Source organism: Pelodiscus sinensis, chromosome 3 (genome assembly GCF_049634645.1).
Source record: "Pelodiscus sinensis isolate JC-2024 chromosome 3, ASM4963464v1, whole genome shotgun sequence".
Lineage (NCBI taxonomy): Eukaryota > Metazoa > Chordata > Testudines > Trionychidae > Pelodiscus > Pelodiscus sinensis.
The window spans coordinates 188,025,662-188,252,291 of NC_134713.1; the positions used below are offsets into that span (position 1 = coordinate 188,025,662).

Genomic DNA, 226,630 nt, shown 5'->3' on the forward strand with positions numbered 1-226,630 from the left:
TAGGTATCAGAATCCACCTAAATAAGGATGTTTCTGCATTAGGCATTTTTCTTAAATTTTCCCCAATGACGCATTGCCGTTAAGTGCAACTCCACTAATAGTTGCAATACGGGGAAGGATAGTTTAGACAAGAGCCAAAACAGGTCTAGATGTCATGGTTAAAAACACCTGGAACTGGCAGAACAGTGCAACAGTAGAAAAATGTGGGGGGGGGGGGGGGGGGCCTGATTTTCAGAAGTGTTGAAAGACAAAATTGTAACAAACTACTCAGAACTGTAGGGCTGAAGATTTTCTGATCATTGTGAACAAGCATATGAGCTTTAACCACCCTAAGCATCTCTATTTCTGTAAGCTACTGGTATATCTATCTTTCTTTGCTTGGGCATGAGAACCCTGAATAAGACAGTCAGGAATGCTGCACTCTTGTTGTGAAACTGCTTGTGAAGGCCCTTTAGATATATACAAACCCACACCCCCCTGCAGTGTACTCTAAAGGAGTTAAGTGCATGAAAATCATTAATTGCTATACCTTCAACTTGACCCTGTGCATTGTATGTATAAACGTACCAAATGAATAGTCTGAGCCTGTTTACAAAATTAGGTTGTCTGAACTATTAATGCATGTTACAAATTCCTCATAGAACAAAAATCTTTTCATATATCTAATAAAGAAAATAAATTGGTATGCAAATAAAATTTTACTAAAACAGCCATTAAAACCAATAAACTAATCAAAATATTTTGCACACATGAAGTAAATATGGCTGGATGTTCACTAAAGCTGATGGCCCTTCAATGTGAAAATACTAACTTTTAGTAAAAACCAGTTTGTTTTATGCAGAAAAATTAAGCAAATGAGAGGAACTACCTATTCAATTGTAAGAATTCATGGAAAAAGCTGTGAAATGTGCAGTGAGAAATGGAAATAGAAATAGGTGATTTTGCAAGAGAGTTTGTATAAAGGAGTTCTGGAACAGATCATTTGTGCATCTTTACTGGAAAACCTTCAGTTGCATTTCTAAAATAGCTCAAGTGAATGGTTGAACAAATTAAGAAAGGGGTAGCAGTTAATCAGCTCAGGTGGTGCTACCCAACTTAACAGAGCGCAAACAAGCTCTTGATACATGGTTTGGGCCAGCCATTTGAGCTATTTGTGACTCAGCTAACTGCCATGAACAAAAAGAAAGAGACCCCACCAGAACTGAGAACTCACGTGTACATCATGGGCCAACTTAAGTGATCTGCAGCTGGATTTGGACTTGAAAATGAATAAAAAGGAAACATGACAGTTTATAGTAGAATTTCCTGCAGTATGTGCAGATGCATGCAGCAGCCCAGCAGAAGTGGAGGCAGTTACAACTAACAAGGTACAAATTTATCAATCAGCCCTCAGTGCTGTAAGTCTAAATCCACATCTAATGTGCCTGATAGAAAAGGGGATTCTAACTCGATATACAACTTTTACTGTCCAAAAATGTTAAATTAGGTTGTAAAATGTAAGACTAGCAATAATGTTTAAAAAGGGTAACCGTTCTGTTACAAACTGGTACTGTGAAAAGATTGTCCACGTAAGGAGGTTCTGTAAATTCAAAGGCTGAAGCAAGAACAAACAGTGTGACAAATATTCAAGAACTGTCCCTCACCTAGTTCAGGAAAATGCGCTAACACACAGAGCTAAAGGGGGAGAAGCTTGGATGTACAGGAAGTAGCTCCACACATTTTTTTAAAATGTCTGGGCAGCTGAGTAAGTGTGCGGCTATTCAATGTGTAATAGGGTCTGTGAAGTACATAAGAATTGTAGGTTGTGGTTCAAATATAAATTATTAGCAGGAATTTTAGAAATCCATTTGTCACGGAAAAAATGCAGAATTTGCATTTTACAGAATTTTTTACAGGTTGTAAAAAAGGTAACAATGTACATTAACTATTGACTAAATTCTACTAAAAGTACCAGTGTCACTAATCAATACATGTAATCTCCCCTTTTTATGGTTGATTTCTGAATATCTGTTAAATGCACATAGCTAACTAATCCAATAAGCTGCTTCTAGTGTCTTGAAGTTATTCAACAGTACATAGTGGTTTGTGTTTTAATGCATTTCAAATGTTTCTTCAGTCCTTAGATATAATTAAGATTATGAAATGTTGCTGAAAACTAAAAATCACCCCCAAAGCCTCTGTCACTGAGTCTGGCAAGGACAACTTTCACATTGTGAAATTCTCACTTTTTCACAAGGGTCTTCAGACAGTAGGTACAGTTACTCATTGTCATAGTGCTAGGCCATCTCCTCCTGTTACCAGTATCTTGTCCACTGTGCCAAATGGCTGCAGCATAAGCATGGACCCCTTGCCTATATCCACGGCAATAAGAACATTCTGTAGTGCTATTAGAGCTGTGCCTGTTGTAGACATCCAGGTTGTTGGTTGATTTTACATGATGTTGATATTTGGTGATTACAATTGTCTCAATTATTCTCAGCAGGAATAAGAAGCGGGAACAAGATGGTGCTTGAAAGGTCCTCCCGATCAAACTTACAATTTTCCATTTAATCGGAGTCCCTACCAAGAAACTTCAATATTTCCGGAATAGTGGGAGTGCATACTATTTTATTAGCAACGTGAACACAGAAGTAGAATTCATATGAACCAAAAATAGCTCAGTGTGTCACAAAGGCACATGATATTGCAGAGAACCGATGCAATGTTTTAAGTGAGAGTAATTAACCATTTGACTCAATTACCAGTGGATGCAAAGTCTCCATCATTTGGCACATTTAAATTGCAACTGAAGAATTACTAAAATCTAAGCCTACGTCTACATTGCATCCCTCCTGCGCAAAAGCCTATGCAAATGAAGTGCAGATTAGCATATTGCTGTGCTTCATTTGCATAATTAATTAGGGGTCGTTTTTGTGCAAGAGGCTTTTGTGCAAAAAGGAGCCGTCTATGCAGCTCCTTTTTGGGCAAAACCCCCCTCTTGCACAAGAGCCATTCTTCCTGAAAAAATTAGGATGGCTTGCACAAAAACGGCCCTTAACTAATTATGCAAATGAAGCATGGCAATATGCTAATCTGCACTTCATTTGCATAGGCTTTTGTGCAAGAGGGATGCAATGTAGACGTAGCCTCTCAAAATAAAATCCCTACCCTAATCGAAAACTGCCTTGAAAAGAGAGAAGTGCCCGATACGCCATGAACTTCACCAGGGACTTGTCTATTGTTTCTGATTTTAGGTGGAAGACACTACAGTAATGGACTGCAGTATAAAACCCTAGCACAGAGAATAACAAATGTTCAATTCACTTAGTTCTCCATCAGAGCTACTATAAAGGATGGGTTTGAAAAGATTTAATAAAACATGAAAAAAAATTAGCAGTGCTGATGAAGTTGGAATAATATTTTATGCTGGCTATTATATCACATCACTTGCTCATATAAATATATTGGGTATCCTCATTGGCAGTAGTAATTCTGGCAAACTGTTTTGAACCACATTAATCTGTTGTTGTTTTGGTCTTATGTCCAGAAATGGCGAGGAAGCCTACCCGGTATTTAACATCCAGATTAAGATCTCTATAAACAGAAACTTGAAAAGGCAAAGTTAGGGGTTTAAAGATAGTTGGTTGTATATTGCAACTGCATGTATATGGAAACTGCACATAGAGATTTGCCATACCAAATAGTAATGTATAGGTAGGACCAAATTCATGGTCCATTTTGACCAGTTTCATGGTAATAGGATTGTAAAAATGGTAAATGTCATGATTTCACATAATTAAATCCAAATGTCAGGGTGCTGTAATTGTTGGGATCCTGACCCAGAAAGGAGTTGTGTGAGGGTCGCAAGATTGCTCCAATGGATGTTGCTATGTGGTTAACCTCACTTCTGTGCTGATGTGGTTGGTGGTGCTGCCTTCAGAGCTGGGCAGCTAGAGAACAGTGGCTGCTGGCTGGGAGCCCACCTCTAAAGGCAAAGCTACTGCCAGCAGCAGCACAGAAGTAAAGATGGCCTGGTATGCTATTGCCACCCTTATTTCTACACTGTTGCCTGCAGAGCTGGGACCTCAGTCAGCAGCTGCTACTGTCCAGGTTCCCAGCACAGAAAGTATAGAAGTAAGAGTGAAGTATGCTATTGCCACCCTTACTTCTGGACTGATAGTGGCAGGGTGCAGCCTGAAAGTTTAGATCTAGGCAACCAGCCAACATTACAACCACCATTTTCCAGTTGCACAGCTCTGAAGGCAACACAAGTAAGGTTAGCAATACTGTAGCCCTCCTAAAATAACTTTGTGATTCCCCTACAACTTGATTTTGGGTCAAGACCCCCTAATTTGAGAAACACTGATCTCTCCCATGAAATCTGTATAGCAGAGGTAAAAACACATAAAAAACCAGATTTCATGGTCCATGATGCATTTTGCATGGCTGTGAATTTAGTAGACCCTATGTACGGGGTAAATGGTGCTGAATTCAATATCCAGTCTGATGCATGTAACTTGCCTTTCTTGAATATTCAGGTCCTCAGATTGTCTTATATTAAGGATCTTTGTTTTGGTGTATTTTCCCTGCAATCATTTGATTTCAGTCTATTTAATTTTAAATTCCTTCCTTCTTGGGGGGTGACCTACTTCGAGTTTCAAAAAAGATTTGCTAATTACCAAGAGAGAAAGTAGTAACAGAATTCAGCTTTGAGTGAAATCTTTGAACAAAACTTCCTTGATTACGTTAACCAAAGGCCATTTCCTTGCCCATGCAATTGGAACAGCACGACAAGCAAAAGTGCACCAGCCTACAAGATCAATAGTTATTGGCAAACTCTACTAATTGAGTTATCTGTGAGGTGCTGTACCTCTATTAGGTTACGTACACACAGCTTACATTAGTATAAGTTTAAATGGAACTTAAATGGAACTCAGCAGTGTGAGTAAACCATCCCTCTTCATGATGAAAGTTACACTGACCTAAGTGCCAGCGTTGACAGTGCTATGTTGGTGGGAGAGCTGCTCCCGCTAACATAGTTTCTACTGCTTGTGGAGGCTAGAGTATGTAAGTCAATGGAAGAACCAATAAAGTCAATCTTTGCCATGGTTCTTCTAGGGGAATCCTGAAAGTATATTGCTGGGGTCATTAATCTCCTGTCTATGCTCCATGTATTTGTTTTGTGGACATACAAAATGCCAGTTTGCAGAACTGCAAATGTAGCACATTTTCATGAGAATGAAAAAATTGCATAAGCAAAACCAGCCATGGTTGTTAATTAACTACATTTTGAGTTTCAATACTGTAATAATGAAGTCTCCCCCTAACAATTTTGATTTGACCTCATCTCAAGACTGATATTTTGTGTTTATTGAATTTTTGCTCTGTAGTGTGGGTGAGGGGCAACTCTTGAGTATTATAAATATTCCAGTTATTTAACAAATGAGAACCTGAAGTCACATCTTGAAAATTTTTATTTTTCTTTCTTTCATAAATGGATTGGTAAAAGCAAGCAAACTAATTCCCTACCGGCTGATGTAATAGCATATGTCAGAACATATGTCATACTGCTAGACTCAAATTATTACATCTACTTTCAAACACAAGGATGAGACACTTTTTCCTACATTGCTGTAAATTCCTTCTAGGCCAACTGCTACTTAGGGCACTTCCTGAAATTGCTGAGAATGAACTAATTTCAACTGGGGCTAGCTGTTTCCGTTCATCTCACAATGGAGCCCCCACCTTACATGTGGCTGCCCTCCTATGCAGCAGGAGATGTGATGGTCAGCTCCCTCTTCCTGGGCCCTAGGATTTGGACTAGGGCATGGCTACTCAATACAAAACCCACAGGCCACATGCGACCTGCGGCCCGTTTGTGACCCGCGGTACAATTTGGGATTAGGTGGGGTTCAACATGTGGCCTGCGAGTGGGAGCCAAAACAAAAAAGCAGTCAATATAATGGTCTTCTGTTGATTTTCATTTTAGTAGTTAAATTCCTGGACTGTCGTTGCTCATTGAAAGTGCTGTCATAAGAATGGAAATTGAGTAAATATTGCATTTTATTACTATCAGCAGAACTGACTTAAATGGGGCCTGCATGTTGTGTAGTCTTGCCTTAATCTTTGTATCCGGGCCCATCAGTGTCAAAGAAGCTATTTGCATATATATTTGCATGTATATGCAACCACACTTAAATTGTGGCCCTTGGCATGTGCTGTATCATTGTGGCCCTTGGAGGTTCCAAAGTTGAGTAGCCCTGGACTACGGATTCCTGAGCACTCTAGCCCAGTGTCTAGCAACATACTTAAGCATAGATCTGCTTAACTTTAAATCAGTGTGACTGCCCACATGTTTAGTACTTTGCTGAGTCAGTCAATTCTAGGAGAAGAGTGTGGGGACAGGGCTGGGGAAATGGACAGCATCTCAAACTGGCTTGGATAATCTTCAGAGTTGATGCTCACACTGCACCTGTCTGTGCTGAGGAAGTTAGACCCCACATTTAAAAGGGGGATGATATGGGAAAGCTTGCTTCAAACTTAATTTTGAAGAGACTAAAGAGTGGCCATAATGAAGAATTTTGTTGTAATGACAGATGTATCATCATTTATTATTTACAAAAACACTTTCTCAGGAAAACAGCCCTGGTCAGAAAAGCACCAAGCAGGAACGTAGGTCCCACTGAAGTCAATCAAAGCTAAGCACGTGCTTAATGAATCCAGAATATTGACAGACTTACCTATCTGCTTTAAGTGCTCTCTTCAGCCGAGGCCTAAATGCTGACATTGTGCTCAGTCCTATAGTCAGTCCTCTGCTGCTTTTTCTTTTGTGAATATGGCAACAAAAAGGCTGTTATTTCTTTTACTAGGTCCTGAATATGTAATCTGACCTATGCAGGCAACACTTAGAATCCATGTTGGAGACCCACCAAATGAGCTAGCTGCATTAAAAACCTTTGCAAACTCCTATGGACTTCAAAAGGGCTAAGATTTTACTTGCTGTCTATCAGTTTAAAACAAACACCAAACAAACCCAGGATTGTTAAAAAGGTGATAGACATAATTCTTCCAACAGTAAGGAAAGAGCTTGTATAAACCATAATTCTTCCAACAGTATGGACTGCCTCTAAGGTTGGCAGTCATTAGAGTGATTAGGGAAAATGTAAGTCAGACACTTAGAAATCTAATACTACAGGTTGAACCAGCAAGAGGTTTTGATTTATTTAATACAGAAGATCAGATGACTAGAGATGAACACCCATGCATGTTTTCTATTATTCCCACTTACCAACATTAAATATATTATTTTCAATTAATAGTGACAGTTGGCTTTTGTTCTTTCATATTCCTACAACATCCAAAAATAACACTGCTAAGCCATGCTGACATATTTCAAATAACTGCTGTTGCTGAAGAACAAAACAGTCAACCAAAATGGTACATACACTACATGAAAGATAAAGTCTCAGAAACCTGCAATAGATATCAAATGATTACAATGATGCTTTTTTGCATTTGCTTTAAATCATAAGGCCAGATACTTGAATATTCATTTTTGGCAGGGATAGTAATAAATGCAATCAGGGTACTAGCTCTGATAGAATGAATTTCATTTCCCTTTATTTTGCAAGATCTTACCGTCGTAATTTGCAGGCCTTTCTGATACAAACATTTGAACTATTCTGGTTCAGGATGGTAATAGTTCTGCAAACAGAAATACAAAGGTCACAGGTCTATTGTCTCTTGTACTTCCTGTATGCTGTATCCTATAACTGTACTACAGATCTGAGAATGTTTTCCTCTGGTCTACATCATCCAACCAGAATGGGGTCACGTAAGGTCAGCAATGCTTTTTATGCCTCCACCCTGACAGTACAGCCTCCAGTCCCTACACAGAACAGTTCTAGTTCCTTATCTTGACCATGAGGTCTGCAACCAAGTTGTTCTGTACTAACAGAGCTACTTGAAAAACTCTGCTGCTAGCCTCTAGTGAGTGCACTAGCAAACCTTCCCCCACTCCCAACACAAGAGATGCCCCGATTTGTTTTGGCAGGACCCAAAGGTTAGTTAGCTTTCCTATGTGGAGAACTGCCTTGAGGCCATGCCCCCAACTCCTTTATATGGACTACATCCCCATATCCTCATGAGCTAGAGCTGCACAAACTCACAGAGTTCAAAGCCCAACAAACAGCCCTCCTCTCTTTTTACACTCCAGTTAATAACCACAATTGTCTGAGTTCCAAATTCCCGTCTAGCTTCGATGGTATCAACATTCACGAGCTTTTTAGCTTTATCTACCATAGCAAAATTGCCCATCATTAACAATGGTTGTCCACAGTAGGTGCAACTGAACATGGTTTGTCCTGTGTGTTGGGCTTTATAACCCCCATACAGCCATGCAATAACAAAGTTGACAAGAAGTCCCTCAGCTGGAATTGGTTGGAGCATCTATGAAAATATCCCTCTCAGAAGAGTAGCGGTGACCAGAGGGGAAGATTTTTTTCAAGGTTCCAAGGGGAAGAGGATACTGACTGAGACAATTAGCTGTGGTTATAAAACTTCATGTGAGGATCTCTGCTGTGGCATACACAGAAGTCCACTACCTGTCCAGGCAAGCAAAGGGGATTGGTTCATGCAACTTGCCTGGGAACTGATGATTACTTTAACTAGGGTGAAAACAGCTAGTCTTAAGTGTTGTTGGCTAGCAGTGATACAAATGCAGTTAACGGCTTCTTCTTAAAGGAAAAGGTCATCTTTTAAAGTTGGCATAATCTATGGCAAAATGTTAACTTTTTTTTTTCATTTTAAAGAATGACACTTCAGTGTTGATGACTCTACTGGAGAGCATTTATTCTACTAGTCATTCTAACTGTTCCTGTACATCTTTAAAAGGAGCAAATCCACATAAACTGACCACATGACATGAGGGTGAGGTCTTTTTAAACCACAAGTGGAGCTTAATATGCTGGAACTGCTATGATGATAATGTCTTTATTTAACACAGGAAACCTTCAGAGGAACAACAAATGGACAATAAAGAGAAGGCAAAGGAGAACCCTTGTATAAACGTATTGTAACTATGCACAGAGCCCTGTGTGGATACAAACTTTTGTATCTGCATGCACATCTGTATCTGCAAAAATGAGCCATAGATACCTGCGTCCACATCTACCGATGAAGATACCCGTGGATATAAAGTTGCTAGCTGTAAATTTGCAGGGTTCTAGATACAAGATTTGTATCCACTTCTGTGTCCACACAAATGAGCTGCGGCTATCTGCATCTGCAGATACCCATGAGTATAAAACAAATATCCATGGATTTGTAGGTCTCTTACTATGCAAAATACACTGTTTCAGATATTATAGTTTCATTTTGCTAACAGGTTTTTAATGTATCAATCTTACATGGTCCTAACTGGCTACAAACTCTTCTAAATTTGTAGTGGAGACAGGGCCCTACATTGTATCAGTCCAGGAAGAGAAACTTCCAAAATAGGTCTACAAGATTAATTTCCCAAACTCCACCACAGATGCCTTGCCCAAGATATTGTACAACTGCACAACCAGATAAGAACTAATTTAGCAACAAAAAAGATAAGAAAAAAAAAGTATTATTCCCACTTTATTTCTCACTGGGACTCTGTAGAAAAGATGACCTGCACAAGGTCAAATGTTGCAAGGCTGGGAAATGAACCAAGACATTCCAAGTCCCAGTCTGGAATCTCTTTCAGCATACAACTATCCCATAACTTGGAAAACACATCATTTCAGTTATCTATGAAGGTATTACTAAATATTAGTTCTTTAACAAATATGCTTATCTAACGAGTAAAATATTTCAAATAGTTGAACTAATAGTAAAACAGGATGAAAATGGATTTACTAATCCCAAAATGACTATTGCCACGAATGATGCGCTCTCAGGAACACATCTGTAGCCAAGGAGAAATTTCCATTTTAATCAAAACAACTGGCAGATTAATAAAGGGTAAGATGTTTCTCATCATGTGCATCTAAGAACTCTGCATGAGCAAACTACACACAAACACAAAGAAGCCAAAACTGTATCAAAGGGAAAAACCATGTTTGTGAAATCAAGTATGGAGTTTGTTTACCATTATTTTCATATAAAAACTGCTTTTTGTTTTTTTCTACTAGCCGCTCTGTCACTGGTCTGAAGGGAAAATACTTTTCAGATGGGCATCCTTAATTTAGAATTTCCTAACTTCTGAGTGTTTGACTTTTCAAAATTACTGTTCTTTTAAGATAGTTTTTAATTTAATTTTAAAGTATGTTTAAAAAGCAAAATTAAGAGAGAGGAAATGCTATGTGGACCCATAATAACCCCCTACATGAGTCAACTGCCGGGTGGGAACATCTAAAACTGCAAGGCTATGTCTAAACTGCAGGCTTTTTGTGCAACAAGAAGTGTTCTTGTGCAAAAACTTGTGGAGCGTCTACACTGCATGCGTGTTCTTGTGTGAGTAAATTTACAGTAAAGTATCAGAAAAAAGGGCTTCTTGCTCAAGAGTTATTCCTCTCCCCATGAGGAATAAGCCCTCTTGCTCAAGAGATCTTGCGCAAGAAGGCAGTGTGGACGGGCAACAGGGGTTTCTTGCACAAGAAACCCCTATGGTTAAAATGGCCATCAGAGCTTTCTTTTGCAAGAGAGTGCCCACACTGCCATGGATGCTCTTGCTCAAAAGCACATTGCAGTGTGGATACGCTCTTGCGCAAGACCTTTTGTGCAAGAACTCATGCGCAAAACAGTTCGTGCGCAAGAAGCCTGCAGTATAGATGAAGCCCAACAGAAGACTTCTCCCACTTGAGCTAACTGATAATCATAAAAGTCTGCTATCCTCTTTGCCGACTAGCCACTAGAGAGGGATAAGGCACACCATTTGCTCAGGGTTTCACAGCTGCTTCCTAACCACATAGACTGTTGAGATTTAAGAATCTGGCCTTACATGATTTGTTCTGGAAGGGTATGTACTCTAGCGAACACAGACCCTTGTATCTCTCCCCACCCAGCCTGACTGTCCCCCATTCTGTACCTATCCACATGCCCCCCAACTTCCAGCTCCTGCTCCTCTGCTTCTATTTCTTGTTGTCTGCATGTGCTGTACGTAGGGGAGCAGTGAGAAGACAGGAGAGATGGACTCCCCTTTTCAGCTCTTGTTCCTAGTCACACAACAGAAAGAAAAAACAAACAAACTCCAGGAAAGTTCCTGCAACACTGGAATGGAGGACGCATTCAAATGAAACAGTTAGAGAAATTAGTTGTCCAATGCTAACAAATCTCTCTCTACTAAGCATGAAAAAACTTTAAAAAGAGCGAATAGTCCTGAATGTGGAAGTAAAATGATCAGACTTGTAAACTGGCTGAACATGTGAGGCACAGATGGCATTGACACTTCCTCCCCTACATAAATCCTCCCCCTCAAAATCCTGAAGCTTCTCAACAATGGTTGTAAAATTTTAAATATGGGCAAACAAGGACATTTCCCCCTAAGCTCAATCTCAAGAAAAAACAGATCTGTTTTCACCAAAACTTAAAAAAAAAAAAAAAATCAGCCTGAGGTGGCCATCTACCAGACTGTGTCTAGACTGGCCAGTTTTTCCAGAAAATCAGCCACTTTTCCGGAAAAACTTGCCAGCTGTCTACACTGGACACTTGAATTTCTGCAAAAGCACTGACTTCCTACTGTAGGAAATCAGTGCTTTTTGCAGAAATACTATGCTGCTCCTGTTCGGGCAAAAGTCCTTTTGCGCAAAACTTTTGCACAAAAGGGCCAGTGTAGACAGCCCAGATTTGTTTTCCACAAAAAAGCCCCGATCGCGAAAACGGCAATCGGGGCTTTTTTGCGGAAAAGTGCTTCTAGATTGGCACGGACGCTTTTCCGCAAAAAGTGCTTTTGAGGAAAAGTGTCCTGCCAATCTAGACGCTCTTTTCTGAAATGCTTTTAACAGAAAACTTTTCCGTTAAAAGCATTTCCAGAAAATCATGCCAATCTAGACGTAGCCCCATTGAAAAGTCTGGCTTCAATGGTTTAAGAGGGGCAGAGTCATAAGCAACTGAAAGCAAGCAGGAATTGTTAGACAACCTTAGACACAGATGCCTTTACCAGCTTTACCTATCTCTGTTATAAAGAAGGAAGAAGGGCTCTTCTGTTTCTTAACACAAGAACAATGGAGATCAATGAAAATGGAAGGTGGGGAAATCAAAATGGATAGAAAGGAATTTTTATTTGCACAGAACATGTAGTTAAACTGTGGAACTCACATCTATAAGATGATATTGAGGCCAAATATTTAACAATATTAAACAGGGAATTAGCCATTTGTGTGAACAACAAGAATATGTAAAGTTGTCATAAATAATGCATTTAAACTACAATACTGGAATGTATTTCCTGCACCCATCAGAAGCAGTACCAAGGCTTAGGGAAGTCACAGGTAATGGAGGAGCCATGGGAGAGGGAATTAATTGCTGGGAAGGAGCCTGGAAGTGAACCTGAAGGGTTGTTGGGTGTGGGTGGAAAAAGTATGGAACATTTTTTTCTGGGGGAAGGATTGGTACAGAGGTGAGGAACCTCTTGCAGACCCTAGCTAACCTCTACTCTTTCCCATTCAGCCAGGCATAGCTGTACTTGCCCCCATATGTTCCTGCACCCCACTCCCTCCTGTCCTCATGTACCCTGGCACCCTCACTCAGCCAGCATAGGTGCACTCGTGCCTATGTGTCTCTGCACCCCCACTATGCATATCTGTTCCTGACCCAGGTGTCCCTGCATTCCCTCTTCCTTCTCACCCTACACCCCCATTCAACTCCCAGCTCAATGTTGTCACCCCACTAACTCCTATGGCCCCACCCCAGTCTGTATGACCCCAGTAGTTCTGTGTGCCCTGCTCTGGCACTTCCCCCATATCCTGTGCCTTAGGACCTGGCCCCACTGGCAAGGCGTGTGAAGGAGGCAGCCTCAACCTCCTCCCACTCTGCTGCTGGCTGAGCTGGCCCATGTGTCAGTTACCCTCTCTTCTAGTGCCACATCAGCTCCTGATGGGCAAAAGGTGTAAGTACAGCAGGACCCCTCTAGTAAGCTTCCTTTCATCTACCAGTGAGACTCAATTATTCTGCAAGGGGAAAAAAATGGTGGAGGACACTAATTCTGCACTTGCATAGTGGTGCAGAATTCCCCATGACTGTACTTTGTGTCCAAATTGTAGTGAGAGATACAGAGTTCCGTAATCATTCTTAAACAACTTCCTTATGAAAACTAACTAAACTACTCCAACTGCATATGAAATGGGGACAAGAGGCAGGGGAACAAGAAAGACCTCAGTGAGTATTAAACCTTTAGCTCAGACAGACTGCCATTGAGCTAAATTGTCTAAACATCTGAGATTTAGTTTTGGAATGAGTTGCTTTTTATTGTATATTTTTAAAAAGGCTCTCATGCAATTTAAAATACTTTGATAGTTTTCATCCTTCACAAAAATAAGCTTGTTCCACATAGTGTTATGATGATCCCATTGTGGTCTGTGAATACTGTGCTTAGGAACTCAGTATCAAGCCAAGATGATTCCTTTCTTTTACAAGCGTTCAGAACAAAATCCTGTTCATTTCAAGATTATTCCCCACTGAACTTCACCTGGCTGTGTTTAACATGCATTGTTCCTCTCTCTCCGTATTGCATATGAAATCTTATATTTCACGAGTACAAAAAACTGTGAGTGTGATCTTTGCCATATTGAATTCAATGGGAACTTTGCCACTGACTTTAGTGGGGGCCAGAAATACACCCCACAGTCGCAAAATGTCCTCATGCTTTTTTATTACACTTACTTCCTGACATACAATTACGTATCAAACATATCTGTAGTTCAACTAATTTTAGGCGCAGAAGAAACTTCTAATGTATAATCCTAAATTCTTTTAAAATGTCACACTCCTTAGAGCAGGGGTTCTCAAACTTGTGATACCACAACCCCCCTCTCCATTGCTGCAACCAGCCCCTCAGTTGCTCGCGACCCCCCTCTAATTTGTTTGAGATCCCCCTCTAAGTTGCTTGTGACCCTCCGGGGGGTCGGGACCCACAGTTTGAAAAACGCTGCCTTAGAGAGACACTGTTAACTTAAAAAGCACTAGTTAGCTGTTTTTAAACCAACTTCTATATCAAGTAACACCTACAATCACTGTGTTTCAAAGAGACTGAAGGAGGGGGAACAGATTGCTTATTTTCTGCATTTGTCAACCTATGTGTACAGCCCATTTTGCTCTTTTCCTCATTGCTAATCAGCTCATTGGTTTTCTCTGAGGGCTAGTCTATATTGGCGTACTAAATTGGTGCTGCTGCAATGGATGCAGTAGTGTGCTATTGGCGGGTCTGGTAAAGATGCAATGTGAATTGGCGGGTCTGGTAAAGATGGCAGAGTGTTCTCTGATATACATCACTACACAATATTCCACATTCACAAAAGGCAGGTGGTAAGTCAGTAGGAGGGATTCTCCCAATGACATAGCATCATGTAGACTGGTAGATGTAAGAGATGTTGCTTGGGGCGGGAGGGAGATTTTTCATACCTCTGAGGAGCATAACTTAATATTGACTTAGGCCGGGGTGGGCAATAATTTTTGATGGTGGGGGCCACTCCAAGAAACTGGTAAGTGGTTGAGGGCTGCAATCTTCCATTATATTAATGGAGGAGGTCCGGGGGGCTGAGATGGAGATTGGGTGAAGAAGGGAGCTTGGGGTAAGGGATTAGGCTGTGGGATCTGGGAGGGTGTTTGGGTGAAGGAGGGGATTGTGACCTGGGGCAATGGAGGGGAGCGTGACTTGGGGCAGCGGTGCAGGATTTTGGGTTGTGACCTGGGGCAGGCGATTGGGGTGCTGGGTACAGGAGAGGATTCTGGCTCAGAGGAGGGGTGTAGGAGGAGAGAGTGCAGAGCCTGGGAGGGGGCTGTGACCTGGTGCCGGAGGGGAAGCAGGGATTTGGGTTGTGCCAGGGGCAGCAGATTGGGGTACAAGGTCTGGGAGGGGGTTGTGACCTGAGGAGAGATATAGGGGGGAATACAGTGCCTGGAAAGGTGTATGGGGGCTAGAACAGGGGTGCGGAAGGTTTGGGTTACATGGCGTAGGGAGGCAGAAGGGGCAGAATTTGGGGGAGGGAGAAGCTGGGGTGCCAGAAACAGGCTCTGCCTAGGGGACCTTACCTGGCTCCCACCCAGCTGCTCAGCAGGTTCCTTAGCCAGCATTCCAGCCCCTGTACGTGTTCAGGGAATCTGCAGGAGCCATGTTTACCGCTCTGAACTGAATGCTGCAAGACCGAGGGAGGAGGGGCACTTCACATACTGCCTGTCCTGCAAACAGGAAGGTGCTATTGGCCAGAAATCAGCCAATGAGAGCTATTGGAGGTAGGGGCGGCATGAAAGCCTCTCTCTCCTCTCCCTCCAAGCTCTCAGCATTCAGACACGCACATGACCCTGCAGACAACTTTCTGTAGTGCCAAGTGGGGGCAGGGCAGGCAGGGAGCTGGCTGAGGCTCTCATGAGCCAGATCCAGCAGTTTGGCTGGCTGCATCTGGCTCGCAGATCATCTTTTGCCCAGCCATAACTTAAGCGGAAGGGTAGCCCAGGCCTGTGTATTGGTTCTTCACATGGTATCAAGACTCAGAAACACTTGAAAATACAAATGCTTGAAGAATCCCAAATACTGTAAGGGGAACACAGGAAGGAGTGGTATGATCTTCAAGTAGAAATGGTCTAGCTGCTAATGAAATGTTAGGCTCCAGTCTTGCAGTTGCACAAGGAGCCTCACTGATGTCAATGAGGTTCTGCCCAGGGTTTGTCCACAGAGTTTATTGCTGGATTATTACCTTAACATCAAAATATATGCAAACCTGTAAACTAGTCTTGTTATCAGAAAACATGCTTCCATTCTAAAATTACTTTTTGTTTTAGACAAAGGCAACCCAAATTCAAAAGACCAAAAATCTACTCCTAAAGAGAGTTCAGTAAGTACATCTGTGCAGATTTCTGTGACAGTCTATATTAAACACAAAATGGCTGCTTCTTTATCGAGACAACAAAGCTCTTTGAATATCGTACTTTTAGATATGAGAAAAGGAGGCTTTAATTATATTCTACATCACATCTACAAACTTTCTGGACTAAAATTAGTGCAAATTCCCCTTTGAAATAATCAATTAGGTGTTAGACCATGGATCTGCCAATGTTAACTTTTCCAGCTGTGTTTTGGTGGACATAGATCTCATAGTTTAGGTGGAGTTACCAGAAGGGTGGTCTTTTGTATTATTTAACATCTCACAAAAGATTACAGCTTGTTTGTTGTTGTGAAAATTATCCTAATAGCTATCATTACAAGCAGTTTTGATTGTTGCACATTACAAATATCTTGTTTTTTTTTTTCTTTTGTGGTCTTTGAACATATGATGCTGGCCCCAATAAAAACAGGAAAAGAAGAGCATACTGTGACCAGAACAATCAGAAGGAAGAATGCTCTACGGGAAGTATACAATACAGCTAAATACAATAAGGAGAACTTGGACTAAACTGCTATATATGAATAACTGCAGGGATTAAAACAGATAGATAAGAAAAGTAATACACATTTCTTACATAAACAAGATCTTGTCTACACACCAACTTGCCTAAGTTAAATAAAGTTTGTTTTTAAACTGATTTAAACCAGGGCAAGTTGGTGCACAGACAAAGCTTAAAGGAAAAGATCTGCACCTTCCAAAGCCACTAATATTGACTGCATCGAATTAATTTCTTATAATGATGAGATGTCAATGGGAAGATAACTATAGCCAAATTTACACTTGAAGCTGGGAGTGTGATTTTCCTTCAGTTAATGAGCTAAAAATACTAGTGTTGCCAAGGCAGCGGTGAGCAGCAGCACGAATAGCGTCCAGAATTATGTATCCATGGGGTCCAACTGGTTTGTAGTTTGGGCAGTCAAGCTGTGCTGCCACTCATCACTGCCCATGCTATGTTGGCTACACTACTAGTTTTAGTGTACTAACTTGATGAAAGCTGATGTGAGTAGATTCCTCTTGAACTGGAGAGTGAGCCTAAAATTAGGGCAGGCCGTATATCTTTGCTATGCAGATACTGTAGCTCCAATCTTTATGGATTAAAAACAAAACCAGATTTACTGCTGGTGAGTATTTTGGCAGATGACTATTTCAATAAAAACGAAGATTCCAGGCTCAAATTACTTGTGCTTTTAGTTTGGCCCCTGTTTAGTAACAACTGTGAAAGCTGGCCTAGGAAAGAACACAAGCACATTCAGTTAGAATCTTTTGAGATGTTATGGAACATGCATTGGAAAGAACAGCGTGGGTGTTGAACAACGGAGAGTACAAAGAATGCTATTTAGACAGATCCAGGAAAGGATGCTGGAGTATTCTCCTCCTTTAAAGAGATTATCTGGAGACAGTACTTCCAGTTGGCTGAATGTCAAGGAAGAGGCCTGTTCATGTGCAGAGGAAGCAGAATCCTGCCTGGACATGACTGCAGATTTATTTATGCCACTTGAAAGGATCAGCCTGCCTTTCAGCAGTGATCATAATTCAATATCTGAAATTATGAATTTTAGGCCCCATTCAGGTGCCATTCTCTCTTCTGATGTGATCATTCCAACAAGCAACTTACTATCAGTGCATGCAGTCTATGTTTACACTGACATTGGAAATGATTTACAATGGACTTAAGCTAGAGTCTAGTGGTTCAGAAGGACCTAAAACCTTATATCCTTTCTCAGATTTTACTCAGTCCTTTACCAGACACACTCCCATGAAAATCCCTATAGTTGCCCTAAATTGATTGTCTGCATCTAGTTGCTCATCTGAGTCCCTACTGCTCTTTAACCCATGTGTGACATTCTATATCTTGGGAAAGCACCTTGTAACCCCCCTCATTTATATATAATTTATAAATATTCCGCATTGATATATAATGCATGCCATGTAAGGTATCATGGGAAAGATAATCTGCTGACAGCCATTGTTCTAGCTAAATATGAATAGCATTAATGCATATGAAATTGTAAGAATTATGTTGTATTAGAGTCACTAATGACTGTGAGCTAATGATATTAGAGGTGATAATTGGGGAAGCTATCTTTGTAATGGGTAAGATAATTGATGTCAATTATCACCTCTAGTATCATTAGCTCACAGACATTTACCTTTCCCCTCCTCCCCATCCCTCTTCTGTTCTGTAATTTGATTTGTCCTTTTCATGTGTTCATTTTTTTAATTGTATCTTTTGGTATATATGGTTGTGACAATTTTCTTCCACTACTTGATCTGAGGAAGTGAGTCTGGCCCACGAAAGCTCGTCACCAAATAAACCATCTTGTTAGTCTTTAAAGTGCTACAGTGTCTTCTTTTTTGTTTCAGCTACCCCAGACTATCACGGCTACATTTCTATCACTATGACATAAAGTGTAAAATGTTATATGCATCTTTATTTAAGAGCCTTTCCACTTCATTACTAATTCCTGTAAACACAGAACAATGTTCAGGAGGGCAAATTCAGCTGGAAACAAATCAACCTTATTGAGGCCAAGCAGCTTGCTGTGATAGGGATCTTAAAAAGCTTAAAACCAACTAAAAATGCCAAATGAACTTGCCAACAATGTATGGGTTTCACCAGCTTTGCATGTACTTTTCAAGCAAAATACAAACATAACTCTATAGCCTTCAATCCAGTGTAAGAGCAGACAAGATAGCTCAGCTGGCTTCTCAGTGTGGATAAAAGTGTATTTGTACAGCTGCGTGAGTCCACAGGAGCCAGAGGCTAAAGCTCGCCACTAGCATAATGCTGGCAGGCATATACTCTGAACATGTGTTTGTCTTTAAGGAGGACGAGCTGCAGGCCTGCTGTCCCCAAGGCCTGAGAGGCCATTCTCCATATGTCTGTACAATATCCCTCGTTTTAAGGTGCTGACAGCCAAATCGCACAGTAATATAGCCTAAAAGGACCCATGGGACTGAATTTAATCTGTTCTAATTCAGGATTGGAGGTAAAATCCAAATTCTGTGAACAAGATGATTAAGCAGAGATTTTTGGCTCCTGAATTGCACTTCAACTCAGGTAAAGAATGCACAAGACTATTGTTGAACAGAAAGAGCCCTTCACAAAAGTGGTGGTTCTTAATTTCTGAAGAAAGACTTTCACGTTCAGTGCCTTTGTAGCTCTTAACCACCCTGGCTAGCCTCGTGAAAGGCAGTATCTGAATAGAAACTTGTACTAAAAAACGAGACTAATAAAATGTATGCATTGTGAACAAGGAAAAAACAAACAAGCAACTATCATATAATTGTGTGACATTCCTGAAAGCTCAGCTCTAAAAATCTAGGGGAATTCAGCCAGTAATTTTTTTTAACGTTTTGCTCACAGGTGGTCATCTATTTACGTAGAAAAGGGGTGGGGAACCACTGACCTACAGAAAAATCAGTCAGGGGCTGGGAGCTGTAGGGAGGTGGCAGGTGTGCCAGCATAAGCTCTCCAATGCTGGGGGAGGCCCTAAGTCTTAGGGGCCAGATCCAGGTTCCCCATCCCTGAAGTAGAACAGCTTAGTAATGGGGGTTGTTCCTGCTTCTGAAACATCTGTAACTCTAAAAATCTTACAGTCATTCTTTCAAAAGTTTAGAACTGAACATTGACTTTGAAAATTTACTATGGAAAAACAATATGCTCCTTTCCCTTTTTTTAGTAGTTTACATTTAATGCTGAACTGTAATTTGCTTTTTTTGCTCCCTTTCTCCTTTCAGTTTCTCCTGTCGCCAGATTACGTACTTCTACTTCTAAATGAGATTTGTGGTTGTCTGAGGGTTTTCTGTACTAGGTTTGATGTGAGGCTGGAAACTGAGAGGACACAAAGTGCAGTCACTTTTTGGTCACATCAAGCACTAGAGATTCCCCACCTGCAGACAGAAAACGGTTTCCCTTTTAAATCATGCTGAGTACTTGGAGAGGCCCCAGCAAAAAAAAAAAAAAAGTCAGAAATCTTAAGACTGGGAAGAACAACAAGGAGTCCAGTGGCACCTTAACAATTTTATTGCAGCAGGTAAGTTTTTGAGAGTTGCAACTCACTTCATTGGATGCATGAAGTGGAAGAAAAAGAAACAGATGCTAGGGGATGAGGACAAGCACTTGAACGTATCTACAGTGGAAGCTTATTGTAATGAGCGAGCCATTCCCAGACCCCGTCTGACGGGGTCAAATTTGCACATGAATTCCAAGGAGGTGCCACTAGCCCCCTTGCTGTTGCTGAAACGGGGTGGGGGGGGGGGGACTCCCTGCAGAACCGGCCCCCGTGCAGCGCGTGGGGCAGACCATGGCAAGGCAGACGGAGCCCGAGTGAGAGAGACGGGCCGGGGGACTCTGCCAGAGCAGCCCCCGACGGAAGGGGTCTGGCGGGGCCTGCTCCAGCTGCCTCCCGTGACCAGCCCTTAGTGCCGGCTGGAGGGGGGGGGCCTCTCACCTAGACCCGGCGCCGCGCGGGAGCTCCGTGCCTCGGCGGAAAAGGCCGCTTCTGCCCGGAGTGCCAGGCCGGGCAGCCCTGTGACGAGCCGGGCGGGGTCCCCTCAGGGGACTGTCCCAGGGGCGCGAGGGAGGGCTCCGGCCCGCGCTCTCTGAGCGGTTAATACGCAGCCGCCTGAGCGGCGCGCGCTCCGCAACTGCCGGCCCCACCACTGCCCCGCTGGCGCGGCTCCGAGCGCGCCCAGAGCCGCCACGCCGGCCCCCTCCGCTCGCTATTGGCAGAGCTGCCGCGGAGGAGGCGGGCGCGGGCGGTATTCGGGGCCCGCCGGCCAATGGGTACTCGAGCTGCGGCCAGCCTCGTGACGTCACGTGACGCGGATTGCCCAACGACGGCCTGGCGGGGCGGTTTCCTTTCCCCGGGGCTGCCGGCGGTTGAGCGGTTCCGGGTGCGCGCGAGGCTGGTGACTGCGGCGGGTGAGTGGCTCCTGCCCCGATCCTCCTGGCCGCGGGAATACCCCTCCCCCCACTCTCCTCCTTCCGGGCGGGGCTCGCCTGCCTCCAAGCGCTGCGGCGGCACGGGGCCGCTCTGGGTAGGGGAGCCGAGCCGAGCGCGTGCCCGAGTGGTCCAGCCCCATGACGTCACCATGTGACAAGGGGACGTCATTACCGGGGGGAGGGGGCTGACCCCCGGTGGTGGTCACCGCGTGGGCGGTGTTTCCCTGTTACGGTGGGTGCGTTTCTCGGGTGTCACCGGTGACGTCATGCGGCATGGTTATGATGTCACGTCGGGTGAGTTCTCCCAGCTAAGTAGTAGCTAAAGGTTTCTGAATGACGTCAGCGGTGTGATGTCACCGAGGGGCCTGACCCCTGTCTGTGTCCAGATTGGTGCAGCCCTAACTCTGCTGTGCTCTTTGGGTTGTTCTAAACTCAGACCATATCAGCCACTGCCAACTTCCCTTAAGAGCATTTGCACCCAAAGCCTATAACTGAATTTGCTCAGGACCCACAACCTGTGTGTGAGCATTGCAACTCCTCCTGCCGGGCTATGATGTCAGAAGGGAGCCTTGGCTCTACTCTGACTTGTATGGCATAGGCCCTAAAATGTCATGGTCACCCACATAGTGCCCCACTAACTTGTGTTTGGCTAAAGTGCATATTCCAGAAAGGTGTCCAGTAGGATTGTTAACTCCTCTGACTGGATGCCATTTGTAGCAATGGCATGCAGTCTGTCTAAAAGTGTTCCCTCTAGCATTTTCAATCTGTGAGTGGAGTGAGTTTTGTCTTGTGCACCAATATGGAAGTCACATGTGCTTGTTTGGAGGTGTGCTTCTGTGGCACCCTAGTCATAAACCTTTCCCCTTTCTCCTCTGCTGCCATGTCTCCTACCCTCTCCTTGACCTATCCGGTCTCCTTGACCCATCTGGTACCTGCTGCTGCCCCCCATGTCTCACTCTCCTCTTCTGTCCTGACTCCTGCCCCCCTCACTCCCTTCAGCCCTTTTGGGACCTGCCCCACTCCATATCCTCGCAGACTCCTGCTCACCTTTCCTCTTGCCCCACTCCCTATCCCCTCTTCTAACACCTCCTTCTACTCACTTGCACTTCCTCTGTCCTCTGGTGCCCATGCTTCCCCTCCCTGTGTATGCTCTTCTGCTTCACCCCCACAATTCCCCTAACACCTGCACCTTTCCTTACCCCCTCCAGCCTCCTGCTGCCTCCTCCTTCCCTCACTGCCCCTATCTTTCCAACACCTGCCCCCCTTGCCTTCTTCCTTCCTGGTGCCCACCACCTCGCCACCCTCTGTCCCAGTTCTCTACCCCCACTGTCACCTTCCAATCCCCCCTCTAAAGAATGTAAGAATGGCCGTACTGCATCAGACCAAAGGTCCATCTAGTCCAGTAGCCTGTCTGCTGACAGGGGCCAGCACCAGGTGCCCTGGAGGGAGTGGACCGAAGACAATGATCAAGCGATTTGTCTCCTGCCATCCTTCTCCAGCCTCTGACAAACAGAGGCCAGGGACACCATTTCTATCCCCTCGCTAATAAGTCCATAAAAGGCTAACCTCCATGAAATTATCTAGCTTCTCTTTAAACTCTGTTATAGTCCTAGCCTTCACAGCCTCCTCTGGCAAGGAGTTCCACAGGTTGACTACACGCTGTGTGAAGAAGAACTTTCTTTTATTAGTTTTAAACCTGCTACCCATTAACTTCATTTGGTGTCCTCTAGTACTTCTATTGTGGGAACTAATAAATAACTTTCCTTTATTCACCCTCTCCACACCACTCATGATTTTATATACCTCTATCATATCCCCCTAAGTCTCCTCTTTTCTAAACTAAAAAGCCCCAGTCGCTTTAACCTCTCTTCATATGGGACCCGTTCCAAACCCCTAATCATTTTAGTTGCCCTTCTCTGAACCTTTTCTAATGCTTGTATATCTTTTTTGAGGTGAGGAGACCACATCTGTACACAGTATTCAAGATGTGGGCGTACCATAGTTTTATACAGGGGCAGTAAGATATTCTGGGTCTTATTTTCTATCACTTTTTTAATAATTCCTAACATCCTATTTGCCTTTTTGACCACGGTTGCTCACTGTGTGGAAGTTTTCAGAGAACTATCCACAATAACTCCAAGATCTCTTTCCTGATTTGTCATAGCCAAATTAGCCCCCATCACACTGTACGTATAGTTGGCGTTATTTTTCCTGATGTGCATTACTTTACATTTATCCACATTAAATATCATTTGCCATTTTGTTGCCCAATCACTCAGTTTGGTGAGATCTTCTTGGAGTCCCTCACAGTCTGCTTCTGTCTTGACTATCCTAAACAGTTTGGTATCATCCACAAACTTTACCACCTCACTGCTTACCCCTTTCTCCAGATCATTTATGAATAAGTTGAACAGGATTGGTCCCAGGACTGACCCTTGGGGGACACCACTGGTTACCCCTCTCCATTCTGAATATTTACCATTTATTCCTACCGTTTGTTTCCTGTCTTTTAACCAGTTCTCAATCCAAGAAAGGACCTTCCCTCTTATCCCATGACAATGTAATTTACACAATAGTCTTTGGTGAGGGACCTAGTCAAAGGCTTCCTGAAAATCTAAGTATACTATATCTACTGGATCCCTCTTGTCTGCATGTTGTTGACCCCTTCAGAGAACTCTAATAGATTAGTAAGACATGATTTCCCTTTACAGAAACCATGTTGACTTTTGTCCAACAAATTAAGTTCTTCTACATGCCTGACAATTTTATTCTTTACTATTGTTTTGACTAGTTTGCCCGGTACTGAAGTTAGACTTACTGGCCTGTAATTGCCAGGATTGCCTCTAGAGCCCTTTTTAAATATTGATGTCACGTTAGCTATCTTCCAGTCATTAGGTACGAAAGCCGATTTAAAGGATAGGTTACAAACCACATATAATAGTTCAGGAAGTTCCCATTTGAGTTCTTTTAGAACTCTTGGATGAATGCCATCTGGCCCTGGTGATTTGTTAAGATTAAGTTTTTCTATTTGTTCCAAAACCTCCTCTAATGACACTTCAATCTGGGACAGTTCCTCAGATTCATCACTCTCAAAGGATGGTGCAGAGTGGGGAATCTCCCTAACATCCTCAGCCGTGAAGACTGAAGCAAAGAAATCATTTAGTTTCTCCACAGTGGCTTTATCATCCTTGATTGCTCCTTTTATATCTCGATCGTCTTGGGGACCCACTGGTTTTTTAGCAGTCTTCTTGCTTCTAATGTACTTAAAAAATATTTTGCTATTTTTTTTTTGAGTTTTTGGCTAGCTGTTCCTCAAAATCTTTTTTTGCTTTTCTTATTACATTTTTACACTTGATTTGACAGTGTTTATGTTCCTTTCTACTTATCTCACTAGGATTGGACTTCCACTTCTTGAAAGATGCCTTTGTGTCCCTCACTGCTTCTTTTACATGGTGGTTAAGCCACAGTGATTCTTTTTTAGGTCTCTTGCTATGTTTTTTAATTTGGGGTATACATTTAAGTTGGGCCTTTATTATGGTGTCTTTAAAAAGTTTCCATGCAGCTTGCAGGGATTTGGCTCTAGTCACTGTGCTTTTTAATTTCTGTTTAACTATCCTCCTCATTTTTGTGTAATTCCCCTTTTTGAAATTAAATGCCAGAGTGCTGGACTGCTGAGGTGTTCTTCCCACCACTGGAATGTTAACTGTTATTATATTGTGTTAACCATTACAAGAGCGCTTGGTAATAGTGATCTCCTGGACCTGATCCTGCACTCCACTCAGGACTAAATCGAGAATTGCCTCTCCCCTTGTGGGTTCCTGTACCAGCTGCTCCAAGAAGCAGTCATTTAAGCCATTGAGAATTTTTATCTCTGCTTCTCTTCCTGAGGTGACATGTATCCAGTCAATATGGGGATAATTAAAATCCCCCATTATTATAGAGTTCTTTATTTTGGTAGCCTCTCTAATCTCCCTCAGCATTTCAATGTCAGTATCACTGGCCTGGTCAGGTGCTGGATGAGGGAGGTACAACCTGTATGTGTGTGTGTCTATACACATTTAAGATGAGGTGATCACATCTGTACGCAGTATTCAAGATGCCGATGCACCATGGATTTATATAGAGACAATTTCGATATTTTCTGTCTTATTCTCTATCCCATTCTTAATAATTCCCAACATTCTGTTTGCTTTTTTCACTGCTGCTGCACATCGAGTGGATGCTTTAAGAGAACTATCCAAAATGACTCCAGGATCTTTCTCTTGAATGGTACCAGCTACTTTACACTCGATAATTTTATATGTATAGTTGGGATTATATTTTCCAACGTGCATTATTTTACATTTGGCAACATTGAATTTCATCTGTCATTTTGTTGCCTAGTCACCCAGGTTTGTGAGATCCTTTTGAAACTCTTCATAGTTTGCTTTGGCCCTTGACTATCTTGAGCAATTTTATGTCATCTGCAAATTTGGCCACCTCGCTAATTACCCCTTTCTGCAGATCACTTATGAATATGTTGAATAGGATTATTTGCAATCTCCAGGTTTTAATTACTGTTAGGGATGTTAAATTGAATTTAATTAGCTAATCGACTAGTTGATCGAATTTCTATTGACTGCTTGATTGGTTGATAAGGGGGCAAACTTCAGAGTTGCAGTGGGGTTATCTCCCAGCCCTGGAGCCCTACATGCCGTGCCAGCCCCAGATGCTGTGCCTCTGCTTTTTAAATGTATTTAGAGCCATCAGGCTCTTAATACATTTAAAAGGCTGAAGCACAGTGGCAGGGGGGACCAGTCATGACCTGGGAATCAGCTGATTCCCAGCTCTCACCCAGTGTCCCACTACGCCTTTGCCTCCTTTGCCCTCCACAGAGATGGTGCTGGGGGGAAACTGGCTTTTAAGCCGGCTCCTTCCAGCACTGACTCATGCTCCCCACTGTTGCTGCCTCTAATAGAGGATGGGAGGCGACTAGTTGAGTCGCTACTTGACTATCCAATAAGCTTATGCTTATTGGTTAGTTAGCTAGTCGCTTACATCCCTAATTACTCTAGCCTTGTTCTTAAACTGCTTTGTTCAAGAATCTTTTTTAAAATATCCTTATTTATGAGGGATTCCAGTAAACACATATATTCTTCCTTTGATGCTCCAGTCGTTCATCAGTAATGTCTCCAGGCTTAATTGCACCTCTGCTTAATATTATGGTAGCATGGAAGTAAAGGAATAGCTAATAGTTAGAAATGGGTTTATGAGGTGACCCATTTGCTGCCCTTCTGCTCATTGTCATTTTCCTGAAGATGAAATATGTCCTCTTATGCCATATAACGTAGGAGTTGTTTCTCTCAAATACTGTCCCCAGCAAGCAAACTGGAAGCCTAGCTATAAATGGGGCTATTCATACTTCTGTCCAAGGTTTCATTCATTTGTACCGATAAACAAATTTGTCATTGTATTAACTTCCTAAAGTTAATTAAGGATGAAATGAAATATACACAGAGGCTAAAATTAAGTGTACAAATCTTAAAAAAAAAAAACTATATATACACTCTTATTATTTCATGACATCTTTTCTGGGCATTCTGCACATTAGCAGTTACAAATGTTTATTATCAGAATGTATAAGAGAGGGTATGTATCAGTCTGGTTAGCAATGAGAACTGCCTGTAGGTCAGTTAAACCTGTTGCACACTAATGGTGCAACCATTTAGTAGTGAACATAGGTCAGAGTTTCACTTTTCATAGTCCAATAATTTGGCAGTTTTAGTGTCTGTCTATTTGTTGGAGTTGGGACTACAGCATCACTGAATTGCTATGTGCTTGTTCAGTCAGGTTAAGCAGTTGGCCCTCTGCCAGTTCGTAATAGGGAAATGTCTGCCTCTCATGTCTGAGAGGTGTGTATCTTTGCTATTTAGTAAGTATATAAATATCTTTGCTGGATGATTATATTATTTTATATTCTGATGCAGTAACAATTCTTTAAATTATTTAAACTGTTTTTAAGAGGATGCCGTAAGTTTTGTTCTTAATATTTAATAAAGCTTAGGAAGCAGTATGAAAATCTACACTGACTCTTCATCAGAACTTTATTACTTATTTAAATAATGGCAGGCATACTCCAACTTTTGGTTAATTAGGGTATATAAAAATGAGTAGTCCTGTGATACTACACACTTTTGTTAATCTCTAAGGCAGGGGTGTCCAAACTTTTTTCAAAGAGGGCCAGATTTGATGAAGTGAACATGCGTGAGGGCCGACCATTTTGCCTGACATTCTTTGAACCATTAAAATTAAATGCAAATTAACTATTTTATGCAAAGTTTATTGCAAACGGCATACTTTTCATTTCGTCACATGGATGACCAATCTAAACAGGTGTTAAATCACTCTGCCTTTCGTATCTGAAGGCCAGATGAAAAAAAAATCCAGGAAGCTGAAATATATGTCAGGAACATTGTAAAGTACATTACATATTATTGGTAATAAAGGTTGTCTGTCAACTTTTAAGTTCAAAAAATATGAACAGGAACATAACACCAAGTATACATGTTGTGTCCAAATATATTTATAACTGATTTAGACCAACTGACATTAACTGAGATTTTACAATGTATTCATCTCAATACATATGGATTCGTTGGGGGCCATAAAAGATAGATATTGCCAAATTACCTGTGGGGCCGTATTAAACCGGAACACGGGCCGCAATTGGCCCGCGGGCCGGACTTTGGACATGCCTGCTCTAAGGTATCATGCGCTTTCATGGGTCAAACCTACTGAATCAGATGAGCTGGAATGGGAAAAAAAATTATTTAAACAAAAAAATTAAAATAAATTTAAGATTATAATAATTTGTGTTAAAGCCTGACTGAACTATAATCTGTTAATCTATTTAAATAAACACATTAAGTGGTAAATGTTCTTTGCTAAAGTTTTAAGAAAAACTAACTTCTGCGTAGGTGGAAGGAAGTCTTTGGCTAAACACCTGGAATGGGAGTATGTTGAAGTGCTAATCCAGCTTTCAACAGTAGGGCTTTTGACCACCAGCAGCACCTTCTCTATAGGTGCAGAGTGAATATTTATTTATTCAACCAGATCAGTTTAATGGCTAGTTTATCCAAAGTTAAGAAATCATGGGAGTTGAAAAAGCAGGAAAACTTGTTTTACTATTCCACTATATGAATAAAAAATTGATATCCGAAGATGAGATCCATTAGTTCAAAAATCTGAAGGCCACTGTGACCAGAAATAATCAATTAAATTAACTAATTTCAGGTAATGTTACCTTTGTATAATAAGTCAATTTTAAATGCAGAGCATGTTTTGATTAAATTTACTTTTTTTTCTTATATATCCAGAATACCCAAGGGTTTTTTATTTAACTAATAATGGAATTAATTATTGTTTTTAGGTATTTTCAATTAAACTCTAGTTTTATCCTATTAAAATTTGACACAGATCATGAGGAAACATTAATCTAGTAAATAAGAAATGCATAAATGACAATTCTATAGTATAAAAATGTAGAAAGAATAAGAAATGCATTTTAAGCTATTCAGTTGCTTATGTACTCTTGGGGAATTCTGTGCTTCTGTATGCATGCAGAATTCATATCCCCTGCACATTTCTTTTGCTTTTTTTGCAGAAAATGATGGGGAAGCTCTATCTATTTTGCTTGACTACAAAGATTCTTACCAGTTGGTAAGTGCCTAGATAGAGAACAAATATTCGATAATGAATGAGCTTTTCAGTCAGGCAGACAAATTTTATAACAATCCAATGACTAGAATTTGGGCAAATACCGACCTGCAGATTTGAGCTGGTTTCCCAGGGTTAGCCCCTGGAACCTATCAGCTGCCTCTATATTTACCTGAAACTCCTTAGATACAGGCACTTGCTGCTTCTATTTCCCATGGATCGCAATTCCTGGCTAATGGGAGCTGTGGGAAGTGATGTCCCAGTCTGCACCACTACCCGCAGCTCCTGTTGGTTGGGAATGGTGATCTGCGGCCAATGGGCGCTGTAATCGCCCGTACCTGTGGAGGTGCAGGTAAAGGTAGAGGCGACAGGGCCCCAAAGGGGCATTAAAACTTGCTGCTGTTTTAATGCCCACCCGTGAGCTAGATAAACTCAGACTGGAAATAAAGTGCAACATTTTAAGTCACGTTAATTAACCACTGAAATAGATTATCAAGGTTTGTGGGTGATTCTCCATCACTGGTAGTTCTTCAGGATCGGATGTTTAGGTAAAATGTGTTTTAGTTCAAATAGGAATTAATTCAGGGACATTCTATGACTTGTGGTATGTATATAAAAGATCAAACTACAGGTTGAACACCTGTAATCTGGCACAAATGGTTTTAGTTAGCCGGATGTCCATTTATCATCTGGCCAAGTTTCCTGTGGTCCTATAAAGTGTACTGCCACCAGTCCTGGCTCTCACTGTTCTGTGCTGTTGTTTAGCTCTAATTTACCCCTAAATGTCTTCTAAGAGTCCAGTAAGTAATGGAAGTGTAGATAAGGCTGCTAGACAGTGTTGATGTCCCGTGATCCAGCACATCTCCGTTTCAGCACCAGTCAGATCCCAAGGGTGACAGACTAGAAAAGTTCAACCTCTAGATCAGTGGTCCCCAACGCGGTGCACACAGGCGCCATGGCGCCTGCCGGGGCATTTGTAGGCGCCCGCCGACAACCCGGGCTGGCCCCGGCGCGCGGCGCACTGGAGACGCCGGCCCCAGGCGCGCGACACTCACCGGCGCCTAGTGCGCGGCGCTCGGGCGGCCCCAGCCCCGGGGCCCATGCGGGCGCGTGGCGCCGGTGCCGGCCCCAGGCACGCAGCTCGGGCGGCGGCGCCAGCCCCGGGCCCACGGCACAAGGGGCTCGGGCGGCCCCGGCCCTGGCGTGCCCCAGGGCGCGCGGCCCCGGGCGCCCGGCGCGTGTGTGGCCCCGCCCTCGGGCGCCCGGTGCGTATGTGGCCCGGCGCCCGGGAGCCCGTAAAGGTTGGGGACCACTGCTCTAGATTATCACAGTGGTCTCTTCTGAAGTCTGAAATATCAAATAACAGGTGAATTTGCCCCTTATAAACTTCTTTTGCACGGTGTTTCACAGTGTTTCATGTAGGCTCCTAGTACGTATGGGAAGCCAGCTTAAAAACTGGCTTTCTGCACGCATTGGCTCCTGGGAAGCTGACTGCCCCCTCCATGCTGCTGCCTCTGATACTGGCAAGAGCCAGTATGCATAGTGTGCCTGCTCCTCCCTCCCTTGCATGTAACCACTGACATTTTCAGTAGCTACATGGTTACTTAAACCCATTTTAACATCCCTAGTTCACATTTCCTCAAAATTGTTTTTGATATTAGGTTTACTGAAATCCAAAACTTCAGATATCAAGGGTAATTTAACATATCAGGTCAAACTTTCAAAAATGTTTGATTGATTTTCAATAAGGAAGACAATAAGGTTTTGGCTCCTGATCTTTTGGGAGTTTTTGTAAACTTTACTATGTCGATTGTGAGCCTTCAGTAGGAAGAAGTCACATTAGTCACCGTATTTTCTTTTCAGACTAGATGACTCCTGGCCTTATAATAATACTGTTTGTAAGGATGCAGACTTTTTGAATTGTGCCCCCTGTTTAGTGATCATTTTCCTGCTAAACACATTGTGGAACTCAATGGCTTACGATTGGTAGTAAAAACAATATCTAGCTTTTGTTTTAATTCAGGCCATCTTACTTGGTAGCTATCCATGTGATGACTGCTCATTAGCTAATGATTTGGTGCCATCAGTAAAGTTGACAGATGTTAGGTGTTCAGATGATTATCCCCATCACTAATGGTACCCTAATGGTAAACTTCCTTGGAAAGGTTGAGGATTGAATATGTTGGTATAATATCTCTCCATAAACCACTGGCCTTCAGTTTTGGTGGGAAAAAGAAGCACACCCTACATCTTTGCTCTGGATTTTTTTTATATATATTTTGTAAAACTTTTATCTCAAAACAATTTTGTCCAACTATCAACTTTTGTTTGTTCTGTGGCTTACAGCTTTTTTTTTTTTTAACTCTAAAGGCCTGATTCTGCCATCTTTATTCACTCTAGTACTATGTATGCTACAAGTAATCCTACTTATGTCAAAATGAGCTGTATTCATACATCATGTTGCACTATAATTATTCTTTTAATTCTTGTTCCAAAGCTCCAAGTTCATCTGAATTATGTGTACAGAAATAACCTTGTTGCATATACTAAGTATATATTCCACATTTTGAACTATCTCCTGTTTTAAATTAAAGTCTTTGAGAGCTGTTGCCTCTTGATTAATGTGTACAGTACTTGCAGATGTAAAGCAGTTGATTAACTTTGATGTTCTGTGCCCGAGTCCTGAAAACTACTTCCTGCTGTCAGTACAAGCTTTTCGTCACTCATTAGGTACCTAACAACCAGTTTAATTTTTCCATAATCATTCTGTAAGCATCAAAAGTTAATTCATCTTCTTAAATTACAAAAAAATAACCAATACTTGCTTCTTCTAAACTTGGTGAATCTAGAGATCCTGCTGTACACTGATGTCTAAGACTTGGTCTACACTTAAAATTAAGGTCAACATAGCTATGTTGCACAAGGGTGTGAAAAATTCACATCTCTGAATGACTTTGCTTTGGTAATGTAACACCCAGTGTAAATACAGCGAAGTCAATGGAAGAATGGTTCTGTCAATCTAGCTACCATTGCTTGGGGAGGAGGTGGTCCTGCACTCCTGGGAAAAATCCCTTATAGTCCTTGTAAACTATGTGTCTATGAGATTATTCCAGCATAGCTACAGTCATAGCTGTGCTTGTGTAAGCCATGTCTATGCTATGTAGTCTAACTGTGGTGACTTCTCTTGCTGGTTTTTTTTAAATACCTTGTTTACAAGTAAATTTGCATTTTCCTAACTTTCGGTATGGCTGCTACTGAACTTTATGAAAGTCCTTTCATTGCATACTATCTTAAATAGAACCACAGGTGTTTCTATTTGAAACACAACTTAGTATTTGTGTGTCTGGTGAGATAGCTGTATAGATCATGTACCTAATACAACATCAGAAAGCCAGGAAAGAGTAAGTAGTCTAACAATACATATCATTTAGTCTTACCCGTAGAGATGCACAACCACCATGTACCACAGGCAATGCATCTCAGCCATATCTCTGCTTTAGTTGGAAAGCCAGTCTTCCAACAGTCTTTTCCCTAAACTCCCACCATCATAGACCAGACTCTTCTTCTAACACTCCTTTGCTGTACAGTTATGGGAATCCTCACCTAAGTTTGTGAAAGGAGTGACTGAAAGGGTGCCAAAGTACTATCAGGGCAGAGTTAGAAAAGTCTGGGTTATTGGAGGGAAGAAAAGAGGACATCTAATGTGCTTTAGAGACTTTGTCATGTTATGTAGCAACCTTAACTGATTTGCAAAACTTTATAAATGTTTCCAGTCCTTTCATTTTTTGAGTGGATCTCAGCAGCAGCAGTAGCTCTTCATTTCATGACACAATTTCTTTATGAAAATACCTTACCAGCTTAGCAGCTGGGAACTTTAACCAAGTCCTAGTTTTTATGACTGGAACTCCTGATAACTATAAAGAGCATGTTTTATTTGCTGTCTGGTATTTTCTTCACAACTGTAAGTGCTGGAAACATTTCCTTAAAAAGCAAAACTTGAGATTCTGGAAGCATCAATGCCACAGATTGTGGATTGTAATCAGAGCAGATGTGGTATGGATATAATGTCAAATGAAAAGATCATGAACTTAAAGTAACTTTCCCTTTGCCAAAATTTACCATAGTCAGACTTCAAATCGTGAACAAGTAATTTAGATGGGCTAGAAAAATTGTGAGACTCAGCGTGAACTTAGAGCCTCCTTCTTTCTACTTCATAATCTTAAATTTATGTAAATACTTGGAGAAGTCCATATTTACATTATGTTCTGTAAAATGAAAGATGCAATACTTGAATCCCTGCTTAAATGGAAAAAACAACTTAATTTTAACACAGCTCTCCTGCTGTTTTTCATAAAATGCTTTTTTTGCGTAAATTTGCCTGAACTGTGTTCAGTGGAAAAAAATTACCTAACACTTGCATATGGTTTTACCTTAGGGTGAGTCCTCTCCAGACTTAACTTTTGGATGAAAGCATGCTCTCTTTCCAGTAGAAGATGATGACCTCGGAATATGATTATGGAGAAGGGGATGAGTTCAGTAGAAGTGTTACCTTCCAAATCATCCCAGGTTATGGCTGTAAAGGCGATGGTGAAGGAGCATGAAACAGAACTGATCCAAAAAGAGAAACGAGTGGGATTTGTGCTTGTACATGCAGGTAAGATTGCACAAGTTTGAGAATTGAAACAGAAGTGCAGCATTAGATATGGAGGCAACTAGTATATTCACTAATTGAATACTAGACTTGCATTCTGGTAACATAATGTAGAGAACACAACTGGTTGGAAGATCTCAGATATTAAGGACTGCAGGCCCAAAGTTTAGGTAACTTCAGAGGGTTTACAAACACTGCAATGAACTGAGATGTGTTTTTCCTTTTGTAATAAAATTCTAAGTGAGTTGTGCAAATCTCTGTGGTTGTTTCTGCTGTGAGTGGGTATTCTAATGATAACATGATGGCCTGGATTGGCCTTCAGGACTCATGTGCTCAGAGACCCCCTCAAAGTATTTTCTCCTTTTCTGTGAAAGAAATAGCATGTGCCACTTGTGTCAGATTTTTAGTTAGTCTTGTGAAAGTTCTAAGCCAGAGTATCTACTGCCTTTTAAGATTTGGAGCTAGCAGCTAACTCTAGATCTTGTGGAACCCTCTCTGAAATCAGTTGGAGAGTTTCAGCCAGTCCTCAGTGACTCTCATATTTTGCAGGTGGTCGAGCTGCATAAATCTGAATTATTTTCTCAGGCATAGGGTGTAGGAGTAGAGTTTCAAGGTAAACTGCAACAATGACTAGAGTTTCAAGGTAGACAACCCTAGGGCTGTTGCTACATGTCAAAGGCGAAAGTGCCACGTAGAGCCTGGGGTCTGGCCCCAGGCTTCACGTGGCTCTGCTGCTTTGAAGTACCCTCTCTGCTCCCTCGTCCCCCTTCTGTCTCTTTCTGATAGAAGCGACTAGTCAACTAGCTGACTAGCCTGTTGACTAGCCGATAAGCATTTGCTTATCGGATAGCCAACTAGTCCTTTACATCCCTAGTACAAAAGAGATCTTGTTAGTGCCTTTTTGCTAAGCCTGAACAAAATCTATTTAGTTACTCTTAAAAAATGTGCAAATGTATAGCAGGCTGGTACTTTTGGCTCAATGCAGTCTTCCTTCTTTCCTATACGTTTGCAGAACTTAAGTTAGGGTGGTTTTGGAAAAGTTTTTTTTTTTTTTTTTTTTTTTTTTTGGGATAGTCAAAGGTGGGAGGAGCATTTCCCTTCCTGTCATCCAGCACACAGAGGGTTTCTGACCGGTTTGTTGGCACTTATCCATGCTATGAGAACTTGTGTTTGAGGAGGAGATAACGGTGCAGTTTCACAGCCCATACATCTAGGACTGGGACTGGGCTGTGGGAAAGAGTTGCGTGAGTTGTCTCATGCAATAAGTTTTTAACATTCTTTGTCAGCACTACTCAGTTGATGAATTGCAAGGGGGCATCTGGTGGGTCCTGTTGTGTGCTGGCTGAGAGAGCAGCTAAATCGTGCGTCTGTTAGGACGCTGTAGATATTCAGGCAGTGGGCAAAGGAACAGTTCGCTCCTTGTTCCTCCCTCTTTACCTTGTTGCTACTGTGACTCCTGCTTTGAATCCTGTTGTGCATCTTCCAGCCCATCATCCAGTTACAAAGCAGCTCCTTTTCCCCATAAAATGTACATTATTCTGATCGAGGCTGGAAAAGCAATGCTTAAACGGGCTGCATACTCAGCTTCACAAACGCTTACAGCTGTGCTGCCTCAGAGCTGAGCACTCTGTAGTTCTCATAGTGTTCCCTACACCAGCAACAATCCCTTCAGCCAACTGCCCTTCTAGCACCTCTTCCTGTGACCATAATCCCATCATGCTTTGTGACTACAAGGAGACCTTAGAATGTATTGGATAATGGGATGACTCTTTGGATCACAACACAAATGCCTTAACTGTTTTGCTACCTGATGAATAGTGATATACTCTCTCAGCCACAAGTGGTATTTAGGTGTTGTGAAAAAAACATCTAAATGGTGATCCCAGCATGCTGTCTAAGGGAAGATCTCTTTTTTTAGTGTGGTTTGACATCCTGGCTGATCACCTTGGTTGATGCTTTATTCTTGTGTGGTTGGGGATAAGGCAACATTTTTCCTGAATTTGTGGGTCCAATTTAATAAAGGAAGTGAACTGGAAATGTGTGAAGGGAAAGGAAGCACTTAAAGATGTCCCTCTTAAGAGGGACAGAGTCCGCCATCTGCTGTCCACACCTGGAATTTCGAGAAACGTGCTGCTTATCAGGAGCTAGAATTCAGGGTGTGACCGAGAGTCTTCCAATACTGATCCAACCTTCGGCTTGCTACCCCTTCCTGCTTCTCTATGTAGGAACTAACGATATGGCCAAGAATGACCATGAGCAGGTCACTGCAGATGATGTAGCACTGGGAAGTAGGATTAAGGAATTTGAAGCACAAGTGGTTTTCTCCTCCATACTCCCTGTTGAAGAAAAAGGTCCAGATGGGAATCGTGGAAGTAAATACATGGTTGCACAGGTGGTATCAGAGAGAGGGCTTTGGTTTCTTCGACCATGGGACTCTGTTCTGGGCATGAGGATTGCTAGGAAGAGATGGGATCCACCTACCCAAGAAAGGAAAGAGCATCTTCGCGGGCAGGCTTGCAAACCTAGTGAGGAGGGCTTTAAACTAGGTTCATTGGGGTACAGTGACCCTAAGCCCTTAGGTAAGTGTGGAAATGGGATACCGGGAAGAAACACAAGGAGGAAAGAGCAACAAAGGAGGACCCCTGATTCGAATGGAGAAGCTAGGGCAAAAATCTAATTATCTAAGGTGTTTGTACATGAATGCAAGAAGCCTGAGAAACAAACAGGAAGAATTAGAAGACCTGGCACAGTCAAAGCACTATGATTTGATTGGAATAACAGACTTGGTGGATGACTCACATGACTGGAGCACTGTCATAGATGAGTATAAACTGTTCAGGAAGGACAGGCAGAGGAGAAAAGGAGGAGGAGTTGCACTGTATGTAAGAGAGCAGTATGATTGTTCACAGCTCCGGTATATAGAGGGAGAAAAGCCTGTTGAGAGTCTTTGAGTTAAGTTTAGAGGTGGGAGCAACAGAGGTGATGATGTGGTTGGTGTCTGCTATAGACCACCAGATCAGATGGATGAGGCAGACGAGGCTTTCTTCAGACAAGGAAGAGAAGCTTCCAGATCACAGGCCCTGGTTCTCACAGGGGACTTTAATCACCCTGACATCTGTTGGGAGACCAGTACAGCAGTACACAGACAATCCAGGAAGCTTTTGGAAAAAGTTGGGGATAACTTCCTGGTACAAGTGCTGGAGGAACCAACCAGGGGCCATGCACAGCTTGACCTGCTGCTCACAAACAGGGAGGAGCTAGTAGGAGAAGTAGCTGTGGGTGGCAACTTGGGCAGCAATGATCATGAGAGAGTAATATTCAGGATCCTGACAAAAGGAAGAAAGGAGAGCAGCAAAATACACACCCTGGACTTCAGAAAAGCAGTCTGACTCCCTCAGAGAACTGATGGGCAGGATCCCCTGGGATGCTAACATGAAGGGGAAAGGAGTCCAGGAGAGCTGGCGGTATTTGAAAGAAACCCTATTGAAGGCACAGGAACAAACTATTCCGATGCACAGTAAGAAAAGCAAATATGGTAGGCGACCACATTGGTTTACTAGGGAAATCCTTGGTGAGCTTAAACACAGAAAGAAAGCTTATAAGAAGTGGAAACTTGGATAGATGACTAGGGAGGAGTACAAATATACTGCTCGAGAATGCAGGGGAGTAGTGAGGAACGCAAAAGTGCAATTGGAATAGCAGCTAGCAAGGGGTGTGAAGGGTAATAAGAAGGGTTTCTACAGGCATGATAGCAATAAGAGGGTGATTAGGGAAGGTGTGGGACCCTTACTGGATGAGGGATAAACTTAAAAAACAATGAATAGTCTAGTAGCACCTTAAAGACTAACAAAACATGTAGATGGTATCGTGAGGGAGGTAACCTACTGAAAGATGTGGGAAAAGCAGAAGTACTCAGTGCTTTTTTTGCCTCTGTCTTGACAGATGAGGGTCAGCTCCCAGACTACTGCACTAGGCAACACAGTATGTGAAGGAGGTGGGCAGCCCTCGGTGGAGAAAGAACAGGTTAGAAACTATTTAGATAAGCTAGACATACACATATCCATGGGTCCGGATTTAATGCATCCGAGGGTACTGAGGGAGTTGGCAAATGTCATTGCAGAGCCTTTGACCATTATCTCTGAAAACTCGTGGAGATCAGGAGAGGTACCGGATGATTGGAAAAAGGCAAATGTAGTGCTCATCTTTTTAAAAAAGGAAGAAGGACAATCCAGGGAACTACAGACCAATCAGCCTTATGTCAGCCCCGGAAAAATCATGGAAGGGATCCTCAAGGAATGCATTTTGAAGCACTTGGAAGAGGGGAAAGTTCTCAGGAATAGTCAACATGGATTCGCCAAGAGCAAGTCATGCCTGACCAATCTGATTAGCTTCTATGATAAGGTAACTGGTTCTGTGGACATGGGAAAGTCAGTGGATGTGATATACCTTGACTTTAGCAAAGTTTTTGGTACAGTCTCCCACAATATTCTTACCAGCAAGTTAAGGAAGTATGGATTGGATAAATGGACTGTAAGGTGGATAGAAAGCTGGCTAGATTGTCGGGCCCAGCGGGTAGTGATCAATGGCTCGATGTCTGGTTGGCAGTCAGTTTCAAGTGGAGTGCCCCAAGGATGAGTTCTAGGTCTGGTTTTGTTCAACATCGTTACCAATGACCTGGATGAGGGGACGGGTTGCACCCTCAGCAAGTTTGTGGATGACACTAAGCTAGGGGGAGAGGTAGATACGTTGGAGGGCAGGGATAGGGTCCAGAGTGACCTAGACAAATTGGAGGATTGGGCCAAAAGAAATCTGATGAGTTTCAATAAGGACAAGTGCAAAGTCCTGCACTTGAGACAGAAGAATTCCACGCATTGTTACAGACTGGGGATCGACTAGCTAAGTAGCAGTTTTGCAGAAAAGGACCTGGGGATTACAGTGGATGAGAAGCCGGATATGAGTCAACTATGTGCCCTTGTAGCCAGGAAGGCTAATGGCGTATTAGAGTGCATTAGGAGGAGCATTTCCAGCAGATCTAGAGAAGTGATTATTCCCCTTTATTCGGCACTGGTGAGGCTACATCTGGAGTAATGTGCATTAGAGAGGGTCCAGTGGAGGGCAACCAAAATGATTAGGGGGCTGAAGTGCATGACCTGTGTGGAGAGGCTGAGGGATTTGGGCTTACTTAGTCTGCAGAAGAGAAGAGTAAGGGGGGATTTGATAGCAGCCTTCAACTTCCTGAAGGGAGGTTCCAAAGAGGATGGAGAGAGGCTGTTCTCAGTAGTGACGGATGGCAGAAGAAGGAGCAATGGTCTCTCATTGCAGTGGGGAGGTCTAGGTTGGATATTAGAAAAACTACTTCACTGGGAGGGTGGTGAAGCACTGGAATGGGCAGGTGGTGGAATCTCCCTCCCTACAGGCTTTTACGTCCTAGTTTGACAAAGCCCTGGCTGGGATGATTTAGTTGGTGTTGGTCCTGCTGTGCAGGGGGCTGGACTCGAGCTCCTGAGGTCTCTTCCAGCCCTAGGATTCTATGATCCTAAAGCTCTTAGGACTGAGCAAATACTAGATTTATGTACACTAGGGATGTAAGCAACTAGTCGACTAGCCGATAAGCCAGTACTTATTGGGTAGTTAAGTAGCGACTCCAGTAGTCGCTTCTTTCACTTGCTGCCTCTATCAGAGAGAGGCAGCAAGTGGGAGTGGAGGGGAGAGCAGGAGCCGGTGCTGGTGGGAAACCATCTCTAAGCTGGTTCCCCCCAGCACCGTCTCCATGGGGGGCAGGGGAGGCAGAGGCACAGCGGGAACAAGGTGCGAGTGGGGACTGCTTCAGAAGCATCCGCAGTAGGAATCTGCACCAGTGGGGACTGCTTCAGTCGCCACTGGTGCAGATTCCTACTGCGGATGCTTCTGCTTTTGAAATGTACAAGAGTCCTCTGGGGGTCTTGTGTGTTTCAAAAGCAGAAGTGCTGTAGGGAATATGGGGCGAGCAGGGACTCAGTCAGTCCTGCTTGCCCTGTGCTCTCTGTGTGCCTTTTCCTCTCCACCCCCTCCCCGCTGCCTCTTCTAGAGGCAGCAAGTGAGGGGGGGGACCAGAGCCGGTGCTGGGGGGAGCTGGCTTAAAAGCCTGTTTCCCCCAACACCATCTCCGGGATGCCTCCTGCCCCCGCCCCCTCTACCTCTGTCAGAGGCAGTGTGGGAGATAGGGGACACTGCTGCGAAGTAGCTCCTGTCTGCAGGGGTCCCAGCAGGGAGCTGAACCCTCCATGTGCCCCCGCTGACAGGGGCTGTTGCTGCCAAGCAACCTCTGCCCGCGGCCAGCCCTGGCTGCCATGAACAGGGGCTGTTGCTGGAGCATCCCCTGTTCGTGGCGGACAGGGCTATCCACCGCAAATGGGCTGCTGGACTCAGCGTGAGCTGGGATTGAGCAGTCCCGATTTGCACTGATCGCTGTGACTCTGCATTTTAAATGCAGTAAGAGCCCAGCGGCTCTTTTACAAAATGACATGGAGTTATGTACATGTGAATTAAGACACAGTTGTCAGCCTCTATTATGCTGTATTGTACTGAAACTTTTGAACATGTAATTCCTGGGGAAAACATTATCCCAATATATTAGTTTGAATGCTTACCATAAGCTCTACTTAACTTTGTTTTTCTGTCTTAATAATAGGTGCAGGTTATCATTCTGAATCCAAAGCTAAAGAATACAAACATGTTTGCAAAAGAGCCTGTCAAAAGGTATGACTTCCCTAGTTCCAAACTGTTTTCTTTAGAGGATCAGCAGGCTTCTAACAAACCTGAGATTTTTACTAGGGTTTAGTTTATAAAATGATTTTGATCAAGTCTGTAAAGTTTTGAGCTGTTTTGTGAGAGCTTGTTCAGAAGCTCATAAAGTGTGGTCTGCACAAAATGTTTATTTTGGGATTCACATACGCTCTCATATATTGGATACAATTATGGATTGAAGGGTTTATATTTCTGTTAATAAAAAAAAGAGCAATTTAAAAAAAATGAAACAGGAACAACTGTGCATTCAGTAAGAGAAGAATAGTAAAATTTCAAGAAAAGTGTGATTTGAATAACATCAGTTTTTTGGGCAAATTCGGTGCCAAAATTTTTTAAAATTCTGCATATTTTATTTTTCAAAATAATACAATGTAATCACACCAGTGTCACTTATTTTTGGAAATTTATTTAAACTACCGTACTAAAAAAATCACAATAAGTATTCAGCATTTCCTAATCACATGAAAGTTAAGTTATAATATTTGGTAACTAAGACCCTGCATTCCAGTTATAATCCTGTATTTTCATTAAAATTACTTTTATTTTGGTGTTTGATGTTCAATAGAATGTTTCTTCATATTGTTCAGACTTTCACACAAGAAAGTTGTATGATTTTGCTAATATTATTCTGCATTTTTTTAAATGGATAAATAAAATAGATCCTAAGTTGTAATCCAACCCCATTGCACCTTTTGTGGGGTGGTGGGGGGGGAAGCTAGTAAACACCTTGACGGATAGGGATGGGCAATAAGCAGCCATTAGCCCTTGGTGGTTGACTGGCACCTTATTTACCTTTATGTCCTCAGGTATGGCTGTTTGCGGCTCCCATTGGCCGTGGATCGCTGTTTCCAGCCAAAGGGAGCTGTGGGAAGTGGTGTCCTGGTCCACATGGCTTCTCACAAACCATGTTAGCAGGGGTACAGCGATCCACAACCAATGGGAGCTGCAAGTGGCTGTACTTGCGGATTTGAAGGTAAATCAAGTGCCGATGTCCTGCCAGGAGCTAACCCTGATGAACTGCATTTAGCCTGGGGGTTGCTTATTGCCCACCACTAACATAGACTTTCCTAGCTGAGGATTCAGTTATTGTAAATGGCAGTAAGGCTCTTTTACTCCACTCTGGCAAGGTAAAAGAGCCTTAATTGACTAAGAATGGGAACAATTAATGAAAGTTAGCAGCCTGCCTGTTTTAGTTCTCACATTTCTGCTCTCAATGTCAGGATGGCGGTCGGTTTCTAGCGGAGTGCCCCAAGGTTCGGTTCTAGGACCGGTTTTGTTCAATATCTTTATTAATGATCTGGATGAGGGGATGGATTGCACCCTCAGCAAGTTTGCGGATGACACTAAGCTGGGGGGAGATGTAGATACGCTTAAGGGCAGAAATAGGGTACAGAATGACTTAGACAAATTGGAGGATTGGGCCACAAGAAATCTGATGAGGTTCAACAAGGACAAGTGCAGAGTCCTGCACTTGGGACGGAAGAATCCCAAGCATAGTTACAAGCTGGGGACCAACCGGTTAAGTAGTAGTTCTGCAGAAAAGGACCTGGGGGTTACAGTGGATGAGAAGCTAGATATGAGTCAACAGTGTGCCCTTGTAGCCAAGAAGGCTAATGGCATATTAGGTTGCATTAAGAGGAGCATTGCCAGCAGATCCAGAGATGTCATCATTCCCCTTTATTCGGCTCTGGTGAGGCCGCATCTTGAGTATTGTGTCCAGTTCTGGGCCCCCCACTACAAAAAGGATGTGGACGCATTGGAGAGGGCCCAGCGGAGGGCAACCAAAATGATTAGGGGGCTGGAGCATATGACTTATGAGGAGAGGCTGAGGCACTTGGGTCTGTTTAGTCTGCAGAAGAGAAGAGTGAGGGGGGATTTGATAGCAGCCTTCAACTTCCTGAAGGGAGGTTCCAAAGAGGATGGAGAGAGGCTGTTCTCAGTAGTGACAGATGGCAGAACAAGGAGCAATGGTCTCAAGTTGTGGTGGGAGAGGTCCAGGTTGGATATTAGGAAAAACTATTTCACTAGGAGAGTGGTGAAGCACTGGAATGGGTTGCCTAGGGAAGTAGTGGAGTCTCCATCCCTAGAGGTGTTTAAGTCTTGGCTTGACAAAGCCCTGGCCAGGTTGATTTTAGTTGGAATTGGTCCTGCCTAGAGCAGCGGGCTGGACTTGATGACCTTCTGAGGTCTCTTCCAGTTCTATGATTCTATGATCTATGATTCACACAGCCCTATGCCTCCAAGCCCAGGATTGAGCAACAAGGACAAGAGGGACAGAGGGAGTCTCTCGCTCATTCACATGCAGGCAGGCTCCCAGCCCCAACCCCTTAATGCCTCTCTCTGGAGGCAGGCATGCCTAACCACCCTCGTCCTCCCCACAGTGATCTGCCCTCTGCTGCCGGCTGCTCCCAGCAGGCACACTCAGGTGGCTGCAGTAGTGGCATGTGTACCCCACAAATTTCTTTGCTTCCTCTTTTTTTTTTTGTGAGGGAGCCAAGAAATCTGTGGGGTTTATTAATTCTGTCTCCCTTCAGGGCACTGAATTTCGCCAGGAGTACCAAAGGATTGTGGTGTGTACTATACCTGTTTCATGTACACAGAAAACTATGTACATCTTCTGTTTCTTTCAGAGGGCTGCAATATATGTGAATTATAAAAGAAAAGAGTGGTGGGTCTCTGCTCATGCAACAATTTTGGTTCTAGGACTTGTCCAGATACACATACAAATTGTGGTTTGTTTTTTTTTCATTTCATATCATGATGAGGGATGTGAGGGGTTACCTGATTACCTGGTTAACCAGTCCCTGGGAGGGGGACTGGAGTGCCTCAGACAAGCCCCTGACTGTGTGTGTGTGTGTGGGGGGGGGGGGAGTCTGGGCACTCTGCAGGCAAGGGCTACTCCTGCGTCTGGAGTAGCCACTGTCCATGGGGAGCTCAGGGGCCCTGCAGGCAGGGGCTGTACCCAATGTGGGGGCTGGCAGCTGGAAAAGCCAACCGTAAACCCAGCACAAGACTGGGAGTTGGCAGCGGCCGCAGCTCTGCAGGCTGGGGGCCGCTTCAGCGAAGCTGGAGTGGTCCCCAGTCCTGCATCCTGCTTTAGTCAATTAACCAGTTAAGCACTAGGCAAACCTAATGTTTAACTGGATAACTGATTAACTGGGATTTTACATCCCTAAGCCTGATTCCAAATCATGTTTTCATGGTACCCATTCTTGCTGCTTAATGGCTGGCTGTCAGTCACTGGTCAGGGTGATATATGTCTAATATGTGTGGTTTGAGACAAAGCTTATTTATGGAAGATCCAGCTGCCTATAGATATCTGACTGACTTGGATATTTAAATGGGGGTTTTATAGTGATTTTATTGCTTTCCTCCATAAGGATATGAGAAATCGTCATTTGGCCAAGATACTACAGCAAGTCATTGATAGAATTTGGAATAGTACATGAGTGTGGAGCAGAAGTGGAAGGATAAATTAATCTAATATGTCTCTGGGTTAGTGCAGCAGTTGCAAATTGAATACTGTTAAAAATAAATGTATTAATTTGAAATCACTAAGTGTGTGAATGAAAACAAGTCATCGGTGGTAGTGCATCTGTTCATGCTAGCCATAACTTTGTCTACTTTTGTGTCATAGACAAAGTACAGTAAAACCTGCTCTATCAGGAACTTAAGCATCCGGAAAACTGTAGAAGCCGGCAAATTTCTCATGCCGGGAAAAGCAAAAAACCAAAAAACAAACAAACAAAAAAACCCAACAACAGCAACAAAAAGGGAACTTGCCCTTTAAGTGCCAGGCTGCTGCTCAGATAAGTGTGCAGCACGTACCCAGGGGAGGGGCGAACGTCAGCTGGAAGCAAGCAGCAAGCATCTTGGCTCCCCCTGCAGCTCCTGGCAGCCCAGCCCCACCTCCCCCCTGCACCATCTCCACCTCCCCTTCCTCCCCCCCAGCAGTTCATGGCTCCCCCTAGCAGGCAACATCCCAGCCTTCGCACAGCTCTTGTGTCCCCTCCCCCCTGTAGACCCTGCATAGCTCCTGGCCCATGCTCCCCCCGCCATCCGCTCGCAGATAACCAGTATTTTTATGTTACCGGCATGCCCTAATCCCCAGGTGTGCCGGATAACACAGGTTTTACTATACTGTGACACTGGAACTGGTGGTCTGTAGTAAAGGCACTGGGATTTGTGTTGCATATGAATTATACAGTGTGTGAAATAAGGACTCTTACAATTAGATGTTTGCCAAAGCTACCACTGTTATAAAACATAGCCACTAAATATATTAAAACTAGTTGTTTGCTTGTTGCCATTTGAAGTCCTAGCATACAGCCTTGTTTATAGTTGGTTGCAAAGTAGAATTTTCTGTGTTGCCAAAAATTTTGAAAATTTTCATCTGAAATTGAGACATCAAAAGCTCAAAAACTAGATTTTTCATAGGAGACAACACTGTGAAACTGAACTGCAGGAGAAACAAAATGGGGTTTTTCAATTTGTTCCCTGAGGGCTCCAACTAGTTGGTCTGCTTAGCTTTCATCAACATTTTTTTATAGAAAATTGCTGTGAAATATCTTGGTTCAACCAAATCAATATCTGCAATAGGAAATTTGTTTTGTCTAACTCTGCTCATGCTTAAGCTGAGTCTCTTTATTCTACTTCCTAAAAAGTGTTTTTCTTAGAATTTGCATAACAATATTTTATGGGGTAACTGGATTAATGGGTTTTTTTCTAGTGTAACTTAATACTTGTTTAATTAAATTCTGGGTGTTTACAGTTTGACTTAGATTTGATTATAACATAACCGTTCAAATGGGAAACTTGACTTCTAATTAGCTGGATATATATATGGCCTATATATTACATGTTTTGTAGATTATTGCTGATGTGGAGTTTACTGGATTCTTTTGTGAAAAGTGTGTGTCGAAATTGGAAGTAACTTGTAAAATGTCTGTGAACCTGCAGATATAAAATTATGTCTCCCTCATTGTTCGTAACATCCTTTAAAAAGTAACCCTCAGTGCGTTGATAGTGGACTTGTATAGCTGAATTATTCAGGGGTGTCTGAAGGAGTTGATTTATTTAAAATTTCCATCTCTCATTTCCAAATACCAATCTCAGTTTGTAATTAACGGAGTTTCAAAACATCCAATATAAATACAGTATGAGTAGTTTAACATTGAATTTCAGCCGTACCTGGTATATCTGTTTTGTGACAATCGTTTTCAGCTTACTTGCCTGAGACCTAGTCTATGTTACCGTAGGCTGTTGACCTAAGTTACACATCTTCATCTATGTGAATAATGTAGCTGAAGTTGACATATTTAGATTTACTGTGGTATGTCAACAGCCGACACTCTTCAGTTGACTCCTCTTACTTTTCTTATTGTGGTAGAGTACTAGAGTTGACGGGAGAGTGCTTGGAGGTTGATTTATTGCGCCTAGTATATATGTGATAAATTGACCTATACTGGATCGATTTCTGCCTGTTGATCTGGCAGGTAATGAAGACATGCTCTCTTAAGTTGTAGATTTGCTTGCTGTTAAATTTAATGCAAATTGTAACTTGAGAGATTCCATTTGGTTGCCTGAGGTAGGTTGCCAACATAAATGTTTGAGTAAGAACGAACTATAATTTGAGTTGGAACTAAGGATGCAGCCTTTGTTAGTTCTTGAGAGAGTTCTGAGGGAATTTACTGTGAGTAGAAGTTTGTTCTAGGTGTGTGTTCAGCATGGATCTGGGAAATTACTACATGGCTCCAAAAGTTGATAACTTTTAGTATCACACTCGAACAAAGATCATCACTTGTTTACTTTGCATTTATATTGCTAAACTTGACAGAACTTGATTTTTATTTTTTATAATTTGAACAGTGATTATTTTCATTATTATTTTTAAGTGTTTTCTTTTTTTAAATAGATTTAAATGTTCAGAATTTCAGGAAGCTTGGGGAGGAGTTCAGGCAATTATTTAATGACCATAGATGGAGAGATGGAAAACATTAAAACTTTGTAAATTGTCAATATCATATGTTAAAAGATACAAAGTAAATATCTGTAAACTCAAGTAAGTTTTCAAGCAACCTTTTTCTTTCTGTGCTTATCTGTAAATTTTAGCTATCATTAATGGAAATATTTTTGACAGTGTTATTTAGTGAAAGCAATATTTATTGATATTTACTGATTAAAAATATACTTTCAAATCTGTGTGTTGCTGACCTCTGGACAAACTTACTCAATGGTGCAACTAATGATTTTAATAGCAGCAATTCTATATGACACTATATAGTTTAGAGTTGTTCTTTTGGTGTCAAAGTTTTATCATTAGTTCAAGTGTGGAGGGAGGCATACGTTACTATAAAAGTCAACTGTAGAGAAATTTTGCCAAGTGGAGTGTGATTGCATGATGCCAGGACAATAATACAATGTATTCACATCTTGTAAAGACTTTCTTCTCTGATAGTGCCCTCTGTCTTACTTGTCCTATTAGATTGGAAGTTTCTTGGGGTGGGGTTTATTTCTCGTTCAGTGCCAAGAAAATCATTACAATTAGCTATACAATAATTCAATCCAAAATCATCAACTAAAACTTCTGTTTTACAGGCAATTGAAAAACTACAGGCGGGTGCTCTTGCAACTGATGCCGTGACTGCAGCACTAATTGAACTAGAGGTACTTCTTATTTTTAATACAGGAATTAAACCTATAAACATGTTATTGCCATATATCCTATAGCTATATACAGCAACACATTTCAACTTGTAACTTACAGAGAATAACTCTTTCATTGCTTTAAATAAATCTCTCTGTGCTAAATTAAAATGTAGTTAGCAATCTGCCTTTCTGCCTTTGACTTTTTCATTGTCTTGCTTGGCCTTAATATATTAAAAATGTTTAGTTGTTTTCCCATAGTCATATTGAATATTAATTGATTATACATGTCAGCAGGAATAGCATCAAATTTGTTTTATCAGCCACTGTCACTAATATCTGGTAATTCTAAAAGTAAAGTGTTACCTGGAAATACAAGATTGATTCTGTCTTTGCCCTTATTCATTTCTGTCTCCTTACTATCTTATTAGAGTACAACATGCTAATGGCTTCTTGGATGAGATAAATGATGCTCTGATCACTTCTGTTCATTGAAGAGCCCATAGCACACTAGATGGTCCAAATTTCAATCTTATTTTTCTGGTGAAATTTCACATTGAGTAATTACTTTCTGCTTTTCTTGGTAGTAGAAATAAAACCAAACCTCTACAATTTCGGTCAGAGTTACTCGTAACTCCTTCTTCTTTAAAGCTGCTGTGTAGTAGTAGTCCTGATGTGGCCTCCTTTGAAGCGACACGTACATCAGAGTGAATTATATTTTGCTTAATATTTGGTACTTTTGGATCATTTTAGGAAGGCGTATCAATGTAAAGCTAAGTTGTTTCTTGTGAAAGTCATGAGATCAAGTTAAGGTGAATAGTTGTATTGTATTGTGGAGAAGTGGTGTAGATAATAGAAATTATTTCATTTACATTCTGTTCCAAAATGGCATATTAATAAACTTTGTAGTACAGTAAAACTCCATTGGTCCAGCATCCAGTGCTCCGGCACTCCTGATGGTCTGGCACCATCGGGATCCCGGAACTGCTCTGGGCAGCCGGACAATTGGAGCTGCTCTGTGCCCGGCTTCCCCGATTCAGCTGCTGCTGAAACTGACCAGCAGCTTAATCGGGGAAGCTGGGGGCAGAGCAGCTGGAGTGCTGCCGGGTTGGTCTCGTAGCGCTGCCCCTCAGGGCTGCAGGACCAACCCGGCAGCACCCCCGCTGCTCTTGGGGACACCTGGGGCAGAGCAGCTGGAGTGCTGCTGGGTTGGTCCTGGAGTCAGCCGCTGATCAGTTTCAGCAGTGGCTGACTTGGGGACGCCTGGGGCAGAGCAGCTGGGGTGCTGCCAGGTTGGTCCCACAGTGCCGAGAAGCGGCGCTACGGGACCAACCTAACAGCACCCCAGCTGCTCTGCCCCAGGTGTCCCCGATTCAGCCGCTGCTGAAACTGACCAGTGGCTGACCAGAATCAGCCGCTGGTCAGTTTCAGCAGTGGCTGAGTCGGGAACGCCTGGGGCAGAGCCAGACTATCGGAAGCGGGGACTATGAGGGGCCTGGGGTGGCATCCCACCCCACCCCAGACCCTTCATAGCCCCCCCTTCTGATAGTCCGGCATATCTGATAATCCAGAACCCCCTGGGTCCTAAAGGTGCCGGATTATTGGACGTTTGCTGTAATTATGAATCTAACATGGTATGCCAATGTAAATAATTCTTTATTAGATTTTGGCTTAGGTTTGAAGATGACTGTTAGTGGATGCTTCCACAATTTGCTTTACATGTAACTTAATTTAGCTTATAAAATATTCTCAGAACACTCTCCTATTCCTTAAAGTTCTTTGCTTGATTTAAGATGGCAGATCTTGGTTTAGCACTCTTAACATCTTTCAGCAGAAGAACTAAAGATAAACATTTAAGACAACTAAAAAAACCTGTCTCTAGGGTATGCAGTGGGTTTTGCATTATCAAAGATAGTGGTTTTCCTTTTTATGATCACTTGATTTAACTTTTAATTCTGTGAGGGAATTTGTTTCCTATGTGGGAGCGTGGAGGTACAGTTCTCTAAGTATGGCCCTACCAAATTCACAGTCCAGTTTGGTCAATTTCATGGCCCTAGGATTTTTTAAAAAATTATATTTTATGATTTCAACTATTTTAAATCTGAAATTTCATGATGTAATTATAGGGGTTCTTACCCAAAAATGAGTGGGGGGAGGTCACAAGATAATGGGGGAGTTGCGGTACTGCTGCCCTTCTGCGCTGCTCGTGGTGGTGGTGCTACCTTCACAGTGGGAAGGCCAAAGAGCGGCAGCTGCTGACTGGGAGCCCAGTTCTGAAGACAGCCATTTTCAGCAGCAACACATAAGTAAGGATGGTGTGGTGTGGTATTGCCATCCTTGCTGCTGCCTTTAGAGTTGGATCCTTGTTCAGCAGTCCCCTTTCTCTGACTACCCAGCTCAGAAGGCAGCAGCCAGCGCAGAAGTAAAGGTGGCATGGTACGGTATTACTATTCTTACCTCTGTGGTGCTGCGAGTGGGGTGCTGCCTTTAGAGCTGGCTGCTTAGCCAATAGCCATTGCTCTCCTGTTGCCCAGCTCTGAAGGGAGTGCAGAAGTAAGGGTGGCAATACTGAGACCTACATGCAATTTTCTTTTGGGTGAGGATCTCCAATTTGAGTAATACTGCTCTCCCAGGTGAAATCTGTGTGGTATAGGGTTAAAGCACACAAGACCAGATTTCATGGTCTGTGATGCATTTTTTCTGGCTTTGAATTGAGTAGAGGCCCTAACTGTGAGAATGAAGAAAATTCATAGAACTGTTGTATTAATTACTGTAATACAAGTTAAATATACTCTTTTGTGTATTAGAATTAGTTGCTACTCAGCATTCTGATTGAGACCTATTTGAATTAGGAAGATAAACTAGTTTATTTGCTTAAGTGGCCTAGAAATTAAAGGTTTAACAAAAAAAAAAATACATTGCAGGATACACAATTGTGTTTAAATGAATGTAGCTTGTTGACAGAGTAGCTTAAAGGAATTTAGGAGGCATTAACTGTTGACTCTGTTGCTGATGACTCTCAGCTGGATCAGTGTTCCAGTCCATATATCTTTAACATTCTGGGATATGACCATAGAAGTAAGCTGTTTGGAGAAGCATGGCATCTTGTGTTACAGATATGTTGTATCAAATGTTGAGCAGTTTTTACTGTCTTATAGTGAATTGTAATTGATTTCTTCAGGTAACATGAGCTACTGTATACAGAATAATATAGAAAATGTAATTCATATCTAAAATTTTTTGGTGGTGAATGGAAAACAAAAAGTTGTGACTCTTTGCAGGTGTGAGGATAATTATGGCTGTTTGTGTGGGGTGTCTGGAAGGCCATCCTCAATCTTGTAGTCACATTGTGACACCGTACTTACACTGAGTAGTTTCTGACATGACAAAAAGTCTAGACTACTTATAAAGTAATCTGAATAAAGTACAAAAAAAATCTTTCTAGCCTGCAACACCAGAATAAAATCCTGAGTACTGATACTATTTTTCATACTCTGAATGCTATAGAATAGACTCACCAACATCATGTTGTGCAGCAGGGGTTCCCAACCTTTTTCGGTCCCCATATCCCCTTGGCTTTTAGTAAACCTTCCCGTGCCCCCTATTCAATACGAAAGGAAAAAAATTCTAGACACTAGAATCCACAGCTTTTTTCACTAACTACTACTACTTTTGGAATATTTTAATTAGGATGATCTAGTTATTTACCAAATATTCCCCGTACCCCTTGATAAGCTTCTCTTACCCCCTGGGGGTATGCGTACTCCAGGTTGGGAACCCCTGTTCTACAGGCTTCTTTCCTCTAATCCCACTGAGGAATACTAACGGAAACTACACCATCTGCTCAAGAAACTCCCTGCTACAGCTTGGGACCAAATCTATACAAACACACCCTCAGAACCCCAACCAGGAGCATTCTGTCTGCTACTCAAGATACATAAACCTGGAATTCCTGGATGTCCCATCATCTCAGACATTGGCATCCTTACAGTAGGATTATCCATCTATGTTGACTCTATCCTCAGACCCTGTGGTACTAGCATTCCTAGCTGTCTTTGAGATACCACTGATTTCCTAACAAAACTACAGAGCATCAGTAATCTTCCTGAAACAACATCCTGACCACCACGAATGTAAAAGCCCTTTACACCAACATTCCACATGAGGATGGACTACAAGCTGTTGGGAACACAATCCCCAATGATACCACAGCACACTTGGTGGCTGAGCTATGTGACTTTGACTTCACAGACAACTATTTACAACTTGGGGACATTTTATCCCTTCAAGTTACAAGCACTGCTATAGGTACCTGCATGGCCCCACAATATGCCAATGTGTTTATGGCTAATCTCGAACAATGTTAACTCAGCTCTCATCCCCTAGAACCCTTCCTCTACTTATGCTACGTTGATGACATCATCATCATATGGGCCCTCGGGAAGGAGACCTTTGAAGAACTTTACAGGGATTTCAACAATTTTCACACCACCATCAACCTCAGGTTGGACCAGTCCACACAAGAGATCTACTTCCTTGATACTACAGAACAAATAAATGATGGTCACATAAATACCACCCTGTACTGGATACCTACTGACCACTATTCTCATCTACATGCCTCTAGTTTTATCCAGGACACCTCACATGATCCATTGTCTGCAGTCAAACCTTAAGATACAATTGGATTTGTTCCATTTCCACACATTCTTAGGCATTCTTAGGCATTCTTAAAACCTAAATACCCACCTGGGGAAGAAAGGATACAAATTGACAGAGCTAGACAATTATCCAGAAGTCAACTACTTTAAGACACGCCCAACAAGGAAAATAACAGAACACCACTAATTATCACCTATAGCTCTCCAGCGCATCACTGCCAATCTATAGTCTATCCTGGAAAATGATCTCACTCTCACAGGCTTTGGGAGACAGGCCAATCCTCACCTACAGACAACCCTCAATCTGAAGCAGCCTTTCCTTTCTGGCAGCCACACATCACACCACAGAAACACTTACCTGGGTACCTATTCCTGCAACAAACCTGAAGACAAATCTGTCCACATATCTATACTAGTGACCCCATCACATAAGCCACACAATGAGGGGTTCATACAATTTCACATCCTCTAATTCTAATGTGATATATACCATCAAGTGACAGCAATTCCCCCCTGCCATGTATATTGGCCAAACCGGACAGTTGCTACGACAAAGGATAAATGGACACAAATCGGAAATGGTAACACACAAACGTGTAGGGAACATTTTAACCTACCTGGTCACTCAATCATGGATTTAAAAGTAGCCTTTCTTCTACAAAGGAATTTCACTAACCAATTACAGGGAGAGTCTGCAGAACTGGAATTCATCTACAGATTTAACACCATTACCCTGGGCTTGAACACAGCCATTAACTGGTTATTGCATTACAAAGCCAATTTCTTCTGTTTAACATCTGCATTTCCATGTCAAAAGCTATTTATGGGACTCATCCAGCCAACTTAGTCTATTAATCCGGCACCTTTAGGACCCAGGGGGTGCCGGATTATCAGATATGCCGGACTGTCAGAAGGGGGGGCTATGAGGGGTCTGGAGTGGGGTGGGAGGGGATGCCACCCCAGATCCCTCATAGCCCCCCCTTACGATAGTCCCGGCTCTGCCCCCGGCGTCCCTGATTCAGCCGCTGCTGGTCAGTTTCAGCAGCAGCTGAATCGGGGATGCCTGCAATAGAGCAGCTGGGGTGCTGCCGGGTTGGTCCCGCAGCGCCGAGTGGCAGCGCTACGGCACCAACCCAGCAGCACTCCAGCTGCTCTTAGGGACGCCTGGGGCAGAGCAGCTGGAGCGCTGCCGGGTTGGTCCCACAGCGCCAAAGGACGGCGCTGTGGGACCAATCCGGCAGGACCCCTGCTGCTCTGCCCCAGGGATCCCCGATTCAGCCGCTGCTGAAACAGATCAGCGGCTGATTCCCGGAAGCCCGGGGCAGAGCTGCTCTGCCCCGAGCTTCCTGGAATCAGCCACTGATCTGTTTCAGCAGCGGCTGACTTGGATGCCGGACTAATGGAGTTTTACTGTAACTAACTAACTAATCTGTTTTTTTTCCCACTCCAGTTCATCTGACTAAGTGGATTTTTCCCACAAAAACTTATGATTCTATATATTTTGGTTAGTCTCTAGAGCTCATAGCTCTTTTTCCAGTTTGTCTAGATTTAAAAAAAAAAAAAATTCTGTGTTTCACAAACTACTTTCTCTTCAGATTTTTGGAATATCCAGCTATCTTTTTAGGCAAGTGTCACAAAAGATGGCGTTTACCAAGTTCTGCTTAATTACACAACTCCTATTACACAGAATTCCCGCCAGTCCAAGAGGCATCACTTCAAAGACTTGCTGAGGAACAAGATTTGCTCTTGATCTTTTATGAGTAAGCTGACAGTTTGCTTTTGGTATGCTGGCTGTTTCTTATTTCTGCAGCCTCTAAGCATAGAGAGAAGAGCATCTCTGCGTGACTACATGAACATCTCGAATGCAACAAATTCCACGATTAAGATAAAATATTAGCAGCTATGTAGGCAGAGTAGCTTACATGTACAAATGAATGAACAGGAACTAACTATGAATGCTGTTCATATAACCTAATGCTACATTGCTGAATTTTATACAGTGTCATCCATCATATTTGGCAACCTGATGTTGGCAGTATTGGTGAATGCATTTCCTGGAACTTCAGTGAGCTGCATAATTGAATAAAACACATTAAGATGCTAACTCCAATGTCTGTTTGTTGCACTAGCAAATAAGTGGATACTTCATACCATAACATGCAAATATTCATTAAGGAAATGACCATTGAACGTTTGCTTTGTCATAATTCTGTTAGACACACAATTCTGATACCAGTTGCCACGTATAGGTTGACTGTCAAATTATTCTTGAAACACAGGAATGGGTTAACTTGTTGATTTATAGTGTACATTAACCAGCTAGTGGCTTTTTTTTTTAAATTAAAGATCGGAAGAATTCCACATAATTAAGCTTTTATGTATCTTTATAGCATTTCAGAGAGTTACTGTCCAGGTGCTGGAAAGAGGCAGTAAAGAACACCCAGATAAATATTTTAAGTATTAATCATGTGGTAGAAGGGGAAAAATAATCACAAGCAGAGCTAAATACTTTATTGATCAAAGATGTAAGTATGTACTTTGATTTCTGTCTAAACATATGATAGTCATAGTTTGTGCATCAATAGTAGCTTGTGTTCCTCTGATTTATTACGATGCTGTAAACAAATGGTACTTAAGTCAGGGCTCAGAACTGATTATTCATCCTAAAATGGAAAATACCATGTAAACAAATGCCAGATTTGTGTTTACTAGTGAAACTGCTTCACTTACTGTGTCTTAAATGTAGCATTTGAACTGGAAAGGACACTTTCAGTACATCTTACTAAATACCATAAAGAATCTAAAACAAATCTATCAAATGTTCAAGTCTAATTAATATTAGATTTGTGGTTTTCTGTCCTGCAAATCTGTTGCTTTCAATTAAATACTGAATTGAACTGTGGGATAAAAGCTATATTATACAACAACTTTAACTTGAGTATGTTAATAAGAAAAGATTAACCTCTGCAGATGTGCACTTTTGAAGCTAAAGTCTGTTTGTAAATTAACTGTTTGTACTTAGTTTTAAAATGAGAACCACGGCACTATTACAGTAATGTATTCTATATAAAACTGGAAAGTTAAAGAGGTTCTGACATTGTTTTTCAAAATTGTTAAATATAGTTAAATACAATAGTAAAATAATAATACTAATTCATAATAATAATGAAAACCTGGGCTCCATTTGCTTACAACTTCCTATTGTTGACTTGGCATAGAATGATGCATACATATGTGTTGTGCTTTGTGCGATTATCTGACTTTAATTGAAGGTTTTCTTCAAGAACATTTTAACTGACTGAACAAAATGGGACTTGATTCATCCCAGGAGGTCACTTTTCAGTGCCTCTAAACACCTCCAGACAGAAAGCAATTTTATAATCCTACTGTATAAATGGGGATGGTCTATACCAGTGGTTCCCAACCTCTGGTCTACGGACCCCTGGTGATCCCCGACGGTACTGCGGAGGGTCCATGGAAAGTTTAAAAATAAAGATTGGGATCACCGCAATGGGCCCAATCCTTTTATTTCTTTTTTTTCCTTTTCCTTTTCCTTCTTCACCAAGGAGAGTGGGGTTTGTGAAATTTTAATAGATTGAAAAGGATCCCTATGCTCTGAAAGGTTGGAAACTACTGATCTATTCACATGTCCCTTAAATAGCATTTTGTATTCGAAGTGTGCATTAACAGACTTTGTCCAAAACTATATTGGTATGTCTACACTGAAAAGTTAATTCAAAATAACAGCCGTTATTTCGAATTAACTTTAATAGCGCTTAATTCGAATTTGGTAAACCTCATTCTACGAGGAGTAACGTCAAATTTGAAATAGCGAATTCTAATTAAGTGCTTTGTAGACACTTAATTCGAAATAGGGGGCCTCCAGCCCTTCCCAGGGAGCCCTGGTGGCCATTCTGGACACAACCAGGAAAACTTACTCTCCTCTCCTCCAGCCCTGGATCCATTAAAGGAGTAGACTCTGGCCACAGTGCCTGTGCCAGCTCTAAGCCTGCCAGCCCAGAGCCAGCAGTGGTCACCGGGGCCCCTGACCCAGTGGCCCCAAAACATGAGCCAGCAAGCCACTGGCAGCCAGCCCTCCACCGCTCCCCAGGAGCAGTGTGCCAGCTCCTAGAAAGTTGGAGAAAGTGAGCACCTTCCTGGTCCAAGGTGGAGATCATGGACCGTATTCAGGTTTGGGAGGGATGTCCCCAATGTCGATGATCTCCACACTAGACGGAGGAATGCAGCTGTCTACGGCAGGATAACTGCCAGCCTGGCCACCAAAGGCCACATGCGAACCCAGGAGCAGGTTTGCATGAAAATCAAGTTGGTTCAGCGAGACCCCCAACCCTGGGCCCTGAGCTTCCCCTCCTCCTTCTTCCCCCTTCCAGCTCCCTCCTCCCAGGTTTTCCTCTCCCCTCTCCCACCCTCTCTCTTCCCCTCTCCCACTTCCTTTTCCCAGTCTCCCCAGAGATTCATCCCCACCCCCGCAGTTTTGTTCAGTAAACCGAGTTTCTGTTTTTGAACATAAATGTCTTTTCTTTGACATCAGGAAGGAGGGGCTAGGGAGGGGTAAATGGAAGGATGTGAGGGAGGAATGGGGCACGAGCCCCCGGTGGGGAGGACCAAGGTGGCTCTGAGGGTTCCTCAGGATGGACACTCTCCCGCAGGACCTCCTGGATCCTGTCAGCCCCCCAATGGACCCTCCCCGCATGGCAGCCTGCAGCAAGTGCAGCAGGGCTGATGGCAACGACCGCACGAGACACACCAGTGTGTCCAGAGGTAGCTCTGGCTCCATGTGACCAAGTGCTGTGGTGTCCCAAGTGCGGGCACTCCGGGCACTCCAAGACAGGACTGCTTTGCTGTCCCTCATCGAGGTAGACAAGCAAGCGGGGACCCTGAGAACTGTCTGTCCGGGGTGGGCGTAGGGTCCCGTTAAGCACGGAGCTCAGTTAGCCTAAGGCAGCAGCCCCACACGCTAAGTCCTAACCTGATGCCCTGCCAGCACTGGTTCCGGCCAGCCTTAACTTCGGTTCAGGGTCCACTCAGTGTGGACGCGCTATATCGAAATAGCAAAGTGCTGTTTCGAAATAGTTTTTATGTAGATGTGTTAATTCGAATTAACTTAATTCAAAATAGTTAATTCGAATTAAGCTAACTCAAAATAGCGCTGTAGTGTAGGCATACCCTATCAAAGATAGCTGAAGTGTTGCTTTAATGCATGTTGAAGTAGAGCACTATAACTATTTGACTAAGTGTAATTCCAGGACTGTCAAAGATGAGAAACTTCTACAAGCATTCCAACTTTGACCACAGCTAAAAATATTAGTATGTTGTGAAACTGTCAGATATTATAAGTGCATCCTGAAGAAGAGAAGCAATCAAAAAAGAATATGATAGCTTCAGTAGTTTAGGAGCAAATACAGTATGAAGTACAACTTTTTTGTTGAGAATCTAATGTTTATTTTAGAATCTAAACACCCTGAAAACATGAGGGAGGAAATACTTTTGTTCTCTTGATTTGTGTTGTATGCACAGTATACCTAGTTAGCTTCAAGAGACACGTCCATGATGGATGTGTGGCTTCCCTGCCCTCAAAAACATGAAATGGCACTACCTACCTATATTAGATTTGGCATATATATATTTTTTTTAATTTTGAGAAATGTTAGATGTATTTTTTGATGTTTTCTATTTTCATTTCAATGTTCTTATTTGCTGGAAATCATGGATGTTGGACAGTTAACTTGATAGTTGACATTGAGATTCAATGAGTTAAAAGGTTATAAACCATTAAGTCACGAACTGCCAATACCACATGTCAAAACATATAGAATAAATATCCTTAAATAACTAATCATAGCAATTTTTGCAGTTTTTTTCCTATTGCATTTGCAACCAGCCGAATTCAAAAGTCTAAATCACTGGATTTTAATTCTTAACTTCTCAGGCAGCATTGTTTTTATTGACTGTCTATAAATTTCAATGATCAGTGGAAATATTTTCTCATGGTTTGTTTCTGTAATGCCAGATTGGCATTTGCTGGTGTTTACCAATTTAAAAAATGTATTCCTTCGAAGTCTACATAAAGCCCACCCATCCTCCTCTGCTCGTCCCTCTCCCCCGTTGAGATCCTATTGTCTAATCTGAATTTCCCTTCTTTATTCAAGATTGCCATTTCTCACATTCTCATCCTTAGACTTTCCATCTTTATCTAAACAGCCAAAACCAAGATAATCCTTTTCTAGGGTGCTTTCATATGGAATTGGAAAAAAACTTGACTAACATTACTGAGCTAAATTCATTTTACCTCTCTCTTTAGATATGGTCTCTTATCCAGTTACAATTAGTTGTTTAATATCTCCATCAAACAGCTCTGTAGTGCAGTGGTAAGCAGCCTGTGGGCCAGATGCAGACCATAGGGGATCTATGTATGGCAAATGAGACGATTTTCTTTACCATTGCCCATGTACAGGTTTGCCAGATTTTGCTGGTTTCCATCCATGTAATTCTTTCCTACTGCTATTACTAAAGTGGTACATACATAAAGCAAGGGCACATAAAGTGAGGCGCACACAACATTGACTGTAAGAGACATGCGCTGCCTGTGCATGAAGTCAGAGCGCTGCTACAGTTCAGACAGCACATCCCACAAATTCTAGGTATGTAAGTGCAGTTAGCAAAAATACTTGTCTTGGTTACGACAATTTTGCAGCCCAACGAAATGAAGGAGAGCCACTCATATGGCCCATACACTCGCCTAGGTTACAATCATTGCTTTAGTGCCACTCTAGAGGCAGTTTTACTTCAATCACAGACATGGAGATGCAAAACTTTACAGGGAGAAGATGTGTTAGAAGATTTGGATTTAATCTTTTCTTCCCTGTTCTCCCCTCCCCGATCCTTTTAGTTTGCGTTGGACGATCTGACACTTTCTATATGTCTTGCTGGTAACTCAAGTGTAGGGATGCAAAATCTCATTTAAAATATTAATTGGTTAGTGTTAGACTATATGTGAACCGGTTAACTAGCCCATCGTGCTGTACCGCAAGCAGGGGGTTGGCTGGAGTAGCCCCCTGCCCATGGTGTGGAGTAGGAGGGGGGCAGCTTTAGCAGGGCCCATGGCGTGGAGCTGCGGGAGGGAGGCTGCTCCAGCTGTGCCACATGGTACCGTGGGAGGGAGAGTGCTGTGGCTGAGCCAGGTACCAGTTAACCGGTTACCCTGGTAAGCATGCCAGTAAGGCAGTGTTTACCAGATAAGCAGTTGCCTCTCTACATCCCTAGTTCAGTGTAGCAAAAATTGAGCTAGTTATGAATGGTGAGTGGGTAGTATGAAAATATGACTGGAATAATTCTGTTTTGTTTTTAGTCTCTGATTGTATAGGTAACTCTGCTTGTTCAGGATCCTTGAGGATGAAAGTGTTTTAGAAATGTAGATTATCAAGCATAATAAATATATACTAGCTTAGCAAATTTGTTATGCGAACAGACTAAGTATGGAATTTTTACTTTTCCACCTATGGAAGAAATTACGTGCCCATCAAAATGACTGTCTCCAGGCAAACGGTCAAACAGAAGTTTTATAAAATGATTTTTTTTGTGTGCTGGCTCCCTCCGGCAGCTATTATTGTTGGGGCAAAGCTCAACCCGTACTTAATTTTAGCATTTTAAGGAAAACTATCTATTCCATTTGCCCACTATTTTGCTTCAATATGTCATCACCAATCCTAGTATTTAGTGCTTAGTTGCCAAGTCTCTGGGTGTGACCTTTACAGTGGAGGCTGCCTACGTGTTTCTGAATTAGTGTAGTGTTCTTGGTACCAAATGCATTGATCTCCAGTGGAAAAAAAATAGAAGTTTTGCTTTTTTTGCAAATCTAGTCTTGAGTTACAAAAGGTTTCCTAGGTTGCTGTGTTGCTCCAGTCATCCATTATGATAGCACAGTGCAATTCACCATCTTTGTGATGTATATTGTGTTTATGCTTTGTAACATATCCAAGATGAGTGTCTAGGGAGTTTTCCTTTCTACAACAATTCAGTTACTTGTTATATCCTATTTCGTACATTTTTGTCCAGGTCAGTGGTGTCAGTGTAATGATAATGAGTTTCTGATATTCAAAGTCATGGTGTGTATGTCTCTTACTCTGTGACGTGTTCTTATGTTTTAGGATTCCCCCTTTACAAATGCAGGAATGGGATCTAACCTAAATCTTTTGGGTGAGATAGAATGTGATGCCAGTATAATGGATGGAAAATCATTAAATTTTGGAGCAGTTGGAGCACTGAGTGGTATGTTATCTGTATTCTATAAAGCATAAATACAGTTCAGATTTAAAAATTATTAATGTTTTCCATTGAGAAAAGGAGAGCTCTTAGGGCATGTCTACACTGCACAGCTATTTCAAAATAAGCTATTCCAGAATAGTTATTCCAAAATACTTATTTTGAAATAGCACATCTACACTGCAGGGAAGCCTTAAAATTAGTCCAAGTCAGGCTTCCCTAATGTAGACATACCATCTCGATTTAGAACCCCAGGAGGCACTGGGAAGGAATAACTTAGAATGGCCCTGGTGAGGGGCTATTTCAAAATAGCAGTGGTGGAGCATCTACACATGCCTTATTTCAAAATAGCTATTTAGGAATAAGTGTTATTCATGGAATGATGTTTACAGAAGTCAGAATAAGCTGTCTGTTATTTTGAAATAATGGAATTGCTGTGTAGATGTTCACATTGTTGTTTCAAAATAACGCTAGTTATCTTGAAATAACAGTGCAGTGTCTCTCTGAAATACTCAGAGAGTCTCACTCCTAAATACTCTCATTGAAGCCTGTGGTAGGAACTTTGAGCCCATAATTACTATAAAACTCTGCCCTTTGCTTTAAATCTTCTTTTTCAGCATTCTAGCTTATCACAAAGGTAATTCATTGGATTCAGACTTAGTCTCTGGTCTTTTAAGGTGCTCTCGGCATACAGGTTTATTCAAGTGAAGCACCTTTTAGGCTTGGGGCCTTGGATATCTTGTAGAGTATAAATAGAGTTGAGATACTAGTAGAATATGTAAAATGAAACCAATAATATGGCTTAATCTGTTTTTACAGTCTGTCTACATGCAGACTCGATTTAATTCCATTTTATGGTATATAAGTTTATACTTTTACATTTTATTTGAAACATTCCTTATCTGACACAACTTTTTTTCCAGAACTGTCTAGGACATTTGTTGTTGCTCTCAATGACTAAGACGTGTTGATTTTAAGATTTTTGGTCACAACTCTGACATAAAAATAAGAAAAGTAGTTTATAAAATGTGTTTGTCTAATGCTGATGCAGCTCTTTGTGTGATTGAAAAAATGAACCTTGCAGTTAACACAGTATATCTATTCTGGTCAATTTAAAATATCTCTTCACTTGTAGAATCTATGAAACACACTTTTAAAGAGACAGCATCAAATTGTTCATGCTTCAGACATATACAATATCTGAGATGTTGAAAAATATCATAGAAATTATGCTATTCACATATACACTTGTACAAGGGGAATAGTACAGATTTTTCTGTCTCTGAAAGTGAATACATGTTGTAAAACCGAGAGAGGCTCTTGAGGACTGCAAAATGTCCTGTTTTGCTTTTCCTCCATATCTTTAAAGCTGATAATCATAGAAATGGAGAAATAAATGAGCAGTCATCTTTGATCATCAGGAAGAAGACGACCCCGAACCTGTTTTGTCTCTTGTGGCTATTTTAAAGATGATTGCAAAAGACTTTGAGTCAGAATGGACTTGCTTTTTTTGTTTTGTTTTTGTACTGCTTCATGATTTATAGGAGGCCCAAAAGAAATGTCCCTCTCTATCATGTTTTGCCCCCCTTTTTTCTTAACTTTAAACTTCTCGGCATTTATAGTGGGGCAATTATATTTCAGTGCTCTTCTAAAAGAAATGCTGACTTGAACAACAAGTGCCAAACCCTAATGCAGTTATAATTTTATCATTATATTCTGATATCTCAGGCAATGTCTTTTGCCTTCACAAATGTCATGCAAACTTCTAATGTCAACAGGAAACTGAATTCCTAATGTTGGTTAGTGGAAATAAACCCCACAACAGTTGTGAAACATTTAACATTTTTGTTCCTATTTCTTTTCAGGAATCAAAAATCCTGTTTCGGTTGCAAATAGGTTGTTGTGTGAAGGGCAGAAGGGAAAACTCTCTGCTGGCAGAATTCCACCTTGGTAATTACTTTGTTCTGCTTGACTTTCATTTAGCTTTGGTCTTTAATGAATGCAATATTTGAAGGTTATTCTTATCCACAGAAGGCTGATGCTGTTTGTTACACATCAGCAATAGCGTGCTTGTAAAAGGAAGACTTGCTTTGTTCTTTCATCTTGGAACATATTATTGTGCATTTGGTGCAGCTGTAAATAGAATGAAATATTGTGGATAGAAGATGATACTATGTTGAGTGTTAATTTCTTTCTTCAGTGCTGTTGACACAGATTTGTACTAAATTCTTATTCCTAATTTGATTTTTAAGAAGTCCTATTTATAAACTTGTCAGTTAAAATGACTTTTCCCCCTCTTTTTTTTTTTTTCAAAGAAACCTGGCTAGTTTGCCTTTGTTTATGACAAGGTGCAGTTTTTGTAAGTGTTCAGTTTAAAATTTGTGTAGAATTAAAAGAATAAGAATGGATTTTGAAATCCTTTATCTTACTCTCTATCTGAATGTCGATACCATCTTTCAACCTAAACTAGGAAAGTAAAGATTACAACGTTTTGTTAACCAAAATAATTATCCAAATGGGAAACACTTTATTCAAGATTTAGCTAAACAATGTAGAGCATCTTTACGTTGCATTAAAAAAGCAACATTTTTCTTAATATAAATCTTTCTAAATGTTGAAGAGAAAATATGAAATGTCTTGAAGACTTTACATAGCGTACATGTTTTAAAAGAAACTTAACTATTTTTGTCAGTAGCACTTCAGGTAACAGTGAAATCAGAAGACAGTGCTAAGACTAGTGTATGAAAAATCATACTTTAAAATCTAAAAAAAAAAAAAGCTTAAACAAGTGGTTCTTTAGCACCTTAGAAATTAACAAATATAAATACTATCAAGACCTTTTGTGGGTGCAACCCACTTCTTCAGATGTCTCTAAGGTGCTACAGAACCACTCGGTTTTTAAGCTTTTTTTTTTTTTTAAAGTTAGCTATCTCCGAGACTTTTAAAATCTCACTTAATCAGAAATACCTCTTAAATTGCCAGATGCTAGGATTGGACGACAGGGGATGGATCACTTGATAATTGCCCTATTCTGTTCATTCCCTTTGAAGCATCTGGCACAGAGCACTGTTGGAAGACAGGATGTTGGGCTAGATCAATGATTAGTCTGATCCCGTATGAACAGTCTTATGTTCTAAATTCCATCTTATTCCCTGCATTTATTAAGGCTTATAGTCATGGGTAAAACTATTGACAGCCAATTGAAATATTTTATTTCCAGAGTTCTAAAGCCTTTTTGTAGTTGCTGTTTCTATACACAAACGTACTGCCTACTATCGTACTGCTATAATACAATTGTTGACACAGGCCAAGTGAAACATCAGATATGGTTTCGCAAATATTTTTTTAAAATTCAGCAGATTAATCAAATGTTTGCAAAAACCAGCAATGTATGTAACTGCATGTGATCTTTATCCTAAAAAATATAGGTGAAAGGAAATCATTTGTCATCGTCATAAATCATTTACTGCAAGCTCTTAAATATTCTGAAACATGTTTATCTGGACATGTATTTTTATTTCATCCCTGTTCATTTAATGTATGTGAGTCTTCAAAGTCATCAGTAGTCTAAAAAACCAGACGACTAGAAATCTGCTTGCCTTGTCTTTTTCTTTAAAAAGATTAAAAGCTCTTGCATGCAATTTGGACACGTACTTTAAATGTGATAGGACTTGGCAAGGGACTGATTGTAAGAAGTAAATGTATGTCATGATTCGTAACTAAATATCCTTTCACAGTAAAACTGAATAAAGGGTCAACTGAATAGGTAGGGGGACTTTCTTTAAAAAACAAATAGCTTGCCATTTAAAAGCCAACAAACTGTATAATTTGCATGAGAAGAACAAGAAGCACTTCTTACTTTTTTTGTTGAAACTCCTTCATCTGTGTGTTTTAGCTTTTTGGTTGGTGAAGGAGCTTACAGATGGGCAGTTGATCATGGGATACCAGCATGTTCGCCAGGTATCATGACTACAAGTGAGTAAACTAGTAATGTGAGTAGGAGGAACAAATCAGAGTGACTTTAAAAATGGTTTTTCATATTTTTAAGGGTATTTCACTTCACTGCTTAATAGCTTATGTGCTGTCAGTCACGGTACATAAGGTTATTATAAGTGTTGTTATTCCGTAGAACTTGGCTAAGTAATTTTTAGAATTAAAACTTTAACTCCATTTTAGGGTAAATAATAAATAATTGACTTAATGGATATAAACATCAAGAAGTTTCCTGTCTACAGTTGCTGATAATTGTCACGCAATAATACCCTCCATCACAATGACAGAATTATGTTTGATTGTATTAATTCTCATACCGATCAACAATAAATTACATTTTTAGCTAATTTGATTCATAGTCCTTGTTGAATGAAACTCTTAACACTTTTTTCCAATTTCTAAAAATGCAAAGGTTTTGAAAATTTCTTTGGCTTGATTAGAATGTTTTCATATCCTTGCTTCTCTTTTCTAAAGTTCGTGGGGTTTAAGGAGTGTTATATACAGCAGCTTCCACTTAGAGCCACAGAGATAGTTAAGTGGGTATCTTACAATAACAATCCTACCTAACATTTCTGATCATTGCTACCACCATTGACAGAAGCAGTGATGAGTGTCCGGTTGTCAACTGCCAAATGACACTAAGTGCTTTCAAAAGATGGCTTAGATCAGATCTAGATGTCATTGGTTTAAAAACGCTTATTACCACTGGGACCTTTTCTTAACTTATAAAACTTGTGACCAATAAGTTCAGTAGAGGCAAGGCTTAGACAATATCAGAGATTTCACATCACCTCAGTACAGTAACAGCGTGCGTTCTGTGTGTGTAGTACAGTGTCTGTCTGAACCTGAACAGGTAATGCTACACCTAGTTGCACATACCATACATACAAGCTTACAATGAATGCATTTTGGAGAAAAATGCAGATTGGGAGGTGGACTTGAATGTGTCCGATTGTGCTGAGCTCAGGTGTTAGACGCTGAATAGATTGCTGCAATAGGAATCCAATTTACTGGGCCATGTGTGACTTTTAATCTGCAGAGTTTTAACAGTCCAGGCACTGATCCTTGCTTGGATGTCTAGAAGCACACTCAAGGAATAGCTCCTCTGTCTAAGAGCCTTTTCTTAGGGCTGAGAACCAGCAGTCCAACTGCCTCTCCCCTGGGACCAATGCTGACCCCTCAGGGTGTCTTGTAGGTTAAACATACCTTCTCCCAGAACTTGAGCTATGTAAAAGTGGTGAGGAGTCCTGTGGCACCTTACAGACTAACTGAAGTGTTGGAGCATAAGCTTTCGTGGGCAAAGACCCACTTCATCAGATGCATCTGACAAAGTGGGTCTTTCCCCCGAAAGCTTATGCTCCAACACTTCAGTTAGTCTGTAAGGTGCCACAGGACTCCACCACTCTTGCAGATTCAGACTAACATGGCTACCCCTCTTATACTCAAGCTATGCAGGCATTCTAGGTTTACAACTCACTTTTTCAGGATAGTGATGGCCAACAGAGAGACCTAGAGTTGGCACAGGATTCCAAAGCACTGCTGCTCTTTAATAGCACAAGAAGCAGATCTGTATAAAATAATAAACACTCCTAGATGTGTTTCCTCTGTGTGTCAGGTTCTTCAGTACTCTTGAGTTCTCAATCCTTGAGCAGAGCTGTCTGGGATCCTTTCCCTCCAGCTTATGACTTCGCATCAGAAACACTAAGCTTTTCTAAATTGGCTAATTTTCTCTGACTTTGACTGGTCTGCAGTTAAATAGGATACCTTGCCACGAAAGCCTGCCCATCTCTGATGCTTTTCTGCCCAAAGCTTCCCATTTCTGTGTCTGAATTTCTCAAGTGTATATCCATCCCCCTACCAATAACTTTGTTTTGCTGCTTATGCTTTTACCCTCTTGACTTCACCAGCCCTTTGCAGATAAGGTAGAGTTTTTCCAACTTCAGCCAGCCTCCTTGGGAAAATGTACAGTCATTAAGATTAACAACTCTCCATTGTCCCTCATCTGCTAGTTACCTGCTACAGCCCATGTCAGCAAGGGTGGATACAACATCCACTTTGAGGTATTGCCTGATAGAGTAATCTTTTAGTAACATCATAGCATTCACCAGAATTCATAAGTTGTACAGACAAGTTACCAAAATTATCACAGGGGTAGTCCTAAATATTCTAAAGTAGCCACAAAATCATGGAGCTCATTCTCAGAGTCAAGTTCTGAAGTAAAAAAATTAATATTGAGGATGATAACACACACCTTGTCTGTCTAAATAGATGACGCTGTTTGGAGAGAAACTTCTATTTCAGTGAAGTGGATTGATGGAATGTACATTTTTATAAAGCCTTAATTCGTGATTACAATTGGATTAACCTAGTGGTTCCCAACTTTTTTTATACCGCAGACCAGCAAACCTATTCACAAACTTTGGTGGACCAGTAACATTCTGTTTGCTTATTGGTATATTCATCATGCAAATAATATTCAAATAAAATGTTTTTATTTGAACAGAGGCTGCTGGACTCAGTGCGAGCTGGGACCAAGCAATCCTGGCTCACGCTGCTCCGGGACGCTGTGCCTCTGCACTTTAAATGTCGTAAGAGCCCGGCAGCTCTTACGACATTTAAAATGCAGAGCTGCAGGGTGGGAGGCTCCCATCCTGGAGCTACCCCCACTGCGTCTCTGCAGAGCAATCCTTATTGACTAATTGTGTAACTGATACAAATTGTACTGACTACATCATTAGCCAGATAACCGCAGTTTAACATCCTTAGTCCCAGCAGCCAGCAGTTTGCGGCCCAGTGGTTGGGACCTGCTGTATGAATCCACTAACACTGATAATGTTGCAGTGCACTTTAAGGTAGTCTATTCCTGCCTTCTGCCTAAATATAAACTAAAACCCAGGAAATAGAGTTAAGGTAACATCCCTCTTCCCTTGTCTGCCCCCAACCTTAACTCTAACCTTGTGGAAATGGCATCAGGCACTGTGAATAAAGAAATTATGTGCTCAGCATACTTTCGCTTCCTTTCCAATTGGACAGTTGTACTATCTGTAATGTGCCATGTCCATTTAAATAAGTGGAGTACTGGAACGCTTCTTCTCATCCCTTCCATATTCTGAGTGCCCACCCAGATTTTGAACGTGCACTGGAATTTGCATGCTGCCATCCACGTTCCCTGACTTTTTTGTTCTACGGCTCCTCTAGTGAATACTGAGAGTGTGGCATGCTCAATTATCTTTGTGGAAAAATTAAAGTAAGTTCTCTCCTACAGTATTTTCTTGCAGTGAAGATGAAAGGGTTATTAACTCAAAATCTCTAGGAGATCTGAGTGTTTTGGTTAGGAAGAATGATTAAATTTAGGTCAAGTTTAACTAGCTTATATTTTTGACAGTCTAAGTATACCCTTGGATTTTAGGAAGTTTTTTTGGGGGAAATGACCCTTAAACAAAAGACTCTGCTAAACGTTAACTGTGAAAGTTCTCTCTCTCCTCATCATGTGATAAAGTAAATGAGCTCAATTCATTTCCTGTGTTCCGCTGGCAGAACGCTAGCCTGTTAGTAGTGTAAAGCCTTGTCTTGAAAGGATCATGGTAATGCAAGCTTACTTGCAATTCTCTGAGACCTTAGGGTAGCAAAGGGGAGCCCAAACAATGTATCAAAGGGCAAAGGCGGGGTGAGAGCACCTAGGAGATGCATTCAGTCAACACACATATGTGAGGGGGAGCATCTGCTGATGAATTCTGATGGAGCTCTACAGTAAAAGAAAACTGCCTTCCCCGATAGAAACCAAGGGCCGATGATAGATATACCATTGCCTGCCTCTTTCCGGGATGAATCATGTTCTTTGTATGCAGCTAACTGTACATGGGCAGGGACATGCAGATTGATTCATTCCTGAAAACACTATCTTGGTGGCCATATAGCTTTATCTAGTCACGTTTGGTTAAAATCTGTGACACTACTTATAGCTGAGCATTATTTTGCTTTACATGCTGCTGTCTTTGTCAAAGTGGAGCAATATGAAGGGAAATTAGCTCTAATAGAGTCACGCAGCTTAGCCTAAGCATAATTGGGGTAATATATCAGAGTTAAATTTCATTTTAACATACCTATTTTTAATTACTTGCATCTGTTTCTGTTTTCAGTTATGCAGTAGTTATTGAGCAGCTGCTCAGCAGATTGCTATGCTGAGCCACTTTAATTCCTGTAATTTGCTGGTATATTCCTTTTGTAATTCTCCCTCCCTTTGACTGCAATATTCTCTTTTCAAACTGTGTTAAAAGGGAAAGCATACAAAAACTTCCTCTCTGAGGCAGCTTGAGTCCAAAAACTTTCTCTCTGATGCAGTTTCAGTCCACTCCATGATCTGACTGCCAGGGGGTGCTGTATGATTAGTCAGAGCCTGATCTGATCTCCAAAGATAGAAAACATAGCTCCTTTACTCTCAATATTTTGGATTCCTAGCTTATTTCCAACTTGGATGCTGTATCTTGAATCTTTAACATACATGTTGCTGTAATGGTAGTCTCCGGAGAGAAACACTATGTTACCTACTTCAGTAGAGAGACAAATAATACTTATGAAGATTTGTATTAGTAATTATATGTATCAGTTACTGAAGAATTATATATATCAGTTACTGATTGACCTTTACCCCATTTGTGACAGTGATAGGAATTTGTATATTGTTGTTATCTGTTAAGCATATTTGAAAAAAAATCAACAAAATTCAGATTTTTAGATTGGGCCCCAGGGGAGGGGGAATTGTAAACCTTGTAGTTATATAATTTTTTATGCAATAACAAAAACTAGGATTTAAGCATAAATTCGGTCCTAGAAATATCAGACTATGTAAGAATATGTATAAATAGTACTGTTCTTAAGTGAGGAAAAGGTAGATTTGGCTATCTTTTGAAAATATTAACATTTTCTTGCTCTTTGTACCTTTTCTGTGGAGTCCTCGTCGTATTGGATAGCTCTAATATTGTGAGCTGTGGTATTAAGATTTGTCTTCTAAAATCTGAAATGCTAGATTCAATTTCCAAAATAATTAGTATATACGCAAAATATTGATCATCTTGTCTTTTTTTTATATATGTGAACCTCAGAATTTTACCCAAGGATAAGAAATGTATCAAGATATCTTACTCAATAAATATTCACCATGAAATAGAATTCCATCAAGTAACACTCCCAACTCTAATATGGGACTTGTGATTATTATCAGGGCTCGACAAACCGCTGATCTACTCGCCCGTGGCGAGTAGATTTCAGCCGGTCGCTCTGTGCGCCCCATTCACCGGTGCTTTGTGCATGCGCCGTGCCAGTGAGTAGCTCTCACCGGGGTTTGTCAAGCCATAATTATTATCACAAATTTAATCTGAAGAGTTTAACTTCTGTAGATACCTGAGCTTGCATTAATTATACATATGTCATCGTAATCACGAAGTCTGTTAAAGAACAAAGTACTGTTTAGTAGAATGTCTGTCATTTTTGTAAAGCTTTTATTCCAAAAACTCTGAAAAGTTATCAGAAACGTTTGCAAAATAGCATAGCTTAGCTAAAAAGCAAAACAAAACTATAGAATCTTAGGCAAATTGTATTATGGTTGAGTGTGTATCAGTAGTTTTGAGTGAATGTATTACAGGGATGTTGTATTTTTTCCCAAAACAACTGTTGAAGGAATTCTGAGATCAGATTACATTTAACTGAAAGCCAAAGGTGGTGATGAATGTATGATAAGATAGTTAACGTACCCATGAACCTTACCTCTGTCCTGCAGTGATGCATGCCATGATTATAAGCTGTTGTCGTGTTTGTGGTCCCCAATAGAGAAAACTGCCTCTTAGAGATAGATGAGCCCTATTCCCCTCTCCCCCCCCCCCCCCCCCCCTTGGCTGCTCATTGGTATTATTACCAGGCAGATTTAGGATGGTTTGGGTGTCCTTAATGTGCATTTCCTTAGATGTTTAATATAAACAAAAGAATGCAAAATAAAATTTAAAACATTTGTGTAATGTTTTGCTCTAAGTTGTTAAAGTGCTTCAGACTTTAATAAATTTTGGTTAGAAATTTCTTTAATGTGTGAAACTTTTAATTGAAGCCAAATACACTGAATTGATGATTGTCAAATAATGTTGTATCCTCCTTAAATTATATCTAGGGCTAAATTAATGGTATTCTCTGGCTTCTTATAATAGATTAGCCCTCTCTTATACATCCCTCCTCTTGTTGGACCAAGTTTTATTCTTCTGGATTAGTTCACTGCCTGGGGTAACCTTTGTCTGTGCTTTTTAGCTTCCTTGGATTCCTTTTCTAGTTGCGACAATTTCTTTAGTTGAACCATCTTAACAAATGCAATCCCACCTCTTGCACGTTTACTTCAAAAATCTGTGCAGCCTTAGTAACCCCTTCCCCGAACCTGACTTTCCCATCAGTAATTCCCATAGAAGGATTTTCTGGCTCTGACGTCAGAGATTCAGCCCTCCAGGGCTCGCCAGAAGATTCCCCTCTTGTCTGTTTGGGTTTCTGGAGCAATTCCTTTCAACTGGAACTGTAAGTGCAGTCCATTGGGAGCATTGCCCAGGCAGGATCCTCCATGTCCTGGAGCAATGTTTCTCAACCTTTTTTTATAAACCTTTATAAACCCCTTTACAAAACAAACAAACAAACAAAAAAATTGTAAGTACCCCCTCCTCAAAAAAATTGAATATCCCCAGTAGCTACAGTCTTCAGACACACATTTTTTTCTACCATTGCAACACATTTGTTTAAACAACTTAATTGTGTCCAGTGGGCAATGAAAGTTTTGGGTGTAAAAAGTACAAAAATACTAAAGCATGGGGAAACGTCACAAAAATTCAGTTTTCTCCAAATTTCAGTTGTGTTGACGTACCACCCCACCCCCCGACTTTTCTTGAGTACCCCTAACAATATTTGTGCCACTGGTTGAGAAACACTGTCCTGGAAGATGTTGCTGCCCTCTTTTATAAATGGCAGCTAAGTAAGATCTGCATCTTTCAGGTGCAAGGGGTGAGATAATCAGGCAGCCAGGCAAGCTCCGGGTCCCTGATCCTGAGGGAATGTTATCGCTTAGTCTATCATACTACTTTGTGTGGCTTTGAAGCAGCACAAAACAGCTGGAGCACTGGCCAGTTTTCAGACGGGGGCAGGGTTTGTAAACACGTGTATAACCCGCGGGTTATATACTCTAATTTATGGTAAATATGTGAGTGAACGTAGTAATATGTAATTAACTTAGTGAAGAGGCTACATAAGCTTATGGATAGCCTCAAACAAGCTCACATGGCATCTGTTTACATCTTAGCAGTCCAAAGCAATCACTCCAACAAGCCACTTAATGCTTTCACTTTCTTTTGTTTAGTATTGCTGCATGACTGCCAAAGAGGGAGATATTTAGGGCATCATAGCTTCCAGATGTGTTCAGTGACTTGTCTGCACTAGATATTTTATTCAAGGTTCTATCTGAAGTGTATCTCCTGTTGATTTAGTAAAAGATGTAGAATGTGTAGTACTGAAACTTCACGTAACATAATGTATATGTGAATTTTAGCTATTGCTGCTAATCATGTGGCAGGGAGTGAGACTTCTGAAGTGTAATAACGTACTTATCTAGTACTTGTTTGAATAACCCTTCATTAGTTAAATTCTTTTAAAATATTTTGTAGGATTTAGTTTAGCAGCTTTTAAAAGGAATAAAAGGAAGTTGGAGCTGGCAGAAAAGGTGGAAACAGATCTTATTCAGCTAAAGAAAAGAAGACAATCAAGTGAAAAGGTGAGTAGATGTTTTTGTAAAAATCTTGGTTTGTCACCCATACCACAAAGATAATTTATATTGCAAAACTTAAATTTTCATTTTGTAGATGAAGTGACCTGATATAGCATCACATACTCATCTTTGGCCATCTCATACATGTTAGTATCGGTATAATGTCATATAATTTAGATGATTTTCTGTGGTGATAGAATTTCTTGCTATTTACAGTTTCAAAAGAACTGTGAAAAAGATGCCTTTTTGTCTTTTTTTATTAAAAAGTGCAACATTAAAATATTTATAAGAGGAAATATAAGTGTGCATATGAGCAGATAAACATCTAATAAAACATTTTCTTCAGCTTGGGATCTATCATTGTTTCCCATTTTTAACGTTTCCTGCGAATACTGCTTTGTGGACCTGGAGGTGGTGAAATTTGAAATATCAGGTAGGTAAATGTGCATCAGTTCATGCATGTAGCATTGACCTGGCCCACGTTACTTATGCTCTTTAGTACAAAACTGCCATCATTTTGTCCTTCCTTTCTTCCCCCTACCTGCTAGTTTGAATTCAGAGCCTTTGATGTCACTTCAGCATCATGTCTCCCTGTTGCTTGATATTTAGGTGTACAGTAAGAGTATTAATTGTATAATTCACACCTGTGGGATTGGTCTCTCGTGAAGACTTTCAAATGGTACAGGTTGGCAGTCTTTCTGTAGCTTATGCCAAACATACGTCTTTTGGAAAGATATGACAGTTGTGAAACCAAAAGCTATTTTTAAAAGAACCCAACCATTTATCTGCATTTTATTTGAGGCTGATGCTTTTCTTGGACAGCTAGATCTCCAGACACTGCCTACTAGTCACGTACTCTCATCTAAAGTGCATGCTACAAAATGCTACAAAACTAGAATGCCAAGGTGAGTGAGGTAGTATCTTTTACTGGACCAACACAATTATAATAGTGTATATCAAAGTGGAATAACAATTTTACCCTTCTTCTGTATAGGTAGTGAAGAATCAGGCCTATTTCTTCTACATTGACAAATCATATCTTCCTTAGATAAAGGTATTAATTCTCACTCTTCAAAAAGCTGAGGCTGAGGACATAAGAATTAGAGGGGAAAAGTGGGTTATTCACTGATATCTGAACTTTGCCTGTTGCTTACAGGCTTGTGCACACTTCCCTGTTACAAAGGATGAAGGGGTCTCTGCATAGTATTGTCATTCATGTAATGTGGGGCAAGTCATTGCTTAGCACATGAGCTTACCAACCTGCAATTTGAAATTTCAGGGGTCATGTGGCAACAGTTATGGGGAGCACCCACAGACCAGTAGGGGTAGGTAGAGGAGGTAATCAAATATGAGAACTCTGGTTGCTGGTAAATTGAGTAATTTCACCGCTTCTCTAAATGTCAGTGAATTCAGTCCTTGTGAAAGAAACCAGATTGACAATGCTGAGGGCTGAAGTATGTAGAATGCAAATGGATGCAGGCCAGTGAGAGAGCTTATAATGTACATCAAACTTGATCTAAAGGAAACAACTTTAGGGTTAATAGGGATTTGTCAGTCCCTGGCCTCCCTTGTGCGTGATGAGGGATTATTTAAATACAAGGGATATGGGTTAATTGGATGTGGAAGTTCTGTAGCATACTCCAGAAAAATTACCCTGAGACCAGACCGAGTGTGACGGCGCGTTGGGGGTTCCCCGTCTCCTGCACCCCGAAATGGCACAAACAGACTTCACCAGCCGGTGGAATAGAGGAAGTTTATTGCCTCTCCAGGATACAGCACAGCACAGATGTAGTCTGGTCACAGAGCTGGGCTAGGATGCCTCAGGCCCCCTTGAGATGGGGGAGACTGGGCCCCTAAACTCCAGCCCCTTCTCCTAGGCTCTCCTCCATGCTCTCCCACAGTAACTAACTAAATTCCCTTGCAGCCCTGCCCCCCAGTCAGGGCAGCATTCCACCTTCCTTTGTTCCTCTCCATGGGGGGTGTCTGGCCACTGGTTCAACAAGTTTGGCATTACCTCTGCCTAGCGAGGTTTTCCCTGCTGGGTCTTGCTCCAGACAGCAGGGGTCACCACAGCCCAGCAAGTACCCCCACTACGTCACACCGAGTAACTCGTTTTAGGCCTGATTCTGTCAAAGATTTCCTTGGACTACAATGGGAATTGAATCAGTCCTTAGTGGATAGCTTGACTAGTCTCGTGAAGACCAGTTGACTTTCTGCTGCCTTAAGACACAACATTTTTCGCAGCCTTGATGCTTTCCCCAAAGGACTAGTTCACACATGTAAATGTCTTGTTTAGATAGTTTTACTCATTTAACACTTCATTTTGGAGCTCTATGCTCTTGTTGGGTGGATTTTTCAGAAGTATGAAGGAGAATAGAACTTGCGTAAGCAATAAAGTGAAATTCTAAAAATATAAGGATTGGAGCCTTCATGTGGCCCTTGCATATTACAAGATACAGCCTTAAAGAGCTTTTTTTCCCCCTCCCCTTAGCAAGGTTCCCCGAGGTGTCTTTCATCTGTGTGACAAATCTGTTCCATTCTCTATATGTATTGGGAGTGGGTTCTCACCTTTCCCTCCAGTGCTTGAAACTTTCACAAAGCTAAAGATGGACAGTGTGGTGAAAAGTCTATGCCATTCTTTCAGTATCTGTTGTTCTGGTGCATGGAAGGCTCAGATGTGAAAGCAGAGTCTACCCACTGAGGAATACAGAGGAAGAGGAAAAGAGGCAACTTCTGTAGCCTGTAGCTCAGGGGTGGGCAATAATTTTTGATGGGGGGAGGGCACTCCAAGAATTTGGAAAGTGGTTGAGGGCTGCACTCATGCAGGATATTAATGGAGGCATTCCAGGGTCTGGGATGAAGGTTGGATGCAGAAGGGAGATTGGGGGTAAGGGATTGGGGTACAGGAGGGAGAATGGGGTCTAGGAGGGAGTTTCAGTGAAGGAGGCAGTTGTGACCTAGCACGGGAGACTGGGGTGCAGGGTTTTGGGATGTGACCTAGGGTAGGAGGGGATTGATTGTGATCTGGGGCAGGAGCTTGGGGTGCCAGATCTGGGAGGGGGGATGGGTGCAGGAGGGTACAGAGTGTTTAGGTATGTGGGTGGGGGGGGGGGCAGAAAGTTGGGGAAGGGAGGGTCTGGGGTGTCAGAGGCAGGATCTAGCTAGAAGGTGCTTACCAGCAGAAACTTGAGGCAGACTGTCTGCTGCAGGCTGCTCACTGCTCCATATGGTTTTGCTCCGGGCATGAAAGGGAAGGGAGGGAGAAGGCTTCCTACACTGCCCCTGTTCCCAGCAAAAATTCTGGCTCCTATTGACCAGAAACTGAAAGATTGGCTAATGGGAGCTAAGAGATTTTGCTGGGTGGGGAAAGGGGGAACAGCATGAGAAGTCTCCCTCCCCAGTGGTCCAGAAAAGAGAACAGCTGGCTTTTTGAAGTGTGAGCTGTTCTCTGCCTAAGGGTTCCGGTGAGGTGACTGTGGACCGGATCCGGTGGTTTGATGGCTGGCAGCTTCTAGTTCACCCCTGCTATAGCTCCTAACCACTGGTAGAAATAGCTGTGGAGTAAACACTGCTTGGTGCCCATTCCCTAGCGCACTCACACACGTTTCTGGACTGAGAAATTGACAGCAAACGTGACAGGGAAGAAATATGCCCCTTTAAAATGACTTTGTTAGTGTCTGAAAGTAGTGTTTTCCTGGTTATAAACCCATGGAACATCCTCATTGCAAAAAACCCTGACTTGATATGCAAATTCGCACATACTATACAAAATAGTTCTGACCCTTCTAAAGGGCTCTCTCTATCTAGGTGCCATTTGTTCACAGGCTGATGGATTCACTTAATGAAGAGTGCTCTTTCCAAGATTTAAACACTGAAACATATGGCAATCTTAGGATTTAGTCATTGACAAAATTCTCCAACTTTAGTTGGTGCAGGTGCTGGTCTTTGATTTAAGCTGTGGTATATACAAGTCCAGCTATCACAACACCAAGTTAGAACTGTGCTGAGAATAATGAAAATGACTATGGTATACTAGGTGGAGCTGTGAATCTTGTCTTTGGCTTTAATCTCAATATTAACATTCACTGCAGTCTGGGGAAGAGACCTTTCTATACCTCATTTGTCTTGTGTACAATACATGTTTATTCTTACCCAGGTTTGTAAAATGCATTGGTTTCTACCCACTATTAATGTCAGGTGCTTTTTTTTTAGTGGCTAATATTAAACTACTTTAAATTAAATAGCCAACACATCAACTTAATTCTTGTGACTTACCATAGCCATGTTTTTCAGACTGTAGTAGATACGAAAGCATTCTAGGTCTTCCTCTAGCTAGCAAAGTTTCTGGATAAGTCACTGCTGATTTGCTGTAAGTTGCTTGTTTTCTGACTAGTGGAATGGGTCTCATTTTTCAAGTTATATGTCAGTCATAATAGGTGCTTATACAGAAGTGCTATTTGAAATAATTTGTTCAACACTTTAGCATTTCTTGACAAAGTGCTTCAAAACTCTTTAATGTTATATGAACCATTCTGAAGATGTTGGACTATGGAAATAATTCCAACACCATCCTTTATTTGTCTGTAATTCTGTTAAATGTGCTAATTTGGTCACTTATCTTTTATTACATAAGAATTGTAGGTGATCTTTGGTTCACAAGCCCCAAGAAGAGTTCTTTTAGCAAATAAGAAATGTTTGTTCTAGTAAAGGTTTACAGCAAAGAACCACCATGTAGTTTTTTAGTAGAATTATTTACAAAACATAATAAGAAACTTCAAAGCATTTTGTTCAAACTTCATAAACTCTGTTTTCAAACTTCAGAGTATTCCTCCATAGTGCTGAGTAGTAATTGTATATAATAACAAGACAAATCCACTGACTGGATTAGTTTTGCTATCGAACAGCAGTATGTCAAAACATAGAATGATACCTTCAGTGTGCAGAGACATCCACACAGATCGCTAGTGCGTTTGCTGTAGACTGACTGTTTAGACAAGCCCCACATGAAACACTAGGAATATTTTGTTGATTTTTCACATTTCTGTAACTTAGTTAAAAGTTCTATTCTCTGTTATTTTTTTAGCATTTCTTTATAGGAGTTTTTAATTTAAAGTTAAAAATCTGTTTAACTTCACTATATTTAGGGACTGAAGAAACTAGGAATTGACTTAAAATGTATCTCCACATCTTTGAGATTATATGTGTATGCAAATTATAAGATGATACAGAGTTTGAGAAATTATATTCCTTTGCATGAGAGCTAATCTTAAATGTGTTCATAAATGGAGCTGTTTCTGTTGAAGTGGACTAGTTGATTTATTGCCCAGGGCATGGAGTACTGGCTGATTGGCCAACTGTCAGGGTTTATGGGACAAAAAATTATCAGGAATAAATGTTTACTTTTGTTCCCCCTTTTAACTCATGTGCCCTCTGGCTCTTCGTTCTGGACACCGAGGCTATATAAGGGTTCCTCCACTGAGCTGCCCTCGGTGCTCTTGAGACCTAATCCTAGCATGTCTGCCTTGAGCGTATGTTAGTTTTTCTATTTTTCTGTATTGGTTGAGATAAAATAGTAAAATAACCAATGAGCGAATTGGGGTTTTCTTTCCCTTCTCTCTTGTCCTTTTGTGACAAGGCTTGCCTGGCTCACCAGCCTTCAAATGCTGCCTCTTCTCCCAAGATGCTGTACCTTGAATGACAACTCTGAATATGTCTATTGGAAAATTCCTACATCTCCCAAGAGTGCAGCTTCTCTGTGGCCCTCAAATCCAGGACAAGGAAGAACAGGGAGTTAAACTCAGACAGTAAATGCTGAAAGACTCATTTTACCATCCCTATACATTCACCTACAGATAAGAAAAGGATTAGGAAATCATGGGCAGTCCAGAGTTCTAGTCCTGCAGAGTGTGCTGGGTTTCATAGATCCTCTGAAAATGCCCCCATCTCCTGGAAAAGGGATAGATTTCAAAGAAAGATGACTGCCCAGCTGCCCTTCATAACTACCTACTCATCTTCAAAGGAACATCAGGCAAAGCATGTGATAGAATCAGTCTTCCACAACTCAGGCGAGTGCTGTAACCAAGAAGCAGTTTTAATTATGTTAAGAAATTTCATTTCTGCAGCCTACCCTGGGGTGATGTGTACCCAGATAATATGGGGATAGTTGACATTCCTTGTTATTACTGGATTTTCTGTTTTGTGTGGCCTCTATAATGTCCCTGAGTTTCATCATCTTCATCGTGGTCAGGTACTTGAAAGTATTTTCCTACTGTTTATACCTTTATTAGTCAAGCACAGAATATGTGTCCACATGATTCTGTGATGATCCTGGCTTTTGACAGTCACCATGAGCATAGGGTTATGTTGCTGACTGTCTTGACTAATAACCATTGATAGGCCTATCTACTATGTACTTATGTAGATCATTTTTTAATCCAGTTATACTTTTAGCCATCACAACATCCCATGAGAGTGAATTCCACAAGTTAATGTGTATTTATGTGGAAAAGTATATTCTCTTGTTTGTATTAAACCTGCTGCTTATTAATTTCATTGAATGACCCTGGTTTTTGTACCACGTGAAAGGGTAAATTACAGTAAAGTCATTCTTGAACTACAGCTGAATCATTTTGGCCAAAACCTTCCAGAAAAATTCGGTGCAAAGAAATCACTTAGCATGTGATTGGAAATGATGTTTTTCTTGTAAATTGCTTTAGTTTAAGTTCATTATTTTGGAGTTCACTTATGCAGTCTCATGGTGACTGTCTGTTGGTGGGTTACTTAAGCTTTGACATAACTGAAACATATATAGCACTCCTTTTACATGAAAATTCTTTGTTTCTTTAGCTGTATTTTGTGAAAGATAGAAGGTCATAAAATTGTATTATTTTCCCATAGAGACAAAGTATTGTAATATGGTTGAATATTCAGCTCTGTTTGGGATCAAGGTTGCTTTGTAGTCTTGTGGTGTTGCTTTCTGGTGGGATAGTGGAGAATTGTTTCCTGTGTCTGGAGTTAATGCAAGTACAGAAGAAGTTGAATTCCAGAGAGACATAGTTCTTTTTTATACTTGTTAATTGATGTGGTTAAATAGCAATTCAATTTGGTTTCCTTCCAATTTGTAACAAAATTAAGCTTCAAAAGCTCAAAAGGTAATGTGACTTGAGTTTTCGTTCTCTAGTCAACTTTACTATAAAGCACCCAGATAGAGACGTACAATTGCTAGCACTAAGCTGTGACATTCAGTAGTAAATATACATAGTTGGAACATTAATAATAAATTAAAGGTTTTTTTTATTCCTCTTTGACTTAAAATTTAGTTTCCTAAGAAAAGGCACTAGAAACTTGGAACCTGATGTGTATCATATGAGTCATTTCACTTAGTTACTGGAATAATAGCCATAAGGTGTCATTTTTATATCCATCATTTAAGTTAGTAAACTATTTACATACTAAAAATTGAAGAATTCTAATTCTTCATCGAGGAGTGTCCCTGTGGATACTCAACGTTATGTGTCTGTGTGTCCCGGACCTCTCATCAGAGATTTGTGATAGTCGTGCCTTTGGTAGCCTATGCATGCAGGACAGTCGGCATGTGCTGTTCAGAGCCACTGTCCCACATGCATAGCCAACAATCTCCTCAGTTTCTGCAGGCCATCCTGGTCTCTTGGCCATGCCTGGTTCCCAGGCTTAAAACACTGTCAGACATGCAGACTCTCCATCCCGGCCCCTGACGGACATTTCCAGTGTGTCTGTTGTTTAGGGGAGGATGCTTCAACTGCCTTACTAAGGAATGACCCCATAATCGGCATTTGCAAAGCAGCTATCTAGGCATCTGCCCACACCTTCACTAAGCACTGTGTGTTGGAGACCCACTCAGCCTCTGATGAACAATTCTGACAAATGGTGGTGTCCACACAAACTGTGAAGTCCCCTCCTCCTTGCACAAACACTGCTCCCTAGTCCCCTAAAGTGGCACACCCACAGGGACACTCCTCAAAGAAGAAGGGACGGTTGCTCACCTGTGCATTAACAGGTTATTTGAGATGGTTGTGTTTGGTGCTAATTTTGGGTACTGGTTCAGAAATAATAATGTGAGTGGTTAACCAGTTACCGGGTAAGCATCACTCTTACCAGGTAACAGTTAACTGGTTCCCTGGGAGCAGTCCCCCACCTGTGCCTGCCAAGGGCAGAAGGCTGCTCCGGCCCCATTGAGCTACCAGTCCATGGGCAGCTAGTAGCCCTGTGGGCTGGAACAGTTCCCTGCCTTAGTTGGTTAACTAGTTAAAAGATAGGTTATGCTAATGTTTAACCAGTTAACTGATTAATCAGCATTTTACATCCTTAGCGTGTGGAAGAAAGAAGCTGCTTGTTACTGGGTAGAAGAAGCATGAGATTCCGTTTTTTTCTCTCCAGAATACCAGCTGCGGGGGGCGAGCTGTACTATACCACCTTGAACTGGTGTTGAGTTCATATCACAGTGGCATGTGAAAATTGATGCAAACAAAAATACATAACTAAAGCACTAGGTATCATACCTATTTTCTGTAGGAGAGGTAAAAATTAACAGAATAAGCCATAATGTATTTTGATCCCTCAGAATGAACTTTTAAATTAGTTGGCTTTTGGAACTGGGATCACTGAAGAGATTGATAATAGGGTAACAGCAGCAGCATTGGGTGATAGGGTAACAATCCTGCAGACCTACACATAGGTAACTTTACTGACATGGAAAAAACCATCAAAAGGTCTGGTAGCACTTTATAAACGAAAGTGCTACCAGACCATTTGTTGGTTTTTTCTGTAACAGACTAACTTGGATACCCCCTGAAGTTTACTGACATGAGCCGCTTAATTGAATTCATTGGGACTGTTCACCAAAGTGATTGTGTGCAGGATTGTGCTTTTATATCAACTTAAACTATGCCATGGAGCTGATGACACAAAATAGCTGTAAATGAGTTAATAGAAGAAATTAGCATAATTCCTGAAACTGTTTGTGAATTTGTGAAGTTCTCCAAATAGTTTTGAGGAAAACAAAAAAATCAACACAATTGGTAATGTTGAATTTAAATTTCATTTTGGCACTGTCAAAACATTTTTGTGCTAGAATAATAAAATGAGCTGGTGAGAGTGACACCCTTTTAATAACTATTAGCACTGTGGCTCACGAGTCAGTCTCCCTTTTTCTTTGATGCAGTGACTATTCACTGTAAATTGACAGCATTACAGACCAGGTACACTGTGGACTGCAGTAAAGGAAGATTTTTTTTGTTGGACCACCTGCTAGTCATCAAATTTTGAGCATTGCTTTTGCATACGTCTAAAGAAATATAGTTTAATTTTAGCTTTGTTAGTGTACTGTTTTTAGTAGTTGCTTCTATTTGTATGTCTTGCAGGAAAATGACTCAGGAACACTGGATACAGTTGGTGCAGTCGTTGTTGACCAAGAAGGAAACGTTGCTGCTGCTGTCTCCAGTGGAGGCTTAGCTTTGAAGCATCCTGGAAGAGTTGGTCAGGTAATTGTGCATTTTCAACTGGGGACAAATACTTAGTGTTACCAGAGAATGGTTTACATATTTAATAAACTTTGTTGTAAACTAGACAAGAACCAGGCGATAGTGAGTTGATGCCTACCATTCAAATCTGTAGATCTGGACTCAGTTCTTGATTACTTTGCATGGGGAAATTAATTTTGTATTAAACCTTTATCAGTGTTGTAAAACAGCTTCTAATTTGGCATGATTACTGGTTATTACATATGACTGAAATAGTAGAAGTGTTGCAACTCACAGCTGACATGCTTTGGCAGAGAAAGCTAGAGCCTGTTCTTGGTATCCGTAGCTTTTACCAGTGCTGTTAGTATCTCACTTTTGACACTCATTAAATACCCCACAAAGCTTAAAAGAAAAAGTGCCACTCTCATACCTTTTAGATCAATTTACTATTTCTATAAGTTTTGCTCAGTATGTGAGAATGATGTGTCCACATTCAGATTCTATGATACTCTTTTGTTGTGCTAGTATCTTTTGAGGGCGGTGATGAAGATATGATACAATAAGAAAACACACACGAGAGATAGGCCTCCTAACAGCATGGACTAACAATCTGGAGAAGTGTCAAGTACGCTCTACTGTTTACATACAACTGATTAGTCAACTATTTGGTATTATTCCATGGATAACCCTCCTTTGGGCTGACTTAAGATTCTTTAACTATAGCATTTTTAAAATGTTCTTAAATGGGGTTCTTTAAAATGTGTAGCTAAAATAATTTATGCTTTTTTATGTTTTAAACATAAAATGCATGCTTTAAACATAAAGTATATGTTTTGAAGAACCCTTAAAAGCATAATAATGGTGGACTACAGTCCAGCACTATTATGTTTCACTCTGTGGTAATAGGGACCATTCCAGCTCCTGTTGAAATGAATGGAGTTTTTGCCATTGCAGCAGGATTAAGCCCTTCATGCCTTCCTAGGGAGATAAGAGCACCTTCAAGGTACTGCTCTTCAGGACTGAGTGACTGTTGGTGGCTGTAGCAAAATGTACCAGAATAGCTATTTTTAATCTTATTCCTTTATCCTATGTAATAATTTGCCTTTCTTCCAAAAATGAAGTATTTGAATTTATAAAAGATCCGTTTATCTTCACAGGCAGCTCTTTATGGATGTGGCTGCTGGGCTGAAAATATTGGAGTTCATAACCCTTATTCCACAGCTGTGAGTACTTCAGGTATTTGCTACTTTTGTAAATATTTTGAACAGTTGTTCAACTTTCTTTTAATTAAAAATTCAAAGCAAGTTATTTAATTTATAGAGAATTAAAATTTTCAGGCTCGTGTGGTAGCATTACCAGAGAGTGTGTTCTTCATTCTTCAAGTCTGTGAATTTAGGGTCATTGACTACTAAAAAGCCTTCATAAACATGTTTGTGCAATTGAATGATAAAAAGTTAAACTTTTCTCAGACAAACTTATTCAGAGTCTGTATTCGTTATCTTTAAATCAGGAGAGAGGAACTTTTTTTGGGTTGGGGACCACTGAACCACAGAAAAACCAGTTGGGAGCCACACAGTGAAAAGTGCAAAAAAACCCCAACACCCCAAAAACATCATAGCCCTCACTGACCTGGCCCCCAACTGAGAAGGAAAAAACCCTCATAGATATGGCCCCAAAGTAAGAAGGAGGGGAAAAAGACACTCTCCTCCCTCCCCTAGAGCTCCAGACCCACTGGGATTGAGGAGGCACCAAGGCTTAGGGCTTCCTCCCAAGGCTGGATTAACTCTTCTGGGGTCCGGGGTAGTGGATTTTGTGGGTTCTCCCAAGCTTTGGGGTAGGGCCAAAAATGAGGGGGTTCAGTGTGTGGCAGGAGGCTACCTGGAAGTGGAATGGGTGTAGGGATGCGGGGTCTGGACAGGAAGAAGGGTGTAGGAGTGGGCTGGGTGAGGGTGCATTTACCTGGTGCAGTTCCCAAGGGGGCACATATGGTTCGGTAGGGCTCTGCATGCTGCAGGGAAGTACTCCTTGCAGGCTCCACTTCCTTTGGAGCACAGAGCCAGCTTGCGCCACTGCAGGGAAAAAAGGGACACAAGCCCTGAGCCTCACAGGGTAGATTCAGCCCAGCTTAAACAATCCATTTGTGGCTGCTCACCCTCTTATCTGTATTAAGATCCATCAGTAATAATTTGTTGCACCATCTTGGTGGTCAACCTTTCATGTAGTTTCTTTCCTTGTTATTGATGTGTTTCAACTTAGGCTTCCTACATGGATTTTGATATGTTTTTCATGCAGATCATCTCTCAGTAATATTTCACTAAATTTAGTATTGCCAATTCCCCTTCTAGTGTGGAGCTATACGATTCAAATCAGCTACACGACATGACAACTCTTAGGAATGTCTTGTCCAATGCTAATATAATTCCTGTTTGAGTATCCTTCTTCATCTTGGTGTACATATTGATAAAACATGAAATAGAAAACTTTTTAAACCAACAGTTCTTATTTACTGCTGCTATGTGGCCAAGAGAAATGTAGTGTTTTCCAATCCAGTTAATTTTTCAGTTTCAAAATAGTGGGAGGAAACTTAATGTTATGTAGCTGATTTGAAGTTAGGAGAAATATTCACTCGTAAATACTTACCATAGATCCTTCTATCTAATTTTGGATTTAATATAATTGTATAGATTAGTATACCTATGAATTAATTACGTTAAGTGTATGCCATATACAGTATTGTACTGGGTTGGTAACTATTAGTATTACATCGTGTTCATAAGGCACAACAGTAAGTTCAATTTTATTCATTTTAATTTGCTCTGATCACGTATATTTTGAACCAGGGAATAAATAAAGAGAGTAAACAACATTGCAAACAGAGGAAAGTCTTATTTGGTTTCTCTTAATAATTGTCATTCTTAGGCATATACCCACATTCACTCCTGTTTTATCTAAGGGAGAATCATATTTATCCATTTTTTTTTCATATTGACTCCAAAACCCATTTCCAACAGTATTGCTTTTTAGGAAAGGCTACTCTACTTTATCAAATGTAATTTCTGTGCTTAAGAACATCATAGGCCTTTGGGGTTTTTTTTATTCTGTGTATTATTAAATAATCCTAATGTTTTAATATTATTCAGTTGTTTATTGCATGTGGAATCCATTTAACCAATTTGTATTAACTGAGGAAGGACCGTTTCTATCCTGGCAAGAAACTTTGAAAATATGTTCATGTCTATATTAAGAAGCAAGATTAGCTTTAAGGAGCCATAGCAGCTTGTCTTTTGGTAGCTTTAGTATTATGATATCTGCCCTTTTCATTATATTGGGAATTTCGTTACTCTCTGCAAAAATTGTTGTGTGTGGTTTGTCTACAGAATGTGATTTTACCTGATAAAACTCTGGTGCAAATTTGCCTGGTCCCAAGGATCAGTGTTGGCATTAATTTACTCAAATTTGTAGTTTTCTGTCTCTCTTTCAGTCTTTCCAATCTGTTAACTGTTGCTGAGTTAACTCTGGCATGCTAACCTCTCTAATATATATTCTATAATTTTTCTCATGTACTTGTCATAGCTGAAGGCATAAAGAACTGTAGAACTTCTGGAGTTCTTCCTCAGTTTCTCAGGCCTTAAAACTTACTATTCTTTTGGCATTTTCTTTATTTTTATTTTTTTTTAGTTGGTAAACAGTAAGACTTAGGCCCTAAAATCCTGGTAGGGGAATAGATCAGAGCCCAAATCCCACTGTGATTCAAAGTGTCAGTTTGCAGTCTGGATATAGCTCAAGCTGAAGGCTCAAATCAGAAGGTGTGCACAGTACAGTATGGACATGTTAACAAAGCTGTGATACTGGGTCCAGCAATTGTAAGACCAGGTTTACAAAGTAGTGTATATGCTCAAATACCAAGTCCATGAGCCCAGGTCCCACAGGCCTGAGTTCATAGTGCAGTGTAGATGTACCCCGAATCTCATATACAACCTCAGTCATTGATGTTATCCTCCTATATTTTGGCTATGATATCTTTGAATCTCTGCTAACGAAGGTAAAGCCAGGTTGTTATTAATCTTGGGCTGTGTCTACATTGGCATCCCTTTCCGGAAAAGGGATGCTAATGAGACACTTCGGAATTGCAAATCCACGGGGGATTTCAATATCCCCCGCAGCATTTGCATTTACATGGCTGCCGCTTTTTTCCGGCTCGGGGTTTTTGCCGGAGAAAAGCGCCAGTGTAGACGCGATTCTCCGGAAAATAAGCCCTTTTCCAAAGGATCCCTTATTCCTACTTGAAAGTAGGAAAAAATCGGCAGCCATGTAAATGCAAATGCCGTGGGGGATATTTAAATCCCCTGCGGATTTGCAATTCCGAAGTGTCTCATTAGCATCCCTTTTCCGGAAAGGGATGCCAATGTAGAGACAGCCCTGGTGTATTAAATTTCCTCTCTTTTTGACATATTAAGAACTTATAGGTTTTTACTAGCTGATCTATTCTTTAATGGATGTAGTGTTATGTTGGAGTCTCCTCCAATTACAGTTTTGCCTTTGATGGGATTTTGGGGTGTAATTTGGAAATAGGGCAGACAGCATAATCTCATAACTCGATGCACCTAATGATGTACATATTTTGGCAGAGCAATGGGCTTCAGCAGATCATGACCTTTCATATATGTTGCAAGACATACTGTGTTTGAAACATACCATAATTACATCATGACAGCAGTGAATGTGGAGATTCCAGAGTATTGCTATGAGATACTGTCATGTGGTTCGATTTATTTTAGATCCAAGGGAAACCAGTACACTCCAGGGCTACTTAACCACTTTCTTATTTATTACAAGCGTTAAGCAGTTAATTCAGTTGTTTGAGTTTTACAAGCATTAAAAACAATTACTATACAATTGAAACCTTAAATACTATAGATTCTGAAGCAATTAATAAAGCGTGAAGCAATGCAAAAGCAATTAATAAAAGATCTACTATATATAGTAATAAAGCCTAATTCACTTACATTTCACCTCCTACAGTGCCAGGCAGAAGGTCGTGGTTCCGTTTCTTCCTACGCACTAGAACTCCACGGACTGGGCCATCGGTGTGAAGGGCCTAATTACTGAGCAGGACGTGTGGGTCAATCCTGCCCATTCCCTCCCATTGACAGTTCTTACTAAACCCAATTTATATCAAAGTGAGACTTGGTCGTTCTAATAATATTTACCAATTGATTACTTATTGTGTAATACGTAAAATACTCAAAAAGCCCAAATCCCCTATTTGGGGGTACATCCTGTTACCAGGATGTTACCTAAACTATGTGCGTAGTTGACAGTTTCATGACTGCATCTGTATTTTTTTGCATATCAGAAACAGAAGTACTAGTAGAAGACCACTTGTCCTGTTTTTTCTTGATGTGGTCTCGTGCACCATGCTTAATCTGCATTGTTATACAAAACAAAACCTTGCCTGCGTGCTTTGGTGCACCAGACTTGAAACAGGCCAGAAATCCACACTTTGGACAAGGCAAACATCACCATTTATTGCCAAGGCAGAGTAGTCCAGGCTCCCCCACAAATGCAGAGCGCCAATTTTTCCGTGTTGGCTTGTGCTGGTACACGTTGAATCTCTCTAGTCTTGCACCCTCGGGACCTGACCGGTGGTGAACCAGAGATTTGCTAGACCATGGGAGGTCAGTCTTGTCTAGCAGCATTACCAGTACTCCACTGCTGGACTAGAAAGGTTCACTTCTGTAGACTTCTTTCTTCATCTGGGAAATCAAGTGATCTATTGAACTACATAAATAGATTAAATGTGGTCTCTTTTGTTAAAAGTCAGCAGCATTTAACATCTGTTCTGTTCCTTTCCACTATTATTTTCTAATTCATGCTATTTATGAGAACTCAGGATCTCCTTTCTTCTTCCAAGGGTGTGCTGGTTTGCTGCTGGTGAGGGGAGTTTATTTACAAGCTTGGTCCATTGTAAGTGCATATATTATAACATGTCATTAGAAGAGTGATTGAATGTTTGATAATCATTGGAAAAAGATCAGTTATCATGGGTAAAGTACAACTCAAGATTATATAACTCTTAATTTCCAACACAAAGAGAGAGCAGGATTTCCACTATATTATTAACTTTGCTCATTGAATACTATGAGCCAAAGTCTTAATATACTCACTAATTGTACTGTAGCCAAATGAAGTGATTTTGTGCTGTATAACCCAGTTTCTGTTTAACTTTCCCTTCATAACTGTATATCATCGGTAGAATGATTCCTTAACGCATATTCCAGTTTTGTTTTATATTTGGTACAGGAAGTCCCCGAGTTACGCGGATCCGACTTATGTCGGATCCGCAGTTACGAACGGGGCACTTCCTCTCCCTGGTCTAGAGCAGACCAGGGAGAGGAAGCAAAGCGGCGGCGGAACGCGGGGCCAGCTGACAGCCCAGACGTCTGGGCTGTCAGCTGGCCGCGCGCTCCGCTCTGCTCCCCCCCCACTCTGCAGACCAGGGGGAGGGGGAGCAGAGCGGAGCAGAGCAGAGCGGCGGAACGCGCGGCCAGCTGACAGCCCAGACGCGTCTGGGCTGTCAGCTGGCCGCGCGTTCTGCCGCTCTGCTCCGCTCTGCTCCCCCTCCCCCTGGTCTGCAAACCATGGGAGGGGGGAGGAAGCAGAGCGGATCACGCGGCCAGCTGACAGCCCAGATGCGTCTGGGCTGTCAGCTGGCCGCGCGTTCCTCCGCTCTGCTCTACTCTGCTCCCCCTCCCCTTGGTCTGCAGACCTGGGGGACGGGGAGCAGAGCAGAGCAAAGCCGCGGAGCCCGAGGGCAGCAGGATAGCCACGGCTGTCCCGCTGCCCGCGTGTTCCGCCGCTTTGCTCCCCGTCCCCCTGGTCTGCAGACCAGGGGGACGGGGAGCAAAGCAGAGCAAAGCCACGGAGCCCGAGGGCAGCAGGATAGCCACGGCGCGTCTGGGCTGTCCCGCTGCCCCCGTGCTCCGCGGCTTTGCTCCGGACGCCTGTGGTACAGCAGCTGGGGCGCTGCCGGTTGGTCCCGTAGCGCTGCTCTGGGTGCCACTGGACCAACCCAGCAGCACCCCAGCTGCTCTGCCCCAGGTGTCCCCTAGTCAGCAGCTGCTGAAAATGACCAGTGGCTGACTACAGGAAGCCCCTGCCCCGGGCTTCCTGGAATCAGCCGCTGATCAGTTTCAGCAGCAGCTGACTTGGGGATGCCTGGGGTTCTTAAGTTGAATCTGTATGTAAGTCAGAACTGGCGTCCAGATTCAGCCACTGTTGAAACTGATCAGTTTCAGCAGCGGCTGAATCTGGACGCCAGTTCCGACTTACATACAGATTCAACTTAAGAACAAACCTACAGTCCCTATCTTGTACGTAACCCGGGGACTGCCTGTATACTTACTACATCTTTCTCACATCAGTCCTGTTGTCTTAATTATGCATCTTTTTTGATTGCTTTCCAGTTTGGTGACGTGTAGGTCCAGTTTCTATGTTCCTGAACTGATTTGTCTATTTGATATCCATAAATATTTGTTTCTCTCCTTTGAATTTGAAAGACCTTTCTGGCTTTCCATTTAAAGGAAAGTCTAAAGGGGAAACCCGACTTGAGTTTGGTATTTTTTAAATATTGTTTTTCCTAGCAATTGTGGTTATGTGGTACAATTCCTTTTATTGTTCTAAGGACTGAAATTGTAAATGTAAATTTGGGAACATTTTTATTGGCTGATTGAGAATCACCAGTGGTCCAAATCTGAGTCCACAGCCTAGAGGGAGTCGGAAAACTATGAGTGTTCGCAATACAAATGCATGCTTTGCTGCCCAATTTTAGCATATATTGGAAGATACCAGTCAGTGTTCCAAGGAGATTTCTTCCATCAGTTCATCTCCAGGATATCTTTAATCTTGATTTTCTGCATTCCTGTCTTTCAGTCTCTAGTTCTAATTTTGTCTTTTTCTGTCTCAAAGTATTTGGAATCCTCAGACTACAGTCCAAGAGCTGTTTGCTCATTTAATCCTGTTCCACTGTAATCTTTTCAATCTCACATATTTCATTGTTGTTAATATTGGTTTGAGGCTCTTCTTTTGTTTCCATTTTCATAATTTCTCCTAGCAGGTTAGCCTTAGTGAACTGACCATTTATTTCTCTTTCTGTGTCTAGTTTGCACAGTGAAGGTGAGATATTTGCACTTTTTCATGGTGTCTTTATTTTTAAAGCAAAAAGATTTTTCTTATGGGGTAAAAAATTCTTTATTTCCCAGACATATGGCTTCTATAAACTTTTTAACTCCTCAGTGCTTTGGGCTTCCTCTTTGTTCAGCCCCTCTCAAGATGGCTGTCAGTGTACTTCCTTTCCACTTGTTCATCTGTTCTCAAAAAGGTTGCAACTATGCTTCTTTCCCTGATTACAAATGTAAATTTTAGTAGGGTTTGTAGGGTTTTTTTTATTCACTCAGTATTCTCTTGCATGACATTGAAGGTTCGGTAATAACTTCCAGGCTTGCCTCTGCCACTTCTGCCTTGTCAGATCAAAATGAAGCATCCTGAAAACGGGGAGTGGATGTTTTTGTGGTTAAGGTATTGGACTCTGGATATCCTTGATTGAGTCTCTAGACATTAGCATAGTAATGCACTCATCTGCTAAAACCTTCTCTGCTGGCCTTGTCACCCCCTAATTTACTGCCTGTGGCTTTTTAAATATCCCCCCTCAACTGAATGCTAGCACTTTTTCCAGGCAAAGCTATTGTATCTACTGATTGGTATAACTATTATATATTTGAGAGAGTGTCTGTCTGTGTATTCGTCAATCTGTTTTTCAAGAGCTCCTCCTAAATGGGAAGTAGTAGGACACCAAATTTGGTATACAGTTTTCTCATGTCATAACTTAAAGCTAGATAAGGGTTGGGTTGTGCCAGGGAAATGGGATGTGCCTGGAAGGGGATTGCTTCTCATCAAAACCATACAGAATAAAGACAGAATCACCAGGCAGGTGGGAAGGGCTGGCTGGAGGTGCCCCCTAACCCTCTACATCCCCATCTAGGACTACCCCAGCCCTGAGCTTCCTACTCCCCCAGGTGCCCTTTAGGGGAGGCAGGGAGGGCTGAAGCTCCCCCCACCCTCTGCTCCGATTTATACAGGAACATTGCTGGCTGTTCCCCTTTGTCAGGGAGTGAGGGAAAGGTGCATAGTTTGCTCATTCCTCACTCTGGCAGGGGAGTTCGGGGGGCAGACTAACCTGGACCTGCTTCAGCTGGGAGACATGCACTCCTCCCCCGGCTGTGCTGGCTGGAGCTGCAGCAGCCATGGAGAGGCGCGTCTCGCCTGGCCTCCAGCTGCTTTGCTGTGAGAGAGCTGCAGTAGTCTTCTCTCCCCAGGGCAGCCTGCATACTGAACCTCTCGTCCCCAGTCCCACCCTAGAGCATTGATTCAAATGAAGCATGGACATTTTCATTTTATTTAAAAACAAAAACAAAAATTGAGTTAAGGGCCTGAGCAATGGTGGGTAAATCCTCCAGTATTGTCTAGTAATGTTTACAAGGAAACCAAACAAAAAACTGCAGATTTTTTCACCTCTCATTAGAATGCTCCCATATTGGGACTGACAGCATAAGATCTGGTGACACCCACTAAAATTTAGAACAGAAGAGGAAGAATTTATCCAAATAAAATGAGAGGGAGCTTAGATTGGTAGTCATAATGGGATGTTGGTAAAATTCTGACTCAGAAGGAAGAATACTGTTTATTGAATTGTCAATATGGAAGTCACTATCAAACCTCTAATGCAGGGCTGGGCAAGATTTGGCCGGGAGTGGGGTGGTCCTGCCCACCAAGCCTTTCAATCCAGCTTGCATCTCACCCCACTGGACCCACAGCAGCCCCAGGGCTCAGAACAGCTGGCTGCTCCATCTGTGTCTCTGCATGAGGGGTGGAGCGGGCAGGGAAAAGGGGGGAAGCTTTGTGCTCTGCAGACCCCTCCTTCACTCAAATTCCCCCTCAGACCATGCAGACCCTCTCCTGCACCCCAGTCCCTTCCCCGAGCTTCCTTCTGCACCCAGCCTCTGTCCCAGACACCATACCCCTTCCATAGAAAAGTGCAACCCTTGACCACTTACCACAATTTTGGAATGCTCCCTCTCCCCATCAATAATTAGTGCCCACCCTAATGATATATCACAGGGAGGATTGAGCCAGGTGAGAAGAGCACATCCTAAGGACATAGACTCATAGACTTTAAGGTCAGAAGGGACCATTATGATCATCTAGTCTGACCCCCCTGCACAATTCAGGCCACAGAATCTCACCCACCCACTCCTGGAATAATCCTCTCACCTATATCTCAAATATTTAAGTCCTCAAATGATGGTTTAAAGCAGTGGTCCCCAACGTGGTGCCCGCGGGCACCATAGCGCCTGCCAGGGCATTTATGTGCGCCTGCCGAAACATCTGGCGCATGGCACATGCGTGGTGCCGGCCCTGGGCTCAGGGCGTGTGGGCGGCCGCTGCCCGGGGCGCGCGGCACATGTGCAGTGCCGACCCTGGGCTCAGAGCGGATGGGTGGCCCCCAGCCCTGGAAGCGCGGCGCGTGAGTGGCCCCGCACCCGGACACCCGGCACGTGAGCGGCCCCGCCCCTGGGTGCCCGGCAGCCACGAAAGGTTGGGGACCACTGGTTTAAAGACTCCAAGATGCAGAGAATCCTCCAGCAAGTGATCCATGCCCCATGCTGCAGCGGAAGGCGAAAAACCTCAAGGGCCTCTGCCAATCTACCCTGGAGGAAAATTCCTTCCCGACCCCAAATATGGCGATCAGTGGAACCCTGAGCATGTGGGCAAGACTCACCAGCCAGACACCCAGGAAAAGCTCTCTATAGTAACTCCTATCATCTCACCATTGGCCTATTTACCTCCGATAGTGAAAGGTAAATTGACATAAGCATGTTGCCTGATGCTGCAAGTTGAGATGTTGTGGCTTGATTATTTCTACCTCCATTTGATTGTCCTTCAAGCCCTTTGATGAAGAAAAATGGATGCTATTCGCTTTTGTACTGGTGACCCCTTTCACTCTGCAAGTTTCTGAGTGCTGGCTCCTTATCAATGGAACAGTTTTTGTATATTTAACACCATTACAAATGCTGGTGGCCAAGCGAGACATGGGGTGGAGGCTGACAGATCATGACCTAAGTTCCCTCTATGCTGTGTGGCTGTGCAGCAACTTATGAGAGGCAGCGCAGGCACTCCAGGATGTGGCAGGGAGAAATACCTCTCCCGCAGCTCTGGGTCTGCTGAGACAGGGAAGGGTGCTCTCCCCCAGCTCCAGAGCTGCCATGTCTGGGGAGAGGGCCTCTCCCCCAGCCCCAGCACTGGATTTCTGGTGCAGGGAAGGACGCTGTCCCCCAACCCCAGAACTGCTGCAGTAGGGAGAGGTGCCTTTCCTCCCCAGCCCAGATGCTGCTGTGGGGAAAGAGAACTGGGGAGTCTTCTCTCCCTGCTGTAGTCTTGGGGCAGCCTTGCACTCCAAACCCCTCATCCATGGCTCCACCCAAGAGCCCACACCTCCAGCCAGTGCCCTCATCCTTCCACCCCCCCTCCACCTCCCAACACACTGCTGCAGCCCTTAGTTCCCGCACACACTCCAAATCCTCAGCTCCACCCCCATCGCCATATTGGTGTGCACAGTGAAATTCATTCTGCACATGGATGGGAAAAATTAGAGGAAACATTGGTCATGAATCATGACCCTCCACATAATAACCTCATGACTCTCTGAATGGTCAGGACCCCCAATTTGAGAACCCCTGCACTCGGCAAACAGAATATCAGATTATGTGGGTTTATCTATCCTAGTTTTTTCTATCATAATGGCCTGCTATAAATAGTGTTTAAGAAACTTATCAGGAAATCTATTAGTTACCCTCCCTGTTTGTTTGTTTGTTTTTTTAACGTGTTCTGTAAGTGTCAAATTTAAAAATCCATGAATCTGAGGGAAAGGGACAGGTTTATCCTATCAAAAACTGCATTACTCAGTTCCTAAATTTTAAAAAAATCCCACTGAGAGCAAAGGCAGCAAAAGACTTTTCTGCTCTAAGGCCATAGAGTTGATCTCAGAGTAATACATGCATATGCACATGAATAGTCCCATTGAATTACATGGAATTATTCATGTGTTTGTGTTTGTGTTTGCAAGATGGGGACCATAATTGTTAGCAAGCACGTTTCTGAAGTTGGAGGTTTTTTGATGAAAAATTGGATGGCAGCTTTATTTAATTTTCTTTAATTATTCTTTATAGTCTCAGCTGGATTTGTTGAATCCTATGCAAGTGGAAGCAGCCATCCTGATATACTTAAGATGTCTAGATTTAATGACTGTCTTAAATAGAAGGTTTTTTATGCTGGTACCATTTTTTTATAGTGGGAAATACTTTAATGGCTTTTTATAAGTATTTTATTTATCTGGCTTCAAATCTATTACCTCCTAGTCCTAGTTTGTCTGACATGACTTTAATACCAATTCCAAGCTCATTGAAATAGACTGCTGATGGTCTGTGGTGCTTAACCATTTGTTCACTGAATGATTTGAAATTCAGGCTAGCATTGTTTAATCTCTTTTTGTTTTAATTTTCCTTTAAATTTTTTGTGTATTTGTATTAGAAGTGTTTATAGGAAGTCCGGACTCTTGTAATCTATACCATTCTTTTTCTATTTTCTGAAGCTCATAAATTTTATTTTATATTGTAATTCGTGCTTAGGCTATACATACTCTTGTTTTAAAGTAATGCTCATTCAACAGTGTTAACAACAAAACTGATTGGGGACTGTAGAAAATGTTTAACCATTCATGCCCATAGCATTGTTATAGAATTAAAAATGTAATCTTGTGAGACAAGGCTTTCTCTAAATCAGACTAAAGATTCCAATAAGTATAACAACATATGGATTTCATCATATGGAAATGTTTAAAAGCTTTTACCAAGATTTCTTACCTGAAATAAAACTGTCCATAAGCTCAGTCAAGTAGTGAGCTTTTGGAGGGGTTGGAATGGTGAGACTAAATCAATTGCTTAAAGATACACAGTGTTTCATCTCTATGGTATTACTTCTAATGTGACCAAAATCACTATGAACCAAAATTAATTATTGACTGGAAACACAAAGGCTAAGAACTGAATTAACGTTGAGAATGATCTTTCAATACATTTCCCGTTCTAGAGATATAGTCCGTGCCTCTAGGGATTGAATTACTTTTGGTTAGAAAGCTACTACCAGTTTTCCCAGCAAGGTACCATTAATCAAAGCTATCTGTGTTTTCCTATCGTCTGGGTAAAAATAGAGGGCTTCATTTTATAGCATTCTTAAAAGCATTACTCAGCTTTCCTCAGGCTGTGCTTCACATACAAGTGGATTCCACCCTTGCACATTATGATCACTTTCTAGCTGCTTTGCACAAGTAATGCAAAGAGAGTTTATTGGCAGGCCTCTATGTGAATTATCCAAGAGAGGCAGTCCCAGAGAGAACTGGCCTGGCAGCATTGGCTCTGCACGTCTGTGAGCATAACTGCCATACTGGTTCAGACTACAGTCCCTCTGGTTCACAATCTGGTCTCTGTCGGTGGCAAACACCAAATGCTTTGGAGGAAGGTGCACAAATTATGACATCACATCTGTGTATGAAGGCATCCTAATTTCCTGGGTGGTGGTCTTATCCATAAAAACACCTCCTCTCTCTTTCTACTGTCTCTTTCTAAGGAGAAGGGAGGGGAATTGCTAGTAATTAAAAGAGTGACTAACCAAACCAAACTAATGACTAAACACTAAATGCTCACAAATAATAAGTATGGGGGGAAATTTTGTCAAAGTTCCTCCACTAGCCTTAATTCTCTGGTGGAGTTAAAGCTCAATGAGGACGGGTGGTATTGTTCTTCTGTAGCCTATAGTGCTCTCTTTCATGTGGTGAGTTCCCTGAGGGCCTTGAGCACTGAATCCAGACCCAGCTGTCCAACAGCCCTCTTAAGGCATCAGTCTTTTGGGTTGGTCTTTCACTTCTGGGGTTTGGTCCTTCACAGAGGTGTTAAGCTCAATGGCTGAGAGCTAGAAAATGCTGGAAGGAGGAGTTGCAGTGTTACCTTTCTTCTGGCTGCTGTAACCCAACTCCCTGCAACCAGCTATCTTTTTTACAAATACTGCTCCTGTCTTGGGACTCCCTAAACCCAGCCACAGTCAGACCCCTAGAGCCTGCAGTTGGTTGTCCTTCACATCAGTTGGGCTCCTAACTCTCTTCCCTACCCCCAATGGGTTGATCATGTCTCAAGCACAGACTGAGAAGGAAATATTTATCTTCCAATATTTGTTAGAACAGAATGGGAGCTGAAGGAGAAGCTCCCCGCCAAAGACCATGATCTCAGACAATAGAAAGAAGGCTCAACAGTTGAGCGTATAGCCCTGTTCCAGTGCCATCTACAGGAGCAACTGTTTTTATGTCAAACTTCCTGTTCTTTTTCAATGTGATAGGGTTACGTATGTAGGCGGCATCAGAGCTGAGCGATGAGCTCAGCATGCTTTTTCCCCCCTTTTAACTCCAGATTCCCCAAACATAAAACGGTGTTGAGGGGGATGAATCACACTGATGAAGAATCGTTTTAGTGTGTCGCCCTATCACTAATTTGATCTAATGTGTCTTGCATTGCATGCACTCATTTTTTTCAGTACCACCTTGAAGTCCTTGTTTTTTTGGTGTTTTGTATCACTTTCACCATCCCACCAAGAGATACCATGTTGAGAACACAACATTATTCACTTAATACCACTACTTCATCGTCTGGAGGGAGTCGCTCTTAAGCCATTCAAGTACCTCTTTCTTCTACCGTTAATAAAGAGGGAGAAATGGACAGGAGTGAATGAAGAAGAGTAACAATTTTACTCTATTTTAAATGTCTTTATTATGACTATGGTGTTTTGATAACATTTTAAAGATTATATATGTGAATTCATTATTTCTTTGAAATTAACTAGTCAGTGCTCATATTCTGGTAGTTTTTATGATCTTTTTGCTACTTAACACTCAAACTTAACTTAATATTTATGGTTCTGTATCTCTTTTTGGATGTGCTTTGGGGTGTGTAGCCAAGTCCTGGGGGCCGGGAGCATTCCCCTGCCCCAGGGTGGGGGTTCCGCGGGCTTGCAGCCCCTTTTCCCTTGTGCGCCCTCTCCTTCAGCCTCTGTCCACATTTTGGCTGCTCCCGCAGCACGGGCCCTCAGTCCTTCTGACGGCTTGCGTCCACGTTCCTGGGGAGATCCTTTGGAGGTCCGGCGTCCGTCTGGTTGTCCTCCCCCTTAGGCTGCCCCGGCCTCCGTGGTCCGCTGCCCAGGCAATCAGGGCATCTCCCGGTGCTCGGGTCCCCAGGCTCTACGTCCCTGGTGTGGTCGCCACTTCCTCGGTCTGTGGGAGGGCGGTTGAGAGCAACACCAGACTTTGCTCTGTCTCTCCCCCCCACTATCCCCCTCCCTCCTTCTCTTATCTGCCCCTCCCGGCATGCCCACACCCCCGCATGGCGTCCCGCTCGGCCCCATGTCCCCAGGTCCTAACGCCCACTGGCTTGACCCCGGGGCAGGGTGTGCATGTGCGGCGTCTCCAGGCACATTCTCTCACCCCACGCCGGCTGCTCCGTCCAGGCCGCGACCCACCGGCTCTGGGGCACTGTCAGTGCGGGGCTTGGATCCCCCATTACACGGCGATTGATAGGTGACTCCCGATTTAAATGGGTATTCTTTCTTTATAACTTATCTAAAGGATTTTAAACACATGTATACAAATTATTAAAGTCTGCATTCAATAAAATTAATTTTTAGAGATTTCTGTGGCTGTGTACAAGCTTTCATACTATAACCTTTTAATTTATTTTTATTGTATCTGCTCTAAGTTGTAAATTGGCAGATGTTTGTTTTGAATTTTTGTTCCCCAAAGTTTTGGACTGGAATGAAAAATCTACTTTTTGATTGTTTTGCACATTAATTTGATAGCCTGGGTTATTGTCCACATTTTCACAGAAAATTGACTTTTCCATTCGGCATTGGAATTTTCTAACAACTAACATGCAGAACTCATGAAGGACATCTAATACAAAATACAAAATAGTATTTAACACTCGTGTGCTTCTTGAATTAATCAGGGATTTCAAATTCGTCAAAATTGTTGTGAATTGTTGAACATTAGTAAATGATATCTAAAGAAATTTGTAATTTGTGATAAGAAAGATGCTCTTGAAGTTGAATTTATTAAAACACTTCCCATATTATGACATTTTAGGTTCTTACAAGGGAATATTTGTAAAAAGTAATTTGAAAGTCAGTTGCTTCCAGAGGCTAATTTCAAGGATTTGATAGTACATTACAATATAGTACTTTAAAGACTAACAAGATAAAGTGCTACATAGTCCTGTATTTTGTTTCAGCTACACCAGACTAACACGGCTACATTTCTATCACTATTCTACATTACAGTAGGCACTGTAGATGACATGGCTTATATAGAGAATGGCCAAATTATAGATTACTTCAACACATTTTAGATCCAAACAGGGAATTTGTTCATTGTTTTTCGTATTAAATACTGGTTATGACTGCGTCTTCTGCCCTAATAGGTAAAACACTTTTTCAACTCTTAAGGTATGTCTGCACTGCCTCCCTGGTTCGAAGTAGGGTGGCTATTGTAGTCATTCAAACTTGCAAATGAAGCCTGGGATTTAAATATCCCGGGCTTTATTTGCATGTTCCCGGGCACCGCCATTTTTAAATGCCCCGTAGTTCGAACTACCTGCCTGCGGCTACACGGACCCGAGCACCAGGAAATGCCCTGATTGCCTGGGCAGCGGACCACGGAGGCCGGGGCGGCCTGCGGCCTAAGGGGGAGGACAACCGGACGGACGCCGGACCTCCAAAGGATCTCCCCAGGAACATGGACGCAAGCCGTCAGAAGGACTGAGGGCCCGTGCTGCGGGAGTAGCCAAAAGGTGGACAGAGGCTGAAGGGGAGGGCACACGGGGGAGAAAAGGGGCTGCAAGGAGCTTTAATTCAAACTACCTAGCCCGTGCCGCGTGTAGCCGCAGACAGGTAGTTCGAACTACGGGGTATTTAAAAATGGTGGTGCCCGGGAACATGCAAATAAAGCCCGGGATATTTAAATCCCGGGCTTCATTTGCAAGTTCGAATGACTACAATAGTCACCCTACTTCGAACTAGGGTGGTAGTGTAGACATACCCTTAGACTATTAAGAAAACCTACCTAGCTTGATCCCTAATGCAGGTTTATGCATAGACAAGCAGAAGTTTGTAATCTCACATGTTTATTTTTAGAGACATTTTGAATAACTGTCTCGATTCCTTGTATTTTAGCAAAATACAATAGTTTTAGTTTTCCAGAAGATAAATTATATTTTTTGTTCAATTCCCAGACAACTACTTTAAGATGAAGTTAAGATTGAACGTATGTATTTGTAACATAGGGGTAAAACCATTGAAATATGTTTAATTATTATCCCCAAAATTATAAACCTAAAACTATTCAGGGTTAAACTTAACTCACGATGTTCTCCAATAATCACTATTATGATGGAGGCAAGGTGGAACCTTGTTGAAATGGCTGGTTCTGATACACACCCTTCATTTACAATTAAATTAAAGCAATTAAGCTCCTTGTTGCAGTCAGATGCCTAAAACAATAGGAGCCACTGCCCAAAACACATGGCATGTGCAAGGCCAGTCAGAAGCTGAGCTATGCAGACTAAGGGGTTTTGCTGGAGACTAAATGCAAACACATGAGTCTGGAGATTGTTTGGTGGAGGAGTGTGTGTCTGTGGTCCGAAGCAGTCAGCAAGAAAATAGCTGTTATCACGGCCTGAGGTAGAGCTTTTTAGGAAGAGTGTCATATGGAAAAAGGCTTGGCACTGTGAACAAAAACTGACTTCTGCTGTTTGATTCCTACTGTGTTCAGGAAAACAGGACTCTGCATTCTTTCTTTGTAGATAGGATTGCACCAAAGAAATTCTTGACTCCATCAATTACTCCTCCTAACAGAAACAACCTGCAAAATCCTGAATATTGGAAAAGCACTTGGCTACCAATATATTTTAAAATACATTAAACGTCTTTTATGTTTCTTCCTTTTGTTGCATCACTACATAAACTGAAAACTTGCATATTTTATATGAGGGAAGAGCCTCTGTTATGCCTAGTGTGGTAGAAAATTTTTGTCTATATGACAATATCTATCTCAAAATCAATGAGAAACTAAGATGATCTGCCTCAGTGGCAACCATTTGCAATGAAAAAAGATAAAATGTAGGGCAGGTACGTGCACAGTTTTTGCATTTTTGAGTAAATCATAGTTCTATTTTTTGACCAGAAGGTATCATTTTGATGATTTCATCTGACTTTACATGTAACACAGGCCATAGAATTTCACCCAGTAATTCCTCTATGGAGTCAATAATTTCTAGATCATATCTTCCAGAAAGTCATCCAGTCTTCTTTTGATGACTTCCAGTAGTGGAGAACCCATCACATTGTTTTCTGATTTTTTTGAATGGTTAATTTCTCTTGGTGTTACATTTTTTATTTATTTCTATTTCAAACTTGTATAGCTTCAACTTTCAACCATTGAAATGTCTTGCACCTTTGCTAGATTATGAATGGCCCTCTATCAGAATATTCTCCTCTGTTGGTACTTACAGACCATAATGAAGTCACCTCTTAACCTTCTCTTGGATAAACAAGATGGAGTTTCTTAAATCTCAGTGATTCTTTCCAGATCTCTGATCATTGTTGTGGCTGACTTCTAATATTTTTCCTTTTTTTTAAACGTATTTTAAAAGGGGGAGCATGAGTGCTAAATGCAGAATTCTGGCAATGGTTTAGGCATGTTATCCTCTACTTACCTGCTCCTACTTGATAGCCCCCTGTTTGTACATCCAAGAATTGTGTTAAATCTCTGAGGGCTTATCTACACTAGGAAATTATTTTGAAATAACTCATTTCAAAATAATAACTCCTGAAATTACTATTTCGAAATTGCATGGCCACACTACAAGGAAGCATCAAAATCAATCCGAGGCAGGTAGAAAATGTCTACTTGCAAATTCATTATTGAGTGTCCAGGGAGGTTAAAATATTCCCCTACAGATTTATATGTGATACCATTCCTAATGTCTGATTTGTGTCCATTTATCCTTTGGTGTAGTGACTGTTCAGTTTGGGCAGTACACATCAGAGGGGTATTGCTGACACTTGATGGCATATATCATGTTAGTGGATGTGCAGAAGTATGAGCCCCTGATGATGTGGTTATGTGGTTGGTCCTGTGATGGTGTCACTTGTATAGATATGTGGACAAAGTTATGAACAGGGTTTGATGTAGGGATAGGTTCCATAAGGAGATTGATTTGAGGTTGCACAGGCAACATTCGTTCTAGAATTTCCTAATGTCTGAGGGTGTGTCTACACTGCAGCATTATTTAGAAATATCTTATTTTGAAATAGTTACTTCGAAATAAGTTATTTTGAAATAACGCATCTACAGACAAAATGCATTTTGAAATAATGTTTTGCTATTTCGAAATAGCGCGTCCACGCTGAGTGGACACCGAATCGCATTTAAGGCTGGCCGGAACCAGGTCCGGCAGGGCATCAGATCAGGAGTTACTTTGTGTGGCTGCTGCCTGAGGCTATCTGAGACCTGTGCTTAAAGGGACCCCTCTGGACAGCTGGTTCTCAGCTTTCCCTGCTTGCTTGCTTACCTCGAAAAGGGACAGCAAAGTATTTGTGTCTTGGAGTGCTCTGGTTGCCCTCACTCAGGACACCACAGCACTCTGCAGCATGGAGCCAGAGCTGCCCCAGGGCACTCTGGTGTGTCTCGTGGACGCGTTGCTGCGAGCCTGGCTGCACTTTCTGCAAGCTGCCATCTGGGAGGTCCATTGGGGGGCTGTCAGTATCGAGGAGGCCCTGCAGGAGAACTTCCACCCTGAGGAGCACTAAGAGCCTCCCTGGTCTGCCCCACTCAGGGCTTGTGCCTCATTCCTCCCTCACCTCCTTCCACTTACCCCTCCCTAACCCCTCTTCCTGATGTCAAATAAAATACATGTATCATCATGAACACAAATTCTCTTTATTTAACAAAACTGCGGGGGTGGAGGGGGGAATGAAACTCTGATGAGACTGGGGAAAGGAGGTGGGAGAGGGGAGAAAAGAGGGTGGGAGAGGGGAGGGGGAAACCTGGGAGAAGGGAGCTAGAAGAGGGAAGCAAGGGGAAGATGGGGGAGTGGATGTTCAGGGTTGGGGTGTCTCGCCGGACCAACTTGATTTTCATGCAAACCTGCTCCTGGGTTCACATATGGCCTGAACTGCCATATGGCCTGAATGGTGGCCGCGTTCCTCCGTCTAGTGCGGAAATCATGGACATTGGGGGCATCTCGCCTCCCACCTCCCAAAACCTGAATAAGGTCCATGATCTCCACCCTGGACCAGGAAGGTGCCCGCCTTCTTCAGGCCCTGGCTCCTGGGAGCTGGCAGACTGCTCCTGGGGAGCGGTGGAGGTCTTGCTGCCAGTGGCTTGCTGGCTCGTGTTCTGGGGCCACACTGGGTCAGGGACAGTGACAGCTGGCTCTGGGCTGGCAGGGTTGGAGCTGGCACAGGCACTGTGGCCAGAGTCAACCCCTTTAAGGGCTTCGGGGAGTGGGGAGGGAGAGGAGTGTTCTTAGTTTAGGCTGGAGTGGCCACCAGGGCACCCTGGGAAGGCTGGAGGCCTCCTATTTTGAAATAAGTGTCTACACAGCACTTATTTCAAAATAGCTATTTCGAATTTGGCGTTATTCCTTGTGGAATGAGGTTTACCAAATTCAAAATAAGTGCTCCGTGATTTTGAATTAATTTCTAAATAGCAGTTTGGGTATGTAGACACTAGTAAAGTTATTTCGAAAGGATGGCTGTTGTTTGCTTTGTAGACATCCCCTGAGTGCTAGACTTTGCAATTGTAATGTTCTTTTAAACTATTTTTGTGTTTAACTATATAAGTGTACTACTTGTTCAACATTTTTTTTAAACTTTATTGGCACATTGGTTCTTCAGCTTCTTGCTAGAAATGCTGGTAATGACAACCAGAGTTTCAAAAAACAAAGGCCAACTACTATCCATTTCTATTGTACATAACTTCTCGGCATTTTTGGAAATTGAAGATGATAGATTTTGTTAATAACATTTCAGCACATCATCTAACTTTGTTCTCCAGGCATCATTATTCAAAACTTTAAAAATAAAAATAAAAGTAGATGAATGAAGAGAAAGGGTTCTAGGTTCTGGGGAACCAAACAGGTAATGTCTCAGTCACTCAACAGCTTCTGAGATGAGAATACTCATACAAGAGCAATAGAGTGGACTGTGCGTATGTGTGTATGTGCATACAAAAGTATAATTTTCCACTCTGAAATCTTTCTCTAAAACAAGCTCCTATGCTGTCCTGCTGAGATGCAGTACCTTACAATAGCTAGACAGAGCTAGGCAGCTTGTCAAAGCTCCCTAAACCCTCTGCATATGGCTTGCAGAAACAGCTGGATTTTCATTTCTCCTTCCATTCAGCAGGAGTCTCTTTCATGTCTGAAAATTGAAAGCGTGTGTTTTTCAGTGTGGTGCATGGATGTGTGCGCGCCCTCTGGCACACCTGTTTCCAATTTCCTGACTTGAAAGCATAACCCATCAAAAGAAGTAGAAAAACAATTTCTTTCTGACACGCTGTTCAGAGGCCCTTGTGTTACAAAAAGCTTTCCTTTGCTTTGCCATCTTGGTTCCATCGATAGAAGATTATTGTGAGATACAGTGCTCACATAATGTGGCTTGTTCATATTGTGTTGTGCTGGATTTTTGGTGCTTTTGTAGTTATTTCAAGCACAAGAATTCTACTTGCGCGCGCGCGCACACACACTGCGTTGAAAAGACTGTAGTATATGTCCTGGTTTCTAAAATGAAGCTTAAATAGGTAATAGTGCTCTATAAATAGTAATGACCAGTGAACTGATCAGTGAGCTACAGTAACAGTTGTTGTTTAGTGCAACCTTTCAAATGTTTGTCACAGAAAATAGGTAACTTCAAATTTGTATGCACTTTGAAATTATAGCACGTTCAATAGCCGCAAGTCAAAGATGGTTACTGAATTTTGAAAACCAGTAATTTGTTTGTGAGAGTTGGAATTCACTCATTACAGAGAACATCTTTTAGCAAGCTGTTGTGAAGAAATGGAGACACTTAGTGCCTCCAAGCGACCAGGAGTAGCCTGAGGCGGGCTACGGCAGCTGGCGCCTCAGGCGTAACGCGCGATCGGCGCCCCTGCCTGCACAGCTGTTAATGGGCTGCAAATGGGGTAACGTCATCATCAGGCGCCCCGACGCCCCGTGACGTTATCATTCTTCTTCGAGTGGCCCCGTGGGTGGTCCACTCCAGGTGTCGGGTCCCGTCTCGGCGCCGCAAATCGGAGAGCTATCAGAGCCGTGGTCCACCGCACCGAGCATGCATGGCTGCCCGAGGCGGCGTTCGCGCCTTTGATGTGTTGTGCGCGGTCCGGCTTGCTCAGTTCCTCTCAGCCGCCCTCGGTCGCGGACGAGAGCTCCTTCTTGTCAGTTTCATTTCCAACGGTTTTCTCCAGAGTCTTCACATTTGGTAAATAGTTCAGAACTCTTCCTTCCTTACTTTTGCATTAAATTGACCAGTTCTACAAAAAAAACAAAAAACAAAAAAACAGTTTTCTACAGACTTTGGACAGTTTCTGCAGCGGCCTGAGGGGGACGGGCGTAGGAGAGATTGTACGTGTCAATTTCTCTCTCCCCACTACTTCAGTATGCCGGCGTCCCCCGGTTTTAAAAAATGCTCAGTCTGCCGAGAACCCATGCCGGCATCCGACGGGCATGATTCTTGCGTCAGGTACTTGGGTGAGACGCATGTCCCCCAAAAATGCATCCACTGCAGCAAACTGATGGCGAGGGCTCGAAAGGATCCAGACTTGCGCCTGAAGCTGATCCTTTATGGAAAGGCACTAGAGTCTGATGCCATCCCTGCCTCGGGCACAGCAGCCCAGAAATGGCGGGCAATGTCTCCCGAGACAGCCGTTACAAAAAAGACTAAGGCGTTCCCAACTCGATCGTTGCCAGACACCACCAAAATGAGATGCCCTGACGAGGCATCTGGGTCAGCAGCTCCAGGGCAGAAACGGGCTCCTGGACAGACGAGACCGGCACCGGCTCCAAAAATCGCGCAGAAGCCGGCATCGGCAGGAGTGCGAAAGCCGGCACCGCCAACTGCCGCCCAAGCGGCACCGGCGGCGGTGATTTTAAACCCCTCAGTGCCGACCCGCCAAGTCTCTCAGGCGGCACCGCGGGCTGATCTGCCAGCACCGGGCTCTTCCTCGGCACCGTCAACGCTGCCCCCATGTGGCGATACAGAGGCACTACAGCCGCGTGCGGCACCAAGCTCTCCACCAGCAGAAGAAATTGACAAGGCTTCACTGCCTTGCAAAGCTGCAGAGAAAGAAACTTACAGGGCGCTTTCCCCATCGCCTACCTTCTCTCCAGGACCGTCTCCTTCTCCACCCAGGTACCGAAGGACTATAGCCTTTCTCCATCTTATCACGTGCTTAGAGGACCTTCCCATGGGGACACGGTCTATATAGAAACAAGATGCCCCCCATCACGTTCTTGCTCCCCAAGGGGGTCATCAAGGCATAGATCACCTAGGCAGTCGCCACGGCGGATCTACTACATCCGCAGTTCAGGATCCTCCAGATACTCCTCACCAGCACGGTCTGACCGTTACTATGGGCGCTACCATAGGGCTGAATATGACCGCCCCCACCCTGGTCACGCTACTCTATCTTATAGGGGTTCTTCATGTACCCGTCTATCACCCAGTGCGCAGCACTTACCAGAGCGTCCACAAAGATTGTTTTCATCGCCTCCATCAGAAAACTTACCCATCCATCAGGATCACTCAGAGCCAGAAGAGGGCCAACTGTCCGAGACAGAAGATCCTCAGCCTCACATTTCTCCAGCTGACTGTTCCTCGTCGTCACCGGATGAAGCAATGATTCCAGATGACGCCTCTCCCTTGGATGACCTGAAGCAGTTCCAGGACCTATTCAGAAGGGTTGCAAACACACAGGAAATACAGTTAACAGACGTTCCCATGAAGAAACATCGTCTCTTGAAGAATTTGCGGCAGCAACAACGGGCAAGAATCGCCCTCTCTATCGATAAGGCCATCATGGAAGTGGCAGACGAAATATGGCAAACCCCTACATCGGCTGCCCCAACTAGTAAGAGGGTTGATAGAAAGTATTTCGTACCTGCTAAAGGACTGGATTTCCTTTTCAACCACCCTCAACCCAACTCTCTTGTAGTTGATGCGGTACAGCGGAGGGCTAAGGCTCCTTAATATAAGAATACAATCCAAGACAAGGATAATAAAAAATTGGATGTGTTTGGAAGAAAGGTTTACTCTTTGGCTACGTTATTGTTACGAATCGCAAATTATACGGCCCACCTTTCTAACCACAATTTTGATAACTATTCAAAGCTTACAGAGCTACTACAATATCTACCTGATGCCAAGAAACCCTTACTGAAAGCCATAGTCCAAGAAGGATATATAGCCTGCAATACTACTTTGCAGATGGCCATGGATGTGGCCGACACAGCTGCACGGGCCACGGCTACGGGGGTCGCAATGAGGCGATCTTCCTGGTTATCATCCGCTGGAACTCCACGGGAGCTTCAGAATAAAGTAGAAGATCTACCCTTTGATAAACAGAAGCTCTTCGCTAGTAACACCAACGAAGTTCTTCATTCTGGCAAAGACTCCTGTACCACTTTACGTACCTTGGGAATGTACACACCTCCCTATAAACGTAAACGTTACTATCCTTACCAACGGAGGTACGATTATGCGTTGAATAAGAATCAATGACGTCCCCAAGACAATCAGCGCTTCCGGCAGCGTCCTCAACGTAAGACAGTGGTCCCCAACCTTTATGGGCTCCTGGGCGCCCGGGGGCGGGGCCACTCACGCGCCAGGCGCCCGGGGGCAGGGCCGTGCATCCTGGGGCACGCCAGGGCCGGGGCCGCCCGAGCCCCTTGTGCCGTGGGCCCGGGGCTGGCGCCGCTGCCCGAGCTGCGCGCCTGGGGCCAGCACCGGTGCCGCGCGCCCGCAAGTGCCCCGGGGCTGGGGCCGCCCGAGCGCTGCGCACCAGGCGCCTCCAGTGCGCCGTGCGCCGGGGGGGCGGGGCCAGCCCGGGTTGTCGGTGGGCGCATACAAATGCCCCGGCGGGCGCCATGGCACTAGCTGCGCCGTGCGCCGGGGGGGCGGGGCCAGCCCGGGTTGTCGGTGGGCGCATACAAATGCCCCGGCGGGCGCCATGGCACTAGCTGCGCCCCCTCCCCCCCTCAGCAGACCAGGGAGACCCGAGCAAAGCCGCACAGGCGGAGGGACCCCGCCGCCCATGTGGCTTTGCTCCTTTGCCCCCGAGCAAAGCCGCACACCCCCGCTCCCCCCGCAGACCAGGGACACCCGAGCAAAGCCGCTGCCTGATTTGGAAAAGGTGGGGCAGACTGAGTAACGATGGAGACCCTTGGATGAAGGAGGGTATGGGCTTGCTAAAAGGATATAAGTTGGTTTTGTCGTGTTTCATTCCTGTAACTTAGAAGGCAACCCTATGTGACTTTGCTTGTAGTGAAGCTTAAGATTACATGTCACTAAACGTAGTCTGTTGTGTTAAGTGCCTTTTTTCCTCTAATGCTTTGTTCAGACTATTAAATAAAAATGCTTTGTTTTAAGAAGCCTGTTAGTATAACTGTTTTTGGAAGTGGGGGAAATGCATATCCTTGAAACGCAGTTAAACCTCCAGGATGATACGTGGTGGGTAGGAAATACACAGATCTTGCTCCTGTCAGAGAAGATTTATGAGGTTCCATCAAGAAACAGGCAAGAGTAAAGGGCTATAGACTTGAGAGTTGAGGGAATACTCCTAGACCTGAAATGAGGTAGTTGTGTAACCATGGCAGGCTGATAAGGTTTCTAGTATGAAAGACATTACGCTACATGTGGCAGTGACTTTGATTTGGAATAAAAGATAAATCTGCAGTGACTGGTCAGTCTTTTTCATACTGAAATATAGAGAGATTAAGTGATGCTACAGGTAGGGATGTTAAAATTAGATTAATCAGCTAATCGAATAGTCTGAATAGTTCATGGAATTTCCATCAACTATTTGATTAGTTAGTATGGGCACTGCTGCTTTGAAATGGAGCAAGAGCCACCCAGCTATTGCTATATTTCAAAGGTGGAAATGCCATGCGGCATTTCCACCTTTGAAATGTACAAGAGCCCAAGTAGGGGCTCCTGTGCATTTTAAATATTGAAACACCACGTGGAGCCTAGGCCAGCAGGGAGTCCCTCGCTAACCCCGGGCTCCATGCGGCCACTTCTGCTTTGAAATGTACAAGAGCCCCAGCAGGGGCACTTGTGCATTTCAAAGATTGAAACTCTGTGTGGAGCCTGGAGCCAGTGGGGTTCCGGAAAGTGCTCAGGGCTGGAGAGGTCTCGAAGTGGGGCAGGATGCTGAGGCTTACTTGAGTGGCTCCCTGCTGGGTCCAGTGAGGAGGGGTCCCTTTCCCACTTCTGTGGCAGCTCGATGCTGGGGCCAGTGGGAAGGAGTCCCTCCCTGCCATTCCTGACAGCTTAAGGACTTGTGGGGAGAGATCTGTCCCCTCTGCACCCCTGTCAGAGCTGTTCCCCAGTCTGGCACTCCAAGTGCAGATGGTGGAGGCCCACAAAAGACTTTAAATATCTTGCCTCTATAGGCTCTGTTTTCAAAAAACGCCACCTCCTCCCCACAGACACAGGTGCATTGACTCTGGAAGATAGGCTTCCACCATCAAGTGAAAAACCAGGAAAAAACACTGGAATTTCTTCCCCAGGGGTTCCCAGCTCTTTTGGTACAAGAGAGCTTGAAAAAAACCAAAAAAGCACAGAAATTGAACTGTGTCTCCTTATAGCTGACCTCGAACTAGGCAGACACACACACAGATCTCCTGTTACCTTCCAGGACACAAGAATCAAACCCTCGCCTTAAAAAAGGTGATTTTATTAGCAAAAACAAAAAGATATATTTGATAAAGCACACTTGCTTGCTAGGTGTAACAGAACTACTAAGAAAAGAACAGATCAAAACACACAAAAAATATCTCTTTGGGCTGTAGCTAAATATGATTAGTGGGGGAGGGAAGGCACATGAAATTAACACAGAGAAGTTTAACCAAACAACCAAAACAAAGAAAAATACCATGCTTGTGACTAACTATACATTTTCCCCTTATTTACTCACGATCCCTTCATGATCCAGTCCACTTCCATGCCCTGCATTCCTTGGAGGCGTGGTAGTCCTGGTTATTGCATAGAGCTCCCTCCAGCTTTAGAACTCCCACAAAGGAAGATCAGCCAGGTATCTATATACAATTCACATTTCAGCACTGTATTCCATTGGTTCTTCTGGGTCCCTGCCAACACCCTGAGCTACATGAGTTAACCCTTCAGTCACCAAGTGCTGGCCAGCACTCCTACTATCCATCACAACTCCTGAGCCCCTGTGCAGGGCTTAATGGAAAGTAGAGGAATTTGGCAAAGAAAATAATTGTCCTGTTTTACTGAGGATTGGTTTTGCCGTAGCTGGGGTTTTGTGTTTAGTTTTGCCACAACACGATGAGAAATTTGTGGACAAATTGGAGAGAGTCCAGAAGAGAGCAACAAAAATGATAAATGGTGTAGAAAACCTGACATATGAGGAAAGGTTAAAAAATTAGACTTGTTTAGTTTTGAGAGAAGACGATTAACAGGAGACATGATATACGTCTTCAAATATGATGAGATGTGGTCTGTTCTAAAGAGCATGGTGATCAGTCATTCTCTATGTAGGGCAAGAAGTAATTGTCTTAATCATTCACTGCCAATTGATAAAATTATTCAAATATAGTTTGTATGACAGCCTTTAATACCATAACTTTAGGCTGGTCTTGAAATACAAAATAGAAAGTCATTGCCATTCACTGTTAAAATTAGCAGCTTTAATTTTGAAGGTAATATTAATTTCTCTTTAGAAGTAAGATTGAAAGAAGCCGGCACAACGCAGTTGTCATGTATTCCTGGTTTTCTTGCATTACCGTGTTATATTTATTGTCTTCAGTATTGTCTCAGTCAAACAAGTATCTGCCTTTAGTGTAACCTTTTGAAAATCTTTCTTAATTTCAATTTGTGTCTATAGCAGATTGTTTAAAAGACAAGACACTACTGAAAAGGAAAACAGGAAAATCTGTGTTTAGTTGGAAAAAATAAACCCCAAGAAATGCTTAAACATATGTTGAAAGTATGGTTTATTGGCATTATAACAAAATAGTCCACACAAAACTTGGTTACAGAAAACTAGTGTTGAACGTTTGTGGCGTTTCAAGGCTGCTTAGTTAACTTTGCTGCCATAAAGAACAGTATTTGCATAGGCCTCCCACATGACTGCCATTGTGGTTCTTATGTGATCTGTGTTAAGTCTACCTAGAAGAGGTTAGTCTAACAGAAATATCTTTGGGAGGTGGCGAAAGAGAAGTCTGCATTAATGTTCACAGTGCATGCAGTGTTATAGATGTGAAAATCAAGCTATACAGTATATTGTGTGTATTCAACAAGGTAGGCTCATGTATTTAACATAAACCAAAATGTCAGGTTATGTATCTTACTTTTACCATAAAAGTCTGACCATTAGAATGAGTACAATATTTCTTTTAAGACAAAGTCATGTCACTCCATCTACGGGAATTACATGAGTAGAATCTTGCCATATTAAATCTTAAACAAGAAACCCAATGGACTTTCAGCTTAACAGTAAACATTGACATCTGCAGCCAGTAACAATGAAGAACACTTGGAAATATCCAAAGCCCTACGTACAACAGCAGATGCATACCAAAGCCTAGAGAAATGAGTCTGGAATTCTTAATTCAAATCGCCAAAGGGTTTGAATAGTTTATTTATACTTCATATTTTAATACATAAATGACAAACTGACTACTCCAGGAGGAGCAAATAAGAAAAACAACTTAATGAAGTCATAGGCTCACAGGGATGTCTATATGGGGTCTATTGAAGAATGTAGGGAGAATCTCAGTGCTCTGTAGAAAAGAGGGAAAGGTGTTAAACTTTCTCAGGTCCCACAAATATTAAAAAGATTGACAAAAGTCAGAATTTCTATCCCACTTTGCATAGCTAGCTATTGACTTTCAGGTAAACTCCCCGTTTAAAATAATACTATTTTTAGTATTGAAGTAGTCCAAGGCATTTCCTGTCTCACAAAATCGTCTTTGTTAGTTCTGGGGGAATTCTGCAATTGTTGTATTTGGAGCCATAGTAAAATTGCAGAATTCCTCTAGGACTAATACTTTCCGAATGATCCTCAAGCATAAGAGGCTTTTCAGAAGGGAGTAAGAAAGATCTCTGATGTGAATATGACATAGTTTTATTAATTGGGAAAATTGTAAAAAGTGTTCTCAAACCCATCGGTCTTGTTTATTTAGAGTTTTTAGGACAAAACCAAGGTACTAATGGATGCTTTTGGAGATTAATTTCTTGTAATTTGTCTCTTGCCAAATGAACTCTTGCCTTGTTTGCTCATTTGTCATTGAACTTAATTCCTGCTCAGTATGTGTTGTGGGGCCTTTAGGTTGTCACGTTTTCGAGCTTTTCTCCACAACTACAAAGACTAGAAATTTACTTTTAAAGGAAAACAGAAATTCTCTCTTAGTCATATGAGTCTAGGGGCTAGAACTTTTAGAAAAAAGCTCATTTCAAAACTCATGATAAAAAAAGGGAAAGGCAGAAATGTCTGGATCAGTGTTTCTCAACCAGTGGTATGAGTACCCATAGGGGTACTCGAGAGAAGTCTGGGGAGGTACGTCAACACAACTGAAATTTGGAGAAAACTGAATTTTTGTTTTAAGTTTTACATGCTTTATTATTTTTGTACTTTTTACACCCAAAAATTTCATCGCCCGCCAGGCTATGATTAAGTTGTTTAAACTGATGAGTTGCAATGGTAGAAAAAAAAATGTGTGTGTCTGAACACTGTAGGTACTGGGGGTACTTATAATTAATTTTTTTTTAAAAGGGGATACTTTATAAAAAAAGGTTGAGAAACACTGGTCTAGATCACTATCCAGTGTTGTCATATTTGAGCTCTAGGTAACATCTCTATTAATCCTCCCATCTGGATAGTTGTGGCATGAGTCCTTCAGGTTTGTAACCATGGGAAACCTCACTTAGGGCACGTTTACACAGCAGGGCTAAAGCCAAAATAAACTACTCAACTTCAGCTATGTCCGTTGTGTAGCTTAAGTCAAAATAGCTTATTTCGGCTTTTTGCGCTATCTACACAGCAGGAAGTCCGAGGAAGAGCACTCTTCCCCCGACTTCCCTTACTCCTCGTAAAATGAGTGTTATAGGAGTTGGAGTAAGAAGTCCTCCAGCTTGACATTATTTCAATATTATGTCAAAATGATTGCTTGTTGTGTAGACGCAGACTGAAATAACACTGCTGTGTAAATGTATCCTTGGAAGGGTCCTCACCATAAATATATATCCTAGGGTCTCATTTCTACAAATCAGGAAATGTAAGGTTGCAATAAGGAAAGCTAAGAAAGCAGCAAAAAAATAAATGCATGTTGACTAGATCATGAAACTTCACTTGAGGACCTGATGTAGTTGAAGGAAGTGATCTTTCTAGGCAGGAAAGTGAATGAATGTGGAGAGAAATTAAATTTCTTATCCTTAGCAAATTTCTAAACTTGAATCAAAATGCTAGTCTGAGTCTCTGCTCTGAATTTCATTAATGAGGCCTGGTGGAAGGTGCATCTCATGAGCTGTTGTTTTTGCAGAGGCAATTCTAACTCTCTGAACAGTGATTCTCAGGGAAAGGTGACAAGTCTTGTGTTTATATTTGTTGCAAATACCAAGAAGTTTGTGGGTAAAAGAAGGGGGGGGGGGGCATGAGGGTATTCAGTTACCATATGAAAATAGATTCGTACAACCGAGGTTTAGTAGTCTTTGGGAAGTGAATGGATTATATTATGACCCAGTTTTTCTTGGTAAAGGGAGGGTAAGGCAGGTGCTGGAGATAGGGAGGTGGGTCCTGCAGTGGCCTCATGGATAAGGCATAAGATGTTCTGTTTAGTAATAGCTTGAAACAAAAGATGAATGCATATAATTGGGTAGTGATACTGATGTTTCCCCCACCCTTCACAGCATGCTCTGTTCCTCAAACTAGACTTCATTGGGTTCCCCATTTCCATATGCAGATTTAGCAAAGTTCTGCTCTGACAAACACATTTGGTGGGTTTTCAGTTGCAAGCTTTTTACTTACATACTTGATAAGCAGCAAAATTGAGTAATAGGGTTGGTATCCTCATTAGTCTTGTTTAAAATGATCCTTCTAGAAACTGACTTGTCACTCTTTTTACTACCTTCTCATTGTGATGATGAATTAAAGTAAACTTCAGTTTCCTGAAGTTTTCATGTGTCAGTTGCATTAGTCTCAGAGGGGTAGCAGTGTTAGTCTGTATCTGCAAAAATTTGCAGTTTTCCCTCTCTTGGTATTTGCACCTCCTCATTAAATACTGGGAGTGAGCCACATTTCCCATGACTAAATTGGCCTCCATAAGTAACACTCTTCTTTTGATGTGAATACAAGCACGCACGCATCCCAATCTCTGTGATTTTATCTTCCATGCATCTGAGGAAGTGGTTCTTACCCAGGAAAGCTTGTGCCCAAATAATTCTGTAAGTCTTTAGGGAGTTCTCATTTGTATATTAGTCTGTGGTAGTACATAAACATAAAAAAAATTAAATATTATTGTAATGTGAAATAATGGAGCACATGAACAAAACTTACCTTTTAACCAGAAACTAAGTAAATAAGTGCACATTAGGATTACTTATTTATTTTAGAAATCTGCAGAACTATGTTTGAGTCATTGCGGTATACATAAGCTTAATTTCCACAAAAGTGAACTGATATTAATAGCTAGATTATAGATGACTGAAACACAAATTTGAACCCAAAATACTTATATTGTAAGTTCTAGAAGATTCTTCACCATATAGTTGATTTCATCTGTAGCTCCTGTATTAGTCTGTTTGATATCATGGTTTCCAGGTTTGGGTAGAAAGGGAGACAGTGTAAAGCCTGCAATAATACGTGATATAATAGTTATTAGATTTCCCATTTTGTTACTTTCTGTATACCTCAAAATTTTAAGTAATTCATCCCCAAAGTAATATAGTAAATCCTTCTCCCAACCTTTGCCTTGTCAAAAAGTGGGTGATTTATTGTATAATAAATTCTCCTGTTGAAAAATAGATGTTGCTGTATTGAAAACTGAAGTAACAAATGTTTCCTTTTAAAATTGGGAAAATATTCTTCTCATTACTTATCTGTCCCTACAGGCTGCTAGCATGTGATGTGTTGAAAGATTTCCAAATGCACTACTAGCAACACTGTAAGTTTACTGCTTTATTAATAGGTTGACATGAATGCTTAAAAAAAAGAAATCACTGTTAATCCATGGGGATGTTGTATGGTAGTAGTATTGAAAGTTAGTTTTCCTTGTAGTTGATCCTTTATCTCTCTAAATTCACATTCACATTTCCCAGGAATGTCAGTGGTTTGCAGATGTGCTATAATCCACTTTCAGTTTTCTACTTCTCTTGGTCTTTTGTAATAAACTCGATGTGTTGGAGCTCTTGAAGAAAGTCATTCTCAAAGGGGAAAATGATCTTATACATCTTGTTTAAAGATGGTTAATCTCATTTTGAGGCCCTTTTTAGGAGTTGCATCAAAATTTTAAACTAGTAAACATCTGCTTGCACTCAAAAGTTGGAGACACATGGGTTTGTCTTGGTGATTTTTCTAATTATTTTACTCAAACTCTAATTGTACTTTTTTGCATTGTATAGAATAAAATGTGTTTTAAAAGTCTGCAGTTTATTTTGCCTATCAAAGAGTAAAGTTACTCTTTCATCACTCTCATTTTACTGCAGCATTGTTTGTTTTTGTTTTTTGTTTGCTGTAAAAGCACTACCTCTTGCAATGATAAAATGTTCATTAGTAAAATTCCCTAATTGGATTTTAAATAATTATTTAAACTAGTAGTAACACCTAAACAAATAGTTGTGGGCTCAGTTTTCCTTAATTAGGATTGGTTGTATTAGTCATCCGGTAAGAATAGACCCACAGTTGTTTAGAGCAGAGGTGGGCAACCTTTTTTTGGGTCAAAGGCTGCTGATCCACAAAAAAATCAATTGGGGGCCACACTCAAGCAAGAAGGGGGCGGGGGACACCTCACCTACATATAGAGTTACCAGATGGTTTAAAAAAAATACTGGATACGCCTGATCTCAGATGGAGGGCGGGGACCGGCCGGGAGCGGGGCTGGCTGAGAGGGGGGATGGGGGTAGCGGGGCTGGCTGGAGGAGACTGGGGGGTAACTGGCCGTCGGGAAGCAGGGCTGGCTGGAAGAAATCCGGGGGGGGGGACGGGGACCGGCCAGCGGGAAGCAGGGCTGGCTGGGACACGGTTGGGGGAACAGGGCTGGCCAAGGGAGATGGGGGAGGGAGGGGCGGCTGGCAGGAAGTAGGGCTGGCTGGGAGGGAGACGGGGGGAGTGGGACTGACTGGAGGAGACTGGGGGCAGGAACCGGCCGGTGGGAAACAGGGCTGGCTGGGGGGGAGGGGCTGGCTAGAGGAAATCGGAGGGGGGGAGGGGGGGAGTCCGACCGGCGGGAAGCAGGGCTGGCCGGGTGGGGGTTGGGAGGAGCAGGGCTGGCTGGGAGGAAACTAGCTGCCGGGAAGCAGGGCTGGCCGGGAGGAGGTCAGGGAGCGGAGCTGGCCATGGGGGCAGGGACCCAGCCAGCGGGAAGCGGGGCTGGCCCGGACGCACACAAATCCCAGGGTGCTTCCCATCCTGCACATGGTCCCGACGGGTGCATGGATGAGTCTGGCCCCGGGAATTCCATCCCTCCCTACCCTACCCTACCCTACCCTACCCTACCCTACCCTACCCTACCTCTCTGCTGCGCAGTTGCGTACTGCCCGGCTGGTAGATACACTCACACTGTGTGAGTGTGTCTACCAGCCAGGCAGTGTGCAACTACATACTGATACTCATGATAATAATAAAAACTTAATTAGAAAATACTGGACATTTATATGTCTGGTATTTTCTCAATTTGCTTCCCGGACAGAAAGTTCAAATACCTGACTGTCCTGTTCAAAACCGGACACCTGGCAACACTACCTACATGGCCCCTGACTTAGAAGGACATTCCCCACTTTGCCCTCGACAACAGAGCCTTGGTGGGCCCAGGCTAGTAGATTTTGTGTGCTCCCCTGTGGAATTGGGGGAGCTGAAGCACCAGCATGGGCTCCCCAGTGCTATGAGGGGGAACCCCCGAGCCTCAGGGGCCAGATCTAGGCAAACCGGGGGCTACATCCGGCCCTTGAGTTCCCCACCTCTGGTTTAGAGAATAGGAAAAAAACATACCTCTATGAAGGACAGCAAAGGAAGTTGTGGGGGGAAAAATTCAGTGAAGGATTAGAAATTATTGCTCATGTTTTGAGAGAAATGTTAGGATTTCTTCAATTTTAAGAGCATGATACAGGAGAGACTTAAAAATCTTGTTTCTTTCCCCATTTTTCTACTGTTGCTCAATTTGGCACCTATACTGTCCCTGTGAACGTAATGCATCCTGTGGCCCCCTATGGATTTTCCATCTCTTTTTGCTTTCTGGCATTGTAAGGCACATGTTTTATGGGAAACTTACATTTTATAGAGATAGAAATGTAGCCGTGTTAGTCTGGGGTAGCTGAAGCAAAATGCAGGACAATGTAGCATTTTAAAGACTAACAAGATGGTTTATTAGATGATGAGCTTTCGTGGGCCAGACCCACTTCCTCAGATCAAATAGTGGAAGAAAATAGTCGCTACCATATATACCAAAGGATACAATTAAAAAAAATGAACACATATGAAAAGGACAAATCACATTTCAGAACAAGAGGGGGATGCGGGGGGAGGGGGAAAGGAAGGAAGGTAAGTGTCTGTGAATTGATGATATTAGAGATGGGGAGAGTGGGATGTTTGTGAGTTAATGGTATTAGAGGTGATAATTGGGGAAGCTAACTTGGTAATGGACACTTCCTGGACACCACAGTACAAATCAACAATGGAAAATTAGACACCACTCTCTACAGAAAACCCACCGACTCATACAGTTACCTACATGCTTCCAGCTCCCATCCAGAACACACCACACGATCCATCGTCTATAGCCAAGCCCTTTGATACAACCGCATCTGCTCTAATCCCACTGACAGAGACCAGAAGCTTACGGATCTCTACCAAGCATTTATAAACCTCAACTACCCACCCGGAGAAATAAAAAAGCAAATTGAAAGAGCCAGACGAATACCTAGAAACCATCGACTTCAAGACAGACCCAAGAAAACCAACAATAGAACACCACTTGTCATCACCTACAACCCCCAACTTAAACCTGTCCAACACATTATCAAGAAACTACAGCCTATACTGGAACAGGATACCATACTCCAAGAGGCTCTGGGAGACAGACCCATAGTCTCCTATAGACAACCACCTAACCTCAAGATGATTCTTACCAACCACCACAGGACATACCACACTAATACCAACCCTGGTACCTTCCCTTGCAACAAACCCCGTTGCCAGCTTTGTCCACATATTCATTCTGCTGATACCATTATTGGACCTAACCAAGTGAGTTATAAGATCAAGAACACATATTTCTGCGCATCCAGAAATATAATCTATGCTATCATGTGCCGAAAGTGTCCGTCTGCTATGTACATTGGACAAACATCTCAGACACTTCGCCAAAGGATTAATGCCCACAAAACAGATATCAGACAAGATCACAAAGAGAAAACAGTTTCTTGCCATTTTAACCAGAAAGGACACTCTCTCAATGACTTGACCACCTGCATTCTGCTACAAAGACCTTTTACATCTGCACTTGAAAGGGAATCCTCTGAACTGTCATTCATGTTAAAATTCGACACTCTCCAAAAAGGAATGAACAAACACTCAAGCTATCTTACCCATTACCAAGTTAGCTTCCCCAATTATCACCTCTAATACCATTAACTCACAAACATCCCACTCTCCCCACCTCTAATATCATCAATTCACAGACACTTACCTTCCTTCCTCTCCCCCACCCCCCCGCATCCCCCTCCTGTTCTGAAATGTGATTTGTCCTTTTCATATGTGTTCATATTTTAAATTGTATCCTTTGGTATATATGGTTGTGACTATTTTCTTCCTTATTTGATCTGAGGAAGTGGGTCTGGCCCACGAAAGCTCATCATCTAATAAACCATCTTGTTAGTCTTTAAAGTGCTACATTGTCCTGCATTTTGCTTCAACTACCCCAGACTAACACGGCTACATTTCTATCACTATTCTATTTTATTAGTTTATTCGGTATCAAGAAACAATTCTGTATTGCATGCAAATTATTAACTTGCATTAAAGGGTGCTTGCAGAATTGGTAACAAGTATCTGTGCTTTTTCTGAACAGAATTATTTTGTTAACCCCCAACTCACTTTACATCTAGTAGCTTCATGGTTAGTCTTTAAAGTGCTACATTGTCCTGCATTTTGCTTTAATAAAATAGAGGTTCTCTGACTGTGACTTAGTCTATATTGCAAAATGTTTCATAGTACAGTTGGACTAGTGTATATAACCCTTCTAGTGAACTCACAATTTATATCAGGCCAGCAAAGTGCTTTTGTTGGCATTGCTTTTGTCATGTTGGCAAGTAAATTAAGCTGTACTAGCAAAAGCACTTTTATGCCAATACAACTGCTTCTACCCTATGGCTTTTGCCAGGGTGGAAATGTCAGACACACACAAATCGCAATCCTAAGCAACATTATTATATTAACAAAAGTTTCTAGTTTAGACCTCTCTATGGCTACATCTACACTGTAGCCTTCTTCCAGAAAAGCTTGTGCAAATGAAGTGCTGAGTGGAATATCATTTTTTCAGGAAGAATGGTTCTTGTGCAAGGGGGGGTTTTTGTGCAAAAAGGAGCCATCTACACAGCTCTTTTTTTGCACAAAAGCCTCTTGCGCAAAAACGGCTGCTAATTAATTACGCAAATGAGGTGCAGCGATATTCTACTCCGCGCTTAATTTTCATAAGCTTTTCCGGAAGAAGGCTACGGTGTAGATATAGCCTATATGACTCCACATTCAAGCAACCTAGTTACTTTCAGTAAAATTAATACTTTAAATTGTCTAAAGACTTGCTGGAAACATCTCTTTTCAATTTGCCTGAAATATCTCTCAGTGGAGTTTCTCTCATACCAAATTTCTTTTCCATGTTTTGCTGGTAATGCCTGTTCAGTTGAATGCTTTAAAAATCTGCATGACTATATCCAAAATTTGTCTATTTGGCCAAGAATAGGATTGGTATGGCTCACTTATAGGAAACATGCTGGAACGCTGGCACTCAGTGTGTACTTTCTAACATGCCAGGACTGGAGAATTATAATGGAGCTACAAACCTTTTTTCCCAGGTAACTTGCTACAAGTTACTCCTCTCACTATTACTTCCATGGTGCCCCACACAATAGAAGTAAGGAGGAAAGACAGGAAGACCACTGGCTTTGTATTGATCTATTTTAAATATTTAACTTTATGAAGTGTAAAAATACTCTACATCTCTTAATTACTGTAACCTATATTTTGAATGTACTGGCACTATTCTTATCTCTAGATCTTCAGGGCTAATTTGTGTATGCAGCATTGTATACAAAAATAGGATTGTGCTGTTTTACTCCTACTGAGCAGACCTGTTGATTAAGACTACTCCCTTTTCAGTCTTGTTTCAGAGTAAAAATGTGAACAAAATATAAACCAGTGCACTGGTGTCTGCCAGTGGGGACTGTTAGGTTGAAACAGTGTGGAATGCTAACGCCTAACTATTAAATACGAGCATTTAAGTTTTTCACTGATCACATGAAAATCTGTACAGTATACTTTAAATTACATCTTACTTAGAACGTAGGCTGCTTTTGGGAGAGCGCCATCAGTTGTCTTTTCCTTGTTTGATCCATATTTTACCTGTTTGTTTTTATAGCATATTAACCTTTGGTCTCTATGAGTATTATGTGTTTCACACAAATATAGAGAAAATATTTGGGATTAATCTTTCTACATGATTAGAATATATGAAGTACTAATTGCCCTCCAACACAGATGGTGGGGACACTGAAGCACAGAGGGGTCTCTGAAGTCAGGGAGAGTCTTTCCATTTACTTCAGCATGTTTTGGATCGGACTCTAAAAGTGATTTAGCCATGGCCAGAACAAGTTAATAGCAGTGCTGGGAATAAAACTTAAGAGTTTCTGGCTCTAAGCCTGGTGCTTAGTTCATTAATTTATGCTGCCTTTTGAAGAGTCAAGGCAACAACGGTAACTTGTAGTAAGTGCAGTATTTTAAATGCTGAAGAATAATAAAAATGTTTATGACCTTATTTAAAAAAAATCCTGAAGCACTTTCAACAGTTAATTCATTCGACTATTGATTTGAGTCAGTACTGGGTTTATAGTGCACCAGGCCCCATTCTCAGAAGGGGTCCAGGCACCCATAGAATGGCTCTGCCCTACTCAGCCTCTTCCCCTAGAGGCAGGTGTGAGCAATAATTTTTGATGGGGGGGCCACTCCAAGAATTGGTAAGTGATTGAGGGCCGCACTCTTCCATTATATAAATGGAGAAGGTGCTGGGGTCTGGAATGGAAGTTGGGTGCAGAAGGGATCTTGGGGTAAAGGATTGGGGTGTGGGAACTGGGAGGGAGTTTGGGTGAAGGAGGGGATTGTGACCTGGGGCAGCTAACTGGAGTGCAGAGGGTGTGCAAGGTCTGGGAGGGGAGTGTGACCTCGGGTTGGGGTACAGGGGTTTGGGTTGTGACCCGGACAGTGGATGAGGGTGCAAAATCTGGGAGGGGGTTGTGTCCTGAGGAGGTGTGTAGGAGGTGATACAGTGTCTGGAAAGGTGTATGGAGGCTGGAACAGGGGTGTAGAAGGTTTGGGTTACATGAGATAGGGATGCAAGAGTGGGGCAGAGGGTTGGCGGAGGGAGGGTCTAGGATGCCAGGGCATGCTCTGGTTTGGAGACCTTACATGGGTGGCTCCCAGCCAGCAGCCCGTCAAGTTCCTTAGTGAGAGTCCCTGTCTTATAAGCCTGCCTTATACGCCCCTGTACCTGCTTACAGCAGCTACAGGGGCCATGTTTGCTGCTGTGAACTAAACACTGTGAGCTTAGGAGATGAGGAGGGAGGAGCACTTCACATACTGCCTGTCCTGCAAATAGGCAGCAGCTGTTGGCCGGAAACTGGCCAATGGAAGCTACCAGGGGTGGGAGCAGCATGGGAATCCTTTTGCTCCAGGTTCTCAGCATTCATAGAAGCTCATGGCTCGACAGCCAGCTTTCCTAAGTGCCGAGTGGGCCAGGGCGGGCAGGGAGCTGGCTGAGGCTCTCTCAGTCTGGACCCGGTGGCTTGGCGGGCTGCATCCAGCCCTCAGATCACATTTTGCCCAGCCCTCCCTTGAGTCTGTCTTGCTCCTTTCTTGCCGCTTGCTCGTCTCTCCCGCTCTTCGCCTCACCTCCCACCTGCTCCTCTCTGCTCCCTCCCCTCTATGCAAACCATAGTAAGGGCTTCGGGGAAAAAGGCTGAGTGTTGATGAACCCTGAAGGCAGAGTGGGGAGGCAGGCCCCACCAAAGGTTAATCCAGCCCTGATTTGAGTTCTTTCTTTTAGCAGCCCTTACTATTACCCCACATTTATTTCAATGAAGCAATTTTCTCAGTTTGTAAAACACCATTAATATAGATCATCTAATCTGAATTTATGAAGTGATAAACTTATTTCTCTGTACCAGTAAGGGAAGAGCATCTTGCTAAAACTAGAGTTGTAAGCTTTGAAGAAGCAAAGCAGATGCCTTTTTTGTTGGAATCATACATGGACTTTGCATTAGCCTGTTTTTAGAGGACTTGGTGTTTGCAGGAAGAACCACAAAAATAGCTCATTTTGATAGCTTATAAAAAGGTAAGCTGTGAATCCAATTGCTGTCATTAGTTTTACACTCAAAAAGGTGCAAACTCTAAGATTCTGACAGTAGAGAAGAAACTCTTAGAATTGTTTTCCAAAATGAATCGACTGATAATATTCAGTTTTATTGCATATAGAAAGAAGCAATACCTTTGTATTTTAATGACTAAATATTAATTGTACTTTATTTGTAGATGCTTGAATCGTACATGCTAAGCACCTGTTTGAAAAATCACAATTTCCAGACTGCCATAAATTTCAGCATGTAAATAGATAAATGTAGGTATAATATTTTTAGCTTTAGCAGTCTGAGGAAATATATAATAGACTCTTTAGGGTGGGAGGGGGAAAGACTTCTACAATAGATCTCCTTGATTTTTAGGTTAATGGGATTTTTTAAAATTATTTAATGAAAACCACAGGAAAATCAGGAAGCCAAAATAAGGTTACCATGCTCTAGCAATGAACAATATCCTCACTTGAACTATATGCAGTAGGTCCTTTGTCCTGCTGGCTGAAATTAAAGGCAGGGATCCCTCTGCCATTGGTATGAGAGGGGAAGAAGGGGGAAGTATATCTGGACAGAGCATGGAGATACTGGAAGTGACTGGACTGGGCAAGAAGGGACTGCCCTTCCAGGTGACCAGAGGAACTCACTGTACTGAGGCTGGCAACACCTACTCTCCCCCTTCTTCCCACCAAGAGAATCCCAGTAGAGCCAGGTTTCTTTATGATCCACTGTGGGCATTTTGCTAATCACCATTTTCCTTGAGGACTGGAAAGGGTGAATATTTCATCCCCCCTTCCCCCCACCACAGTGGCTCAACTGCAAAAAATGGCATAGATGTCTAGTGCAGGTACAATTAATGGAAGGGATATGGTTACTGGATACATTGGAGTGGAAGGGGTAGTTCCAGATATTTTAAGTGAATGACATTGTGCCCTATCCAAGTACTTCTTGTTTTTTTTCCGGTGTGGCTAAAGTTGTTGCATTTTTTAAAATAGTTAATGGAGCAGAATGGCTAATCTCTCCATGTGTGCTTGTAGGTGATGGATTAGATGGAAAAATTTGATGTTCAAGGAAAATAATATGGATTTTAAAAACTATTATTTTCAGACCAGTAGTCCTGTGGCACCTTAGGTGGCGTCTACACTACACCCGTAGCTCGAAATAATCTATGCAGTTTGAGTAATGCAAATTGCGTAGCTTCTTTCGAGTCAATTGGTAAATAGCTTATTTCAAAATTTGGTGCTGTCTATGCAGCACTTATTTCAATATAAATCACTATCCTGAAATGTCCCTTACTCCTTGTGGAATGAGGTTTACAGGGATGTCGCAATAGCGAGCCTATTATATTTCGAAATAATGGGCGCACTCAAAAGATGCAGAATAGCTATTTCGGGATACCTGCAGTGTCCCGAAATAGCGCCGCTGTCTAGACATAGCCCTAGACGACCCACTTCTTCAGATGAATGGAGTTTAAGAGGTCCTCTCTCTTTCTCTGCTCTTTATTTGGAAGCTGGCCCCTTAAACGCCATTCATCTGAAGAAGTGGGTTGTGCCCACGAAAGCTCATGATACCATCCACATCTTTTGTTAGTCTCTAAGGGGCTGTAGAACTATTCATTTTTTTTAACTCTTTTTCCTGTTATAAAATACTTGGTTTCTGTTATTCCTCTCCAGCTCATCATCTGATGAAGTGCGTTTTGCCCACAAATGCTTATGACACTATATATATTTTTTTGTTAGTCTCTAAGACTATGTCTAGACAGTGGCGCTATTTCGGGATACTGGAAAGATCCCGAAATAGCTATTCTGCATCTTTTGAGTGTGCCCATTATTTCAAAATATAATGTGTTTGCTATTCCGACGGCCCTGTAAACCTCATTCCACGAGGTGTAAGGGACATTTCAGAATAGCAACTTATATTGAAATAAGTGCTGTATTCGTTGTTTTTATAATTTTTTTTAAATTGTAGACTAACATGGCTACCCCTCTGAAACAGGAAAAAAGGTACCTGTCAGTTGTAGGACAGGTGCTAATGAGGCTAATTAAGTGGGCTGGAAGTGTCCCCTGCTTAGCTTTTGATGTAAAAATGAGGTATGAAAGGCAGGGAAGACTGGCTTAATAATGGGACATCCAGTTAATGGCTTTGTTCAACCATGGACCTTCATGTGCCTGAAGGAATTAAATGCCTCAGAATAGAAACCCTAATTGTAGCCATCTGTATTCTTGAAGTACACATGTGACGCCTCCATACCAAGCAGAAGTAGAGTCAGAGTATTGAAAATGGGATTTATTAACAACCAAACCTAGTAATCTGTGACCTGAATGTAAATAACTTTTAACTCATTGTCTTCTCAGCTGTTCAGTTGGGCTGATTTGCTAGATCAGTAGGAGGCCTAGCTCTCTCTCTTGCTAACTGTAACACAGTTGATAGCCCACTTCATTTTCCCTAGAGAGATATAATTGGGACCTATTTAGATCATTGCTATGTGACTGATCCTTCCACTGATTAACGGAATAAAACATGCCAGCCTGTGTAAGACAGAAGAAGGTGGTAACAGCTAGATAATTTCATGGAGGTTAGGTCCATAAAAGGCTATTAGCCAGGGGATAGAAATGGTGTCCCTGGCCTCTGTTTGTCAGAGGCTGGAGATGGATGGCAAGAGACAAATCGCTTGATCGTTGTCTTCGATCCACCCCCTCTGGGGCACCTGGCACTGGCCACTGTCGGCAGACAGGCTACTGGGCTAGATGGACCTTTGGTCTGACCCAGTACGGCTGTTCTTATGTTCATCTTGTGTCCTGAAAGTATCACACATCCAGTTTCCTGTGCAAGAAAATATAGTTGTAGTAAACATGCAGCATACAATCTGAACTCAACTGTTCCTGCTAAAGGAACATTATAGATATATAGCATACCATACCAGAAAAACCCTAGATGTAAAGATTAGCATATACACCAGAAGCATAGGTTACTGAACTTTTCTTCCTGCTTCTCAGTAAATTGCAAAAGGCAATGATAAAACATTGAGGCAGTGTCTAACGGTCTGCATGAAACATTTACATTTACAGTTCCTTAAAACAGAATGTTGTATAGTTAGAGAAATTCTTAGCAAGAAACATAAAATGTAAGAGTAGGAGTGCCTTCAACAACCTAATTATAAATAAACTTCCCTTATTCCTACTTTACGATTGGAAAACTGAGGCAGAAAGGCTGAATCACACCAGGACTTGGTGTTAAAGATGGGATTAAATTTGAAAGTTTTTGGCTCTAAAACCTGTGCTCAGATTATTTATGCTTTAGCAATATTATATCATTTATGTAATGACCAGAAGATCATGTATTTAAGGTATATCAGTACTTTACAAACATCTAATCTAAGGGCTAGATCATATGATCTTTCACTTGAGTGACTAGTATGGTTACTTGTGTGTAGATTAGCCATTTGAGTTACAGCTGCACAATATGGAGGGAAATAATCATACAACACAATCCTTTCCCTTTTTTCTTCTTAACCCCTTCTCCTTACCTGTTTGCTTTCTATGTATTTCAACCTTACTTCTTGTCTCCGTGCCTTCACCATGGAACTTAAAGTATACTTTCAGGTTGTATTGCTGATATTTGGACTTGCAGAAAACCAGTGCAATAGACTATCATCTATTATTATGACTTTTCAAACTAAGGGTCACGCCCCAGTACTGGGTTGCAGAAAGTCAGGCACAGAGTTGCCTTGTTGTTGGGTGACAAGGTGACCAGCAGGGGTACTATAGCAGGCTTCTTCCCTGTCCTGGCACTGCAGACCCCACTGTACTGCAGAAGCAGCCAGCAGTTGATCCAGCTCCTAGGTGGGGCTGGATGGGGCTCCCTGCACTACCTCCACCCTGGACATTGGCTCTGGTGACCAGGGTCTGTGGATGAAAGCAGCACGCAGAGCCACTTGTGCACTTCTGCATATGAACTAGACCCGCTGCTGGCCACTTCTGGGGTGCAGTGGAGTCTGTGGTGCCAGGAAAGGCAGGAAGCTTACCCCAGCACCCCTGCTGCACTGCTAACTGGGAGCTGGCAGAGGAAAGTCCATGCCCAAACCTGAAAACACCAACCCCGTACCCCCGCCCTGAGCCTCTCCAAACCCAGAGCTCCCTCGTACATTCCAAACACCTCATCTCCATCCCACCTCAGAGCCTAAACCCATCCCCTCCCTAGCCCAGCGCTTCCTCTCACACCCTGAACCCCTCTGCCCTTCCTCCCAACCTGGATCCCCTTACTATACTCCAAAACCCTTATCCTACTCCACCTCAGAGCCTGCACACCCAAATGGAGCTCTCTCCACACCCCCACACACGAACCTCATCCTGGCCACACTCCATAGCCCCCACTCTAGTTAAAAGATATAATTATGTTAGGTCATGGGCAACAACAGTTTTCTTCAACTGGGTCCCAATTAAAAAAGTTTGAAAACCACTGATCTATCAGATATAGCTCTTTGCTGTGTGGTTATAAAAGGACTGTCAGTACCTGTGAGTGGTAACTCTATTCTAATCATTCTTGATGGTGGTATTTGTATAGGTTGTGGAGAGCACCTTGTAAGGACCATACTGGCCAGAGAATGTTCACGTGCTTTGCAAACAGAAGATGCTCACCAAGCTCTACTAGAGACTATGCAAAACAAGTTTATTAGTAAGTATACAATTAATCCGAAAACTGGTACATGTTGTATCATTTCAGCTTGAAAAGAAAAACAGTCCATTAAAATATAATTAGATGTATTTTGCAGTTCCTCTTGGCATTACTCAATGGTCTTGAAGCTGTGGACAGAGATTATGTTGTAATGTATTTTGTGAATGATAAATTAAACCCCAGAAAATACAGGAAAGGAAAATATATTCCTTGGTTGGCAATCATTGAATGTTAAGAGCCAGGGAACAGATAGTTTAGAGGGAGGAATTTCCTAGGGTGAATTACTGACTATAGTATAGAGTGACTATGAAAGGAACCAGTGGTTTAAAAATCATAGAGGCTCTAAAAAGCTTCTTCCTATGCCCCCGTTTTTAATCTAGTGGAAATAAAGAGCCATTTTATCTTCTGATTTAAAATCCTGTGTGTGGATAGGTTTTGATTTGTGAATTAAATTATTTTTTTTCCTGGAAAAAAATATAATTTCACTGAAGACAGAAAATGGAAAAGGCAAAGGTTGATTGTTTTTTCTTCTTCCCCCTTATCATAGTGATGACAGTTGCAGACCCTCTTCAGTCATTTTGTGTCACATATTTTTGATTTTGTTTCATGTATAGATGAAAAATATAAGTACAAAACTTAAGTAAATTAAAGTACGAAAACAAATGTTACCTAAAATGTTTACTATCTAATCCAGGCCCTGCACAACATACGGCCCGTGGGCCGCATGCGGCCCGCAGGGGCTCACTTGTGGCCTGTGACAGCTACGGGCGGCGCAGCCCCATCCAATCCGCCGGCCGAGCGGAGGAGTGGAGCACCACTGGGGAGGGGAAAGTGCGGCGATTCTCGCCTCCGGGCTGCCTGCGTGCAGCTACAGCACGAGGAGGTGGGGTGCGAGCCAGAGGGCGGGACGCCGGCAGATGCCAGAACGCTGGCGTAATGTGGTATCGTGACGTCACGGCCGGCGACTGCCGGATTCAAAAAGGCTCCAGCAGCCCCGCAAACTGGAAGGCAGAAGCCAGGTAGGAGAGGGTAAGGGGCTTGTGCTGATGAGAAGGATGCAGGTCAGGAGAAAGGGGAAGGCACCAAGGGGCAGGGAGCAGGAGAGACACATGCTGGGGGCCAAGTGGAGACAATGAGGAAAAGGGCAGGAGGGGAGGTGTCAGTGGGAGGAGGGACAGGGTGATGCTGGGAGAGGAGAGGGTAAGGGTATTGGGAGCCGTATGTTGTGCAGGCCTGATTTAATTGAAAAATTCTTAATAAAGTATCCTCCCTCCCCCCCCCAACCTACCCTTGCGGCCCGCAGCTGTTGTCTTTGGAGTAATATGGTCCTCGCCACTTTCCGAGTTGTGCAGACCTGATCTAATCTATTGTAGATAAACGTGCATTGCATTGAGACTTTTGGCATAGGTAATATGTCAGACTGCACTGTAGTTAATCCTTCAGCATTCGGAAACATAAGAACTGTTTTAGTTCCTTAACAGCTGAGCTTGGGGCATGTGTCCCTTAAGTGTGTAAGTACCCTCCTCCTTGGTGATGTGTTCTCCTTGTTGCATAAATTGCAAGGTTTCGTCCCCTTGGAGGCTAGTCTGATTTACCCCAAGAAGAGAGTCACACTTTCAGGCTGGGTCCAACTCAAGTTTATTGGTTGCAACCAAGGTACGGCTAAGGAACTCAATGTTCAAAGCAGAGCCGACCCCCAACATCTCATATGCAGGGGTTCTTATAGGGTTAACATCCTTCCTGGTTTAGGTGCCTTAACATGATAGGTTACTTCATTTTTGACGTTTAGCATTCCTATAGGTCAGGTTAATTTTCCAAATGAGGTTAAATACAGTGCCTACTTGCTGACTTTGCCGCTACAGCTGTGTTACATTCATTCACTTTTGCTGAACAATGGACGAGCCATACTTCCCTTTTTCCTTTCCTGCTTGAGCCGGTCACAAGTTTAAAGGATGTGGAATATATCCATATCTCTACTTAACAGAAGACTGGTTTCACTTCCCCTCGTCTCCTTATTATAAGTTATTACCTGTGACAGGCCTTGACCTTTGTCATGTCTTACTCCTATACAAAGAGCAAATATATCTAAGCATTAGCAATGTATGTATATTGTACGTGCCCCTCATAGGGGAATCAATGGCTCCGAGGGATTTGACTTCCCTTTTACACATCATCCTTACTGGAGAACTTCTTCATTGCAGCTAGTTACTTTTATTTCAGTCTGAAAACCCCATGCTAAACCTTCACCCAAAACCAAAAACATGTAAATGTGTGAGCCTTTAGCACAGTGATACTCAAACTGAGGCCCAGGAGCAGCAAGAGCCTCTTTAATGTGTCTCCTGCAGCTTTTTGTAATATGTGATAATTAAATCACATAGTGTATTAATATTAACCAGTCAGGGTGCTTTTATTATGTTGTTAACCAGCTATAGAGTACCTGGCCTCTTATTTTGCTATATGAGAGAGGGAGAAAGAGGGTGTGGGTGTGGTGAATGAATCAATGAAGTCACAGTACTGTGGCTCATTTGGGTAATGCTGATTGCTAATTTGGCTCCTGACCCACTGAGGTCTAGCTATAACTATTTTAGTGGTAACTCCAGGTGATAAAAAGAAGACTGTAGAAAATTAATACATTTTGTAATATCCTGGTTCCAGGGTTGAAGCTAACTCTTCATGTCATGTAAGGAAGCACTACTGTATTCAGCTACCTGCTTCAATTCTATTTCTTAAACTCCTGATTATGTTTAGATCTAGTTGATCAAGGTATAGTCATTTGTACAGTTTTTTTAAATCCTAAATATTCTAAATGTCACCTGAGCCAGTTCTAATTGAAAATATTACATTGTTTAATGTCATTTAGTGCAAAAAGGGTTCAGTTCCCTAAATCAAGGTGAGGCAAAGTCAAGAAAGGTTGGAGAATTAGGTGGTGGGGTACAGACAAGCACTGGAAGTGAAATAATAGTTGTTAGGAGGGTATTCAACTTGAAGTTCTGAAGAGGTAATATTTAATTTTAGAGTTTGTCAAGTTGTTATACAGGGTTAAAGTGGGAGTAGAATGTTCATGGTCTTTCCTGGAGGTTTTCCAGAAGCAGAAAAATGGCAAAATCACTTCAAATTGTAGATAAGGTTTTTGCTTGTAATATTTAGGTCATCTTAAAGTTGCTGCCTAATTTTGACTAAATATTCATAACTTGCTGGCAATTTCCTTGTATTTATTTGTCAGAATCTTTACCACAAGCAAAGCAAGACTTTGAACCTTATTTATATTTTAGTGTGTGTATTTTCATACCTGTATCCCAAGGTGCAGTTTTAAAATCAAGAAAATATTGTGTAATGCATTCATGTTACAAAAAGAATACTGTTTACAAATCATATTAGATAAAGTACCTATGTAAAGGTAATCATTTGATAGATGCACCTTCCATGCTCTGAGAGTCTTTACGCTAAGTTTTCGTTCTTGTAAAATGTGTGTACGACCGACATGCTGCTTAATTTTCCCTGAATAAATAAGATCATTAATAAGCAGCTTAGGGCAGGACAGAATTCATCCCTTCAGATATTATTCTCCTATGACTGAGAGAAAAGATAGATGTTATAGTGTGTTGAGAAGGCAAAGGGGGAAAAGTTTTGTAACCAAGGGTTCTTCATTGCAAATGTCTTGGCATTAGCTCCTTTCCATGTGGAAAGCTAGGTCTCTGTCTTGAGCACTACATCTGGCCACTGCACTTGTGTGATATGGGAGAGATGCAATCTTTTATGTCCCAATGCAATATTTGTATTGCAGAATAGGCAGTAATCTGTCTAAGACAAGCAGCTATACTGTAGGCAGGATTTACACATTTTATAACATTGCTGTCTAATTCAGAACAGTATTGTCAAGGTGTTTGGAAAATCTGGACAGATTGATCCAAATCTTTGTCTTAAAAAATGTTCTTGGCAGTTCTAATTTACTTAATGGAAAAAAGTAAAGGGAAAGATTAAATGTATCCCAGTTCAAGACATTATATGCTCTCTTGAATTCATACATTACTAATTGAAATAAGAGTTTTGTTAGACCCAGCGTTTTGTTTTGATTAGCAGTAGGCTGGATAAATACACTTCATGTATTTTTAACCACTTTTCATGTTAGCATACCCATAAGAAAACGGTTGACAAGAATAGTTCTTCAGTAATACTCTATGCTAACCAGCTGCTTACAGACCAAAAGCTTAGGATCTAGTTAGATAGCAAATGGGAGAAAAATAGATATGTTTTAGGTTGATTATTGGAGTTAATAATAACTTCAAGCAAAAATACTCATGCATTGGTTCCCCTGCAACTTACTGTTTCTTGGTGATAAAAAGCTTTTAAACCAGTCGTTTATAGTGAACTGTTCTAATTTTAAATGTTAAAGGGCCATTACATGTGTGATACTGGTAAGCAGGCACCAGCTGACAAACTGGTAGCTGGAAACCAGGCCAATTCACTCATGTATTGGTAGAACTCATTGTGATTGTTTAAAAGTGCAAGAATGTATTTAGTGTTTAAACTGTATGAAAACTAATGGGATGTTACCACATAGTTTTCACTTATTTGTATCCTGTTACAATGCAATAGAAAACGTTTATTTCTTACATAACTAAATAACCTATCTAACGAGAAAGAAGCCTTGTTAATGCAAATTAAGGGCTTTAACAGGAAAGTACTAATTCTTGAGCATTTGAAGGCCTGTTAACATTGTGTTGATGAGAGATCAAAGACGCTAAATGTATTCCTCTGTCTCCACCATCAAAGAAATAGGCCACATGGTTAGTCATCCTGTCAGCTTCTTCTTTGTAAGGAAAGAGACAAGGGAAAATTTGTCTCTGGACTGTTTGGCTTGTAAAAGGGCAGAATAACTGAATGAGAAGGCCAAGAAATTTAGAACTTTTCTGGATCACCCTGAGAGGCTTTTGGAAACTGGCAGATTATGGCATCTCTTCTCTGTTTGAATGTATAGATTCTTACTCATCAGTGCATACATTTTTTACCTGCTTTAACCATTCAATAACTTTTTCCTAGCTAGCAAACCTTTTAGTTAGTTTACTATAGAATTGGCTGATAGCATTGTCTTTTGGTGTGAGATCTGGAAATTGACCTGTGTGTGTAACAGATCTCTTGGAACTGGGTGCAATTTGGATATTTTATTATTTTTTTTAATGTAAGGGTATGTCTACACTACAGGACAAAGTCCGATTAAGATACTCAATTTCAGCTATGTTAATAATGTAGCTGAAGTCGAAGTAGCTTAACTCGTTTTTTGGCGCTGCCTACACTGCAGGAAGTCAAAGGAAGAACGCTCTTCTTTCCACTTCCCTTACTCCTCGTGAAATGAGGGTTACTGGCATCAACAGGAGCATTCCTCTCAGTTCAAATTAGCTGCCTTAACTCAACTGCTAATTTGAACCCTGGAAGATTGATAGCGGCAGCTGCAATCTTCCTCTGCAGTGTAGACATATCCTAAGTGACCATTTATCACATTATCCAGCTTGCGTGGATGGCAAGATAGACTGGAGTGTATAAAGGAACTATCTGTGACTCCATGGTAAGACTGATTTCACCAAACGAGTAAAAAATGTGAACTCCTGGATCACTATACCGGTTACAGAATATACCATTTTGGGCTGGCTGTCCTGCTTTTGACAGTCAGCCTTGAGGTTGGCACTCATGGTAAATGAGCCATTCCAGGCAATGTGGTATATAAATTCAATGTTCTGTCGTATGACATTTTGTGCAGCAATGTTAAAGGAGATAATTACATTGAATGCTGCCTAGCCTTTTTTCTATTTCACCTACAGTGCCAATATTGAAGAAGATAATGGTGAAAACTGAAGTATTGTTTGGTAAAGACCTTCAAAACCTTAGTAACTGCTAACCCCCTCAGTATTCCTACTGGCTGGTAGTTTTCAGTGCTGGCTAGCTAGGTCAGGCAAAGCTTTTCCAGTTATATCCACAGTTTACAGGTAATGGCACCACATATTTAGAGAGAGGGTGCAGAGACAGGCTGAATAGAGAAGAATAGAACCAAGGAAAGAATGGGAACTGGATTGTGGAGAAAACAGGACTGTCCCTTTGAGTATGTTCTCTCCTGGGTTTAGAAGGATGAATTCTCAGAATGTCTGTTGAATTCCAGAGTCAGGAAAGTACTTAAGTCCCAGTGGCTTAAATGGGGCTCAAGTATGTTATGTTTTTCTCTGAAAAACTGTGCTTGTGCGTTTTTCAGAGTGACTTTCCTGCACAAGCACTCCAGCAAAGCACATTTAGTTTGTAGAAATCTTGGGGAATGTATTGTCAGTACAATGTCCAGATAGGACAAGATAATGAGAAGACAATAACATCCATGGTTTCCCTGATAATCCAGGTGGTAAGTGCAAAGATAACCTTTGGGACTTTGTAACTTTGGTGTTGTACACAGGGCCTTGGGAGGTGAAGAGAAAATGTGCTGTGGAGGAAAACAGAAATTAAATAATAGGTTAGAATAGTATGATATTCAAGGAATGAATACTGAGTAAAATAGCAAATGTCAGGAAAATGTGTGGGCTGTGGTCATTAATTTAAGTAAAAAATTTGATCTAAATGAGATTATGAAAAGAAATACCAGGATATAGAAAGATAAAATGAAGACATAACCTGAAAATGTTCATACGTGTCTTTTTAGTTTGTTGCAGTAAAGCTATGATAAAAACCAACACAAGAGCAATGTATATGTTGTTTTATCATAGGGTATATCAGTCCTTAATACCTCTGGCAGGTGCATTACAAAAACCTGAGAAAGATGGGCAGATTTACTTAAGTGTTGTGTGATAGGGCATCTGTGTTTTTCAGTGCCTACCCTGGCCCCTCTGTACTAACTGCACATTAAGGAGACTCTTCCAAAAGCAGCTCTTCCTCTTGGTGACTAATTGGAAAAACATCTTACTGTGTAAAAGATTTGCTAGAAGCCGTAGATAAACAAGCTGGTCTGCAGGAGGAACAGAAAGGCCATTCAGAAGTGAGAAACATGGAGCTATTAAGTGAGGCAGGTTTGGGCAAAGAAGAAATAAAGTCCATGTGGAATAAAAAGTGTTGCTAATCTTACTAGATGGAACAGAAAATAATTTTTGAGCTGGGACTGTGCTTAAATTTGGTTTTAAAGGCTATCATCCTTGCTGGAGATGAAGATTTTTCTGATTATAGTCAGTGCTTTTTTTGTGACGGTACTGCACCTCCAGATGCAGTACTGGTCCCGTCCCACCCCCCCTTTTTTTTTTACAAAAAAAGTACTGATTATAGTCATCTTATTGGAAGTCAGAAAATCTGTGTTCTGTCTCTGACTTTTTGTCCTAGATGTGCTGTGTGAACTTAAATTAATCACTTAGCATTGGTGTCTCTTAATTTTCCCCAGGATGCTTGTGCCCAAATTCACAGGTGTTGAGAGCTGACTCATTCCCATTTCCAAACTTCTTGGAAAGGCTCAAATAAAAAGCAGATAAAATGAACAGTATTCACTGTCAAAATGCTCATTTTTTTTGTTAAGAATTAAGAAAAAAATGAGTTTATTTTGTAATGCACTTTAAGCCTTGTTTTACTAAAATAGAAAATCCACCTGAATCTTTTTGCTTTCAGTAACCTATCAATGGATGATTATCTCAGTGCAGTTTTGTGAGTACTTTGAAATTCTAAAAATGACACAATTAATTCTTGCAAAATATTTCCCAAGGGGAAATATGTTTTATACTTAAATATTAGGCTTAAACAAAGTCTCTTATTTTCTGGTGAACTTTCACAGATGTTGGTTTTCACTGATATAAAGCTGTATCATATACCATACAAGTTTTTCCTTTAACTGTGAAATAACTGGAATAATTAGGTTGTCTATTATAGACAATATGCCTGGGTTTACTTCACTTCTCTTTCTTAAACACATATTTTGTGTTCCCATTAAACTTCAAATGAAATAGTCCTGGACCAAGCCAAAAAGCATGGTTTGGTAAAGCAGAACTGAAGTTGGATAGTCAAATGTTAAATTATAGCTTAATTGTATTGGACTCATGAATAGCTGATTTTGGCCTTTGCCATTAGATTCTTGCTTCCTGTTCACAGACCTCTTGAAATCTCCACAGAACTTTGGGAATTCTTCCAATTAGGGAATGCCTGGCTTAGACACTTGGAGCAGTTTAAACAGCAGGTGATGAACAAACCATTGGCAGATGTGATTCCCTCATTCCTTTGCTTAGAGCCAAAATATTACGGATTACATACAATTGCTGGTTGAATAGAAGGTGGGGAAGTTAAATGTGGACTTTTGTAGATGGAATGGATTTAATTTAATACATAGAAGAACAGTAGATTAGTACACGAATAAGAATGGTGTTTTATAAACACAAATATCTTTTATACAAAACAGTTAATTTTGTCTCTCATCAATCTCTTTCAAATGTGGCCAAGGTTGTGGAATGCAGACTTGAGAGTAAATGTTTGTGCCGTCTTACAGGCAAGAGATTCAGACTATTAACAATGGAAATATTATGAATTGTAGCTTAGAGTTTCTTATAAAGAAAACCTTTTCAAAACTATAAACCAAATCTGATGCTTGTTCAGTTCTAATAGGCAAATATATTTTCAAATCTTTGTTCCCTAGGTTTCTGTATGAATATAGTTTAGGGTACTGCTTGCACATGAAATAACTGAATGCTTTTGTTAATTATCATTGCAAACCTTTATGTATCACTTTGGATAAACTTAATTATAACAGTAAACAAACTTTAACATTACATAATTCAATGGAATATAACTAAATGGAAGAGGGGTTATAGCTCAAGTTCTTTAACAAAATCCATTATCTGAGACCTTGTGTAATCTGGATTCTATCCAGGGACTAGAATGGAAGTGGAATTAGCAATACTGATGAACAAACTCTTGATGTCAGAGGATGATGGGCAGACCTCTATTCTTATATTCCTGGACCTCTTTGTAGCCACCATTTGTTCATGATGTTTTTGTCCTGTCTGAGGCTGATTGCTGAGGTCCTAAAGTGATGCTCTAAAGGGTTTTGATGGGGAACTACAAATGAGATGGCATTTGCTGACATAGGCACAGTGTCTCACAGAATCAGTTCTCTTTTAGCTCTTCTTTAATACTTAACCTTCAACCACTGGCAAAAATGGTGTGAGATTGTGACTCCAAGTATGAAGATAATGTGTAAGTCTATCTAATCTTCACACTATGGCTATGTCTACACTGCAGGCTTCTTGCCCAAGAGCTTTTTGCAGAAGAGATTTTCCGCAAAAGGTCGTGCGCAAGAGCGCATCCATACTGCCATGTGCTTTTGAGGAAGAGGAGCGTCTGCACTGCCATGGACGCTCTTGTGCAAGAAAGCTCTGATGGTCATTCACCGAATGGCCATCAGAGCACCTGTGCTTTTTCCGATAGGGGTTTCTTGTGCAAGAAACCCGTTGTCCGTCCACACACACCTTTTTGTGCAAGAGCTCTTGTGCAAAAAGGCTTATTTCTCGTAGAAAGAGGAATAACTCTTGCGCAAAAAGCCCTGTGTTCTGAAAATCTACTGTACTTTTTCTTACAAAAAAATTGTGCTTGTAGTATGGACGCTCCGTGAGTTTCTGCGCAAATCAGCCATTTTTGTGCAAAAACTCTTCAGTGTAGATGTAGCCTATGACAGTATTTTTAGCCAAGATTTGTCCAGTGCTAGTCTGAGATTAGCTTATGAATGAATACCAGCTGACTGACATTGAACCCGAGGAAGCTGGAGATTACACTTATTGGAGAAGAAAAACGCTTTGAGGACTGAATGCTTCTGAATTCTTTAAATACACCAAACTCTTGTATCCTAGCTTCTTCAAGTAAAACATTCTACCTTCTATGGCTGGCTGTATGACCATGCCCTCTTCTGGTGGATGATGCCTTGACTTCAGTTATTGCGCTCCATTGTTACTCTCGACTACAGCAAAACAGCCTAGTTATGAAAACAGCAGCTATTTGGAAACCACAACTAATACATAATACAGCTGCATGCTGCAAACCTGTCCTCTATGGTCTCTGCTGGCTTCCTGTGCAGTTGCACATCACATTCAAGATCTTGGTCTTTATCTTCAAGGTACCTTATGATTTGGGCTCAGGATATCTAATCATCTAAAGTGCTGGGATGAAGATCATGATTGAGAGCACCATTCCTCAGGCACAAGGTAATGGCTTACTTGATAAGGGTAAGACTCCCACAGGACCTGAGAATGTTAATATTACCACCTTCTGTTCCAAATGCAAAGTATTTTCTATTGACATTACTTTCCCTAATGCTTTCACATTTACACACTCATGTACAAGCCATCATCTTGCTGGATGGATAGACAGAAAACTGACTACTGGCTGGCCAAGTTTTGAAATCTAAAATCCTGACTTAGAATGTTGATTAAACATGTAATTATATTATTTAACAGAGTCCTATGGACTGCTAAAGACAATAATGTTTAGAAATATTGATCAATTTTGTCTAAATCGCCACTCATTGGATTTTCTTGTTTTGTTTAGGGAGGTGGGGTTGAAATTGACATGACCTTATATTTAATGAATCATGGTGGAAAACATCCCATGAGTGATTATGAGAAATTATCTTCATTTAAAAAAAAATGAAGTTCTACATCAGTACAGTGATTCAAATTGTCCCCCTTCCTAGTCTTTTTTATGGGAGGATTTCAACATCCATGCCAGATTCCTTAAACCAATTTTAAATTTTGTTTACAGCTCAAACACGTTTTTCACTCTCAGTGAAGTATTTAACAAGAGCTAACGCAGGGCCTGTGCTCAATCAGATCCCCATTAAGTCTGATTGGTCTTCAGCAAGAGTTTTGCCCTCCATGCTTCTTACTGCATCATTTCCGTAATTATACAGGGATGTTTGCAAGCTCATAACTTGAGCATTGCTTTTTGGTGGTGTAACTTATATTGCATATATCCTTTTTCAAAAAAGCTGTCATGCCATTAACATTCTTGAATAGTCCTATAGGCCCTGGTCTACACTAGGACTTTATTTCTAAGTACTGCCCACCTCCTTCCACGGTTGAATTTATAAGTGGAGCATCTACACTACCGAGCCCATAACGAAATAACGGGCTGCGGAATTCAAAATCTGTACTCCTGCTTTTCATCAGGAGTAATGCTAATTCTGAAATAGTTATTTCAAAATAACGGTAGTGTGTACGCTCTGGTGCTGCTATTTTGAAATAATTACTCCCCAGAGTAATTCAGACTAATTACCCCTCAATGCTTCTTGGGGCTCTAAGTCTGAGGTAATGTGTCCATATTAACAGAGCCTGCCTCGGACTATTTTCAAGGCTTCCTCATAGCATGGACATGCCACTTCACATTTGTTAAATTGGGAGTTAGGTCAAATTTAGTAATTTTGAATATTTTCCTAGTGTAGATATGGCCGAATACTAGACCATACATAACAGTTCCATAAAGTAAACATTGTAAGGAAGCAGCAAATAAGTGTTCGCTAAAATCAAATCTGTGTGGGACATCCTGTTGAAATTTCTCTTCTCTGTAATAATATTGTGATTGTGCCCTGAACACCATTAGCAAATAATATTTAGCAAGGCAGACTGAAGACATAAACTTGAATGCTAAATGTAATTGACTAATGTATTGTGCTAATGAAGATGTGTTTATGCAGATTCAAGATACAGTAAACCAGGCTGTATTTTGATGTCTGTAATGACATTTCAGTAGCTGAGATTGCACCTTCCCAAAGAGAACTTCAAGAGTACACCTCAAAAAGGCAAGCAAATTCTGGCAGGAAAATCTAACCAAAAGAACCTTGCTAACCTCACTCTCAGGAGAAGGATTTAATGCTATTTGGAGTTCCCAGGATGGGAGGTCTCCTAATACCACACAGGTCTTGGTGATTGATGAAGAAAAGGTCCATCGTCAGACTGCCAAAGGACTGCCTGGAGGCAAAGTTACACAGCATGGTCACTTCCTAGCTTTACCAAGGGGCTATTTCACCTCCAAGAGCTTTTGTATTATACATGGAGTCTGGAAGGGGAGATAACAGCCATAGAGGCAGTGCTGCCCCTTCCCTGCTCAGGAAAGGCCAGTCCTGGAGTAAGAGAAACATACTACACATTGACTACATATACTCTACATATTTTAATTATATGTGAGATTTTTAATATTTAAGGAGTTAACACTCCTTTGTGTAATAAAACTGGCTAAAAAGTTAATAGAAACAATACGACTAAAATATTTTGAGTGTGTGCTCCAAGAGAAACTTCAATTGACTCCTTATTAAATTCTGATGCTTGATGCAAAACATTGGACTAGATGAGCCATGTGGTCCTTTCCAACCTTATCATGGTAGCTAGTGATTCTTTTTTTAGAAAAGAGAATTGAAGTGCTTTCTTCATTTTCTCCATAAAAGTCGTTAGTTGGTTGAAAGTCTTCGATTTTTAGAATTTGGAATTCTCTAAAAACCTACTAAAAAGTACTTTGTTTTTAATAGTAATAGAGAGGTAGCCGTGGTAGTCTGATCTTGCTAAAACAAAAGGAAAAACTATGTAGCACTTTAAAGACTACATAGTTTTTCCTTTTGTTTTTAATAGTGACCTTGAAACACTAGCAAACGTTCACATGTTTGATATGGAAAGGAAAAACTTAGTGGAGAACCAGGGTCTGCCAGTACTTACAAACTCTTCAGTTTGGTCTGAAAGCGCACAAGCCACTTACTTGCTGAGCTCTGTAGCTTACTGCCATGAAAATGAAATAGCCGAAGGACCAACGAGTCCTTGTAGAGTCCTAATATAACTGGTAAAAAAAACAACATCTCTCCTTTTCTTCAGCCCAGAATCTGATTAATAAATTTAACTGTAAAAGTGGAAATTTGGTATTATTGCCAAGGTTCTCCTTTGTCACCATGGCTACGTCTACACTGGCCCCTTTTCCGGAAGGGGCATGTTAATTTCAGCGATCGTAATAGGGAAATCCGCGGGGGATTGAAATATCCCCCGCGGCATTTAAATAAAAATGTCCGCCGCTTTTTTCCGGCTTTTAGAAAAGCCGGAAAAGAGCGTCTACACTGTCCCCGATCCTCCGGAAAAAGCGCCCTTTTCCGGAGGATCTTATTCCTACTTTTCCCACTCTTTCTGGGACTCCCTCCTCTGCTGTCTCTAGCTCTGTAACAGTTGGTACTTCACATCTCTCTAACTCTTACTCTTTGCCCACCTTCTAATCCCATCAGGTGACTGTCTCAAGGGGATCTCTGTCACTGAACCCCTTTTACCACCGTCCATAAGGACAGACTATCACTATGGTTACAACCCAAGTTTCTGCCAAAAGTTGTTTCCTGCTTTCACCTCAGCCAACCCAAATGCTGCTTACCTGCCTTTTTTCCAGAGCTATGCATCTCAGCGGAAGAATAGCAACTTCAATCTGTAGACATCCATAGAACCTTGGCTTTTACCAGTAGAGATCTAGGCCATTTAGGAAACACACTTGACTGTTTATTGCTATGCAGCAAAGAATTAAGGGGCAAGGCATCTCCACTCAGAAGATTTCCAAGTGAGTTTCAAGCTGCATTATTTTTATCGATTTATCAGGGCTGTCTCCATCAGTTGGTGTAAGAGCCCACTCCATAAGAAAGCAAACATGGACTACCACCACCCTTCACAACATGCTTCTTATGGGCATGTGTAGGGCAGCCATGTGGGGTTTGGCACATCATTTTTCTTCCCGTTACGCATTGGTGCAAGACTTTCTGAGGGATGCCTCGTTTCAGTGCGGCTGATCTCATTGCACAGTTGTATCATCTTCCTCGCATCCTCTTCCTAAATGGTTACGTCTTACTAATCACTCTCAGTAGAATACAATATAGATTCACACTCAAGGAAGAGGAGGAGGTAAGTTACCTTTCACTGGAGGTTCTTTAAGATATGTGTTCCTTCCCCATTTCCCCTCTGCTGCAGATGTCTTGGTTCCTAGTGAAGTAGGAATCTAGCAAATTCAGTCTGTCTTGCTCTTTACTGTCTTGGATAAAACCATGCTGTAAATTTTTCAGATCGTCCCTTCATCAATTTGTTCAGCATCTACCACAGTAAGGCCCTGCTTTTGTCTGGGACCTCTAAGCCAGTGTTTCTCAACCAGTGGTACGAGTACCCTTAGGGGTACTCGAGAGACGTCTGGGGGGTACTTCAACACAACTGAAATTTGGAGAAAACTGAATTTTTGTTGTAAGTTTTACAGCACTTTATTATTTTTTACTTTTTATACCCAAAAATTCCATCACCTGCCCAGCTACAATTAAATTGTTTAAACAAATGTGTTGCAATGGCAGAAAAAAAATTGTGTGTCTAAAAACTGTAGGTACTAGGGGTACTTCTAATTTAATTTTTTTAAAGGGGATACTTTATTAAAAAAAAGGTTGAGAAACACTGTTCTAAGCTATATTGTAATAAAGATAAATTTAGACATGCTTCAAGAGCCTGCTTGGGACTGCTGTCATGTAAATCCTGGAACAGCTATGTTGCATATCTTTTGTGTTTGATAATGTATTGCTATATAAAGCCATAAGCACAACAGGAGTAAGATTATGTACAGTACAGCCTAATTTCTTCTGCTGTTTGAACTATAACTCATGCATTTGCTGGTTGCTGCTACACTAAGGATCCAAGCTTATTGCTGTGAAAAGCTATGTTGAGGTATTTAATAAGGTTGTTAAAAAGCAGTTTAAAACTGCTGAAAAACTTAGTGATTACATAGTTACATGCTGGGTACACACTGAAAGCCGGCTTTTAAGCTGGCTCCTGACGCACATTGACTCCCACCTGCTGCCCTACTCCCAGGGAGTCGGCTGCTGCCCTGTGCTGCTGCCTCTGATTCAGAAGCAGCAGCGTGGGAAATCAGCCAACTCCCCTAGAGTGGGGCCTGGAACTAGCGTGTAACCATTAACATTAACCGAGAAGCTCATGCTTATTGATTAACCGTTTAAACAGTTATTCTATTACATCCCTCGTATGTAATTCACTAGTTTTTTAAGAAAACTTAATATTAACAATTGAAAACATCAAAGAGGGAGCAGATCTGAAGTGAACATCAGGATTTTTACAAAATGCCAATAGAGCTCTCAGACTGTTTTAAGATCATTGAACTAGCCTGTGCAGAGAACCCATTCCTGAAACCATTTGCTTGGCTTTATGGCAATGGGATTTAAGCATCTGCAGAGTTTTTGCAGAATAGGGGTTTTAACATAGCTAGCTTTCTGGGGGTGGCACTTTCAGCTAATGGAAATCTTCAACCACACATCATTGGTACCAATTTTTAAACATTTTTGTATTTTAAAATCATTTTATAAAGCTTTTGTAAAGCTCATACTTTGTTTGGAGCTTCTAATTTCAGCCATTTTTTAGTTGCCCCACCCTCACTATCGAGTAAAATAGTGTTTGTTTGCTTGTTTTGTTCCACTTTCCAAGAACTCCAAACCAGCTAACCTTTGTTTTGCCAAACTTTTTTTTTTTTAAATAATATTTTGGGCAGAAATTGAGAACGGAAAACTTCAAACCCAAAGGCAAGTTTTTAATAATCCTATGTGAGTGGATTAAAAGTTAATGAAAACCATTTTGGAACTTCATAATAGTTCATATGGCACAACCACTATATTTTTACATTCTGACAACTAAGAGCAGACTTTTATGAAAAAAACTAAATGTTCTGTTCTCTTTCTCCTGCTTTATTATTTGCAAGCCAATTAGTTACCTGGGGTAAAGGAATGTACTGTAACTTTGAGGGTTCCAAGTAAGTTCCAGTAACATTTCCCAGGAAATCCCTATGAAAATGGAAAGGGTCTAGGAGAAATGTAGCATTAAATGTTTGGCACTAATTCTATAACAAGGAAGGAAATCCACAGCTGGGGCTTTTAGTGAGTGGGAACTTTCACATCAGTTATTCGCACTGCTAAAAATTTGGTTAGCTGCCGGATAATAATTCTAGATTCAGATTAAGAAGGTGAATTGACTTGGGTAACTAAAGGCATGTGTGGCTGGCTTTATTTGCAAACATTGCTTTCCTATGCTGATTTAATGCTGAAAGATGAAATTTTAGCAAAGTGAATGATTAATTCTCAACTGAAAGCACAAGAGTGCTATTCAGAGTTAGGTAACTTTTGTTATCATCACAATTACGCTTTAGAACCTACCCATCTTCACTTAGCACTGAACAGCCCTGTCCTGAAGCCATTTAGAAGCTGTCTGTTTTTTTAATATTTGCTTCTGTGCCATTTATAAATCAGGGTTCAACAATAACATGTGAATATCAACATATATTTTACTTTGCCAATACAATATAAAATGAATAGAACACTCTGATTTCTAGGAGGAGAACTCTAAATTCTTCCATAACAAATTGTAATGACTAACTAGATGTTCATATGTGGTTGTATTGTACTGTATTTTCACATTATTTTAACTCTAGTTAAATTATGTCATGTAAAGGATTTTGTTTAATTGTTTGCAGGTGGTCAAGTAACAAATGTTGTGATGACTAGTAAATGAGGCTATTCTTTAGACAATATGGATGTTAGCCAGTTTTAGTATTTTGAACAATGCAGTCTTTTTTTATTTTAATGTGAAACACCACCATGGGGTGAGGAAGACACATTTTTGTATGATGCATACTGCATTAAGGGTCCAATTCTGCCAGGCACTGAGCATCTCCCAGAATGCTATTGAATTTTCAATTCCCATTTTTGTTAGTGGTTAAGGATGCTACAGCCCTTGCAGAATCAGTATCGATGAGGTGAACTCTACCCTCCTTTATTCATGTGGAACGTTTACCTAAGATGCTATGTAACAGTAAATTTGATTTCATTGACCGACACTTGTGTGAATTCAGCTGATGGCTAAACTTCTTCTGAAAAGTAAAGTCACTTTGATATTGGAAATTTTGGAGCCCAGAGTGATGGTCCTCCCCTCCCCTCCCTCCCCCCCCCCCCCATGCTTTATGAAGTTTGGCTTATGAATATAAATATGCATAACTTGGAGATGCTTTGGACAAAATACCTCATGTGGTTCAGTGTCTGCATTGCTCTTCCACGCGGGGGGCAGTTACCCAAGCTCTGTACCTTGTCTGGGGGAGACCAGAGAATTTGGCCAAGAAGTATAGAGTGGTGGGGAACCTCAGAGAGCAAGGAGACAGGTGTTAATGGCATAATAGCACACTGGGGAACAATCCCAATGGGTCTTCTGTGACCACACCCCACCACACCCAGCGTTAAAGGTAAAGTAGGTAATTAAAAGTCAAATACGCTATTTAAATATTAGACATTTTAACAAAGTGGAATATTAATTTTCTAAAATTCAATCCTAGAGTCAAAAATTTTTTCAAGCACATCTATTTTCATGTTCAAAAACTGACTGCTAAATGCCTCGTTTGCATTGCAAACATGGGGCTTTACCTTTTGCATTTGTAAAGACTATTCAGAAATTTACTCTATGTAGTAAAGCTGTCTTGTCAATGATCCACAACACAGGATTTTTTTAAAGGCATATCCAAGTTGACTTTTTTTATTTGAAAGTTTTGTCATTCCAACCCCAGAAGCCAACTGTTCTTCAATTGTGCTAATGCTAGCATCAAGCCTGTCACCAGCAAATGCTACTTTCTGTTAGTTACATGAAATGAGATGCATAGACAGTGCATTTGTAAAGGATTGCTGCATTTATCATCAGATTAAAGTCACTTGGCCGCTAGCTTTATATTTTATAGCACCACCCAGTGTGCGGTAATCGTGTGGAGCTGCACTGCCTGCTGCGTTCTGTTGAATTACAACATGATAACGTTTTGAATGACTAGTTAATAGGAGTGTCAGAGTTTTCATTTAAACTGTGTTGGTTGTCTGATCACTAACAAGGTGAGCACAGGGGAGGGGCAGGACTTGAGCTGCTAGGGGAGGGAGGCCTGTGCTCCCCAGTATCCCCTAAGTCACTCCAGAACCTCCCTTATCCTATCGTCCTCATATGGGAGCCAGGTCCATCCCTGGGGCAGTCTGGACCTGGCTCCCATATGAGGAAGGTAGGATAACAAAAGGAACAACAAAAATCAGAATTTCACATCTGCAGGGGAATAGCAGGAAAAGATTTCTTTCCTTTTGCCCATGGTGCTGTTTTCAGTGTTCCATTTTCCCATAAGTGCATATGGCGCATACCTGGATTTTTTGCTGGAGTAGTTCAGAGGTCTCAGCCCGCTTAGTACTTTGCAAAACATCATTAAACAACATTTTAGCCTTTTGTTAAAGGTACAGAAACACAAATACTTGAAATTTAAAAGTCAGAGGACCTGGCCCAGAAGGACAGCATGCATCACGTTCTTATGCAGATATCTTCAGATCCAACTTCGGAGTTTTCTTGCTCAGCGCAGGCACCCAGTACTACCACCTTGGCTAAGAATGTCCCTACAGACATTGTGTTGTGTCTGCCCCTGCCAAGGAGATGGTCACAGGGAAGGAACTAATTCCCCTTCCCAAAGGAGATTAAGATCTCCAGCACCATCTACTAGCAGAGCATTGGATATGGCAGGCAGTGTGGTTCCTTGGTACCAACTCTGCTGCTTCCCTCTGGGCCTTCAAGACAGCCCCATACTGAGATGATAACATTTTCAGTGCAGCTGTGCTGAACTATGGTAGCTAGTTGGTGCTGACAGCCCCTGAAACACCACAGCTTTCCTGGCTCAAGTACTTTCACCCAAAGAAAAAATGGTCACTAGCCTGTTCTTTGTTATTCTTCAAGAGGTGTTGCACATGTCCGTTCAAAGGTCCACTGCCCTGCCCTTCTGTGTCAAAGTCTCTAACCTGTAAGAAGAAATTAAGGAGGATTGGGGGCAGTTCTGCCATTTATACCCTTAGACTGCAGCACAAGAGTGCTAAAGGTGCGTGCAGTGTCCCAACAAGTGGCCCTAAGAGAGCAATCTCTGGATCCAGTGCCTGGGCATGCACACCCCTGAAGTGGAATGGACATGTGCAACATATGTCAAAGAAAAGTTACAGGACATATTAGTAACCAGTTTTGTAAAGTGTCTTTCAGTTCTTGTGCTGATACTTATCAGGCAGAACGTTCTTAGAAAGGCAGACACTGGCAGAATCTTCACACTGACCATGTGCAAAATTCAGTCAAATGGACAAAGTAAATAAACTGGAAAAATGTCCCCAACTTTATGCAGTTATGAAAATCTTCAGTATTGCTTCAAAATATGGAAAGGCCACAGTGTTCAGGCACTTAATTTTCAGGTTGATAGTCTCTCTCCAATGGTAATTTGTTACTCAACTCTTGACAATAAACTACAGTTCATTTTTTAATTTACTTGATATGAAACTACATGGATATAGAATCATAAAACTTAAATTTCCAGATTCTTTACCTTAAATATAGACTCTTGTCAATAAATTTGGCCTTATTTTTTTAAAGACGCTGGTAAGCATGACATGGTAACATGATTAATTTTCTTTAGCTTGATGCACTAAGGCAGTGGTTCACAAATTTTTTCCCTCGTGCCCCCTTTACCTCTGTCCACCATACCTTACCCCATTCCCAGAGCTGGGGCCAGGAACAGGGCCGCGCATCTTGCTGGGGAGGAGACATGGACAGGATAAGAGGGCAAAGTCTGCGGCCCGAGTCAGGGGTTTAGGCTTGGGGCCAGCAGCCACTGGCAGGTGCGGATCCTACCAGTGGCCATGAATTCCCAGGTATGGATCCCACCAGTCAGGGCCTGGGCCTGGAATGGAGCTGGTTGGTATTACTTCCCCACTCTGTGTGGAGGCTAATCCAGACCCTGCTGCACTCCCTCCTGAGTGTCCTCTGTGCACCTGTAGAGGGTCACGTCCCACAATATTGGGGCCTCTGCCCTATGGTGCTTAAAGATAAAACTATAAAACCAAAATAGAACAAAACACCCAAAATATGTATGGTACGCAACCGTTCTCAGGCTTATATCTTAGCTCAGATACTCGAATATAAATTTAGACTGACTCCCTTGAAATCGATGAAGTTGCTCTACTTTTACATTGGTATAACTGATATGTGAAACAAAGCTTGGTGTCTAGACTTACAGCATTATAGACATCTATACACATAGGCATAGATTTTTTAGTGCATTTTAGGGTCCAGTTCTGCCATCTGATCTGCCTAGTTTAGACCACTCCATCCCCTTGGAGCATCTTAGATTTCAGTGGAACCTCACAGGCGTAAGAGCCTGCCTACATTAATCCAGTGACAGGTTTGAGACTTTACTTTTCACATTCCATATGGGATGACAAACTATTCTAGAAATACTGACATTTTTGGCTTGAGCATTAAACCCAAAAATACCGAGTGATTTCATTGTTATAAATCAGTTATGTTTAATTAGAGTATGGGGTTTAGGTAATATTTGTGAGTTCGCACAACACTTCCCACATCTGAGCCCCAATTCTGAATGGAGCTGTAAGTGTTACTCATTGTGAACCGACAGTGAAACTAAGGGCTTGTCTGTATGGTAGGGCAATGTCCCCTATGACGGTGATTTCTAAAGTGCAATAAATGTTACGCGTTTTTTTGTTGGCGAAGACCTTGGTGATGTGCACTTAAGATTTGAAACAGTGCTACATTGAAGCATACTCCCTATGAATCCCTCTGGGCAGGGATGAAATTTGTTGGAGTTAAGTCAGGGTAATATAAGTGTCACTTTAGCACTGTGTTTCTCCACTTTCTATCATCTGTGTCTTTTATTGCAGCCATAAAATTTTCTTGTAAGGGGAACTAACTACCACATTTCTTGGTTTCCTAGCACAACTTTTGTATTCTGGAAGGTACCATGAGTGTTTACAACCCCAATTGTGTGGTGTTGATGCTTTTTTTGTTGTGGGGAGGGGACAGGTTAGTAATCTAGGAAAAATCACAAATTAAAATAAACTTAACACTTATGATAACTTACAAATGTCCTCACTTCTTGGAATAAATGTAGTTTGATCAAACATCAGTTTGCTATAGGCTATTTGGTTTCCTCAGGTGTGGTGATCCTTCTTCAGCCACAACACACTGTATGACACCAACTCGAGATGGACTGTGCCCCAACTGAAATTGATGGCAAAACTTTAATTTCACGGGGAAGAAGATTGAGCTTATGAGATTTCATACTAAAGTTTGAGCACCTGCAACTTCCATTGAAATCAAGAGGTCCCCAGGATCATGACATGGAAATCGAAATATTCAAGCCCTCCACAGAATTTCATTCCTAGAAATATTTCTGTTGAAGGCTGTATCTATTGTATTTATTTGTTTGAAATATATTCTAAGGTAGTAAATCAGAGCTTTGTAGATGTTCATCAGACAGCCAAGTAAGAGTTGTTCAAAGCTTGTCAGTCAAGTGTCTTTATATTTTTTCTTATCCTTTAATCTGATTGCATTTCCATTCTGAAGAAAATAAATAATATTTAGCCCTTCATGCTCAACCTGCTTTGGCAGTTCACAGTATTACTTTTGCCACATAGACAATGGGAGAATATAGATCTGCCTGATCCATCAAGTGAGTACAGCATTTTCCCATCAGAAATAGCAGCAATTCTTATCAGAGAAATGAAATTGACATGCATAAAGAAGTGCTATCATAACTTGGTTCTTCTGTCATAGGTGGCAAGTTTAAAGGGAGTTAGGCAGATTAAATAAAAACCCATCCGTTTGCAAGTAACGACTCCTTCCCTCCCTCCTAATTCTATCTAGGTTCACCTTTTCTAGCCAATGAAGATGGTGTACTCGGTGGAGTGATAGTTCTTCGATCTTGCAGATGTTCTGCAGACCCTGATTCTTTACCAGAAAAGCAGACTCTACTAGGTAAGATCTTTGTGGGGTTTTATTGTGACAAAAAGATGCTAAACTCAAACCTAGTAAGGGGTGAAATATTTACTACCAACATTTGAAAGCCATAAATAGGGGCATTTGGCATAAAAGATAAGTAACTGTCATTGAAAGAAGAATGCTCCGAGACAGGGACATGTGCTTATGGATGTTCTAAATATTCTTTGTTTTTAAAAGTGTGAGTAAGACCATGCCTCTCACTTTGCCATTTATGAACTTTAATGTGATCTGTATTGGTTTGTGGAGCCCAATCCCTTTTTAGACAGAGTGTAGATAATAGTCATATTTTCATTTTAGTTGCTTGGCTTCTTTTAAAAAAAAATTTAAAACACTTTCTCCCAATATACAGCATCACATTTCTGGTCAAGAAAGATGAATGCACCTACATCCTGCTGTTAAAAGCTTCTCAGTGCCGGTGCATGCCATGATGTGCTATAAAAGAATGTTTATCTCTTCATTCTTGGAGACCAAAATGTGTATGATGGTTTGGAACATGAACTTGAAATCTCACAACTTGGCAGAGAGTCATTATGCTCCTAGAGTCAGAATTCCTTTTGCTGTCCCAGGAAAATCCATCCAGATAAGCCACAGAACTGAGGTTGCATGTACACAGTAGGGCTTCACATGTTTACTTCTGAAACGCGTAGTTATTCAGTCTTTGCTGTGAACTGGACCCCTGCTGTGCCTCCAGACAGATGTCACACAGACAAGATGAGTTATTCTCTTCTTCCTGCTACTACTGCATTTCTCCCATCAAAAAACTCACTGAACTAGGGGAATTTGCACTGGTCTGGGAACCAGAAGACCATATGTTTGTCTCACCTCCTCTGCTGATTAGTAATAAAATGTGTGCACATTACAACTTCACTGCTACTCTGGAAGGGAGATCAGAATAAATCCCATCATTTTACAGAATGATTAACTATCATTTATGGCAAACATGGGAATAGGACCCAGAGACCAAATCTTCCACTTCTGTTCTAAGTCCCTTTGTGCTGCCTGAGTGCTGCAAAAAGGGTGGAATCTAGCTGCAGCTACCACACTGTTAATCCTTGTTTCTGCACCCCAGGGTAGAAGCTATAAAAGGGTAAATGGGAGGAAACGGCACAGCAGATTTCGGCTTATGCTGTTCCAATAGACAGCTAGTGTATGGTCCCTTAGCTATCAGAGCTCGTTGTCCACAAGGTAGAACTGTCTGGGGGTCAAGATGGAGCAGCTCAAGAATTAGTCACAACCAGTCATATTACCTCTTAGAAAGATGCTGCCAAATGTATATCAGGGTCTTTTGTCTGTGAAAAGTGCTATGCCTGCATATGTAAGCACTGTTTCGCTATTGTTCCTTTTTAGGGGCTGGCCCAAAGATAACTGTGTTAGCTGGCAGTAGAAGTGGGCAGTTAGTCTTTTCATTCAACCAGTAGAGCTTTTCATGGAAATTAGTGACAAAGGGACTGTCCTGATCATACAGTATGACCTTCTGCATTAACATGGGCTATAGATTCTCACCCAGTTTCTGAATCAAGTCCGTGAGTTCTGACTGAGCTCATTTCAAAGCTACATCTGTACTGAACGCTAGGAGTGCAATTCCAAGGTTGCATGTGCATTCTCAACTAGCTCTCATCTGAGATAGCATAATTACAGTGTAATAGCATAGCCGCGGTGACGTAGGCAGCAGTGGCAGGTGCAGTGGCAGCTATGGTATTAAGTACGCACAGGGTTCTGGTTGGTTTGTACTTGGTGGCCTGTGCCACCATCGCTGCCATTGACTGTGTGCTACTAAGGCGATGCTACAATTTTAGCATGCTAGCCCAGATGAGAGCTAGCAGTAAGTATGAGTACATGCAGAAACAGCCAGCCTGAATTTGTCTAATTTAAACTTCTAACCATTATATCCTCTTCCTACTATTAATATATTCACTCCTTAGTTACCTAAGATCCTCTTAATCTTTTCTGGGCTAAACAAAATGCACTGAGCTTCAGCCTCGTACTGTAAAATGTGTTTTCAAGACCTGAAATTATTGTAGCTCTTTTCTAAAACCTTTCTGATTTTTCAGCCTCTTCTTTGAAGTGTGTTTGCCAGAAGTGGACACAGTATTCTGATAATTGTTTTTCCAAAGCTATAAGCAAAAGTAATAATAATCTCTGCACTATTATTACCTGATAGTCACCTGTTTATATGTCCAATGATTACTTCGGTGCAGGAGTGCTCTGGGAAAGCTGAGTTATCATGGGCAGGAGGAAGACTTCAATCTGAGTGATTTATGCTAGAGGTCTCATGCTGACAGTCCTAAACCATCCTTGGAATTTTAGTATTAGAAATAACAATTTTCTAAGAAAGTGTTGCATCCAGCACAGGGAAAGTCTTTATTTAGACCTTGTCTTGGTGAAGGAATTGATCACAGAATTAAAAATTAGTGGTAGTTTATATAGAAGTGATCATGACTTTATCACATTTTGTATGAATTGTACAATTACAGGAGACTAATTTCCCATGTCTAGATTGGACGCTAAATGCTACTAATAATGGTAGGACCCAGATATTCTTGGATTTGATAGCTGATAGATTTCAACGGCAAATAGTCACCAAACCAACAAGAAGCAAAGACCTTTTAGATTTAATATTGTTCAGTAGCAAGGACCTTGTAGAAGAACTGTTTGTAGAGAAAAGCCTTGATTCGAGGGGTCACGAGCTATTTCAATTTAAGTTAAATGGGAGGATAAATAAAAATTGTTGTGCCACTAGGGTCCTTGATTTCAAAAGGGAAAATGTTAAAAAATGAAGGGAATTGGTGAAGCCAACTGGACAGAGCAACTCAAGGTTCTGAATGCGGAGGAGGCTTGGAATTATTTTAGTCAAAGTTGCAGAAGCTACCTGAACCCTGCATCACTAGCAACGGGGAATAATGTGCAGGAAGGATTTTCAGACCAAGCTGGATCAGTAAGCATCTCAAACAGGGTATTAAGAGAAAGCCAAAAGCCTATAAGGAATGGAAGTTAGGAAGGATCATCATGGTAAGCCACCCCAGGGAGGTTGGAAAGTGAGGGGGAAAGTGAGAACTCCCTAAAGCCAAATAGAGTTAGAAGTTGCAAAGGAAACTAAAATCAATAGTAAGCAATTCTACAGTCACATAAATAAAAAGAAAACAAGGAAAGAAGTGAGACCACTAAACTGAAGATAGGGTGGAGATGAAAAATAATCTAGGCATGGCCAACCTCCCACTGCCTGATATGAGAACCTCTTGTTGCAAATGTAATCACTTTGTTTTTTAACTGTCGCTCCCCTTTGATTCTCCTTCCAGTCGTTGTATCCAGCCACCTTTTTCTTTCTATCTGTAGCACAGGCCTCCCTACCACTAACATTCTCTTCCTCAAATCTGGAAAAAGTACGGAGGGCAGGTCTGCATTACAAAGTTACAACAGCGCAGCTGTAGCACTTCTGGTAAAGATGCTCAAAGCTGAGCAAAGAGAGCTTTCCTGTCAGCTTAATAACTCCACTTCTCTGCAGTAGCTGTTCTCCTGCTGAGATAGATCGGGCTGTTTGCACCACTCTGTAGGACATAGCTCTAACACAGATTTCCTTCAGGTTTTCAGATTCCATCAGTTTGCAGAGAGTCAGTCCTGCTTCACTTAATGTCATAACTCCTTTGTCTTAAAAAAATATACATGTTTATTATGACAAGAGGGCTCTCTTCACACTGGGATGAATTTTACTCTAACTACAGGTGTTTGCTGAAAGAGGTGCACAGTCCTGTAAATTATAACTGATTGTTCTGTACTGATTAATTCATCAACAGATTTGTTTTCTTTCCATTGAAGGAAAATCCATTTGAGCTACTTTATGCCTTTAGAAATAATCTTTGCTGTACTACATGTAGCTCCTGTTTTATGGTGGGTGGGTGTTTATTTAAATTGTGTACACATTTAGTCTTCCTTTGATAGAAGATAAATCGTGACACCAATCATAACTGAGATTTATTGGTATTTTTATATACACTCTCCTTGGAGATAGCAACAAATTATTGTTTTACAGATGACATGTCGTGCTGGATATTCATATAAACTATTGAATATGTTCTTTTTATAAAAAATAAAGAGCTGAAATAAACATACAAGGAATGTTGAGCATTTTTGTTTTTCATGAGCTTTGCTGTCCCAGGGAATCTGTTCAGAGCAGGGAACACACATACCTTTGAGATCCTGATTTTAATTCTGACACTTTTAGAAACTAGCAATATCTGCAACTTGAAGAAACTCATCATAAACACATAGCGTTATTCAGCTGTGACAGTTCAATGATAAAATTCATAACTATAATATAGAACTTAGATGATGGATAATAAAGGCTGAAACATCCTTAAAACTTAGTTAATCATATTTTACACATTTGTTTATAACAGTTATCAGCATTCATCTTTTTGTATTCTAAGTGTATCCTGTTTAGTCTCTTTCCACTTTGGAAAACAATTAATTGTCCAAAAGGAGTTAATTACCCACCTCATCTATAACTGAAACTTTCCAGTCTATAAGTCTTGTTTTCAAATTCAGTTACTCAGTTTCCCTTAAGAAATAGTGATTATTTAACTCCAGTCACTTGTGCATTTAGAAAACTCCACAGAAACCAAGATTATTTTTTTTAAAAACTAAAGGCAGATATCTATGGAAAATAATGATCTGGGAGAACTAGCTCACTGCAATTATGTAGTCTTGTATTCTTGCTTATATTTGACAGTCTGTTAAACGTATTGGCAAATTGACTAATTAATCAGTCATGGGGGACATAACCAAGTATAGAGCTCCTCCTTCTCTTATTGTTTGACACACACAGATTTTGGCAATATCTTCTTCTGAATTGCTTTTCTTAGAATTGTGAATTTAAAAAGTATTCTTCAAGGTTACTGGATGAATGTAAATGTTCCAAAGGCCCAAGTATATTTAGTTTGGATATTGAACATTACATTTTGATGAACCCAGAGTTCTAGTTCATTAGACAGGGTGAAGAGTTCTTAGTATCTATTTTATTTTTATATTGTACTGGAGAAAGATTTAGTTTTAAAACAATTTTTTATAATAGGTAAATAATCCAAAAGAATCTGCAGTATACTACAGGTATTACACACAGTGGAGTTTTATGAAACAGAGCTCTGGACAGCAGAAACACTTGATATTTTTGTCACAAAAATTATACTTTTGAGTAGAAAAAAAGTCTTATCACAGTAAACAGGGATTCTCCAGTGCTAAGAATGTCATTTTGACAGTCAAAAATTTTTGTTAAGCAAGCAAAAAAAGTAAGATTAGTAATATGCTTTATGTATTTCCGAATTTTAACTTTAAAGAGACATTTTCAGTTTTAGTAATCATATTGCAAAAACAAAATTACCTATCCAACAAATAACACATTATCTAAATACAACTTAAAAACGTATGTTACATTTCACTGTATATGGTGTTTATTTCTGGTTATTAGTGCTACATTGCTTATTTATAAAAACTACAAGGAGTGTTTAACTGCTGCTTTCATTATCATTATTTTTTTCTTATAAATAATTCTATTAGCGTTCTCGTAAAAGCACCAAACCTAATCTGTAAACTATCTTTGAGTTGTCTCTTTAATTTCAGGTTTTGGTAAGTGACGTTTTTCCATGCTTAAAACAAATGCATTTATTTGTGACTTGTTCCCTTTTTGCTTATAGTGGAGTTCTTGTGGAGTCATACAACAGAGAGCATGTGTGTAGGATATATGTCAGCACAGGATGGCAAAGCCAAGGTAAGCTGTAAGGAATAGGTTGTGACCTGAACATTTCTACAATGGCTTCAATTTAATTTTGAATTCATATCCTGTAAATTATCTCAAACTGTTTAAATTTTCTTTTAAAGCAACATAAACTATGATTAGCATAAACTTTACTCGATTAGCTGCAACCTTGCCACCGATGGAGCATTTTCCACTCCTTAGCCAGGCTAGTGATCCGTATTGTTAATACAAAACATCCTTAAGATCAAACTTCTATAAAAGTCTATAAGGAAAAGTTGTAATCATGAATTAATGAAAAAGAAAGCTACCCATTCATTATGAAAAAGTGCATATTTTAGCATTCTTCCTGGACCTGAGTGTTCAAATCAGGCATCTCACAGGCAGTTTGCCATACTTGTTCACTTTGACAGTGTTTTTCATTGCTGACATGACTATGTTCATTTAATATTTTAGATTTGTGTAAATAGTATTTAGACCAGGGCTGGACAAAAGATGATCTGCGGGTCAGATCCAGCCCACAGAGATGCTGGATCCAGCCCACAAGAGCCTCAACTGGCTCCCTGCCTTCCCTGCCCCAGCTTGGCACTCAGGAAAGCCAGCTGCAGGGCCATGTGTGTGTTTCTGAATGCTGAGAGAAGGGAGACAGGCTTCTTATGCCCCCACCTCCAGTAGCTCTCATTTGGCTGGTTTTGGCCAATAGCAGCTGCCTGTTTGCAGGACAGGCAGCATTTGAATTGCCCCTCCTCCCTCAACCCCTGAGCTCACAGCATTCAGTTCAGAGCAGTAAACATGGCTCCTGCAGCTCCCCTGAGCATGTACTGGGGCTGGAAGGCAAGAACTCTGGCTAAGAAACCTGCTGGGCTGCTGGCTGGGAGCCAGGTAAGGTCCCCCAGGCAGAGCCTGTCTCTGGCACGCCAGCCTCTCCTTCCCCCAATCCTCTTCCCCATTCTGCCTCCCTACCCCGTGTAACCTAAACCTTTTGCACCCCTGTTCTAGCCCCCATATACCTTCCCAGACCCTGCATCCCCCCCTACATCCTTCCTCAGGTCACAACCCCCTGCCAGACTCTGCACCCTTCCTCACTCCAGTCGGTTGCTCCAGGTCACAATCCTCTCCTTCACCCAAACTCAAATCCTTCCCAGATCCCACACCCCAATCCCTTACCTAAAGCTCTCTTCTGCACACAACCTCCATCCCAGACCCCGCACTCCCTCCATTAATATAATGGAAGAGTACAATCTTCGATTACTTACCAATTTCTTGTAGTGTCCCCCCTATCAAAAATTATTGCCCACCCCTGATTTAGACCCTTTTTACTTTCCTTCATAGGAGATTACTAGCAACTCTGACTTTTACAAGGGCATGTCCTTCACATTCTTGTATTTTTAAAGCCTTGCTTATTGAGATCCTACTAAATCTCTCATTTAATTAAACTCTTTATCTGATCTTGATACTGCCAATATAGGTTAAATACCTGAATCAAAACAAGTTTACCACTGCATGTTGAAAGGAAAAGTGAAGCAGAATAGGGATTCCTCTGTTTTTATACAAGTAAATGGATACTGTTTGATTTTTAACAAAAAAGCATTCTAATGAGAACTTTATACTGTACTATAGTACGTAGTGTTGGGTATCTAGTCATCAAGTGCATTGAATTTCCTCTTTTCACCATTTCTGGTGATCATTATTTATTGGTTCCATAGGTGTGCACAGTGCTTCACAGATAAATAGGAAAAACAATACCTTTCTCAAAAGTGTAAGGCAAGGTCTATAGTGGTTTTGTACAGATTTAGCTGTTTTGATTGGAGGATGGTATTTTTTTAAGGAAACAGGTAGCTATGCTGAAACAACTCCTAGTGTGCCTGTGCAAGTTTGTAGAGGTATCTTACATCAGACTAGCTTGTTGCCGTTCATTTACAGGAATAGCTCTGCCAGTATAACTGTATTAATACTTGGTGGATAGGACCTTTTTAAGTATACTGGTATAGTTAGATGTCACAGTTCTTATGTGATAACAGGCCCTCAGGCAGATGATAGATATAAAAACTGAAATGCCCCAGGATAGTTGGGAATTGGGAGGTGAGGGTATAACACAAAAAATCCAAACTTATTCCTAGAAATCTTTATCAAAAAGACTTCTGATCAACTTGGCAGTTTCTTGGATTTTTAATTTAACATTTTGTTTGTTTCCAACATAATTGGGTATGAGACTGTGAGAACAAAGCATAACTGAGTACAGAGATGGAAACAAAGGAAAAGAATATGCCCTATAGGAGTCATGTTCCAAGTATGAGATGAGCTGTTTACAGTTATGATGAGATGATGGGGAGAAGACTGGAATTGTGAGTGAGGGTGCGTCTACACGGCAGGACTTAACTTGAAATAAGCTGCACAAATTGATCTATGTCAATTGCGTAGTTTATTTCAAAATTGGGAGTGTCTACACAGCACTTATTTTGAATTAGAGCACTCTTCCTCCGACTTCCTTTACTTCTCATGCAATGAGAGTTATAGGATTCAGAGTAAGAAGTCCTCCAGCTTGACAGTATTTTGACATTATTTTGAAATAACTGCCTTCTGTGTAGACACAGGCTAAGTTATTTTGCAATCATGCTAGTTATTTCAAAATAATGTTGCTTTGTAGATGTACCCAGAGAGTCAAGTGTGGCATTCTGGACAGAAGTATGGGCAGAGCATAGAGTGTAAAAAGCATCACAGAAGATGAGATACAGGCAGCAACAGCTGTGTAGATTCTGAACATGAGGGTGATGCAAATTGATGTGGAAACAGCAAACTAGAGAGGGAATTGGTGAGAGAGGGTGGATCGGTTTTACAGATCGAGAGATGAGATGATTCGATGAGTCACCTGGTTGCTTTGGGAAAACTGAGAGAGACGACTCCAGGAGCTGTGAGCCTGAATAGTCAGGGGTGTAATTCAATTGTCAGCAGTGTTAAAGAGGGAGAGGAGAAGGTTCAGAAAGATGTTTGCTTTATGCTGTTTAATTAATGGAATGTCAAGGAGGACAACGTTTCCCTTCTTTCATCTGAAGAAGTGGGCTGTGCCCCCAAAAGCTCATGATACTATCTACATGTTTTGTTAGTCTCTAAGGTGCTGCAAGACTAACAGGGTGTCTAGACTACAGGGTTTTGTCGACAAAAGCGGGGTTTTGTCGATAAAACTGTACCTGCGTCTACACTGCCACAGTTCTGTCGACATAACGTCGACAGAACTCAGCAGTTTTGTCGACGTCTGTAAACCTCATTCTATGAGGAATAACGCCTTTTGTTGACAGAGTTCTGTCGACAGAAGGCGTTATTGCATCTACACTGTCCTTTGTGTCTACACTCTCATGTCAACAAAGCGGCTTGCTTTGTCGACAGAACTGGATGTAGTCTAGATGCTCTTTGTTGACAGAAGCTTTGTCAACAGTATCTATCAACAGAACTTCTGTCGACAAAAGCCTGTAGTCTAGACGTAGCTTTAGTTACTTTTAAGTCCCTTCTATGCAGTCCTCCATTTCTGTCTGAGGTAGATTTATAAGTAATTGTCACAAATGAGGTATCTGAAACCATGGGAATAGAGGTGCTCATCTAAGGAAAGAGTATGAAGAGAGAAACAAAGACAAGGGCACCAGTAGAGGCTATATCTACAGTCTAACCCAGGAGTGGGATTCTGCTAGCTCTCACTGACCTAGGGTGAGTATAATTACCAGTGTAGTAACAGAAGCGTCCCTGTGAAGGCAAGTCTGAGCTGTGCTGAATCAGTGAAAGCTACCATGAGTAAGTGTATATGAGCAAGAGAATCACTCCCCTTCACTAATAATGTATTATAGACAGTAGCCTGAGAGAGAAGGAGGAAAAGCAGGGGATAAAGCAGTATTGGCGCACGATCAACGGCACATATACAGCTTAGTTCGTTGGATAATCAAACCTGGAAAGAAATATGGTGTCCCTGAGTTCTTATTTGTTTTAGATTTTTATTTTAAAAGGATCTAGTTTCTCAAACTCAAGTTAGTGACGCTAGAACAGATGCCCCAGCATGCAACAGTTGTGAATGCACAAACTTACTTTGTTCGCTATCATTTTGATTCTGAAATATAGTCATTCAAATAAGTGAATTGTTAAATTATATTATTAAAAATAAAAGCTGATTTTGCTTTACATAATAAGACTCTTAGAGCTGGTTGTGAGGAAATGTTTTGTTCCTAGCTGGTAGTGGCCTACTGAAACCTTTAGTATTTACTATGAAATCGAGTTGGTAATGAGCACTAGCAATACTGTGCCATACCAAGAGATGTTTTCCTACTTGCAGTTGCATCCTTGGACATCTGGTGTACATTGTTTTCATATTGCTGGTAAATTCTCCAGCTGGTAATCTTGATTGGGCTGACAGACACAGCTGCTTCTCTTGGTTCACTTTTAAATTATGTTTTTGACCTTCATTGAAGAAAGTTAATCCCTCTCCCTTTCTTCCTCCTTTGAGCCTGTGGCTGCAAATGCTTTCCAGAGAAAAACCACAAGTGCCTGGGCTGCCGACTTCTATTGATCAAAAAATAATCTTCTGTCATAAAGATTGGAATTTTGTTGTATTGCAAGTAAGGCTAAGTCCTAGAAGGAAAGCCAGGCTTGAAATAAAACACAGTGTATAGCAAATATATTCTCTAAATAAATAAATAAATTCCCTGCAGGACAACAGAGTGATATCATCATGTCACTGCATCACCACGCCCCCAACTCTAAGCCCAGAACATTTCGTCCCCTGCCCCCGGCCTTTCTCCATGCTACCAGCGCCACTAACAGGCTTCCTCACTGACCGGCCTCTCTTCAGGAGGGAGGGGCAGCAGCTCTATCCCTGCACGCCCTCTGGAGCAGTGGTCACCTGCCTCTGGGCCCCACCCCAGCCTGCCTGGCCCACATGCCTGCCATGTAGTTTTGCTGTATGTGGCCTGGGCCCAGCCACATCGCTTGGGGGCCGCACTGCAGGTTTTTCCCTGAGCAAGCGACTCTGGCGTGTGCTGGTGACCTGGGGCCAGACCCCTGGCTCAGGCGTGCTCTCCCGGGCCTGCCATGAGCTGGGCAAGTATTGGCCACACTGCACACCTAGCCCTTTGGGGACGGTGTGGTTACGCTGCATCCTGGCCACTTCCCCGGATCTCTGGAGTGGCTACACTGTGCTCTGGGCTTCCTGGGCTCACCATGGAGCAAAGCTGTCCCAACAGACCCATTTGGAAAGGCTGGGCTGGGGGCAGGCTGTGGCTCCTGCTACAGTGGCCGGGCTGTGCTGCATGGCTTGGTGGTGCTCCTGGGGGGGAAAGGACGTGTGCGGCTTGACGAATTCATGGTAGGTGGCAGGGTGTGTGTAGGAAGGGGGATAAGGTTTATGTGGGGATGGGTAGTGCAGTAAGTGAGAGTGCTGGGAGTGAGGGGGATATAGGAATGGAGGCAGGGGGTTGGGTGGTGTGGAGAGGGAGGAGTTAGGAAAGGATGGGGAGTGTAGGAATGGAGGAAGGAGGTGGGGGTAGGGATGGAAGAAGGGGTGTGGGGGTGGGCTGTGGGCCATGGAGCTCTGGAGTAAAAACTAGCGAAAGCAGCCAGTGAGAGGGAGGTTGGTGAGCATGGTGAGCAGGAGGCACAGCCCCCTAGTTTTCTTTAAAAGAGTAAATGTTTGGCCAACTTAGCATTGCCTGGCTGTTGTGAAAGAATAAGTGTATTAGTGACATAAAAGTACAGAATATCCATGTATAAAACTCCAGCAATGAAATAGTCAGGTTGGTAGCAGAAAATTGGTTTCCCTGTTTATCAAAGTTTTTTGTAAGCTGTAGCAGTCCCGAGCTAAAGTCTGTTCTGAAGTCAAGTGGTTCTCATCAACCGGCCAAAGGGAATGTCTATACTCAGGAGTTATTTCGAAATAACAAGGCAAGCTTCCACACTACCAAGCCCTTTATTTCAAAATAACGAGCTTTTATTTCAAAATAATTATAATTCCTGCATGTGAAGAGGAATAACGATTATTTTTAAATAGTTATTTTGGGAGTTATTATTTTGAAATGAAATAATTTGCCAGTGTAGACATAGCCAAAGATTGGTTGTTAATGATGCAGGAATTCACAGGCCTTGCACATCAGTGCAAGTCCATTGATACAAAAAAAATTGTAAATTGATGCAGTATTAAGAGGTGTACAAGGAACACACTAATATTAAAAGTATAGTTTTATATATATTATTATAGCTTAATAGCTTAGGGATCTCTTCTAGCTTAGTCTGACTTCCTATACATCATAGACATTAAAATGTCACACCGTTACTCTGAATTGAGCCCCAAAACATGTGCTTTTGGTTAAAGCATACCTTCCAGCAAGGCGTCTAATCTTGATTTGAAGAGATGGAGATTCACTTCTTCTTTTGGTTATTTTTTCCAGTAGTTAATCTCACTCACTATTAAAAATGTGTGCCTAATTTCTAATTTGTATGTGTCTGGCTTCATATTCCAGACAGTGGTTCTTGTTATGCTTTTCATCACTTGACTGAAGAGCCTTTTAGTGCTCAGTATTTTCTCCCAGTGAAAGTGCTTATACACTATAATCAAGTTACCTCCCAGTATTTTGGTAAACTAAATTCTTTGAGATCTCTCACTGTAAGGCATCAAATCACATGCGTGGCCATTTTCTGTCCCCCTCCAAATTTGTCAACATCTTTAAAAAAAAAAGTGAACACTAGAATTGTTTACAGTATTTTAGTGTGATGACATGTCTATACTTAAAACGTTACTGCAGCATAACTATATCACTCCATCTCCCTGACAGGCTGGAGCTAGGCCACCAAGATAATTCTCCAGTTGACCTCCCACTATCTATGTTGGGGATTAGGTCAGTTTAATTGTGTCATTCGGGTGTGGATGTTTCACACTCTTGAGCAACATTGTTATACCAACCTAATTTCCTAGTGTAGACCAGGCCTCAGTTTCATCAGTGTTCTGTACATAGATAAAATCACCTTCCTACTCCTCTTCGCTGCTTCCCTGTTAATACATCCAAGCATCTCATTAGACATTTTTGCCACAGCATGAGACTGAAGCTCAAGTTCAGTTGTCTGTCCTCTATGGCCCCTAGATTCTTCTTGGAGTAGCCACTTTCAGGATACAAACCTCCATACTACAGGTATAGTCTGCGTTGTGTCTTATAGATGTATAAATTTGCTTTTGACTCTATTTAAATTCATTTCCTTTGAATGGGCCCAGCTCATCAACCAGTCTTAAGTCATTCAGTATCACTGCCCTGTCTTTATCATTATTTACAATGCCACCCACCTTTGTTTTTCACAGATGTTATTGACCGTGATTTTATATCTACTTTCTGATTTTAAAATGTTGAATTGTGTCAGACCTGCTACCCATCCCACTGGAACCCAATAAAAAACACCTCCATTAGATAATGATTCTCTACTAATAGCTATTACTTGACGTCTGTGGGCCAGTTTTTTAATCCAATTACCACATGCTTTCATATTCTATAGTGCTATTTTTTTATCAGAATGCTGCGTGGTATGAAGTCAAATGCCTAGAAAAAGCCGAAGTATGTAGTTACCTTTTTGAACCAGACCTATAATTTCATTAAAGAATGACATCAGGTTTGTTTCACAAGACCTATTTTCAGTAAAATCATACTGATTTCCATTCATTATATTCCCATATGTCTAATTCTTTTTTAATAGAAACTTATAACAGCTTTTTCATTATTTTACCCAGGATTGCTGTTGGGCAAACTGACCTATAGTCACCCTGGGTCATTCTACTTGCCCTTTTAAAATATTGGTACAGCATTCCATTTTCTCCTTCCCGTGGGACCGTATGATGATGTCATTAATACAGCGTAAATAGAGGAAGGGTGCTTGGGAACAAGAGCTGAGGAAATGTTCTAGGTCAGCCATAAAAATAGTGGCATATTGTAGGGCCATGCAGGTTCCTGTAGCAGTGCCGCTGACCTGAAGGTATCAGTTGTCCCCAAATTGGAAATAGTTGTGTGTGAGAACAAAGTCACACAGCTCAGCTACCAGATGTGCTGTGGCATCATTGGGGATAGTGTTCCTGACAACTTGTAGTCCATCCTGATGTGGAATACTGGTAGCATAGAATCTGAGACACTTCCAGCTCCTAGCTGTCTTTGAGACACCATTGTGAGGGCTTGGCTAACTACTGTTTCTGCTGTTTTAAGGGTATCTGTTTGCAATGCTGTAGTTCTCAGAGTGAGGTCTAAGGACCACTGGTGGTCCTCGACCGTCTTGCATGTGGGCCGAGGACTAGGATCTTGGCCTCCCCCTGCAGCAGGGAGCCTGCACTGCTGCTCCTGCCCCGCATTGCCTCTGCATGGTTAGAGTGCCAACCTTGTGGGCTGGATCCAGCTTGGGAGAGGAGGAAGTGACTCTGCACGTTGCCACTCTCCTTCCCTCTAGTTGGGAGAATGGCAGCACAAGAAACCGCTCATCTGGAGGCTTTCCCTGCTGCACCCCTTGGCTGGAATCATGGTCAATGGGAGCAGCAGAGAGTGATGCCTTTGAGCAGCAGGAGGCACAGAGCCAGGTAAGCACCCACCATTCCCATCATATCTGCACCTCTATTCCCCTTATGCACACCCTCCTCCCGAGACACCATACACACACCCTGCTCCTGCATCTCTCTCCCGCCCAGACCCCTCCCCAGCCCCAACCTTCCAGACAGACCCCCTTCCGCCAACCCACTCCTGCACCCTCAGCCTACTCCTGCACCCGTTTTGTCATGATGGGTGGTCGGCTGGTAGTCGGCTGGTAGAAAAGATTTGTGTTGAGCGGGGTGGGCCATGGGCCATAAAGTTTGAGGACTCTGCTGTAATTAAGTGGTACAATATCTTCATGCAGAAACTATTTCAACTAATATAGTTTATTTCTATATAACTAGAGGAATATAATTGTATATGGGAGAAAATGATGCTCACTATCAATATAACTGCATAACAATTAGGGAATGTTGTGCCAGTTCAAATATTTTAGTTTAAAAAGCAAACCAACAAAAACAAATCATAACTGAAATAGTTAATCAGTTTAAAAAAACCAAAACCGAAACTCTGTAGACCTGGTCGGAGTTATGTATTGCCATTTCATGTTTTCTGGATGGCTGTTTCTCCGTTCTGGGCTTAAAGGAGTTCAACTGGAACTGCCCTCCTGCATTTGATTTATGACTAGGGTTTCAGTTAAAACTAGTAATTCATTGCCCTTATAACTACTCTTATATTCCATTTGAATTCTTTCAGATTTATTTACCTTGTCTTAAAAATATGTTTTTCAGAAGGGTAGGAAAGGTCTGGTGGGGAGGAAACCACCTATTTGCCTAAGTTGTTGTTTTGTATTCTAACTCAACTGCTTTAAACACTGCAATTGCTCCTGCTGTTTCTACTCTTCAGCTTTGGTGAGGCCCTAAAGGGGTGCTTTAGTCCCATCTTGTTTCATTTGAAGCAGGATCAAAACAGGCATGTAGAAGAGACTTAATACAATGTTGAGAAATTGAGTGGAAGCCTGCAGAAAGTACTGATGGTGCAATTTAATTGTGGGTTTGAATTAGGGTGGGGTAGAGGATGGTACGCGTTAATTGTGGTAGCTTGTTGTAGAAAATATTGTATATGGAAACTGGTATTCAGGAAAGGAATGCCTTAGTTCACATTATTAATGTCCGCTACTCCTTGCTGATTCGGGCTCTAATTCCTTCTTCTGTATCACTGCAGTCCCCTTCCCTGCAGATGGAAAGCTGAAATAAATCTATAGTTTTTTCTTATTGTAGCTCCTAAGAGCCCTAGCCATGGATCAGCACCCTATTTTACAAAGTGTAATATAATAATCTGGTCTGGGCACTGCTGAGGGTGTCAGATCAGGGCAAATTGCTCAAAACCAGGACTACTTACAGCCCAAGACTGGGGTTCTGTATAAGATACCAAACCAGTCATACAGAGCAGTTCAGCTGCCGCTCTGGCCAGCAAGAAGCCTCATAAGCACATCCTCTTATATAACCCAACGTTCCCTGTGCCACAACCAGATCCACACCTTATATAGGTGAGAGGTTATAAAACCCAATCTCACCAACTCTGAACAGGTTCTCCCAGTTCCAAAGGACCAGCACAGTCCCAGGTCAATTATACCTTGGATCTTACCCAAAAGAGCATCCCAAAAGAGAATCCTTTAGAATCTAAAATCTAAAGGTTTATTAATAAAAAGAAAGAAAAGGTTCAGAGTGATATTGTTACATCTCTGCTCAGAGCCTGAATAATGAACTTGGTGATAGATGTATGTAATGTATTCTCTTTAACAAACTGCCAGCTTAAAAGTCTCTGGTGTCAGGATGGGTGAGCAAATCCTTCCCGGCCCTCTGTGCATAGCAAGGGTGCTTCTGGAATCAGGAGCAGGATTGAAGACAAGATGGAGGCACCCTCATGGTACTTTTATATTCCTGGGGCCTCCAAAACTGGAGCTGGTCACATGATCAAGTGACCTGTCTCTGTCTTTCATGCAAGTTGTCATGATGTACTGGTTGGTCTGCAGGTTCCAGACACATTCCTCAGGTTTTATTTGCAACCTTGAGAGCCTTTGTCTGTGCAGCGTCGCTAATTACCACAGCCATTCATTGGATAATCGTTCCTCACAATAGGTGGTCAAGGTCTATTGCTCCCTCCCAGACAAAGAACATTTAAAATACAAGTACAGAGCCCATAGTCATAACTTTCCATGCAAAAATCATACAAGTATATGAGTAGTATAAATAGAATCAGCAAAGCATAAGCTTCCATTTGACACCTCACATGGCCCACTTTGTACAGAATGTGGAACAAACACCCTCTAGTGGGTGCAACAATGACCTGCCTGTTCACATTAAAATCCAATAACGTGACACGAGGCTGTGAACAAATACAGAACAACTGATCCGCTGTTTCCCCAACTAGTTCATGGTGTGTGTTCTGTAGAGAACACAGATATTATAGACAGACAAGGATGTATAAGGAAACAATGAGACGTTGTTAGTCAGCATGATAAATGGTTGTCTCAGTACACCACAAAGAAGGCATCACAGAAAGAAGGGTTTTAAGGAGGGTTTTGTAGGACAATTAAGTGGTTTTATGGAATTTTATAGAGATTTCCTCTCAAGTGTAAGGGGCAGGTTGGGAGAAAACACAAATTATGCTTGTGTTAAGATTTAGCAATTAGTTGGTGGAAGCTGACATCAGGGACTAGTCAGAGGCAGGAGATGACATTCACAAGTCCATGGGGCCAGATTCAATACATTCAAGGGTATTGAGGGAATTTGCTGATGTGATTGCAGTCATTGGCCATTATTCTTGAAAAGTTAAGGCAGTTGGGAATGGTCCCAGATTATTGGAAAAAGGCAAATATAGTGCCCATCTTTTAAAAAGGGAGCAGGAAGAATTGAGGAACTACAGACTGGTCAGATTCACCTCAGTCCCTGGAAAAATCACAGAGCATATCCTCAAATAATCCATTTTGAAGCACTTGGAGGAGAGGAAGGTGGTGAGGAACAAAATGGATTCACCAAGGACAAGTCAGGTCTGACCAACCTGATTGCCTTCTATGAAGAAGTAACTGGTGCTATAGGTATGGGGAAAGCAGTGAACATGAAATATCTTGACTTTAGCAAAGCTTTTGATATGGTCCCCTCTATATTCTTGCCAGCTAGTAAAGAAGTCTTGATTGGAAGAATGGACTACAAGGTGAATAGAAAGCTTGCTTGGGCTCAATGGATAGTGACCAATGGCTCAATGTTCAGTTGGCAGCTGGTATCAAGTGGAGTGCCCCAAGGTCCTCAGGTCACTTTTGTTCAACATCTTTATTAATGAACTGGATGATGGTTTGGATTGCACGCGTAACAAGTTCTTTGATGATGCTAAGCTGGGGAAGAGGTAGTTAAGTTGGAGGATAGGGATCAGGTCCAGAGTGACCTAGAGAAATCGGAGGATTGGTCCAAAAGAAATCTGATAAAGGTCAACAAGGACAAGTGCAGAGTCCTGTACTTAGGATGAAAGACTCCCAGCACTGCTACTGGCTGGGGACTAACTGACTAAGCAGCAGTTCTGCAGAAAAGGACCCGGGGGTTACAGTGGATGAGGAGTTGGATATGAGTCAACAGCGTGCCCTGGTTGACAAGAAGGCTAATGGCATAATGGGCTGCATAAGTAGGAGTATTGTGAGATGATGCAAGGAAGTGGTCATTCCCCTCTTTTTGGCATTGACGAGATCACCTTTGGAGTACTGCATGCCATTGTGAGGGCCCCAGTGCAGACAGGATGTGGACAAATTGGCGTGTCCATCAGAGAGCGATGGAAATTAGGGATGTAAGCGACTAGTCGAGTACGCAACTACCTGATAAGCATAGACTACTCGACTAATCATTCCCCCGCCCCCACTGCCTCTATGTCAGAGGCGGCAAGCATTGGGAGAGGGAGCAGGAGCTGCCCTTTCTCCCTCCCTCCCCCCCCGCACTGTCTCTGCAGTGTGGGGGGAGGGTAGGGGAGGCAGAGCTGCAGCAATCCCAGAGCTGACATGAGCCATCACTGCTCAGTCCTGGCTGGCACCAGCCCTGGGACCTAACTCCACTGCAGCTCTGCACTTTAAATGTAGTAAGAGTCCAGCATCTCTCCCTATGTTTAAAATGCAGAGCCAAAGCAGCGGTAGCAAGTGCTCTCCCCCATCAACTAATTGAGCAGTTGATGGGAATTCCATCGACCACTTGATTAGTTAATTAACTGTTACTTAACATCCCTAATGAAAATGGAGTCTGGGGCACATGACTTATGAGCAGAGACTGAGGAAATTGTGCTTGTTTAGTTAGCAGAAGAGAAGAGTGGGGTGATTTAGCAGCAGCCTTCCACTACCTGAAGGAGGGTTCCAAAGAAGATGGAGCTAGGTTGCTCTCAATGGTGGCAGATGATGGAACAAGAAACAATGGTCTCAAGTTGCAATGGGGGAGGTCTAGATTGGATATTAGGGAAAACTATTGCACCAGAAGAATGATGAAGCAGTGCAATGGGTTGCCTGGGGAAGTGGTGGAATCTCCATCTATAGAGGGTTTTAAGGCTCAGTTTGACAGTGCCCTGGCTGGGATAAGTTTTTTGGGGTTGGTCCTGCTTTGAGGGGGGTTAGACTAGATGGCCTTCTGAGGTTTCTTCCAACTCTGTGATTCTATAACTTGTTGATACTGAATGAAATTAGTGATAGGGTGAGTCCATGAAGGACCTTGAAAGTGAATATGAACTGCTTATAGATGAGATAAAGAAGACGGATATGGTCGAGAGATGTATGAAGATCTGAACTGGTTTTACTTCATTTACTGATTATCACTTTTTTACAACTAGTTGAGTTAGATACTGCTCTTACTATGGGGGTGAAATCTGTTTCACCAATTGGAGCAGATAGCTAGAAGACCAATCTCTTTGAGAAGAGATGTCTTGTAAATATAGTCAGTTATTTTCCTCAAATGTTTAATATAGCCAACAAGTTAGGGATGTCAGTATAATTTAACATTGTTTTTAAAAAAGAAATAATTGATAACAGTTTTCTAATTTAATTATTAACTTTATGAAAATAAGAAACTTAGCATAGTTGCAAAATGTTGAGAATTCAAAGTTTTGCATTCTCAACATCCTTGATACACTATAATTTGATTTTATAAACTTAGATTTTTCTACCAGTTTGATAATCTAAAATCACTCTAACTTTTAAATGTTTAATTTTTATTCTTGTATTCCAAAATCAGCTTCCAGTTTAAAACTTGTTCTTTGTACTGAATTTGTGACATGACTTTATAAATCTGATCCTGGGCTGGTTTTAATATTAAACTACTGTGTGTCATTCTTTCCATTTTCTAATTCATTGGATTTCTGTTGCTTCCCAGGGGATAGGAAAAAGAGAAATGGTAGGGAGGGATGGAATTTTGTATGCCACTGTATTTACAGTGGACCCTGGCTGCTGTGACTGTCTACTAGAAGTGATGTAGCGTTAGTTTTAAAAAAAATAATCTCTCTGAAAACTCTCTTCATTTTCCAGTCTGAAAAATTTAGTGGGCAACAGGACAAGCAGAATAAAAATGTATAATTTGTAGTTTATTACTTCCATTAAAATACTAGACATTGTTCCCAGTTTAACCATTATTACCCTTAAAATGTTTGAAGTAACGTGTGTGACAAGTACAGATTACAGTAATTGATTTTGAGTTTTTACACGGGGAGCTTCTTTACTTCATTGCATGCTTTGTTTAAAAAAGGTTTTGGAAAGCTCTTTGCCAAGAGAAAGACACTTACTCAGTATTCATTGGGTAAAGAAATATGCATTTTAATTATAATTCTAATTTGAAAATTAGTGGAAAGATTTACTGAGTAATCCTGTGTTTAGTCATTTAGTCATACATTTCAGAGTAGAGAGAAGCTCTTTTACAAGCATGAAATAGGAAAAGTGTATGTCACACTCCTCATTAAATCTGCATTCAAATACGTAGAATTTGACTGAAGAAGTCATTCTGTCTTTCTTACTTGAAAGAACTTTGGGTGCACAAGAACATTCAGTTTTCTGCTGAGAGCTCAGTACTCCAACTTGGACTCCAAAGGATTATCCTGAGTCAAAATACAAATTAAAATATTTTAATAGAAGATAAATTAATAGATTCCAAAGCCAGAGAGGATCACTGTGATCATCCATTCTGACTGCTTGTATAACATAGACCATAGACGGCTCCTAAAATAATTTCTTTTGAACTAACACATCTCTTTAAATGTAAAAGTCCATTTTAAAAATAGATTTTAATATTGCCAGTGATGAAGAGTCTGTGAAGACCCTTGATAAAGAGTTCTAGTGGTTAAGTACTCTCACAGTTAAAAGTATATCTGATCTGGGTTATCTAATGTTCTGAATCCCAAATCATCACCAGATGGTAGAATGGAGGATTGTTACTTGTCTTCTTAAATGATCAAAATGTGACTGCAAACTATTTTGGAAGCTCAATGAACTGAGGAGGATTAAAACACTTGCTTTAGAAACTATCTTGGTGTATGTAAATCCTTAACATTTTAAAATGTAAATAGAATCATTATATTCCATTTATAGATTCCTTTTTATGTTGGAGTTCTCTTGACTTCCTAATTAATTCAAGGTCTCCTTCGAATTCTAACCTCACTTCATTTATGATTTGCCTTCAAAAGATTGATGTGACAATTTTTTTTCTCTAATCAGTAACGTGGCAGAATGCAAGTGAAATTGAGTACATTTTATTCTTGATTTGCTTATTTTTAATGGTACTGTTCCAGCTCTGAAAAATGTACTGGATATCAGAATAATGTTTCTAAAAACAAAACATTTGAAACAAAACACACATTCCCTATATGATAAATTAGCTGAAAAATAAATGAGGCACTCATTAGGTATGCATAAGCACTGAATATGCTGTTGTGTGGTAGTTATGCACTATCCTAGTTTATACTATATGCTAGCTTTCATTGTTCTGTTTTTTTCATGCAGCTGTGTCTTACTTCTGGCTTACCTTGTATTCATTTCCCATTGTGTTTATGGCCATAATGAAAAGTGATCTAATCATGTACTAAACAGCCAATTGACATCATTTTGCAGAGCACTTAAACTGGTATTTTCTTTTAAAGACTTTAATAAATGCTTTTTATATTAGCAAGTACAGTCCACCTTTCAAGTCATGTCAGAATACTTTATCTAATGAGGCACCAAATAAGTGTTCTTGGCACAAAATGTGTAGTTTAATAAAAAAAAAATCCTAAAACCAAGTAATTTGGATTTGAACACATACATTTGATCCAAAAGAAGAATACCTATAATGTTCTTACACTAATTAGCAATTATTCTGAGCCAGAAAGACTACCCATTGTTTTGGGCTTCAAGAGCAGAGGGAAGGCTCGTTAGAGTTCAAAAGCCAATCATAACGGATACTACCTTATATGGGCAGAGTATAAGTAGTTATTAAAACACCAACAGGAACAAAAACACCAGTACAAGCTTCAGTTTTCTCCAAAGTAGTTCAAGTGGTGTTTGTCTGCTCCTTCTCTTTGATTATACAGGAGATTTGGTACCTTAAACCCATAGAAGTCAAGGACTGCTGCATTTCTTCCTGGTCCACCTTTGGGAGCCATGCTCCTATAGGGCATCCCCAACCTCAAACCCCAACCAGTGGATTTCATTTCAAGGGGAACAGCTGAGTAAATGATTCTCAGGGAGTTAATATGTTATTCCACATATGTCCAAGAGGGAGAGTTATATATATATATACTATGTTGATAATCTATCCCTCTGGCCCCAGTCCTCCTGTTTATTAGGTTGCCAGCTGTTGGAAGTGAATCTTAGGTTTTTATATACTGGGAATCCTTTTCATATCCAAAAAAGTAAAATAGAGGGCCTATGGCTACATAACACATCTGAGATACAAAGTTACGGATTATCTGTTAAAAATGTTCTCATTTTTTGAAAAATCTGTTTAAGTTCTCACTGAGGTTTCATATTCAACAGCTAGTTGCTCCTTTTTAGAAATGAGTATATTTAGAGTGACTCAACCCAGCCTCCCAGTTTTCACCTGCAGTTATTTGTGGGTATATTGAGATGTATTCAAAGGGGCTTTGCAACAGCGGATCAACTAGAGTCCCCATCTGATCCCAGGCTCCTAATGCACAGCCCCTTGGAAACACCGCGATGCTTCCAAAGGGCAGCGCTGCATGGAGCCCAGGTTCAGCTGAGAACTCCAGCTGATCCTGGACTTCATTCAGCGCTGCCCCTTTGAAATGCCACCGCAGAGTTTCAAAGGGGAGGCACGTGTAATTAATTGTGATTATATTTTTAATCGCTTTAAGCCCTAGTTTATAGTGAGTGTGGTTAAGGTTCTAAATAACATTCTGCTCAACTGATACATGTTCTTACTATTTTATCTTTTAGACTCTGAAGCTTTCAAAACATATCACTTCACAATGGGTTAAATTGTGCAGTCCTTGAATCTTTTAAAATTAAGGGGACTATGGGCTCAATTAAGTGCACAACAGTGTAAGACTTGCACAGGCTAGCCTCTCATTAGCACTGGAACAGTAGAAGTCATTCTGTTTTATAACGTGACTGTCAGGGCCAGGTGATAGACAGCCAGGCCACCTAGTGGTGAGCCAGAGTTCACAGTCAGAGGCAGGAGATCCAAATCACAAGTCAGAAGTGAGGAGCCATGCCACGTCAGGACACCAGGAAGTCAAGCTGGGGGAGCAGGAGGCACAAAACACACTTTCCAGAGGGGGGTGGAGGCCAGTGGTTTGGACCATTTCCTGTTCCTGGTGCTGGCTTAAGTAAAACCAACAGGCCAGTATGCTGCTCTGGGACTCCACCAATGGAACTTGAGAGGTGGAACCTCAAGCTGGGGTGGGGCTCCATGAGTCCTAGGTCATCAGTTGTCAGCAGGTCTCATGTGGAGTGGTGAAATGGAGCTCCTCTGATCCCAGTTTGAGGTCAATGCGTCATGCCAGTCACATCTCCCCTAACAAAACTGTACTTAAAAATAGACCAGTCCTGCAAGTCTTATTCTCCTGAAGCTTGTACTAACATCGGGAGTTCAGCCCTGGGAAGACTGGCATAATCAAGCCTATAATCTTAAAACATTTTCTTTGAAGAAAAAATATATTTTATCTCAACATTTTATAATGAGACTACTAGCAAAATAGGTGTAAGTTTTTTGCCCAAATTCCTTTATCCAATGCAAAATATGCCAGTTTGCCAATAAAATTTGATCAGTGGAACCTTTTACATACTTAATTCCAGAAGATTTATTATTTCATAGTAGTTAAGTGATCAACTTTGATCTGTACATATGGAAAATGAAGACTTTGTGGCTCCTGTAAGTGCAATTTCAGTACATGCTACAGATAATTGTATTGCATGAGCATCACAGACCTGATCTTGTCCTTGCACAAAAGAAACTTAAAGCTGCCCTTAGAGTACAGCTGAAGAATCTGAGTGGCAGGGGAACTGCTATCTTCCTCCCTAACTTCTAGGATGTGGGATTGAGGAGGCTGTTGCAGGAACACTGTGTGCTCTAGGAATGTAATAGAATAGTCGATTAACTGATAAGCAAAAACATATAGGTTAATGCTACAGACTACACACATTATCCCCCTCTTTACCCCCCCCCCCCCGATTTTTTTTAAGCAGGCTTGCCTAGGACCTATCCCCGCTGTGGCTCTGCTTTTAAAGTGTATTGGAAGATAGGTGGCAGGCAGCCAGGCTCAGTTCCCGCCCACACTGGGTCCAGGAGCTCAGACCCCACCCCAGACAGGGGTTGCTGCCATCCCTATTAAGTATATAAGTATCAGAGGCAGCAGCACAGAGCGACAAAGAGCCGGTCTGCAAGGGGAGCTGGCTTCCCTCGCCAACCAGCTCCTGCCTGATACCCCGTGCTGCTGCCTCTGATACAGAGGCAGCAGCAGAGTGACAGGGGCGCCTCGGAAGTGGGGCTGGGTTTCACTGGCTGCCAGTGAAATAAACATGGCCGCCACTCTGTGCTGACGATCAGCTGATCCAACACGGCGCGGCAGTGTAGATGCTGATCTGTTGGCTGAGGAAGCCTTTGCTGACCAATCCTGTAAACCTCGTTTCACGAGGCATATGGGATTGGTTGGCAAAGGCTTCCCCAGCCGACAGATCTGCATCTAGACTGCCGCGCCGTGTTGGATCAGCTGATCGTCGGCACAACGAGGCGGCCATTTTTATTTTAATGAAGCGGGGATTATTTAAATCCCCACTTCTTTGACTATGCCAAATAAACTAATTTACATGGCTCCATCGACGAAGCCATGTAGTCTAGACACACCCCTAGTGTCTACATTGACATTGTGTCCACCTAACTGCTGTATATACTCGATCATAAGCCTAATTTTTTTTGGTAAAAATTAGTCGGTAGGTAAACTGCAGTGTCCAATTTTCCTACTTTGCACTGTTTGTTATTTTACATACATTTACCGTGTCCTCTCCTATTAATGTCCTTCTTATACTGAACATTCACTGTCTGAAAGCTTTTGCAGTTGTGTTATGTGTATGTATATATGTTTATATGCTTTTTAAGATGCCTTTATGCCGAGCTATTCCACCTGCTTTCAGTTCTCTCTGTTTTCTCATAGTTGCTAAAATTCTCACCATTTTTCCCCAGACTCACATTTCAAGACTTCCTCCTGGAGCTGTGGCAGGTCAGTCTGTGGCAATCGAAGGAGGAGTCTGTCGGCTGGAGAGCCCAGCAAACTGACCAGCTTACTTCTCAGTCAATGTAGAGAATGTGAATGACATTTTGTACAATAAGCTCTTTTGTGTTTTAACAGATGTTGGGAATTTTACTCTCATTTTATACTCTTTATTGCAACCACGTGCACCATAACTTGAGATATGTGCTGCTGTTATTTATGCTCATTCTGTGTGAATGGGTGTGTGCATGCTCATTTTTTTCCCCCAAAAAATCGGAACGCTTCCTGCTTGTTCAAGTGAAGATAACGTATGATTAATGTTGCATTTAAATTTTCATTGTTTACAGTTTAAAAATAATGCCCTTGTTAAATACAGAAAAAATCTAATTTAAAGATGTGATAGTAACTGTCATTCATGTTCTACATTAGAAAGTAACAAGCCTCAGAGGTAGTTGTGTAGTAATGCAAAAGTGATTGTGGTTTGTACATTTCTTTTAAGTTTAAATGGATCCAGTGTTTTAAAACACTGCTTCTTCATTCCCTGTGTGGGGCATTTTTCTTTGACAAAGAATGGTTTCAGTGAAACAATCTAGAGCAGACTTATGGCCAGAATTGTTTTTTAAAAAGTCTTATATTATAGATGTATCTCTCTTCCCAAGCTAATATGTTACATAGCTTCAAGCTGTATGTATTACAAAAAAGCTATATAAAGATAATGTACCGTAACGCAGTCTTTACTTTGTGTATAATGGAATATTACAGTGTAAATAAGAAAACAAAGTTTATGGAAAGATTCAATACTATTCTTTGTTTCTTGTTTAAATATATATTTTAAGAAAAAGGTACAGAAATAAACATATTACTGGATGCTAAGTATGTGTATTATTGTTGAGAAACCTGAGAGTAGCACTCTTCTTGAAAAATTACTTCCTCAAGGTTCACTTACAGCATGTGTGTATATATGTTAATGTGTGTAATATGTATGCATTATGCATAAATTTACTGTAATATTTTACCACATATTATAAAAAGCTATGTATTCACATAATTATGTAAGCCACATCTGCCTTTAAGCATAATTAGTCAGTTATGTTTGGACACAATGGCTGATATTTTAGCAAATCAATGGAATTCTGAAGATGAGTTCTTAAATTTCAAGCATCCATGTAGTACCTTTCTTCCTATTGGCAATCAGCAACATAAGATTTTTGCAATGACCAGCTTTTGTTAACGTCCTATGGATAGGCCAAAGAGAAACAATGGTACTTTTTTTCTGTTTGGACTTGGTAACAAAGTATATACTCCATTTTATTTTTTTCCAGAAATACAGAATAAATATATAGTCCAATATAGTTCACCCAACAGTGTACTCATCTCTCTCTGTTGTATTGTTGTGCCTGCTTATAACAGAAATGCTTGATCCTGATTAAATAGTTTCATTGATTATATCAGTGTTTTTTGGAAAAAAACTGTAATAAATATATTTTTAAAAACTGACCTGAATTAATGTTTAAGGTAACATCACTGCATGTTCAGAGCAGTTTTTTGCATTGTGACAAATCTGCTGGTACATATCTATGACAAATTCTCCAGTGTAAATTAATGCAGCTCCACAGACGTCATTGGAGCTATGCTGGTTTACAACAGTAGAGAATTTAGGCCATAAGTAAGAATAGCAGATGGGTTAATATTTGTGCCTAGCTGTTTAGAACCTGCATTGCTTCTGAGTAGTAACAGTGTGACTTGAGAGAGAATCAACCACTCCCTCCTTCTAGTTCACAGTTGGGGATTATCACTAATATCCTGGTTGTCATGGCTATAGCTGCTCTTTTACCTCAGACTAGATAACATTATTTCAAAGAAAGGGCCAGGAGGAGGTGTGATAAAAGCAGACTGGCTTTTGATAAGGTCCTGCTGTGCTCTCTTGGGTTTGCACTGTTGTAAATTACACTATTTCTTTTCAAAGGGTAACTGTAAGGACACATCTACACAGCAGGGCTAATGCTAAAATAAGCTGTACAACTTCAGCTACATCAATTGTGTACCTTATGTCGAAATAGCTTAATTCAGCTTTTGGTGCTGTCCACATAGCAGCAAGTCTGAGTTAGGGCACTCTTCCTCCAACTTTCCTTACTCCTCCTAAAATGAGGGTTACAGGAGTCAGAGTAAGAAGTCCTCCAGCTTGACATCATTTTGACATTATGTTGAAATAACTGTTTGCTCCATTGGACTATGTTATTTTGGAATAACATTAGTTGTTCTGAAATAATGCTGCTGTGTAGACATAGCCTCGCTGTCCTCAGAAAGGATTACATTAAAGTAAGGTATAGAATTAAGCTTTTTTCATGTATATTGTTTATATGCATCTTACAGATTGGGGAATATAGCTTTCTAAACATTGCACTTAAAAGAAAAAGCAAGAAAAAATAATATATGATTCCTTATTCATTTTCCTGTTTACTGTTTTAAAAATAATTTAGAAATTGCCCTGAACCTGAAGTTGCAGTGAAACTAAAATTGCATTTTAAAAAGGTTTTGTTTGAGTACAGTTTAGTTAATTTCCAGTATATTGATCAACTTGGCAATGTTTGGTGAAATATTGAGCATTACAAATATACTAACAGTAAAATATATATTGAAAATGACCAATGCATTTTTGAAATAGCACACCTATACATTTTTCTCTCAAAGCAGGCTATTTCAGAATGAAAGTTGCCCTTGAAATCTTAATTTAGTCCTCTTGTGCATATGTTAATTATAGGCAGAAGTGACTACCGGTGAAAAGTTTAGTATAAGCAACTTGTCTATCATCACGTAGGATCTCTATAGCAGAGGCAAGGATAGAATCCAAGATCAATTGCCTTAACCGCAAGACCATACTTTCCCTTTGTGCAATCCCCATGTTCACTACCAACTTTTCAATTTTTGCAACAAATGAAGCCAAAGTCCTGTCGATGACAAACTCTTTCACTACACAACCCTGTCTCATCCCCAAAGCAAATCTGTCCTGGGCACTGAATGGATCAGAAGCCTGTGTGTTTATTTTTAGTTATTTTTAATACAGGAAGTCCCCGGGTTACGTACAAGATAGGGACTGTAGGTTTGTTCTTAAGTTGAATTTGTATGTAAGTCGGAACTGGTACATATTATAGGGGAAACTCTAGCCAAACATTTCTCCAGAGCTCAGTTTTATTCTCCCACACCTCACTTCCCTCAGTCCTTTATTCTCAACCTGAGGAGTCTGCTGAGAAAAGCCGCTCCGCGTCTCCCTGGTCTGCTGGGCCCCCCCAGCAGACCAGGGAGACGCGGAGCAGCTTTTTTCGCCGCGGAGGACACGGACGGCGGGACCGCGGCGCGTCTCAGTGGTCTGCTGGGGGGGCGGGCGGTGTGCAGCTAGTGCGGGGTTGCCTCACCCCGTTTGTAAGTAGGGATCCGATGTACGTCGGATCCATGTAACCCGGGGACTGCCTGTAATCATGCAATTAAAGGCTGTATCATAATTTGTACGTGCCAGGGAGTTGAATTAAGTTACATAGTCATGCTTGGTTTTAGCTTAAGTCTGTAAGAAATGGACTTAAGCTAAATCAATTCCTTACAAAGTTGACCTAAACTGAAATAAGTATCTACGGCAAGTTTTGTCCCAATTTAATAAAGTCTTGCTAAACTAATTTAAATTAAGCCAGTGCTGCTCTCTTGTAAAAACTCTGTGTGTTTGAGGCATAAGGAGGTCATTTTACCTCTGAAGGTTAATGCTCGTAGGCATTGTGGAAGAGAAGAAATTTGAATAATGAGCAGGTAGAGTCCTGATGTACTGAAGTTGGCAGTGAATGGAAGAAGATGGGAGTGAGATATCGAGGCCCAAAGGGTTTCAGGATGGCATGTCTGATGCAGCGTGTATGTCTACATTGTCATTAGAAACTCATGGCTGGGCTCATTCCACCTGACTCTGGTTACGGGGTGTAGACTTTTGTTCTTGGACCTCCATTCAATCAACCCCTTAGGCCAAGCCACCTGACATGGGCCAGCTGCAGGTTTTTAATTACCATGTAGACATATGCAGAGAAGAAGTCTAATTAGGATAATGTAAATGTTATCCTGTTGTATGCTGGAGCTATCCATGGCCGTGAAATAGAGGATAAGAAATTTAAGTTTGGCATGGTTAAGTGGGATAACAGGTGGAAAGAATCAAAGTGGAAAGTGAGATGGTATGATTAGATGAGGAAGATCATTTTAGCTGCTGTATTTGGGGGGTAGACTTAGAGATGGAGGCCATGAAACCATGGAGACCAGTAGCAGGACGCTGCAGAAATAAAGGTGAGAGTTGAGTGGGTATGGACATGAGTTTCACTATCAAGACAAAAAGGAAGGTTCCTGTCCTTAATACTTTATGAAGTCAGTGCCAACAGAATTTAACTGGTATGGCGTGATCACATGGAGCCAGTAAGCAGTGATGCAACATGCCAGCATTTCTCCAAATGCACCATACCTTCATTTTCTCCAGAATCAGGGTTGGCAAGAGACTTCACCGGGCCCTGGGCAATGGGAGCAAGGGGACTCAGCTCCGGGCCCCTAGAAAGCACATGGCTTTGAATGGAAGGGATGGGGCTAAAGGCAGCCAGTCCTCTGCACTGCTTGAGATGCTGGTGGTAATATAAAGAGCTTGGGGCTCCAGCTAATACCTTCATTGAAGGGCCCAAGGCAGCAGCAGCCCGAAGCCTTGGGCCCTTTTAAATCATTGGGCCCTAGGGTGACTGCCCCCTTTGCCTCTCACCTCCACTGGCAGCCCTGACAGAATTTAAGTATTCACTTAAAATATATAAGTACTAGAAGACTTACCCAGCATTGTTCAGATCCTTCAGAGCAGGGGGCTGGGAATGTGAGGGACTCAGGGCATGAAGCTGGGGATTGGGAGATGCACGAGGCAGGGTTGGGAATGATAAGGCTCAAGGCAGGGAGCTGGGGCTGTGGTGCAGGAGTCAGGGTTGGAGGGTGAGGAGAAGCTCAGGGCAGGAGGTGGAGGTGCAGGAGTAGGGAAAGGGGTTGAGAGGTGTGAGGGGTTCAGAGCAGGTGGGAAGGTCACCCACTGGCTGCTCCCTGGAAATGGCGGGGGCTATGTGGTCCATCCACTGGCTGCTCCCTGGGGCTGGCCTGGGACAGTGGGGGCCACGTGCCCAGCCATCGGCTGCTCCCTCAGGGTGGCCAGAGTGGTGGGGGCCATGCTGCTCCCGAGGGCTGGGCTGCTTCCTGCCCCCTGTGGTCATTCAGGGGTATAACTATCCCCTGTGCTTGCTACCCCCCTGTGGTCATTCATGAGTATAACTCTCTGCTATCATACCCCTCCCTTTCTGAAACAAAAGACAGGACTATGCAGCACTTTAAAGACTAACAAGATGGTTTATTAGGTGATGAGCTTTCGTGGGCCAGACCCGCTTCCTCAGATCTGAGGAAGTGAGTCTGGCCCACGAAAGCTCATCACCTAATAAACCATCTTGTTAGTCTTTAAAGTGTTGCATAGTCCTGTCTTTTGTTTCAGCTAGAGCAGACTAACATGGCTGCATCTCTATCACTATTCCCTCCCTTTCTGTTTGATGAGAAACAATCACATTCCATGCACATCCCATTGTCCCAGCACCCCCACATCTCCCTGATCTTGCTTTAAGTTATGATAAGAGGAAACTGCATGCCAAATGTGATGGTCCTTGGTCTTACCGTTTAGGAGGAGTTCTTAAACCGACTCACAAATGGATGGACAAATGCATAAACTCTCTCATACACAGTAAGTAGATTTATAGTTATGAAGAATATCTTCAAACTATGAACTGATACAGCACTGTTTCTTGGTTTTAAAGGTACATATTAAACATGGTACACCTGCCAAGTTAAATAACAAAACTAAAGAGTGATGTACAGTATTTATGCGGCTCTGTGTATGTCAAAAAAAGTGGATGCAAGACAGCAGTTGAGTTTTGGAAATTTCATCATCTAGCCTGCACTTTACTATCCAATAATCATAGAATCATAGGACTGGAAGGGACCTCGAGAGGTCATCGAGTCCAGCCCCCCGCCCTCAAGGCAGGACCAAGCTCCGTCTACACCATCCCTGACAGATGTCTATCGAACCTGTTCTTAAATATCTCCAGAGAGGGAGATTCCACCACCTCCCTTGGCAATTTATTCCAATATTTGACCACCCTGACAGTTAGGAATTTTTTCCTAATGTCCAATCTAAACCTCCCTTGCTGCACTTTAAGCCCATTACTCTTTGTCCTGTCCTCAGAAACCAAGAGGAACAAATTTTCTCCTTCCTCCTTGTGACACCCTTTTAGATATTTGAAAACCGCTATCATGTCCCCCCTTAATCTTCTTTTTTCCAAACTAAACAAGCCCAGTTCATGAAGCCTGGCTTCATAGGTCATGTTCTCTAAACCTTTAATCATTCTTGTCGCTCTTCTCTGTACCCTTTCCAATTTCTCCACATGTTTCTTGAAATGTGGCGCCCAGATCTGGACACAGTCCTCCAGCTGAGGCCTAACTAGTGCAGAGTAGAGCGGCAGAATGACTTCACGAGTTTTGCTTACAACACACCTGTTGATACAACCTAGAATCATATTTGCTTTTTTTGCAACAGCATCACACTGTCGACTCATATTCAACTTGTGGTCCACTATGACCCCTAGATCCCTTTCCGCCATGCTCCTTCCTAGACAGTCGCTTCCTATCTTGTATGTATGGAACTGATTGTTCCTTCCTAAGTGGAGCACTTTGCATTTCTCTTTATTAAACTTCATCCTGTTTACCTCTGACCATTTCTCTAACTTGCTTAGGTCATTTTGAATTATGTCCCTATCCTCCAAAGAAGTTGCAACCCCACCCAGTTTGGTATCATCTGCAAACTTAATAAGCGTACTCTCTATCCCAATATCTACATCATTGATGAAGATATTGAACAGTATGAGTCCTAAAACAGACCCTTGCAGAACTCCACTTGTTATCCCTTTCCAGCAGGATTTAGCACCGTTAACAACAACTCTCTGACTACAGTTATCCAGTCAATTATGCACCCACCTTACCGTGGCCCTATCTAAGTTATATTTGCCTAGTTTATCAATAAGAATATCATGCAAATATCCCCCCCATTTATTTTTGTGTTTCTATTTGCAAGTTAAAGAGAGAAAGTTGTAATGGCCTTGTATCTGTTCAGGTTAAATGGGGAAAAACCAACTTCAGAAACTACAGTTGGAAAGACAACGAAGCTGTACAGCTGGCAAGGATATAGGGAAGGGTTAATATACCTTATGGGCTTTTTTCTAAAACAACACTCATATGGTGTATATCTGAGCACATGTCTGGGGATTTATTTGCCCCTCCCCATCTAGCTGGGCACTTAAGCTTCTGCTTAGTCCCATTAAAAGCAATTACACTATTTGTGTTTAAAGTTACCTAAGTGCTTTGCTGGATCAAGACCTTAGCTTTTAACTGCCATCCAACTGACTTGCACTTCTTAAATCTACACTAACATGTTTTGCAGATGCATCTGACGAAGTGGTTCTTTGCCCACGAAAGCTTATGCTCCAACACTTCAGTTAGTCTATAAGGTGCCACAGGACTCCTCGCTGCTTTTTCTAAAATGACACCATCTTCTGAACCCAGCTGGGCTGTGAATGCAGTACGAAGTGAAGGTGACAATCCTGTGATCTCTCCACAACAGCTTTGTGACACACCCCCCTCCACTGTCATGACCCTCTCTTGGGTCGGGACCCCCACAATTATAACACTATGAAATGTCAGAGGTAAACACGTGAAAAAGTAAAAATGGCTGATTTGAAAATCCCATGACCATAAAATTGCTGCAAATGGAGTTTGGTAGAAAAACAGAATAATTCATGCTTTTCTGATCTAAGGCTGTTAGGAACTGGTAACTTCTGAAAGAAAACCCTTTGTGCAGAGCCCTTGTTGAAGATCATGGATGATCTCTTATAAACTTATTAAGATGGGTGCAGGTTCTTTTATTGTGTTAATGTTTTCTATGTAGTCCTTTCCCCTTAGAAAGACATGTGTTTTCTAATAAATAGTTGTGTGAGATTCTTAACTGCTGGCAATTATGTTGATCATGGTCCTTAGAGACAAGCCAAAGTGCAGACAGTGCCCTGTTTTTGCAGTCTGGCTTAGTGGGAATATCAAAATGCAGGCAGGGAACTGCATAGCATGCATAGACCCGGGTCAAGATGAAGAGAGATGCATGTCTCTACCCAGGAGAGGCAGTGGCAGAGGAGCTGGGAGCTTAGAGTGGGTTTCCTTAGTGGACTACAGAAGGAGGATATGGAAGCAGTGGCCGTGGAATGTGACAGTCATGACCAGTGTTCCCTGTGAGCTTGTGTGACTGCTGAGGAGAAATGCAGATGTCGCCCAGCTTATTAGCAAAGTTAGGTTTTTTGTTTCCACTGGTGATGCACATTTGCACATGCCTTGGTGCATATAAAATTATTCCGCACATGGATACAAAAGATTAGAGGGAACATTGGTCATGAGACAAAATATTCCCACGTTTTCTATTTAGCTGACAAGTGGCTTCTATTAAGAATTTCAGGAACGATGTTTGTCACCCTAGTCAAATAAACTCTTTTCCTCCTAACCCTGTAAGGACCAAATTTTCAGACACAGAAATTGTGTAGGGCACAATGAGTATTTACTTCTTAAATGGTATAATTAAATACCTCCCAGATCCTGGCCAAAACAAATAAGACCCCCTACTCTGGCCATGCGGGAGTTGGCACAAAAAATGCCATTGGCTGTAAAATCTACAACAGAAGGGAGGATTAAATGTAACATTTCATTGGCCATATTCTGAAGGAGTGTAATGTTAGTGTTTATAATATCCAGAAAATCTAAAGCCAAGCCAAAGGCGGTCCATCATAACCAAAGTGGGAGCTACTGTAAGGAAAAATGACCGTGGTGGTTGCTCCTTTAGGATGGGGAACAGCTGCATGGCTGCAACTCCAGTGAAGGCAGCCAGTTAAATGAGGACTAGCATTTATTCTGCATTGAAATTACAGTGTATTTTCTTAGGGTGGCAATTGGCAGTCATGCTTACAAGGCAATGGAGAAAATGGAATGATCTATAATGTGATCTACAGCAGCTATGAAGGTCCACAATCAACCTTGAGGTTACTACTAAACTGTTCCTTGTTTTCCATTTGATAGGCATCTTGTTTTAACATGTCATGTCAATGCACAATATTTATGTACTTTTTAATCCAAAAACATTTTCTTCATGGGCGCTATGAAGTTTGTCTGTGAAGAAACAATTAAATATAGGAAACTCTGAAAGCTTTTATTATTAGAGAAAAGAATGTATGTTGTATGCCTGGGAAATAAAGAATCTTGAGATGGATTGACTGGCCAGTATGGAGAGAGCTGCCACTAAAGACTAATGAGCTAAAACTTCTGAACCAGGTGCCTTGAGCTGAACTCTGACATTCATATATTAATGTAAGGGGACTGTTACCCCTTACTAAAACTCTGTGGGAGTTTTTTGGTTTACCAGCTTCAGAAGGGGAAGGGTTCATGAGACTGACAGACCCCAGAGACAATGGAAAGCAGTCAACACTCCAGCTCAGCCTGACTGACAGGTTGTAAGTGGGGATTGTTCTGGCTCTGTCTCTGAACAAACAAGCTATGTGCAGAAGAGGTCCTGCAAAGACAGAGAGCTGAAAGAGGAGGACAAGAAGAAGTCCTGCAGCGACAGAACCAGACACAGACAGGCCAAGCAGTGCAGACCCTGTGTTGAGCAGCAGACTGGCAGTGCTCAGAAAGCCAAAAGGAACAGAGAAACAACACAAGGAGCTGGAACTGGCCAAGCAGCACAGCCTGCAGCTGGATGTGGTGAGCTACTGGGACCTGCAAAGTGTGGGGAAAGGCTCTGGACTGGGAGAGGGGTCTGGCCACTTAGAGACTGAGGCTGTGTGGTCACTGCCAGTGCAAGCGTGTCCAGCCTGCAGCCCCTTGCAGCACATCCAGGGCTTCTAAGGAAGAGACTGTGAACTGTCCTTACACTCTGCAGACTGCTGTGTTGATGTCCCTGTGCTACAGAGCAGGGCTGTGTGTTCTCATTTAACCATTCTCATTGTTTCTTATTCTATTCTCTTTAATCAGTTGATGTTTAATAAATTGTATTTGCTTTGAACCTTATGAAGTGATCACTGGGCCAAGAAGGCCTGCAGTGTAAAGAGAGCACCTCGGAGTGGGGACACCCTAACTCCTGCCCCTAGTGACTACAAGGTCAGGGATTAAGCCCCAGGAAACCTGGGCCCAGCCTTGTTGGGGTTTCAAGGGCTCTGCTACTCAGGAGAGTGGAGGGGGAGCCCTCAGGATCAGGGAGCCGTGGGGTAAAGGAAGTGGGAGCGGGGACTCAGATCCTTTCGCTGGTTCATTTCACCGGGGTGTATAGAAGCCAGGAAAGTTCCCCACAAGAGCGGGACCATTCCCCCGCTTACATTAAGGTGGCAAAAATGGATTTAGGAACTCAGTCAAAATTTTCAAACCTTGGGTGCTTGAAGCGAAGGTCCTGAAAGGTGTAAAAATGAGGAAGGTAAGTATGGTCATTGGTAGGGCATTCTCGAAGGGATCTTCAAATGTTCTGTTTGGCAAAAACGAAAGAACTTCATTTGAAACAATTATTTTTAAAAAATGTATTTCAGTGCTTTAAGCGTTTAAGTAACGCATGAAAAAAAATCCTAATGATGACTGCAGTAAATTAACTTTTATCAGCCCCTGGAAAGAACAATCAATGCACTTTATCCAGGGCTTACTTTTGGAAAAGTATCTTGAATATTCAGCAGAATTATTTTGAGTTCCTTTAGCTGCCTCTTGAAATTGCTAACAGATTTGCGCCACTGAAGTCACAGGGAACTTTGCCACTGACTTCAGTGAAGCCAGGATTTCTCTCAGAAGGGGCAAATATTCTCAGCCCTTGAAGCTCAATTGTAGAGCTCTTTTGTAGCTGTGAATTCTATATAATATTTTCTTGAGCAATGGGTATTTGGGAATGCCTCAGAAAGAGAATAGTCTATGCAGAAGATCTGGTCAATCCTGTGGAATTATGACTGGATGCTTTCAGTACAACTGTTTGAAGTGGGAAATTGCAAGATATTATTTTCTGTCAGTGTGCATTAGTAGTGGTTTGTTTATGCTCAGAAGTGTTTGGCATCTTCAAAGCAAATGACTGAATGAAGCCAAACTTCCATTTCTTCGAACACTGCTGTCAAAACCTGAAATGCTAGAAAAACAGTGGTACATGTGCTCTATCTATATAAAGTTAAAAGAGTCCAGTCTAGTGGGGTGCAAATCTTGAACTCACCAAGGAATGTCTCAGAGGGGTAGCCATCTCAGTCTGTAACTTGCTTTCGTGGGCAAAACCCACTTCTTCCGATGAGGTGATCTTGAGTCTGAAGAAGTGGGTTTTGCCCACAAAAGCTCATGATGATGAAATATATATTTGATCAAGGAATGGTTCTTTAAGTTCTTCGAGTGATGTCCCTGTGGGTGCTCCACATTAGGTGCTGGGCTTGCCCCAGCGCTACAAGACGGAGATCTTTAAAGCTGAAGTCAGCTGGAGTGCACATGCGCGGGGGGGGGGACGGGACGGTCTTGCGGCGTTTGTGCTTTCCCGTGCTGCGCAATCTGGTCTCAACCAGTTCCTCTTCAACCGCCTCCGGCTGCAGACAGAGGAATCATCTATCCTTCATGTCCAATCTTTGTGAGGAAAAGAATTTTCAGCTTTACTTTCAGTTTTTTCGTGTTATACTAAGTTCCCTGTTAAGTTCTTCGTTACTACTCTTAAAAAAAAATGTTCGTTGTTAGCGCCAAGGTCTCCCTTCCCATTTTACCAAGTACATAGTTTAAAAAAGAAGAAGAAGAAAAAGAAGTAATAACAGAGAATAACGAATAAGAGAACAAAAAGAAAGCACAGAGCAGCGGCATAAACTTTGTAGCTGCGGGTATTAAAACCCTCAAGATGCCGGGCTCTCCTGGATTAAAAAAATGCATAGAATCATAGAATCATAGGACTGGAAGGGACCTCAAGAGGTCATCGAGTCCAGCCCCCCGCCCTCAAGGCAGGACCAAGCTCCGTCTACACCATCCCTGACAGATGTCTATCGAACCTGTTCTTAAATATCTCCAGAGAGGGAGATTCCACCACCTCCCTTGGCAATTTATTCCAATATTTGACCACCCTGACAGTTAGGAATTTTTTCCTAATGTCCAATCTAAACCTCCCTTGCTGCACTTTAAGCCCATTATTCCTTGTCCTGTCCTCAGAAACCAAGAGGAACAAATTTTCGCCTTCCTCCTTGTGACACCCTTTTAGATATTTGAAAACCGCTATCATGTCCCCCCTTAACCTTCTTTTTTCCAAACTAAACAAGCCCAGTTCATGAAGCCTGGCTTCATAGGTCATGTTCTCTAAACCTTTAATCATTCTTGTCGCTCTTCTCTGTACCCTTTCCAATTTCTCCACATCTTTCTTGAAATGTGGCACCCAGAACTGGACACAGTACTCCAGCTGAGGCCTAACTAGCACAGAGTAGAGCGGCAGAATGACTTCACGAGTTTTGCTTACAACACACCTGTTGATACAACCTAGAATCATATTTGCTTTTTTTGCAACAGCATCACACTGTTGACTCATATTCAACTTGTGGTCCACTATGACCCCTAGATCCCTTTCCGCCATGCTCCTTCCTAGACAGTCGCTTCCCATCTTGTATGTATGGAATTGATTGTTCCTTCCTAAGTGGAGCACTTTGCATTTCTCTTTATTAAACCTCATCCTGTTTACCTCTGACCATTTCTCTAACTTTCTAAGGTCATTTTGAATTATGTCCCTATCCTCCAAAGAAGTCGCAACCCCACCCAGTTTGGTATCATCTGCAAACTTAATAAGCGTACTCTCTATCCCAATATCTACATCATTGATGAAGATATTGAACAGTACGGGTCCCAAAACAGACCCTTGAGGAACTCCACTTGTTATCCCTTTCCAGCAGGATTTAGAACCGTTAACAACAACTCTCTGACTACGGTTATCCAGCCAATTATGCACCCACCTTATCGTGCAAAGACCCTATGCCCGTCTCTGATGCTCATGTGGCGTGTATACGATGTCTCGGCGAGAGCCATGTTCCGCAAAAATGTGGACGTTGCTCCAAGCTCACAGCAAGGGCCCGCTGAGACCGCGAAATGAGGCTCTGCATGATCTTATTTGATAAGGCCTTTCAACAGCCTGCGCCAGCCTCCTCGACTTGGGCAGTACACCAGCCTCAGAAACGGAGTGCCTGCTCTTCATCTAGGGCTCCCCCTAAGAGGCCCAGACCGTCGCTGTGTAGATCTCTCCCTCTAATGTCTCAGGGCAGAGCTACTCAGAGATCTAAGTCTGACACGGAAGTTTCAAGCGCTTGTCCTGCTTCGAAACAGCCTAAAACGGTGTCCTCAGTGCCCCGTCATGCGGCTAACACTTCTCTGGTGTGAAAAGCTCCCTCGGCCCCGAAGCCGTTGGCACCAGCTATTTCACCAGCACCGAGGCCGCCCTTGGTGCAGCCACGCGCCACATCTACTTCATCGTCCTCCTCAGGGGACTTGGTAACTCTGGCACAGGAGCAACCAGCCCCGAGCTCAGTGTGAGACCGTTCTCTACCTTCATGAGCTCGAGATGAGACTCCGGCACCGGTCTCTCAGCACTCAAGACTGACACCTATGGCACTGACTCGAGATGCGCCGGCACCGATTCAAATCCAATTGGCGCCATTCTCCACGCGCTCGGCACGTGATTCCCGTGCCGAGAAACATCACTTAGCACCAGCCTCGGCACTGATACGTACGGCACCGGCCTCAGCACCGGAACGCACAGCAACCAAAGCACATGCGAAGACACATCACATCCGTAGCCCCTCTCTGGCCTCTCCAGTGCCTGTATTCTCGCCTGCCCCATCTCCAACGAGCAGGAGATCACCATGGCTATCTAGGAGGTACTCCTCACCAGACAGACTGCCATCTCCCTTTTTGACACCTCCCAGACATCATCGAGGTTCCTCCCGCTATTTTTCAGCCTTGTCTTCGCCATTACAGCGCAGATCATACTCCTCTTCTCCATCTATTCAATCAAAAAGGTCTCCTTCACACTAAAACTACGCGACTCATCATCGTTATACTTCCTCCCCATCCCACTCCTCCCATTACTACCGGGACCATTACCACCATTCTTGTTATCACAGAGATCCATCACCTCACTACAGCACGAGTCATTACTCACCTGGATCACCTCCACGTTGGATAACGGTTTACTCTTCTTCCAGACATTCTCCTTCTATTCCACCTGCCGGCTAAGCCTTGCCTTCCACTCGTCCATCTCCTCTTCTCCAGGAACAACCTTCCACTCAGTCGCAACCTCCTGAAGTTTCTCCCACGGACCAATCCTCTTCTCCCGATGATGCTGTTATCCCTGGAGACACCTCGCCACCAGACGACTTGAGGCAGTTCTGGGACCTTTTCAAGAGAGTAACAGTCTCTCAGGAGATCCAACTAACGGAAGTTAAGGACAAGCAACATAGTCTCTTAAAAGAATTTACAGTCTGCTCACTGTACTAAATTAGCCTCTCGACGAGGCTATCTTGGAGGTGACTAATGAGCTCTGGCAGACTCCTGCCTCTGTTCCCCCCACTAACAAGCAGGCTGATAAGAAATACTTTGTGCCCCCAAAAGATTCTGAATTCTTGTTTTCTCATCTACACTCAAATTTTCTGGTGCTCGATGCAGCCCAGCAGTGTGCGAAGACGCCTCAATATAAGTCTACCACCACTGACAAGGATTCAAAGAGGCTTGATTTATTTGGGAGGAAAGTATACACCTGTTCAACTTTTCTCCTCCAGATCTCAAATTATCTGGCGCTCTTGTCAAACCATAATTTCGACAATTATGCGAAACTCACAGATCTTAAGGAGGCACTCCCAGAGGCTAAGAGACCCCTTCTTAAGTCAATAGTCTAGGAGGGCTATGCTGCCACTTGTACTAGCCTCCAGATTGCTATGGATGTGGCAGACACTGCAGCACGAACCACAGCCACTGCAGTTGTTACGCGCAGGGCCTCGCTCTTCCAGTCCGTAGGAGTACCTAAAAAACTTCAGTCCAAAGTAGAGGACTTGCCGTTTGAGAGAGATTCTCTCTTTGGGGATAAGATGGACTCAGTCTTACATTCCAGCAAGGACACGAGAACAACCCTGAGATCACTGGGGATGTACATCCCTACCTATAGGAGGAAATGCTACTCCCCCTTTCAGAGGCGTTATGACTACTACCATCCTGGACAACACTGGCAACCACAACACCGTAAGTTTGACCCACCACACCAATTTCAGCAACAGAGACCCATAAGGTGCCGAAACCAAAGTAACCGGGCACAAGTGCAATCCACCAATAAGCAGCATGTTTGACGCGTTGGTCAAGAGCCAGCAATCCCCTCCTTGAAGCGTCGGTCACATCTTTCACCATCGTCTGAGACCCTTTTACAACCAATGGGCAAAGATCATCACAGACACGTGGGTCTTAGAAATTATCCGCTCCGGTTATGTCATCTCATTCTGGACTCTCCCCCCCCCCCCCTTCCCAATCCCTGTCCCTTTTCAGGGACCCTTTTCACGAGAATCTGCTTCAGGTCGAAATCTCTCATCTCCTCCACATAGGAGCAATAGAGGAAGTGCCACCTCAGCTTCAAGGGAGAGGATTTTATTCCCGTTATTTCCTTGTCGAGAAAAAGACCGGCAGATGGAGGCCCATATTGGATCTTCGTCAGTTAAACAAACACATTCAGAAACAATGCTTCAAGATGATGACTTTAACCGTGATTCTGCCCGTGCTAGAGCACGGAGATTGGTTTGCTGCTCTCGACATGACAATCCATCCCGTTCACAGGAAATTCCCTATTTCCACATGACAATCCATCCCGTTCACAGGAAATTTCTTCGCTTCACAATAGGGGAGGACCATTACCAGTACCAAGTACTCCCATTCGGTCTCGCCACTGCACCACGAGTTTTTATGAAAACATTCATAGTCATGGCCTCTTACCTGCGACGCATGTCGGTCATCGTCTATCCTTACCTTGACGATTGCCTGATAAAAGGACGTTCCTCTTCAGAGACCTCGCACATGGTATGGATCACGATCGACACTTTCCTCTCGTTGGGTCGTCTTCTCAACGAGAACAAATCCACCCTAGTACCTACCCAGAGACTCGAGTTCATAGGTGCGCGCCTCGATTCAGTCACAGCAAGGGCATACCTCTACCTAGATTTCAGACACTGCAGAATTTACTGGATCAGCTTCTCTACAGTCGCTCAGTGCAAGTAGCAATGGTTCTCAAGTTAATGGGCCACACGGCCTCCACTACTTACGTCGTTCCTCATGCCAGGCTCCACTTTCGCCCTCTACAGCACTGGCTAACCACAATATACGATCCCATAACGCACAGTGTGGGCAAATGGGTATCCGTTCCTACCACGGTCAAGTCTTCCCTCCAGTGGTGGACATTAGGCGACAATCTACTCTCCGGCATGCCTTTCCGGTACCCATCACCATGCGTCCACATCACCACTGATGCCTCTCTCATCGGCTGGGGTGCTCACATGGGCAACCTCACTGTGCAAGGTCGTTGGTCTCCTCAGGAATCACTTTTACACATAAATTTTCTCGAGCTGAGGGCTGTTGCCAACGCTTGCAGACACTTCCGTACACACCTCCGCAATTCCACCGTGTCCGTTTTCATGGACAACGTAGCCACCATGTTCTATATCAACCGCCAAGGGGATGCACGATCCCATTCTCTTTGTGCGGAAGCAACCCGACTATGGAACTGGTGCATTGCCAATGGCACCACACTCGTGGCCTCCTACTTACCTGGCGTCAACAACACAATGGCCGATTCCCTCAGCAGGAATTTTGCAACACAACACGAGTGGGAGATCGATCGCTATGCACTTCACTCTGTATTTCGCCACTGGGGATTCCCTCAAATGGACCTTTTCGCCATGGCTGCCAACAGGAGGTGTCACCACTTCTGTTCCAGGGCAGGCCTAGGTCACCACTCATTAGGGGACGCCTTTCTTCTCGAGTAGAACGGTCCCCTCATGTACGTTTCTCCCCCATCCCACTTATCTTCAAAGACTTCAGAAGACCAAGTCCAACAAAGCCTCGGTCATCCTCATAGCACCTGAATGGCCTCTCCAGCATTGGTACCCAATTCTGATGCGCCTGGCACAACATCCACTATATCGACTACCGCTAATCGACAACCTCCTGACCCAGAATCGAGGTTCCCTCCTTCATCCCCAACTATATGCACTGCACCTGTTGGCCTGGTACCTAGTTGGCTGAATGCTTCTGAAGCCCTCTGCTCCGATAGTGTTCAGAATGTTCTTATACATAGTAGGAAACAAAATACACGTGTCGCTTATCTGTCCAAATGGCGTTGTTTCACTTCTGGTGCTCCGACCGTAACCTCAAGCCTCAAATTTTCCCGATTCCTCTCGTCTTGGACAATATGCTGCATCTACAACAACATGGACTGGCTTTAGCATCTATAAGGGTCCATGTCAAGGCACTAACTGCATTTAGACAGCCAATAGGGGGAATTTCGCTCTTCGCTCACTCTCTCACAAATCGATTTCTTAAAGGTTTAACTAATCTAAACCCTCCTGTACGTTTCCCCACGCCGTTGTGGAATTTGGACTTGGTACTCTCTGCTTTGACAACACGGCCATTCGAACCTCTGGCTAGCATACCTCTCCAGACCCTCACCCAAAGCTGGTCTTCCTGATCACCATCACGTCGGCGCGCCGAGCAAGCGAGATCTCTGCACTGATGGCGTCGCCTCTGTACACTGTCTTCAACAAGGACAGTGTTATCCTGAGACACCACCCAACCTTCATCCCTAAGGTCTGCTCGCAATTCCATCTTAATGAACCTATAGTTCTACCGGCCTTTTACCTGAAACCTCATGCATCTCCTCTCGAGGCCACCCTTCACACATTAGAAGTACATAGGGCCTTAGTGTTTTACTTGCAGCACACTAGGCCTTTTTGTAAGACCGATAGGTTATTAGTCTCCCTAGCAGAACGATCCAAAGGACATCCCCTCTCGTCCCAGAGAATTTCTAAGCTAATTGTCTCCTGTATATCACAATGCTATACCCTGCGTAATGTTCCCTTGTCTCAATGCCTTAGAGCCTATTCCACTTGCAGGAAGGGTGGGGAACCTCACGGCCTCCCCTCTCGCGGGGGGCAGAGCGTGCGCCCTCCCCCTTTTCAGGAGTGGCCGGGGGGACGAGAGGCTGGGAGTAGCTGTGGTTGAGGTGGTGGGGGAGTTTGAGAGGCCAGGATGGAGAGGAGGCTGGGGCTGGCTGCAGCCATGGTGGGGCACTGTGAGGCTAGGACTGGTGCAGCCCTGGCCCTCCCCTCCCCAACGGCCAGGGGACGAGCCAGGCCTGCCTACCCCCAGAGGCAAGCGTAGCGAGCAGGGGCACTGCCCCATAGTTCTTCTGAATCTGCCAAGCAAGGAGACTCCTTTTAAAAAACAACCAACCACAAATTGCCTCTGTCTTCTGTAATGCCATCCGGTGGCATGCTTCTTGCCTATATTCTCCCCATTATCTGACTTCTGTTCCAGGTAGCAGGATACATCTCTGGGTCTTTCTTCTCTGATCAGGCAGGGACTTTCCCCGCTGTTTTATTTTCTTCCTTTCTTTATCAATACAGATTGTGTGTGTGTTAAACAATGGGACTCTATGGGAAACTTGTGTTTGAGGAGAAAACCTGGCAGTGTTGGTGTGACGACACGTCAGGGTTCCTCCGACTCCTGCACCCCTGTAGTGGCATGAACAGACTCCACCAGCCAGTAGAATAGAGGGAGTTTATTGCTTCTCCAGGATACAGCACAGCATAGATGTAATCTGGTTACAGGGCAGGCCTAGGATGCCTCAGCCCCCCTTGAGATGGAGGGGACAGGGCCCCTAAATCCCAGCCCCTTGTTTAGGCTGCTTCCTCCATGATACTGGACAGAAACTGCCCAACTTCCAGCCCTGCCCCCCAGCCAGGGCTGCACTCCACCTTCTTCCCTTTGTTCCTCTCCCTGGGAGGTAACCAGTAGAACAGGTTATCTTCCTGACCCATCAGCTACTCTGCTGGGCCGTGGAACAGACAGTAGCCAGTGGGGGTCACCCACAGCCCAAGCCTAGCAACCAGCAAGGTACCAACACTACGTCATAGTTGGCCTCTCCAGCTGATATCAAAAGGGTTCCTTTGCATACCCCAAATGTGCAGTAAGGCGAATGCTGCTCACCCTACTGCAATGTGGCAGGTGAGCCTTACGTGCCTCGGGGTAAGAATTCAACAACAGGAGCTGGTGTGGCAGAATCTGCAGGTCATTTGTCCCTAGGTACATGGTGTTCTCGGTCAAGGTGAAGCCTGGAAGGAAGAGCTGATTCCAGCAGCAGCCATGTAGCAGGCAAGTCGTAATGAGCTGGCGCTGGTGTTTTGGAAGCAATGAGTCAGAGGTCTTGGCTGGTCTGTGTTGACTGTGGTGAAATAAGGTATCCACAAGTGTGTCCAAGAGGCTGGTAAAACAGGGGTAGGAAAACCCATGAGGCAGGATCCCACTCCTAACCCTTAACTGGCTGACTTGTATTTTTGCCCTGATTGTCCTCAAAAGGGGCCTTCGCTAGGCCTTCCACTTATATCCTGCACCCCAATCCTCTCAATTATCCTTTTACCCCCCCCCCTTTTCTGAGGGCAGCTTGGACTTGCCCAGGCTTTGAAAATAAAAGTACAGCAAAACCAACCCCCCCACCCTCTCCCCCCACCAAAATAGGAAATGGCTCCAATAGCAGTTGGTAGCAGTTACTATGACATCATGGTTGCCCGAAGGGATCTGTGTACTTCTATCCCTGGCTTTGACTCCAGTGAGTCAGCACTTTTGTGAGGCCATGCCAGTGTGTCTCCCTGGCATGCACGTGTGTTGGAGCAGTGGAACCTATCATTGCCAGTAGCCTTGTTTTCTGTTGGGCTCTCATGAGGCAGTGTGGTCTAACCCAGCCTACCCTCTTTAAATCACACCTGCGGATGGCTTTTCTTACCAAGGAAAGGAACAGTGCAGGCCACACTGGTTGTCTGTATGTTCCATCAACCCACACTAGCTAGAATTTACAGGACAAATGACAGTTCTTTCTGTTTTCCTTCACCTATGCCAGAACAGCCTGCATTTTTGAGCCTGACAGCTGCTTTTTACAGATGTTGCTGACAATGGCCTGTTGCTCCCAGCATGAGCCTGCTAGCTCCAATGGACAGTCGGAAGAGGTGTGATCCGTGCCTAAAATTTTAGCATTATGGGTGTGTCTAGACTACCGAGTTTTGTCTACAAAAGTGGACTTTTGTCGACAAAACTATACCTGCGTCTACACTACCGCCGAGTTCTGTTGACAATAAGTCAACAGAATGCGGCAGTTTTGTCGATGGTGGTAAACCTCATTCTACGAGGAATAACGCCTTTTGTCGACAGAGTTCTGTTGACAAAAGGCGCTATTGCATCCACACGGTGCTTTTTCAAAAGAGAGTGTCTAGACTCTGTCAAAAAAGCGGCTTGTTTTGTCGACAGAACTGGCTGTAGTCTAGACGCTCTTTGTCGACAGAGGCTTTGTCGACAGTATCTGTTGACAAAGCCTCTGTCGACAAAAGCCTGTAGTCTAGACGTACCCTGAATGCACCATTTTGTTGTCTAGCTGTAAAACTACTTCAGCGGGCTTTAAAACTCAGAGTATTACTACTTGAACTTAGAACGCTCATGCCCAGCTCAGCAGAATGCTTATAACCACCAGGCTGGGTGTCCCGGTAGAAGTGGTGTTGCCATTTCTGAGGTGGTTAGTTCTGTCTTTCAATAAGATGCCTTTGATTGCTCAGAGTGGGAGGGGAAGGTTTTTACTATTTTTCTCTTGTAATACAGGCTTTCTCCTTTTGGGCATATGGACATAAAGTTTTAGCTGAAGTCTTTTGTTTGGTTATTTTTCAATAAAACCCTTCATATAGGAAAGAGAGAAGTAAAATAAAACCTCCCACCCACCCCCGAATATTGGGGATTTAACCCAAATCTCCTGAGTCTCATTCCAGTGTCTTAACCAAACCAACCTTTTCCCCTAGCTAACTTGCCTTGGCATTGGGAGCATTTTGGGTGTGGTAGTAAGAAGGCTGCATTGATAGTCACACAGGTGGTTGGGTGAGGGCTTTATCTCACTGCTGTGGAGACAGATTTTCATTCCTTCTTAGTAAGCTAAGTTTCCTTCTCTGCAATCAGGCCCTATGGTTTTGCCGTGATTCATCACAGCCCGGGTAACGTTCTGCTCCTCTGTTCCACATAAGTCAGTACTATGCTATAATCACAGTTTTGCCCTGTATCTTTTTAGAATTTCTCAATGAAACTGTTGAATTATTCTGTAACTTGTTAACATTGCCATGTAATTGCCATCTTGCTGCAGAATCCCCCACAGCATAAACTTAATGCGGCTGTATAATTTAGGTGTCATACGTTGCATAGGCTCGAAAATGTAGAAGCAAAGTCACGTTGCTTAAAATGCAGTTCTGGAAGGTACTTGGTTAGAATGTGTGACAGGTTTCCTCAGGGGTGTCACCTCAAATCAGGGTACCACTGAGTCCTGTGGTTCACCAGTCCGGGCTTTCTCTCACATTGTACTGTTGTGACAAGCTACAAACCTCTCCAGCCTGCACTTTGAATAGCATTCAGACAAGTAGCACATCCAGATGCAGTTCCATGCTGGCTCTCTAACCAGCCTCTGCAGGAGAAGGCTACTCCCAGTTTTTGAGGCATGCACTCCTTCTGGAGTGTAAATCCCAAATGAAATTGTCTTGTGCTGCACAGGCAGCTGTACAGCATAAGATCATAAAATTCATCCCCTCCCTCAATGTGGAGAGGAATATGCAAAAGCCTTTTGCCTGAGCTAAGATTCCCATGCTAACTCACTGGTTTAGATAAAGGAAAAGCAAGCATATGAACTCCAGAACATAGCAAACAGATCAAAGCAGATGACCTATCAAATAAACAAAAACACAAATTAAGCTTAATATACTGATCAGATAGGGTGAGAATCTGCTATTCATATCCAAAGAGATAATATAAGTAGGATGCAGGTTCTTAAAGGGCAAGATGTAGTTGGTTTACAGCTTGGAATACCTAGGGTTTTCATTTACAGGCTACAACTCCCTTTAGCCTGGGTCCAGTGCTTCTCCAAGTTCAGCTTTTGTTCCTCAAGAGTTTTCAGGAGTTGTCCAGGGGGGAGGTGGGGAAGGAGGAGTGAAGAACCACAAATGATGTTATTTCCTGCATTATATAGCTTTCACATAGGATGGAAACCCTTTTTTTCAAAGCTTGGTTTCCAGACTGGTCTATGGAAAAATACCGACATCCTAAGATGGAGTCCAGAGACATCTTATCTCATCTCAACCCTGGCTGGGTTGATTTAGTTGGGATTGGTCCTGCTTTGGGCAGGGGGCCGGACTTGATGACCTCCTGAGGTATCTTCCAACTCTATGATTCTGTGATCACATGTCCTTGTAGAATCATAGCAGCCATTGTTCACAGGCTGTTTGGAGAGTTCACAGGAAGTCTCACCAACTGGGAGATAAGCTTTTCCTAAGGCCTATTGCTTTTTTCCTAATGGCCCCTTGTCCTGAATAGACCCTTCCCAACCAACTATCTAGACTGAATGTATCTTGCATTACCTTGGTGTAAGTACATTTGAAATACAGATACTTGATCAATATTCAGAACTTCAGATACAAATATGATACATGCATACAAGTAGAATAATCATATTCAGGAAATCATAACTTTTCCAATGGCACCTCACATGCTATCTTGCATAAAATAGATGATAATTATATTGTAATACGATCACTACGAAGAATAAGGGGAGCAGTGTCAGTGTAGTGTTGAAGGTAGGATAAGAACTTGACTAGAAGGGAAGATCAAATCAGTAGAGGCTCTTAGATAAAGAATGATGTTAGGAGTTAGGAACTAGACTCTCCACCCCAAGAGATTGTGGCCCTGTTTCTTATGAGTAAACATCAGAATAGGAAAATCAGTATTTTTATTTACCTCTAGGAACACAATAAAGCCTTCTTTTTTGCAAGTCTCTCCTCTTCTCCTCTCCAAACTAATTACTAATCAGCTTTAAGATATACTATATTTTAATATGTTGGAGACAAGGGTCTGGGGGATTATGTCAGTGAGTCTGACTTGGGTTATAGAAAAGCTGCTGAGTAGTAGTAGGAAAAGCTCAATGGCAAATCATTTACAAGAAAATATGTGTCTCAGCATGATTTCCAACAAGGAGGTTGCATTTAAGGACCTGTCTCAAAACCTTGTTCTAAATCATTACGTCCTCACCAGCTAAATCCATGGCAGTCCAGTTCTCTTGCACCCTCTCCCGTCTCATAGATATTTCTTTAATTTGTGAAGATGTGAGGGGATAGCATTGTATATCTTTGTGGAGCAATAGGGCAAGCCAGAGCAAGGAATGGCCTTCTTGGATATGACCCTGGTTTTCAACTGCACCAACCCTCTTTACAAAGCACGAGGCTTTTTTGGGAGATGGCTGATCTTGGCCATAAGGTTCCTGAAGGAAAGGGCTGAAGTAGCATTTTACAGGAGGCTAGAGGGGTGAGTGAGTTAGGCAGTGATATAAGCCAGCAAAGGTATGATTCAGTCTCCTAATGGGTAGCAGGTTTAAAACTAATAAAAGAAAGTTCTTCTTCACACAGCGTGTAGTCAACCTGTGGAACTCCTTGCCAGAGGAGGCGGTGAAGGCTAAGACTAAATAGAGTTTAAAGAGAAGCTAGATAATTTCATGGAGGTTAGGTCCATAAAAGGCTATTAGCCAGGGGATAAAATGGTGTCCTTGGCCTCTGTTTGTCAGAGGCTGGAGTGGGATGGCATGAGACAAATCACTTGATCATTGTCTTTGGTCCACCCCCTCTGGGGCACCTGGTGCTGGCCACTGTCAGAAGACAGGATACTGGGCTAGATGGACCTTTGGTCTGACCCAGTACAGCTGTTCTTATGTTCTTATGTTCTGCCAAACTGGATTCATGGCTGCACAATAAACTTCTTGCCTGATTGGGATTGTTCAACAGAACTATGCAATAAACCATTTCAGAGTCACGCTAGGCAAAAACCTTCAAATCATACTCAGGTTACATGTAATTCGCAGCTGTGGCCAAGGGCATGAGTGATAGAAGTGGCACGCCGTGGTCTCGGGAGCTGTTGCTTACACAGTTTCTTAGCAGACGAATGTCTGTATACAGAGGGTGGGGAAACTTCCTCCCCTTGCAATGTAAACATCTCACCTCTGAAAGGCAACAGACATTGCAAATACCAGGTAACATAGGTCCTGTATCCAGTTCTTATCTATGGATCCACTCTCTGCTAGAAAGAGCCTATGGGCTGCTTCCAACTGTTTATTTTACACAGAAGAGTGGCAGTAATATTTTTTGGGGAAAATAAACCTCAAGACTAGCTGTGTTGTGAGCCACTGGTCATTTTAGAACAGTGAACAGTAGCAAGGGTTTAAATTGAGAAGTAACAATTTCCTTTATTACTCCTTTTAGCTTATGACTTAAAGAATTCCGGCCCATCTCCCTTGTTTTTCCTTTCAGTCTATGTGGGAATCATGGTCAGAAATTCTCTAGGGGACTTGGAGATCATTTATGATGTGTCACAAAAGCATGTTTTCATTATTCACTCATTCAGTAAGAATGGCCATCCTGTGCCATGTTCAAAAATCTAGTCAAATTGCTCCAATAACCCAACTTTGACCAATAATTAACAAAGGTTACCACACTGTAGCCAAACACATATTTAAAGTCTTCCTCTCTCCCACTGGACTCCAGCGACAGGGGAGGGAGGGAGAAATGGGCCTTGAGGCACGCCCTGAAAGTAAATAAACTAGGACTGCTGGCAATGGACATGGGAGCATGTGAACTGAATGTGTTCTGGTTGACGTTCTACAGCAGAATCAGAACCCACAGCAGGGCCCAGAGGCAAACCGGGAGCTTATTCCTGGCTGGATGCTCTGTTTGCCGTGTATTAACAAGGCAGATGTTTAGGGTTGGTTAGTGAGAACTACATAGAATACTACTACACACAGGTTTTCATGTTTTCTCAGTGTGTGCGAGCAGTTTCACACCAGACAAAATGCTAGTAGTCCTTTTTTTAATGAAAGGAAGCTCACAAGTAGTTGGATGAAGTCTGAGATCAACATGAGCGATTGCTAACCGAACAGAGCCGATTGTGTTCATTACCTGGGAGGACTTTTTGGTGAAGATTTGCGGTACAGTTGTATTGCGATAAAGGGTGAGCGTATGAAAGGGAGAAATTATAAAACCAGGCTTGTAAAACTAAATGGACAACCTAACGACCTGGATAACAATCTTCTAGCCCAACTTTACTACAGTTGCGCAGCCCCTCCTGGCCTTTCACCAGGGCAACCAGGGCTGTAGCCCAGAGCTATGGGTGCATTTGAATAGTCTCACATGACCTTACCTGCAGCCAGCCAGCTGAGTTTATGGAGGGGAAACATGGCAGCCAGCCCAGCTAGAGTCAGGGAGGGAGAGAACAAAAACACACATCCAAGCTATAGCTTGAGGCGCTCACTCTTTCTGGTAACTCCTCTGGGAGCAGCAGCAGCAGGGTGAGTGCCCAGGGGGCTCCCCACGCTCCTGGGATAGAGGGCCCCCTATGGAAGCCATGTGGGGAGTGTGTGGGTCAGGCAGTGCTGGAAGGGATGGGTGGCTGAGGTTGATGAGGGGGGAGGGGTTGAAGGAGGAGTGTGTGGCTACATCTAGTCTGCAGGCTTCTTGTGCAAGAAGCTTTTTGCGGAAGAGATCTTCTGCAAAAACGTCCTGCGCAAGAGACCATCCACACTGCATGGACGCTCTCTCGCATGAAAGCTCTGATTGCCATGAACAGAATGGCCACCAGAGCACCTGTGTTTCTTTTGATAGGCTGTTTTTGATAGGCTGTTTTCACGAGGAGTAACGGTAGTTCGGAATAGGAACCTAGTCCGAACTACCTAGTTCGAGCCCCGTGTAGCCGCGCTGCACGGGGTTCGAACCAGCAGGGATTTAAAAATGGCGGCTCGCCGCTTATGCAAATGAAGCCTGGGAAATTCAAATCCCGGGCTTCATTTGCAAGTGCGGTATGCCTACATTACCCCGCTAGTTCGAACTAGCGAGGTAGTGTAGACATACCCTTAGAGACTCACACAAATATTGTATCATGAGCTTTCATGGGCAAAATCCATTTTATCAGATGATTTGGAGTGGAAATAACAGAAAAAAGTATCTGTCACTTGTAGGACCTGTGTTAATAAAGCCAAATAAGTGGGCTAGATGTGTCCCATTCATAGATTTTGATGTAAAAAATGTTAAAGGCAGAGAAAATTGCATTTGTAATGCTTTAGCCACTTAACGTCTTTATTTAAGCTCCGGGTAACAGTGTTAAATTTGTAGATGAATTCCAGTTCTGCAGTCTTTCTCTGTAATTGGGTGATGAAATTCCTTTGCAGAAGAATGGCTTCTTTTAAATCCATAATTGTGTGACCCGGTAGGTTAAAATTTTCCCCTGCAGGTTTATGTGTGTTACTATTTCTGATGTTGATTTGTGTCCATTTATCTTTTGTCGCAGAAACCGTCTAGTTTGGCCAGTATACATGGCAGAGGGGCATTGCTTGAACTTGATGGTACATGTCACATTAGAGGATGTACGGTTGTATGAGCCTCCAATGTCATAGCTTATGTGATTAGGTCCTGTGATGGTGTTTCTTGTATAGATATGTGGACAAAGTTGGCAACAGGGTTTGTGGCAGGGGTAGGTTCCTGGGTGAGTGGCTCTGAGGTGTGATGTGTGGCTGCTGGAAAGGATTTGCTTCACATTGGGACGATTGTCTGTAGGTGAGGATTGGCCTGTGTCCCAAGGCCTGTGAAAGTGAGGGATTGTTTCTAGGATAGGTTGTAGATTGTCAATGATGCACTGGAGGAGTTTAAGCTAGGGGGCTATAAGTGATGACCAGTGGTGTTCTGTGATATTCCTTGTTGGGCTTCTCTTGAAGTAGTTGACTTCTGGGTAATTGTCTGGCTCTGTTGATATGTTTCCTCACTTCCCCAGCTGGGTGTTTAATTTTTAACAATGCCCAAGAAAGATCTTGTAGCTGTTTGTCTCTGGCTGCGGGATTGGAGAAAATCTGGTGGTATCCTAGGGCTCGACTGTAGACAATTGATTGTATGATGTGCCTTGAATGGAAGTTAGAGGTATGTAGGTAAGAATAGTGGTCAGTAGGTTTCCGGTATAGGGTGGTGTTTATGACCATCATTTATTTGTACTGTAGTGTCAAGGAAGTAGATCTCTTGTTTGGACTGATCCATGCTGAGGTTGATGGTAGTGTGGAAATCGTTGACATCCCTTGCGGAGTTCTTCTAGGGTCTCCTTCTTGTGGGTTAATATGATGAAGAGGTCATCAATGTAGCATAAGTAGAGTAAGAATGCAAAAGGATGAGAGTTGAGGAAATGTTGTTTGAGGACAACCATAAAAATGTCGCCATACTGTGGGGTGCCCATAACAGTGCCGCTGACTTGAAGATACAAATTGTCCCCAAACTAGAAATGGTTGTGCGTGAGGACAAAGTCACGTAGCTCAGCCACCAGGTGTGCTGCGGCATCATCAGGGATAGTGTTTCTGACAGCCAGTAAATCATCTTTGTGTTGAATGTTGGTGTAAAGATTTTCAACATCCATGGTGGCCAGGATAATATTTTCAGGAAGATTACTGATGTTCTGTAGTTTCCTCAGGAAGTTAGTGGCATCTCGAAGATAGCTAGGTGTGCTGGTAGCACAGGGTCTGAGGAGAGAGAGAACATAGCCAACTAATCCTGTTGAAAGATGCCAATGCCTTATGATGGCATCGGGCATTTCTGTGATGCTGTTTCATGGATGTACAAAGGATGTACACAACACTATACGTCCCTGAATGCAGCAGGAATCAGACATGAGACCGTTTTTTCACCCTCGCTGTTACAAACTCCTTTCAGGCACCTCTCCACCCCAAAACTCTCTCTGGGCTTTTCTCAGCACCATGCTTTAGGAGCTTTTTCTGTCTGTGGCTAATGTTCTCTTGCAATCTTCTCAGCTTGTCTCTCTCACACATCACCCTATTCAACACAATATCGAGTGAAGCCCCTCTGCTTACATCGTTTAAATTCCCAAGTAGCCTCACATGTGCCTTTGTTTGGATTTGGGGTGGAGGCCCCTGTTGCTTGGGCTCTTGGTTCCATTAAGACTCTTCCTCTAACTATCTTAATTGAAGGAGGGCAGTTCTACCCCAGTTTCAGTGAGGCTTAATCCAGCCCAAGCAGTGCTCTTGCACACTCAGACCTGGACACACACACACACCTACCTCTCACGTGTGCACACATGATCACATATCTCCGGGCTCCTACTGTTACATGTTACACCTATTTCTCTCACACACCAGATAGCCCACTATTCACTGCCACTGCACTCCTTGACAACTGAGTCACACATACTTACACCCAATAGCCTCATATTGTGTCACCTCTTTGGCTTCCCCAACAACGTTTGAATGAAAGCATTCATCTCTCCCTTTCCAAAATGCATCTGCTCTTCTCAGTGGTCATCCCTCACTTCCCCCAGTCTATTATCTCTCCACAGCAGCGCTCACAAGACCCTGCAGCAGCTTGGATCTCCTTCCCTTGGTGAGGATAGAAAGGACACTGTGCAGAGCTGCGGTAATGCCACAGCACTAGGGAACAGAAAATGCAAAGTCAGCATCCCTCTTGGCTTGTATACATGTAATCGGTTGTGCCTTCTAGTTGGTGCCCAGAGAGTTGTGTTGTCTCACTCATTAGCAGTGTGGTGCCCATCCAGTGGCTCACCTCCCGTCATGTACAACTTGTACCAGACTGTTATCTGCAGGGTTGTTTGATTGTTGGTCAATGGGTGTTTGGTGGTCAAACCAGAAGCTGATTTCTTGCACATCTTACAAAGTTCTTACTCAAAAGAGCCTGTGGATGAGACTAGCGATGCCCCCGGGGAGCTGGGGTGGCAATTGCCCAGAGGTTTGGTAGAATGGCAGAAGAGAAAATAGAACAAATTGTCTTTTGACTGACAGAGCATTGACCAAGACCACACTGGAGTCCAACAGACACCCCAGTCGCTCTGCATGTTTATTCAACACTTTAATACCCCTATTTACTTACTGACAGAGGAGACTATGGATCATTTGGCAACCTCTAATGACAGCCTAAAGTTAACCGCCCCGTACTAATTGAGTGGTGTTAAAAATATAAGCATTTCCAAATGGCCAGTGGTTGTAGGTAGTTCACATAGAATGCAGCTTTTTCCTAATCCATGGCGTATTTTCTTTGTCTTGCACCTTCCTTTGAGAATAGCTATTTTCATAAGACACGAGCATGAAGCAGAATAAAAGAATCTTGTGAAACCCTCTTTACGCAAATTTTCTGGGGAGCATTGTGCTGGGAAGGAAAACAAGCAGCTTCTCACAGCCAAATATATGAGCTGAAAGTGAAGGTCAAGTACACTTAATTGCAAGATGCTAGGAAGCCTTTTAATTAGGATTGACCAGTAATAACAACTCTATCTCATTGCGGCCAGGCATAATGCACACCACCTCCCACACAGCAGTGTAAGGAGCTAAAATTAACCATCATCCCTTTAGAAGGGTTGGTTAAACCTTTCTTATATCCTGCTATCAGGCTGTGTATCAGCAACTGTCATTATTCCTCCTTAACTTGTGTCTTCATGCAACACAAGACACCCCCCCAAAAATGAGCAAGGTTCTGTAAAGATTTATTCTATCTTTGCGTCCTCTCTCCTCACATAAGTGAAGCCTTGCATGAACACAAAATTTGAATCTGCCTCCGCATCTGCAAAAATGATCTGCGGATATAAAGCGGCTTTCTTCAAATTTGTGGGGTTAGATACAAAATCTGTATCCACGTTTGTATCTGCAAAAATAAGCAGTGAGAATATTCACGTTCAGATCCGCAGGTGCAGATACCTTCGGCTCCAAAGTGGGTATCTGCAGATTTGCAGGGGCTCTACACATGAGTTTGCAGCTAAGCACGTGCTGCAAGGAAGAGTTCTGTGTTTAATTGTATCTATTCAGAGTTCAACTTTAATGCTACCTTCAACTCTCTGATCTTATCTGTAAACACAGTTGAATAGGCAACAATAAGCATCTGGTGATTAAAGCAGAATCATGTCTCATTCTCCCAGCTGGTCATTGCTCATCAGTCCAAAACCACTTCAACCAACAGGTGGGTGATTTTTTTTTTTTATGAGCAGTTTATTTGCTGAAAAATCCAGTTTTGGAGCAATGACAGCTATGTGCACATTCAGAGCAAATTCGGAAAATAGTTATGGCCAAAAGAAAGCAAAATCAAAACGACTGATTCATTTAAGAAGCAAAACAAACCACTGGACAATGAAATGAAAAACGCAAATTTTCAGGATGACCTGAAATAAATAATGGTTTATTATTTATTGGTTGATTTTCAAGATTTGTCCACTGAACTGAAAATATAATTATTTGTTCAACTCCACATAAACTCGATCACCGCCACAATTTCATCTGGGCGAAAATTCAGCCTCTGACTGTGTCGGCTGTACATCACTGCTTTGATGGGCTGTGCTGCAGCCTGCCTAGATCTTCAGGGCCTATATCAGATCTGAGGATGGAGAGCATTCCAAGAAAAAGGGAGAATTCTGTGCTGATGGTGCCCTTTTATACCAAAGACGATTCAACTACCATGGTAGAGCATGAGCCCAGGCATAGTGCTTACAGAGGGAGGGAGTGCGGGAAAGTCCACCCAGAGGAACAGGGTGCACCCCAGTTAGCAATTAACATTTTGGCAGGGGATTGGAGAAGCAGTGCACATCCTGAGAGCTGCCATGAGTCACCTATGGACCTGGGGGTGAGGCTGGAGGGAATTTACTGTGAAAGGGCCCCATCAGACAAGGTGCTAAATGCCTGCAACCTCCATAGATTTGTGGAATTTGGTCGGATGTCAGTTCCTTCTTCCCTTTGGTCATTCAGCACAGTCTCAACTGCAGAGAACTCACGGTCTGCTAAGTCTTTCTTCTGTTGGGGGAGTCCACTTGGCTACCTGGGAGATGAGTTGCCGCGTGTTCCATTGTAACAGGAAATGACCACAAATAAGAGAGGAAATGGAGAAAGATGAAACATTGGAAATCCTTAAAGAAGTGACAATTAAAGGGTGGCTTGAAGAAAGAAGCTGTTGCTGTCCAAGTGTAAGATTATTGGAATTGCTGTCATGGATTTACTGTGACAATGAGCCTCTGAAAAGAAATTCTATGGAAGAATCACGAGGGTCGTTCAGAAATTGAGAAGTGCAAAAGAGCATGAGAGGTGCTGTATGGATGGCAGATCGATCACAATATCACTAATGTGGCAGGAAGCTGCTTTTCCTGCTTGAAATATAAGCCATGCCAACAAGCAGAGTCACTGAGACCTCATCCGGCTACCCAAAGGCCTTATAAGAAGGTTGGCACTGACTTATTTACCTGGCTTATTGAGTAGTCACCAATGTTCTATCTAATTAAAGGGTTATTGAGTAGTCACCAATGTTCTATCTAATTTTTCCATTCAAGTGCAGGTTAAATTTTGTTATATGCACCAGGTGTGTGCAGATGTGCACCACCAATAGAAATATATGCTGCCAGCTGTGGGTGCTCTGCTAATCAGCTGAGTGGCATTTGAATCTGTCCTGGGTGGCTGCCCAAGCACTCATTTTACAGGGAACACTGATGATCACAGATTATTCTCTATATCCATAAATTTGCACATTGCACAGTGTGGTAGCCAGCATGAAGGATCTTCTCCAGACCAGGAATTCTAAATGAAATATTTAGTGATAACAGATCATAACTTTCCAATGCAGATTTTAGGCCATTTGCCAGAGATTGGGATTTTAATCACAAAATATCAAGTCCAAATTACACCCAATCAAATGGGCTTGTGGAAAGGTCTATACAGATAGTAAAGAAATAATGAAATAATATGAAATAATACTTGGGATAGTGAGGATAACTTATATAAAATGTTACTTGTTTACCAAAGTACACCCTGGAGAATGGCTTTTCTCCATCTCAGCTAGTAATGGGAAGAAGGATCAGAACTACTTGCTGAAATTTCATAACAAATAAACCATAAAGAAGAGGAAAGAAAATCAGAAGTGAAAGCAGGCCTGTCATCTCCCATATCTAGCTCTGGTGACTGAATTTGCCTGAGGAATTGCACCTCTAATACCAAAGGGATACCACTAAAAACAGCTACACCCAAGATTTTTTGTAATCCAGACAGACCAGGACACATTTCAATGTAACGGAAAGGATTTACAAGTAATCCCAGAAAGTTCCAACATATTGACCTTAGATGTGGACTCTGGCATTTCTTATCTGACTGATCCTTTATCATCAACATGCAAAGGAAAAACTATCAAGGAACAAAAGAACCACTCTGTAGTGGTCAATTGCGGAAGAACTTTGTACGTGCTAGTTTAGGGGTGGCGAGGCCTGCATTCTTTCCCCCCCTTTCCCTTTCCCTACTACTGATGAGCCAGAAGCAAGCCTTTAGGAACACATGCCATTCATTGTAGCAAGAACGAATTGTAGATAAGGGCGGGAACATAACAATCTTGTTTACCTAAATCAATGGTCCCCAACCTTTAGAGGCCCTCAGGCGCCCGGGAGGTGGGGCCACTCACACGCCGGGCGCCTGGGGGCACGCCAGGAGATGGGTTGCCCTTGCACCCGGCGCCGGCATGTGCCCCAGGGCCAGGGCCGCCCGAGCGCCTTGTGCCATGGGCCCGGGGCCGGCGCCGCCGCCCAAGCCATGCGCCTGGGGCTGGCACTGGCGCCGCTCGAGCGCTGCATGCCCGAGCGCCCACATATGCCCCGGGGCTTGGGCCGCCCAAGTGCCACGCACCTGGCGCCGGTGCGTGTTGCGTGCCTGGGGCTGGCGCCTCCCGTGCGCCACGCGCTGGGGGCGGGGCCGGCCCAGGTTGTCGGCGGGCGTGCACAAATGCCCTGGCAGGCACCATGGCGCCCACAGGCACCGCATTGGGGACCACTGACCTAAATGTACTCATCATGTAAACAAAGTCAAAGGACAAGCAGTACAACTGAGCCATACTGTAACAAGCAATGAGTAATCTAAACCAGAAGTTTCTAAACTGCCTAACAAGGCAGGAAAACTGTATTTAAGGCTACCTCAGAGCCTAGCAAATTGAACCTCACCGATGGGCTTTGGGTACCGGCGCCTTGGAAGCTGAGACAACCTCCCACTTCGTCCATAGCCTACCCGGGGTTCCAGGCTTGCAGGAAGGGACATAAGATATGCTGCTTCTTTGTTATATTGTTCTTCCATTTATGGGGCACAGCTGTCAGGAAATAAACTGCTGTGTTTGACAGATACCTATGTGGCATCTTCTGTACCTTGAGAGCCCAGTGTCAGACCTTAGACTTACTCTGGCCGACTACACACTCAGACTCTAATAAAAGGCTGATGCTGAGAAGCTCAGAGTGAGAGAATAAAGACTGACTGGAGAAGAGGTATTGGAGGGAGGTGTGTTGTAAAGATTCACTCAAGAGTGCAGTGCTGGTAACCTCACCTAAGTGGTTGACTCATTGGGTTTGTGGAAATGTTTGATATGGATTAATTTAATGCTGCCTGGCCTGGCTTGCAGCTCCTCATGGGGGAGGAGTGGGGCTGAGCTGCCTCCTCCTGTCCCCAGCAGTAGGCAGGTGATTCCTTGCAGGGGAACAGACGGGGCGGGGCTGTGTCACCCAATCCCCCATGCCAGCCAGTGGCTCCTTATAAGGGAACAGTGTTGCTGGCTGATGGGGCTGCTGGCCAGTGGAGTTCCCCCCCATACAGTGCTGCAGCTGAGGGCTGGGGAGTGGTTTGAGGGCAGGGGGGCCATTTAGCTGGGTTGGTAGCTGGCAATATGGAGAGCCCTGATCCCAGCTAGCTGCTCTCTTCCTGGTGTTACACCCATCCTACCCCTCAATGACTCAGCTATGCCTGCAGAAATCTGTAGTGTAGACTAGGTCCATAGTTATGGTTGTTAATGCCCAAACTGTGCTTCTGCAAGGTAAGCAGGCATGTGTGCTTGTGCGCACGTAAATTAGACAGGGATCCAAAGGTGTTTTCCTACAGACTGTTTTTGGGAAAGGATTTCATAGAGGAAAGTTCTATTTTTCAGTTGGCCCTTGGACATGGTTTTTCAGTTACGTGGTATAGTTTTGTAACTGTTCCCAATTCAGCACCAAAAAATTCAGGCACAAAAAAAACATTGTGTGCATTTGTTCCAGGGATTGGGACCCATTTAATATTTTGAAAAAAGAAAAGAAAAGCTCATTTAGTACCAGTGTAGTTATTTATACCTCTTGTACAAACTCAAACATAACCAAAAAAAAAAAAAAAAAAAAAGTAACATAATTAATGAAGCAAAGGGCAGCCTTTGCCAAGAGTAATATTTGTTTTTGGAAACATGGTCTATGGGTCTATGTTGTATGAAGCTGTAGCCTTCTAGCTGCCTCCAAGGTTTCTTTTGGCCAATGTTTATCCAAACACTCTTGCTCTTCATTCATTTGAATGGCTGAGAGGGAGCTGAGTGTTTCGACATGAAGAGACTGGCACAGTCCAGCTTTACTTCTTGAACCATGCTGAATGCCCTCTTCTGCATTGCTGGGGAAAACGGTAAAGTGAACACCGCACTCGGGAGTTTTAGGAATAGTGGACCTGATGTGCGCAGTCTGGCCAAACAAATGCTCAAGTGTTCTGCTACTCCTGGATCATTTCCCAAAGGTTTTACTTCCAGATTTTACACTGAAGGCTCTATTTTGCCTTTGGTTATGTCCTATGTGTCTTTAAATGACACAAAGTCTTTATAAGAAATTGATGGGCATTTTGAGAAAATTGCCAGACATGGAAGTGGTGTTTGTGCATGGCCAAAATGGGACGGGAAAAGCTTCTGAAAGGCTAGAAATGACTCCAACAAGTAAGTTTCCGTGTATTCTCTCCTCTGAAAATTTGTGGTTGTCAGGCAAGGTGAGAGGAATTTGTAATTTCCTAATTGGATAAGTTCTGGGCACTTCTTCAGTGAAACTGGCACTTTGGTATTTTAATTTTGTTGCTTCTTTCCGTTGAATGGAAGTGAGGAAATATTCCCAGCAGTTCGTCTTTCTGAGTTTTTTTTCAAGGAGGTCCAAAACAGGTGTAACAGAGACAGCATTATCTGGTGAACAATGGGTCAGCAAGGCACGATTCCAGCATTCTCCTCTGCCATTCTGCTGTGCATCCTTAGCAAGTTCCTTTGATGGCTCTGTGCCAAGGGTGAGTAAATTCCAGCCCATGGGCCAGATCCTGTCCGCAGGGTTAGTCCCTGGCAGGCCCCCACATCTATATTTACCCACACCGCTGCAGGAATCGGACGATCGCAGCTTTCATTGACCGCAGGTCACCATTTGCAGCCAATAGGAGTGGCAGGAATCGGTGTCCCAGTCAATGATCCACAGCCAACAAGAGCTGTGATTGCCCAATACCTGTGAAGGTGCAGGTAAATAGAGCAGAAACAGCCTGCGAAGGTCTAATCCTGGTGGGCTGCTGGTTTTTTTTATTGCCCATCCCTGCATGCTTTAGTTTACGCACAGGACATTTGTGTACCAAACACATTTATAATTCTGAAGCTTAAGTTAGGACCTGATCCACATAAGAAATGTTGAACATGTTCGTAAATGTTTGTCGGTTTGGGGCCTTCTTCTATAAACCCCTCAGGACAATAACTCTCCCACACTCTGACCACATCTATCACAATGGGGGCCTGATCTCAGCTGAGGCTACTGAAGTACAAATAAATGTCAGGGTTTGTTAGAGTCTTAGATGAAAGGTAGCATAAAAATCTGAAGTATTAGGAGAGAGGGAAGAAATACATTGTTACATGTGATTCAAAGGCGTTTAATCATAATAGAAATCTTAGAAGAAATGAAGCATACAACACATTTCCTTAGCTTTTAGACTGCCAGTTGTGCAGCAGGTTATCTGAGACCTCACTGATCCTGGACATATATTTGCATGGGTGAAATATTCTCGAAAAATGTCTCCAATGCTGTTGGCTCACATGAATTTTATTTCCCAATTCGTTTTCCTAGTTTAACGCATTTTTCTTCAACAAACGTAATTATTGTTGTCATTGAAAGGAAAACCTCTCTGGGTCTCTTTGTTAAAATGTTTGAAGGCAGGCACATGAAGCACAAAATCTTTTTGTTGTGGATGAGGATTTCCTCTTCAGTGCCTCACTTCTGTGGTGTACTGTTCTTCTCCAATGTAGACTAAATGCTGGGAGGAAGAGGTCAATTTTAGTGGTGCTTATTTTGAAATAGCAAATTCCTGATCATATTTTCAGGTGACGTGAATCAAAATAGCTCCATGGATTTCAATGGAGCAACACTGATTCATACGCCACTGGAGGGTCTGGCCTTAGTGTGTTCCATCTCCCAGCAGGCATTGACATGACCAGGGGAATGTGAAATCACCACTGTTTGGCTTCATTAGCACATGCAGCCTATGATAGAGCAGTCGATCTACGGCTGTTACCCAGGAAACAAAGTAATTCCTGTGCACCCGTAGTATGCTGCTGGGGACCCCAGAGCTGCGAGTTACGGTGTTCCCTTTCTGCCTCAGCAAAAGGGAGCTTTGCTGAAGATTAGACTGTGTGTCAGCTCCCTGCCACACCAGTCTGTCTCCCTCACAAGCAAACTCTCCAAAACTCTCACAGACCAAACCTTGCTTAGTCACTAACAGTCTGTGAACTCCAGCCTTCAAGTGCCACAGATAAGTTTTTCAGCACTGTACATCCTTTATCGCTATACAGTCAGAGGCGGTGTTAAGCTCACTGCTTTTTTTAAAGACTCAGTAAGTCGCAGTTTATTAATTGAATTGGGATAAACACACCCTTCCCTTCAAAAACAGCACTGAGTTAGTTTATAGTAAAACAAGTTTATCAAGACAAGGACCCAGGTTAAGTGATGCCAAGTAGAAGGAATAAAGATAGAAATAGATACAAACACAGAGAAATCAATATACACCTTTTCAGAGCTAAGACCTAGTTTAACAAGCTGCAGTCTACGTTCAAGAGCATTTCCTCCTCACTCTGCCTTTCCTAGCAATAACTGGCTAACTCTGAGCCAGCAGCTGCACAGTTGAATGTGCTGCTTTTCCTTGTATGAAGGATAATCCAAAGTCTTTTTGTGTGTATTTTAATATCTGCCTTTGTAGACAGCGTCCAACACCAGATACCCCGGAGGGGATGGACTGAAGACAATGACCAAGCGATTTGTCTCGTGCCATCCATCTCCAGCCTTCCACAAACAGAGGCCAGGGACACCGGTCCTACCCCCCGGGTTAATAGCACTCCATGGACCCAACCTCCATTAATTTATCTAACTTCTCTTTAAACTCTGTTATAGTTCTAGCCTTCACAGCCTCCTTTGGCAAGGAGTTCCACAGGTTGACTATGTGCTGTGTGAAGAAGAACTTTCGCTTATTAGTTTTAAACCTGCTGCCCATCAATTTCATAAGAAATTGGGGCGGGTGAGCGCCAGGAAAGGGCGGGACTTCAGGCAGAAGGGGCAGGGCCAGGGCAGCTGCCCCCTCATCACTGCCTGGACTGTGCCCCCACAACACCCAACACCTTCTGGAGTGTGTCACCCAGGACTCTGCAGTACGCTGTGTTGTGCTCTGGTATCAACTTAAAGGCCCCGGGATCCAGCCACCACTAGCAGCAGCAATAGCCAGAAGCCCCAGGCTCCTTTAAATCACTGGCGGAAATGCCCTCCTTGCCCTTCCCTGTTGGCAGGCCTGGCTGGAGTTCACTGCATTGCTCTTCTCCAACGCCTAAATATATCCACCTCCTTTAGAAAAGCAACTGGAGACCTAGAGTTCAGGCTTCTAAGGATTTTCAGCAGGGATCCTACAGGGTCAACATCCCCACCTAGAAGTCCCCAAAGGAACAACAGGAATTAATGAAGTGCCAACTTTATAAATTCTTATGGTAAAGAAACATAATAACAACAATAACTTAGTGCTTACAACAAAACATGGCTATTTTGTAATTCACACGTATTATTTTCACATTATACATCAACATAAAAAAGAAAAACTAAACTGGTCAGTCCCCACAGAAACACAGTGAGAAGAAACTGAGGCTCTGTCTAGACTTCATCCCTCTGCCGAGAGAGGGATGCAAATCAAGCACTTCGGAAGTGCAAATGAGCCCGGGATTTAAATATCCCGGGCTTCATTTGCATATTCACGTTCTGATGCTGTGCCCATCAGGCTCAGTGTCAAAAGTGAAAGTAAAGTGTAGCTGTGGCTCTGCCGACAGCAGGGCGCTGAGCCTGATCGGCACAGCGTCTGAATGTGAGTGTGCAAATGAAGCCCGGGATATTTAAATCCCGGGCTCATTTGCACTTCTGAAGTGCTTAATTTGCATCCCTCTCTCAGCAGAGGGATGCAGTCTAGACACAGCCTGAGAGTCCTCAGCAGCTTAGGTTGAATTCACTTACAACTCAGTCTTTGACACAGCAGATTACATAAATTTGGTGAACAATGGCAGTGTCTTCCTTCCTCCTGCTCATAGGAATCTTTAGCTCATAGGAATCCAGGCAGACTCTTTCTCTGCTGAAATCATTGTTAGCCAAGTCAGCTAATGGATTTAACCAACCACTCAGTTAAGTGAATAGATTGAAGAAACCTTCAAGCCTGTTATAGGAAAAATACAAAGCGGTGACTAGCAAAATAAAGACTTTCCCCATTTTCCATGTAAAGAAAAAAATGGTGAATCATACTAGTCGAGACAATTAAATTAAAATAGTTTGGCGAAAATCAAACAATATTCAAAGAATTCAATTAAAATAAAATAAAATAAATTTTCCCTCCCTCTTTTCCCTTTCTATAATTAACACTGTTAGAGGGTTGACAATACAATTAACCTGCTGCAAAATGCCTCAGAGCTAAGGAAAACAGCCTGCTTTCTGCTCCTGAGCTCAGTTTCTCCTTGACCTGGTAGGTGTTTCCCATATGCTCAGGATGTAGCTGATCACGGTACAGGTTGACAAGCTCTAATCTGGCACGCTTCGGTAACATCTGTGGTACGGCGTGATTTTAGTTAGTCACAAGATCTTATTATGGGTGTGGCCAAGTTTACCACAGCCCCATAAAGTTTGTTTACAGCTACCAGCCCTGGCTCTCAGTTTTCTGTGCTGTTCTTTAGCTCCAGTTTATACCTAAATATCTTCTGAGAGTCCAGGAAGCAGTGGAAGTGTTGATCATGCTGCTAGAAAATACTGACCTCCCAAAGTTCGGAAAATTCTTTGGTTCAGCACCAGGCAGGTCCTGAAGGTACCGGATTAGAGAGGTTCAACCTGTATTTGGAGTCAGGATGGAATAATCCCCTAAATCATACTGGCAGAGACCATGGGGGGCCCCAGCATGGGGGCATGGGTCTCTTGCAGGTTACTACCAGTGTAAATGGTGGGTTTTCTATAACAGAACGACTTCAAATCATGATTTGAGGACTTCAATAAGTCAGCCAGACTGGTCAGACTGGGGGCATGTCTAGACTAAGTTTTAATTTCGAAAGAGGATATGCAAATTCCTGTGGAATTTGCATATCTTCTTCTGATTGTATTTTCAAAAGAGGATCTTTTGAAAGTGAAAGTCTGGATGCATTTCTTTTTAAAACCCCGCCCCCCCCCCTTTTTTTTTAAAAAAAAACACCTTTTTTCAAAAAAGGAGGATTACATGGTTTTTTCGAAAAAGGGTTTTTTTCCGGGAAAAAACCACATCCAGACTACTTTTGCTTTTGAAAGATCCTCTTTCGAAAGTGCGATCGGAAGAAGATATGCAAATTCCCATGGAATTTGTCTATCCTCTTTTGAAATTAAAATGTAGTCTAGAAGTGCCCTAGATGATCATGATGAGCCCACATCGGGCACATGGTGTTTGCAGAGCAGCTGCCCTGACTGCTTGACCTCATGAAATCTGAGCTCAACTCTAGGGAACCTATAGAACATACCCAAAACTAACACCCAAGTCCAGGAGCTTCTGGATGTGAAGTGCCAAATGTACATCTGGTTAGCAACAATGTCCCAGACACAGCTCTCTCCTACCCATTCTACCAAAAGATCTCTTAAAGAGATATCTTCCTATTAGGCATGTGGGTTATAACAGCACCATACGTAGGTGATAGCTGGCTCTCTGCGACAGATGATTGTATCAACTGTGACATGTGTTGATGCCTATGTTGTCTTACTTTCTGTATTCCATTTTAACTTATTTGTTTGAAATACAAATACTATTGGCCAAACCCTTTCCAGAAATCATCTGTCAAGTCATAGAACAGATAAACACTCACCTGTTCTTCCATCCATTTGTGTTTTCAAAAAGTACAGTGGTTTTCCAAATCTGGATTTCAATGCACACTGCAAACTACCATTAGCAGCTATTGTGCATCCAGTGGCCATTTCACACTACAACATTAATTCAATCCATGAGGTCTGTGCATGTGAAATGAGTGCAGAGATCCAGGTTATGAGAGAGAGTCACAGCGTGGATAAGTACAAAGATATTTTGCGATGAATTTAATTTCATGGTCTGAAAGGCTTAACAATGTTACAAAATTCATTGGGAGAAGGAATCATCCCTTTCCTAATACTTTTGCCATCAACATGAATGACAGCTCTTTTGCTTGCTTAAAGAAATTCTCCCCTCTCAGTAGCTGTGCCAGTTCTGTCATCCTTATACTCCTGTATGTTTAGTTTGTTCTCATATAGACATGGATTTCTGAAAATGGCATGAGATTGCCAAAATGTAGCTGAAGACACATCATATCAGTATGCACAAATTCTAAAGAATGCAACTTCTGGAGCTATTTGTGATTTCATCAAAAGTGACTCTCCAGCCCCACTGAAATCCTTCATGTCTCTTGTGAAATCTGCAATGCTAAAGCAAAACCACTCAAATGCCAGATTATCATCTATGCTCATATACTTCTGGGTATTAAAAGCCCCACAGTCTTATCAAATTAGGGAGATGGCTACTGTGTCTATTAAACTACTACAAATATACAAGCGGGTTAGATTTATTTAATTTAGCATCTTTACAGCAGCACTTAAATTACCAAAGTTGCACTCTAAATTTAGGTACTGTTGCCAAATTCTGGTCTGGTATAATGGCATAACTCATGTGGTGGCTCAGGAGTTACTCCAGACTTACACAAGAGTGAGAACAGAATTTGACTAATTGTGTGGGTTGTGGAGGGCATCAAAAATCTTTCTTTTTGGAAAAGGCAGAGCTGTGTACTGAAGCTTTTTAAGTTGCTATGAGAAGCTCGAGTGGAAAATATATATAATGCAGTCAATAGTATACATAGGAGCTAGGACCGGTCAGGAAAAGAGTAGGTGAGTAGAATTCTGAAAGTTAATGAGTACACTGGAGCTGTTGTGCTCAGAGGACTTGGACTGGCTGGCAGAGTGCTATGGACAATCCATGTTTTCTATTATATAACTTGTTAGGGCTAATGCCTTACACAATGAAATAGTATCCGGGTTTCATATCAAGAGGATCTATTAGATCATTCCCACCCATTTGCTAGTGTCTCATCAGGGGTTTTTCAGTGCATCACAATAATTTCATTCCTTTGAGTCTCAGATCTTTTGTGTAGTGAGATACTTACACTTTCAACTGGAAGAAAACTCCCTGGAAATAATTGGAAGTCTGGATTTGCAGAGGCACCATGCTCAGACTGGTTGAGGAGGGAAATGGAGGAGTGTTCTTGGCTGTAAGGCTCAATTTGGGCTTAGTCGCTTCTCTGGGGGCTTCAGTCTCGTGTTACAGAAACTAATGAAAGAAAAAAACAAGGAACTAGCTCTTATGAAGGTAAACAAAAGCTTCAGAACGTAAACAGGGAGATGTCTACATGAGTCTGGAGAGAGAATAAAATGCTGGCCCTGAGAGGTGTGAAATGTTCTCATTCACTCAGTAGGCATGTTGATTCTGAAGCCTAGTGATAACATTTTTGAAAAGTAGCTGTTTCACTGTAAGTAGGTGAGGGGAATGTGGCAGCCATATTTTAAATATTTGCACAGTTGGCTGCATCCCCTGATCGTGTCACAAGAGGACAGATCTTGGGTTGTGGATGGAATTTAGGAAAGAGCTAGTACAAATATTTTTCCTGTCAGACACCTGATTTGCTCTGACAGAATATGGTTCCTGAACACTTCAGGGAAGGAAACACTTCCATCCCCATTTGATCAAAGGGGAAAGTGCATGATCTGAGGGAGGATAGATTTAAATTTTGCCTGCAAAACCAGGCATGTCATAGAAATCTGAAACACTGGGTCTCAGAGGTGAGACTAAGAATTAAGCCAGGTGCTTGGTATATGCAGAGGTATAAGAAGTACTGTAAGTGAAACCCATTATTGTTCTAGTGGCTAAGGAACTCTTGGGTAACAGCAATGTTACAGCAAGGGCGAAGTAATGGCAGGAGACATGAACTCAATTTTAAGACAGCAACAGGCTGCTTTTGTTTTTCTTCCAGGCTCAGTGGGTTGTCATCAGTCTTCTCTCAGCTGTCAGACTCAATGCAAATGCTGCAGCCACCGCATACTTCCCTAACAGCAGCGCCAGCTGTTTTCTTAGGATCCACTCTTGAGCCTGTGTACTGTAGTTTTCCAAAGAGGAGGGTGCTAGCTCTATCCAGCTGCAGAGCAACAGCGGGTCTCCCCCTCTCCTCTGTCAGCAGGTCTGTATTCCAGCTTTTGTTCTCAGTGACTGCAGACCTTAGTGTGGCAAACTCCCCATGCCATAAACCAATCCTAGGGACCTTGCTATCGTTGATGGGGAGAGACAGTTCAAAGATGCTGCCAGATCTGCAGCTCTGGAGCAGCCCAGCCCCATTTGGAGGCAGTAGAAATGCTAGTGTGATATTTACTTCCCAGTTCCCAGACTCCTGTGCTGCATAGCATTGGGGACAAGCCACCCACTGATCGCTCTGTAACAGCCCTCTTGATTGCAGCCCTTGCCTATGGCACTGTCTAGATTTCCTCCTCCTCCTGTTTGATGCATGCGTGACACCCCTCATTGCACCCAGTTCTGGACACATTCTCTGATATGCTCCTTTATATCACCTGGGGCATGGGTACCAGCTATTGTGATAGCGTGTAGGAAGTCTAGGGGGAGATCACAGACAGAAAATCTGGGATATCATTGTTGGGGAAAAGAGGAGGCAAGTTGGATGACTTGGCAGGGGTCTCCATATTGGCTTAGCCGGACTAGCTTGCGGGTCGGTGAACATGGCAGTGATGATTTTGTACCTGACAGTTTTTTAAAGACGACCGAGGGGGTGAGACAAAACGGTACATACACTTAAATGCTTCTAATGCAATCTTGATCTGAATGGGGCTGGAAAGCGGAGTTTGCGCCAGGGCTGGCCCTACCATGAGGCGAACTGAAGAGGCCGCCTCAGGTGCCAGACTGTGGGGGGGCGCCCCTAGGACCCAGAGTGTAGAAAATTGTGTCTGCTGCTGATGCATATGGAGGTAGCAGGGCAGTACCATGAGAGGAGTAGAACAGGAAGAAGGCAGAATTGAGACCTTTTAAAGTTTTGGTCCAAGCAAGGGGATATGGGGGCATCATTTGAGCTCCCTGCCTCAGGTGCCAAAATGTTGTGGGTCGGCCCTGGTTTGCGCTTGAGCTGAGGAGAAGCAGAAATGGATACTATTTGGATAACGGCAACTTTCTTCAAGACTGCTTTAACGTGACAGTAACAAAAGGGACAGAGCTAAAGCTAAAATATTCCTCAATATTGCGGATACCGTTTTCTGCCCAGAAGTGTAGGCTTAGTTATTTGCACCCAAATGTATACCCATTTAGAAAACTAACAGCCCTGTATATATCAGGGTTCAAAAAAAGAATCTACAACTCCCAATAGCAACAATACTAATTAGTAGTGCAGTTCAAATAGCTAATAATAACAATACAACTAAGATAAATAAATAATTCCTGTTCCAGTGCATAATCCTTTAGATAGGTAGATGGACACTTCAATTCATCTTCCAGAAAATGTAATTCCACCATCACTGTTGCATTTTCAGGAACAGCATTGAGTGCAAACCTGCCCTTCTAAAATGTGGTAACATGGACAGTCTGTCCACAAGGTCTATCGGTCATGGTGAATATGAGTCCAGATGTCCTTCCAGGAATTGGTGCTGAACCTGACTGGGTATTCTCAGATTGCAATTCCAGTGTTGCTGTACTAACATCTCTGGAGTTTCTCAGCTCATCCACATGTTGGCATACAATCCTGCCATTCACCAGTATTACCAGGTAGTACACTGATCCTGTCATATTTTGAATCTTAGCTGGCACCCAGTTTGGAAAAGGGTCAAAGTCTTTGGAGGCCACGGGTTTTTTTTCGAAAAGGAGCTTTTTGAAAGAAAAACTGCTGTTTAGATGGAGATTGTTGGAAAATAAAACCCTTTTTCGAAAGATCCTGTACTCCTCATTTTTTCAGGAGTACAGGATCTTTCGAAAAAGGGTTTTTATTTTTGAATGATCCCCATCTAAACAGCTGTTTTTCTTTCGAAAAGCTCCTTTTTGAAAAAACCCCGCCGCCTCCATTATGCAAATGAAGTGCGGGAAATTTAAATCCTGGCTTCCTTTGCAATTTCGAAGTGTCTAATTTACATCCCTTTTTCGAGAAAGGGATGCAGTTTAGATGTAGCCAGATAGAACAGGATTGTACTTTGTGCTCAACATCAGCATCCATCTTTGGCTACCACATGTAATTCCAGCTTCACCCTTTCATGCAAGTATTACATCCATGTGTCTGATGGAGATCATCCAGTCTTACTTCAAGTCCTGGCTTTGGAGTGATGACTCCTGTTTCCCATAATACACACCCATCTTACACACTAGGTTCACTGTGTCCCTTGTGATAAAGTGTGAGCCCTTAATCAGCTTTGGTCTGGGGGCGATATCCTTAGCGTAAACAATGTAACCTTTGTGAATACTGGAGCTTTACTAGTCCATGAGTTCACCTGAACTGCTGTGATTGAAAACATAGCAAGATAGTCCATTAGTAACTCTCTGTCTTCACATGCATCTAGTAAAGGCAAACGGCTTAAGGCATCTGCATTTCCCAGCTTCCTACCAGCTTTGGCCTGGCGTACGTACAATGGTATATTTGTAGTTTCTTATTGTCATAACCCAACTTGGGATTCTGGCTGCTCCCATTTGTGACACAGTCAGATCAAGGGTTTGTGGCTGCTGCAAATTGTAAAGATATTTGTGAAACTTCACCTAATTCTACAAGCTAATTTTTCTCAATCTAACTGTGAATAACTATGCTCAGCAGAAGGCAGAGTCCAGGACACAAATGTAGTCGGTTTCTTTGACCCATCCTCCAGTCATTGTGCTAAAGCAGAGCTAGTTCCATAAAACGGGTGAGGAACCTCAAGCCTGGGCGCCAAATGCGGCCCTCGGTTTGCCTGGATCTGGCCCCTGGTGCTCAGTCCACCCCCACCTCCCAGCACTTAGGGAGGCTGCGCTGGTGTGGGGGGAGAATGTGAGGAGTGTCTTTCTCATTCTCAGTCAGAGATCATGTCAGTGAGGGAGTGGTTTTTTTTTGTGTGCTTCTCACTTGTGTGGCCCCCGACTGATTTTGTGTAGGTCAGTGGCCCCCAACCCAAAAAAGGTTCCCGACCCCTGCCATAGAGTGATGTATCACAAGTCAAGATGGGATCTTTGTTCACTTGATCATGGACCAGGGCTTCTGAGGACTGCAGCAAGAGTTTATAGAATCCTGAAACATTTGTTCCTGCTCTGATTTCCAATACCATTTAACTCCCTTTTAAAATAGCATATACAAAGACCCTGGAAGTGTCGATGACTTTGGCAAAAACTGACTGTAATAATTCACCAAGCGTAAGTAAGTGTTCATCTCTGAACAGATGCAGAGCCTCCCGAATTGCTTTGACTCTCTCTCTCTCTCTGGCTGTAGTCCCCAAGCTTTCACTTTACATCCCAAATATATCACTTCATGTGCCAGGAAGGAACAGTTTTAGGCACAGACCTGCTTCTGTTAGCCTGAGTAGCACCTCTGCTAAATGTTGTAAATGTTCTGCGTTTGTGATTAGTATGCCACATGTGAAATGCCCTGAATCAATCCCTCCATGCTTTTTTTTCCCTTTTCTAAATAGCAGGAGACGAGAATACACCAAAGGGTAACTGGTTGTATTTAAACAGTGAGTATTTACAATGATGTGCAACATGGAATCTTCCTCCAGGGTGAGCTGTGAGTAGGCCCGGCTCATGTCTCATTGCCAGCCAGCTAAAATTGCAAACAGATCTTGGTGTCTGGAACTGGGTACTGTTCTAATTGTGAGATGATGACATTGCTGTCTCCTAGCCTTCCAGAATAACTTTTCTAAAGTAACTTTTCGGGGGGGGGGACCTGAGTGAATATATTGCTTGTGAAGGTCATTGACCTGACAGTCACAGAGTTGTTTGAAAGACTAGGGTGATAGCCAGGCCCGGCCAAAGAGTTTGCAGGGCCCAAGGCAGAGAGTGAGTAGCCGGGTGGATGGGGCCAGTGAACCTCATGGCTGCGCAGTCATGGCAACGAGTGAGTGGCCAGGTAGGCGGGGCTGGAAGCTGGGCAGCGTGGGGCCCTGAATGCCCGGGGCCCAAGGCAATCACCTCACTCGCCTTGCCCAAAGGCTGGGCCTGGTGATAGCACTATTTTGGTTGGGGGTGTAATATTTTAAACAAATGGTTGTACTAGTACAAACTCTAGTGTTGGTGCAATTACACTGGTATAAAAATATAGCTGGGTACCTTATTTTCCATCTCCATATGGGAATAGCTGTGGCAGCATAAAGCAGTTTATACTAGTGTAACTGCATCCACACTAGGAGGTTCTACCCTCTCAGATATACCACAGTAGTTAGGCTGCTAGCTAGCAGTCTCCTAAAGCCCTCTAATTATACAGCTGCTGAAGTTCTCTGTGTGTACTATGAACATCGGTAGTGCAAGTTTTCCTGCAGTGACGGATCAATAAGCCTCAGCCAGATATGGGTGGGACCACTAGAGGGCACTATCATCTTCTTGCTCATTTAAACTTTGAGTCCTTGGGTGAATCCGCTCTCCATGGGACTGATTACAAATGTGCTTTTTGTGATGGGGATGAACAACTCGACTGGCATCATGGATGAGTCATCATTTATTGACATTTCACCACTGGGTCTTGGGCAGGATTTGGAAAGGTGATCTAAAGGTGACTCACGTTTTCTAGCACCTCTGTGCAAAATGTATCATTATAGGCATAGCAAAGCATGATATCCTTTTTTTCCCCCTTATAAAACTAATGGGTAATTTAGCAATTACTTATTTACTTTTTTTATTTTAAACTTTCTTTTTTTTATTGTAACAAGGAACAACATAGACTCTCGAACAGACACAAATCAAGCATGGATAAAATAAATAATAATACCAATGCTGTACCAAGGGAGTAGTATGTATTTGCAGCTATACAGAGGGACGGAGAGTCTTGGGGTGAGAGCACAAGATTTGGAAGTCAAGAAATTAGAGTTATATTTTATTTCTTCTCTGTTAGAGGCTCTTGTATAACCATAGGCAAGTGTAACAACCTCAAATTCCTCATTCATAAACAGCTACTTTAAAGGGACAGTGGAATAGACAAAGATAAACTATTTCTGTAAAAGAGAGAAACCAGAATGAGGCTAGAAAATGAGTCTAAGACACAATGCAACTACCGAGGAAAGGAAAGGTTCTAGTTCACTTTTAGAACCTTTATTTCAGTCTCATAACTGTTTCCCCGTGCAACAGTTGTCACAATAATTACTGATAGTTTTGTTCCCTTGTTTCCCTGAAGTTTACTTGAAATCCCTGGAAGCAATTTGCCAGCTACTCTTGTTCCCATGCCAAAAGGAGAGGAGAATGGAAAAAGTGTGCTTGTTGTTCTGTAGTAAGAGTATAATTTCCCAAAACAACATATTGGATCCAGTCCTACTTTGGCTAAAGACAAGAGGTTTTTCCATGGTGCTCAATGAGGGTGGGATCGGGCCCTTTGTATACAAATGGTTCTTTCAGCTCATAGAGGAGGAGAAATCCTGGAGCTGATGTTATTTACAGGTTTCTATGTTTGAGTTGCCATGTCAGTCACACATCCTAGTTCTACGAATGGGAAATATTAGTAAAGCAAATCATTCCACAAAGAAAAGAATGAAGAGCTCTCACATAATATGTTGGGTTAGTCTGGGATCTCCTTTCCTCCAATGTACAAGTCCCACAAATCTGAGTTGCTTCTGAGATCACCCATTCTTTCTTCATCATGCACTGTTCCAAAGAAAAGTGTTCACGAATCTCAGATCGATAGAGGTTTGTATCTTTCAAAACCTCCCCTCTTCACTGAAAAACACAGAGCGCTGGGAGCCAGACTGGATTTATTCCAATATCATTGTGGATTTTTCTGATCATTTTCTTCCTTTGTGATGCATTGCTAATACCTGTGCCCCTGTCTACATTGAAGTCCCTCTTAAAGATCCACATCTACTATGCTGCCAAGAATGAATCTCAGTTGATCTGTATGTAACTTGCCTGTTGTTGTTCCTCCCCTTTCCTGACACTGTCATCAGGCTGTGAGCTCCTTGGGCAGGAGTTGTCCTGAAGTGTTTGGAAAATACCTAGCCTGTCGTAATAATGGTGGGAACTTTCAAAGAAGATAGTCCGCTGGAGGATTGAACAACAGTGCTATTTTAGCAGGGGCTACATTTTCATTCTTCAATTTCTCCAACAGTTTGTGTCGGAAGTCTCCATCCCTGAACTTTAAGGCCAGAAGGGAGCATTATGCTCATTGTGTCTGACCTCTTGCATAACATGCGTCAAAGAACGTCACCCATTAATTTTGGTGTCCCAGCTGTAACTTCGGTGTGAGCTATAACCTTTATAAAAAAAAGAGGAGAGATCTGGTCTTGACTTAGAGCTTGTCTTTGCTACACAGTTGATCCATGCTGCAGCGATCAATCCACCAGTGATTGATTAAATATGTTTGCTTAGACACGATAAATCGACCTCTAAGTGTTTGCCTATCAATTCCAGTTCTCCACCAGGATTAAAAGGGTAGCTGGAGTCAACAAGAGATCATCTCCCACTGATTGTACTGCACAGAAGACACCACAGTAAGTATGTTGACTTCAGCTGAAGTTACGTAGGTTAGATCCATAGGGGCAGGTAGGGGTGTGTGTGTGTGTGTGTGTGTGTGTGTGTGTGTGTGTGTGTGTGCGCGCACTGTAGGCTAGGCCTTAGATTACAAGAAATGGAGATTAGTTATTCCAATAAACACTTTTATTTCCAGATGAATTCGTCTAGCTTCTGCACCCATCCATTGGATCTGGTGCTAAAGCAGTTTAACACACTATGCTTCCTGTCTCTCTGCCCCCAATTTGCTGCTTCCCAGGGCCAGATGTGGCAAGCATGATGCCACTGGTGCTACAGGAGCAAGCATGATGCTCCTTTTAGTTAAGCTGAAGAAAGGGAATTTCCCAAGTGCCCATGTAGTTTCAGCCGTATATTGCTCGTCTGTTCTTCCACCTCACTTATAACATGAGCAAATTGTGCTCACTCAGAAGCTTTCTTCACAACACATGTGCCAAAAGGAGCGTGTGTACCCATAGCCACCATGCTGCTGATCTGTGTGTTCCTAAGGCCAGGTCTACTCTATGCCAGAAATTGTGGAGCTGGAGTCAATGTACCTTAAATTGAATTTCTGGGATGGCTCCACTGAGGGATGTCGACAGGAGAAACTCCCCCATCAACTTTCCTTACTCCTTGCAACCCCGTGGAGTACCATAATTGATGGTGGCACCATCAGCATTCAATTCAGTGGGGCCTTACTAGACCTGCTAAATCAATCCCCGGTAGATTGATCACCGGAGTGCTGATGTCTACATAAGTATAACCTCATAGAGGCTTGGTGGGTATATAGCGCTCACAGAGCACATGCACAATGTGGGGCAGCTTTCTTCATGATGTCCTGCCTCATCGTGAGGTGCTGGGAGAGAGGAAGGAAGGCTGAATGGCCAAATGAATTATGCAGGCACAGTTAAGGGGGACCAATGCACAAGTTAAAATAAGTGTTATGGGTTATAGGAAATAATCACACAGCCCTGCAGGCAAGAGCAAAGCATGGCTGCGTTATTAGCCAAATGTTAACCAGTGTCACTACCAAAACACAGTTAAGAGCTATGATGCAGACGGGAATTAAAATACCATTTGCGCTTTATTATGGATCAAAAAGTGTAGACGCCTTTTGCTCTCCATGTACCTCTTGGCTGCCCCTCTCCATAGGCTCTTCCCTCGTTGCATAACTAACGAGCTGTAAAAGAAGCTCATGATCGGATCATGTTAGAACCCAGGTTTCTTGCTTAGGAGACCACGTGTTGAGAGGAGATCCATAGTAAAACCTTGTGAAGGAGACTTCTTTAGCTAGTGGTAATACATAAAGCAACTCCTTCCATAGGTTCACCTTCCTTTAGTACCTATTGACTGTCTTCCCTAGCTTCTCTGTCCAGGGCTGAGCCTTTAAATTTGGGCAAGCCCTAAGATGGCCATTTTTGACATGAGCTGCAGCTCCACATCTTTTTATTTGGTGAGTTGTCTTAACTCCTGTTACGTTTTCTCCTTTCCCCTTCCTAAACTGATTTCCGCACTAGGTTTTTCACCATGTTTATCGTATGGGGGGTTCCCTAGCAGAGCTATGAGAGCATGCGTTGATCCCACAAGCAAGAGAGTCATAGCTATGCTTCACAATTGGCTTTAAACAGGGTTATTTTTAAAGCGTGGATGGCAGGGCCTTACTGTGTCTTGGAGCCACTCTGTCTAGCTTAGACTCGCATGAAGGAGAGGAAAGGCAGAAAACTGAAGCTATGATTGTGGTGTTTATTAGCCCTTTGGAAGCTAGCACTGGATTACATTTTAAGAACATTTCCCAAAGAGAAAAGCGTGGTATGTGTGTTTAGGGAATAAAAGGCCAACAAACATGCAGTGGAAACATTCGTTGCTGGCTTATGATGTTATCCGAACATGTGGAATATGCCCTGTCATTCCCCTCGCATGTCTCAGTGCAGCATATCAGTCTACACATAGACTGAAGCTGCATCCTGTTGGGGGAAAAGCCCTTGCACTAGGCTTCTAGGGAGAGGTGCCATCACGGGGTAGCAGGAGTCATGACACCCATTAGTTAATTCAGAGCCAAAATCTGCCTTCTCTCCCCTCCCCCTTGACTTAAAGGCTTTGGTGTGGGAGCAGAATTTGGATAATTGAATCTGTTACGGAGGCAGCTGCCAGGAGCCATGGAGAGGGGGAGCCCTGTCCCCCAATGACAGCGGCTGGGCTCCTGTCGAGAAGCAGCCTGAGGGAACACCATCTCGCACAGCACAGGGATGCAGCACAGAGGGAGCACCCCTCTCTGAAACAAGACTGAGTCGTAACATACCCATGTGTCCATCTGTAGCTGCGGGCCTGTATTTGGCAGTTACCAGCTTTGGCTCTGTTTCACCAGGCAGAACAGAGGCCATAGTGTTTGAATTGTGTAGTCTGTAGCAGAGGCTGATTTTCGCACCATGCGTTTACATAGGCTCTGAAATATCCATTGAAATGGGCCATGCAGAATCCTTCTAGCTCGAGGAGTAGACTCACCGTTTACCTGAGTGTCTCCTCAGAGTAGGGTTGCCAGATGGTTTCAACAAAAATACCGACTCTCCCCCCACCCCACCCCAAAAAAAACACTGGGGGAAAATTCTGTTGGGGGGGGGGGGAAGGGGCGAGACCAAAGTTGTTGAGCAAAAAAAAAAAAAGGACCCAAGAGTTAAGCAAACCCCCTCCCCCTCCAAAAAAACACAAAACCCCAGCATGGCCCCTTTAATTGTGTGCAAAGTCAGAATAGGGATAGGAAGAGGAGAGGTTGAGCACTAAGACCAAGGGAAGGCATTGCTTCCCCTTGCTCAGGTCTTTAGGTGTTTTTCCAGCGGCCATTTTGTTTTATTGGTCGAGCCAGAAGGGAGCTTCCCTGCGGAACCAGGTAAGGGGGTGCAGGGGTGGGGGTCCAGGGCCCGGAGGAGACTGGGGGCTGGGCCCAGTTGCCGAGTGTGTCGTAGGGTTGACAAGTGTTCAGTATTTTTGCCTCCTGGTAGGGAAAAACCCAGAAAATACTGGACATTTCAGGTGTCCAGTATTTTCTGAATTTTTTTACCAGACAGAAGGCGAAAATACCGGACTGTCCGGGTCAATACCAGACACCTGGCAACCCTACCTCAGACAGCAAGAGAGGGGCATGCCTCCAGTGCAAACAGGCCACACTTCTCTCACCTCAGATGGGGGCAGATGGCGACAGTGGAGGATGCACCACACCTCTGAAATGAGGTAATGGGCGCCCACTGGGTCTAGCATGTCTACAACCTGGTTTTCTAATGCAGCTTTGCTAACGTCGGCCAGCGGTTTGGGTTGTGAGTTGCAGAGGGCTGGAACACTGTGCTTCTTTGGACTGAGTTACTTTGCCAGATGACCTCCATCCCCCGCAAAGAGCACATCATATCATTGCGGTCCAGGTCTGGATAGCCGGTTCAGGGGAGCACCTTATTCCAGGCCAAGGTGTGACTATTGTGCAGTCTCTGGAGCCTGGGATTGTGGGTTCGAGTCCCACCCATGTCCACTCTGGGAACAGCGCAAGCTGCCTGCCCCTGCCGCAGCCACCAAGATGTGACTAATTCTGTGGCTGTGCAGTGGCTCTTTTACTGTCCCGCAGCTGCTATCTGGATCCCTTGTAGCAGTACAGGAAGGAGAGCAACCACTGTGGGTGAGGAGTGCAAGGGCACTTGCTTTTCTTCCTGTTACTCTGATGGTAAGGGAGCAAGGAGAAAGGACATGGGTCCCATGAATTACTCCTCAACCTCCTCCCTTCCCCAGTCAGGAGTAAGAGGCATGCATGGAATGCAGGTACTTTCCTCTCGCTCCCTTATCAGGGGAACGGGAAGAAACGCCAGCCACATCCCAGTATGCCTGGATGCTGCCTCCCCTACCATCCTGGATCGGCGCCCTTGGAGGGGTGGGGTAGAACCTCTGCCTTACAATGAGCCAGCAGCTGTAGTTATGCTGGGGAGCTGCACAGCACTAAGGCCTAGGTAGGCCTGCCGACAAGAGGGGAGAGGAAGGGGACATTTGCTCCGGGAACCAGCAATTCAAAGGGGTCTGGGGCTCTTGGCCTCTGCTAGTGCGGCTGCAGAAGCAGCCAGAGCCTTGGGCTTTGTAAATAGCTGCCAAAGCACCATGCGACACACTCTGGGCTGCTCGGCTGCGGAAGAGGTGCCACAATCTGGGTGGTGCTGAGGGCTATTCTCCCAGCCCTGCCCTTTCCCCTGAGGCTCTGCCCCTTCCTCCTGAAGCCCTGCCCGTTCCAGGAGCATGAAGCTGTCCTCCCGGCATCATGCCCAAGGATCCACAGAAGCTTTCA

General features: G+C 42.5%; 1 protein-coding gene across 7 annotated transcripts; it reads left to right on the plus strand.

Annotated features, from left to right (window-relative positions):
* The first annotated feature begins 20,837 nt into the window (after positions 1-20,837).
* On the plus strand, positions 20,838-174,308 carry TASP1 (taspase 1). 7 transcript variants are annotated; one of them, XM_075925647.1, is made up of 15 exons: positions 20,881-20,973; positions 28,637-28,692; positions 33,125-33,343; positions 40,011-40,078; positions 46,724-46,792; positions 59,601-59,721; positions 61,581-61,665; positions 63,611-63,690; positions 71,391-71,497; positions 80,890-81,009; positions 82,146-82,224; positions 125,830-125,940; positions 147,687-147,797; positions 153,509-153,582; positions 172,784-174,308. In XM_075925647.1, exons 3-15 carry the CDS (start codon positions 33,199-33,201, stop codon positions 172,874-172,876), a joined length of 1,263 nt encoding a protein of 420 aa, XP_075781762.1. In that variant the 5' UTR covers positions 20,881-20,973; positions 28,637-28,692; positions 33,125-33,198; the 3' UTR covers positions 172,877-174,308. The 7 variants fall into 7 exon arrangements, with proteins under 7 accessions (XP_075781760.1, XP_075781762.1, XP_075781763.1 ...); XM_075925648.1 differs by lacking the exon at positions 125,830-125,940; XM_075925649.1 differs by lacking the exons at positions 147,687-147,797; positions 153,509-153,582.
* The last annotated feature ends 52,322 nt before the right edge of the window (positions 174,309-226,630 follow it).

Coding starts and splice junctions, on each gene's coding strand:
- TASP1 (XM_075925645.1), top strand. CDS start 33,199: ATGATTATGGAGAAGGGGATGAGTTCAGTAGAAGTGTTACCTTCCAAA. Junction 40,079..46,723: donor GCAAAAGAGCCTGTCAAAAG/GTATGACTTCCC, acceptor TCTGTTTTACAG/GCAATTGAAAAACTACAGGC. Junction 125,941..126,634: donor TATGCAAAACAAGTTTATTA/GTAAGTATACAA, acceptor TATCTAATCCAG/GCCCTGCACAACATACGGCC.